General features: G+C 41.4%; 14 protein-coding genes, 1 long non-coding RNA gene and 1 other non-coding gene across 26 annotated transcripts; 7 read left to right on the top strand and 9 right to left on the bottom strand.

The window, feature by feature from the left end:
- The first annotated feature begins 19,356 nt into the window (after positions 1-19,356).
- Positions 19,357-21,406, top strand: crp.3 (C-reactive protein, pentraxin-related, gene 3). The gene is made up of 2 exons (XM_002935612.5): positions 19,357-19,434; positions 20,113-21,406. The coding sequence occupies exons 1-2, from the start codon at positions 19,371-19,373 to the stop codon at positions 20,715-20,717; spliced, it is 669 nt and encodes a 222-aa protein (XP_002935658.3). The 5' UTR covers positions 19,357-19,370; the 3' UTR covers positions 20,718-21,406.
- An 8,491-nt stretch (positions 21,407-29,897) lies between these two features.
- Positions 29,898-38,483, top strand: josd2 (Josephin domain containing 2). Its single transcript, NM_001044464.1, has 4 exons — positions 29,898-30,058; positions 31,127-31,252; positions 35,668-35,862; positions 37,991-38,483. The coding sequence occupies exons 1-4, from the start codon at positions 29,940-29,942 to the stop codon at positions 38,103-38,105; spliced, it is 555 nt and encodes a 184-aa protein (NP_001037929.1). The 5' UTR covers positions 29,898-29,939; the 3' UTR covers positions 38,106-38,483.
- Positions 38,484-41,398: 2,915 nt separating this feature from the next.
- wfdc2 (WAP four-disulfide core domain 2) lies at positions 41,399-49,482 on the bottom strand. The gene is made up of 4 exons (XM_002935613.5): positions 49,337-49,482; positions 46,409-46,546; positions 46,112-46,252; positions 41,399-41,561 (listed from the first exon to the last, which is right to left on the bottom strand). The coding sequence occupies exons 1-4, from the start codon at positions 49,422-49,424 to the stop codon at positions 41,536-41,538; spliced, it is 393 nt and encodes a 130-aa protein (XP_002935659.1). The 5' UTR covers positions 49,425-49,482; the 3' UTR covers positions 41,399-41,535.
- Positions 49,483-56,217: 6,735 nt separating this feature from the next.
- On the bottom strand, positions 56,218-89,409 carry twf2 (twinfilin actin binding protein 2). Its single transcript, NM_001129945.1, is given in 9 exon segments — positions 56,218-56,414; positions 57,199-57,320; positions 58,581-58,731; positions 60,108-60,233; positions 62,704-62,808; positions 63,704-63,799; positions 65,065-65,243; positions 75,451-75,528; positions 89,281-89,409. Coding segments are annotated over 9 exon segments (1,050 nt in total). The 5' UTR covers positions 89,306-89,409; the 3' UTR covers positions 56,218-56,246.
- A 1,862-nt stretch (positions 89,410-91,271) lies between these two features.
- wdr82 (WD repeat domain 82) lies at positions 91,272-101,151 on the bottom strand. Of its 2 annotated transcripts, none has more exons than XM_012960808.3 (10): positions 101,076-101,151; positions 98,106-98,296; positions 97,029-97,126; positions 96,484-96,550; positions 95,346-95,445; positions 95,126-95,242; positions 93,883-94,038; positions 93,667-93,736; positions 93,441-93,583; positions 91,272-93,262 (listed from the first exon to the last, which is right to left on the bottom strand). In XM_012960808.3, the coding sequence occupies exons 2-10, from the start codon at positions 98,264-98,266 to the stop codon at positions 93,233-93,235; spliced, it is 942 nt and encodes a 313-aa protein (XP_012816262.1). In that variant the 5' UTR covers positions 98,267-98,296; positions 101,076-101,151; the 3' UTR covers positions 91,272-93,232.
- On the bottom strand, positions 96,781-96,864 carry mirlet7g (microRNA let-7g). The gene has a single exon (NR_049632.1). It is a non-coding gene; the product is annotated as a microRNA let-7g (primary transcript).
- glyctk (glycerate kinase) lies at positions 100,422-108,668 on the top strand. The gene is made up of 4 exons (NM_001079160.1): positions 100,422-100,447; positions 104,079-104,458; positions 105,983-106,657; positions 107,623-108,668. The coding sequence occupies exons 2-3, from the start codon at positions 104,166-104,168 to the stop codon at positions 106,140-106,142; spliced, it is 453 nt and encodes a 150-aa protein (NP_001072628.1). The 5' UTR covers positions 100,422-100,447; positions 104,079-104,165; the 3' UTR covers positions 106,143-106,657; positions 107,623-108,668.
- A 1,738-nt stretch (positions 108,669-110,406) lies between these two features.
- dnah1 (dynein axonemal heavy chain 1) lies at positions 110,407-164,691 on the top strand. Of its 2 annotated transcripts, XM_012961507.3 has the most exons (78): positions 110,407-110,499; positions 112,978-113,182; positions 113,848-113,920; positions 115,016-115,190; positions 115,927-116,083; positions 116,729-116,861; positions 117,866-118,021; positions 118,374-118,629; positions 119,417-119,574; positions 119,662-119,873; positions 120,988-121,286; positions 121,817-121,967; positions 122,654-122,847; positions 124,260-124,485; positions 125,426-125,545; positions 125,823-125,905; positions 125,993-126,134; positions 127,531-127,686; positions 127,790-127,988; positions 129,177-129,430; positions 129,516-129,728; positions 131,015-131,179; positions 131,865-131,986; positions 132,078-132,183; positions 132,274-132,453; positions 132,532-132,672; positions 132,776-132,939; positions 133,194-133,307; positions 133,383-133,571; positions 133,676-133,781; positions 133,901-134,014; positions 134,158-134,307; positions 137,059-137,145; positions 137,611-137,797; positions 137,974-138,065; positions 138,458-138,612; positions 138,770-138,947; positions 139,260-139,454; positions 140,068-140,187; positions 141,041-141,199; positions 141,870-141,974; positions 142,068-142,208; positions 142,638-142,798; positions 143,444-143,601; positions 144,107-144,280; positions 144,638-144,816; positions 145,063-145,293; positions 145,568-145,764; positions 146,159-146,294; positions 146,473-146,681; positions 146,787-146,958; positions 147,036-147,227; positions 147,489-147,599; positions 147,823-148,008; positions 148,338-148,529; positions 148,748-148,915; positions 149,029-149,220; positions 150,404-150,535; positions 151,399-151,524; positions 151,737-151,856; positions 151,938-152,087; positions 152,176-152,336; positions 153,423-153,648; positions 154,830-155,025; positions 155,240-155,391; positions 156,384-156,580; positions 157,612-157,756; positions 159,054-159,212; positions 159,917-160,048; positions 161,751-161,921; positions 162,171-162,350; positions 162,662-162,838; positions 162,994-163,161; positions 163,250-163,380; positions 163,470-163,614; positions 163,746-163,952; positions 164,085-164,319; positions 164,433-164,691. In XM_012961507.3, exons 2-78 carry the CDS (start codon positions 112,985-112,987, stop codon positions 164,552-164,554), a joined length of 12,615 nt encoding a protein of 4,204 aa, XP_012816961.1. In that variant the 5' UTR covers positions 110,407-110,499; positions 112,978-112,984; the 3' UTR covers positions 164,555-164,691. The 2 variants fall into 2 exon arrangements, with proteins under 2 accessions (XP_012816961.1, XP_031757001.1); XM_031901141.1 differs by lacking the exons at positions 155,240-155,391; positions 157,612-157,756; positions 159,054-159,212; ... (8 more) ...; positions 164,085-164,319; positions 164,433-164,691 and having other exon boundaries at positions 156,384-156,578.
- An 849-nt stretch (positions 164,692-165,540) lies between these two features.
- bap1 (BRCA1 associated protein 1) lies at positions 165,541-186,248 on the bottom strand. Of its 2 annotated transcripts, none has more exon segments than NM_001008205.1 (17): positions 165,541-166,196; positions 166,284-166,356; positions 166,472-166,564; positions 168,266-168,384; positions 170,802-171,226; positions 171,308-171,429; positions 171,581-171,741; positions 171,819-171,966; positions 172,329-172,452; positions 172,568-172,646; positions 173,050-173,192; positions 175,037-175,098; positions 175,404-175,523; positions 175,624-175,756; positions 177,223-177,277; positions 177,481-177,510; positions 186,104-186,248. In NM_001008205.1, coding segments are annotated over 17 exon segments (2,058 nt in total). In that variant the 5' UTR covers positions 186,141-186,248; the 3' UTR covers positions 165,541-166,062.
- Positions 186,249-193,610: 7,362 nt separating this feature from the next.
- Positions 193,611-205,090, top strand: LOC101735201 (aminoacylase-1). 5 transcript variants are annotated; one of them, XM_031901136.1, is made up of 15 exons: positions 193,611-193,679; positions 196,162-196,252; positions 197,176-197,240; positions 198,905-199,009; positions 199,088-199,182; positions 199,511-199,587; positions 199,759-199,848; positions 200,041-200,097; positions 200,191-200,264; positions 200,564-200,613; positions 201,570-201,714; positions 202,239-202,307; positions 202,598-202,677; positions 203,652-203,712; positions 204,884-205,090. In XM_031901136.1, exons 2-15 carry the CDS (start codon positions 196,162-196,164, stop codon positions 205,046-205,048), a joined length of 1,224 nt encoding a protein of 407 aa, XP_031756996.1. In that variant the 5' UTR covers positions 193,611-193,679; the 3' UTR covers positions 205,049-205,090. The 5 variants fall into 5 exon arrangements, with proteins under 5 accessions (XP_031756996.1, XP_031756999.1, XP_031756998.1 ...); XM_031901138.1 differs by lacking the exon at positions 193,611-193,679 and adding an exon at positions 195,163-195,184; XM_031901137.1 differs by lacking the exon at positions 193,611-193,679 and adding an exon at positions 195,358-195,564.
- Positions 205,091-213,172: 8,082 nt separating this feature from the next.
- On the top strand, positions 213,173-221,786 carry LOC116410460. Its single transcript, XM_031901135.1, has 11 exons — positions 213,173-213,348; positions 213,902-214,111; positions 214,206-214,379; positions 214,486-214,602; positions 214,755-214,868; positions 215,067-215,483; positions 215,969-216,389; positions 216,778-217,098; positions 217,194-217,289; positions 218,636-218,723; positions 219,373-221,786. The coding sequence occupies exons 1-6, from the start codon at positions 213,290-213,292 to the stop codon at positions 215,149-215,151; spliced, it is 759 nt and encodes a 252-aa protein (XP_031756995.1). The 5' UTR covers positions 213,173-213,289; the 3' UTR covers positions 215,152-215,483; positions 215,969-216,389; positions 216,778-217,098; positions 217,194-217,289; positions 218,636-218,723; positions 219,373-221,786.
- Positions 221,787-222,573: 787 nt separating this feature from the next.
- acy1.1 (aminoacylase 1, gene 1) lies at positions 222,574-244,802 on the bottom strand. 2 transcript variants are annotated; one of them, XM_031900055.1, is made up of 15 exons: positions 244,686-244,802; positions 243,730-243,820; positions 242,203-242,267; positions 241,102-241,206; positions 240,439-240,533; positions 239,586-239,662; positions 238,838-238,927; positions 234,937-234,993; positions 234,772-234,845; positions 232,626-232,675; positions 231,542-231,686; positions 230,599-230,667; positions 227,893-227,972; positions 223,485-223,545; positions 222,574-222,915 (listed from the first exon to the last, which is right to left on the bottom strand). In XM_031900055.1, exons 2-15 carry the CDS (start codon positions 243,818-243,820, stop codon positions 222,751-222,753), a joined length of 1,224 nt encoding a protein of 407 aa, XP_031755915.1. In that variant the 5' UTR covers positions 244,686-244,802; the 3' UTR covers positions 222,574-222,750.
- A 2,096-nt stretch (positions 244,803-246,898) lies between these two features.
- On the top strand, positions 246,899-249,344 carry LOC116410240. Its single transcript, XR_004222195.1, has 2 exons — positions 246,899-247,568; positions 248,335-249,344. It is a non-coding gene; the product is annotated as an uncharacterized LOC116410240 (long non-coding RNA).
- A 10,204-nt stretch (positions 249,345-259,548) lies between these two features.
- Positions 259,549-262,403, bottom strand: abhd14a (abhydrolase domain containing 14A). The gene is made up of 4 exons (XM_004914065.4): positions 261,987-262,403; positions 261,578-261,693; positions 260,779-261,014; positions 259,549-260,111 (listed from the first exon to the last, which is right to left on the bottom strand). The coding sequence occupies exons 1-4, from the start codon at positions 262,223-262,225 to the stop codon at positions 259,932-259,934; spliced, it is 771 nt and encodes a 256-aa protein (XP_004914122.1). The 5' UTR covers positions 262,226-262,403; the 3' UTR covers positions 259,549-259,931.
- Positions 262,404-265,981: 3,578 nt separating this feature from the next.
- abhd14b (abhydrolase domain containing 14B) lies at positions 265,982-272,468 on the bottom strand. 2 transcript variants are annotated; one of them, XM_012961196.3, is made up of 4 exons: positions 272,353-272,468; positions 268,534-268,779; positions 267,212-267,453; positions 265,982-266,596 (listed from the first exon to the last, which is right to left on the bottom strand). In XM_012961196.3, the coding sequence occupies exons 2-4, from the start codon at positions 268,742-268,744 to the stop codon at positions 266,414-266,416; spliced, it is 636 nt and encodes a 211-aa protein (XP_012816650.1). In that variant the 5' UTR covers positions 268,745-268,779; positions 272,353-272,468; the 3' UTR covers positions 265,982-266,413.
- A 2,504-nt stretch (positions 272,469-274,972) lies between these two features.
- On the bottom strand, positions 274,973-287,988 carry parp3 (poly(ADP-ribose) polymerase family member 3). Of its 2 annotated transcripts, none has more exons than XM_012960640.3 (11): positions 287,864-287,988; positions 284,537-284,760; positions 283,571-283,696; positions 283,254-283,448; positions 282,352-282,478; positions 280,573-280,796; positions 277,457-277,618; positions 277,285-277,371; positions 276,598-276,775; positions 276,266-276,412; positions 274,973-275,781 (listed from the first exon to the last, which is right to left on the bottom strand). In XM_012960640.3, exons 2-11 carry the CDS (start codon positions 284,753-284,755, stop codon positions 275,612-275,614), a joined length of 1,635 nt encoding a protein of 544 aa, XP_012816094.1. In that variant the 5' UTR covers positions 284,756-284,760; positions 287,864-287,988; the 3' UTR covers positions 274,973-275,611.
- Between the last annotated feature and the right edge of the window lie 370 nt (positions 287,989-288,358).

Below are 288,358 nucleotides of genomic sequence, written 5' to 3'. Positions count from 1 at the left end.
TTATTACAGAGAAAAGGGAATCATTTAACCATTAAATAAACCCAATAGGGCTGTTCTGCCCCCAATAAAGGGTAATTATATCTTAGTTGGGATCAAGTACAGGTACTGTTTTATTATTACAGAGAAAAGGGAATTTTTAAAAATTAGAATTATTTGCTTATAATGGAGTCAATGGAAGATGGCCTTTCCGTAATTCGGAACTTTCTGGATAATGGGTTTCCAGATAAGGGATCCCATACCTTTATAGAAATGTATAAATTATTTTTACTATTTCTCGTTCTTTTGCCTTTTTCTTTTTATTCTGTTTCACAAAACATTTGAAATTGTTCTGGACAACACTTTTACTCTGAACAGGGAGAGAGTTACAATTGTTATATAAACCTTTTACATAACAATTTTCTTTAATATTGTGATTTACAATGCCCTGTTGATGCTCATTTGACAAACAAACGCTGCTTGCAATAGCAAATCCACCTTTAAAGCCACTGAAAATCCGTAATGAATGTGAATTGGAAAGTTACTGACAATTATATTTTTTTTCGTTATGCAAGAAAACTTTGGGTGGAAGTGCCCTTTAGCTGACCGGGCTATATGTAGCTAATATTTGGCCAAACTTAAATTGCATAAACAAGGGTGGCTTTGTGCTAAATTGTTTATGTAAGTAATATTTTGAGATAACAATCATTAAATTCTTGTGTTCCTCTTTTTTTAGTGTTTTAGCATTTAAAAGATGTTACCTCACTATTTTTTAACGATGCAAAATAAAGATTGTGTAATTTTGTTTAAAGATACAACTTACTTCTGACAATAAACAGTAAGGGACAGGAGCAGTGACTGGACCAGTCAGTTAATAATAAAGTACCTGGAACTGGACCAGTAAGTTGGCAGTCAGCAACCCACTGAGGACATGTACTGGCAATTTGTGAGCTGCTAATCTGTACCCTTATAAGCAACAGTGTAATGGCCACTCAGTAGCCCAGGACCTGATCTGGGAAGTTACCGGACCATTTACAATAACATTCATGGGAGTAATACTGGATCGGGAAGCAGTTCCATCATCCCCAAATCCCATCTGCAGTTTTTCCATCTTGTACACAATGGTCATCCACAGAAAGACACTACTGATTTTGACTCATTAAGAAAAGTCCTTCTCTTCCCTCATTAAAGGAGAAGGAAAGCCTTAGTCATTTGGGGGTTCCAAAATGTTAGGCACCCCCAAGTGACTTAAAGGACTCCAAAGGTGCGGGGGGGGGGGTGGGGGTGGGAGTTGGACAAGGACTCCAAAGGTACGGGTATTGGAGCGGAACCATGGGGTGGGAGTTGGACAAGGACTCCAAAGGTGCGGGGATTGCAGCGGAACCGGGGGGTGGGAGTTGGACAAGGACTCCAAAGGTGCGGGGATTGCAGCGGAACCGGGGAGTGGGAGTTGGACAAGGACTCCAAAGGTGCGGGGATTGCAGCGGAACCGGGGGGTGGGAGTTGGACAAGGACTCCAAAGGTGCGGGGATTGCAGCGGAACCGGGGGGTGGGAGTTGGACAAGGACTCCAAAGGTGCGGGGATTGCAGCGGAACCAGGGGGTGGGAGTTGGACAAGGACTCCAAAGGTGCGGGGATTGCAGCGGAACCGGGGGTGGGAGTTGGACAAGGACTCCAAAGGTGTGGGGATTGGAGCGGAACCAAGGGGTGGGAGTTGGACAAGGACTCCAAAGGTGCGGGGATAGCAGCGGAACCGGGGGATGGGGGTGGGAGTTGGACAAGGACTCCAAAAGTGCGAGGATTGCAGCGGAACCGGGGGGTGGGGGTGGGAGTTGGACAAGGACTCGGGGAAGTGGGGGGGATTCTGCAGGACAAAGACGCAGGGAGGGTGACAGGGGGTGCAGAGGCTGCTTTCTGTGTAGTCTGGGATCAGCTACTAGTAGCCCAGCGGGGAGCAGACGGGGGGACGCATGTGCAGTAGAGATGTGAAGGGAAAGGGTGTGGGCATCCCTTTTTAAAGATGGCGGCGCCATTCACTGAAACAAGTATGTAGGTTCTAGTATGTGTATGTCTGTTAATCTTTCATTAGGCAAGCCAGGAATATAGTGTTTTTACACAGCAATAGTAGTACTATTGAATAGTGTGCTTAATAGATTTTGACTTTCCTTGTCCTTTAAAGAGGCAGGTCACCTCACTGAACTTTTATTAAGATGCAGGCAGTGGGATTCTAAGATAATTCACAATTGGCTGTAATTTTCCATTCTGTGGGCTTTTTGAGGTATAGGTATGGGACCTGTTATCCAGAATGCTCGGGACCTGGGGTATTCCAGATAAGGGATCTTTCCATAATTTGGATCTCTATAACTTAAGTCTGCTAAATATAATTTAAATATTGAATAAACCCAATAGGATTGTGTTGGCTCCAATAAGGATTAATTATATCTTAGTTGGGATCAAGTACAGGTACTGTTTTATTATTACAGAGAAAAGGGAATCATTTAACCATGAAATAAACCCAATAGGGCTGTTCTGCCCCCAATAAGGGGTAATTATATCTTAGTTGGGATCAAGTACAGGTACTGTTTTATTATTACAGAGAAAAGGGAATCATTATTAAAAATTAGAATTTTTTGCTTATAATGGAGTCTATGGGAGATGGCCTTTTTGTAATTTGGAATTTTCTGGATAACGGGTTTCCGGATAAGGGATCCCATACCTGTATTTAAATTTGTCCTCCACAGATCTTCATTTTTGAATTTGTTTACTGGGGTCCCTCTAACACTTACTAGAAGGCAATGCTTTGATGAGCAGAATGGAAGCAGAAGAGAGGGCCCAAACAGATATTTTTAAAAAAACAAAAGGCAAACTTCAACTTTACAATGTATTTGACAGATGTATATGAGTATATAAGAGAGTATATGCCTTTCTTTTAATCAATGCATCTCTACTGTATTTTCTTCTAGGTCCTTTTAGGCTAGGGCCAAATAGGTGCATTTTTCCTAAAATACTATATATAGTCAATACTAATATAGTATATTGGCAGAACAAAAAGTTTGATACCTAAAAAGTGCAGACCAATTGCAAATTGCCTTAAAGTAATGCTTTTGTGCCATACTAAAAGTTCACTTATGTGACCAGCCACTTTTTCGGCAGGCATGGATCTGCAGCGAATTTCCGGATTTCGCCATGGGCAAATTGTTTTGCGAAACAAACAAAAAAATAAATTGGGCACGCATCAAAACAAAGTCGCAGTAGCGGCAAAAAAAACCATGGGTGACAAAACAGTTGCACAACAAATGTGTTTCGAGGATTTTCCGCTGAAGCAAACGGGACAGATTCGCTCATCACTACATATGATCACTCATTTTTGTAATTTTGGCTCCTGCAAAATCAACACATTTGCATCATTATATGTGGGATAACGCTACAAGAAAGTACGCTCACCCCAGAAAGTCATACATTTTTGGAAACACATTCCCCTGAATCCAAAATGGGTACCCATGTCTTTCTACTCCAAAGTACCAAGCCGCACAGCTTTTCTAAAGTTGGCAATTTTGATGACATTCCCAAAAATCCCCTCAAAGCTTCCACTTTGCAGCATCTTATCTGATCAGTTTAAATATAAACCAATGAAATTTAAGGGGTGGAAATAGATTGGCTGTTGGTGGCACAGTATTATGCCTGTAGCTCTTTGGCTAAGAACACAAACAAGAAAAACAACAAAGGGCCTGATTCACTAAAGGGCAATAAAAATTATCGCACGCTTTTTCGCGTTAAAAAACGCAAAATAATTTGCGCGCGATTCACCATAGTATTATCGCGTGCGAAAAATCGCCATTTTCGCATGGGTTATTTCTCGCACTAGTTTTACCGTTTTGCGTTAATTTCCGCGCTGAAAAGAATACGATCGCATGATTCACTATAACTTTTGCGCGCTAAATATCGCATTCGGCTATGCGAAAATTAACACCTACTACAGGCAGGCGAAAAATTATAGAAAAGTACAGTAAATTATTTTTTGCAATAAAATATGGACTTACAGTGTTATTTATTCAAGTCTGTGTTTCCCCTAGAGTGACGCAGCCGCCAGTTTGCAGCGAAATGTTCGTTTTTAATACAGTAATTTTCTGCAAGTATTGGCGTGTATGGCTAACATGGCGTGCGTTCATTTGCGCGACTATTTATATTTGGCTACAAGTGATGAAATGTTTCGCCAGGCATGGATTCGCTGCGAATTTTTGGACGTGCGTTGAATTTTTTTCGCGGCGGATTTTTTCATGCATTTCTCAAAACATTCCGCCAATGGCAAAACGCATGAAAAAATTTGCCACGCAAAAATTCACCGCACATCCAAAAATTTATACAAGCGTCAAAAAACTATTTTTTTGCCCGCACAACATTTTTGCCGTTTCGTGGATCTTTCGAAAGATTTGCTAATTTTTCACTAAAGAAACCAGAACACATTTGCTCATCACTAGTGGCTACTATTTATAAGCATCTACTATTTATATGATACCATTTATATGCTACCATTTATATGTGGCTAATATTTATATACATCATTTATATGCGGCAACAATTTTTATACACTATTTCTATGCTACCATTCATATGCGGCGATTATTCGCGTAATTTAGCGCATGTACCGGCAAATACCGCATTGAAATAGTCTTTTCGAAAGTTAAATAACGCATGCAATATCGCGCGTAAAAAAGCGCGAGTATGCTTATAGTGAATCGTGCGAAAAATCGCCAAAATTAAGACGCAGTAAAAATTTTAGCGCACAATAAGAATAGCGCACGTTTTATCGCCCTTTAGTGAATCAGGCCCAAAGTATTTTAACTTATTCATTTCACCACTTAAAAAGTGAGTGGGCTATATTTTATATTGATATAGGTTTAAAAACACAAAGTTAGGTAATACTATTAATGGCTTTGTGCATTTTATAATTTATTTATATACATACACACACCCTTATATATATATACATACACACACCCTTATATATATATATACACACATTTATTTTATTGATGATATGTCACATTCAAACAATGCAATTCTAAGCAGTTTCCCACTACACATTACCTACATATTTCACTTATTTCAGTTCAGGCCTCTCTTATTTACCCTTATTCTTACATTCAACTGGGCTTTTACCACGGTCAGTTTCCTACAGAACAGAAAATCTTTAAAGGAACAGTAACACCAAAAAATGAAAGAGCTTTAAAGTAATAAAAATATAATGCACTGTTGCCCTGCACTGGTAAAACTGGTGTGTTTGCTACACTAACACTACTATAATTTATATAATAAGCTGCTGTGTAGCCACGGGGGCAGCCATTCAAGCTGGAAAAAAGGAGAAAAGGCACAGGTTACATAGCAGATAACGGATAAGTTCTGTAGAATACAACAGTGTTTTATCTGTTATCTGCTATGTGCCTGTGCCTTTTCTCCTTTGAATGGCTGCCCCCATGGCTACATAGCAGCTTATTATATAAATTATAGTAGACTTTCTGAAGTAAACAACTTTTACCAGTGCAGGGCAGCAGCACATTATATTTTAGTTACTTTTATACACTTTCATTTTTTGGTGTTACTGTTCTTTTAAAGGGATCTAAACCTCCAAAAAATAAACTGATGTAAACCTACTCAGAGAGAGTCTCTCAGCTCTGCATCTTTTATTAAAGGCCAATGTCACCCCGTCTATACATTGTATATGCACTTTGTGGGTTCAGTTAACCCTTTGGATTTCTGATTACCAGTTGTATGTATGTATAACTTTATTTATAAAGCGCCACAAGGGTACGCAGCGCTGTACAGTCTTACAGAATACAAAATTACACACAGGGAGGATGAGTGATATAATAAATAAATACAATAAATACATATATGTATATATATATATATATATATATATATAAGTGCCATGTTGTATGAGACACAGTAGGAAGGAGGTCCCTGCCCCGTAGAGCTTACAATCTAAGTGGTTGGGTAACATACAGGCACATATTGGAAGGTAAGAGTGCACCAGGTATGGGCATTTGCCCTTAAGCGCAGGACTGGGCAAAATAATGTTTTAGTGCTCCAGAAGGTAACAGCTGAGCTTTTTCTTAAAGAGAGTGGGTGAGTGTTCCCTACGGAGGGATTCAGGGATAGAGTTCCAGAGGTAAGGAGCAGCGAGATAGAAAGGTTTAAAGCGGACCTGTCACCTTAAGAAATAATTCCAAATTGTTTTCTATTGTGGTTTTCAAGCAAAATAAACTTTACTTACACTATATAAATTATTTTAATCTTAGTTTCTTCAGCCTTGGAATTCATAATTGCAGCAAGCAGGCAGGGGCCATTTTGTGGACACTGTTATCAAAGCAGGCATTGCATTCTACCAAAATCTTGTTTCTGTGCCAGTATGGGGGGACCTAATGCCCATGCCCATACACTCAGTGGCGTAGCGAGGGGGGTGCCGAGGGGGCCATGGCCCCGGGCGGCGTATCAGAAGGGGCGGCGGCGGCTCCTTCTCTCTTACAGGCAACAGGCGCTTTTATAACCGTGGCCAGAATAGCGTTAGGGGGGCCTGGCCAGCATAGTGTTAGGGGGCACCGTGGTAGGGTGACCCTAATACTTTTTATGTCTGTGTGTCCTGTACTGATGGGAGGGGCCCCGTGATTTCTGATGGCGGCCCTGCCACCATGGGCAGCCACGGACGCACAGCTGAATCCACTTTTGACAATTATGACATGCGCACCGCATTTCAAATTCAATCAAAAAAAAATTTAATGCTGCTTTTTTTATTTTGTCTATTTTTTTTAAGAATAACTAAATAGAGGGGCGGCAAATTTCCGGTCGGCCCCAGGCGACGAAAGCCCACGCTACGCCACTGCATACACTGGTTACAAAATTACATGGTGAGGAGGGAGGGGGAATGTGAGGAGGGCAGCAACATCTAAAAAGTTCTGAATTGAAAGTGAAAGTAACTGTCTGCCACACCTCTATGCCTAAGGCATAGAGGCGGGGCAGGCAATATATGATTGACAGCTGGGATTTTTAAATGCTTTTATAATTGGTTTGGATGTGGTAATAAAAAAATGATTTTTGGTTTCATGTTTAATTTGAAAAGGGCTTTCCTTATACAGCTTTTTATGTCTGGGTGACAGGTCCACTTTAAGATGAGAGAGCGCAGTGGGTGTGGATGGTGTAAAAAGACGGAGGCTCTGAGAGGAGCGGAGGAGACGACCAGGAACATGTAGGGAGACCAGTGAGGAAATGTAGTGAGGAGCAGAGGAGTGAAGGGCTTTGAATGTTAGCAGAAGGATTATGTAAGCTATCCTTTGCTTGACAGGCAGCCATGCTAGAGAGCTTAAATGAGGCTGAGCAGGTTCCCTCTTAGGAGAGAGCAGGAGGATCCTGGCAGCAGAGTTTAAAATTGATTGCAGGGGAGAGAGGTGGGAGTCTGGGAGGCCGGTTAGTAGGAGATTGCAGTAATCTAAGCGGGAAAGGATAAGGGCATGGATTAGTGTTTTAGCTGTTGCTTGTGAAAGAAAGGGGCGTATCTTGGCAATATTGCGGAGGAAAAAGCTAAGGCAAAAGCCAGGTATTAGGAGTCACATTTCTCAGATGTATGTAATGTAAATGACAAACGGCTCAGAGAAGCACCATGAGCGAATTTACATCAATTTAATACTTGGGTTTAGATCGTCTTTAAATAAACAGCAGATTGAAAGATGGGGATGTGTTGAATTTTAGGTTGGGAATCTGATCAGCTATTATCCTGGCTTCTGCTTTAAACCCAGTGGGTGAGCTTTAGCCTATAGGTTAAACCCATGTAAATGGGACAAAGCCCATGTAAATGGACTTTTCTAGGAGCCTTAAGGAATTTTTTCCCAGAATCCTGTTATGACATTTGCATACGTATGAGGCGGTCTCCTCAATCCCTTTAGCTTGTTCAGGTATTTTTAACCAAGTCTTCTGTTCAATTAGTAATCTTTATATTTAGGCCTACAATTTATATTTGACAGTAGATGCCAAAGTTTAATGTTCAGATTCTTTTCAGGATGAAAGTAGGTGACCATGACATCATGTAATGACATCACACAATGATATCACAGCGTCTAGTTATAGTTAAACCTACACTCTCTGCTCAGTCTGTGCTTGTTAGCCCAAGGTGCTGAAAGATATCAAACACAAACTAATGCAGAACAACACATAATAACTCCAGTAGTATAAAAATAATTTGAAGTATAAAAATTATTACAAAATTAAGGTTAGGTATTGCCATTAAAAATTATAGACTGTAACCCTGAATGGGAGTTTTCTGTTAGACATTATTGAATATAATGAAAACTAAAAAGCAAGAAGACTATGGGCCCGATTCACTAAAGTGCAATAAAACGTGCGCTATTTATAGCATGCGGTAAAAATTTTATCGCGTCTTAACTTTTCGCGACTTTTTGCACGATTCACTATAAGCATACTTGCGTTATTTTACGAGCGATATTGCATGCGTTATTTAACTCGCGAAGACTATTTCAATGCGGTATTTGCCGGTACATGCGCTAAATAACGCACGCGAATAGTCGCCGCATATGAATAGTAGCTTAGAAATAGTGTATAAAAATTGTCGCCGCATATAAATGGTGTCATATAAATAGTAGATGCTTATAAATAGTAGCCACTAGTGATGAGCAAATGTGTTCTGGTTTCTTTAGTGAAAAATTAGCAAGTCTTTCGAAAGATCCACGAAATGGCAAAAATGTTGTGCGGGCAAAAAAATTGTTGCCCGCGACTATTATTTTTTGACGCTTGTATAAATTTTGGACGTGTGGTGAATTTTTGCGTGGCGAATTTTTTCATGCGTTTTGCCATTGGCGGATTGTTTTGCAAAACGAATGAAAAAATCCGGCGTGGAAAAATTCACCGCACGTCCAAAAATTCGCAGCGAATCCATGCCTGGCGAAACATTTCATCACTTGTAGCCGAATATAAATAGTCGCGCAAATGAACGCACGTCATGTTAGCCATACAAGCCAATACTTGCGGAAAATTACTGTATTAAAAATGACCATTTCGCTGCAAACTGGCGGCTGCGTCACTCTAGGGGAAACACATACTTGAATAAATAACACTGCAAAGTCCATATTTTAGTGCCAAAAGCTCATTTACTGTACTTTTCTATAATTATCGCCTGCCTCAAGTAGGTGTTAATTTTCCCATAGCCTAATGCGATATTTAGCGCGCCCAAGTTATAGTGAATCATGCGATTGTATTCTTTTCAGCCCGAAAATTAACGCATGCGTTAAAACTAGCGCGAGAAATACCGCATGCGAAAATGGCGACTTACCGCACGCAATAATACTATGGTGAATCGCGCGCTAATTATCGTGTCTAATTTAACGCAAAAAAGCGTGCGATAATTTTTATCGCACTTTAGTGAATCAGGCCCTATATCTCAGAAGTAGGACAGGCAATTATTTAGGAGGAGGTTAAGGAAAGCTCAGATTCTATCTAGTTATGGATATCTGTATATGGATTTTCTTCTAATATTTTTCTTTCTACTTCACTTTATGCAGAAACTAGATTATAAATTCAATATGATACCAAACAAGAGAATGAAGATATTTTATTTTATCAAGTACATGATTATCGTGGGATTCATTGTACAGTGTATCGAACCCACTTTCGGTAAGTAGAGGAATGACGACTGCAGTTAATGGCAATTAATCTGATTTGAGGGAAAGATTTTGGGTGGGGATTTTGTCTTGAAAAATTCCAACTTTTTTACATCTGATCTATCTGTAATTTATAAGGGGAAAGTATAACATGGGAATATAAAATAACATAATCTCTAGGACTTACAGAGCTCAGCCTTTATGAATATACAGACCATATAGACAAGCAGTGATAAGACCAAAGTACCCAATAAAATGAACACATAGTAAGAACAACAAAACAACGCATGAAAACGTGAGACTTTGCATTCTCTCGCGTTTTCATGCGTATATCGGCTACATGTGCCTGCACCCGAGCGTATCCCATTCATTCGGGTGCAGGCACAAGTAGCAGGCGTAGGGCTGAATTTTCGGCAAGCGTTTTTCCACTTGCCGAAAATTTCAGCCCCACGCCTCGTGTGGCATTAGCCTTAGGATTCAAATTTAACCTTTATTTAATTTTAGAATAAAACCAAAATAATATCCCTAGAAAAAAGAAACCCCGGTAAAACTAGCAGGGGGTGAAAGCCTGTCTGAATAATAGTCATAGAACATCAGTTGCTTGCCTCTAACTTGTTCAGGCAACAGAGTAAATTTGTATCACATTTTTCCTTCCCAGCTCCAGCCTAACAGTGGTAGGGAAAGTACCTTAGAGAATTCGCAACCATTGTAACAAATCTTATCTCGCATGGAGAAACACCATGCCTTTCTGCTATTAATAGGATACAGACACGCTGGAGTGCTTATAATACAGCGCTTCTATCACAGGGTATATTCTATACTTTTCGGTCAGGTCGAGGCTGTTCACACAAACCTCCCCATTGCATGTCTCAGACACCCCCCCCGTCACGTGTAACGCTGTGTCCCCCAGCAGTAACCAAGCCTCCCTTATGTCACAAGCATTCCACCCCCCCACACCTAAAATTGCACATCAGTCGTGTACCCACTTCTTCCCACCCCTCTTAAACAGCAGGCCCCCGCATCAACACCCCAGCCTCCCCCCTGGTCAATATGCCCGACGCGCGTTTCGCTCCACACAATGGAGTTTTTTCAAGGGCTAGCACGCCCCCTCTGCATGCCGGTTTTTCAAATCCTTCTTCTGCTCTGATTGGTCCGATCGCCCCTCCTTAGTTCCGCCCACCTGATGTCACATAGGGACTCGGATTCCTACAGTTTAGCCGTAACCAGAAGGAGAAAATCTATTTCAAGGCGAACAGAAGGGGGCAGGATTTTAAAGTATATTCTAAATATATGCCTAACTAGGAATCAATGGGAATTCATCTGGAATCTTTTATTTATGATCCTTTATTGATATTCATAATATTAATAAAAACAGATGATTCAGTTCATGGTCATATATATACAGATATTAGTACATCATATTGAGGGACAACTTATTGTCACACAAGTATTATTGAAAAATTAATGAACAGTAATTAATCTAAAAATATGTTCAGAGTTATACTTTTGTTGAGACCTTTAGGGGAGATTGTATTTAACAAAAATATCCACTCACTTTCCTTTTGAATTAGGGCTTTATCCAAATTGCCTCCTCGTAGTTCTTAATTAATTCTAGTTAAACCTGATATTTTAAGACCTGCACTTCTCCCTTCATGGGCTTCCAAAAAGTGTTTGGCGATAGGTGTCTTTTAAGTATCCGTCAGGGCATCAGTTTTTGACTGGTTAATATTCCTATTATGCTTAAAAAGCCGATCCTTGAGCATCCTTATGGTTTTACCCACATACTGTTTATTACATGGGCATGTGATGAGATATATCAGGCCCTCAGTGCGGCAATTAAAATAGTCTTTCAAAACGTGCTTAAAATTAAACCGATCAGTGATTGAATTCAGATTGCATATGTATCTGCAAGCCTTGCATAAGTTCCATTAAGTTTTTGGCTGCATGGCTGTGTTGAAGATTGAAAGTGACTGGACACAAGTTTGTCCCTTAGATTTGGTGATCTTCTACAACATGTGCTGGGGAAATCACCCACATGTTTCCGCAAGACTGTGTCAGTTTTCAGAATGTGCCAGTGTTTGTTCAGAATCAATCTAATAGCAGACCACTGATTATTATAGGTACTGATAAATTGTACACCGCTATCTGCCAATTTTGTCTGTCTTTGGCCTGTAACCAGGAGGCTACTGCGTGTCTGCCCACAGGCCCGGTGATACGCTTGTTTGACTATTCTTCTACTGTAACCTCTCTCCTTTAGCCTCCACATCAATGCTTTAGATCAGTGCTGTCCAACTGGTGGCCCGCGACCCCCCTCTTTGTGGCCCCCCACCTGTCTGGCTGCTTTGATGGCTTAACTTTGTATAAACTTTAAATGGTATCAGTATTGAGATTAACAGGCCCCCCTGCATGGTTCTCACCTCAGATTCAGGCTGTAATCCCCCTGTATTGTTTAAAAATGTAATCCCCTGTGTTGTTCACACCTTTTAATCCCTGCATTGTTCCCCCCTGCAGTGTTCACACCTCAGGCTCAGGCTGTAATCACCCACATTCTTCAACTGTTCACACCTCAGCAGTAGAAATCCACAAATATACCCTACACACTATAAAAAGAACATATACTGAGGTGGTACTGCAATTAAAAAGTTTTTTTAATATATAGTTATTGTGCAGACTGTAGGAGCAGTGCCAGCATTGTGTCACTGTAGGCTGCCTGTGTGTGCCATACTCTACCTGCCGTATGCTGCCGGTGTGTGCCATACACACAGGCAGCATAGGACAGGCAGGGTTTGGCACACACAGGCAGGGTAGGGAGAGCAGAGTATGACACACGCAGGCAGTGTAGGGCAGGCAGAGTATGGCACACACAGGCAGGGTAGGGAAGGCAGAGTATGACACACGCAGGCAGGGTAGGGCAGGCAGAGTATGGCACACACAGGCAGGGTAGGGCAGGCAGAGTATGGCACACACAGGCAGGGTAGGGCAGGCAGAGTATGACACACGCAGGCAGGATAGGGCAGGCAGAGTATGGCCGGAAAAATTCCGGCCCTCGGTACCACAGAAGTTGGACAGCATTGCTTTAGATTGTTTCACAAAATTGATGTGATCAGAGCAGTTATGTCTCAATCTGCTAAATTCACCATAGGGGATGGCTTTTTTAGTTGAATATAAATGGTGGCTATTAAAGTGTAAAATAGAATTAGTTTCCGGTAAAGATCAGTCGACAGCTTATTATCTGTTGTAAAATGAATGGAAATGTCTAAGAAATCATCTTCTCAGTACTGTATGTGTGAGTTAATTTAATGTTGAGAGAGTTTATATTTAGCTTATCTAAAAACTCCTCTAACATGTCAGTCATGCCTTTCCAAAGACATAAGAAAAATTGTACTTTGTTAAATCTGCCTCCATATGTGGGTGTAAATTAAAGAGGATTAGTCCGTGTGTTTGTGAACTAGAATAAGACGGCTTGTCAGGGCCGGATTTGTTGGCCGGGCGCCCCGAGGCCGCCCCCTCTCTGTCGCGCCCCCCTGCGCATGCGCGAACGGCGAACCTCCCCCCGCGCATGCGCGAACTCGCGATTGCGCATGCGCGGCCCTTTTCAATTGCATACGGAGCAGTGGGGGAGAGGTCCCCATTGCTCCGTCTGCGCAATAAACTTTAAAATTTTGGTGCGGCGGGGCGGCGTGCCGCCCCCCAATTTTTGCCGCCCTAGGCCCGGGCCTTTGTGGCCTTTCCAAAAATCCGGGCCTGCGGCTTGTGGTAGCTGTAATCGCTCAACTCTTAAACGCACGTGGAGTGAGTCTGTTCAAATGGGTGACCCTAAATATACGCTTTTCTTAAACGATTTTTGATATAACTGAGCAGACCACTGAATCATGTACACAGCCTGTGGGGCTGGTTAGTAAGCTGTAGGGCAGGGAATTGGGTTTTAGGGCTAGGCTGTGTTTAACACGATGTGACTGCTCAATTTAACTTAACCCTCCAGCTGGTTATTAACTGGATCAACTTGCCGCTTCTGTATATGGTGTTATAATTTTTCAATTTTTCGCGCACCTGATACTGAAATATGCTCATGGTATCATCTATAACTAGAGCATTAACAATATCAATAGATTTGGTTTTAATCACAATTAATTTTTGTATATTTATCATATGAATTCAGACCTGGTTTAATTTGAATTTGTATGGTATCTTAATAAAAATTAAGTCTTATGCCAAAGGCAAAGAATTGTTTTGATTCTCTTATGTTTAGTGGCAGATACCTTGTGCTTGGCAGTATTGCATCACAACTAGTACTGATTACACAGGCTTTGCATCATAAATGTTATATGCAGGTCTTGTTCCTGCTTCATGATGTGATTTGGTTTTTCGGCGGTGGGACGGTTTATGATAAGTTGATAAGACCATTCATTTTCCTGCTGTTCGGTAGCAGAAAAGTTCAAAGGCAGTTTGCTGTTGTGGGCCCTCTTTCAGGTATATGTATATTCTATACAGTATATTGTGAGTTGGCCCCTGTTGTGTATCACTAGAGGGAGCTGCATGCCTAAATGTTAGCCCAGCTAAAATGTGTTATCTAGCGTGACTTTCTGCTTGTTCTGTATAGTTATATGCACCTGCTTGCAAATATCTGTATATAGTTTGCCTTGTTGGAGCTTTAATAAATAAGTTGTTAAAGCATTACTATTGAGTCACAACTCCACTGTGAACCCGACAGCCCCTAAACTCAGGTAAGTGCCAACAGCACAGAGCATGGGCAGGGAATCAGCAGAAAAGAAGATAGGGGGCTACTGGGGGCATCATTGGGGCCCAGATCTTCCCTGCTAAAGGGCTGTGGGTGCCTTGGGCTGGTACAGAAGCACAAAATATAATGTACAACATTTCTAGCCTACTTCTTTAGTTTGGCTTTAGTTCACCTTTAAGAAAAAGCCTAATAAGGGAATAAGACTCAAAAACTGACTACCAAAACAGAATGCTAAAGAGTCCATTGGGCTGAATCCTTATGCCAGTACAGAAAGGGAAATACAGGATAGAAAAGTGGAAGCCTTAACAGGTATTACACAGGGTGGGAAAAAAAGAAAGGGGCCATACTGTCAATCTACTCATACTTTTATTTTTGATTAAAAGAAAGAAAGGTGACACTAGGGTTGATTCACTAAAGTGCGTTAAAACGTGCGCTTTTTATAGCATGCATTAAAAATTTTATTGCATCTAATTTTTCGTGTCTTAACGCACGATTCACTAAAAGCATACTTGCGTTAATTTAGATGCGATGCTGCTTGCGTTATTTTAGTCGCAAAGACTATTTTCATGCAGTATTCGCCACAACGCGCGCTAATTTACGCGTGCGCGCTACTTGTCGCGTGCGCTAATTAACGCACGACTGATACTTTTCGTGCGCACGCCATATTAGCCATACACACCATTACGTTCGTAAAACGACTTTTTTTTTTAAATGACAATTTCCCTGCAAACTGGAGGATGCATCACTCTAGAACACATACTCTAGAACACAGACTTGAATAAATCCCACTGCAAAGTCCATATTGTGTTGCCAAAAGCTCATGAACTGTACTTTTCTATAATTACCGCCTGCCCCAAGTAGTTGTTATTTTTCGCACAGACAAATTCGATATTTAGCGCGTCTAAAGGGGAGATTTACTAATCCACGAATCCGAATCACGAAAGGGAAAAATTCGGATTGGAAACAAAAATTTCGCCATCTTTTTGTCGCCGTCGTGACTTTTTCGTATTTGTTGCGACTTTTTCATCGCCGCCGCGACTTTATCGTATTTTGCGTGACTATTTCGTCTCCGCCGCGATTTTTTTGGTATTGAGCGATTGTAAACGGCGGAAAAACCAATCTGATTTTTTCATGACGGCGACAAAAAAGTTGCGGAAAGTATACGAAAATGTCACGACGGCGATGGAAAAGTCGCAAAAATACCGATCATTAAGAAAAAAACGCATACGGATGCCTTCAGACCATTCGTGGATTAGTAAATCTCCCCCTAAGTATTTGTGAATCATGCGTTAGTGGTATTTCTGCGCACTAATTAACGCAATGTGGTAAAATTAATGCATGCGGTTGCGCGTAAATTAACACAACTTGCTACACCCAAACACAACTTGAGTTTTTTTTTTTTACTTTGAAACTCTAAAAAAATATAACAGTAGGCGACTGTCCTCAGCCTTCAGCCTGCATCCTCCCAATCCCACAATTCCCTGCACCATACTTTCCCTGTCTATGGTTGGGGGTATGCTACAATGTTTAGTCCCGTATAGCCATGGATAATTGGGGGTTGTTTTCGTAGTTTACTAATACTTTTTAAAGGTACAGATTACAATGATATACAGGTATATTAGGGGTTCCTGGGTTGTGTGGGGCTCTTTAAAAATCTTGGTTTGGAAGCCCGAGTTCCCCTTAAGAATCTACTGATATTTATATAAAACACATGGTTGAACTTGATGGACATATGTCTTTTTTCAACCTAACTTACTATGTTTCTATGTTACAAGTTTATTTTAATTGAAAAAACATTTCTTTTTGGTTTTAAGTTATGTATTAAACTATTCCTTCCTTTGTTCACCTCATTAAAATGCATTTTTATAAAAATTGCCCATTACTGGACCCTTCAGACCATGCCTACAGCAGTGGATAATTAGGTGCTGGAGCGTGGGATAAAGAGGTGGGAAGTGAGGAGTTCATGATAGAGAGATAGAAAAAACAGTCAGAACTGATATGTGCTGAATAAGGAGTAGGCTGGATTTGTGGGAACCTGGGCATATTGGGAGATAGAAAACTAATAGTATTTAGCCTTTCTGCTGTTATATGCCAAATGTAATCTTCTTGCGTTTTGTCACCCTTTTCCCAAAAATACCCCTATATCCTGCTAGTGTGGGTACTTACCATCACTAAAACTCTCTGTCACTATATTGCATCATTCTTTTATCCCCTCTATGAACTTTGGGTTTTGCAAGATATCCACATCCTTATCATTCTCCATTCTCATGTTTCAACAATTTTAATGTATTGCGACCATATCTATGGACTTACAGCTTTTCATTATCACACATTGTTTTGTTTATTTGCTTTACTCTTATTCATAAACTTTTCATATAATACAGATTTGATGTACATATGCACTTTTTTATAGATTTAGGCAGACATACACAAAGAAAAAATTGAATTTTTTTTAGGTATTTATTTATTAACATGAATTTGTGGGCTACCCAGCCACCTGTATTGAGTTGAAACAAAACTTCTGTAGGTTATGACTTGTTGGAGAATAAATCTTGTGATACTTCTGTTGTTTTGACTTGTATCCACAACCTTGTGGGAGATAAAATGCACTTTATGATTTTAGAAATAAAGAAAAAAACTGTAGTTTAGCAGAGATTTGGAATTACATTTTGAATTCTTCAGAATGACTATGTTACAAAAATATATAGCTCTGCAGTGATAACTTACTGTTAGGGGACTTTTATGCTTAGTTCTATATTTTGGATTACGCTGGTAAAATATATTTATTTCAAAGTTTTGTTGTAGTGTTTTGAATGAAAACATATCGCAAAATACAGGTTATAGACATATTAGGGGGAATTTTCTAAACTCTGATTTTTTGGGGTTAGGCTTTTTGTCACAAAAACCCCCAAAAAGTTAGGATAAAAGAAGCACAACTTTTCCTGGATTTATTATGTGACAAAACCACAACAAGGTTGCGGTTAATCGTGCGAAAAGTTACAGTTTCCCTGGTTTTTGGCCAACTTTTTCCTTTCGGATCCTTTGATAAATGACCAACATTTGTGGAAATAAGTTTTAGTAAATCTGACCCATTATGTTTCTGCCACGAGCCATTGCATGCATGGCAATAAGTTTAGTCGTGATTTCAAGAACCTAAAACCACAAAAATCTGAATGTTGATAAATGCCCCCCTAATTTAAGCCAAAAATACATTTTTGTTCAATCATAAATAAACTTGAGTTTTGTATGAGTAGATTGTTAATATGTCCCCTTTCATTTTGCCACCCTGTGTATTCTCTGTTAAGACTATTACATCTCTATTTCCTTTTCTGTACTTGTACAAAATTCTTTTAGTGCCTTGCATAAGGATTCAGCCCAATGGATTTTTTTAGCATGCTGATGTTGTACAACCTGGTATTAAAATGAATTTAAATAGAATTTTATGGAAGCAGTAAGACAGTTTTATTCCTGGAGGCCAGCAGTCCACATGGAGCCACTAAATTGCCAATCACAGCCCTTATTTGGCATCCCCAAAGAGCCTTTTTCATGCCTTTGTGGCTCACCAACACTTGTTATGTCGGAGTATGGCTTACGAGTGAAAAAGGTTGGGGATCCCTGTGAGACCATGCCTGCAGCAGTGGAACCCAAGGGCTGGAGGGTAGGATCAAGTGTGGAAAGTGAGGAGTTCATGATAGAGAGATAGAAAAATCAATCCGAACTGATAAGTGCTGAATAAGGAGTAGGCTGGATATGTGGGATATAAAATTAACCATGTTTGGCTTTTCTGTGGTTGTTTACCAAATGCAGTACATGTAATCCTTACGTGTATTCTCTCCCATTTCCCAGAAATTCCACTATATCCTGCTAGTGTGGGTACTTACCATCAGTAATACGTTCTGTGACTATATTGCATCATTCTCTTATTCCCTGAACTTTGGGTTTGGCAACATATCATTATCCCTGTCATTCACCATGCTCATTTTTTGCAGTGTTAATGTTTTGCATCCATATCTATGGACTTACAGCTTTTCTTTCATCATACATCAGTTTATTTGCCTGTGCACTGAGCTGTTTTATACTGTAGATTGAGGCAAATATGTACATACAAGAAACTGAATATTTGTAGGTATTTATTGGAATTGGTCGGTTTGGCAGCTGTCTTGGGTTTTACAACTGGAAAGAAAAGTTCTGTATGTTATGGTTTGTGTTATAAATAATTTTTATATTGTATAAAAGTATTTAGAGTACTCCTGGCTTTCATATTTCTGATGTTTAGTCCTCCAATGGAGGTGAGATACTGCAATTGTGAGCCAGTTTTAGAAATAAGAACCTCACTTTACACAACCTATATTATAAATCATCGACAGACATATTATCGGTCAATTATGACCCCAGGAGGTACTAGTGCAAAAATGCACCCCTGAGTGCTCATTCCCATAATTTGGATCTCCATACTTTATGCACCAATAATTATATAACTGCCATAAAGCTGAAATGTTTCCTAGCATTTACCAAACAGAGGGTAATTTACTGGTACAGGTACTAAATTGAAAATGAAAGCTAAAATCGAATTGGTTAGTAATTGTACTTGTGCGATTTAGCAGCTATGTTTGTAAATCAGACCAAAGGTTAGAAAATCAAGTATCACTGAAGTAATTAAGTCCATCTCCAACAACATGTGTCGCGGGAGCCAGGGGTGCAGAGAATGTAAATAAACATATACTGCTTTCAATGGAAATTGCATTTACAAACCATTGACAGGAATGCATATTGGAAATTTTCTGGGTGGAAAACTCATTTAATCCCACATAATTAGGCAATAACAAACAGAGCTGACAGCATTCCCATAGAAATATTAAGAATTATGCAATAATAATAAGGGGGTGGTGCTTTTCCAGCCAATTGCCCATGAGAATTCAACCCTATAAAAATCATAACCCTGTGCCATTTTCAAACATTATTGAACTTCTTCTGCTGAGCTGTTCGCTAATATGGCCATTGTGATGTTCCGAGTGCTTTGTTTTGTCATCAGTGTTGGCCTTTGTGCCCCACAAGGTAAGTACATATATGTTTTGCCACACTAGTGGCACACATCATGTTTTGAGCAGATTTCAGTACAAAAATGCATAGTTAAGCATTTCCACTCTAAAATCCTTCCCATGTGTGGGCTGACTGACCCACAGGGTGAATACAACAAAGGGCAGCTAGGAGCAAATCAGAATTTTCTCCACTGGTGTAGATTCACCTGCAGTGAAAATGCATTTATTTCCTTTATAAAAACATGGTGCCAAGGCCCCTGATATTGCCCTGCAATGCACTGCTGAGTTCTCACGCAAATGTCAGGTTCTGTACTGGTGCTTTCACCTGAACTATAACAGTGGTCAATAGATGGGGATTTGGGGTGGTTACCTTTAGCCAGGTAAAAACATGCTCTCTGCAATTTCATTTACTGGTACAGTTACTAGATTACCAATAAATTAAAGAACAAATAATGGTGATTCCTCTCTACTCATGAACTATTGACGTGCTTATGAATAAACAGATTTCAGCATACCTGCACAATGTTGTTTTGATCTTTAACATGGAATTTTGAGCCACAAGCTACACAGCTAACTGTATGTATGGATATAAATGTTTATGGCTACAAGGTTCCTATGTGCAATGTGTCACGTTCTACTGCCCTGTCCCATCCTCTGCCCATGTATCACATTCATATTTTTGACATTTTTAAAGGAAATCGAGATCTTCATGGAAAATCACTGAGCTTTCAAGAGCAAACAGATACTGGTTATGCCATCTTATATCCTGAAAATCCTCTAAACCTGGATGCCTTCACACTTTGCCTCCGGGTATCTGCTGAGCCCCCTGGTGACTATGACATGATTCTGTTCTCCTACTTTGGCGACAGAGTTGATCAACTGAATCTCTGGAGAAAGCAGGATGGCAATTTCTCATTATATATTGCAAGCAACAATGATGATGTGTCATTCTCTCTACCCCAGATCAGCACATTTGGTACCCAACTTTGTGTAACGTGGGAATCGTCATCTGGTACCACTGCCTTCTGGGTTGACGGTAAAATGTCAGTGAGAAAAACATATCGTCAACACCAGAAAGTGCATCCAGGTGGGACTGTAATACTTGGGCAAGATCAGGACCTCCAAGGGGGAGGATTTGATGCATCGCAAAGCTTTGTGGGTGAAGTCACTAATGTCAATCTGTGGGATTATGTTTTGCCAAATGAATCCATTATACAGTTGGATAGGGCTGGGAATGTTATTGATTGGAAGTCAGTCAAATATGAAATTGCAGGGGATGTAAAGATTTATCAAAAATAAGTAAAATGTAGAGAGCAGTCATAGCCAAATGTTGGAGAGGACCCTGACATGCAGACAAGACAAGGCCTTTATGCTGAAGCAGTAAATGAATAAGTAATGTGAAACCTGTAAACCTTCAGCTGTTGTTGCAGGTTCTACACCTGTAGGTCTACAGCTTGGATATTGCCAATATATACACTGACCCCTAACAATTGGTACACAATATAAAACAGGGGTACCTAAATTTAACTGATGATCTCTCGCCACTATGGCATTGTCATAATTCTGTACCAATGCCATGGAAAATATAGCTATTACATTCAGCACTACTACACAATAATTATTATATTTAACTGAACACCACCCATTCCTGTAATAAAAATGTGAATAAGGAAGCAACAAAGAGGTTAATCTTAAATTGAGTTACATGTGCACAGTGATCTACTCTCGTTAAAAACCTAAAGATCTCGGGTATTCCTCGCAAAATGTCCTTTTTTTCTGTTTTTACCTCCAGAAGGCCCTCTTATGCTGCAGATGCAGGGTCAATGCCCCCTCTCCATTGCTCAAAGCAGCACTGCTCCCTTATTTAATCATAGCGCTACGTATGATTTCCTTTCTTTGTAATAATCTAGTTATGATTGCTATATTAATGTGAAATTAATGTGATCACACTTGTTCTATTACACAATAAAGAAAGCTTATTTGCATTGCATCTGTTCTAATAATTGACTTGTTTCCCCATCTTTACTCATACCTGCTATATGCTGATTGCTGTATTATTGCAGATACTCAGCACACCAGGTAAGAAGGATATTTATATTCAGTGTAGTGTTGATCAGAGTAGTGATATCATTGGCCTTGCAATCAGGAAGAAATGTATCCCCCTTCTTTGTTAAACTGGAGAGAACTTTAGATAGGGGTGCAAAAAAAGCCATTCAGTCAGCCATTTTTGTTGCTGTTTGCACACTGCATTGTGCTCTTGAAGAATGCCCAAAGACCTCTGCAGCTAGCTCCTTGCATTAGGCAGCACTTTATTAAAGAGCAAGCACAATGGTTTCCTTTCTCCTTCCCCCTAGCTTGAATGTTATTCAGATGCACAAATTAAACACAGGAGCTCCCCATCTTGAAATTATCTGTGACACATGGTCAGTGGACTGTGGGCAGCTGTTAAGAAGCTCAGCTTAAGGGTTTTTGCAAATTACCAAGCAGAAAATGAGGCTGGCCTGTCATAAACTGATGCTACAGGGCTGATTATTACATTCTGATGCTAATTGCACTAGTTTCAGATCTACCATGTAATGTGAATCTGAATAAATTGCATATCTGCCATATATCGTGAAATTTAGATTTTGTATATACAGTATATAGTGAGTGGGCCCCTAAGCTCAGGTAAGTGCCAGCAGCACAGAGCATGGGCAGGGAATCAGCAGAAAAGAATATGGGGAGCTACTGGGGGCATCTTTGGGGGCACAGATCTTCCCTGCTAAAGGGCTGTGGGTGCCTTAGGCTGGTGCAGAAGCCCAAAACATAAGGTACAGCATTTGTATCCTATTTCTTTATTTTAGCTTTAGTTCTCCTTTGAGGTTAACCAGGAACCCCAGGTTCGGTGACAATATCATGCTGTTGTGGGCAAGTGGAGCAATTTCTCTTTTAACAGATTTACACGGTACATGGTCTGTTCGGTCTTACTTTTCTTTGTCCGACACTTTTGGAGAGGCTTAAGATAGGGGTTCTTTTCTTCCTCTATTAGCAGCTCAGCATGCTTCATTTAGAATAAAAGGTTTAACTCAATGGATGTACCTTTTTTCAACCTAAATTACTGTATTACTATGTATAAAATATCATGCTCCTCATAAAGAATATCAGGAGGAACCAGTGCAGATTCAGATCCCTTGATGCTACCTACATCAATTTAATTCAGTACCTACATTAATTTAATTCAGTACCTACATCAATTTAATTTAGTTTAACCTTCTGACAGCTGGTCGGCCAGCATAGCAGCTGCTGGGGCGAAAGCATGACATTAGTAGTGTAACACTGTTTACAGGGTAACCCTTTTGAAATAAAAAATAAACAAAAGTGGTATAAAGGTGATACCTTTATTGGCTAACTAAGATAATCATAGCAAGCTTTCACAACATTCTAGTTCCCATCACTGCCAATATAACAAAAATGTTGCAGAACAGAAATACAGAAAAGTACTTAGAAGTGTTTAGCACTCTTTTAAATTCAATTTATAAAATTCTCTGTCTCTCTTGCATTGTGCAAACAGATATTACACAACATATAAAGAACAACATTTGTGCATCCAAGGTGTCATCTGTGCATTCCTAGGGAGTATTGCTGAGTATTGCTGGGTCAATCTGTCTGGTTTTAAAAGGGTGTTCACCAAGTATTCCCTAGTTATGAATTTATTTCATGACCTTCAAGTTCACTGAATATTTTATATACCTGTATATATACAATCAAACTTCTCCTCAAAATGGTGATGCTCTATAATTTCCACTGCATTCAAATTATTTTTACTTAACCTCTTTAACCTCCAGTCACATTTCATTATATACTATAATCTATCCTTATGTTTATTTCTCCCCTTTGTTCCCATATAGAAATGGGGAATTGCCATGAAAGAGGCCAAAATGAGCTGTAGGGTTCACTGACACCTGGATCCACCAGGAGCTTTCCTATCATTACTAACACTACTCCTCTTAAAGATGTGAGAATGCCAGAAGGTAAAAAAAGGCAAAGTTGTGCTCACCACTAAAGTTTAAACCATTGAGTGGGGGTGCATTGACGCTGTGACCACAAAATTCATATAGACAAGAACAAGAGGTCCTCTGCACTTGCCCATTACCAATATATATAGAACATTTACATTCTGTGCATTAAGCTACAAGAAAATACCAGAAGGGTGACACACAATAGCAAATTAAACTGTCCAGCCAAAACTTAGTTGACAAGATTTACTAACCCTGTTACATGATGTTTGTTTCTGTGCTACAATAATTACCCACAAGAGTTGCACAAATACTAAAAATATGGCAGAGACAGGCAATATATAAGAGACTATTACTATAGGTATAGCCTCCAGCTAAGTGGCCTGCTGTTTTGAACTAGTGAAAAAAGGTGCAACTTTGCATGTGTGTACGTAACACAGACTTTAGACTGTAAGCTCAAATGGGGCAGTTAATTATGTGAATAAAAAATAAGCTCTATAAATGTGCTGAGAGACAGATAGATAGACAGATAGATAAAGAAAGGATGATAATAAGAATATTTGACCTATTTTATATTGTTACTTTAAAAAATTGACCACAAGATGGCAGTGTGAATTAAATATCAAGTTGATATCAAATAGTTTTGTATTAGCTTGAAATGAGATGGGCTGAAATATTCAAGGACACCTATCACCCTAAAGCTGCTTACCCGCCAGAAGTGCAGGCCAATATAGCCCGCACTCCAGTTGGGGGAAAGAATAGTCTTTTTTAAAAAAAAATAGCCCCCTACAGTGCTAGGCTGCCCTCACTGGGAGCTGTTGGTTTGGGCAGCCATGTTGTGGCAAATATCGCTCATTAGGGTTGATTCACTAAAGTGCGTTAATTTTTATCACACGCTTTTTTGTGCTAAAAAAGACGCGACAATTAGCGCGCGATTCACTACAGTATTATCGCTTGCATAAATTTGCACGCAACCACATGTGGTAATGTTAACGCAGGTGTTAATTAGCGCGCAGAAAAGAATACTAACGCATGATTCACAAACACTTAGACGCGCTAAATATCGCATTAGACTATGTGAAAATTAACACCTACTTGGGGCAGACGGTAATTATAGAAAAGTACAGTTCATGAGCTTTTGGCAACACAATATGGACTTTGCAGTGTTATTTATTCAAGTATGTGTTGGCCCTAGAGTGATGCAGCCGCCAGTGTGCCACATATAAATAGTAGCCACATATAAATAGTGCATATAAATAGTAGCCACATATAAATAGTAGCATATAAATAGTAGCCGCATATAAATAGTAGCCACATATAAATAGTAGCATATAAATAGTTGCATATATATAGTAGCCACATATAAATAGTGTATATAAATAGTGCATATAAATAGTAGCCACATATAAATAGTGCATATAAATAGTAGCCACATATAAATAGTGCATATAAATAGTGCATATAAATAGTAGCCACATATAAATAGTAGCCACATATAAATAGTAGCCACATATAAATAGTAGCATATAAATAGTAGCCACATATAAATAGTAGCATATAAATAGTAGCATATAAATAGTAGCCACATATAAATAGTGCATATAAATAGTGCATATAAATAGTAGCCACATATAAATAGTGCATATAAATAGTAGCCACATATAAATAGTGCATATAAATAGTAGCCGCATATAAATAGTAGCCACATATAAATAGTAGCCACATATAAATAGTAGCATATAAATAGTAGCCGCTTATAAATAGTAGCCACATATAAATAGTAGCATATAAATATTTATATGTGGCTACTATTTATATGCTACTATTTATATGTGGCTACTATTTATATGCTACTATTTATATGCTACTATTTATATGCGGCGACTATTAGCACACATAATAATAGGCGTTAATTAGCGTGCTTGCGGTAAATGCTGCATGCAATATCGTGCGTAAATTAGCGCAAGTATGCTTATAATGAATCGTGCGTTAAGTGGCGAAAATTTAGACGCGATAAAATTTTTATCACACGCTATAAATAGTGCACGTTTTAACGCACTTTAGTGAATCAGCCCTATTATGTCTGACATAGGTGAGTAAGTCGCATCCATTGTTCCTACGTCACATCCAGGTACATAATGACATAAATAGGTACATGAATGAGTGGGAAGCCTCGCTCTTTATGTGCATGAGCGGTAAATAATATGGCCAGTATAGTACCATAGTATGTTAGGCTGAAAAAAAGACATACGTCCATCACGTTCAACCATAATGCCTATATATAACCTGCCTAACTACTAGTTGATCCAGAGGAAGGCAAAAAAACCCCATCTGAAGCCTCTCTAATTTGCCGCAGAGGGGAAAAAATCCTTCCTGACTCCAAGATGGCAATTGGACCAGTCCCTGGATCAACTTGTACTGAGAGCTATCTCCCATAACCCTGTATTCCCTCACTTGTACTGAGAGCTATCCCCCCTACCCCTGTATTCCCTCACTTGTACTGAGAGCTATCCCCCCTACCCCTGTATTCCCTCACTTGTACTGAGAGCTATCTCCCATACCCCTGTATTCCCTCACTTGTACTGAGAGCTATCTCCCCTACCCCTGTATTCCCTCACTTGTACTGAGAGCTATCTCCCATACCCCTGTATTCCCTCACTTGTACTGAGAGCTATCTCCCATAACCCTGTATTCCCTCACTTACTAAGAATCCATCCAGCCCCTCCTTAAAGGAGAAGGAAAGGCTAGTAAAGAGTTAATCTCAAGCTGCAGGCATACCTTCAGTTGTCTCAATAGTGCCCTTAAGTCTCCCCATATTTCTCCTGTTCAGAAGATCTGAAGCCAAACAGGAAGAAAAAACACTGACACAGACTCCTGCACAGACACCGGGACCAAGTGAACATGCTCAGTTAGTTAGACTATGAGTCAGCTTCCTGCTGATTGGCTCAGATCCACATTCCTAAGGGCGGGGGAGTGAGTTCTTAGCATTCTTGAGGGAGGGGGGAGCAGGAGAGAGCAGGAAGCAGAGAGCTGCGTGTCTCTGGCAGAGGACAACAGACACAACTAATCTTTTTACAGAGAAGTCAGTGCAGTGTTTCTGTGAGTGCTTATGGCTGTATTTACATAGACCTTTCTGATAAAGCTTACTTAGTTCTTACCTTTCCTTCTCCTTTAAAGTTATATAATGTATCAGCCAGTACGACTGATTTAGGAGGGAATTCCAGAACTTCACAGCTCTCACAGTAAAAAATCCTTTCCAAATATTTAAACGGAACCTGCCTTCTTCTAAACGGAGTGGGTGCCCTCGTGTCCGTTGTTAGGACCTACTGGTAAATGAAGCTTTAGAGAGTTGTTTTATCATCCCCTTATATATTTATACAGTAATTATATCTCCCCATAAGCACCCTCTTCTCCAGTGCAAACAGACCCAACTTGGCCAGTCTTTCCCCATAACTGAGACTTTCCATACCCTTTACCAGCTTAGTTGCCCTTGTGCCTGGTGCAGGTTTGTTTATGTGCACTGTGAATCCTGTGAACCCAGGGGGGTGGCCCCTAATTAGTAAAATGGCAATTTCCTATTTAGGATCACCCAATAGTAAGAAATCCAAGTCCAGCTTGGGACTCCTCCAGTTACATGGGAGTAGGAGAAACAATAGGTTACCTGAAAGCAGTTCTAATGTGTAGCGCTGGCTCCTTCTGAAAGCTCAGACTCAGGCTCAATGCACCGAGATGGAGCCTACACACCTATATTACAGCTAAAAAATACATTTGTAGACAAGAAAAGGTACATATTCTTTAATACCTGTTTAAAAAGTATACTCAACTGCATTTAATCTCCTCCCTCCCTTCCCCCCTTTCCCCTCTCTTTTCCACCCCCCCCCCCCCACACTGTTATTAGTTTGGCCAATTAGGCCGCATAGATATCACAAATGAAAAATAGACAAATGCGGTTTAAGACAACTAATCTTTATTATATTTGGAAAACAAATGAATACATGTAATAAGCAAATACATGGTCTTTAAAAAGTTGAACATAATAAAAAATAAAGTAAAAAAAAATTCTTGGTTGAAGAATAAAATTTAAATGGTAGAGTGAATTATTTGCTATGTAAACAGTGTAATTTACGAATAAAAAGTATACCATAAAACTCATGACAGAATCATGACAGTGTGGTATATTTTCAAATTACATGGAAATAAAAGTAATGAGCAATTTTTTTAAAGTAGAAATCTGGCTTTTAAACAAAAATTTGTTAACACAAGACTCAAACCCTTTAATATACCTATTACTGTAACCTGTTTATGGAATAAATACCACTTTTAGGTGCTGAAATCCAACTGCAGAACAGTTCTTTTCTTTCTGCATCATTTCAAATCCTGGCAGGGGAGGAGGGACTAAAACATGATATTACAAATTGTAACAACTTCTCCACAGCATACAGACAGCATGCAGGAACCACATAACCCACAATGCATTGCGCTATGTTTGTTCTTTCCTTATTGACATCACATGTGCAGGGAACTGTGGGATTTGGCAGATGAAGGCTGAAGGCAGGAATTTGTTTTGAGCTTTAAAGTAGTCAGCCAGATCAGCAGAACAGGGGGTCGGGCTTACGTAACTGTTCCAAACCATATTATTACATTAAAAATCATGAAAAGTCTGCATATTTTGAAACAGCGTGGCCCGTTTTTCACTTAAGGTGAACATCTCATTTTAAGGAGAAAGAAAGGTAAAAACTAAGTAAGCTTTATCAGAAAGGTCTAAGTAAATACAGCCATAAGCACTCACAGAAGAGTGCTCAGAGAGTCCTCTATCAAAAGAAACACAGGATTTCTTGTCTGTTTGTTTTCCTGTGCCAGAGACACACAGCTCTCTCCTGCTCCCCCCTCCCTCAAGAATGCTAAGAACTTACTCCCCCCCTTAGGAATGTGGATCTGAGCCAATCCACAGGAAGCTGACTCATAGTCTTACTAACTGAGCATGTACACCGGTCTTGGTGCAGGAGCAAGGCATTATGGGAACTTTCTTTCATCTGAACAGGAGAAATATGGGGAGACTTAAGGGCACTATTGAGAGAACTGACGGTATGCCTGCACCTTGAGATTAACTCTTTATTAGCCTTTCCTTCTCCTTTAAACTGTTTATTACAGAATGAATAACTTGCATTAATAAATCAAAAGGTTTCTGCCAGCCATGCTACTACACAACTTTAGGCATTTGTTAAGTTTCAGTACCTAAATTTATTTATAAAGCGCCAACATATTCCGCAGCGCTGTACAATAAGTGGGTTTCATACATTGGACATACAGAGTAACATATAAAGCAATCAATAACCAATACAAGAGGTGAAGAGAGCCCTGCCCAAAAGAGCTTACAATCTACAAGGAGAAAGGGTTGAGAAAGATTTGAATGCAGTTGATGGGATGTTTGAATTGTATTGATTCATGGCTGTACTAATAAGTTTTTCAAATCGGTAATAAGGGAAAATGAACTAAATGTGAATTTGCGGATATGTATTATGGGCAGAATGTGCTCGTTAGAGATACTTGTCCCAGGGAATTATTTGTCCTTATAGGAATATTAGTTTAGGTTTGGAATTCTTCAGAACCACAGCAAGTAATTTGGGCTTCTATTCAACTGGAAGTGCAGGGTACAGAGGGCAAGTAAAGCTACTCTGTAGTTTCTAAAAGTGCCCATAACCTGGGAATATTTACTTGCCACCCAGTAATGGAACATCCTAATGATTCCTCCATCCATGGGGAATGACGTGTGATGAAACTTTTGTCATATCTTTGTTGTATTATCTGCAGGGTCATACACAGAGGCCCAAACAGCCCCCCCCCCCCCCCCAATAAATAGTGACTGTCTGTGGCACCTTACAGCCCCCTGGCATTCCCAGTACCCAGAGGCACAAACAGCCCCCCAGCCCAATAAATAGTGACTGTCTGTGGCACCTTACAGCAGCCCATCTGGCATTTGCCAGAACCCACTAACTGCCAGTTCAGCCCCAGATTCTTACAACAGATTCTGCCCCAGTACAGCCAATGTATTACTTTCCACACACCAGCCTTTCTGTTGCACCGCCCCCGATGACCCCCGGTAATTGGCAGGCTGCATCACCAATGAACACGCTGAGAGGGCGGAGTCTGCCCGAACCCCCTATTACCGCCCACCTCAGTTTCACAGCACACTCAATGTAGCTGTCTGTCTTAAACTAGAACCTGTATTTGAGCCTTTGCGCTGCCCTAAAAACGGCTGCAGGGGGAACTCCTCCGGTCACAGGCGTGGGTGTAGGGGGGAACTCCTCCGGTCACAGGCGTGGGTGTAGGGGGGACTCCAGGTTCTCTTTACATCTCTGCCACACAAAAACTTCTCCACAAATCGTATAACTCCTCCCATCTCTATGCGCACCGCCCCTTTTTACAGGCAACCACGTGACTCCGTCCTCCCTGTCACATGACCAGCTAGTAGGACAATGTGCAGCGGCAGCAGCAGTATCTGCCTGTCAGACCTTCCGGTATTGTTATGACCGAGTCGGTGTTCCATGAGCGGCAGCGGCTGGAGCTGTGCGCTGTCCATGCCCTCAATAACCTTCTGCAGAAACCGGAGTTCAGTCACCAGAGGGCTGAGGAGATCTGCCGGGGGTGAGAGACCAATGGGGCATGCTGGAATGTATAGGAGATAGGCTGTGTAAATACATCATCATTGTACTGTTCTGGCGGGGGAGATACAGTGGGGTTATAGGTTATGGTGAGAAGAGTAATGTATAGCCCTCATCCAGTAAAGGGACACTATGATGCTGTGGCTTGGTGTGTGTGGCTCTAAGGTACCTGGGAACATGGGGCACTTGAACTGTTTAGATTGTTAGCTCTGTTGATCAGGGCTCATTTTACCTCTTGTACTGGCCAGTCACTGTATGGAATCTGTGTGATTGTTGTATTCAGCAGCTGCCATAGAGCAGACCCAGATTGGTGTTTGCTGTTTATTAGTTCCCCTTGCCCCTTGCACTTTAAACTTAGTTGCCCCCTGGCGATTCATGCTAAGCCCCCCCCCATAGATTTACAGGGAGGGGACGCAGCGCAGTCATGGTACGCCAATACCCCTACCTGCTTTAAATTACTGGGTAATATCTTAGAGAATAAATATATATGTGTGTTAATAATAATTATGGTGCTGATTCATGGCTAGCTTATACCCTTATTATAACTGTCCAATGAGGGGTCATACTTGCAGCACAGAATTCTGGGAAATGTAGTTTAAAGTCAGTTGGAGGGGTGCAGTTTGGATACGAGAGATATGAATGTGATGGCACATAGGCCACTCTTAATAGTTCATCTGCCAAGAGTTAAATGCAAAACAATCCTGTATGGGGAGAGAGTATTGCTTGTCTTGCATTCCCAGCTCTGCCAAGTGGGTGCCTTAAAAGCTCTTGTCTCTGCCTGACACAGTGATCCTACTGTTACCCATTACACAGCTGCTGCTCGATAAATAAACAACAGTAATGCATGGAAGCCAAGGGCCCCTGGAGTACAAAGCTCTCAGAGTGGTGATTAATAATTAGTATGTACTTAGCCTGAATAGCACACTGCCTGAGATGGTTCCTCCCACTATGGTATAAGGCATGTATAAACGTGACTCAGATATTAAATATAGCCGGCTCTGTAATTAATCGCTTAGCTACCTATTTACACATTCTTTTCTCTGTGTCTCAGACTCGCTCCAAACTCTATGATTAACCCTCACCGCAGTCTTCTGGGTACCGGCAATTACGATGTCAACGTCATTATGGCAGCTCTTCAAACTATGGACTATGCAGCGGTTTGGTGGGACAAACGGAGGTAAGAGTAACATGTTGGCCATATTGGAACTAAAAGCATGAAAACTGAATAAAATGACTGTCTACTGGTAATGAAGTGACACGTGGCTACTTTTGTTGCTTAGCTTGTATACTTATGTCAGGGAGTTGCAATGGTATACACTAAAACTTCCTGTACAGCCTACTACAACATTTTACAAGTGTGTATTAAGGTGAGTGGCGGCAACAGACTTCATTAAAAGGGGTTGTTCGCCAACTTTTGTTGTATGTTATAAAATGACTACAGCTTTTCAGTTGGTCTTCATTATTTATTTTTTTTTATAGTTTTTTAATTATTTTGCATCCTCTTTAGACTCTTAACAGCTTTCAAATGGAGTCACTGACCCCTGCATCCATATAATTACTGCTCTGAGGCTTACATTTTATTTTTATTGTTACATTTTATATCTTATCTTTCTATTCAGGTTCTCTTCTATTCACGTTTCAGTCTCTCATTCAAACCACTTCCTGGTTGCTAAGGTAATTTGTACCCTAGAAACCAGATAGCTGCTGAAATACAAAGTGGAGAGCTGCAGAACAAAAAGTAAAATAACTAAAAAAAAATAAAAATACAAATAATAAAGAATGAAGACCAATTGCAGATTGTCTTAGAATAGCATTCTATGCTAAAAATTTACTCAAAGGTGGACAACCCCTTTAAAGAAATACTGACAGGTCCCTATGAAAATTTAGGACCATGTCAGTAATACTAAATAGTTGTGGCATGAAAGTCTGTATAGACATAAGTCCCCCAAAGCCACCCCAACTCAGTGATACCTGTTCATTACGCAGGGGACAGAGAGCAAAGGGAGACACAGGAGGTGGCTCAATCCTTCCATAGGCTAATTACAGATGAAAACAGCACTCCAGCCTATGGAAGGATCACACCACCCCAGGTCAGTGTGATTGACACAACTGCTGAGGATCCTTTTGCTGTGCTTAGGTAGGTGCCCCTGAGCTGGGGTGGCTTTGTGGCAGGACTGGACTGACAATATGTGGGTTCTGGCAAATGCCAGAGGGGCTGCTGTAAGATGCCATAGACAGTCACTATTTATTGGGCTGGTGGGGGGCTGTTCGAGCCTCTGTGTACTTGAAATGCCAGGACTAATTCTGAATCCCAGTTCAGACCTGCTTTGTGGGGCATTTGGCTTGCTAGATTTTTGCACCACAATACTGACACAGTCCTATGGATTTTCACAGGAACATGTCAGTGTTCCTTTAGGACAGGGGTCCCCAAGCTTTCTTACATGTCAGCCACAGTTAAATGTAAAAAGACTTGGAGAGCAACACAAGCACCATAAAAGTTCATGGAGGTGCCAAATAAGGGCTAAGATTGGCTATTAGGCAGCCTCTATACACACTATTAGCTTACAGGAGGATTTATTTGGTAGTAAATTTTTGTTTTTATTCAACCAAAACTTTCCACCAAGTCAGGAATTCAAAAATAACTACCTGGTTTGGGGGCACTGAGAGCAACATCCAAGGGGTTGGTGAGCAACATTTTTTCCCTCGAGCCACTGGTTGGGGATCACTGCTTTAGAATAACAAATGCCTCCATTTTTAGTATTTTGCACTTCTCACCCTGTCATTTGTAATGTCACTGGTGGGTTAAGGGCAGAAAAATGATTGTATAATGTAGACACTTATGGCTCACATCCCTGAAAAAATAAATTACATTTGCCAAAGAGGATGGCACATGAGGTTGACTTTCTTACCTCTTGATTAATATGTGAAATGATCCATAGAAATACCACATACAAAGTGCAGGGAAATCACAAAATGTAAAAAGAAACAGTTACAATTAGTGGGGGGGGGGGGGGGTCCTGTCTTTCTAGTCACTTACTTTAGAACAAGGGCCAACGCTTCCCTTGTTCCAAAGATGCCTGGGTCTTTTCCTCTGAGCACTGTGCTGCTATACTCTTCTGCTTTCCCAGCAGAAGAGGTTTCCCCAGGCTGGGGTCATAAGTGAGAGACTAGGAACACTGATGGGTTCTTAACAACTTTCCCTCCTGGTGATTCAACCTTTCCTTGTCTCTAAGCTCACTTGTCTCACTCAGCCAGTCCCTATTACTATAGAGTGCTATGGCAAGACATATGCTACACAAAAGTGACACCATTGCTGTGTGTGTGTTCGCTAGTGAGATGCATCTAAAAAGTCTAGTCATTATATTATACAATATTTTCTATAATTGCAACAAATGTCTAAGTCTTCTTGTTGGCTTTGAATGCAAGCATTCATTTCAGCTTCCTTAGCCCCTGTATTAGGGTTGTGCCTTCCTGGTTTCTTCCAATGCTTGGAGACAATTTGCGGCAAGGAGCTCTTTATAAACAAACCCCAGGCTTATCTAAGCTGCTGCCTTTGGTAGTGCATTAAAAGTGTGCCCCCTAGTGCTCACTTAGAAAGTAAATCTGCCCAGGGTCTGGCTGTGCTTTTCACCTTGTAACAGATAGAAAATCTGGCTTGAGATGCCGAATGTCAAGTTAGCAGGCATACAGCAGCTCTGTCCCTACTGCTTGCCATAAAGCAGGAGGTAAGTACAGGACCCCAAAATGGCTCGAGTGACTCACAAATTAGTAAGTACAGGGCCCCTATGTAGTTTGAATGATGGACAAGGAGCACAGAGACCTGCAGCGGATGGCTTCCATTTTTTTCACTTTGTGCCTCCCCTGAGAGATGGAGTTTCCTTCCAGTGCAGAGCTGAGTGAGACAGGGAGGCCCCATCTATGAGCGTAACGTGTTAGAACTAGATTTTAGTTTTTGCATTTTATTTTTTTTTTGTGCCTTAGAACAGTGAGACCCTTATTTCTATAAGACTTATGCTTCAGCACGCAAGGTAAAAACCTCCTCAGGAAATAAATAGCACAGCGGCAGCCTAGTGAATGAATAGTTATGATTCCAAGAAGGCGTCCCAATGAGCCCAGGCAGTCGGGTGCCAGGGAGTCTGCCGAGCCAGGCTGCTGGAGTGGATGGAAACTTTGTTTTTCGCTCTACCCATTGTATGGAAAATCATTTTGTTAACTCTTTTTGTGGAGCTTAAAATCAAGTTGAAACCTTGCAGAAGGACATTGTGTAATAGTTCAGATATGAAGCCTCGCATAGATCAGTAGCTGGTATACAAATGAGGCATTATTTATATATAGGTACCATGACATGTATCTTTACACAGATGAATTTGACTGTGACTTGCAGCCTTACCCAAGCCTTACCCGTTGTTGCTTATGGGATAAGGTTACAATTTGCCCCCTTTTCAACTGAAGACAGACAGAGGTCCCCCAGATGTTGTACAGATACAACTCTCAGCATTCCACTGTCCTTTGTAGTGAAAGGACAAGAAACTGTTTACATTAGGCCCCTGTAGAGGCCTCCCCCTGAACTGTACAACCCTCACTCCACAATAATGCCCCACACGCTCAGACCTAGTAGTAAATGATAAAGTACAGCGGAGGTTGGTGGCCACAGTGTGTGGCTAATTAAAGAATAACTAAAGCTTAACTAAAGAAGTAAGCCAGCAATGCTGTACATTATGTTTTGGGTTCTGTACCAGTCCAAGGCAAACACATCCCTTTAGCGGGAAGATCTGTGCCCCCAAAGATGCCCCAGTAGCCCCCCATCTTCTTTTCTGCTGATTCCCTGCACATGCTCTGTGCTGCTGGCACTTACCTGAGCTAAGGGGCCCACTCACAATATACTATAGAACAGTGATCCCCAACCAGTGGCTCGTGAGCAACATGTTGCTCCCCAACCCCTTGGATGTTGCTCCCAGTGGCCTCAAAACAGGTGTTTATTTTAAATTTCTGGTAAGGGGGCAAGTTTTGGTTGCATAAAAACCAAGTATAATGCCATACAGAGCCTCCTGTAGGCTGCCAGTCCACATAGGGACTATTAAGTAACCAATTATAGCTCTTATTTGCACCCCCAGGAACATATTTTCATGCTTGTGTTGCTCCCTAACACATTTTCCATTTGAATGTGGCTCACGGGTATAAAAGGTTGGGGATCCCTGCTATAGAATATAAATTTCACAATATAAGGCTGATTTTTAAATAATATAGATTAGTACATGGCAGCTCAAAAACCATAGAATTAGCATCAGAATTTATTAATCAGCTCTGTAGTATTAGATTCTATTCAGGCGGTGGGCCTCTTTCCACTTACCATGCCATCTATAGGGCCTCTTGTTGCCCATGATTGAAGTGAATGTATATCCCCCGGTTGAAAGGGTCTGCTCATAGTGATTTACTCTAACTGACTCTCCCACTGACTTCACACATGCATCTTTCTCCCATCATGCACAGCAGGAAGTAGGTTAGCAGTCCTCTGATATTATCTTTGGTGTTAGAGAGGCTTTTTAATGATGAAATGGAAAACTAAAATATGGAGGTCTTTTTATTTGATAGATCCCTGGAGAGTCTGGTTCTAAGTGAGATCTTTGGCTTCATCCTTAATATTCCATCTCCTGTTTCTCTGGGATTCCTCTCCCTGCCCATCACACGCAAACACTGGATCGCTGTGCGACAGATCGAAGGTGTTTACTACAACTTGGACTCCAAGCTGAAAGCACCAGTCAAACTTGGTGGCCCAAAGGAGTTAAAGTAAGTCCGTACTAAACCAACAATACTAAAGCTAGGAAATCTGATAATCCTTTATCACTCATCTCAAACTGAATTCATTGTTTATAAAGCTGTGATACTGTCTTTATAAACAGTGCAATAATTTGTTCATGATCTTCATCCCATCTACTATTTCAGCTGAAAATAATAATAAAGACACACCTAAAGTCTAGGCACACCTGTTTAGACTTTTAGAATTACCCATCTACTATTTCATGACACCTGACTGGATAGTAATAGACATTTCTATAAAATAGTTTAAAAACAAATAAATAAGGTTGAGGAGACTGCCTCATACAGACAAAAGCAAACAAAAGGCAGTCTCCTCAACCTTATTTATTTGTTTGTAGAACCACATGGTGACTCTGCCTAAGCTGATCAGAAAACCCTGCACTACACTGATGAGCCTCAAGAAAGACGAAATCGGTCTGTAGTTGGAATCTGATCAGCTATTATCCTGGCTTCAGCTTTAAACCCAGTGGGTGAGCTGTAGCCTACAGGATAAACCCATGTAAATGGGATTTTTTTTCATTCCCAGAATTCCTTTTGTTTGCTTTTATAAAATAGTTTTAAATACTTTAAATGTATTTATTGCTCCCAGTTTGTGAATTTGTGTCATTATTGTGCTGTAGCTTTCAGGCCCGGACTGGCAATCTGTGGATTCTGGCAAATGCCAGAGGGGCTGCTGTAAGATGCCATAGACAGTCACTAATTATTGGGCTGGGGGGGGAAGTCTGTTTGGGCCTTTGAGTACTTGAAATGCCAGGGCCTATTTTAACTCCCAGTCCAGGCCTGGGGGATTTGCCAGTTAGGTTAGCCCTATAAGGTATATGGGTTTAAATATCTATGCTATGGAGGCGCCCCACCCACAGTGAGATCATCTTGCTTTGAGAATAACTCTCAGCTTGTGATCCTTGCACGGCACAGAGATTTATCATGGTTTCTTTGCTTTAAAGAGGGCATCATTGTGAAGTTATTTTATAATTGCGGTGTATATTTGTGACACTCTTCAGTAGTGCTATAATTATAAATATATATGTGTATATTCAAACACAGGCAGCAACTATTTAGACGTCATTGAAATAATGGTGGTTAAATGGCTCCTTTGCCTTTTGGGAAGTATGTTAGTAAGGCTCATTTGTGCTGAATAGATATAGAGATCAGTGTTGCTCCACTTAAATCATCTAGTTACGGTATTCCAGGAGTCCAGTAAACGTATGAGTGTTCTTGGAATAGCGTAGGAGTGGCAATACAGTCAGTATTGTGCATTGCCTGAATCATCCTGAAGAACAGGAATGTCAAAGTTGTCTTCTCCTATAAACTAATACATAAATAAAAGGCATGAAATACCTGTAACGTGGATCTTCTTAATCAGTGCCGAGTAAGGTCACTAGTAATTATCAGCGTCATGACATCAGTGATGTCATTTATGTCAGCCAGTGGCCTGTATTCTTTTTGTTTTAAAGTGATACTGACACTAAAAAAGCTTTCAAAATATCAACATGAACATATGAAATATGACAGCCAACCTGACTGTCCCTTGTCAGCCTGTCAGTTTTAGCTTCTAATCTGCTGCTCAAATATGGCAGCCCCCTTATAGAGGAACATGGGGGATCAGATAGGGAATGTAAAAGCATCAGGGAAATACCTTTATGGCAAAATTATAAATAGCATGAAAATACAGTGTTATAAAAGGTCTACTTTCTTATGTCAGTATCTCTTTAATTGCAGTGCAATCAGCAGAGTAAAGGGGTGGTTCAGCTTTAAGTTAACTTTTATTATGTTATAGAATGGGCAATTCTTAGCAACTTTTACTTGTTCTTCATTTTTTTAATTTGTATAGTGTTTGAATTTGTTTGCCTTCCTCTTCTCCTGACTCTTTCCATCTTTCAAATGGGGGTCGCTGACCCCAGCAGGCAAAAAACTATTGTTATTGTTACTTTATATTCCTCATCTTTTTATTCTGGCTCTTTCATATTCCATTATTTAAACCACTGCCTGGCTGTTAGGGTAATTTAGAACCTAGCAACCAGATAAGTGCTGGAATTCTAAACCATTTGCAAATCGGTCTACATCATACTAAAAGCTCATTTCCTGTTCCTGTTTGCAGGGAGTTTCTGCATGGCTGCATCTCAAGAGGCTCCTGTGAGATCCTGCTGGTGGTCCGGAGGGACGTGGAGGATGCCCGGCTGTGGATAAGCACAGAGGAGCAGGCAGGGACATGAGCACTGAGCTCGCAGAGCTTCCCACGTTTATAATGCTGCCTGCCTCCTCTCTCAGCTGGGCTGAGCTGCTCTCCCAAAGACTTTAATTTATCACCCTGTAACCTGAAGACTGTTCCCATAGTATTTATTTATGTCAGTTTGCTCTCCTGCCGACGCAGGGCTGACTTTCTAACCACAAGTATTATTGTGGGGGATTATAAAAAGTTCTATAAATGTCACCTGACTTTATGCAACATGCATCTGATTTTTTACTCTAATATGCACATCTGCTGATGCCTTAATTGTCATTTTCTTTATACTCGGTGCTCAAAGGAATATATATTTCCATGCACACTGAAAATGTTTTATTTCTAATTCGATTAAATGTTTTTTAAATTAGGTTTTTGTAGCTGTGCATTCATCCGCCTCATCAGTTCGTTATGGTGAAACTGCATTTTGCATTGCCCTCGTTCTCGACTAAGGCAGTTAGACCAAGAGACCCTGTTTGTCCTCTCTACATTCGGAGGTCATTTTTTTGCTGCTGGTGAAACTATAATAAATTAATTCCACTATATTCTGCAGTGTTGTACAATAGACAAGCGTGTTCATGAAACATGCATACAAATTATATACGGACAGTAAAGAAGGTCCTGTTCATTAGAGCTTACAATCAAAACGAATGCAAAGATTTATAGGACAAGAAAACCACATTTTGAACTTTTTAGGGGTTTTGTAATTAAAGGCACTAAGTTTGCCCAGAAGCAGTAACCCATACCAACCAATCAGCAGGTAGAATTTTCTGGTCACCTGTTTAAAAGCAAACACCTTATTAGTTGCTATAGGTTACTGCTACTGGGCAAACTTATTGCCGTTTAATACATATGGGGGTTTGAGCTGTGGTTTCAGAAGTATCAACAGGCACCAAGGAGAAACAACAACTATGATTTTTGTTATTTCTTGAGCAAGCAGGGAAATTAATTGTAATGTCGCAAGGGGGGGACAACTGTGGACAACTTATCTCCCCAAAACCGCTCCACTGGCAATAAAGGGAATTGCTGTTGGAAAGGCCTACACATCACGTAGTAGTAGAGATGTATTGTGAGCGACTAATCTTCCTGTGGGACATTACCCTAAAGCTTCTTCATATTTTGTCCCTGGGGGGTTAGACAATTAGATTACCTATATACAACTCCCTACCTTTCCACCTTTGTTAGCAGTAGTCAGGCAGGTTAATTGGCTTCTAACTAAATTGACCATAGCGTGTGAATATGGTAGGGACCTTAGATTGTAAGCTCCTCTGGGACAGGGACTAATGTGAATAATCTCTGTAAAGCACTGCAGAAATGTGCCAATGCTATATAAATAATAATGGCAGAGCAGAAAGGACATATAAGAGCAGTGCCATATTTTCTATAATAGGTACCTTCAGACATGCAGCTAGGGCAACAGCTTTGGGGTGGTGGTTCACAGGTGCCTACATATTAAAGGAACAGTAACACCAAAAAATGAAAGTGTATAAAAGTAACTAAAATATAATGTGCTGCTGCCCTGCACTGGTAAAAGTTGTGTGTTTACTTCAGAAACCCTACTATAATTTATATAAATAAGCTGCTATGTAGCCATGGGGGCAGCCATTCAAAGGAGAAAAGGCACAGGCACATAGCAGATAACAGATAAAACACTATTGAATTCTACAGAACTTATCTGTTATCTGCTATGTAACCTGTGCGTTTTCTCCTTTTTTCCAGCTTGAATGGCTGCCCCCGTGGCTACAGAGCAGCTTATTTATATAAATTATAGTAGGGTTACTGTAGCAAACACACCAGTTTTACCAGTGCAGGGCAGCAGTGCATTATATATTTATTACTTTAAAGCTATTTCATTTTTTAGTGTTACTGTTCCTTTAAACATGATGTTTTTAAAAAAAAAAAATACCCCCCCCCCAGCCTGCCACTAGACACTCGTGAGTTAATCTAGCGGTGGAGCCGAAGGGGAGGGAGGTACCACTGTCCTATGAGACTGACACGTGCAAAGGCTGTACTGGGCATGCATTGACTGGGATAGGGACAGGCAGAGGGACCATTTCTAGGGCACAGCTGGATAGCCGCAAGTCTGGGAAGCTGAGGAGAAAGAAAGGTGACATTGGCATTCTGAAACCCCAGATTAAAAAAAAAAAAACACAGAAAAAAAGAATGAAAGGGAGGCAGTGGCATGTGCTGCAGTGTGGGAAGCGTTATATCCCCACTGGGCATGGGGCAGTAGGAAGCCTCTGCACCCTGTAGGAGACATTGCTCAGTTGGAGTGATTTGATGAAGTACTTCATTTTACTAAAGCTCAAATGTATTTTTAAGGAGTGTTTATAGTTTTGTGTTTATGGATTCACTTTAATAGTCAAAGAGTGTGTTTGTACTGTGTGGCATTCTGTAGTATTTCTTTCTAAAGGAATGCTTTCATCATTTCTCATAAAATACCAATAAAAAAAGTGATTTATGCTGTAATGCGCCATTTAGAGCAGGTTAAATCTGTCAGCAGATGTTGTTGAAAGAGTTGCCACCCGGTGGTATTTGACTGGCCTAGCCTGTTAGCCGGTAACTCGCGAGCTAGGGCCAGGGCCTGGCCTTTATTACAAATCAGCTGACAATTTAACCATGGCACTTAGTGTTAAGGATCTGATCTGCCCATTCCATGCCCAGTGATGTCATAGTCACTCTACTGTGACAACATTCTTACACCCCAATGTGGTCACCAATGCTAGCCAGAAAGTTTTAGCAGTAAAGATGCCAACCCTACCTCAACCCTCGCCACTGCAGGCTGGTAAGATTAACCCTGAAAAGTGGCATCCCTAGTTGTTGTGAGCTTAAAAAAAAGTATCAGGTTTCAGAACACATAATTAGATCAATAAATATTGAACAAGTCATAAGATAAAATACCAAAGACTCATTTATGATAGGGCAGCGCAAAACTATAGCACAGACCTGCCCCAATCAAAGCACAGTTTAATGCTTGCTCTTGTCTATACAAAAGGATAGATGGCATTTATTGGTCTACTTGTCTATAGAAAGGATAGATGGCATTTATTGGTCTACTTGTCTATAGAAAGGATAGATGGCATTTATAAGTCTTCTGTTGCTTACCCTATTACCCCTGTGTAGATATTCAAGCTCAAATGAAGAAGGTGCCCAGGGCAAATTCTGCCTTACTGCCACCCACAGTACCCTGCTCATATCTGCACATCTCTCTGATGTCACAAGTGAAAAGATAACATCTACCACATTGCAAATGTATTTATATTCTCAATTATTTCAAAAGTCTGGAATGGATTAAAAAATATAACAGGAAGTTTATTTTTTTTATTCATTAACTGTACAATAAAGCTGGTTATCCTGAAGGGGTGAGCCGCTGATCATCTAGTAGCAATCAGGTGACTTGGTTCTTTACCGTCAGTCTGTGCTTAGGTTGCACTTATTTCCTTCAGCTCTGTGAATAACAACAATCAGAAGAGACATTGGAGTGTTTATTTAGGAGAGTCTGGGTATTGCATAATAATATGAGTGCCCCTTAACTCAGACCTGTGTTTGTGCAAGAACTGAATGGGAACTAACCCTTTCTATTACACATAACTGAGCAGTAAAGTAAGTTTTCAGTGACCCTAAATCAGTTTGCCCATTAAAGAATAAGTAAACCATGAAAAATGTAATGTAAACTCAGGGTACTTTTCTAAGCACTATTGCAATGAATTTTATAATTACAGCACCACCTGCTGGTCAGTTCTTGTAACTGTAAAAACAGAGAGATGTAACTTCAGAAGGGAAACAAAGGAGTATTCTGATGTTGCTCTTTCCCACCTCATTCCTGAGCAGAGCATGGTCAGATCATTTCTTTGTTTCCCTTCTGAACATATACTGTATCTCTCTGACTGTACAGTTACAGGAACTGACCAGCAGGTGGCTCTGTTGTTACAAAGTTCATTATTTTGCCAGTTAATAAAAACTTAAATAGCTCTGAAACTAAATAAATAATGTAAATTGCAAAAGTGCACAGAAAAGCGTCCTAAACATTTTTACATTAAATATTTTTTTAAGGTTTACTTATCCTTTAACAAACTTATTTAAACATAGGGCACTAGGATTTTCTACATAGGAATAGGAAGAAAGGGAATTTGTTATGATCAGGCAGTAACAGAACAGCATGGTCAGAGGAGGATTCAAGTTGTATGCATAGCAAAAGAAGCCAACCAGCATTATTCATTTCATGCCTATATAGCATACAGATTCTTCATTAAATAAACTTTTGTATGGCTTGCAACTGAAAATGCTGGAGATGCTAATTCTCTATTAACCCAAAAATCGTGACTGTGAGACTTCTTTTATTGTTATTCTTTATGACATTCTGTTCGGGACCTCTCCTATTCAATTTCCATTCTAACTTCCAAACTGCTGTTTGTTTGCTAGGGTAATTAAGTCCTAGTAACCAGATTGCATTTAAAGAAAATGTATATCCCCCCCAACCAGATTAATGTAAAAGTATAATTTCATCTGAGAACTTTTGCAATGTATACATTTGTGTTCCTAGTTTTTAATATATTAGAATGTTTACACTGCTACTATAATGAAATTGGAACAACAGCGCCACCTGCTGGTCAGTTGTGCAGATCGGCCTGACAGAAATCAGAAGAAGAAGAGGAAAGTCTTCTGATTTTGCTATTTGTAGAAAAGAACAGAGAAGAGTCATTTGTCGTTCCTTTGCTCTTTGGAAGCAGGGTGGTATTAAGTTTTAGATGCCAGAGTGTGTCCATTCCTGAAATAAGGAGCATTATGAACAACGTTCCAAGGGGATTCACTTGCTGTACATTTAGGCAGGACAAGGTGTGACGGCTGCTATATCCCAAGCACACTAGTAATTATTTAAATATTTTATAAAGCTGTTCCTTGTGTCAGTGTAGAAGCTGCAGCCCAGTAGCATCTATTTTAGGGTAGAGATTTGGTACCCAGTATCCAAATCCCTAATATTGATTCATCAATTGCTGCTATGTCTGCAATTATTTTAATATCATTCTCCATCACCATTTTCACTTTGTCTCTCTCATCCACTGTCAGCGGATGTGCTAGTGAGTACTATTATTCCAGTGGTATTCACAATTTTTTGGGTTAACCTTTCATCAGGGTACACCTTGCTGTATGACAAGTTTATAGCACTTTTCAAATAACACAAATATCAAGAGAGCAAATACATCTTCACCCACAATTCTGGTTATTTAATTGGTCATCAGGCTTCCCCCACCTTGCACCTGCGGCTTTAGCAACCCATGAGCAGGAGGTAGCCTTACAATGCGGGAATCATACTACAGGTATGGGATCTGTTATCCAGAATGATCAGGACCTGGGGCTTTCCCAATAAGGGGTCTTTCTGTAATTTGGACCTCCACACCTTTAGTCTACTGAAAAAATAATCTAAACATTGAATAACCCCAACAGGATTATTTTGCCTCTAATGAAGATTAATTATATCTTAGTTGGGATCAAGTACAGGTACTGTTTTATTATTACAGAGAAAAGGGAATCATTTAACCATTAAATAAACCCAATAGGGCTGTTCTGCCCCCAATAAGGGGTAATTATATCTTAGTTGGGATCAAGTACAAGGTACTGTTTTATTATTACAGAGAAAAGGGAATCATTTAACCATTAAATAAACCCAATAGGGCTGTTCTGCCCCCAATAAGGGGTAATTATATCTTAGTTGGGATCAAGTACAGGTACTGTTTTATTATTACAGAGAAAAGGGAATCATTTAACCATTAAATAAACCCAATAGGGCTGTTCTGCCCCCAATAAGGGGTAATTATATCTTAGTTGGGATCAAGTACAGGTACTGTTTTATTATTACAGAGAAAAGGGAATCATTTAACCATTAAATAAACCCAATAGGGCTGTTCTGCCCCCAATAAGGGGTAATTATATCTTAGTTGGGATCAAGTACAGGTACTGTTTTATTATTACAGAGAAAAGGGAATCATTTACCCATTAAATAAACCCAATAGGGCTGTTCTGCCCCCAATAAGGGGTAATTATATCTTAGTTGGGATCAAGTACAGGTACTGTTTTATTATTACAGAGAGAAGGGAATCATTTAACCATTAAATAAACCCAATAGGACTGTTCTGCCCCCAATAAGCGGTAATTATATCTTAGTTGGGATCAAGTACAGGTACTGTTTTATTATTACAGAGAAAAGGGAATCATTTAACCATTAAATAAACCGAATAGGGCTGTTCTGCCCCCAATAAGGGGTAATTATATCTTAGTTGGGATCAAGTACAGGTACTGTTTTATTATTACAGAGAAAAGGGAATCATTTAACCATTAAATAAACCCAATAGGGCTGTTCTGCCCCCAATAAGGGGTAATTATATCTTAGTTGGGATCAAGTACAGGTACTGTTTTATTATTACAGAGAAAAGGGGAATCATTTGTAAAATGTGAAATATTTCAAAAAGGAGTCTATGGGAGATTTTCATTATTTCCATTATTCAGAGATTTAAGGATAACAGGTTACCAGACAATAGACCCTATACTTGTATTACAGCTTCTCATAGATCTTGTTTGGATCATATGTATTCATTGCCACAGTGGTGTTTGGCCAGAAACAATTAGATAAGAAAACCCTTTTATTGGCTACTGTTATATACTAAAATATGGTTAAATGGATAATCATTTGGTGCCTTGAAGAACAAACAGCTCCACTGTTCTATTAAGTGGGCTGGCGGGGGGATGTTTGTGTACTTGGAATACCAGGGCCTATTTTGAATCCCAGTTCAGGTCTGTGGGCAAGTTCAAATTGTTTTGAAGGGGCTTGTAAGGAAGATTATCTGATCAGTTAATGGGAATCAATATCCTTTATTCTAGAAGCAACAGTATTCACTGTAGTTCAGAGACAGTGGTTTCATTCCCCTATCCCAGTGATCCCCAACCAGTGGCTCAGGGGCAACATGTTGCTCGCCAACCCCTTGGATGTTGCTTCCAGTGCCCCCAAACCAGGGAGTTATTTTTGAATTCCTGATTGAATAAAAACAAGATTTCCTACCAAATAAAGCCCCGGTAAGCTGATAGTGTGCATAGAGGCTGCCTAATAGCCAATCTCAGCCCTTATTTGGCTCCTCCATGAGCTTTTATGGTGCTTGTGTTGCTCTCCAAGTCTTTTTACATTTGACTGTGGCTCACGAGTAAGAAAGGTCGGGGACCCCTGCCACTTTTGTGACGAAATAATTTGTCCAGTATTTTATCATGGTGTTTACTCTCAGCTATTCTACATTACAACTAAATAGCAGTCCCTAAAAAAAATCAGCTACGGTTTTGCAGCTTATTAATCTCTCATGTTCGAAGCTATTAAACATTCACCATCCAAGTCTACCATTCAACCTAGCCACCTTTAGTTTCTGCTATTAGGGAATTGGGACGGCAACAATGTTTGTCAATTATCCTTATTCTAGAAGAGGACAGACAACTTCTTTGATGCAACATAAAGTTTAAGGTAGCACATATGGACTGCCAGTTATGGCAGTATCAATAGACCCTGGTCCATCTTGGGGATAATGTCAGGATAAAATCCAGGTTTTGGGTTATTCTTAGACCACAGTGTTACATAATGATACCCAACCTTTACTTGTGAGCCACACAAGCATGAACAAGTTATTTGGGGATGCCAAATAAGGATAGTTATTGGCTATTTGGTAGCCCCATAAGGACTGCTGGCCTACAGGAGGCTCTGCTTGGAGTAAAACTGTGTCTCTGAGCTTCAAAGACATGCCTCCAAGCCAGAAATGTAAAAATGGGCACCTACTTAGAGGCCACTGGGAGCAACATGTTGCTCACAAGCCACTGGTTGGGGATCACTGGGCTATGCCTCAGTAGAAACCTATAAAAAAAAATTAAATACTGAGGCAACACTTTCAGCTACACTAACCTTTATGTTCAGGAGGAATATGGCAGCAAAGTAGTCCCTTTGGCCTTAGTCTACAAATGAATTACCTATTGGGAGATGGCAGGCATAACCTCCACAGCCTGTAGGGCAGCATTTTAAGTGTCCTTCGCATTTGCTGTCAGATTTGCAGTCAGCAGTTGTTTCACAGGACGTCTGATTTGAAGGTTTGGGACAACTTCCTGGTTTCTCTAAAAGAAAAATAAACGTGTTTGGATGATATGTTGCGGCAGAACTGCAGAAGACTAAACTATGTAAATTACAGAGCACTATGAATGGGTACAATGATATCGGAGAATCCCAAATATTGAATATTCAGAAGAAACAGACTGTAGATTTATTCCTACCATCTGGCTCTAGACACTGGAGACCATCGCATCCCGTCTTGCAGCATTTGAGATTACTGTCACAGTCTGTGTCTGTTTTACATTCTTTGCCACATATTCCAAGAGACAGATTTGTGTCCGGGCAAACGCCAGCTTTATCTGGGAGAAAACAAAGGTAAATTATAGAGACCAAACTGGACAGAAAGTAACCCAATTAAAGCTTAGGGTGGCTAATTGGTAAAGCCAAACTAAATGATTGTTCTCCCAATATTCACATATTACCTTCTATAAAGGCAACCAATAAGATATTTGCTTTAAACAGGTAACCAGTAGATTTACCTGCTGATTGGTTGCTATGGGTTACTGCTCCTGGGCAAACTTAGTGCCTTTTATTACATAACCAACAACATTTGCATGCAGAGCTGCTATCAGAAAATTTGTGGACCCGCACAAGCTATTTATATGGGCCTCCCATAAACACAAGCACGCAGTACTAAAATTTTGCCCATGCCCCTCGTGTGTGCAATATAAACAGCTGATGTAACTCTATAATAAGCAGTTCATAGAAAAAGTTCTATTAATGAACGTGCTAATTAACAGTCAGTTTATTGTGGGTCAGTGGAGTTTGCCCTAAGGTTAAACCCTACAATCCTTCCGACCCTGCTCTGTGCTGGCATTGCTTCATATGGAAATTATGTGAGGTTTTTGCACAAGGTTACATAAACTATGTAAAGTTTTGGGCCCAATAACTAGTCAGCCCAATGATGTTCCTGTGGGGCCCAAAAATCAGCCATTACCCTGCTGAAAAGCTAATGTAGAAAATGCTCATAAAATTCAGTAAATAGATCCCAAAATAAATTTCTCATGTTATTCTATAATAACCAGTCCATATAAATAGTTAATTAATGTGCTAATAAGTCAGTCAGTTCACTGGGGGCAGTGGAATTTACCTTAAGTTTTTAATTCAATGTTGGTCAGTGGGGTTTGCCCCCTGCCTGCCCGCTCAAGCTTCACTGCATTGTATTTCACTTAATACACAAGTTTCTAGGCAGTTTACAATACGTTTTTGCGAACACAAATTGCGTATCTTTCGCAACACAGCCAGGCCTGTGTGCCATGGGTGCTAAGGTTGTAGGTAACATAAAAAGTCTAGGGCTAAGGGCAGTGGCACACAGGAAGATTAGTTACCTGCGATAAATCTTCGTTACTGCAGGCGACTAATCTTCCCGAAATGCCATCTCACTGCCCTTACAAACAGAAAGTATAACTTTTTAATAAGAGCAAAAGGGTAGCTTTTGTTTGCTCCAAAGTAGCTGTTTAGTTTTACCTGGATGGCTTTAAATTTCTCTTTATTGTCGTGGTCACATAGACAGTTAAAAGCACTGTGCTCATTGTTATTGTTTCTCTGTTCTCCCACCACTCCCCACCTCCCCCTTCCCCAATGCTTTATTTGCTCATACTCAAAGTGCCATGCATGGGTAATTCAACCCCTAATTTCACAAACATATCAGAGTGGCTTTGCTTTGAAATTGCCCCATTGTCAGTCAACAGAGAAACCATATGATGGGCTGAGAATAGAGAGGCTTTCATCAAATGTAAAGATTTTGAAGTTATGTACACGCTAGGAATTCCTGGGCCCCTGGAAGACTGCAGTGTCTGGCTGATTTTTTGTTACACCTTAGTTGTAAGTGTATCAGGCAAAATATCTGCTTGATCTTTGTGCTCAACGTGCAAAATAAAAGCATAATGTAGAGACACAATGATAACAGACATGTGCTTGCTTCGAGGTACAGGACCCATGGCACTAGAGTGCTAGATGTAAAGTGGGAATCAACCCTATTCAGGAATTAATCAATAGCTCTAAATAGAACAAGACATAATCAAATATTTTTATCATGAAATAGTACACCCTCTTGAGCAGATCTTTAATGCAGTATAAATGGAAAAAGACATCCTGTAGGTCAGTGATCCCCAACCAGTGACTCACAAGCAACATGTTGCTCATTGCCCACCTTGATGTTACTACCAGTTGCCTCAAAGTAGATGCCCATTTTTATATATCTGGCTTGGAGGTAAGTTTTGGAAGCCCAGAGACACAGTTGTACTCCAAACAGAGCCTCCTGCAAGATACCAAATAGTCAATCACAGCCCTTATTTGGCACCCCTAAAGAAGGTTTTACATGCTTGTGGGGTTCCCCAACACTTTTTACATCTGAGTGTGGCTCTTGAGTAAAAAGGTTGGGGATCCCTGCTGTAGGGCATAAATGTATATTCTTGTAGCACCTTTCCTAACCTTTCCTTATTAAAGGGGCAATGGAATCAGACAATAATACATGTGTCCTGCTCTGTATTAGGAAATCTGCCTGGCAGTCTAAATATCGGTAGGAGCACAGAGGGAGGAATAAAATGGGCTATAGATTTCCTTGCATCATGTTTGGATACAGACAAGAGAGAGAGTGTGCCCTAATAAGAGTACAATTCCCATTTGAATCTTTATATTTCAAAGTATTTGAAATGGAGAAGGAATTTCTATTCTTCAGACTATGCAGAAGGTTTCGGCGTAATCCAAAAGGTAATTGTACTGTAGAGACAGAGCCAGATTTCCTTACAAAGAAGCCTTTGTGTGAGTCTGGAAGGTGCCGTTGGGTCAATGCTCTCAAATTCCCTGGAGCCTCTTAAACAAACCACCTGAGAACTGTCTACATGAGTCAAAGGTACATAAAATAAGAATTAAAATGTGTTTAATGGGGCTAATTTCTGTTTCTTTTTGCCAGTTTTTATTTAAAATCATTGCTCTATCCACAAAGGAAAAATATTTTTTTTTCTTCACCTTCTGAACGTATCTAGGAACTGGGCATATTGTTACTGCCTCAACCAATTCTATTTCTACCAAGCCCCCCCCCCACCCCAACATTAGTATATTGGAACAGTTCTACACAGTTCTCTTACCTCCTTGGGGGGCAGTTGTGTTTGTGGATTCCTGGGTACATGCCAGCTTCACCAGAAGGGCTGCAAAAAGGCAGAGTGCAACCTTCATTCTGTTCCTAGCAGGAGGTCATTGCCTGCACTCACTCAGATTGTATATAAACCTCAGTCTTGGCATGGGTGGGGCAGGCTGGGTGGGATCAACACATCAGGACCTCCCCAGTCACCTGTTAGGTGAAATGCAGCCTGAGGCAGAAGAAAATTCAGTGTTTCCCATGGCTTGGTCTTTCATTGTGATTGTTGCTGATAAGGGAACTGTTAACACAGAAACTGTACAAAAGTTGCACAGGGGAGCGCAAGAGATTTAGATCATCTAAATTCCTAGAGTTTCCCAATCCTGTTTATTATACCTCAGAACACAAAGCAAGATGTTATGCAGGCTCGGATTTGTACAAAGGCCACAAAGGCCCGGACCTAGGGTGGCAGAATTTTATGGGCGAAATGCTGCCCAGCCGCATACAAATTCAGCCTGAAGTGCTGGGGAAATGCAGGAGATTTGATAGCTCTTTAAATCTTTAAACAAAATATGAGCATTTGTGCGCACGCATTTGATGCCAGTGAGGGGGCTGGGGAGCCATGCAGGCCCAGGGGCGCCTCCAGTTTAAATCTGGCCCAGTAAATGTGGTGGCAATTTCATGTTTAATACCCTCCAGAACACCTAGTGCCAGTTCCATGTATAAAAGCCCAAAACTCACGACAAGATAAGTACAGAGGTTCATTTCAGAAAATCCAAAACACATGGCAGGATAAATAATACGCCAGTTCCATATTGCCCCCATAACACATTGTAAGATAAAATATAGAATGCTCGGGAACTGGGGTTTTCCAGATAAGGGGTGTTTCCGTAATTTGGATCTCCATACTCTTGACTACAAAAAAATCATTTCAACATTTAATTAACCCAATAGGATTAGTTTGACCCAAATAATGATTCATTAAATCCTATTTGGGATGAGGTAAAATGTAATAATTTATAATTACAGAGAAAAAGGAAATACGTTTCAACATTTTGAATAATTTACCAGGTTACCAGGCCACCAGCTGCTGTATTTACAGGTATATACAGGAAGGTTTGTATGGACTTCACATAATACCACATGGTACACACTTATCTGGTTTTAGTTTTCTGGAACAAATAGGAGGAGTGGAATCAAAATCCGTCTTTCCGGGTTGCACTTGTGGTTCTTCCAATGGCAATTTAAGATATTCAACACCTTTTCCCATAATAAACAGCACAGTTTAGGGACCATCAGCTCCTGTTGCATTTTTTACACAACTTATTGCCACAGCTAGTAACATCAGTAGAAGTTACTTAGGCCCACAGCATTCTTTTTAGGGTCCAAATCTGTGTTTTGCAAAAATGTATGAAAACTGTATGGACGTCATTCTGGCCCCTCTATATTCCACAGCCCCAGTACCCACTGAGTCTGCGTTCCATTTTGTTGCTCCCATGGACCAGAGTCAGGAAAGACTGCCTTTGATTGAAGAAATGTGTAGGCTCTTAAAGGGATACTGTGGCACATCAGTTAATAGAGCTTCTCCAGCAGAATCCTGCATTGAAATCAGTTTTTCAAAAAAAAAAAAAAATTTTTATATTTCATTTTGAAATTTGACATGGGGCTAACCATATTCTTAGTTTTCCAGGTGTACTCAGCCATGTGACCTGTGCTCTGATTAACTTCAGTCACACTTTACTGCTGAGCTGCAAGTTGGAGTGATATCCCCCGCCCCCTCCCAGCAGCAGATCAGCAGAACAATGGGAAGGGAGCAAGATAGCAGCTCCCAGTAGGTATCAGAATAGCACTCAATAGTAAGAAATCCAAGTCCGGCTTGGGACTCCTCCAGTTACATGGGAGTAGGAGAAACAATAGGTTAGCTGAAAGCAGTTCTAATGTGCAGCGCTGGCTGAAAGCTCAGACTCAGGCACAATGCACCGAGATGGCGCCTACACACCAATATTACAGCTAAAAAAATTTAGTAATAAAAACTACACCATAAAAATCACAACAGGATCCATTTAAGGAATTCCATCAGATATGCTGAAGATCTCTTGTGCCTGATTACTGGTCACACTAGAACAGACATAGTGCCATCTGTCCCTTGGATAAATTGGATGCTTGCTCTTAGGGCTTACTCACACTCACTGACATCTCCTGAAGTCCAATACAAGCCCATAATGCGTGATCAATCATATATTCATTGGTGCAAGTGTTGAATCATAACGACTCATTGACCAGGCCGGATGTTTTGAATTGCACAATTTGGGCCCCCCCCATCCAAATTTAAAGGTGAACTATAAAATGTAGGCTTGAAATGATGAAAATAATATTTTGGCTTTTGCACCAGTTCAAGGCCAGGTGCAGTACCACTGAAACAAGATGGGGAGCTCCAGTGACAACTTTAAAGGCATGGATCATTAGTACTACACACCATATTTATTTTTAGGGCTTAGTTCTCCTTGAAGTATTACTGTAACAATGAATGCATTCTCATTTACTCTGCAACCAGTTCAGCAATAGTTAAGGTGGTCAAACACTGTAAGATCTGCACCTTTGGCGAGGTCCCTAAGTGAGTGGATCTTCTCCCGATATGCCGACCTATGTGCAGGTATAGGTGCTGTCGGTCCCTGATCTGATGGAAAAATCAAACCTGCCCAATCGAGATATGGCCGATTTCCCAAACACCTCCACCAAATGTGTGAATGCTTCACCAGCAAAATAAGAAAAGTAGGGAAACAAGGCAAAAAGAGCAGAACTACTAGCTGCAAATTGGGTGTTTTATTTACACGACATGTTTCAAGCACTACTGCCCTTTATCAAGTGTAACACCAGGTGCATCAAACACCACATTTAAAAGGAGAATACAGGAAGTACTGCCCTATTAAGGGCAAACTGGAGGGTGTGTTTAGTAATCTGAGCTGAGAAAACCTGAGCATGCCCAGTAGCCGACAGCCAAAGTCAATTCCTGAGAGGGGGCCAAATGAGTTAGAGGAGGAGAAGGAACAACCATAGTGGCAAGATTTCAAAGAGAATGTTCACTGAATTTATTTTTGTGTGTGGGGTTTACGTGAAATATACAGCTGTCATTTACTTTGCAATGTTGCTACAACAGACAATAATGACTCACTTCCTGCCACTTTGTCTGCCAGCAAACATGTTACTGTTGTTCTTGCAGAAACAATGGACAATTGGGAGTGTAGGGATTACCGTGCAGGGGCAAATATGTTCTTGTCCGAGAGTTTTTATGCCACATGGGATGCAAATGCCCAGAGGCAAAACCAGCTGATCAGAATTATACAAGCCTATGAAAACAAAGAGAAAAGGAGACTTAATCCCCAATTAAAGCAACCCAAATGAGTAATAATCCAATTGGAATCATATCATTAACAGGAAACGCAGTTATTATATGCCTATACAAATAAAAATAACCCTTAAAACTATGCGGGTGAATTGGGGCCCAGTCTCCCATCTAATGTGCACTTAGTACAGTAGCTGGGTATACATATTGGACATAAGTTCTTACCAGGAACTTTACATCCGAGACAAGTGTTTGCTAAGGCTGCACAGGCAGCACCAGATTCACAGAACTTTCTATCTTCAGCACTGCCTAACTAGAACTCTCAGCCTGGGACTGTTTGTCATGTACTCCAGTGAATTAGCAAACCTTCGGCCATACATATCTACATACTGAGGGCACTTGTGATAACGTGTCTTGTAATAACTCCATTATACAGTAGATAGTGGAAGACAGGGCCCCTGTGTCCGCCCTGCAGCATGGTTTTAAAGGTTAAGGTGGCCATACATGGGAAGAGTCACTCATTTGGTGAGGTTGCCTAAAGGTATGCAATATCGCGCCAATTCAATCATTTTGCCCTAGGGCCTTCGGATCGGGGACTGCATCAATGAGCCAACGGAAAAACAAATTAGCAGATTTGGCCAATTTTAGACCAGGTACACCTGTTGGGGGTGCCGATACATGGGCAAGTAAGGTGAATCTGGGCAGGTAAGGTGAATCTGGGCAGGTAAAGGTGGCCATACACGTACCGATATTATCGTACGAAACCTCGTTTCGTACGATAATCGGTGCGTGTATGGTATGTCGGCGAGTCGACCGATATCGCAGGAACCTGCTGATATCGGACGACTCGCCGATCGGACCAGTTTGAAAACTTTGATCGGGCACCATAGAAGGCGCCTGACCAAAATTCTCCCTTCAGATCTGAATCGGCAGAAGGAGGTAGAAATCCTATTGTTTCTACCTCCTTACCTGCCGATTCAGCCCTGAATGGTGTGTGGCGGATCTTACGATGTTTCGTGCGACCGATGGTCGTACGAAACATCGTCAGATCGCCACGTGTATGGCCACCTTAAGCCAAATCTGTCTAAAGGACTCAAATGCGCAGCTAAAATCTGCCCTTGTATGGACACCTTAATGGTAATTGTAATTTGTATGGGCATATAATAAATGTACTTTTACTTTTAGTGACAATTGGATTATTACTCATTTGGGTTGATTCAAGCGGGGATGCTTTGTTTGGTTTGGTTTATAATTTGGTTGGAGACATCTACCTGATTTACATGATAAGGAAATTGATTGACTATAATAACGGTGCTTTTTTTTGGTATTTCAAAGTTATATAAGCCTGTTTTAACTGGAGACAAGGAGCATTTTTGTGTCTAATACAAAACAGAATTCATAATAGCTGGACCTCTCTTTTTTACTCTTTTTTCAGCCTCTTTTCCCAGCATTTTCCTTTTTCCTCCAACTCTTGTATTCTTTACATTCACTTAACCTCACAACCTATCTCTACTTCCAATGCCATCCCTGTGGCTCTGCTTTACCTCCTGCCTTCCAACATATATCACCTTTAGCCCATGCTGCCCTTTCTCTTCCTTCTGTCAGGGGTGTGTACCACTTCCAGGCCTGGGCTGGAACCCGCCAGTGACATTAAGCCGCCTGGCATGTTGCAGTCACAGGCAGCGTGCCCTACAGGTTTTGCACAGGAGAAGGGTAGGCATTCCAAGCTTAAATTGCATTGATCTTCTGTACATAAAAGCTGCTTTACCTGTAACATGATTGTAGATTAAACATTTAGGATGGTGTTTCTCCTTTGGAGCAGTCTTTAGGTAAGGTAGGCGTAGGTAGCAGAGATAGTGGGGTATAGCAATATTATAACAGTACAAGATGGTGACAGTAACATTTTGCATCAGTGTTGCTTAAACTGTCTGTTAAACTTTAGACTTTAGTTGTAAATAAAGTGCTACAAGTCAGTCCCCCAATGATAAAAGCATGCTGGGAATTTTACTCCAACAAGTGTCCATAGGTCAGCCCATTCAATATTTTCAACAGTGGGAGCCTTGTGAAATCTATTTTTGCCCCAGGCCCATCACCTGTACTGCAGGTATCCCTTCCAGGAAAGCAGTTGCACATTTAATCTCTTCAATCTTTCAACAAGCATCTCATATAGTCCCAGAGAACACAAAGGCAGCAGCAGAGCATTGCACAGTCCCCTGGCACAGGTAATTGAGCTCCAGCCCATTAGATCATATTCATCCCAGAGAGATCTCAGTCCTCCCCTCCCAAACAAACACCTTAGCAGTGGGTCCTGTTTGTTCTTTACCAAGAAGCTTTGGCAGAACATTTGCCTGTTTGCAGCAGTTGCTATGAAGTCCCTTTTCCTGGCTCTTATGGTCACACTTGAACGGCAGCCAATAGCACCCTGCATTTTCCCTCTTATTAAACATTCCTTTACCCTGCGCTGAGCTTCTCCTCTGTGTCTTAATCATGGCTCACTTCAGATCTAGCCTTAACTGGTTCCACTGAAACTGGCAGCCAACCAGTCTCCGCTCCAGGTGGGGGGCAGTTGCAGGAGGGAAGCGCAGAAACACAATGGCACATTGCTCCAACACTGACAGAAAAAAAATAAATCATTTGTATTTTAAAAAAAGTATCACTTTTATTCCTCTTTTTTTATATATATTCATAGAAAATTCTGAGCTAAGGGTAAGAATATATTGACATTTTTTTCCCCTCCAGGTAGACTATGATCGTTGTTAATGATTTTGTCTGGAATGTGCATCATCACTCCCAGGAACTAATGTAACAGTATGAGATGCCATAAGAAGGACTGCAATATCTGCCAAGCTATAGCATGGAGAGCCAACCAATCTATCCAGATGCAGTGTTATGCCACTTCGCCACCAAAGAGGAGACCTTTGTTAACCCATGCAGTTCCCGATGGGTGCATAGCCCAGTCTCTCTTAATGTTATTGCACTTTTACACTTGGGTCCAAGACATATTAATCAATACTGGATGATACCTGTTGCCCAGAAATTTAAATTACAACACAGGCAACTAGACCAGCACAGGGCATACTGAAGGCATGAAACCGAGCAAACACAACTAGCTACAAAAGTAGGAAAGTCAAGTGACTTGCAACTCAATACACCAGCCAAGTCGCCTTAGTATATACAGATGGAGTAGGCACTGTAATGTCTCCACTGGCATGGGACAGGTACCAGTAACTCTACATGACCTGGGAAAATGTACAACTAACTGTGAAACTGGCATAGGAAAGATACAACTGAAATGTGTATTATAGGGCAGCTCTGTCCCCTCGTTCAAACATGGTTTTGACACAGATGAATGGGCGGTAATGCAGAAGCTTTAAAAAAAAAAAAACAAAAAACACAGTCCGGACCATCTCAATGTAACAAGCCTATGAAACTAGAGAAGAGGCAAGCAGGCATCCCCTCCAGGGGCCTACGTACCAGGTCCTCATTTCATTGTAGAAAAGCAAATGAACCAAAACATTTCCTGAATATTGTAAAAGGACAATCTGCCATTTTGGAAACAACCACGTCGATTCTGTATTTAACTGTCCTCCCCATTTTCGCCAGGACCTTTAATTAGGCGCTTTTGTCCACGTTTGCCCGCAGGTCCTTTGGGCTTGGCAAAAGCTTGTTTGAAGGCGTGCTGTTTAGGATGAACCTCGTCATACAGAAATTCATCCGTTAGTTCAGCACCATCTTCAATTTCAATCTGGAAGACAAAAGGGAAAGCTATAGTTACTCTATGAGCATGGAATTGGCTTTTCCCCCTCAACTCAATACATTTCAACAAAACCACCCTTAACTAGTTTCTTACTGGTACCCCTACATGCAGGTACCCATGTCCCCTTTTGAATCCCATCAATGGGGCTCCTAGAATCTGCCTTCCCCTGTACCTTTTTTTTATCATTATTTTTCTCTGACTGGATTATAAACAGTCAAAATATTTTCAAATTTGTTTGCAAAATTAGCCATAGAAATTCCCTGTGTGTTTGAATGCCCAAAAATGGAGTTTCTGGTGTTAAAATTTACAGGGCATTTATAAGGCTATTAAACGGTAAATTTTAAAAGAGCAATTCTCCGTGCTATTTGTATTACTGTAAGTGAAGTTGATGACTCCCTATAAATTTAACTCCAGCAGGCACCCACAATCCAAGCTGGACCCACATTTTCCCTAAAATGTCTGCCTACAGAAACCCATCAGACCATCCCCTCCTTGCACCTGACTTCCTCTGCTGGGAACCTTTGGACCAGCCACAGTCAGGACATCATGACTTTAATACCCAACTTCCTACCCATTTGTTAGTATTCTGCGGGTACCATGCAGGACCATGAATTGGAACCTCGCCTGTTTCAGGGAGTAAATCCACACTTACAAATGGTAATATCAAGAATTTCAACTGAATTATGCTACAGTGCTTTGTTCTGCATTACTTATCCTAGCATGTAAGCAATGCTCTGTAAAAGTGCTATGATAAAGTATGTGTGGCTCTAACCTTCTTAACAATCTCCAGTTGGAAATCCTGTTCTACGGAATCCAGAAGCTTATTCTTGCAGCTAGAGTACAGCATTCGCTCTTTAATGCTGCATTTGTAGCCCGGCATGGAGTAGATAAACACTGAAATAAAAGGAATGAGTCAACGCTGATTAAACTCTAACAGATACTACATCAAGAACAGTGCCAAGCTGGGATTCCGAGAAAAATTGGTAACCCCAATTGTTTCAGTTTTAATTCACTGTTCAAATGAAATTGACTAATATAGCCACAGGGGAAATGTTCTTCAAAATAGTTTATGAGAAATATTTTATAGAGAGATATCACAGCAACCAGTGTGGCAACTTCCAAAAACATAGACTCATGACTAAAGGTGGCCAAATACAGGCTGAATCAAGCTGCAGACTTTAGACTGATTCAGCAGCTTATCTGCCCTATGGGGACCCCTGACCAATATCTGGCAGGTTTGATTTTCCTGTTGGATCGGGGTCCACATCAGATCATTGATGCAGTCATCGCGTTGACTGCTTCTAACTCCGTCATTGTAATTCTATTGTGTGGCCCTAGGGCCAAAAGACTGGATTACTCTGAGATCTTATGGTGTATGGCCATCATAACGCTTTGTGGGCGTCTGTGCAAATCTCTATAGCCCTGTGCTGTTTCTTTCCCAGACTGTGTTGTTGTTCTATTAATCTATTAGCTTTTGCTCTTTCATTTATACTGAAACTCAACCTGCCAGGTCTATGTAATAAGCAGAAAAATCCAGGGAGGCTGTTAAACTGTTGCAATAAATTTGTCCTCTGTCTTTTCCCTGTCCTCATCACTGACTCCTAAATTAGGGCTGGCCACACACTGAAAGATCTTCTCATTTGGTGACTTTGCCAAACAAGCAGATCTTTTAGTGTTTGGCCAGCCTTAGTTTAGGTCTTTCCCCAACACGACCACCTTGAGGTGGAAGATATTGGATTGGTATGATCCCGTTGACTGGATACAGGCCATCAGGACATTGATTGATATTTGGCCAACAATCATTCAAATGTCGGCCAGGTAGGCCCGTTTGAGGGCCCCATACACAGGCCAATAAAATGCTGATCACTGGCTGCTTTTATCGCCCATGTATGACCACTTTAACTCTTTGCTATCGTTTTCACTGCTGGGAAATAAATAAAAACACATGCAGAGCCCTGGAAAAGGTAGAAATGCATGTGCAAAATGGGCAACTTTTGCTAGGGCCCACTGGGAAAAATCCTGGTGGTCTAATGAGACACTGATCAAGAATGTAAAAAGCAAAAAGTGGGGCAAGACTAAATACTACTGAACTGCAACTACCAGGCACAATACCCACAGAGCTGGAAGTCATTCATCCCCAAGTTGTAGCCTTACCTACAGATTCCAAGTGGTCTCCTTCATGAGAGTGTTTGTATAGAAAGAAGTGGTAACGGGCTGTGTCTTGTGGTATTCTCCCTGGTAGATCTTTTAGCTCTGTATGCTTTGTATGAACCAAGTCTACAGTCTCCTTTTCTAGATCCAATCTCTACAAAACAGAAAGACATTCAGAAAACCAAAAGGCAGTCGATAGTGGTAAAGGCACTAGTGGGTAAACTTGCAGAATGTGGGTGTTGGAAAAAAGATTCTACAGATCACAAGAGTTATTGGCCTAAGTCAGAACTCTGCAAATGGAGGTCCACAAGTTATGGGCCCTGCTAGGGCACTCAAGACTGCCAGGAATTCCAAAAATGTCTTCATTGTTGTAGCTGAAGTACAATATGGAATCTGGGTTTTCAGTCTGTGGGATATCTGGCCCACTACATCACATAAGCTGGACTGCAAAGGCAGGCATGGTCTGAGATTATTAGCTATATTTGACATCAGCCATTGCCAAACACCTATATCTTCACCATTGTGGTAATCTTGATGGTTCACAATTTTAGGGTAACAGAACAGGAGGAGATTTGGACAAAACTCCTCTAGTTAAAGACATGTTATTTCTATTAACTAATATATCCATTTTTCAGAGGAGTAATTAAAACCGGAATTTTCTAGCAATGTTTAATTTATATATATGCAGATATCAGTAAGCTCCATCTATCCAGAGTGTTGAACTATACCTTGTCTGGACTTTTTAGAGACCACAATTTGTTGTTATCCACACTCCAACTATGTTATGCTATATTTATATACTGTTAATTTAATGTTATGTATATATGCAGATTGGGCAGCGATTACTTTTGAGAGGCCTCTCCCATAATGGCACTAATGTTGATTTTACGGGTTACGTATTTTAATTGTACTGGCAGATCTGGAAATACATAAGGCTTTTTAATTACAAGTATGGGACCTGCTATCCAGAATGCTTGGGGACCTGGGGTTTTTTCAGATAAGGGGTCTTTTTATCATTTGGATCTCTATAATTTAAAAAATTATTTATACATTAATTAAACCCATTAGGATTGTTTTGCGACCAAGAATTAATCTTAACTGGGGTCAAGTACAAGGTACTGTTTTATTATTACAGAAAAAAATAAATTATTTGTAAAAATTAAAATTATGTGATTATAATAGAGTCTATGGAAGAGGGCCTATCCATAATTCAGAGCTCTCTGGATAACGGATCCTATACCTGTACTACTTAATTCAAAGGATTTTTTCTTTTTTGTTTTTATTTTAATGATGTTTACTTATTCGCTTTCATCTAGGGGTTAAGACCTTTCTTTTTGGCATGGTTCCTATTTCATAGTCATATTTTGTTCTTTTTTTGATTTTTGCATTTAAAGCTGTAATAACTGTTGTGATTTGAATTACATACAAAGATTTAATTTGGAGAGTAGGAACTTTTTACGAATCACTATGTGTGAATAAAAGGAAGAATTAGGAAAGGCTTTATATTGGCAGTAGTAGGAACAGAATTACCAGCTGAATATAATTGATTTTCTTCTGTTTTAAGAGCAGGATTGCCCCCTCCGCTTCTGGCCTTAGAGGGAAGGAGAGTCCTTGCAGAGTCTGTTGTTTACTCTCTACGCTGATTTCAGTTTTCACCTTGAGAGAGACACAGAGGGTTAATGGGGAACTTAATTATCAAACTGCATGATTTACAGAAACAGCCTTGAGACTAAGTGCAGATACTAATCTGCCAAGATGTTGAAGACCCCGCAATAATGAATAAATAAATGAATATTAAATGAATGCCAGTTAGTCAGTGTAACTCTCAAACTGTAATTAACTGCAGTAGTACTTTATTGACCACTGACCAATTGTTAGTGGTGAATCCTGGCTGAAATACTTTAAAGGAGAACTAAAGAGTAACAAAAAGTACAAACCGGATTCCAAAAAAGTTGGGACACTAAACAAATTGTGAATAAAAACTGAACGCAATGATGTGGAGGTGCCAACTTCTAATATTTTATTCAGAATAGAACATAAATCACGGAACAAAAGTTTAAACTGAGAAAATGTACCATTTTAAGGGAAAAATATGTTGATTCAGAATTTCATGGTGTCAACAAATCCCAAAAAAGTTGGGACAAGGCCATTTTCACCACTGTGTGGCATCTCCCCTTCTTCTTACAACACTCAACAGACGTCTGGGGACCGAGGAGACCAGTTTCTCAAGTTTAGGAATAGGAATGCTCTCCCATTCTTGTCTAATACAGGCCTCTAACTGTTCAATCGTCTTGGGCCTTCTTTGTCGCACCTTCCTCTTTATGATGCGCCAAATGTTCTCTATAGGTGAAAGATCTGGACTGCAGACTGGCCATTTCAGTACCCGGATCCTTCTCCTACGCAGCCATGATGTTGTGATTGATGCAGAATGTGGTCTGGCATTATCTTGTTGAAAAATGCAGGGTCTTCCCTGAAAGAGATGACGTCTGGATGGGAGCATATGTTGTTCTAGAACCTGAATATGTTTTTCTGCATTGATGCTGCCTTTCCAGACATGCAAGCTGCCCATGCCACACGCACTCATGCAACCCCATACCATCAGAGATGCAGGCTTCTGAACTGAGCGTTGATAACAACTTGGGTTGTCCTTGTTCTCTTTGGTCCGGATGACATGGCGTCCCAGATTTCCAAAAAGAACTTCGAATCGTGATTCGTCTGACCACAGAACAGTCTTCCATTTTGCCACACTCCATTTTAAATGATCCCTGGCCCAGTGAAAACGCCTGAGCTTGTGGATCTTGCTTAGAAATGGCTTCTTCTTTGCACTGTAGAGTTTCAGCTGGCAATGGAGGATGGCACGGTGGATTGTGTTCACTGACAATGGTTTCTGGAAGTATTCCTGAGCCCATTCTGTGATTTCCTTTACAGTAGCATTCCTGTTTGTGGTGCAGTGTCGTTTAAGGGCCCGGAGATCACAGGCATCCAGTATGGTTTTACGGCCTTGACCCTTACGCACAGAGATTGTTCCAGATTCTCTGAATCTTCGGATGATGTTATGCACAGTTGATGATGATAGATGCAAAATCTTTGCAATTTTTCGCTGGGTAACACCTTTCTGATATTGCTCCACTATCTTTCTGCGCAACATTGTGGGAATTGGTGATCCTCTACCCATCTTGGCTTCTGAGAGACACTGCCACTCTGAGAAGCTCTTTTTATACCCAATCATGTTGCCAATTGACCTAATTAGTGTTATTTGGTCTTCCAGCTCTTCGTTATGCTCAAATTTACTTTTTCCAGCCTCTTATTGCTACTTGTCCCAACTTTTTTGGGATTTGTTGACACCATGAAATTCTGAATCAACATATTTTTCCCTTAAAATGGTGCATTTTCTCAGTTTAAACTTTTGTTCCGTGATTTATGTTCTATTCTGAATAAAATATTAGAAGTTGGCACCTCCACATCATTGTGTTCAGTTTTTATTCACAATTTGTTTAGTGTCCCAACTTTTTTGGAATCCGGTTTGTAGATCAGAAATGCTACACATTATCTTTTAGGCTTGTGCTGCTGGCACTTACCTGAGTTTAGGGACTGACCCATAATATACTGTATATACAAAGTATAAATGTACTGTACTTATATATACAATATAAATATCACAATATAAGGTTAATTAGGAATTAAATCAGATTCTCATTACATTGCAGCTCAGAAACTAGCACAGTTTGCAACAGAACTTAATAATCAGCTCTGCAGCATCAGCTTATATAACACATGAACCTTGTTTTCTGTGACGACCTCTAAGCATGTGCTGTGTCACTAACTCCTAACAGAATCCAAGAAATGGAGCTCCCATACACAAATTTGAAGACCTGAATCACTACAGTTATAAACATTTTAGGCTGGTGCAGTATGCTCAGTATATAAAACAAGGCTTTCTACCCAAATTTGTTTTTAGGCTTTGGTTCTCCTTTATTTGTTCTCACTGTGCTCAAGTAAGGCCTCTCAGTAAAAGCCATTTTCATACCGTATCAGATATGTGTGATTACGTTAATGAAAGCTTCACATACTAATGTGATTGTTACACTACCATCATCAATGTACCTACACCTTCTCAGTTACTCACCTCATTTATCTTGATTTCCTGTAATTCCCTTTCTGCTGCAGTGAGAGGAGCTGGGGCTGCACACGAGGAGACATGTTTCTTGTAGCCACCGAGAGCAATATCTTCCTGTAACATTAGATTCCATAGTTACTTAAAAAAAACCTTTTTAACCTGAAGATTAGATGTGCCCCATGTTGTAACTGCCCCAAATGTAAACTATGCCCATACTTAGGCAATGTCCTTCAACCAAACCCAGTTTAATCCCGTTACTTGCCCATTAAGCCCAGACACAGTATCTGACCAGTGAATTCCAGTGAAGGAATGAGTCCATTGCCAAAGTCTGTAAAAGCCTAATTTACTGGACTCTATTTTGATTTACGCTCAAATCCCTGCCCAACTACCTGCACCCAAGCTCAGTTACAGTTTATAAACAGAGCCCAGATCTCTGTCTAATTCCAGGTCCAAGACTATGGTCTCTGAAAACCAAAATCTGGGTCTTATCTTATTGGCCCATCTATGGGGGCCCACCACTGGCATGGCTGGTCAATATCTGGTGGGCAGGTTCATAAGACAGACAGAGTCAACATCTTATTGGCTCATGTATGGGGCCCACCAATGGCCTGGCTGTTCAATATAGGGTGGACAGGTAATAAATCCTGTTGGGCAATAACAAACAATTCTCCCTTGGCCCCCATTATGGTCTGATCCAAATGGCCCATTAAGGCAAGTTCAGCAGCTTATTGGCCCATGTATGTGGTCCACCCAATAGCATACCTGATTGGGTCATCCCAATTGGGCACAGTTTGTTTGTGGCCAAACATGGTAAAGACCCAGTTGTCCCTGATCTACATGACCTTTCCAATAATTCAGATCGGTCCAACTTACTTGCCCTTTTACTAACTTGCCTATATAAAGCCAACTAACATAATTTATTATAACATTATTTTACTGGTTTTCAATTCAATCAACCTAAATGGTTTTCTACTGCCTACCGAAGCCCAGAAAATATATAAAGAGAAACCTTTAGTGTTCCAAATATTTCATCCTTAATATGTCCCCCGCCAAATTCTTTCTTGACAGTTGCTCTTGTAGCCGCATAGAGCATCTTCAGCCGCACCTATTCCAAAAGCAGAGAGATGTTAGCCCTTTATAAAATTGCACACAAGTAATTCCAGCAGCTAATGCTGGTCATATTGTGCTGAAGCAAAGAAAGAGACTGATCAACTATCAGTGAGGCAGGGAACTGCATGTTTATGCACTGGAGCAGGGGTAGGTACATTCTATTCCACAGAACAACAGCTCTGCCTATTCCAAAAGCAGAGAGATGTTAGCCCTTTATAAAATTGCACACAAGTAATTCCAGCAGCTAATGCTGGTCATATTGTGCTGAAGCAAAGAAAGAGACTGATCAACTATCAGTGAGGCAGGGAACTGCATGTTTATGCACTGGAGCAGGGGTAGGTACATTCTATTCCACAGAACAACAGCTCTGCCCCCCTACATTTTTAGTTAGGCAGGCAGCACAACAACCTTTATAATGTGGATGGTTTTGTGTCCACTATGTAGCTGCTTTAACTGTTATATTAGAATTACCACCACCGCTGGAGTGCTACCTTATGCATACAATGCCTGGACAGAAACATATACCCGGATGCTGGGGCAATGTATACTGCAGGCAATGTATACTGCAGTAAACTGGCTGTGGGATGATTTTGTTCATTACCCAGCTCCCGTAGTGACTGAAAGGTGAGAAGTAACAACTCAGGAAAACTCAGAAGCAGTATATAACAGCTGTTTGGGACGCTGAGCAGTCTGGAAATGTCTGCCTCTGCTCTATAAACTACTACAGTGAACTGACTGATTTGCATTGCATTCATTAACCTGACTGATATAGAGTCCCTGGCCCAAATAACGGTAAATAAACAAGACATGTGGCAAATAATAAACACATAAATAGAGCAGGTGTACACTAGACTGCTTACTATAAATAGAGTGCAGCCTAATATCTGGGTACAGAAATCTGCCCAACAAAAAACTGCCCCATGCCTTGGCGCTGCTAGCTATGTACAGCAAATTAATATGTCCGTGCCCTTATTGATACTAATAATTCTTTGCAAACTGGGAGTAAATGCATTTATTGCCAAACCACAGATGGAACTCCAAGAACAAATGATCCTCCACCATGGAAACGTGCAGCTTATCAATATACATACATAGTAATATTTGTCCACAAGGTGGGGCACTCCTAGTAAGGGTTTCACCACATCAGTGGAGAAGGAGGTGCTGCAATTTCTAATTAATGTAGTAATAACAAGAAGGGAATTGCAGTTAAAGAGGTACATGACACTAATGCCAGCGTATAAGAAACAGAAGGAATCATACCGGGGAGTGGTCAGGTGACCAGGACAGGAAGATCCACTCGTACCCCTGAGCATTCTGGCTGTCCAGCCGATACAGAATATAACATGGCTCAGATTCATCAAGTAGAGGAAGAACTAACGCATCGTAGTCTTGGTCCCAGGCATGCTTCAGCTCTTTGTGTGATCCCAACACCAGCTGCTCTGCAGGCACAAAGGATTAAGCCAGTAAATGATAAGACACTATGGCCTGTCTTTACCCCATACAGTACTCTATGAGCCCAAGGGCTAAGACTACTTGTCAAGGCTATAAAAATAGAAAATGCTGCTAATTTACTCTAATTGTCTCAATGTATGTTTTAGCAGATAATTCTCAGTATTGTCTATGGCAGGGTATTTTCTGGAAGCCGTGAAGTAGTTGCTACTAAGTGTCTAAGTCTTTAAAGTCACCACCAAACAGGCAGCATGCACCTACCTGCATTTACCATTAGCACCATACATTGCATTTCGGTTGGATATTTGTTCTGCTTGATACAGTTTTGTTTTAGAAAATGAAACGGAAGAAAATGATATGTATTACTGGAGATGGAAATGTTTAATCACTGGGGCAGATGCAAAATGTTAAACACCCACCTAAAGCCTTTTTTGTAAAAGTTTGACTTTTCACTCTACAAAACACAGAAGCAGGAAGAGGATCGCTCAAACAAAAAAGTACCTTGGGCAAGTACAGTTTCCTGCTAACAGGAGCACTGCCCTGGGGTATAAGCTTTGTGATTACAATAGCTGGGTGGTGCCAACCATTTGGCACCCAGCAGTAATTAAAGCTTACCTTCTCCTTAAAACTAATGCTCTTCTGTGGATTTCCAGAGCAACTGTCACAGGAGAAGCTATTTAACCAGATTCTTCCTCCCAATTAAAGCTCTTTATAAGGAAATGATCAAGATCTATTTTGCCTAAGGCCTATGGCACATATGCAGTTTGCACACCCGTTCCTCTGCGGCACAGAACAGCAGTGGACAAAAAAATATGGATGAACAGCATTATTAGCATACTGATGAAAAAAGACCAGAGTCCATCAAGTTTAACCCTCTCAAGTAAACCCAGCACAGACAAACCTATACTGACCTATCTATACACTCACATACATCACTAGAAAGGGCATTCCACAACCTCACTGTCCTCACCGTGAAAACCTCCCTATACTGGTTCAAATGAAAGTTCCGTTCCTCTAATCTAAAGGTGGGGCTTCTGGTGCGTTGATCATTTTTATGGGAAAAAACATTCCCTATCTGCCTATAATCCCCTCTATTCTTCTTGTACAGAGTAATCATGTCTCCTTACAAACACCTTTTTAACCCTTCCATCCCCTTTACCAGTTTAGTTGCAGTCTCTGCATTCTCTCCAGCTCATTAATATCCTTCTTAAGGACTGGAGCCCAAAACTGCACTGCATACTCACAGTGAGGCCTTACCAGGGACCTATAAAGGGGCAAAATTATGTTCTCATCCCTTGAGTCAATGCCCTTTTTTATACAAGACAGCACTTTATTTGCTTTAGTAGCCACAGAATGACTGCCTGGAATTAGACAACTTGTTATCTACAAAAATCCCAAGATCCTTTTTTAATTAAGGATCCCCCCAACACACTACCAATTAGTGTATAACTCGTGTTTATATTATTTCTACCAAAGTGCATAACTTTGTACTTTTCAACACTGAACCTCATTTCTATTATGCTGCCCAGTTTTCCAATTTTGTCAAAACGCTCTGCAAAGCGGCAGCATCCTGCAGTTTTGCACAATTTAGTGTCATCAGCAAAAATAGAAACAGCAAAGGGCCAAAAACGGACTCCTGCGGTACTCCACTAACAACACTGGGCCAATTAGAAAATGTTCCATTTACCACCACTCGATTTGCGGAAATCGAGGCAACTTTGGCGATCGCGCCGCCGCGTATGCCATCCCATCACCGGTGGGATGTCATATCGGGGAGACTAGTCGCCCGCAACAAGGGAGAATTGTTGTGGGCGACTAATCTCCCCGTGTACCAGAGCCCTTAGTGAAGAGGTTTGGCAATTACAGCGCTGAGCTTGTTTAACCCTTTAAATGCCAACGACGTACGGCGTGGCATTAAAAGGCTTTATCTGCCAACGACGTGCGCCGTACGTCATTTGGCAGATAAACATACTCTCTGCAGAAGCGGCATGTGTCGTTTCCGCAGAGAGCTTTAAAGCATGACAGCCCCCTGGGCAACGAGCCAGGGGGGCTGTCAGGCTGGCCCTGCAACGCGATCGTTGCAGGGCCTCCCCCCCAAGCAGCAGACGCATCGCGTCTGCTGCTTACTGCCAGGTTCCTGCTTCCTCTCTAGCCGCCGCCCACGCGAGTTCACGCGAGATGGAGGGCAGAACTGCAGCACCAGGACCAGGCAAACTTAAAGACAGGTAAGGGTGATTTTTTTTGCATTTATATACACTTACACACACTTACATACACTTACATACAGCACACAATTTTACAGTTTTTTTGGGGTTTTTTTTGCACACTTATATACACCCATATACACTCTTACACACTGTCACACAACTTTTACACATGCACACACATGTATACACAAACACTTTTTTTTTAAAAAATTTCAATTTTTTTTACCACTTTGTTTTTAGTTTCTTTTCCTTAAAAACTGTTTATTATGACAGCGTGACTATTGGATAAGATATTCTGACCACTAATTACGCTGTTGTGTGACTTATTTTGTTGTTTCACTAATTTGCACAATTTTTGTGGTTTTATTGCATTTTTATCCCTGTATTAGTATTCCTGATCTGTTTTTAGCGTAGCTTTGCCATGTGTAACTTTGGTGTAGAAAAATAACTTTATCTATTTTGAATTCCTCAGAATGTGTACGTTCTAAAAATATATGGTTTCTGGGTTTTTCTGTATAGTTAGGGGGGGTTACAGCACATAATACGCTGACAGGGGGCTCTGTGTGCAAAAGCTGAGTTGGCAGGCTAGAAATCCATATGCGCTATTTTCATTTTGGGGTCAGTACACACCGCAGACTTGGGTATATCTATGCATATTGGGCATCAAACTGTTCAGTAGGCCTCTGGTGTTTCTATTTGGGGTGATTTGCCTTTGTATGCAAGAAATTGTGTGAGATAAATGTGGCAAATCGCAACATTTTTAGGCGATTTTCTGAAATGTCATAAAAACCACTAACTTTAGGAAAGCTTTGCGGCTTGGTACTTTGGTGTAGAAAGGACTCTTTACCCATGTTGGATTTGTCAGAATATGTACTTTCCAAAAATATATGGTTTTCTGGGTTTTTCTGTATAGTTTGGGGGTGTTACAGCACATAATACGCTGACAGGGGGCTCTGTGTGCAAAAGCTGAGTTGGCAGGCTAGAAATCCATATGCGCTATTTTCATTTTGGGGTCAGTACACACCACAGACTTTGGTATATCTATGCATATTGGGCATCAAACTGTTCAGTAGACCTCTGGTGTTTCTATTTGGGGTGATTTTCCTTTGTACGCAAGAAATTGTGTGAGATAAATGTGGCAAATCGCAACATTTTTAGGCGATTTTCTGAAATGTCATAAAAACCACTAACTTTAGGAAAGCTTTGCGGCTTGGTACTTTGGTGTAGCAAGGACTCTTTACCCATGTTGGATTTGTCAAAATGTGTACTTTCCAAAAATATATGGTTTTCTGGGTTTTTCTGTATAGTTTGGGGGTGTTACAGCACATAATACGCTGACAGGGGGCTCTGTATGCAAAAGCTGAGTTGGCAGGCTAGAAATCCATATACGCTATTTTCATTTTGGGGTCAGTACACACCACAGACTTTGGTATATCTATGCATATTGGGCATCAAACTGTTCAGTAGACCTCTGGTGTTCCTATTGGGGGTGATTTGCCATTGTACACAAGATATTGTGTGATATAAATGCAGCAAACTGCAACATTTTTAGGCAATTTTCTGAAATATCATAAAAATCGGCAAACTTAGGAAAGCTTTGCGGCTTGGTACTTTGGAGTAAAAGGAAATGTGTACCCATTATAGATTCGAGGGAATTTGTACTTTCCAAAAATATATGGCTTTCTGGGGTGAGCATACTTTTTTGTAGCATTATCCCACATAAAGGATGTAAATGTGTTTATTTTCTGAAATGACGCATCATATGGGGGTATGTTCCCATTGGGGCCCCTACATGCCACATATTTAGGTAAACCTATACATATTGGTCATCAAACTGTTCAGTGGACCCCTGGCGTTCAAATTTAGGGTGTTTTATCTTGGTACCTAATGCTATGTGGGAGATAAGATGCTGCAAAGTGGAAGCTTTGAGCGGATTTTTGGAAATGTCATCAAAATTGCTAACTTTCTAAATGCTTTGCGGCTTGGTACTTTGGAGTAGAAAGACACGGGTACCCATTTTAGATTTGGGGGAATGTGTACTTTCCAAAAATATATGACTTTCTGGGGTGAGTGTACTTTTTACTAACTTTATCCCACATATAATGATGTAAATGTGTTGATTTTGCAGGAGCTGAAATGACAGAAATGATAGATCATAGGGGGGTATGTTCACATTGGGGCCCCTACATGCCACATACTTAGGTAAACCTATACATATTGGGCATCAAACTGTTCAGTGGACCCCTGGCGTTCATATTTAGGTTGTTTTATCTTGGTACCTAATGCTATGTGGGAGATAAGGTTCTGGAAACTGGAAGCTATGAAGGGATTTTTGGAAATTTCATCAAAATTGCTAACTTTCTAAATGCTTTGTGGCTTGGTACTTTGGAGTAGAAAGACACGGGTACCCATTTTAGATTCGGGGGAATGTGTACTTTCCAAAAATATATGACTTTCTGGGGTGAGCATACTTTTTACTAGCTTTATTCCACATATAATAATGTAAATGTGTTGATTTTGCAGGAGCTGAAATGACAGAAATGATAGATCACATGGGGGTATGTTCACATTTGGGCCCCTACATGCCACATACTTAGCTAAACCTATACATATTGGGCATCAAACTGTTCAGTGGACCCCTGGCATTCATATTTAGGGTGTTTTATTTGGTTACTTTATGACCTGTAGGAGATAAGATACTATAGACTCGAAGCTTTGAAGCAATTTTTTTAAAACTTCACAAATGTTGATAAAAACCTATAACTTTAGGAAAGCATTGCGACTTGGTAGTTTGGAGTAGACTGACAATTGTGCCTACTCTGGATTCTCCAGAATCTGTTCTTTCCAGAAATGTGTAATTTTCTGGTATAAACCTTCTGTTAGTGGAAGTTTTGGCCTTGAAATCTAAAGTATGCAGCTTTGTGAAGCAGTGCTTTGGAAATTTGGTAGTGTACTGCTGGGAGTTTTTGACCTATACAAGTGAGAATTCTCCATAAAACTATATATATTTGGTATTGGCACATTCAGGAGACATGGGACTTTCCAAATCAGTTGTATTTTTGTGCATAAAATAATTTTTGTTTCTGGTATGTGTGTTTATATTATGAAAAATATGATTTTTTTAAAATTTTTAGACATTTGGAAGCCTATATCTTGTTACAGAATTGGAATTACACCAAAATTCTACCATATTTTGAAAGCTTAGTTTGTCCTGAAAAAAACAATATATTGTTTTCCTGGGTAAACTAAAAGTCCCCCCGAGGAAAGGCCCCTAAAGTGAAACAGTGCAAAATGTTCAAATACTGTCTGGCAATACAAGTTCCGCTTTAACCAAAACGGCTGGCAGTGAAAGGGTTAATATCCTGGGATGAATCCATCCGGTTCTGGGCCTTTGTTTACCTTTACATGTTCAAGTCTCTTTTGAATTCCCGCCCAGGTGACCCATGCATCAGTAGTTATATTACTAGAATTGGGTCTATTAAAAGGGAAGCCTTGATTAGCTGGCTCCTCAGTTGTATAGACATGACAATTTCTGCTTTTCTGATTTCTGCTTTTTCCCTGTTCTCATCAACAAACTGACTCCTCTGTGATAATAAGGTTCCCACCCCTTCTTGCTTCATTTTACTATTTACATATTTAAAAAATAATTTTGGATTCCTTTTACTCCTAGCTGCAATACCCCTTTCCATCTCTATTTTAGCTTGCCTGATAGCTTTTTTGCATGCTTTATTTGCTTCCTTGTACCTGATAAAAGATCCTGATAACCCAGCTGATGGTCCTAGCTAACTTCAATGCTTTAAAAGCACATTTGTTCTTACCAACTTCAACACTAACACTTTTATTCAACCATAAAGGTTTTGCGATGCCTTTCCTTTCTTACAAGGGGAATATACTGATCTGTATACTTGCTAAGCAATGTTTTAAAGATATTCCATTTTCCTCCAGTGTTTAACCCTGAGAAAAACCTTTCCCAGTTGACACATTGCAGAGATGCCCTTATACTGGCAAAGTCTGCACGTTTAAAACTGAGTGTTTTAGTTATTCCCTTTTAGAGCTGTCTCTGCAGCATTATCTCAAACGAGACCATATTATGATGAGTTCCCCAAATGCTCACCCACACAAATGTTAGAGATGAGTTCAGTATTATTAGATATAACCAGGTCCAAAAGGGAATCATTCCTAGTAGGTTCCTGAACTGCCTGAAATGAAAAGTTGCCATTTAGCATATTTACAAACCTACTAGCTTTTTCTGATTTAGCCACCCCATTACTCCAGTCAATGTCCAGATAATAAAAGTCCACCATAATAACAACTTGACCTAGTTATAAAGCCTCCTCCATTTGCAATAGTAGCTGGTAGCTTGTCACAGCTTTGTGCACTTTTTATAGATTAATATTACAAGTGGGGATAGGTATACAACATGCATTTTGTCTGCCACGGTTTCCCGCCAGATGGCAGAGTTGGTCAAAATGCTCTGTGAGCCATTAGCCTAAGGCTCAAGGTATGCATGGAAGTTTCTCAAGCAACAAAAATAATGCCTGCCTTTCATTGATTATATAGGAAGTCCACCCAACACCTATGGTACATGAAGAAAACCACCTACAAATGCACATTTAAGTGAAATTTACCAGTGAGGAAAATGTGTGACAATTATTTTTTTAATCCACTGCAACACTCCCAGCTGTTGTAAACTACAATTCCCAGCATCCCTAGCCAGCTGACTGGCATGGGCTATCTTTCATACTGGCTCAGAGTAAGATATCTACAGGGGATCTTACAGTCATGTGGTCTGCACTGTTTCTGAATCTCCGTCACTGTACCCTGTCCCTGTGACCGAATTGGCCAATGTGTTTATGGCTCTCCGCTGCTCAGCTATTCTAAGCCGACACATTCCAGACAGTCTTACAAGTATTTTCCATGTGCTGCCTCTTGGCTCTGCTTACTGCCCACTCCTCTTAATTGTCCTTTATTTACCCCCACGACACATGTAAACTTCCCAAGTTCAGACTCCTGCCAGCACTGTGCCCCCAGCCCAAGAAGTTCAATTCACAGGATAATACTCATGTACCTGGAATGAGGTATAATGTTTTCCATATTTAAAATTGTATTGTGTTCAAAAGAAACACCAGTTAATTTGCTATTAGACATGAAAAAACAAAGACTCTTCCCATGTTGCTAAACTACAACTCCCAAAATGCCACAGCCAGACGTAAGCTGTCAATGTACTGTTGATTGTTGTATTCCAGCATCTAAAGGGCAAGTTGTTCTATAAAGGGTAATTTAGATTATTTTACAGTTGTGAAACTCTTGTTCCATCTGCCAGAAGACAGTTGGACCTATTTCCTTTCAGGTGGTTTCACCTGAGGCACATTAAGCACAACAAAAGTACCCACACTCAGCTGAAGGTATGGATAATTTGTTGCATTCCTATCCTCGTGGCCTCTCATTTTAAAGCTGGTCTCTTGTACCTATGTGGATGGAGTCAGTTCAAAGTCATTGTTTTTCCATGTTTTGTAATACAGGTATGGGATCCATTATCCGGAAACCCGTTATCCAGAAAGCTCCGAATTACAGAAAGTCCATCTCCCATAGATTCCGTTTTAATCAGATAATTCAGAATTTTAAAACTGATTTCCTTTTTCTCTGTAATAATAAAACAGTACCTTGTACTTGATCCCAACTAAGAAATAAATAATCCTTATTGGATGCAAAACAATCCTATTGGGTTTAATTAATGTTTTATTGATTTTTTAGTAGACTTAAGTATGAAGATCTAAATTACGGAAAGACCCCTTATCCGGAATACCCTTGGTCCCGAGCATTCTGGATAATGGATCCTATACCTGTATAAGGAAAGCTATATCCCCCAACAATGTAGGTCTCTATAACGCTATTTCCCATAAAACAGTTCATATGTAACACTCTGCTTCATCAAATAAAATGTTCATAAACATATCCGTTTTCAGTATTATGTGCTATTGGGTAATCCTAAATAAAACTTCTGTCTTTTACTCCCACACTTCTTCCTGTTACACTTTGAGCTGCATTATTTCCTGTCGGCTGATCTCTGAGGGAGCACACAGCCCATCACTAAATGGTGGCTCAAGGGAAAAGATGTAGTGATATTTATATTTCACATTGGTAAGCCGCTTTAATAGGCCACTTAAGATATAAACTATCTGTTGGTTAAGTATTAATTCTGGGTGACAGTTTTCCTTTAAATTCTTTATGGCTACATCCAGGACATAGAAATACATCCCAAGTATAGGCAACTACACCCTGCCATGTGTACATACACTGCTGTTATATGGGCTTACTATTCATTTAGTGATATCTTGTAATGAGAGAACACTCTCTTTGGGTTAGTCCAAGTGGCAAAAGCTGGCCCATATGAGCAGATTTTTACCCGACTTGGCCACCAATGCAATAGGCCAAATCAGGATAATCCAATAATTTGACCCTTGGGTCAATGACTATATCAAATAATGGGGACTTGGGGGACCCATCAAGGGAGGCTGCATCAACAAATTCAATGTACTAGTTAGCATCTTTTATTGTCCCACTTATGGCCACAGTTTATCAATTTTGTGTATCACTGAACTGCTTTTTGGCTATGAATCCGGGGCACTCCTTGTGTAGAGAGTTTTACTTATTAGTGGTGGAAGACATTCAGGAGAGTCCTATACCTGGAGCATTAAGCTGCTAACTCAAGTCAACAGGGGCAGAGTCAGAAGCTATAATTGCACCTGGCCACCTTTGGTCCATTCTTTTTGGTACTGGGCTGCCTCTAGGTCACGAATCCTGGACGCTCCATATATAGAAGGTTTTATTAAATATTAGCGGTTGAAGACATACATTGGTTGGTTTGGAAACCAATTACCCCTGCCGTGTTGCCCAAAAACATTGCCCCAGCTGTGTTACCCAAAAGCAACCAATCATCAGTTATCTCTTACTAATCTAGTACAGTTACTAAGGAAAGTCAAACAGCTGATTGGTTGCTCTGGTCAGTGTTAATGCATATCCTTGTTTATAGAGATGCCATCATTAAAGTGATGTCATTCGATCCACACATAAAGAGATTCCAACTGCTCAGTCATGCCACTGGCTAATGGCTATAAGGAGCTGACAGTGACTTTGAAGTGAATTTGCTAAGGAGAAACAGCTACTGAACTATAAATAAATAAATGCCATGCGCTGTCTGGAGACACTTCTTGGTTACTTAAGTGGTAAAATTTCTTTGCCCTCCAGATGGTTTTAAACTACCACTTTCAGTAGCAGTCGCTGCTTGTATGGTTGGGAGGCTGGGATTTGTAGTCTGAAAACAACTAGAAGGTAACAGGCAGAACTGAGCAACTCTACACATTCATAGGGCCACTTATTTGTTTGCATTTATAAGTGAGAATATATATCTATATATATATATATATTGTTTTATAAAACATTCCACCTTCATTTCACCATAATAGGCATTACCTGACACCACCGGGACAAATAGATCTCAGCCTGAAAAGCGGTAAAGCACTTAAGGCTGATACCCACTTATACTAGCAACATCATGTGGTTTCCATTAAAGTCAATAGGAAATGGTTCCGGCAGTTTAGGGCACTTTTACCCTGGCTGAAATAAACTGCCAGGAATCCACCCCCCAAGTGCACTTAGCTGTCAACTTTTAAAGTAATCCAACTATATTTCTACCCTCCCATCAAGGCCAAACACTTGATTAGCTGTAAAGAACCCAAGCCAATGTTAAAGGTGGGGTTATTTCATGTACACTCTCTTCATCATTTCTTTATATAGTGCTAGTAACAAAGTTACAAATATATAAAAACATGTAGTTATTGACACCCCCCTATAAACATTAGTATCCAGGACTGGAAGCGCAAACCGCACCCCACAACTAGGGAGCTTTTGGTGCCCCTTCGCATATGCCAGCTACCATTATGTCCCTTTCCCACCACCTCTGAAACACCTTTGTCGCCTCAGAACTTACCTTCTTCAATGATGACCTTTATGAGCCGGATGGATCCATTGCGAGCCTTTGCAAAGAAGTCCTTCAGCTCTGGGGTAGCTACAAGAGCCAAGAACATATTGTTTAATGTCACAAATAAAAGAATAGGCTAATAAAGTCCTCTATAAAAACAGCAGAGTGAATCCCTGGGAGCAAGGCAAAGCATCTGTGGGTGCAGAATAATGTATGAGAGCATGTGCTAAACATGAACACTATCCTGACGGCATAACCATCCAAATATAGCTGAAACTTGTTTAGCAGGAGGGGCAGGAGCACATCTGACAGTGTTTTTAGGACACGGCTTTCCTAGGATAAACAGGGGTGGTGAAGTGCTCTGTATACAGTACTTATTCAAGCAATGCCAACGTAAGGTGCACAAAGGTCTCCATCTGAGTCCCCAGCACAGGTGCCCTTAGTCTTTTTCCCACTGTGACAAATGTTTTCAGTGACTGCCGACATGTTGGGTGAGGGCTTACATTATCTCCAAGCCACACAATATACATAGATATAGAACCAGCTTAAGGAAGATGGCTCTCTGGTAGCACCCCAGCTTTGCACAGGGTGTATGGAAAGCGTCACTGCCTCCACAGTTATCCCCATTTATAAAATTTCACAAAAATGTGCCTAATCAAATTTTAATGGCACAATGACATTTTCTGGAATTGAAGTGATTTTGATACAACTGTACTTGTAATAGGAATACATAATGTAGTATTATTGTCTCTCCTGCTCTTCTGTTCAGACTTTCACCTTAAAATAACTTTCAGTGTGTTATAGCTGGACCTACACTAAGCTACTTTTCATTTTACTTTTTATGGCATGCAACTTAAAGGGGTAGTACACCTTTAACTTAACTTTTAATATTATGTAGAGAGTAATACTCTGAGACAATTTGCAACTGGTATGTTCATTTTATATTATTTGTGGTTTTTGAATTGTTAAGCCTTTTGAACATCAGCTCTATAGTTTGGAATTTCAGCAGATATCTGGTTGCTAGGGTCCAATTTTACCTAGCAACCAGGCAGTGGTTTAAAAGAGAGCCTACAATATGAATACATGAGGGCGTAAAAAGAAAGTTAAGTAAAAAAAACAATAACAATACCATTGTAGCCTCACAGATCAATAGTTTTTTGGTTGCTGGATTGTCACAATATTGCTGAAGGAATGGATCTCTGCCCAATCTAGTCATGAGCTGGCCCAAATCAAGCCGATCTCATCTTTGGTCCCCTATAGAGACCTGCATCAATGAGCCAATTGTGGTCCTTGGCCAACAGGATTTTTAAACCTGCCTGACAGTTGGACAATTTTTCATTCAGATATGAATGGTAGGAGTTGGAAGCTTGTATTGCCACCTTTAGGGCGAAGATATGCTGCAATTAGTCGCCGTGACTTTAAAAAAAGGAGATCATGGGGACTTTACCACTATAAGGGACTGTAGAAGTCTCTGTGACTTTTTAAAAAGTTGCGGCTACTAATCGGTGCATGTGCCTCCGCCCTTAGACACAATAGCTAAGGCTGAAAAAGGCACGTCCTTTGAAAATTTTACCATCAACTTTTTACTAAATGAATTTAAAAAATCTATTTAGCTTCTACTGATCAAGAGGGAGGTGAAAATAATTGTCTGAACAAGATTTTAATGTTTTTAATTGTATATGCATATGATTTTTGTAAGATCTATAATGTTAATATGTATAGGAAAAGTAGTACAGAGGCAACAATATGTCACTCAGGCAGCCATACACGTTTCAGTAGCTTATCTGCCCGTGTATGGGGCCCTCTGAGAGGTCTCCAAAAGTGGCCAGATGCTGATTGGGCAGGCTTGATTTTTCTGTTGGACTGAGGACCACATTGGCTCATTGATGCAGGCCCTGCACTGACTTCTCATATCCCCTTCACTGTAATGTGATTGTTTAGCCCAAGGGCCAAACAAACGCACTAGAACAATATCACACACCCAAGATTGGCATATCAGGGAAAATATTCTCTTGTTTGGTGTCCTCACCAAATTAACAAATCTTAACCTGTATGGCTACCTTTACATACTCACCTTGTTATCTAGCTGACTCAAATAAGGGCTACGCCATTTCTAAGAGGGTATGTTCAGAAGGTATGGCAGGTGTTACAACATAAAGCTGCACTAATAATACAGGGTTTTATGGTGGCTTATGGGAAACATTTACCTACCAGCAAAATTGGTAAGGTGTGGTACTGCAAGTGTCAAAACTATTAATGCATATTACAATTACCATTTTTTTAAAAAATCTCCTAGAAACAGCAGGCCACTTTGTTTTTATCACTATAAAGAGATATATACTACAAAAAACTATATATAAAAAAAAGGATATACTTTTCCTTTAATTGTACACTGAAACACTGCCCTAGATGTGGAAAATCTTGATTGCCCAACTCGTTAAGTGTAACTTTATATATGTTCTGCACTAGGAGTTAGGGGACAGTTATGTATGTATATCAGCATGTGATTTGATTGTGCACGGGACACAGTAACTTTCTATAATATAGGAACCCATGCCTTAAGATACAGCATTTCCATTTTCTGATGTCACCTTCCCCTTTGCACTGGTAATATACAAACTGCCGTTGTACAGGAAACTTAAAAGCAGTTTTGATTCCTTTATTGCATTTGGGCAGAAAGGGAAATAACCACCACAAAGGGAATTTCTGTCCTCCTAATGCAGTAACAGTGATTTTGGGGGCACACAGCAGCCAGTGGCTCCATACTTGCGCTGTCTGAGCTTTCTGTTTTGGGTAATCAGCTATGGCTTGCACTTTTCCAAGTGTCCATTCAAAGGTCCAGCACAAGAATTGATGGCACTACAGACCCAGATGCGCTTGCATCTGTATTATAAGCCTAATACTGGGCCTTAGGGGGCACACAGTACTGTACACCTGCTGACCTGGGGTCCATTTGTGCACAAACAGATGCTACCCCCCCCTCCATCCCCGGTGGCAACCATAATAGCATTTTAATTACATTTAAACAAATGTTATCTCTTAATTATTCATGAAGTATAGATTTTGGCTGGGTTAGTTTGTTTTTTATCTGTATGTGCTGTACTGAAGGCAGAGTAATAGGAATGAGTGACTAGATGCTTTGTATGACCATTCATTCTTTGATCTTGCAGCTCACAGTTGTGCTCAGGGGAAATCCAAGAAACTCAGCCACAGTCTGTCCCCCCAGGGATGTAGTTCACCTTTACATTAACTTTTTTCAGGCCCTTTCATATTCATATTCCAGCCTTTTGTTCCCACCACTACGTGGCTGCTAGGATAAACTGGACCATAGCAACCAGATAGCAGCTGAAATTCCAAACTGCAGAGATGCTGCAGAGCAATTTCAAACTGCAGAGAAGCTAAATAATCTAAAAACCTCCAAAAATAAAAAATGAATATATATTACTGCCTGCATCATACTAAAAGTTAAATTTAAGGTAAACTACCCCATAAAGACATGCTTATATTTACAACTACTGCAACACATAATGACCATTCTATAATGCAAATTCATTATCACTATTCAAGGGGCTTATAAAGACCTAGTCAGGGGTGCTGTTGCCATGGGGGAGTTGAGAAACTCGCCTGAGGCCAAAGTACCCCCAATGTTACCAGGGGCAGCATGGAGGAGCAGGAGCAGGAGCCACCTCAGGGAGGCTCTGGGGTGAGGATTGCTCCTGCCACGAGTGCTCTGTTTATTCAAGATTCTTTCACAGTTGCACCAGGGCCATCATATTTGGTTGATATGGAGTGCACTGTAACTCTCATGTTGTTCACCATGTCTTCTCAAGTCCAGTCCTTCAATCCCGAAATATTCGCCTATTTGGTGAGGTCACAAATGAGCAGATCGTCTCCCATTATGCCCACCTAAGGGTGGGCGATATGGGGCTAATTCAAATAACAACAACGGGCATAGGCGCAATTTAAACGGGGACCGCCTCAACGAGTTAAAGCGGTCCCCGATCTGATGGAAAATCAAACCTGCCCAATTGAGATCTGAACAATTTTAGGCCAGATATCGAGTAGGGCTTTTGGGGTTACCCCATACATGGGCAGATAAGCTGCTGATTTGGTCTAAAGGACCCGAATTGGAAGCTGAAATCTGCCTGTGTATGGCCGCCTTAAGGTTTTTTTTAAAGTTGTTGAGGAAAGAGAAGAGCTTGCAAATGTTTTGTCTGTTTCCCTTTAAGAGGTGACTGAGTTCCAAGCAGCACGCTGCTGATGATTTCCTTCCAGCTGACCTCCAGACTAATATTAGCGCCTTGGTTACAGAAGTGAGTGACTTGCACAATGCAGCACAAATGACAGACTCGCCGCTTCTTCCTGTCACACAAGAGGAAGCCTAAACTCTTACGTTAACAAGTTCCATTAGGATTCAAAAAAGGGGATCTACCTGTAGACCCAAAGAGAAAATTAATGGAAACAGATTCAGATCCCCCCACATAAAATACTTGCAATTTACCTGAATTCTGTATTTCAGTGCTGTCCAACTGGCAGCCCTCGACCCCCCTCTGTGTGGCCCCCCCACCTGTCTGGCTTCTTTGGTGGCTTAATTTTGTGTAAACTTTAAACAATATCATTACTGAGATTAACTGGCCCCCTGCATGGTCCTCAGATTCAGGCTGTAATCCCCCTGTATTGTTTAAAAATGTAATCCCCTGTGTTGTTCACACCTTTTAATCTCTGCATTGTTCGCCCCTTGCAGTGTTAACATCTCAGGCTCAGACTGTAATCACCCACATTGTTCGTCTGTGCACACCTCAGACATTGTATGTACTGCATGTACTGTGTATAGGCAGCATAGGGTAGGCAGAGTATGGCACATAGGCAGCATAGGGCAGGGAGGGTATGGCACCCACAGGCAGCATAGGACAGGCAGAGTATGGCACACAGGCAGCATAGGACAGGCAGAGTATGGCACACAGGCAGCATAGGACAGGCAGAGTATGGCACACAGGCAGCATAGGACAGGCAGAGTGCTGCCTGTTTGTGCCATACTCTGCCTGTCCTATGCTGCCTGTGTGTGCCATACTCTGCCTACCCTATGCTGCCTGTGTGTGCCATACTCTGCCTACCCTATGCTGCCTGTGGAAGGTGAACCTGGCAGGGGTTTGTTCTGGGAGTTTGTTAGCATTTGGAAATAGCCATTAAATGGTCCCTAAGGTGTGTAATTATATGCTGGGGGTTGCTGTGCTATACACAGGGAGGAGGAGGCATATGGTTTTAAGGGTGTGTCTTAATATGACATAATATAATTCTTTAACATATGAATGATGGTTGATATCCCTGCAGCGAACATTGTGATAAAATGGGTGTGGTTTGAAGTGGGTGTGGTTTAAAAAGGGGGAGTGGGCAAAGTGGCTTCCATTAGCGGCCCTCCACCATGTATGTGAGAGAAATTTCGGCCCTCAGCGCCGCAGAAGTTGGACAGCACTGCTCTATTTTATGGGTTTCTAAGATACTAGACTGCTAATAACAGGTTTCCAGGTCAGGTGTGCTCATTTATCAACACTGCCCACAGGCAGTAACCCATAAAAACCAATCAGTGATAGGCTTTTTCCAGCCAGCTGCAGGAGGAACAATGAATGAAGCAAACAATCAACAATTTGCCCAGTGTTGATACATGACCCCCACTTACTTAACCCTAGGATTACTGACAGCTTTAAAATGGAACTGCTGAGCCCAAAGCCTGGTATTAGCAGTATAAAACTGCCAATATCTCTAGCTACTAAAACAGAAAATAAGTAATCTCAGTGGAGCACAGTAGTTAGAGGAGTTTACCAACACTTTGGTGATATTGGCAAAAGCCTTGGCTATCATTTCCCTCGCCGATCAGACAGGATGGGAAATTTTTAGCGGGCGCCCAAACATCGGCAAAACGTTAATGCTGAATTGATGGGGTAGAATTCTTTTGTTTCTACCTGCCTATTTGGCCAATGGTTGCTGGAAAGATTCCAATTGTAATGTGTATGGCCATCTTAGTTGCAGCAAAAGCGCACAGAAGAATTAACCTATAACTTAAAAGAAATAACGATTGGAGCCATTTAGTCATTAGGGCTCAGCCATTTGATATTAGCTTTCCGTGTGCTGTTGGTCCTTTTCTGCAGTAACAGTGCCCTCTATATTCAGTATGCTTTACTGGGTGATATCTGTGCCACATATGAACTGTTGGGAGTTATCTACGCTGGCATGATGTTTACCAGTAATCTATGCTAGTAGTGCACTGGTTTATGTGTTGCTGTTATTCATGCCAAGAATTTTACCTGGTGCTCTTGCTATCTATGCTAGCAAGTGCAATGTCTGTTGCTCCAAGGTCCCAGCATTAAATAAACTGGTGCCATAGCATTGAATAAACTGGTGCCCCTTGGTTATCTATGCCAGCATTGTGCTACCTGGTACCCCTGGGTTATCTATGCTGGCATTGTCCTACCTGGTGCCCTTGGGTTATCTATGCCGGCATTGTCCTACCTGGTGCCCCTTGGGTTATCTATGCCAGCACTGTGCTACCTGGTACCCCTGGGTTATCTTTGCTGGCATTGTCCTACCTGGTGCCCTTGGGTTATCTATGCCGGCATTGTCCTACCTGGTGCCCCTTGGGTTATCTATGCCAGCACTGTGCTACCTGGTACCCCTGGGTTATCTATACTGGCATTGTCCTACCTGGTGCCCCTGGGTTATCTATGCTGGTATTGTCCTACCTGGTGCCCCTGGGTTATCTATGCCAGCATTGTGCTACCTCATACCCCTGGGTTATCTATGCTGGCATTGTCCTACCTTATAACCACGCGTTATCTATAACAGCATTGTGCTACCTGGTGCCCTTGGGTTATCTACGCTAGCTTTGTGCTATATAGTACTGGGTTTTTCATGTTAGCCGTCTGTTGCCTGGGGACCCTGGCATATATGTTTGCAGTATTACACCTAGCAGTGTGCTATTTGGTGCCCCTAAGTTAACAATGCTTGCAGTGTGATGCTTGGTGCCTCTGAGCAAGTGACAGCACTAACAATGTGCTATTTGGTACCACAGAAATATCTGGTGCAACTGTAGCAGAATGCTGTTTATGTTAACTATTCTCAGGGCTGCCATCAGGGGGGACAGACAGGAGTCCAGTACAAGCAGGGGTGACAGTCAGCTGTGAATGCATGTAGCTTACTGCTAAACTGGCAGAGTTTAAATGTATTAAGGTGGGTTGAGCAGATAAGGAGCATGGGTAGGTAGTCATATGGTGCCTGTGATTTCTAAAGGCAAACCTGCCACTGCTAACTGTTCATGTGCTGCTTCCCTCTGCACTTTTAGTGAATTACATTTGCAATTCCTATAGCCAGTCTGATGCCCTGTGTGCCACCCCTGTGGTGTACCCCAGTTATGTCTTTTTCACTGGTTTCAAACAAATCCAAGGTCACAGAAGCAGTCTGCACAAAGGGGTTTTACAAGCCTTTTGTTAACGCACCGATAGGTCACTCTGCCTTTCACTTGTCGATAAGCAACATTGTTTGCATGCAATCACTTGCTTAGAGTCTGCAACACAGGCCCAAACCTGCACTATGATACCTATATTCTGCAAAATACTGCCCCAGCCAGGCCTGTACTCACACCCCCTACCTTCTGTGTGATTTATTGTATATACAATAATCTAATTGTGCAGCACTGCAGAACATATATGCAAACACATAATACATGGAATAAAGCACATTTTATTTTAAAACAAAAAGTATATAAGTGAAGAACTTACATTTGAGGATTTTTATAGCCATAGAAAAGAAGAGACAACAGTGCTTTTATCCTGGTAAATTCCAATATTTTTATATAGTAAACTAGGGCCTACACAATAACATTGTTACAGTATGCAACTCCTGTTTGAGTTTACAATCCATCCATCACATGCTGTAGTTAAACTTATACTTAAGAGCTTTTACATCATGCTTTATTTCATTCAGATCGATTAGGTATTTTATGATGTGCCACATTGGAGCTTAGTGTGGGAAATTAATGCAGCTCGCCTGGCCACTATGGCACTGGGCCCAAATGTAGCTCTCTTTATAAATCGAGTACATTGGTATGAATGAAAAAAAGCAGATAAATGTTTTTTCTTTTTTGGAAGGCACACTGCATTGCATAGATCAGAAAGGCTGCTATGCAGAACTGGTGAAATCACTGGATGAGAATAAGGAGGAGACACCTGAAATGCTATATTCTATAGAGGAGAATCATGGAGTGGTATGGGGGTCCAGTTCTTTATGTTTTAGAAAGGATTAAACCCCGAAGGGGGATGTTTTGACAAGATTCCTTCTAGGGAGAGGCAAACAGCCTAAATGGTGCCTTGGCAGGTTGTGGCAGGCCTGGACAAATACAGCACTCAAATATTCAGTGTAGAAGCTATAAAGAAGGATTTCAAATGGACACTCTTAAAGCAGTCACTCAGAGAGCAATATCCTAGGTATCTATCTGCATCTGTGACCCCAATAATTTCTTCCCTGAGTGTGCAATTCATGCACATGTAACCCATTTTTAAATAATAATACAGTGTTAAATGATAGTACAGAACAGAAATGATGTGTGAGATGTACATCTGCTCTGCTGTTTGGCCCACAACATTCCGTACTTATTGTGCTAACCCACTGGCCAGTGTGCCAGCCAGGAACCACACAGACAGCCATTAAAGCTATCCGTGGCATTTTTTGACTACAGTTTCCTTAGTGGTCTTCTGTCAGACCAACAGAAAGCTTTGCACACCTAAACTCAAAAACTGAAACCCTAACCCGGGAGATAGGTCTTTGAGATAGGTCTTCAGTTTACAGAGGCAAACAGCCCCCTGGAGCTCTAATGTATATCAGAGAGTGCAGCTTGCCTATAAACATTGAATGAGTTATTTTGTTCTTACGCCCACATTTTCTTGCCTTACACAACTGCGAATGGCTTAGTCAGAAAGATTGCACAATCCCTAGTCTGCGTCATTAAATACATAACTGGCTATAAAAAGAGACAAAATGAACACCTAATGTAAGACTTCCAGCACTATTTACCCTAGATTAAAATATAAAAATATAAGAGGTTTGCTGGTCATTAAACAATACTATCATGAATAAAGCTTATGAGAGAATTAGAATACAGCAAGTGAATGGCCCGCACCACCTCATGATATAGGTGACATATAGAGAGCACATATACAGTGGAGGAAATAATTATTTGACCCCTCACTGATTTTGTAAGTTTGTCCAATGACAAAGAAATGAAAAGTCTCAGAACAGTATCATTTCAATGGTAGGTTTATTTTAACAGTGGCAGATAGCACATCAAAAGGAAAATCGAAAAAATAACTTTAAATAAAAGATAGCAACTGATTTGCATTTCATTGAGTGAAATAAGTTTTTGAACCCTCTAACAAAAAAAGACTTAATACTTAGTGGAAAAACCCTTGTTTGCAAGCACAGAGGTCAAACGTTTCTTGTAATTGATGACCAAGTTTGCGCACATTTTAGGAGGAATGTTGGTCCCACTCCTCTTTGCAGATCATCTCTAAATCCCTAAGGTTTCGAGGCTGTCTCTGTGCAACTCTGAGCTTGAGCTCCCTCCATAGGTTTTCTATTGGATTAAGGTCCGGAGACTGACTAGGCCACTCCATGACCTTAATGTGCTTCTTCTTGAGCCACTCCTTTGTTGCCTTTGCTGTATGTTTTGGGTCATTGTCGTGCTGGAACACCCATCCACGACCCATTTTCAGTTTCCTGGCAGAGGGAAGGAGGTTGTCGTTCAGGATTTCACGATACATGGCTCCGTCCATTTTCCCGTTAACGCGAATAAGTTGTCCTGTGCCCTTAGCAGAAAAACACCCCCAAAGCAAAATGTTTCCACCCCCATGCTTGACGGTGGGGACGGTGTTTTGGGGGTCATAGGCAGCATTTTTCTTCCTCCAAACACAGCGAGTTGAGTTAATGCCAAAGAGCTCTATTTTGGTCTCATCAGACCACAGCACCTTCTCCCAGTCACTCACAGAATCATTCAGGTGTTCATTGGCAAACTTCAGACGGGCCTGCACATGTGCCTTCTTGAGCAGGGGGACCTTGCGAGCCCTGCAGGATTTTAATCCATTGCGGTGTAATGTGTTTCCAATGGTTTTCTTGGTGACTGTGGTCCCTGCTAATTTGAGGTCATTAACTAACTCCTCCCGTGTAGTTCTAGGATGCTTTTTCACCTTTCTCAGAATCCTTGACACCCCACGAGGTGAGATCTTGCGTGGAGCCCCAGAGCGAGGTCGATTGATGGTCATTTTGTGCTCCTTCCATTTTCGAACAATCGCACCAACAGTTGTCACCTTCTCTCCCAGCTTCTTGCTAATGGTTTTGTAGCCCATTCCAGCCTTGTGCAGGTCTACAATTTTGTCTCTGACATCCTTGGACAGCTCTTTGGTCTTTCCCATGTTGGAGAGTTTGGAGTCTGCTTGATTGATTGATTCTGTGGACAGGTGTCTTTTATACAGGTGACTAGTTAAGACAGGTGTCCTTAATGAGGTTGACTAATTGAGTAGAAGTGTCTAACCACTCTGTGGGAGCCAGAACTCTTAATGGTTGGTAGGGGTTCAAAAACTTATTTCACTCAATGAAATGCAAATCAGTTGCTATCTTTTATTTAAAGTTATTTTTTCGATTTTCCTTTTGATGTGCTATCTGCCACTGTTAAAATAAACCTACCATTGAAATGATACTGTTCTGAGACTTTTCATTTCTTTGTCATTGGACAAACTTACAAAATCAGTGAGGGGTCAAATAATTATTTCCTCCACTGTATATATATATACATAGCAACATTATCTACATGTGGGATATAGGACAGACCATCCTCACGTATTTTCATTTTTTGTTTCACAGATTCACATACAGTAAGTTTATTTTGCTCCTAACATGTCTTTCATTTAATTGGTTCTAACTAGGGATGGGAGAAAAAATTCAGTGCGGAATAGAATTCACTGCACGTCACTTTCTTTGGCATGGGCGTCGCTGTCTCTGATGTGCGAGTATTTTTTTACGGCTGCGTCGTTTTTGGGATGTGCACGTCAGAGAAAATGACGTCCGCGCCAAAGAAAGCAACACGTGGCGGATTTTTTTGCCATGGGAATTATTTGCCCATCTCCAGTTCTCACCTTGCATCATGGCAGAAACAGCACAAGATAAGAATGCCCGATATAGATAATTATAATGAGCTGGGAAGCATAGCCAGTAACTATATACAAAAACTGCACTTAAGGGCAGTGGCACACAGGGAGATTAGTCACCCTCAATAAATCTTCACTACCGCGACTAATCTCCCTGACATGCCATCCCACCAGCAAAAATGTAAATCGCTGGTGGGATGGCATATGCATTACTTTTGGTTTCCCAAGGTCACCCAAAGTTTTCTTGCGAGGCAACTTCAGGTGACAGAAGCGATGCATATGCCATCCCACCAGCGATTTACATTCTTACAAGTGGAGGCCGATTGGTGCCTGCAGTTTCTAAAAAGGCCCAGCATGGCAGAAGAGCTACACAGCATGCCTACTATATAAATAGGGCTGTGGGTGTTAGGGCTGTGGGTGTTAGGGCTACTGACAGGATATACAAAGATATAAGAAATGACACAGCCATGTGTATATGAGTTCATCTAACATTTGAATGTTCACTGAACATGTGCAGTAATCATTATCCTGTCAGATTTCAGGAAAATATGTACATTTAAAGGGATACGCTCACCTAAATAAAATTAATTTGATAAGCCATCTCATTTAGAATTACATAACACATGCAGTTTTATATTGTTACAGATGCACATTCATCACACTGGGGTATCAACCACCACAAACTGCAATGGAAATAATCACTCCCCAGTATTGGCCCCCTACATGGGCTAATAAGATGCCGAATGGATCAAGAGAGGCCAATAAACATAATCTCTGGAAAACATTTTGTTGGTGATAAATTATTACCAAACAATCTGATCAAATTTTTGCAGTTACCGAGTACGAAACCGTTTGGTTTACGATATAAACACTCAATCATAGTACTTAAGGTGGCCATACACGTGGCGATCCGACGATGTTTCGTACGACCATCGGTCGCACGAAACATCGTAAGATCCGCCACACACCATTCAGGGCTGAATCGGCAGGTAAGGAGGTAGAAACAATAGGATTTCTACCTCCTTCTGCCGATTCAGCTCTGAAGGGAGAATTTTGGTCAGGCGCCTTCTATGGCGCCCGATCAAAATTTTCAAACTTGTCCGATCGGCGAGTCGTCCGATATCGGCAGCTTCCTGCGATATCGGTCGACTCGCCGACATGCCATACACGCACCGATTATCGTACGAAACGAGGTTTCGTACGATAATATCGGTGCGTGTATGGCCACCTTTAGTTGAAAAACTATAGCTGTCTTCCCCATGTAAGTATAAGTGCAAACCCAGGAACTATTTTGGCACTTCAGGCCAATTGTATGGATTTGAAAAATACTTAGACACTGCACAAGATAGTGTTACACTGCAACCACACTGCCATAAGTGAGAAACCTCTGGATTTTGCACAGCTACCACAAGTTTTGTAAGGAATCCTAGGCAGGCTGAAAATCACAGCTGCAGAATAAAGGTGGCCATACACTGTTAGACCTCGCCAAGTGAGCGGATCTTGTCTCGATAGGTGGGCATAGGCACTGTTGGTTTAGGGACCGCATCAACGAGTCGATTATGTCCCAGACCCAACGTAAAAACCAAATTTCAGGCAAGATTTTGGTCAGGGAGGCCCATCGGTAGACTAATCTCCCCGTCTGCCACAGCCCTTACTGCATTTTAAAGTGTTGCTGTTCTTTAAAGGGTTTGTTCACCAACCCACTGCCTGGCTGCTAGGGTAAACTGGACCTAGCAACACAAAAGCTGCTGATATTCCAAACTGGAGAGCTGATGAGCAAAAAGTGAAACAATTCAAAAACCTTAAAAAAAATACAAAATGAAAACCAGTTGCAAACAGTCTTAGAAAATGAATGCCTACATCAAACTAAAAGTTAATTTAAACGTGAACCACCCTTTAAAGGTAAAAAAAACCCAATCCTACCCTAGAGAGCTGCTGGAATCCGCAGCCACTGGCAGAGTGTCTCAGCAACTTTCCAATATACAATAATTAACAATAAATGTTTTTTAAAGTTAACTGCAATTGCTACTGAAAGCTGTATGCCTTTTGGCTTGTATTCTATGCATTACTGGTTCTGACACCTGAAACAGTGCAGCAAAAAGCCATCTGATTAATGAACCTAAAGAACTACCTCCTGCTACATTGTTTCAAGAGTCAGTACCAGAGAACAGCAAAGGATAAACAAATAATGATTTGAATCAGAATTACATTTGCACATTCATTTAATAACACTGAAAATGTTTAATCTGTGCATAAGGGAAAGTTGCTTATCTTTTTTTTTAATTTAATGTCCCAGGGAGATACAATTTCTTCCCACAAGAAAGTAAAATGAAAGCAAAATCTATTGCCTCCCTCAGAGCCCGGCCCTTCCCATTGAGCGGTATATAGCGCTGTATATAATATGCTGTGTGGCATTTAGTAACAGGTAGGGCAGCCGCATACACACAGGGCTAGGGAGAAAGGCAAGCATGTATACATAAGCCGCACACTGGCTAGCTGTAGCCCCAGGGCACTAGGTGAGGCAGCGCACACCCAGGCATACAGCGCATACTCCCATCCAGCTCACACACACACATATACAGCCAGTGACACCCACACCATACGTGCCAGTGAGGGGGCGGCTGTGGGGACAAAGCGAAAGAGCAGTTACCGTGGATCCCGGTCTGATGGGCCATCGTTCGGCTGCTGACAGCTTCAGGTTAGGGAGCGGCTCCCGGGCCTACGTAGGGGGGCGTGCCTCTGGCTTAAGGGGCGTGGCCTCTGCTATTTAATAAAAGCGAGTGCTTCCTTTGGGGGCATAGCAGAACTGAATTTCCGCCGTCTGTCAGGGGCGGGGCTCTGAGCTCAACTTAAGTTCGCGTTGCGCAATAACAAAAGGGAACTGAGCGCTAACGAGATTGCAGCCGCTATAGGAGCTGCCCCAGAACCACAGAAGATAACCGCTGCGATATGTATTGCTAGGATGCCCAGCCGCGCCGTACACTGGGATGGATACTGATCATGTGACCCCGCTGGTACTGCTGTGATTGGATAGTATTTATAGGGGCGGGAAAAAACGCCCTTTTAATATCTGAGGTACCAATTTGCAAGGCTGGTTGGTTTACACCTAGGGGTAGGGGAGATAGCTGTAGGGTACAGGATCTGGGCTCCTTATGGGGAATAACAAATATATTTTATTTTAAAATATTTTTTATACATGATAAATGTATACAATTAGGGGGTCTGGCCTGTAGTGCTTTAGCTGTAGCAGGCGTGGCCATCTGGACAACAAGTCATCCTGGTTGGCTCCTCTGTTTGAATCAATTATAGGTTCTTTTTGGTATGTAAGATGTATGTTTAGTGCACACAGCCATCTTATGTACAAACCTGTAGGTTATGTTGCTGCTGTATAAATGTTTGCCTGCTACTGGAACTGACAAATTTGCCCTAAGGCCCAGCCACAGGTTCCACCACATTCATTCTGTAGTACAGGTATAGGACCCGTTATCCAGAATGCTCGGGATCAAGGGTATTCCGGATAAGGGGTCTTTCCGTAATTTGGATGTCCATACCTTAAGTCTATTAAAAAATTAATAAAACATTAATTAAACCCAATAGGATTGTTTAGGATTATTTATATCTTAGTTGGGATCACTTACAAGGTATTATTTTATTAATACAGAGAAAAAGGAAATCAGTTTTAAAATTCTGAATTATTTGATTAAAATGGAGTCTATGGGAGACGGGCTTTCCGTAATTCGGAGCTTTCTGGATAACGGGTTTCTGGATAAGGGATCCTATACCTGTATATGCTTTTGAAATAACAATTTTTGAAGCTACGCAAGTCCATAAAAGCCACTGCGAGTGCTCATGCTTCTCCGCTACAGACGAAAAGAAAAACTAAAGCTCCGAAACCCAAACTCCCATGTGTAAACCTGTAGTAAGTGTTGCAATGACAGGACATCCTCTATTGGTATAGTAAGGGAATCAGTATAGTATATACCAGTGTTGCACTAAGGCCTCTAGCACATTGGGCATTAAGTTCACCAATGCCACCTGGCACTTAAGTGGTGGACAGTTTGTCCCATTTGGCCTGTTTGCAGTGGACAACAAAATGCTGTGTACTAGGGGCCTATTATGACCCAGATGTTGCTGGTGTGAATTATTTTAAGGGCAGGACATTCTCTATATATCAAGTTAATATGTTGGTTATTAATAGGCCATCACAATGTATAACAGGGGAACTATAGTGAAACTGTAATATAAACTTTATCTCATAGAAATAAAACATTCTGAATATAATCAAAACTTTTACACAGTTTTATGAAATAATTGAATAACTCTTCACTATCCCCTTCCTAGCAATGCCTTTCTACATGCACGAGATTTTGAAGGACAGATTTTGAAGGACAGCTAAGTCAAACACATCGTTGGTCATAACCCCCATTGCCTAGATAATGTATAAGAGCTATCTTTCAAAATAACCGACAATGCTGCATGTAGAGAGACAGGTTTGCTAAAAGGGGAAAGAGTAATCTGATTATTTAAGACACAATACCAAATTGTAACGTGCTCTGACATGCTGGTGTCAAGTGCACTTTTACCATCTGTGTATTGGGCATTAAAGATATTAAACACATTACTCAAATAAAACAGTACATAGTTGTTTTAATATTTTATTTATGTAAAAAAACATAATTTACAAGAAACAGCTGCACACTGCTTAGCTCCCCAGTAATGGTTTAATCCATTTCTTATTTACATGCACAATCCTCAAATGTATATGAGACAGTGAGATAAATCCTTTATGCTGTGGAATATCTTTATTTTGAAATACTGAATACTGCTTATGAGGCTTCCTTGACATGAGGAAACCATACAATATTTTTGTTTATTTTTTTTTTTTAAAAAGGTTCTGTGTGGTTAAAAATAAACTATCATATTCTGGAGCTGTAAAATACACATTTCCTTGAAGTGTAAAATCTTTTCACCTACTGCTTACTTGACACAAGATCTTAAAGGGCCAAACACACCTAGTTTCCAAATAGGGTATTGCATTAATTTTAATTTAAGATGACAGTTTGGGGCTTCTTTTTATTATATAAATAAAACATAACGCTATTATACTGATAGCAAACCAACATTAACTAGGACTCCTAGATTGTGCTATTTTTTAGTCTATGTAGAGTGATTTTACCGAGGCAAACAATATCACCATTCCCCCAACAGGAACTGTTAATCTATGGTTAAGAACCCAATGCTGCTTTTGGTATGTTTATGTGACTCATTTTAAGATAATGAACAACAGAAAGTAATTAAAATGAAGTGTATATTTGATTTCCAACCAATTTGTGGTCACAAAACAGATCCCAGACTTTTCCTGGGTCCTCTATTAACAAGGTTATTAACCACATAATGTTTTCTTAAAAGCTGAATTCAGTGGTATATATGGATTGCCCTTTAACCTACGTATTTCACTTTCAGCTAGCTACGATTGTCTGTGGGCAAGAAAGAAGCTACTTGTCCTATGCCAGCCAGGCCAATGCAGTGCTGGTAGTGTGGATGCCAACCCAGGCAGTTCTTAATACTAGTGCCAGTTTAATAATGCCCGTTTAATAATGCTGCTTACAGAATATGAGAGCAATATATACTGTTCTGCTACTTATGAATTATATTACCAAATAGATTAACCAATTAATGAAAGAATCATAATCCTGATCTAAACAAATTGGGGCAGCACTAATAAGCAAATTCCCCACAAAGCTACCAGTACTGACTTGAAATAGAAAACAGATGGACAATGCTTAACCTGCGGCCCGTTGGCTATTAAACACATCCAGCATCTCTCAACAATCAAAGGAAACACAGAAATCAATAATAAATGATATAAAGCAATTCCAGTTTAAATCAACTGCATGAAGGAGTCAAAATTGCTGTTTCTGGTAACATGGGATTGTGTTATAGGAATATGTCTGTGTAGATTTGATGCACATCTGTGTAATACTTGTGGCAGTAACTACAGGTGTGGAGAGAGAGCCTATAAGGAAGGAGCACTGCATTAATAAAATTTCTCTTAAAATTAACCAAAACAATAACAGATGTAGCTTCTTGCCAGCCTTTAACTCTGGACAGAGAGGGTATCTAAATAGAATCTGGTTTAGCCGGTTATTTAGTGCGTCATCCACCATGAAATCTACCTCTGGTGTAATATCTGGTGTAACAAGGTTGGTGTGGATTCTTACCATAGTGAACATTTAAATCCTGCTCCAAAGAACAAATACAGATGGAAGCGTATATAAAGGATATAAAAAGAGAGATTGGTAGCATGTGTCTCAAATACAGGTTCGTCAGGAGAAACATGACAAAAATATATACACCATTCCACAAAATAAGTGCCCAGTACATGAAGGTAAAAAACAGAAGTTCATAAATCTTGATATGTACCGAAGAACAGTTCTTATTTTGGCAAAGAGAAATGTTGGCTCAATACTGGGGTATTTTTATGGAAGAATAAAAAAAATAACCATTTTCTTGTTCTTCATATATCCGGGCATTGTGAAGATTTATTTGTGGAAAATAGCTGAAGAATGGGATTTTTACAAATGCCAGCTTCTCTGTATGCATCAGTCATCAATAGTTGGTAGCCAAAAAGCCTGCAATGTAAGATTGTTAGAATCAATTATCCACAGGATTTTCATAGATTCTAAAGCTAGCCACAAACTGTATACTTTGGGACTTCATAGCCTACAAGAAGACATTAATAACTTGATAATGCAACAATAGCTGTATAAAGTGCCAGTTATAACAACCAAAGAATATGATTGTGCTTACCATGTTTGAGCAAGCACTAGTAAACGTCATGAACTTGGGGTTGAACTGTAGGCATGTGATAGGACCTGTGTGTTTGCCATCCAGCACTGCTACTTTCATACCACTCTCACAATTCCAAACATGAATTTTGCCATCTTCTGAGCCTACAGAGATTGAGATGAACCAGTGAGAGGAGTGGATATTGCACAATAGTTGGGATATTAATAAATGTTTTCTTCTAACTTACCGATCATAATAAACTGGGAATCTGGAGTGAAGGTAGCTTCCAGGGTGACAGCCTTACTATTGTTGTAGCCCTAATAAAAAATTCATTATAAGTTTGTTATTTAGTAACGTATTCATCATAAAGTGCAAATATATTCCACAGCAGTAAGTTTAATGACAAGAAGTCATAAGGGCTCTACCTGTTCAGGCCATTTTAATGAAAAAAAAAATTACTCACCCCAAACGTGTGCATAACAGCCCCCTTAAAAGCATCAACCAGACGAAGGAAGCCTCCATTGGTTGACATTAAGATAAGTTTCCCATCATTGCTAAATTTCAGAGCAGTCCACTCACAGGTTCGATCATACTGCATCTTGAAGGTTGCAAATGGACCCTGTGATAAGCAATATTGTACCAGGTTGGTCAATCACTATTATGAAAAGGGACACTGTGCATTTTGTTTAATTTAAGCCCAAAGTGACAGTCAGAAAATGTGACAACTTTGAAGGCCTGGATCATTACTTTTACAGAAATGCTGAACCTTTAGGCTGGTGGATTAAGTCCAGTATATAAAATTCATTTTTAGCGTTTAGTTCTCCTTTCAATTCAGTCTGACACCATCATCATCATCTATTTATTTATTTATAGCACTAGCAAATTACGCAGCACTTAATCAAGATACATTGAATTTGCTTCCCTAAATAAATGGGAGAGTTTGGAAGGAAGGGGAGATTCGGATGGCTCAAGATGGATGATCACAAGCTTACGTAAGAAGCTGTTAGGTGCAGCTTTACACTATAACATACTAGCAAAGGATTAAAAAAATCAGTGCCACTGAGCAACCCTGATAAACTGCAGATATGACCTAAATTTTAGTCTTAAGCCACATGTTAAACAGAGACATTCACCTCTGGTACAAGCATTCCTTGCTCAATGAGGCATTTATAATACATCTATAAGCATAACGTAACGTTGCAGACATTTATAATGTATTATTTATATAGAACCTGCCATTTCCACATTGCTTTACAGAGATTATGGAATATTCACCTAAGTCCCTGCCCAAATGGAGTGTACAACCCAATTGCATTTACACACAGTAAAGTCAATGTTTTTTAGGAACCAATTAACCTGCCTGTATTTATTTTTTTAGGGATGCACCAAATCCAGGATTTGGTCCAGGATTCTGTATTTTTCATCAGGATTGGGATTTGGCTGAAACCATGCCTCTGGACAAACCAAATGCTTAAAATCACATGACTTTGATTTTTATCTATTTTATCCTTTCTGGTCCCAATTTGCATATGTAAATTAGGATTTAATTCGGATTAGTATTGGACAAATCTTTTGCAAATGATCCTACAATAGTGCAATAGTGGATTCTGTGCATCCCTAATTTTTTTGGGATAGTGAGAGAAACTAGGAGCAGCCATGTGGACACGGGAAGAACTTAAAACTCAATTTTGGGTTACAAAACTCACTTTATCAAAAGAGCGAAGATCATACAACTTGACCATCTCTGAATTTACTCCAGCTGCAAAAATGAGACCCTCGGGATCAAATGAACATACAGGTTTTCCTTGAAGATGCATTAGCCCCTGCATGGAAACAAGGAGACAAAGCAAGCCAAAGTTAACTTACAACATTTAGGTTATTACGCAAATAACTAAATACTAAAATAGTGATCAGACAATTACTCACCTGACAGTTAGGCGATCGAAGATCCCATAACCGGATGGTTTTATCCAATGACCCAGAAATGAACGTATCATCCACAGGAGACATAGACAAAGCAACTACTCTGTAAAGCACAACCAGAACATAATAAGATAATACTAGAGTGACTAGGGTAAGTTTAACTGAGAAACTGACACCAGTGTCCCAAAAGCTATAACTACCTATCAAAGTAAAGGTAATGTCACCCAAAGATTTACTGATAGGTTTGCTTTTTGAAAAATTTAGAGACACACTGAATCAAACACTTCAAACCCTCTGTACCATGGGCAGCCTGGACACTCCTTGACCAAAAGATATGGATCTATTGCCGATGCCTGCTATTATGAAGCTATTATAACTAATATTATAGTTTTTTTTTCTCTTATATTTCAGGCTCTCTCATATTCATCTTCCAGTCTGTCATTAAAACCATTGGCTGGTTGCTAGGGTAAATTGCACCGTGGTGTTCAGAGCTGCTGAAATTCTGACCTATCTACTGAACAAAATACTAAATATTTAAAACACAAAATAAAGATCAATTGCAAATTGTCTTAGAATACCACTGTCTTAATTTAAAGGAGAACTACCCCTTTACGTAAATAAAAATGACTGCTGCAGGCAATAAAGCAGAGTGCTATCTGAGTAAAAAGTTGTCAATAACGAAGTGGGTGTTAAATACAAGGGAGTTGCAACACTTTAATCTTGTGCCGAGGTCTCTTATTCCTTACAAACTACTGAAAATTAAAATATCTTACAGCCAATTTGTAAGTATTACTGACAAAACAAAATGTCCCTGGACACTGAAAAAGGAATTCTAAGGATTATGAGACACTATGCATTCTGACTGCATAAACCTTTTCTGGAAAAAGTCATGACTACAAAATCTGAAAACCCGATTTGTGTAGTTTCCCATAGCAACCAACGGATCAGGGTATGGTACAAGTGCACTATTATCACTTGAACATGTTCATGATTTCAAGCAATAATTAAACTTACATTCTAACTACAGAGATTGCTACTGACTATGGGAAAACATCTTCCTGAACGGTCATTGCAGTTTTTCCTGACTCATTCGCCTTTAGCTCCAATATGAAATGTACTGAATTTTGTAAAGCATGCTCACCTCTTGCTGTGTCCAGGGAAATAACGGATGTATTTATTATCATGAAGAGAGAGGTATCGTATTGTGTCTGTAGGAAAAAAATGTATGCACTAAAGATGTAATCAATACTATGTAAACTATACTTCACGCTATATGATTTACAGGCACCAAACATATGCACATCCCACATCAAAAAGGCAAACTAGAAATAGCATAAAACTACTTTATTTATTCCATAAATGTACAAAAAAACCAAATCACATTCTTAGCTGGTCAGTTCTCTGGGTGAAAGGATTCCTTGTCGAGTATGCTCTGTCCTAGGCAAGGCAGTGGCCTGTACAGTTATCTCCAACAGAGGGTGGTGTCACAGACCCTTAAACTGTACAAACAACTACCTCAGCCCAAATCCAGGCAGTCTGTCCGAACTTATTGGCATCTCCATATAAATGTATAACAGCACCTAAAATACACTTATTTTGTTAAAAAAAAAATCACCAAGTAAAATGTTACGGTACACGAACATGAAGTACCTCAATTGTTATTCCCCAAATTACTAGATCACATACCATCAATTTTGTTGGAGCTGTAGACCACTGTATTAGCTGCATGTGTATATCTGATAAGGTCAACACCATATTTTTTACTGTACAACGTCCTCTTGGGCCTAAAAAAAAAAAAATAAAAATATAACAAGGTATATACTTAGAAGAATGAAAAAAAAAAAACAGCAAGAATAAGTGAACAATGAGTCAATTGTATTCGTAAGGTCAACTAAATCCCTAGCAAAACATGGGTTGAATATTATTAAGTAAAGATGCACAGTTCTGCAGTACAAGTTTTCACATACAGCAGGGGTCCCCAAACTTTCTTACTCGTGAGCCACAGCCAAATGTATAAAAACTTAGAGACAACACAAGCATCATAAAAGTTCATGGAGATGCCAAATAAGGGCTAAGATTGGCTATTAGGTAGACTCTATGCACACTATCAGCTTACAGGAGGCTTTATTTGGTAGCAAATCTTGTTTTTATTCAACCAAAACTTGCCCCAAGCCAGGAATTCCAAAATAACTACCTGGTTTGGGGGCACTGAGAGCAACATCCCAGGGGTTGGGGAGCAACATGTTGCCCCGAGCCACTGGTTGGGGATCACTGACACACTGACTCTATGCTTACTACGCAATGTGTGTATGTGCCAATCATAGCATTCTTATTCACAGGGGTGGAACAAAAAAGAGCACGTACAGAGGGGATCACTGGGGTGTAACATACTATGCATAGGGCTGCTGTAAATGTGAATCAATACAGCTTTACTGTGCTTTACTACTGACATTTTCAGCCTATGTTTTGTTAGGGCAGAGCTGTCCAACCAGTGTGAACATGTACCCTAATTTCCATGTCTGCAGGCATACCCTGTCTCGTCTACCTGTGCTACAGTACTGGAAGAGAACGATACCCTTAACAGTGTCTATACAAAACAGGACCAGCACATGGAAATATTTTCAAGGGGGGTGTTCTCCTGTGATTTATTAGTCAAAAGTGAAAACACAGCATTTAGGGGTGAGCTCTTCAGTCAGGTAAATATGTTTGCTGACATTAGTTCCCAACATAAAAAGGTATTTTAAATATCACATATGTACTTACTTCCCCTCCTGGCAATCATAAAGCACAATTGAATCATCGTCGCTGCTGGATATGACTGTTTCACCAGTTGGACTAAAGTCAAAGCAATTTATTTTATCAGAGTTTTCCCGGAAGACCTTTGCCACACGGAAACTTCGGAGCACATTATCGGTGAGCTTCATGATGACCCAATGTGCTGGGACAGCAGGCCCCTGCAAAAAGGGAAATGATGAATGGTTAAGAAATTTGAAACTAGAAAAAAAAAACCAGATGGCTGTTAGGACATAATTAAGTGGGCACTTATATATAAACTGTTCAAATCGGGACAAAATCCTATATTCTGCAGTAGTGCATAAGAACATGAGGGGGGTTAGTAAGTAAGTGCTCATTTCCCAGTTACATCAGACCTCTGGATTAGTCTTATGGTTAAAAACTGGCCTTTGTACATCATTAAAAAGCAATCTGAGTCTATCAAAAGACCACTAGTACCCCAACAGCATTTGACTGGACACTGGAAGTTGCAGTTCAGCATCTCTAAGGCAGATGAGTTACCGATTCCTGGTCTAATAGACAATGCCACATCTAGATTTCCCCATAGAGTTTTAATGATATTAGAATATTGCCCTAGTCACTGTCTGTACAGCCTCTGCATGGCATTTAATATGGGCTTGTGCAGGAAGAATAAGCAGTCTAGGTCAATAATGTGGGAAAACACATTCTATATACCCAAAAGACCACAATACATATAATCATTATGACCCCATAAAGAGCTTCAAGCTCCTAGCACCTAACCCTAATAGGTCAATTTCTCACAGCATTTAACTGCTATCACAGACCCCTTTACTCAAGAAAATTCTGTTTATGCAAATGTTTAATTAAGCAGTGCATGGATTCCCACAGATTAGTCTGAACTTCTAAATACTGGTCTAGTCTGGGACTCAAAATAGGCCCAAACAGTCCCCAACCAGCTCACTGAATGGTGACTGCCTATAGTAACTTACAGCAGCCCCTCTGGCATTTGCAAAAATCCACAGATTAACAGTCCAGGCCTGCCTACATACAGCAATATAATTAAAGTTACATTAAATGTGCAGCGGAATTCAACAAGCTTTCATGTGATGTCAGAGGTTCATGTGTATACTCAGCGGAAAACAGAAAATGTGTTTATACTTGACGGCATAACGGTGTTTGTCTTAAAAGGCAGAGGTCTAGATACTGGACTGTAGGCGAGAATAAAATGGTTTAGCCAAATGTTAAGCACCCAAAGCAGAAGGAGCAAGGATCACCTCTAACTTTACCACCATTTAGGTTTGTGTATGGGCGGGATTACTTGCTTACGTTCCAACAAACTGGAAATGGGGGAATACTGCCCTTTATAGATGGAATGGGAGCCCTGATCACTGAAGAAATTCTGGTGTTCCAACTAGTAGTGATTCTCCAATTCATGAACTGCAACCCTCATCTACCATGACTGCAGTTAAACAGCAGCTGAAAGGCAGAGACTGGACATCTCTGATGTAAAATGTTTTCAATATATAGAATTCCTTAAAAGATGAAACATATATTAAAGGTTTTATCAAAATTAATGTCCTAACAGAGCCCTATAGTGCTGGGGGCTTAGTGCAAACGCCCCCCCTGAATGCTGAAAGGCATGGACCACCTCCTTTGAAATGCTAAAACTAGTAAAACACACATACTGAGTAGCTGATTGGAAATAATATTCATTCTTGTGGACTTTGTCAGTTCCTACTGCGATCCCGGGCAATGTGGCTGCTAATCTGCCGTAAAGCACTTGCTATACTAGTCAATGTACAATAAGCATGGGCGGGCATATAAAGCTGGCTCTAGTATCAGATATATGAACAACCTTTTAGAAATAGGCCAGACAGAACGAGCAGTTCCTTGCGAGTCGAGCCACGTTTTCAGGAGGACCCGGGCCTTACGAATGGCAGTATTTACCCTCCCGAAAGTTAAGAGAAGCTACTTTATACGTTCCTTCCCGATCACCAGCTTATCGGCGCCTGGTAGTTGTGCGACATTTGGGCATACGGATCGCGCGCGTTCCTACATTCTCATTGTCTCCGCCATGTTATTTCTGAAGCCGGGAAGGAGACAGCCCGCTCCTGGAAAAGCGTCATGTGCTATTGGCTGATTCAGGGGGTAGACGCAATACGGAAACGTCTCTGGCGTCATGCGTAACGACGTCCTGCAGGATAACGCCTACAGAACGGCGCCATGGCGGAAGTGGTTTTACGGTGTCGCCATGTTGATTGTGGCAAGAGAACTCGTTCCAGGCTGGTGTGCGAGGAATACTCGTAATGTCCTGAAGCATTCTCGGGTTCGCCCAATCAGTCAGTAAAAGAGTGAGAATACATGCTTTCAAGTATTTTTTTTGAAGTGTCAACATTCTCTATTTGTCCATGGGGAAGCAGTGGTAGGCAATGTAATGTGCGCCAGCTGCTGTTGGCTACAACGCTCACAATGCAGCCATGCGCAAAGGCTGACTAGTGTTCAGTGTTCTTAACAGTGTTCTTTGTGGCCTTGACTAAATACTGGTAATTGGTGTAACTTACTGCAATTATTATTAATAAAGAAACGTTGTCCACTTGTCAAGGTATCAATAGCAATGGATGTGCTGAATCCAAAATTCTGGGATTTGGCCAAACCCTGAATCTTTAATGAAAGTTTCGGCTGAATACTGAAACTAATTTGGATCCTACTTTGCATAAGGCTATGGAAGGATTCGAGAGAACCGCACGTGCAGCGCGTGGTTAAAAATGTTCAAGTTCCATGTTCATTTGACAAAAAAAATCACAGTTTTAAGGATTTGGTTCAGCCAGGTACTTGGATTTGGCCGAATCCTAAACCTAATTCTGGATATGGTGCATCCTTTCCAACAACCCATAAATCCTCAGGCCTAGGGGTTCCAACAAGCAGGAAGAATAAGCAGCTTCAGTAGAAAATCAAATACAGTTCTAGTCCAGGTCTCACCAGTTTAACTATGCAGGCTGGATCTGTCAGTCGTGCTGGGCTGGGGGAGCACCATGCACCTGTAGTCTGGAGGAGTCCGACACTGGACTTTTGGTTTTCCTGAAACTGGGTTGTGTGGTAATTTGTGAAAAATAAAGCTTGTTGTCAGTAGGGATGCACCAAATCCAGGATTCAGTCCTGGGCGGAATCAGAATCCTTAAAATCATGGGACTTTTCGCCACATATAAGCTGAAGTAGAAAATGTTTTGCTGCACATGGTTCTTTCTTGTGCATTCTGTTCCTTAGGTTGCATATGCAAATTAGGATTTGGTTCAGTATTTGGCAGAATCTTTCACAAAAGCATTCGGGGTTCGACTGAATCCCAGTATAGTGGATTCGGTGCATCCCTAGTTGTCAGTGATACATATTGATTCTGGCCTGGACTCACAATCTGTAGATTCTGCCAAATGCCAATTGAGTTGCTATAACATACTATAGACCAATGATCCTCAACCAGCGGCTCAGGGGCAACATGTTGCTCCCCAACCCCTTGGATATTGCTCCCAGTGGCCTCAAAGCAGAAACTTATTTTTTGAATTCCTGGCTTGGAGGCAAGTTTTGATTAGATAGAAACCAGGTGTACTGCCAAACAGAGCCTCTTGTAGGCTGCCAGTCCACATAGGGGCTACCAAATTGTCAACTACACCTTTTATTAGGCAACCTCCAGAAACATTTTTTCATGTGTAGCTCCCTAACTATTTTTACATTTGAATGTTGCTCATGGATAAAAAAGGTTGTGGACCCCCAGCCATAGATAGACTAGTTTTTGGGTGTGTAGGGGCTGAATGGGTCTCTGTGTACTTGAAGGCTGGACCTGGTCCCATTCATTGACTGCAACAAGTTAGTACCGCTTCAATAAAATTGGGGTTGATTTTCATACCTCCTAACCTTCTCAATTTAGATGGGACAGTTTTAATTCAGGAACCAAAAGGGACGGCCATACCTAAATACAGGATAACCCTGCTGTTTGTTTAAATAGCCAAGAATGTGCCAGTAACACTAAAGGTGCCCATACACCTTCAGGTGTGGGCGATATCGGGAGAATCCAGGCTAATTATATATTAATTATAACGACGGGTATAGGCAATGTCGTTCCGGGGACCGCATTAATGAGTCGATGCGGTCCCCGATCCGACTAGATTTTTTAACCTGCCGATCGATATCTGGCCAATTTCAGGCCAGATATCGGTCGGGCAGGCCCGTCGGTAGTGCTCATACATGGCCCGATTATCTGCCAAATTGGTATAAGGGACCGATATCGGGACCTTTTGACAGTTATGTGATATTATCTTTGCAGTGTTATTTGTTTTACTTTTTTACTTTACATGAGTCCATACTCAGTCTCCTGAATTAAAAAGCATTTTCAGCTTCTTTGTTGCCAGCAGGTAGCGCAGGTTTACCATGGGCAACAAATTACCCTGTGGGCCATCACTCTAAAAATCCCCAGCATAGAAGACAGCTTAGCTGGTTGCTGCTACTTCATTAGAACTGTAAGCTTCCTGACCCACACATTCTCCATGCTTATTTTCTTGAGGCATTGCAGCTTTAATGAGAAGCCTAGGCTGACTAAACCTGTGCCCATACAGATATAAAATGTTTTACTTATGACATATCAGGGGAAGAACATGATGGATGGCGAGGCATTAAAGGATAAGTAAACCTTTAAAATACGTGAATGTAAAATTGATGAGAGTGCTATTCTAAGCAGTTTTGCTATTTAAACTTATAATTTTTTTGAGATTCCAAAATATTAAGGGAAATATGTACTTTTAATATGAAAGCATTTTGTTACAACAGTGCCACCTGCTGGTCAGTTTCCAGTCAAGGAAATTGTCAGGAGAGAGAAAGAGGGCTGGTCTGATGTTCTTCTGGTTAGGAAAGATGAGAGGAAAGTTATCTAAGGTTTCTAATGTTTTTCCTAACCAGAAGAACATCAGACCAGCCCTCTTTCTCTCTCCTGACAATTTCCTTGACTGGATCATGGTCAGAAACTGACCAACAGTTGGTGCTGCTGTAACAAAGCTAATTTATATTTACAGTACATATTTTCATTAGGATCTCTGAATATTAAAAAAAAAATGAATGTAAATTGAATGAATGTAATGCAAATTGCAAAGTGCTTATAATAGCACTCTTATAAATTTTGCATTCATTATGTTAAAGGTTTACTTATTCATTAAGGGCTCTTATTAAGTAAATATTTGTCAGTACAGTTAAGGTATTATAAAGCAGGGACCTGCCTCCCAAGGCAAAATCTCTTAATAATTTACTGGTGACATGTTTTGGCTTTTAGTATGGCAAGCTGTATTTTGAACTTTAGACCAGTTTCTGCTGATCTTCAGACTGGGGACCCTGCAGACGATTATTATTGTGTGCTGAGTGTAGTACAAAAGGATATTCCACAACAGAACCTTTACCTAAGTCGTCCTCATTTTTGCAAAGCAGCTATTCCAGGTGCCTTCTGCAGCCTCTGCACTTTTAGAACAAAGCTATTCAAGTAAAGGGTATATTGATTTACTAAATGTTTCCTGTTCCTATGATTCACTGTTTGTGCATTTATCTAGTGATTTGATTCCAGTGACAACTCAGTTTATATGCTGTTGTTAACTTGACTTGTTTACTCATCAGACAGCCTATAAACATCTAATATATATCATTTCCATTACATGTTGTTTTGAGACATAAGTTCAAGCTTTATTTTTGGATGTTAGTCCCCCTTTAACCTTTTAAGTGCCAGTGCATTAAAACGGAAGCACCAGCAATACCAACACTATAGTTCCTCCATTTCTTGATTACATTGTAGCATATGGAAATAACCTGTTGCCTAGTCATGTGTGATCCTGACTGTGCTTGCGAGCATTTACAGGGGTTAATGGGATTATTAAATAGTTGTAGAATTTAGGATGTGCAATAGCATTTCTGGTTTTATAATACACTAATGTTATGTGATCTTTCTCTCTGTAGGTATATTTGGTACGGATGGCCAACGTTTTGCAGTTTCTGCCCATCAAAGCTGCTCTGTCCACCAAGATAAGCATTTCCTCGAGGAGGATGATGTCTTTGCAGACAGATGCCAAACAAATATTTTGGAAAGCAGTTTCTGCTGTTCTGCCACCCAACATGTTAGGGCGAAATGTAGCAGTGAAGGATAATGGTGATGCCTCTGTTCTGCAGTGTGGGGGCAAAGAGTTGCCTTTGCACAACAACCTCTACTTGGTAGGATTTGGAAAAGCCGTACTTGGAATGGCAGCAGCAGTGGAGAAAATAGTTGGAAAGCATCTGCTTCGGGGGGTAATTAGTATACCGAGAGGGATGGAAGAGACTCTTAAACAAGCTGGAAAGAGGTACTGTTCACAGCAGCCTAGTACTTCTGTCTTTGTATCCTTTTTTATTCCTTGCTTCCCTGCTCTGCGCTGCAGTGGATAAGCTCCTCCCCACAATGGTGGGCTGGTAGGAAAACTATTTACAGAAAACTTAAATCGTCACTATATTCCTGCTTTTAATTTCTTTCCTGTGCTTCTGTTCCCTCTAAAATTGTCGTCATGTGCTCAGCTTGGCTAGTTTGCAGAACAAATTGTGTTGCGCATAGAGAATTTTGCGCACAAACACATTTAGTACTAATTTGGACCAACCCACCTCTTTGCGAAGATAATGTTTTAAAAGTGCACAAGAAACCTTTTTGCATCTATAATTTTTACAAGTAGGGTGTACATATGATGTATACTCCCTCTATGTGTGTAGAGCAGGGCTGTCCAACTGGAGGCCCATGGGCCGGATGTGGTCCTCTACATGATATATGTAGAAATATGCCTATAAAGCAGTTTTAATAAAATGTTTGAAATATGTATTAAATTGCAATTTACAGCATTTTAGCTCCCACTTCTTTGATAAAACATCATGATATATGAATGCCAGGGGTCTCCTAACCAGCTTTATACCCAATATGCACATAATTATAACACAAAGTTGCATGTAGAGACCCTAAAATGAAAATATTACACACCAAATTATGTGTGCAAAAATGATTAGTTCCAAAGTCTAATCAAGTACCTGTAAAACCAATTAAAGTAATTTGAAAAAAACCCAGACAGAAACCCAGTCTCACTAGTCTTGCTGTGCATATTTTAGTCACAATCAAGCAGTTATCAGTAATCCTGAACTGAAAATGCTATAAGATCTCCAAAGAATCAATAACATTGCTTAAAGGAGAAGGAAAGTCAAAGTCACTTGGGGGTGCCAAAATGTTAGGCACCCCCAAGTGACTTCAGTAGCCTACCTTTTACCACGGCTGGTGCCCCTGTTCAGAGAGAACAGCACCGGCCCGGGGTAGCTGCCAGCGCTTCCTCCTTCCTGGTTCGCTGCGCACGCATGTGCAGTTGAGTGAAAAGCGGAACTTTAACTGAGAAGTTGGCTTTTTCAGGGGCACCAGCCAGGGGTACAAGGTAAATGATTAAAGCCAAGTGACTTTGCCTTTCCTTCTCCATTAAAGATGCTTAAAGCAGTCAGACTAGGCAAGAAAACACCTTTTAGCCCAATAAAACAGATAAAAAAAAATAATATCTATGTATATTTATGTATAAGTGTGTCCTGTGAGAATTCAAAAGCCCCCCATGCTCCAAAAAATTGTGTGTGTATGTCACAATATGGGAGGTGATGGTGGTGGGGGTTTAGGAAGCAGTGATAACACCTGAATTACGGTTTGCACAGATTCTGATTCACAATATTTGATGAATTTACATGCCATTTTAAGCAAGTAAGCTTGAATTCAGCAAGCAGTATGCCAGCCCTTGGCTTTTGTAAATGTAGGAAATAAAAATAGTCTGGAGATTGTATTTCTGTTTCATTAATCGTCAGTGTAATAATTGCAGGGAAATGCTCCTGTCTCCAGACTCACGGATCCGGGTGATGGAAGGTGCAGAACACAACATGCCAGACAAAGCAGCACTGGAGGCAGCTAGAGAAATACAGAGCCTTGCAGAGAAACTGACAGAGCAAGATATACTGCTTGTGCTGATCTCAGGTGGATGAAAGACAACTATAAACAATACAACTATATTATACTATATTGTATAAAGGATATCATAATGTGACAGCTAGCAAGCAAAGGGTGTCAGAAAGCTATCACTTGGCATATATGGAAAAGAAAAGAATAAAACTGAAGCAGTTCAGTAGATGTGGGATTTCTTACAAAAAATATGTGTACCAGATTGCACCGTGCAGAAGCCATAGCAACCAATCAATTCATGGAATAAAAATACTTACTGGTTGCCATCGATACTGTTAAGCATGTGCATCTAATTTTATGTTTCTTGAACTGTTTCTAAATGCTGTGACCTATTTATATTCTTTTGTCTCTCTTCCTCTTAGGGGGAGGCTCAGCACTTTTGCCTGCACCAGTTCCTCCTCTTTCCTTACAGGATAAGCAAATGATAACAAAACAGCTGGCTATGAAGGGAGCGACCATACATGAATTAAACACTCTGCGTAGGGCTCTGTCACACCTAAAAGGTGGAGGGCTTGCCAACATAGCATACCCGGCTCAGGTCAGTATATGGCCTGAATCACTCTGTTTCAAAGAGACATTTATTGTAGTGAGCTTTACAGGTCATTTGTGATGCCCCTGCTCGGTAGATTGATGGCACTTTCCTGTCAGTAATTATCAATAGTGCCCAACAGAACTGTTGGTAATCCTTACTGTTAATGAAAAAGTTATGTATCAGAAAACTCTGCATGGCATTATTTACTATTTGGGTTATCAAAATATAATATACAGGTATGGGACCTGTTACCCAAAATACTTGGAACCTGTGGTTTTCCGGATTAGGGGCCTTTCCTTAATATGGATTGCCATATACTAAAAAATAATTTAAGCATTAAATATACCCAATAGGATTGTTTTACCTTCAATAAGGATTAATTATATCTTAGTTAGGATCAAGTACAAGGTATTGTTCTATTATAACAGGAAAAAGGGAACTCATTTTTAGGGCTACACCGAATCCAGGATTCTGTTCGGGATTCGGCCAAGATCCGGCTTTTTTTTGGTAGGATTCGGACGAATACATGCCTCTGGCCTACCTGAATCCAAATAATCCAAAAAAATTCTTAAAACAATGTGACTTTTTGTCACATTAACAGGGAAATAGCATATTTTTCACTGCACACGTACCATTCCTTATCCTAATTTCCATATGCTGTTTTAGATTCGGTTCCGTATTCGGCCGGATCCTAAATTAGTGGATTTGGTGCATCCCTAATAATTTTTAAAAATGTTAATCTGTATATTGATGGATCTCTATTTCTGTGCATCTTTTAGAGGCAATCAAACATCATAAATTGTTTGTGTTTGGTAAAGGCAAATGCATATGCCAGGGTCTAAGCAACATTAGGTGTTTATGTCTGACTTTTTTATGCTTGCTATGCATTAGGCCATGTCCTTATTTCTCCTAAAACTTGTTTAGAATCTCTCACAAGTCCAGTAACTCACTTACATTCTGTTTCTCTACAGGTGCTCAGCTTGATTCTGTCTGATGTGATAGGAGATGACCTTGATATCATAGCAAGTGGCCCCACGGTTCACTGCACACACAATAAGCAAGAATGCCTACAGATACTGAGCAACTTCAACCTAACAAAGTCTGTGCCAGTGGCAGTGGAGCGTGCATTGCTCGCTATGCCACAGGAACAACTAAGCACAGATTTCAGCCATGTTCATAATATTCTCATTGGTTCCAACCTCATTGCACTGCAAGAAGCCAAGGAGAAATCCACTGAACTGGGTTATCATACACTACTCATGTCTACTGCTGTTAATGGTGATGTAAAAAAAGTAGGGTACTTTTATGGATGCCTTGCTCAGGTCATTTGCGCCATACTGACACATAACCCCAAGGAAGCACTGTGGGAACAAGAGCTTTTAGCTGTGGCCAGTGATCTTTCTATTCCTGACTTAAATATTGCAGAGAAGTTAGAGGCATTAAGAGAATCTAGAAATGTACAGTCAATTTGTATCCTGTGTGGAGGGGAGACAACAGTGCTTGTACAGGGAAAAGGGAAAGGAGGTAGAAACCAGGAACTTGCTCTGAGAGTGGCACAAGAATGGCACAAGTCTCCCTTTTGTTTAAGTGACTGTGAGGTTTTGTTTTTAAGTGGTGGCACAGATGGGCAAGATGGACCCACAGAAGCAGCTGGAGCTTATGCTTACCCAGCACTGGTGAGGCATGCTCAGGAGAGCGGACTCGATGCTGAAAGCTTTTTAACATGCAGTGATTCTCACACTTTCTTTTCTCAGTTTCAAGATGGCACATATCTTCTCAATACTGGTTTGACTGGGACAAATGTTATGGATGTGCAAGTGCTTTTGATAAGGCGAGCAACAGATGGACAATGATATCAGCCCTGCCTGGAATACATATTTCAAATAAGAATCAACAGAATATGGAACACATTGAATTTTAAAATTCTGATGTCTTACTATGGGCTTCATCATAATTATTCTGTAATCATATGTAAATATACCTTAATAAACTGTGTATAGTGTCTTCTATAATAAAATATATATCCAGTCTTATCTGAATCAGACCAGTGAACTCAAAGATGCTCACAGGAGAGATAGCCAGTATGCTGACTTATAGCAATATATATTTGTGTATTGTTTAATGATCATGGAGTTTGTGTAACCCACAAAATTAATGGTCAGGCAATTTAGCTGGGTCAGCCAATGCATTAAAGTGGCCTTACTCCCTATTGGTTTGCTAGCCTATTATTAACAGTGTGGGGCCAGTATTGTTTATCATTCCTATCATCAAATTTATGGTACTGCTCTTCCTATGGCAGAAATCACTCATGTGCCATAGGCCTTAAACACATTGAGGCTACCAGGTTACTTGTCTGCTAATTAAACATACAAGACATAAAGCATTTTTACCATCATGTATGCAGTTACAAATAATAGTACATTTTGGCTAAAAAGGATTTAAGCTAACTGTATATCTTTTCTGACTTTCAAATATGGGTGTGTACTAACAATCCTTGCCCTGTCTGTAGGATGTTGGCAGCCAATCAGGCTGTTTAGGGATGTGTGCTTGAAATGCCAGGGCCTATTTTGTATCCCAGTCTGGATTTGCAGTTGATGGCCAGGACTCATGGGTGTGTGCCACTGGAGAGTCCTTCCATCACGTTATGGGCCCTGGTACACTTTTTAGAAGAATTGCCTCTTCAGACTGCAGTTTTTCCTTTACTAAATGGGAGCAAACAAACATTATTAGGGCTTTCCTGAGGTAATTTATATTGGGTCTTTGGATTTTTAGGGGTTGAGTTATATGAATTCATTCCCCAAAGGGATATAGCATTAGGATTCTTCATTGGACAGACTTTAGGGATAGGTGTTACGAAAATGTATAATATTTAGGCTGAGCATCAACCCAATAAATAGTGGCTGTCTATGGCTGCGGTTCGCAACCTGTGCGTCAGGACCCCTTTGGGGGTCGAACAACCCTTTCACAGGGGTCGCCTAAGACCATCGAAAAGCACATACAGTATTTCCGATGGTTTTAGGAATAAATTTGTGGTTGGGGGTCACCATGACATGAGGAACTGTATTAAAGGGTTGCGGCATTAGGAAGGTTGAGAACCACTGGTCTATGGCATCTTACAGCGGCCCCTCTGGCATTTGCCAGAATCCATAGATTTCCAGTTCAGGCCTGACAACAATGTAGGAAGATTAGGCCTAAGGTGCATAATTGCATAAAGGGGGGATATCCAAGATGCAGCCCCCCAGTTTAATGCTTATATTCAGTTTATGGATAAGCTGGAGGGCTGCAGTTCTGACATGTCACAGCCCTATGCATTTTATGAAAATATCTAACATTTGTTAGAATTGTTTATTGTGTTTTTAAATATAATAGACCTAGCACAGGGGATTTCTCTGTAGCTGGCCTGCATATTTAGTTCCAGGCCAGACTGAAAATCTGGAAACTCAGGCAAAGCGAGTGCAACTGCAGACACTGGTGTCTGTCTGGGGCTGTCTGGGGCTGTTTAGGCCTCTGTGCAGTGGCAGGTTCTATTTTGAATCTCAATGCAGACATAAGAGAAGGTTTTACAGATTCTCCTCAGGTTCAAAATAGCGCATGGAAAAATCAACTGCGTTCCAACAAGCTACAGTTCTATGTCTAGCGCTAGGGGGCAGCACTATATGTAGAAGTTGCCGAGACAGGAAGCGACCAATACTATGGGGAGGGGATGGACGCAATCTCCTATTTCGGTTTCCAGTCAATCACAGAGGCAGGGCTCAGTGTAGCACCACCTTCTTGTGGAAACGTATGGTACCTCCCTGGCAACACAGAGCGTCATGTTGCCTAGCAATGAAGCAGCGCTAGCGAGAAAGGTAATGAGACGGCTCTGTGTGTGTGTATATACACTTTATATTTGTACTTTTATATATACTCACATGATATCTGCATTTATATACGCACACAGTATATCTGTTCGTTTATATAATTAGGCATTTTGACTGTGCCGGTGCAGTCTATACTTGTGTAGTACATAGCCCCAATACATTCTTACATACTGGGACTGAGGTAAATGTTGTCCAATCACTGCCAGGGCTATGGGGCGATATTATCACTGCCAGGGCTATGGAGGCGGTATTATCACTGCCAGGGTTATGGGGCGATATTATCACTGCCAGGGCTATGGAGGCAATATTATCACTGCCAGGGTTATGGGGCGATATTATCACTGCCAGGGCTATGGAGGCAATATTATCACTGCCAGGGTTATGGGGCGATATTATCACTGCCAGGGCTATGGAGGCGGTATTATCACTGCCAGGGCTATGGGGCGATATTATCACTGCCAGGGCTATGGAGGCGATATTATCACTGCCAGGGCTATGGGGCGATATTATCACTGCCAGGGCTATGGAGGCGGTATTATCACTGCCAGGGCTATGGGGCGATATTATCACTGCCAGGGCTATGGAGGCGATATTATCACTGCCAGGGCTATGGGGCGATATTATCACTGCCAGGGCTATGGAGGCGGTATTATCACTGCCAGGGCTATGGGGCGATATTATCACTGCCAGGGCTATGGAGGCGATATTATCACTGCCAGGGCTATGGGGCGATATTATCACTGCCAGGGCTATGGAGGCGGTATTATCACTGCCAGGGCTATGGAGGCGGTATTATCACTGCCAGGGCTATGGAGGCGATATTATCACTGCCAGGGCTATGGAGGCGAAATTATCACTGCCAGGGCTATGGAGGCGATATTATCACTGCCAGGGCTATGGAGACGATATTTAGCCTGCTAGGTCCCTAACATCACAGGGGTGACTTGGGAGAAACCTATTGAGCCAAAACACAGTATTGTCTAATGACTGCTAGATATTTGAAATAAGTAGGAAAAGTAGAATACCTAGGGGTTGCCAATTAGGGTATTGTTTTGAGTAGGGCCATACCTACACCTTGTGCCAAGCATCCCTGTGGCACTCACCCAGCTTTAATCAGGGCAGGAGATGCCTGGGCAATGGACAAGATGGTGGCATAGCACTCTTCAAACAGTAGCCTGGACTGGTACATTTTTTTTGAAGAGGAGCACAAAACAGGCCCAGACTGGCAATCTGTGGATTACGGCAAATGCCAGAGGGGCTGCTGTAAGATGCCATAGCCAGTCGATAAATGGGCCTCTCAGTGTATTTATTAGTGATATCAAACCTGCAGCTCTCCAGTTGTTACACTGCAACTACCTGCACCGTTCTGACAGCTAAAGACACTAAGGGGTTTTTAGTTTACCTGCAACTGGAGGGCCATGTTGGATTAATTCATTTTCCTGCCAGACTGGGGTAGTGCTCATTTTCAGGCAGGAATCAGCTGACACGCCCTTGTGTTGGTGATTTTAAAGGCATATCATATAAAAATTAAGAATATACCAGTGAATTATACTCTATATATATAGAAGGATTGAGCTTGAAAAGTTCTTACTGATTTATTTAGAAATTCCACCAAACCCCCACTAATCCCACCCATCTGTCCCACTTCCTGCTGGCTGAACTCTCTGCATGTGCAGGGGAGCCACTGGCTCTCAGTACCCTGCACTGTAGGATAGGAACCAATCAGCAGCTAGGCTGACCTGATAGGGAACTGAAGCCTGCCTTTACTTGTATGACTGCCGGGCTGTGATTGGCTACCCCCCTACTACTATGCTTCTGGCAGGGACCATTAAGACACGCCCACTATTCATTTAAAACAGGGACAGAGAACTGATAGGATCTATAGGGAGAGCAATAAAGGGGCCATTTTTACAGAGAGGATTAATGTTTAGCCCAAAGTGAAACCAGCACCGTATATTATTCATAATTGCCTACAAAATTGTTTTTTTTCCATTTATCCAATATCTCCTTTAAGCCAGTTGTGTAACTAGAAGTTACTGTCAGCAAAATCATACAGGGCTCCATATACTTTGAGAAGAAAGCATTTTGATTATCAGTCAGTTCCCTTTGGGCCCTTTATACCACCAGGCCCTCCAGTAGTTGCAGGATTTGCTTCCCGTATAATTATACTTAGATCTTAATCTCTTTGGAGCAGAGCCTTTCCTCCAATGTTCTTTATTCTACCACATGGCCCTTCCCATTTATACTTTTTTGTATTGTAAAAAAGTTACTTAGGGAATGGGCATTTTGACGCTGCATTTTTGGGAAAGTAAAAAATGGAGTTGACTTCCAATATCTACCTTTGTTCTACTGGACTTAGATGCTAGAAAAATGCAGGCCAGTATTGTTTGTAATTGTGAGTATTGCTTGTAATTCTGTAATTTGATATTAAAGTCCATTACTGTCGGCACTTCTTTTTCTTTTTAGATAAAGGATGAATCATGCAAGTAAAGATCCCCTGCAGTCTCTAGGAAAAAGTCCTTCCCAGATATACAATGGGATTCCCCCTCATCCTCCACCACCTGCTCAGGGCTCATCAGGGCATTGCCTGCCTCCTCGGAAATATCCAACTATGAAACAAAGAGGCTTCTACTCTGATATCTTGACACACACGGCATCATCCTTGCTCAGGGTGGGTTTTTATAGGCCTCCCAACTCTAACTCATCTCTTACACTAGCCATTACTCAACATGTTTTTACTACACAGTATTTCCTGTTTTATATTAATTTGAGCCTGCAGTACTGGACAGATATGGGAATCTTTCCATAATTTGTACCTCAAATCTACTAAAAAATAATTTTAATAATAATTTTATTTGCTTTTCCTCCAATAAAGATTAATTACATCTTAGTTGGAATGAAGTATTTTTGAAAATTAGAATTATTTGCTTATAATGTAATTCAAAACTTTCTGTATAATGGGTTTCTGATAACGGATCGCATACCTGTATACACAAGTAGAACTATATAAATTAAGACATATACACACATAAATAATGGTTCATATGCTTATGTAAAGTGTGTTGCCATAAAGCCCCCCAACACAATCCTTGATTCTCTTTTTAGAGAACTCCTATCTAAACATTCTGCAAGAGATTTTGGATTATGGCTGTACAGCAATGCCCATTGCCATGCTGCCTGTTTGGCTTGCATTATCAAGCAAATGCCATAAAGGTCACGTACCATTTTAACATTAATTACTTTGCACATTTTATAGTTGTATATCCCTCACTTCATGTGGGACTGTTATTCATTACACATCATGCGCTCAAAATTTTTAACATATTTGAATTTTAGGATGTGAATGCAGGTCCTCATGTGCAGCCAGACCTACTGAGACAGGCTGATCAGGAACACAATACACCAAAAGGTAAGGCTGTCTATAGATGGAAATTGTCAATGATATCTAATTGTGAGGCTTATAGGGCACCTATCATAGTGAAACTGCTTCCCCCACCAGAGGTGCAGACTAATAGAACCCACACTCTGTTGGGAACATACAATACTCCTAATGAGTGCTATACCATTTGTATCAGTAGGGATTCCTCCCCCAATCCTTATTACACATGAGCTGGAACATTCCTTGTTATGTACATGATTAGCTTCCCAAAATGGCTGCCCGAACTCTGGTAGAAATGTGTTATATTATTGGTATTACATGGGCTGATCAGATAAGCCCCCAAACAGCCTAGTGCTTTTAATATAGCATTGTATGAAAATTTCACAGAGCTACATGCTACTACTGAAACATGTGTAACAAATTAAATGGGATTATGAATAAATAGAAAAGTGTGATAATACCAAAAACAATGTGCAGTGAGTAGTATGAAACCCTGGCACCAACATTACCTAGAATTATATCACTTGTCCTCCCTGTGTGTAATTTTGTATTCTGTAAGATTGTACAGCGCTGCGTACCCTTGTGGCGCTTTATAAATAAAGTTATACATACATACATACATGATAGCTTTAGACTTTTTGGGTGCAGGGCTGCATTCGGCCCTTAGGAACTCTGTGGCAGAGGCTGGGGTTTTTTCTAAGAGAAGAATCTTATATATAGGACCCTAGGGCCATCCCCAAAAGCTGCCACCCTAGGCACAGGCCCCCAGTTGCCTATATATAAATATGGCCCTGTGTATAAGCACTTACTCCAAATCTCCCTCTAACTGGCAATTAGGTTGAGCCACATTAGCACAAAACAAGGTTATAGATATACAGAATTACTGGCATTATAGACACACTACTATAGGCAACCCTACTTTCCATTAAGACTGCACCCCTCCAATGTTGCTTTTAAATCTTTTTAAAATCTAAAAAACAACTGGATTGCTCCCATTTTAGGCATGTCTATGTAGACCCACTTTATAATTTGCTTTTCTGTGTTTGATGTGATGATATATTAGCTATGAAGTTTGAGAAAAAACTTTTATACATCTGTATAACCAATTTTTTTTTTTTATTTTAGTTACAAGTTTCCAAATTCCTTCAAATTTTCAGACATACATAGACAAACAGGTTATTGGTCCCACCACTGAAGTGCTTTTGAAATCAGACTTTGCAAAGGGTGGTTATGAGCCAAAAGTACAACTTCCCTTCCTGGTGGCACCAGGGCAGTGCCCTCGTAAGATTGAGTTGGAAAGGTGAGTTATTATGAGTATAGACCTTGAAATGGGAGCACTTGATGAAAGCACTTGCGGTAACTCTGTGAAACATCTGTGAGGACAGGCCCATGATAGACGAATAAGGACATATATCCAAATATGCCCAAAACTGGTTGACAAACCAGTCTGTTTTATTTTTTCTTCTCATTTCATGGGACATCCTGGCATGGTCTTGGTGGTGCTACACTGATTCTTTTTGCTATCTTTGATTTTTAAACCTAACCAACATACATACATTTTGAGCGTTTTCTACAGTTTACATAGGTTTAAGCCATTAACTAGAGTTGTGGATGTATTTGTATCTGCTTTATCTACTGCATGTATGGTTGTAAGGTACTATGGCTGTGTAAATCTTACCAAATCATATTATTTAATTATGTATTAACATACACTTTACACATGGAATTGTAAACTTGTAATAGATCTGCAAAAAACATAAATGTTAACATTTATTCCATGTAAGTGGAGCAAAATGTGGTATTCTGAAAGATAATATAAACTTAACTGTAGACAATTTGTGTGTGTGAAACACAATAAATAACAGTTCTCCATCAGTTTGTTACTATATAACTTTCCTATATTCCAGTGTACCATAGAAACTGGTCATTTTAAGCTTTTAGCTATTCAAAATAATTGATTTTACCATTTTTTTGATAAATATCCCTTCTGACAATGTCAGAATGGTCTTTGCTATTTATGGTGCTTTCATTCTTAGGAGGAGACAAGAGTACATGAAGTTGGACATAGCTAAGCTTCTAATCAGTAAAGGAATAGATTCTAATCTACTGATGCCTCGACATACAGATGCCAAAAATTTGCCCAGCATTGGGCAGAGAACTGGATCACTTCTCCCCACGTACCTGCCTTTGGAGGTAAAGTGTTTGATGAATAAACGTCTCCATCTTTTGTATTAAAATAGAAATATCACTCTGTAGAAAATAGAATTTGAATATCTGCCTATCCAACATCTCATTACAAAACAAGGGTATTATTATGAAGTTGGTCTCTCTTTGAAACTAAAATAGTCTTTAATATCTACCCTTCTGGGAAGGCTTTCTAGATGTTGGAAAAATGGATTTGCTTCCATTCAAATGTAAGAGGCATTGCAATTCCTCTAACGGGTGTACAGTTGGGTTGAGATCAGGGCTTTGTGCAGGTCAGTCAAGACAATTGTTTCAAGAGACAAAGCCATCTGTGCAGAACGAGGCAGAAAATACTACTTTTAAAATCAATAAATATTTTGAATGACCGTATGCTTAGAATTACGGATGTTTTGGTTTCATTTTCCCAAGAAATAGAGTTTGTTTATTTACATTTACAAAATATGAGGAGAGGTGCAATGTGTTTATTGCACTTTGTGCCATAACTCTACACTATTCAGAATACATAAATTGGGAAGCCTTGTGAGCATTGTGGCATTACATTTTTCAGTGCATTTCATATTTGAAATGGTAGACCCTAAAACATTGATCACATAAATAGGCTCCTTATTTTCTCTATCTGTCTTAATCCACCAGGTGTTTGATGATGAAGAATATGATGTCCGAACATGGACCGATTGGTTGAGTCTGGGATATGAGGAAGGATCTACTGAAAGGAAGCCTATTCCTGGCAAAGCATTGTTGCCTGTGGATGATGTGCTTGGACATGGTAAGTTCAATAAACCTGTATGCATGCACATTGCCAAGACAGTCCAGTTAGCTGATAAAGGCGATATTCTAATATAATTTGCATTTTGATCTTCATTTTTGTATGGTTTTGGATTTATTTAATATTCTGCAGTTCCAGCTCCCCAGTATGGAATTTGAACTGTTACATGGTTGTTCAGCTCTGACCAAGAACAATTTTATTCTCATTTGTAGAAAATTGTAGTGCATCTTTATTTATACTAACAGTTAGATTATAAAGGGGAACAATTTGCATTTTGCTCTTAATTTTTTGTAGCATTTGATTGATTTAAATTCTGAAGCTTCCTAGTTTGGAATTTAAATTGTTTTTAGGTTTTTCAGGTCTGACCGAGAACATTTTTTCCATCTATGGGACACTGAAGTGCATCTCCATTTACATTGACACACTTTAGCACTACATAGTCAACAAAATGTACAGAGTATTTAACAAGTGGTTTATTCCTGTGTAAAATGCTGACTAAAATGTTCTCCTAAATTTCAGTATAATATATGTGTATATAATTGGGCGGTCATTTATATGCATGCTTACAGCATCCATAGCATGCACTCTCCATAAAGACTCTTTAAATAATCTAGAAAAAGAGAGAGCATGTATTTTTTGACAGACAACATTGATAGGTGAACTGAGTTAAGGTCATTTGTTGCATACCTTGCCAAAAATTACGACCGGTTTAGACCAATTTAAATTTTATAGATGAGACCATTCAAGTAAGAGATGTGCATCATATGTTTCTGACATGTTGCAAGCTCTTTAAGCAATAGTATTTTTGTACACATTTTTAATGGAATTATAAACCTTTGGTAGTTTAGTATTATTAGGAAAAGGAAAAGAAAGATGCACAACTTGTGAGCTGTTAATAGCACCTTAGTAGTGACTAAAATAATTCCTTGCTCTGTTGCTTATGAAAGGCCTTAATTTTGTACCTCATTTGCACATGTTGTTTTACCCATGTCTGTCTGTTTTAGATGATCCGAAAAATCCAAAACTGGTGTATGAATGGTGCAGTGTTGGTGTCTTAGACTATGATCAGGAAAGGAAGTTGTATCTTGTCCATAAAGCTACTAGTAATAGACTCCTGAACTCTGCAGACATCACATCATACCAGAGAAATGGATCTTCAGGTATGCTCTCTAATGCCAGTGCCACATACCTTGTTAAATTATAATATAATTATTATTATTGTTGTTATTATTATTACTATATAAATTGATGTTCTATTTTACAATGTAGTAATGCCTTGTAGTTCCCTTCCTCATTTATTAAGGTGCTACTGTATTGAAGGCAGAGCATTTTTTTTTTATAGTAGCCACACATTTACTGGTCCTTCAAGCAATTCAAGTACACAGACAAAATGCAACTATGGAGTCATGTTATTATATGGTCATTGCCAGTAATTCTGCTTGAACATTTATTTTTCTAATAAATCTTTTTTCAGAAAAGTTTGACTAGACTAATAGTTTTTATTTTCTGTAGTATCAGCAGCAACGCTTAATTTGTATGAGTATTGGGTGCCTCGCATCAGGCTTCTGTTTTGTGCCGAGAACCCCCGCAGATTTGCCAAAAGAATTGTAGCTGCCAACAAATTGCGCAAGAAGACAGAGGCTTTGCTTTTGTACAACTTGTACATAGACTGCATGCCTGGGAATGGGAGGTGTGTAATTCCATCAGAGAGCCTTAATAGAATGAAGCAATGGCTGCTAAGCACATCACATATGAAACAGGATGATGGGTATGTAACAAGTCTGCTTGCCTATTTCTGTGTATTATTTTCAAACATACATACCTTAGTATATTTTAATAAACTAACTTCAAACATACATCCCTTAGTATATTTTAATAAACTAACTTCATATATATATATATATATATATATATATATATATATATATATATATATTATTTGTTTCACAAAATAAAAGTAAGTAAATAAATAAGTTCATGGGGGATAAAATATAGCAGACATTCTTATTTTGTCTGGCCCTTCTGTGATTTGGAAGTATATTAGAAGTAACCAGGGAGCTCTATGAAAATATAAAAACAAAAAGCTGCAGGGAAAGTGCTTTTGTATATGTAGGGTTGCCACACAGCAGATATTTTATCAGCCTAGCCAGTAACCAGCTAAGGACAAGGCCGGTATAACAAATATGTTGGCAATGTACTTAACAGCAAAGGTATAATCCCCTACCATTATACCAGTAATTAGTTGTATTTCAAAAACCACAAAAAATATCAAATGAACATCAATTGCAAATTAGAAAGTGGAATATAGTTGATAAATGCTTATATGCTATTTAAGTGAAAGTTAGCTTGAACCGTAATATGAATACTAGCACATTACTATTAATTTTTTGCTTTTACTTTATTTTTTTTTTCCAGTAGTGTTTATTAACGTTTTAAGTACAAGATGGATGTCACAATAAGACATATACAATACAATAAACAATATACAATACAAAAAAATGTAGTCCCATAATTTTTGTTTATGTAAATATCAGCTCATATCTTTGAATTGCCAGTGTGCTCCACCAACTGAAGATTTTGGAAATGGAGATCAGCATGGAATATGAACGCACCATGAACAAACTCACCTTTGACCAACTTGTGACTTCCAACCCTCAAAAGTTTGCCTATGTTACACTCCCAGACAGAGTAGAGGAGATGGTCCCAGAGCATGGTACACTGAACTTTATTCTGTATTGAATTTGTCCTTAGTGTTTTCTTGATTTCAATAACTAATTACCTTGTCCGGTTTCCAATGCAGGATTGGTTAATGTCCCAGAGTATAACTATGCAAAGAACCAAGCAGCCTTTACATTTAAAACTCTTTTGACACGGCCAGAAGTAATCACCTCCCTCTGCAAAGTACGTGTAGAATGCAACAGAGTTTCTTCCATGACTTTATTTCACTCATCAATGGCTAAATGCGTCCGGCTTGAGGAGTTTGAACAAACACAGTCACAGACCTTCTCTCAGGTAAAAGAACATTCTTTGGAAACACACAATAAATGATTAAATGAACTGCATTATACAGCTACATTAAAAAGGATATATAACGTGCTCATGTGTGTGTAAATATTTTTACCACATCTAATTAAATGTATTTTAATAAATAAATAATTAAAAAAAAAATTCTTAGTTTAATGTGAGTATTTATTTATGCTTATTAGATATGGTTGCCTACATGACAGCTATCATAGTAAATTTCCTGCTAGAGATAAGAGGCAAGACTCTGATTAAAGGAGAACTATTGCAAAAATTAAAAAAAAAATATAATCTTCATCACACTGAAATAAGACTAGTTAAAAATTCTGTACAGTTTCTGAAATTATCAAGTTTATCTTCACTATCCTTCTTTTAGAATCTGTTTTTCTTCATTCTCTGGCAGTTACAGGTTTAAGTCAATTTTCTTCTTGAAGGGAGCTTGCTATGAGTTAGAGCTAACACATGCAGCTCTTCTTGCTTTGCAACTGTAGATCTAGGTCTCCTTTAACAAACACTTTGTCATTATTTATTGGCAACAGAAGATTTCCTGGTAGTCATGGCAAGCGCTGTCATCATGCTTTTTAACATAGCAATGGCCTCTATGTAAGGGAACTAAATCACCTATATAGCCCCATTTAAAAACTCACCACTCTCTTTAAGAAAAAACTCAGCTGTTACCTTCTGGAGCACTAAAACATTATTTTGCCCAGTCCTGCGCTTAAGGGCAAATGCCCATACCTGGTGCACTCGTACCTTCCAGTTTGTGCCTGTATGTTACCCAACCACTCAGATTGTAAGCTCTACGGGGCAGGGACCTCCTTCCTACTGTGTCTCATACCACATGGCACTTATATATATATATACATATATGTATTTATTGTATTTATTTATTATATCACTTGTCCTCCCTGTGTGTAATTTTGTATTCTGTAAGACTGTACAGCGCTGCGTACCCTTGTGGCGCTTTATAAATAAAGTTATACATACATACATACATACATTTAACACCATCACTTTTATAATGCCATGACTTTATATATTTAAAAATTCTTGATGTAGTCACCTAACCTTAAATTGAATGTATGTGCAACTTATATCATTATAGGTTCAGTTGTTCCTCAAGGACAGCTGGGTCAGTACTCTGAAGAATGCTGTACGCAGTAGCCTCAGGGATGTAGGGAAAGGTTGGTATGACTTACATGAGTGTAACTGGGAAGTATATCAGATGTCTAAGCTGCGCCAACTCATGGAACTCATCAAGTTCAACCTGCAGGACTCTCTGCGCTTCCTTGTACAAGACTCCCTTGTCAGCTTCACACAGCTCATAATGGATGCCTGTTGCAGTGTCTTGTCATGTACAGAGGATATGGACTGGGGTGGGGACCTTGTCAATAGCCCATACAAGTAAGAATATAGTATAAAAATTATCAGTCAACATTTTTGCTTATTTTTTTACAGGGGATCTCCAACCACTGTTTTTTGTTGTTGTTTTTGTATAAAGAATATAAATCTAAGAAACTTTTCAGTGTATATTGATTATAAAGTTTTATTGGAAAATGTAAAAGCAAGTGAAAACAATATATGTCCATCCTATTCTGTGATGAGTTCTGACTTGAGAAGTCAGTTGTCCTCCATACCTGTTAATCAGCTGGCTAATGCTACATTGATATAGATCAGAGCGAGTATTGTAAGTAACAGTCAGAAAGGGACTGCTCTCAATAGCAATTAGATTTACAAATACCTTTAAAAACAACTGCAAAAATTTAATCAAAGGACAAGGATAGTGTAAGTTTAGCTCCAATGAAAGTCTAACCTTGAATATCTTTCATAGTTCTTTTAAAGAACATGTAAACATTGAAAAATGTGGTGCTATGCATCCACCAATAGGCATCCACCAATTTATATTTGTAATGCTTTAATATTCTATCTTTTAGACCTCGTAAAAATCCAATATTTTTATTGGATTTGGTATTGGACAACTCAGGTGTTCATTTCAGTACACCCCTAGAAAACTTTGAGTTAACCCTAATGAGCTTATTTGATAAAGGAATACTAGCGACCCACAGTGTGCCCCAGCTAGAAAAGGTGAGTATTTGACTTTCAAATCACAATGCCTGACATCTTATTTCAGCTGACTGTATTTTCATTAGTGTAATTGAAACCCACTATTGTTCCTTAAAGGAGAACTAAAGCTTAGCTACAGAAGTAGTTGTACAGCAGAAATGTTGTAGATTATGTTTTGAGGTTTGGTACCTGCCCAAGGCAACCACAGCCCTTTAGGAGGGAAAATCTGTGCCCCCAAAGATGCCCCAGTAACTCCCCATCTTCTTTTCTGCTGATTCACTGCACATGCTCTGTGCTGCTGTCAATTACCTGAGCTTAGGGACCGATACACAATATATTTTATAAAGTTAATTAGTAAATAATTAAGATTATTACTACATGGCAAATAAAGCAATTAGCATGAGAAATTAATAATTCACCCTGTAGCATCAGCTTATATGACAGGCCAGCCTTATTTCATGCTTTATTATTTGCGACAACCCCTAAGCTTCAGCAACACAGAGCACACTGAGCATGTACACCACCACTGACACTCCTAACAGAATCCAAAATGGGGAGCTGAACCTTTAGGCTGGTGCAGTAAGTTTAGTATATAAAATATGGCATTTCTCACTGTATTTATTTTTATTGTTTAGCTCTCCTTTAAAGGAAAAGTATTCTCAATTATTGTTCTTATTTGCTTTTTCACCTCTGTCTTTTGTTTTCAGTTTGTGTTGGAAGACTTGTTCATTTGTGGCACTCCATTGCTGGAGTCTGTTGGCCTACATGAGCCCCCAGTGGAAGAACTGCGTAAAGACATTCGCACAGCAATATGTAAAGCTCTTATACCTTTGAGATCTTATGCAAAGCAATATGAGAAGTACTTAGAACTAAATAATACTGATTTGGAAACCTATATAAGGCAAGTCTTTATTAAATTAACAGCTCTGATTTTTTGATTATTATCTTAAAGGGTAATCATAATAACACAGATTATTTGGTTGTGTAGAGCATTGCTGTTATAAATTTACATTAAAAATAAAGTGATATTTTTCTTTAATACACAGGCCAGATGGGTTCATTTCAGTGTATTTATATAGAGCACTTCACATCTTTAGCATTGGTGGATGGAAGCTGTGCTCTGCACCTTGCAATGCATTAATAGTCTGGGAGAAAGAACATCACAGCTTGAGCATTATGATGTGTTAGCTTGGATGGGATTCAAGGGATGGTCATGTTCCTGCTACCCACCTCCTGTTCCTTTATGTCCTATCTAACGTGGAAGCACTGCATACAGAGGGTGGAGGGGCAACTCTTTCCATGTCATTCAAGTGCGCAAAGAGTTGTGCTTTAGGGTGCAAGAATCAGGACAAGGTGTAATGTGCAAGAAACATTGCTATGCATGAATCTTTTAATATTATCAAGTGATGCTGAGTTTGTTCAAATTTAACTCCCCATCTTTTTAAAAGTGTCAGTGACACTGCACATACTCCGTGGGCTTGGGCACCTGTTGAGAAGCTAAGCTTTGGGGTCATCACAAATTATCAAACAGAAAATGAGGTTTACCTGTCATGTAAGATGGCGATACAGGGCTGATTATTAAATTGTGATGCTAATTCCACTGGTTTCAGAGCTACCATTTACTAATAATCAAAATTATTTATTAATCAGCCTTATATTGCAACATTTGTATGCTATATCTGCAGTATATTGTGTGTTGTTTCCCAGGTTCAGTTACTGAAAACAGCCCATATACTGAACTCGTTTTATATACTAGCTAGTTGCACTGGTTTCAGAGCTGCCTTGTAGTAATTATCTGTATTAATTACTAATTAATCCCTAAGCTCAGGTAAGTGACAGCAGCACAGAGCATGTGCAGGGAATCAGCAGAAAAGAAGATGGGGGGCTACTGGGGCATCTTTGGAGGAACAGATCTTCCTTACTATAGGTCTGTGGTTACCTTGTACAGAACCCCAAAACAAAACAGAACATTCCTATAAAGCTTTAGATCTCCTTTAATAAACATTTTTCATTAGAGGTATCAAAATTCCACCTCAATTCTTTTTTTATGTGCATTTCATAACAATTATTGAATCATCCTATTATTTATATTTTAGAAAAACAGATCTGTTTTCTTATAACAGCTGCAAAAAGTCAAGTTCTTGTGGGACAACGAAAATAATAAAGCCTAGCATAAAGTTAGCTTTCATAGAAAAGCAACCATGGTATGATGGTGCATAGGAAAAAAGTTACTAATTTTCATATAGGTTTATTGTGTCTGCAAGACTGTTAATATAACATGCTTCTAACTGCATGTTCCCTTTTTTCCTATAGGGATTTCCAGTCCAAGAATTCCTCGGCTTTAAATATCAAGTTAGCTGTTCAGGAGAATCTTCTCGAAAAAGAGCGTCTAGACAATGCTCTTCCTAGCTCTATAATTGTTGGGCCATTTCAAATCAGTATTGAAGGGGTTAAACAAAATTTATCCCGCAAACGTAGAAATTTGTCTAATGCCCTGCTGGAGCTCCTTGCCAAGAGTCTACGGAAGGAAATGGATGATGTAAGTAGTAAATGACTAAAACGTTTGCTTCTAAAACCTTCTTGGCTAACAATGTCTTGGTTAATTTCCCAAAGCCCTGATGGTTGATTCACTAAAGTGCGTTAAAATGTGTGCTATTTATAGCATGCGCTAAAAATGTTATCACGTCTAATTTTTCGCGTTTTAACGCACAATTCACTAAAAGTATGTTTGCGTTATTTAAGTCGCGAAGCCTATTTTCGTGCGGTATTTGACGCAACGCGGGCTACTTGTTGCGCGCGCGCTACTTTTCGCATGCACGCCATATTAGCCATACACACCATTACGTTCGTAAAACTACTTTTTTTGAAAATGCCCATTTCCCTGCAAACTGGAGGCTGCATCACTCTAGGGCCAACACAGACACATAAATCCCACTGCAAAGTCCATATTGTGTTGCCAAAAGCTCATGAACTGTACTTTTCTATAATTACCGCCTGCATAGAGTAATGCGATATTTAGCGCGTCTAAGTGTTTGTGAATCATGCGTTAGTATTATTTCTGCGCGCTAATTAATGCAATGCGCTAAAATTAACGCATGCGGTTGCGCGCTAATTGACGCACGCGATATGCGACTTAATGCATGCAATAATACTATAGCGAATCGCGTCTATTTTAATGCAAAAAAGCATGCGACATGCATTATCGCACTTTAGTGAATCAACCCTCTGGTGTTAATGTTTATCGACCCAACTCTGGTGGGATTGGGGTCCTAACAAGCAGTATATGTGCCTACCTGTGCTAAAACCACACACCTTTCTTATTTTGAATGAGGTTGCAAAAAAATTCTTTCATGGATGGCTAAGGAACTTTCCTTGACATTTAACCTTTGCCCTTAAAATCTTTTTTTAAAATGTTTTTTGAATTTTGGTGAAGAGCATTCAATTTTATTGTGAAGCCATCTTCAATGTCTCACTCTTAGATATCTGATCAATTCCGAGCCATCAGCCGCAGTGTGTATGAGAAACCAAACAGCATTGAGGAACTGACAGAACTAAGGGAGTGGATGAAAGGAGTACCTGAAAAACTGAAAACATTGGAGGTAGTAGGAGGAGAAATTCATATGAAAATAAAATTGGAAGTTTGGTTAAATTGCACATAAATTGCAGCACATTAGGGCACATTTTATAAAAATGTGAGATTAGAAAAACTCACCCACTTTCTATTCATTCCTAATATTTATCAGTGGGTGAAGGTTAGAAAATGTAGCGAGCTCTAATTTCACACTTTGATAAATTTGCCCGATGGGAGTCTTAGAACGTTTAAAAAAAAATTATACATTATAATCATAATTCTTTCATTGTGCTTACGATCTACAGGAACAGATAACAAAGGTAACTTCAGATTATGATGTTATAGACGAATTCTTGTACAGTCTATCCCAAGAAGATTTCTCAGCAAAGTAAGTCAGTTTCTGCTTGTCTTGTTACACTTTGATAGCTTCAAAATGCCCCTTCTACTGAAACATCTTTGTTATGTTTTATCATAGGTGGAACGTCATTGCCTGGCCAAACAAAGTTATGGTGCTTATGGATTCTATTTGCGAGCAACACACAGAAGATGAAGAGAAGTTCCGCAAAATCCAGGTTATGGATCAGACCAATTTCTTGGAGCGCCTTGATTCCCTGCAGGTCAGTGTAACACTGTAATAACCTAATTACATACGTGTCTAAAAAAAACTTGTCCATCAAGTTCAACATTTAGGAGCAGATTTACTAAAACTCCATAATTTATAATTTTTTTTCATTTTCTAATTCCACTAAATTCATTTTCCCGAATGTCTGATATTTACTAAAAAAAGTTGCTCTGAGAAAAGTTGTAAAAAAAGCTCCACTTTTTCAAATTGTCCCAACTTTATTGAATTGTCGCTTCAACAACTTGAAAAAGTCAAGGTTTTCAGACAAAACCCAGCAAAATCTCTAAAGTTTCGAGACAAAAGAAAAAACTTCAAGGAAAGGGACCTGAACTCGGGAAGTTTAATCTGGCAAATTCCAATTTTTAGCCATTTAGACTCATATTAAATAGTGGAAAAGTTGCAGCTTTTTTTCCCTGCGACTTTTGCGAAACAAATTTGAATCAAGTGTGAAATTAAAAATCAGTGGTTATTAAATGAGCCCCTTAGGGGCACATTTACTAACCCACGAACGGGCCGAATGCGTCCGATTGCGTTTTTTTCGTAATGATCGGTATTTTGCGATTTTTTCGGAAATTATCCCGACTTTTTCGTTACCAATACGATTTTTGCGAAAAAACGCAAGTTTTTCGTAGCCATTCCGAAAGTTGCGCAAAATCTGGCGATTTTTTCGTAGCGTTATAACTTGCGCGAAAAGTCGCGATTTTTTCGTAGAGTTAAAACTTGCGCGAAACGTCGCGCCTTCTAAGTTTTAACTCTACAAAAAAGGCGCGACTTTTCGCGCAAGTTTTAACGCTACGAAAAAATCGCCAGATTTTGCGCAACTTTCGGAATGGCTACGAAAAACTCGCGTTTTTTCGCGCAAGTCGTAATGGCTACGAAAAACTCGCGTTTTTTCGCGCAAATCGTATTGGTAACGAAAAAGTCGTGATAATTTCCGAAAAGTCGTAAAGTCGCCGAAAAAAATCGCAAAAAATACGAAAAAGTCACAAAATGTTCATTTTCCAATCGGAATTTTTCCAATTCGGATTCGAATTCGTGTCTTAGTAAATCAGCCCCTTAATGTCTAAATGAAACCTGCCTAACTGCTAGTTGACCCAGAGGAAAGCGAAAAACTCCAAACCAGCTTGCAACTTATGTAGATAAAACTTGTGGTCCTTCCTTCCATTACCGATATCCTCATCCAAATCTCTTCTCCAACTAGGTGATTTGATGTCTTTCTATATTAGATGATAACATTATTAGTTAAATCTGTAAATTAAATTAAATTAAATCTGTAAAGTAAAGTAAACAGACAGATCAGAAATATTACAATACTGTATTTGTGTGAAAGCTTTGTTCTGTTCTGTAACATATGTATTATACCATATCATCTTCAAATGGTTGATTCTCAGATGGTTGTTGCTGGATTTTCCACTCACGTGGATATTACAAGAGCTCATGAAATTGCTAATGAAGTCAGGAGAGTCCATAAACAGCTGAAGGAGTCACAGCAGATGGCCCTGCTCTACAACAACAGGGAAAGGCTATTTGGACTTCCTGTTACAAATGTAAGTTTTGTGTTTTATTGTGGACCAAAGACACCTTAAAAGATCAGATTTTGCTTGCCCAACATATATTTTATTGTATTTGTTGCATTATGCTGTCTTGCAGTATGATAAGTTGGTGAGGATGGTGAAAGCCTTTCAGCCCTTTCGGGATCTGTGGACCACTGCCTCAGATTGGATGCGCTGGAATGAGAGCTGGATGAATGACCCTCTCACTACCATTGATGCTGAACAATTGGAAAAGAATGTTACAGAATCCTACAAGGTCATGCACAAGTGTATTAAACAGTTTCGGGATATTCCAGGTAAACAGCAACAATTAATATGCACTACATACATAAAGACAGGTCATGCCACTTTAACAGAAAGCTGATTAAATAAGCAGTTGTGGCCACTTTTTTCCTATTTGATGCAGGTAATTAAATGTGTAGCAGAAGTGTATAAAGCTACAGAAGGATCTTTTGTTTGTTCCTTTTTATGTAATCGTTTCTTTTTTCCTCAGTCCATCAAGCTGCATTTCCTAGTCATAAGGAAACTAAGGAGCCCATTATGATTGCCCAAACTTTTGTGCTCAGGAAATCCTAAAGGAAAACTCTTGTGAGTTTACTAATCATGAAAGCTCTGGAAATCATAAATGGCTCATCATATGTCACATTGTATACATATATTTTGCTCAAATGAAACACCACTGGTGATCAGCTCCATGTCATGGAAAAATGGAAAAAACTACAATTACAGAATTCCTTTATTTGGACAATACAATAGATATGGGCACATTTTGCTCAGATCCAAGTACAGGTGAATAAGTTCCTGCAGCCAAGCCAAATCAAAGTCTTTTTTAATTTTCCATTTTTCATATAGTTCTGAGGAACTGATTGAACTGATGACAAGCATTTTTATTACTTAGTATAGTAAACTTTAATTTACAAACTCAGATGTATAGTGTGCAAAATATTTTGGGAAGCATTCTTTATGCTACCTCATCCAAAGAGTGAAGTCTTACATAAAACAACAAGCCATTATTTTCCTTTTACTAATGCTTAATACGATTATAAAAGTCCATGCCCAGTTCTTCTATGAATAAGTCACCCTTGATAACAGAAAATAAGGAAACATAATACTTTATGGTTTAGCAATGGGTTTTATACAGAAGTTCTAAACAGATAAATGATAGTCATGGTCCCCCTTACATCATAACAAAGTTACAGATATAATGTACCTACAATATATATATATATATATATATATATATATATATATATATATATATATATATATATATATATATATATATATATATATGGCAAGACTTGCCCCTTGAGATTTTTAACTTGGCTTCCAGGTATGTCTCCTGAAAAAAATAAACAATGAGCCAAAATATCAGCCTGATTGGCCCTCATTATGGGCAACCACACCTGCAGGGTTTGTACTCAACTAATAGTTGGGGATTATCTGCCTTACATATTAAAACTGTCCTATTAACTTTTTTGCAGCCTGCCAAGAAGTGGCTCAGGATATAAAGGAGCGTATTGAAGAGTTCAGGCCTTACATTCCATTAATTCAAGGTTTACGCAATCCTGGTATGAGGAACAGGCACTGGGAACTGCTGTCTGAGCAAATACAGATTAATATCAAGCCCAAGGCAAATTTGAACTTCACCCGATGCCTGGAGATGAATTTACAGGATCACATAGATAGCATTGCTAAAGTGGCAGAGATAGCTGGCAAAGAATTTGCTATAGAACAGGTAATTTGTGCCTATTTGTGCCATTTGTTAACATTTGTATTTTTTTACATGTAATGCTTTAATGCCACTTGTTCATTTCTCATAGGCTCTAGACAAGATGGAGAATGAATGGGCATCTGTGCTGTTTACTATATTACCGTATAAAGAAACAGGAACCTTTATACTAAAGAGTCCAGAGGAGGCCTCCCAGTTGCTGGATGATCACATTGTAATGACTCAGAGCATGTCCTTCTCCCCTTTTAAAAAACCCTTTGAGGAAAGGATCAGTACGTGGGAGGGAAAGCTTCGCTTAACACAGGTATTACCATATTTTCTGCCCACATCTATGGGGACCATTTACTAACGGTTGGATTTTTACAATTTGGATTTTTTAGTACCAAAAGTTGCTGAATAAAAGTCACAACTTTTTTGAGATTTCTTATGCTACAAAGCTGCTAAAAGTCCAAATCAGACAATTTGCCAGCTAAAACTGCAGCTAAAACTTGACAAGATCATGTAGGAGTCAGTGGCAGATGTCCCTTCCCTGGAGGATCCTTCTTTGCTTCAAAACTTTAGAGGGTTTTCGGATTTTTGATTTGTTGTAGCAAATCTGCCCCTAAGTGTATAATTGAGGTATACTGTTCTCATCTTAACCATGCACCATGTAAGGTGTTTTCAGTTGCAACTCCTCCATTTTTTAATGCCACTGCTATCCATCAATGTTTAATTGGAAATGATGCAATATATGTTAGAATAAACAAAATGGGATTGTTTTACATTGTGTATTTACAAACTGTCATTTGTGGTGCTGCAAGATGGCAGTGTAGCATAATTAACCACTATTACTACTATGTGTAAGATATCCACTGGAGTCTACAACTTGTGTAAAAGCAGTTGTCTTTCAGTCTGATATATGTAAATATTCATGGAATTACCTGTTTTTTCCATATAAATTACAGCAGAGTTTATATTATCTCATTATAATTACAGGTAGAGTTTTAGAAATTGTTAAGCAGTGAGATGTAATATAAACAGAGGCTATACCTGCACAGTAATTGGAGTAATTGAGTGTGGGTTGACTCCGTAGCACACTAGCAGCATGAAAATTTAAGGAACATAAAAGTTTTCTTGTCATGGGGCTCTGGGTACAGTAGGTAACTAGAAAAGCCTTTCATCAGAGATTCTGTGGGTGCTTACAATGTAGAGATTATAAATAGTGTGTAAAAACTTTCTGTTTGTCCTTAAGTGGGTAAACTAATGTGCATATGGACAGACCTTTACAAAAACAGTTGCATTCTACATTCCAGTTATGCAGATTTTCTGTTCCTTATGGGAATAACAAGTATCTATGTTATGTCATACCAAGTCACTTTATTTGTAATCCTCTGAATCTCTTTTACAAGTCTCCATTTCTACAATCTCATAGTGGGGGAGTCCACAAAAATGACCTACCCTGGTTTTTACGTGTGTAGGTGTGCTGTGATTAGGTAGTGTGTGTTTTTCAATTAAGAACTGGAAGTTTCTGTGGTGATGAAATATAGCTTGCAAAAGGATCATTATTTTTTTCGTATCTTTATTATATGTTCTTACTTTGATTTCCACTAGGATGTGCTGGAGGAATGGCTGATATGTCAGCGCTCCTGGTTGTATTTAGAACCAATCTTTAGCTCAGAAGATATTAACAGACAGCTTCCTGTAGAGGGTAAACGTTACCAGACCATGGAGAGGACTTGGAGAAAGATCATGAAGAATGCAGAGGAAAATAAGCAGGTTGGAAGAATGTGTTTAGAGCTTATGTGCTTTATCTTGCTTATATATTATGCAGTTATTGTAAAGTGTTTTATGTTGAAAATGTCTTAGCAAATCAGAAACTAATAATTGCTAATTGTTCATTTGGTTTTGCTTAAAAAGGTATGTTTTTTACACAGACATAAATGATGCCTCATATTGAGAGGAAACAATGGTAGTGTGCCTTTGACTCTCAAGAACCAGTTGCCCAAACCCTTTAGCCCTTCTGTTACTTTGTTCCATGTTAAAATCATGGATTCTGGGGCCTGATCCCCTGAAATTTTTAATTCGGGTTATAGCATGCCAGAACAGGAAAAGTTTTTCTAATTAAACAAACAATTTTATCAACACTGCTCTCCATTATGAAGCAATGTACAATTTTCCCAAGCACAGTTTTTATCATCATGTCAGTATCCCCTTAATAGCAAACTGCTCATTAGTAGCTTGTAAAATCTTCATCATAAAGGCTGTACTACTGCTGTAAGCCTGCAACTGAGGAAGAGTTAACAGCTGAAGAAAAGTTAATTTAGTATATTTCCCTAACCTCAATCAAATATCTGGAAAGTAAATCAAAACTGTGATGTGATTTACTGACTTAAACCTGTGGAAACCTTGAACGAGATATGTAAAATATTACAACACTGACAGCGGGTTCATTTATTTGCAGGTTATATCCTTGTGTCCAGAGCCTCGCCTTTTGGAGAGTCTGCGAGAGTGTAACAAATTGCTGGAACTAGTGCAAAAGGGTCTTAGTGAATATTTGGAAACCAAGAGAGCTGCTTTCCCTAGGTCAATAACAACGCTCATTTGAGATTCATTACACAATTACACTCTTAGAACCTAAAGCCAGCTAATGCTTAGTGTATATATACCCCTTTAGGTTTTACTTTCTGTCTGATGACGAGCTGTTGGAGATTTTATCCCAAACTAAGGACCCCACAGCTGTACAGCCGCACTTACGCAAGTGTTTCGAGAATGTTGCACGGGTGAGATATTTCTTCTTTACTGTTTTCCCTTATTTTATTTAATGGTTGTCCTGTTTGATTTGGTTTATTCCTTCTGATCTGTATTCCCAGCTGCTCTTCCAACACGATCTTCAGATCACCCACATGTATTCAGCTGAAGGAGAGGAAGTTAAGTTGTCTAAAGCAATTTACCCAACAGGAAATGTAGAGGATTGGCTGTTCGAAGTGGAGAAGGTTATGAAAGCCAGTGTGCGCGAATATATAGAGAGATCTATTAAGGTTTACCCTGAGGTGATGTCATTCTTCCAATTTCTTTAATTTCCTATGTTTATCTAAAGACAACATTTTAACAGTTTTTGTGTTTTATAGACACCTCGAACAGAGTGGGTGCTTAACTGGCCAGGGCAAGTAACTATAGCTGGATGCCAAACATTCTGGACTAAAGATGTGTCTGAAGCACTAGATGCTGGGGACCTATCCAACAGACTTTTCCCACAGCTTGAATCTCAGGTGAGTTTTCATTGCAAGATTTTTCCATGTTTTATATCCATTTATTTTGACTTATATTATGCAGACCTTACATCTATGCAATATTTCCTTTTAATGTCTTCAGCTGAGTGGACTTGTGGCTTTGGTGAGGGGAAAGCTGTCCCGAATGCAAAGGTCTATTCTCTCTGCTCTAATAGTTATCGAGGTTCATGCTAAGGATGTTGCTGCTCGACTCATAGAAGAAAATGTCAGCAGTGTCAATGACTTTGAGTGGATTTCCCAACTCAGGTATATTATCAATTTACTGCTTGCAAGAATATTATTGTTTTTTTATGTAAGCTACTTTTCAGCCAAGTGTGTTTCCTTCAATTAGGATGATTTTTTTCAATCATTTAAATGAGGAAATACAAAGTATTCTATTTTTTATTGCTTACTTAATTCTGTCTTCCCTTTTTTGTAAGATGTGACAAATAAAATACATTTTATTTTTTACCTTTTATTTCTTTACTATAATATATTTATGCTCTCTAACTTCTTTGCAGATATTATTGGGCTAGGGATGATCTGTATGTGAGAGCTGTGAATGCAGAGTTTCTCTATGGATATGAATACCTTGGGAACACTGGACGCTTGGTAATAACTCCATTAACAGACAGGTAAGTCTTCTGTGTGCCGTATGTGCCAAATTTCCTGAACAAACACGTACCACAAACCTCATTGTCCTTACTTAGATGTTATCTGACACTGACTGGAGCTCTGCATCTAAAATTTGGAGGTGCTCCAGCTGGCCCAGCTGGCACAGGAAAAACAGAAACCACTAAAGATCTAGGAAAAGCTCTGGCAATCCAAACAGTGGTGTTTAACTGCTCTGATCAGTTGGATTTCATGGCCATGGGCAAGTTCTTCAAAGGCTTAGCCAGGTGTGTGGCTTTTCCCTGTCATCTCTAGCTTTATTGGCACAATAGAAGAAGTTTTTTTTTTATTTATATGTATGCATCACATATTCATGTTTCTGTGTGCACAGTTCTGGAGCTTGGGCTTGCTTTGATGAATTTAATCGCATTGACATTGAAGTGTTATCTGTGGTGGCCCAGCAAATCACTACAATACAGAAGGCACAGCAGCAGAGAGTGAGTGTCCTTTCTTTAATTTCTTTTGATCCTTCCTTTCTTTACATTTTGCATTCTCTCAGTGGTGTGTTTTATTCATAAGTTTTTTGTTGTGATTTATGCTTTTGTTTTCTCATCAGGTGGATCGCTTTATGTTTGAAGGAGTGGAAATTCCATTGGTTACAACATGTGCAGTCTTTATTACTATGAATCCTGGCTATGCTGGTCGAACTGAATTACCTGATAATCTGAAGGTTAGCTAATAGGAACTAAAAACACTAAGTGCCATCCTGTCTGTGGAATGTCAATAGGCATAGACATGACCAAGTTGTCTAAGAAAACTCTAAACTATTTGTTATATTGATCATGCCAAACACCACACTATATTTTTTTGCAGGCTCTTTTCCGTCCTGTAGCCATGATGGTGCCTGATTATGCCATGATTGCTGAGATTTCTCTCTATTCCTTTGGCTTTAATAATGCCAAGATACTGGCAAAAAAGATTACTACTACCTTCAAACTCTCATCTGAACAACTGAGCTCCCAGGTGACGTTTATCCTATCAACTCATGGTTTCCTCTCTTGCTTATAGGCCACTATAGGCCACTATGTGTCAGTTATGGTAGTTTTTTGGTTTATCATTCTCTCTCAGTATTTTTTTTACTATGTTCATTTACTTTCTTTAACAGTGTTTAATTTTATTATACACAATAGCTGTATTTATATAATTGCATTTTTAGCAAATAGATAATGGTGCCCCAGATTTAATACTAGCATGTAAATCTATTGATGGAGCAGGCAACCAGAGGAGCACTATTCACTACTGCATTCAAGACTGGAGTGTCATGTTCTAACGTATTGAGGCAAATTCTGTATTAAAGGAAAAATATACCCCGAGAATGAATACTTAATCAACATGTTAAGTGTTCTATTAAAGAATCTCACCAAACAAGAATATATATAAAAGTATCTAGTAGAATTAAGTCTAAAACTACTGGACTTTTCTGAGTTTTTCACGTTTTTGGTGAAACGTTTTCAAGAAAAACTCAGAAAAGTCCAGTTGTTTTAGACTTAATTCTACTAGATACTGTATATCATGACCTGGATAAATGAGAATCTTTATATACATATATAACAGTGAATATTGCCCTTTTACATCCTTTACCTTGATTCACCATTTAGTGAAAGATCACATGACCATAAATAATTTAGCTTTAACTGTAATAGGAGGAAGTGTGGAAGCAAAAGGCAGAGCTCTGTCTTTTCATTGGCTGATGTGACCTAGCATGTACAGTGGTGTGAAAAACTATTTGCCCCCTTCCTGATTTCTTATTCTTTTGCATGTTTGTCACACTTAAATGTTTCTGCTCATCAAAAACCGTTAACTATTAGTCAAAGATAACATAATTGAACACAAAATGCAGTTTTTAAATGAAGGTTTACGTTATTAAGGGAGAAAAAAAACTCCAAATCTACATGGCCCTGTGTGAAAAAGTGATTGCCCCCCTTGTTAAAAAATAACTTAACTGTGGTTTATCAATTTCAATTTTCAATTTCAATATCAATTTCTGTAGTCACCCCCAGGCCTGATTACTGCCACACCTGTTTCAATCAAGAAATCACTTAAATAGGAGCTACCTGACACAGAGAAGTAGACCAAAAGCACCTCAAAAGCTAGACATCATGCCAAGATCCAAAGAAATTCAGGAACAAATGAGAACAAAAGTAATTGAGATCTATCAGTCTGGTAAAGGTTATAAAGCCATTTCTAAAGCTTTGGGACTCCAGCGAACCACAGTGAGAGCCATTATCCACAAATGGCAAAAACATGGAACAGTGGTGAACCTTCCCAGGAGTGGCCGGCCGACCAAAATTACCCCAAGAGCGCAGAGACAACTCATCCGAGAGGCAACAAAAGACCCCAGGACAACATCTAAAGAACTGCAGGCCTCACTTGCCTCAATTAAGGTCAGTGTTCACGACTCCACCATAAGAAAGAGACTGGGCAAAAACGGCCTGCATGGCAGATTTCCAAGGCGCAAACCACTTTTAAGCAAAAAGAACATTATGGCTCGTCTCAATTTTGCTAAAAAACATCTCAATGATTGCCAAGACTTTTGGGAAAATACCTTGTGGACCGACGAGACAAAAGTTGAACTTTTTGGAAGGTGCGTGTCCTGTTACATCTGGCGTAAAAGTAACACAGCATTTCAGAAAAAGAACATCATACCAACAGTAAAATATGGTGGTGGTAGTGTGATGGTCTGGGGTTGTTTTGCTGCTTCAGGACCTGGAAGGCTTGCTGTGATAGATGGAACCATGAATTCTACTGTCTACCAAAAAATCCTGAAGGAGAATGTCCGGCCATCTGTTCGTCAACTCAAGCTGAAGCGATCTTGGGTGCTGCAGCAGGACAATGACCCAAAACACACCAGCAAATCCACCTCTGAATGGCTGAAGAAAAACAAAATGAAGACTTTGGAGTGGCCTAGTCAAAGTCCTGACCTGAATCCTATTGAGATGTTGTGGCATGACCTTAAAAAGGCGGTTCATGCTAGAAAACCCTCAAATAAAGCTGAATTACAACAATACTGCAAAGATGAGTGGGCCAAAATTCCTCCAGAGCGCTGTAAAAGACTCGTTGCAAGTTATCGCAAACGCTTGATTGCAGTTATTGCTGCTAAGGGTGGCCCAACCAGTTATTAGGTTCAGGGGGCAATTACTTTTTCACACAGGGCCATGTAGGTTTGGATTTTTTTTCTCCCTAAATAATAAAAACCCTCATTTAAAAACTGCATTTTGTGTTTACTTGTGTTATCTTTGACTAATAGTTAAATGTGTTTGATGATCAGAAACATTTTGTGTGACAAACATGCAAAAGAATAAGAAATCAGGAAGGGGGCAAATAGTTTTTCACACCACTGTATGTGTGCCTTGGCTTGTTTGTGTGCACCGTGAATCCTATGATCCCAGGGGGTGGTCCTTAATTCTTAAAATGGCAGTTTTCTATCTAATATTACTCAATAGCACATAGTACTAAAAAAGTATATTTTTATGAAAATGTTTTTTAGACAAAGCAGGGTTTTTCACGTGAGCTTGTTTATGCAATATATTTTTATAGAGACCTACATTGTTTGGGGATATAGTTTTCATTTAAAGCATTCTGCATCTTTATCTCTAAATTAAGTTCCTGGATTCTCCATTGCAGTTTTAGACTGAAGCTGGACCATTGTCCTTATCAAATTTTGTATAACGATCCTATTCTTTCTTTCTTCATACCCTTTCTTCATTTTTTCAGGATCACTATGATTTTGGAATGAGAGCTGTCAAAACTGTGATTTCAGCTGCTGGCAATTTAAAGAGAGAAAATCCAACTATGAATGAGGTAAACCAACTCTTGGAGATTAGACAGAATTCATGCAATCTTATAAAGCAAAGACTTGTAAGCTCTACGGGGCAGGGACCTCCATCCTCTTGTGTCTTTGACTCTTATCTTATTGCAACTGTATCTTTTATTTATTTGTATTTATTGTAATACTTTGTATTTATCATTATCGTAATAACCCCCTGTTTGTATTAATGTATTGTACTGTACAGCGCTGCGTACATAAGTAGCGCTTTATAAATAAAGATATACAAGAAATATTGAAGATTGTTTCCATAATGCTACAAATTTATGTGTTCTGATATGAAATAAGGTAATTATTTATAGTACTTTTTATCTAATCTAATGTAATTTAGATGAAAAAATTAAATTGACTACTAAAGGACAATTTACACTCTCATCCTCCTTGCACATAACCATATACAATGCCAATATGCTGGAACTGATCCCTCTGAATTTTCATAGGAGCTGATTTGCCTGAGGGCTATTCGTGATGTCAATGTACCCAAGTTTCTGCAAGATGACCTGAAGTTGTTTAGTGGCATTGTGTCTGACTTGTTCCCACGAATTGAGGAGGAGCACATTGATTATGGCACCCTAGAGGAAGCAATTCGAAAGACATGTGTCCAGAAAAATTTGAAGGATGTAGATGGTGAGGAGAAACACTGATTTTCACATACGGTATAACACAGTGTATTTAATATGTCATTTGTACATTTTCTGCCCAACGGTGCATTTATGAGGCTGAGATTCAGGTAGACCTCTAATTTCTGCTCTGTAACAGACCATAGCTTGCCAATAATAGAAAATGATCCTTTGTTGTTCTAGGATTTGTGACAAAGTGCATCCAGCTTTATGAGACCACTGTAGTAAGGCATGGCTTAATGCTTGTAGGGCCCACTGGATCTGGAAAAACTCAGGTAACAGGCCAGAAACATTTTTGTGTGGGCATTGTATATGTACTTTTAAATAAATAATTGTATTGTATATTGTACGGATTTCTCATTTACATATTTATATGTGTTTCATGCTTCAGATGTGCCAGTTGTATGTAATTTATTGTCCTAAGCCAGGTATGTTTCTGTTAGTTCTTGCTCAGTTCATTTTTTATTACGTGCACAGCTTTTGCTTTCTTTAGATGACACGTCTAGGTGCATTTTTTGTTGTTTGATGTATTTTAAATGACTGTGCCATTAAACATATTTATTGTAAACTTGTATGCTCAATACTGCATGGATTTTGCTTTGTTATATATGCCTATATGTAGTTGTACATCAGTCTGGTGGTCCAAAATGCATTTGTGTTTGTTTAGTGTTACAAGGTACTGGCTGCTGCTCTGACATCACTCAAGGGTCTTCCATCAGTCAGTGGTGGCACCTATGAGACTGTACATTATTATATCCTAAATCCCAAGTCCATAACTATGGGTCAGCTGTATGGAGAATTCGACCTCTTGACGCACGAATGGTAAGAATACAGAAACACATAAGGGTTTATTTCTAACTGCTAAGTGCAGTTACAGTCACATAAATGATCTATATATAATGTAATTGTCAACACTGAGCTAAATATCCACTCCAAGAGCTGAACTGGGAAAATACTTTTTTGTTTAATTACTTTTCAGGACTGATGGGATCCTGTCCTCTCTAATCAGAGGTGGGGCCACATCCACTGATCCCGACAGGAGGTGGTACATGTTTGATGGGCCAGTAGATGCGGTTTGGATTGAGAATATGAACACAGTCCTGGATGACAATAAAAAACTCTGTTTGAGCTCTGGGGAGATAATTAAACTTACAGAGGTACTGATAAAGCTGTTGTCCATGTATTTATTTAGCACCGTCCTTTTTATTATGCTTTATTTCATTCTCTCTCATCTGTCCACTGCTGTAGTACTGCCTTGTATTTTATTTATACCAAAGGATCTCCAATTCAGGGCTCTGCACCTGTATTAGCAAATGTACTCTAACAGACAATATGAAATTTCTTTCTTTTGCATACTTTCACTAATGCCGTATCTCTTATCTCAGTTTGTATTTCCTGTATCTAATACCCCCATGAAAGTCTTCTGCTTTGCCATATAAAATAAATGGATGTTCATTGGTCTTTTACAGGCAATGACAATGATGTTTGAAGTTCAAGATCTGGCAGTGGCCTCACCAGCTACTGTTTCTCGCTGTGGGATGGTGTATTTGGAGCCCAGTATTCTAGGACTGACACCCTTTACTGAGTGCTGGCTTCGCTGTATGCCGGATGTCATCAAACCCTTTACAGAAAAGTTGGAGTCTCTGTTCTCACACTTCTTGCTGGTGAAGTTTTTTATATCTGCTTTGTAGTTTGTCCAACTCTGGACCTCAAGAGGCATATTTGAAACAATAGGAAAGGGAAAGAATTTTACTTACATGACATATTCCTAACCATAGGGGAGCTTTTCAAACTATGGGGCTGCCCTCCTAGTAGGTTATGAATAGTGGATGGGAGGCTCAGTCTCAAAGTGGAGTGAGATTTACAGGTACATATTTATTTTGCTGTCTTCTTAGATGCCCAGTAGTCCAGGTGGCAATCTATGGTGAGTCACAATTACAACACCTGGAACTGGCCTGTACTAAAAGAAAGTATATCCCATTACATTGATCTGCTCATAATGATGTATATTATTTTATATTATTCAGAATAAAGCTGTAGCCACATGCATTTTGCAGACATGTGCATGTCTCTTTCTCCTTATAAGGCAAATAGAAGACAACTTCTATGTATGTGTTTACATAGGGTTGTTTTGCTTTTCTCTATATCTGCTATGTCAGTATTTTGATATACTATGGTAAATACTAATAATAATACTAATAATTAGCATGAGATTTATTTAACTTCTCACAGAAATAGTAGAGTATTAATACTAAGCAATGTTTTTGTTGCCCTTAGGACTCTATCAGGTTTGTGAGGCGTTCGGTAAAGGAAATGATTGCATCCACTGACAACAACCTGACCATGAGTCTGCTTAAGTTACTGGATTGCTTCTTCCAACCTTTTATTCCACAAGAGGTACTGGGAAAAAATACATATTTGTTGCCCACCATCAGGATGATGATAGATAAATACTTACAGAGATGTAGGCAAGTATAGAAAACAGCCTAATATATCTTAGGGCAAAGACACACAGGGCGATTAGTCGCTACGACTTTTTAAAAAGTCACGGCTACTGACCTGTGTAGCGAAAACTCGCGAGCGATTAGTCACAGCGACCACTATTCTATACTATGGCAGAAAAGTTGCTGTGATTAGTCGCCACGACTGACTTAATTAAAAGTCGCGGCGACTAATCGCCCCATGTGTCTTTGCCCTGAAAGAGCATATAAAAACTATCCAAAGCTAGGAGAAGGATTTTCAGAAAGTTCTCATTTATTGTATGACTGGCTAATAGCCCTCATAAAATTATGATGTTAAAGGGAAGATGTAGCCGACTGAGATATGACATGATTAATTATTGCTTTCATGAGTTACTTTGCAAAGTGCAGCACTCTTATTGCACTTTTTGTTTCAGGAATCGGATGTCAAGTTGCATAAAAGGTGCAATGTGTACAGTGTAAATGAACAGCAACAACATATTCAGAGGCATGGCTGTATAAGTACTATATTTGATAGCAGAACTAGTAAGACATACAGCAATGCTCTGCTAGTAGTTAGCAAAAACAAATTGCTCAGATAGATATAATAATGGCTACCCAATTTTAAAGCAGTATTGACTGCAGATAAACACTACATTGGGATGTTATTTTAATCTAATATTCTGCCTGCAACTGGGTTGATAAACCAGACCTCCAAGTTGAAATTTAATCATGTCCATGTGTTTTAAGATTTTTTTCTAGTGTAATAAATATAATAATTTTATCTCCAGGGGCAAAAAAAGTTTCCAGAGGAGAAGCTGAGACGCATTGAGGAACTGATAGAATCCTGGTTCTTTTTCTCTCTCATTTGGAGTGTGGGGATTACCGGGGACTCACAGGGTCGTGTCCTGTTTAGCACATGGTTAAGAGATAAAATGAAATCTGAGAAGGTACTGGACTGATATATAAGGAAGAAAGGCTACTATATATATATAAATAAGGGATATACAAGCAGCTAACAATTGGCATCCTAAACCTTGGAAGTTTGCGCTATTAAAATTTAATTTAGCAGGATAGTAGTATCCTTTATATACCACCAACATATTGTGCAGTACTCTACAGAGATTATACATCATGCACATCAAATTCTTGCTTGACTGGAGTTCAGGCCACAAACACATTCACACTCACTATGGTAAATATTAGCAGGAGCCAATTAAACTGCCTGTAAGTTGTTGGTGTGTGGGAGGAAGTATCAGGAGTATCAGATCAAAACCCACACAAGAATAGAGAGAACAGACGTACCCCTTGTTTTGAGTTGTGACATTTAGACTATTTTGATTTCCCTCTACTTTTCCTTTTGCAGCTAAGGCAAAAACATGAAATTCTGAGTGTACTTTTTAAGTCAGGGATCAAGGGCTCATGTGGAACCTTCTATTAAAGGCAAATTGCCGCAGGCCTGTCAGCTCCACGTTAGTCAGGGCTGTATTAGTAAAGGGAGAGCTGGTTATGTAAGCATCCTTGCCCTCTCCTGAACTTGCATATCCTAATAACCCCTTATTTCATTAGAAGTTCATGTCAGATTCTTTAATTACACATGGGTTTGTGATCTTTTTGTAGATAGCAATGCTCTTCCCAGAGCAAGGGCTAGTGCATGACTACAAGCTGGATGATGCAGGAATTAGCAATGCTTCTGAAGAGGATGAAGAAGATGTGCAGAAGCCGGTAATAATCAAAACAAGCCTTATGAAACATGGATTTAGGGTTTGCAAATTAAATGTAAATGTTATTTAATTATTATGCCATGTTCCTGTTAAGATATGCTGGGTAAACTGGATGGATTCAGCAGGAAGCTTCTCCATTGTCCCAGATACCAGTTATGCAGATATCATTGTCCCAACACTGGATACAGTTCGCATGTCTCATCTACTAGGGATGCTTCTCACCAACAAAAAACCTGTAAGTACAAAAAACGCAACATAATATTCAGATTAACCTTTAATAGCCGCTACTAGACACCTAGATTTGCATTGACATATAGGTCAATGTAGGTCTCTAGGGATTCCGACGTACACCCCTGGTCAGTATATATGTCCCACTGACCATAGCTGGATCCTGCCATGATTGTATGTAGTGCTGACGCACAGGAATATCCAAGTTGGAATGTAACATAGATGTGGACCAAATATTACAAATATTACAAAGGTCTTGTGATTTTTGTGATTTTGAACCATAATTTGCATATAAAATTTAAGGAAATTAAAAATTTAGATTCATCCAAAACTATGTAAGGATTTGGCAGAAATACAAAATGAATCCTGGAAATTGAAAAATTGTATATTATTTTTGTAAGAAATTGTAAGAATATGTTACATACTTTGCCTTTAGGTTCTATGTGTAGGCCCCACTGGAACAGGAAAGACATTAACAATAACTGATAAGCTGCTCAAGAACTTCCCTATGGAATATATCAGCCATTTTCTCATGTTCTCCGCCCGGACCTCAGCCAATCAGACACAAGATCTCATTGACAGCAAACTGGATAAAAGGCAAGGATTTTATGTGTGTGGCATGTTCAGAGGATACATGCTGGTTTCAAAGAGAGCGCAGATCATAACAGTGCTGTTTAAGCACAGAGGGTAGATACACTATAAGGGCTCTGGCACACGGGGAGATTAGTCGCCCGCGGCAAAACTCCCTGTTCGCGGGGAGTTGCCTTCCCCTGCCATCCCACCGGCGAACATGTAAGTCGCCGGTGGGATGGCAGACGCGGCGGGGCGATTTCGGGAAATCGCAGAAAAAGACTCGCGATTTGCGCGAAATCGCGCCGCCGCGTCTGCCATCCCGCCGGCGACTAAAAAAGCATTCAATAGTATCAGATCCTCAAAGGCTAGTGTAAACTCAAGATCGAGCAAATATATACAATTTAAACACAACAATAGGTACAGAAAGGTTACATGTACACATAACACATTCCTTCTGTTACATTAACGCCACATAAATCCAGTTTTCAGAAAATACAGCCTAGGCAGACAGTTATAGGCAGTGTAAGTATAATAGTGGGCATAAGTGTGCACGCTACCTAGGGGGCCACAGTATTTATTTATAAATATATTTTTATAACATTTTCAAGGCATGGCTCAGCTACAAATGTTTGTATACCCTAAAACTCATTCCCAAATCTGTGTCTGCAGGAGAAAGGGGGTGTTTGGACCTCCTCTTGGGCGTTACTATATCTTCTTTATCGATGACCTAAACATGCCCTCTCTAGAGACGTATGGTGCTCAGCCGCCAATTGAACTTTTGCGGCAGTGGATGGACCATGGAGGATGGTATGACCGCAAACAGATAGGTATGAGCTGATGAAACTTATGCCATACTCAAAGTCACAAATAAAGTGAAACCTGTGTTTTTATTTAGATTATTATTAAGTTATTTTATATGAAAAATACAGTGTTCTAAACCACGGCAACCATGGGTGATAGGTCTCCCCAAAATGCATTCCCACTCGCAATAAAGTGAATCACCAGTGGAAAAACATATGCTGCGCTTGGTTTTTCAAAGTTGTCTAAAAGTTTCTTGCAAAAGTTGATATATGATTTGAGGATAGAACAGATTTAATTACGGATAACAATTCTCCCTTGGTGCCATTAGCCTTAGTTAGAGAAATAACTGATAAAGTGATCTAGTTATATGAAGGATGAAGTGAGTGGTGTTGGTTATGTGACAAATTATCTTAACATTTATTTTGAGTAGAATTCTCTCATATATGCTGTGCACCAACAAAGCAACCTTCATTTTTTTATGTTCTGCACTTGTAATTTGTATCTATAGAACATTCTTTTATTCTTTTAAAGGTGTCTTCAAACAGTTAGTAGATATTAACTTCCTATGTGCAATGGGTCCCCCTGGAGGGGGAAGGAATCCAGTGTCCCCAAGGCTTACGCGACACTTCAATTATTTGTCTTTCACTGAGCTGGAAGACAGCAGCAAGAGTCGGATTTTCTCCAGTATTCTTGGCAGCTGGCTCGGTAAGTGTCTGGGATACATCTAACACAAAGAAAAAGGTTTGTGGGAAATAATAGAAGTGATGTGTATGGACTTTGCAGGTAATGCAGTTAGAATGGTGATGAACAAACACCTCATAAAAGTAATGCTTATGAACAAGAGATACATGGATAGGAAATGCTTTAAAGGGAGATTTGGGAGCAATGGGCAATGGGCAAAAATTTGGAAACTAGATCTATAGATCAGAGATGTGTTACCTGAATTTCTCCAAAGATGTTGTCCTTGGCCTGGTCCTCTCCCAAGACATTTTGGAATGTTTATCATGTTACCACTTTGACTGGATGGAGAAATGAATTATTGCCATTGCTGTTGTTTTGCAGCTGGGGCCTCAGCCGTGCAGAATTTGACAGAGCAGCTTGTAAGCGCAACCATAAAAGTGTATAACACAATCACATCTCAGCTTCTTCCAACTCCAGCCAAGTCACATTACACTTTCAACCTCCGGGACCTGTCAAAAGTTTTCCAGGGAATGCTCATGGCAGATGCATCCAAAATGGGGGTAAGTCTGTTAAATATAATCCTTCACAAAAGATTTAGAGGTTCTGACAGCAGGCTTGTCAGTCCACTTGCCATTGTGAAGTGGCTATATAACAATTTAATATTATTTATGTGTGTAGCTGGGAGGTTTTGTGATGGCTATTGCTGGCTGTTTTTCGTAGTTGAATATTTAAGATGCAAGACTGCCTTTTGTGTAAATTTTTGTTGTTCAGCAATCTAATTATTTATGGCAATGGCATTATTTTAGGACAAGTATCAGCTCTTAAAACTGTGGTACCACGAATCCTGCCGTGTATTCCAAGACAGGCTTGTGAATGAAGAAGATCGAAGTTGGTTTGATGAGCTTTTTAAAGGCAAAATGCAAGAATTTGGTGCAAGCTTTCATGAAGTTGTTCCACAACAGCCAGTTTTGTTTGGTGACTTTATGAGTCCTGGGTCTGATGCCAAGGCTTACCAGCTCATTGAGGATCGGGAAAAGGTATCTGGGACTCACTTTACTTTGCATGCAAGAATGCTTACAACCCGCATTCAAGATACCCTCATATATTATATAGAAGCACTATAATGGCTTTTTGTGTACCACGGGTTCTGTATATGTGGAAAAGGTCTGTATGTTAGTTCCCGAGCAAGGGTAACATTGATGGAAGGTACTGTGACATTTGTGTAACATCTGTTTCCCCCATTTGCTTTTGAGCGACATCTGTTTTGCATGGGCCAAAGGCCTCTGTGTTAAGCGTTGTGGTTTTTCTTAGCTTCATCGAGTGATTGAAGAGTACATGGAGGATTACAACCAGATTAACACTGCCAAGATGAAGTTGGTTCTCTTTCTGGATGCCATTCAGCACATTTGTAGAATCAGCCGTGTCTTGCGCCAACCACTAGGAAATGCTCTTCTGCTTGGAGTGGGAGGTAGTGGCAGGCAGTCCCTAACTAGACTGGCAAGTAACATGTAAGCACAATTAATCAGTTTCATACTTTTGTCCCAGTTGTGCATCTAGTTACATCCAGTAATTTGCATGGGCAATGACAACTAGTAGATAAGAAACATAGCTGATCATATTTTTACTTCCAGTTGACAAATTAATTCTACCAAGTTTGCACTTTTAGGCTAATGTCCCATGGAGAGATTTAGTCACCCGCAATAGATCACTGCTAACGTGGGCAACTAATCTCTCCAAAATACCTTTCCACCGGTAACAAAGGTAATCACTGGTGGAAAGGCATGCATTAGTTCGGCTTTCCGAAGTCAAGAATAGTTGCCTGCAGGAAAAAACTTCACACCATCTATTGTGGGTGACTAAATCTATCCATAGCCTCACAGTTACAATTTTCTCCTTCCTCAGGGCACAGTATGAATGTTTTCAAATTGAGCTTTCTAAAAACTATGGAAGATCTGAGTGGAGGGAAGATATTAAAGGCATCCTGTTAAAGGCTGGTCTCCAGAACACACCCATCACCTTCCTCTTTACAGATACCCAGGTATATGACTTGATATGTCTCCTCTATACAGTCATATATTACTTCTTTCCTTTTCAGTGACATTATGTGGGATCACCAGCAACTAGTTTCCTGCTCATCACTGTTACTTGTTCAAATCCACAAGTATTAGTCTTGTCTAAGATAAAAATCAATAAACTCATTGACTTATTCTTTGTAGATTAAGGATGAATCATTCCTTGAAGATATAAACAACATTCTTAACTCAGGAGATGTTCCCAACCTGTATGGACCAGATGAGTTGGACCAGATTGTCACTGTCATGAAGCCTGTTGTTCAGGACATGGGACAGCAGCCAACCAAAGCCAATCTAATGGCTGCATACACCCGCCGAGTGAGGGGTAACATCCATACTGTGCTGTGTATGAGGTAATATTGTATTTTGTGTGATGCTGCACACTCTGCCTGTGATGTATTATTATTCATGCTTTTGTACATACAACCTGCATACAACATTTTCTTAATTCCCCATAGCCCAATTGGAGAAGTATTCCGCTCTCGCCTCAGACAGTTTCCTTCTCTGGTAACCTGCTGCACAATTGACTGGTTTGATGAGTGGCCAGCAGAAGCCTTGCAGTCAGTGGCCTCCTCATTCCTGAGTGAAATTCCTGAGCTGCAATCCAGAGAGGATATTATCCCAGGAATGGTGAGATTTCTGTATCTTACTCAGGGACCTCTGGTGGAAATTATTTTATATATTAATATGTCATCACCTTTCTATAGATCCAGATGTGTGTTGATATCCACCAGTCAGTGGCTGTGAAATCCAAGCAATATTTGGCAGAGCTTTCCCGACACAACTATATCACACCTAAGAGTTATCTAGAGCTACTTGGTATCTTTTCAAAACTCATTGGCAAGAAATTGATGGAGATAAAAACTGCCAAAGATAGAATGAAAAGTGGCCTGGACAAGGTAAAGAACAGTAAATATTCACCTCAATCTCTAGAACATTTTTGTACATAGTCAGCTTTCGGTGTTTTTCATGTGTCTTTTCTTTTTATACTTGTTCTTTCATGTTTATCCTCAAACCTCCTCCCTAAGCTCCTCTGATTCTAGATGTTTACCCAAGCCCTCCCCATCATTTCTCATTTGATTTCAGCTTCTACATTTGATTTTTTCTGCTTTTATTTCAGTTTGACTTCCTTTCTATATATATTTTTTGTCTACTTGTAGCTCCTTACAACAGCTGAAGATGTTGCAAAGATGCAGGAAGAGCTAGAAGTGATGCGGCCTCTACTGGAAGAGGCAGCACAAGACACCGTGACTACTATGCAAAAGATTCAGGTGCCCTTTACCCTTCCATCTTTCTGATTTATCAATTTAGATGTGCCTGTGGGAGACAGACAGTGCCGAGCTGCACATTGCATATATCCATATATTCCTCTCATGCCTGTGATATGTTGTTTTGAGTGCACTCATTGTTTGTCATTTCACTACTTTATTTCTAACTGCTCATGACCAATCCATTCATGTTTCTCTTTCCTTCTTCCCTCTCTTTCTCTGTTAGGAAGATACGGTGGTAGCTGAGGCCACACGAGGCTCAGTTCAGGTAGAGGAAGCTAAGGCTACAGAAAAAGCTCAGACAGCACAGGCAATTGCAGATGATGCTCAAAAAGATCTGGATGAAGCACTGCCTGCACTGGACGCTGCACTTGCCAGTCTCAAATCTCTCAATAAGAATGATGTCACTGAGGTGGGCACAAGTTTGAGAAGAGTTTTTGTGTGAGGTGAAGGTGATTGTGGATGAAAGTGATACTAAATGCAGACAGAATATGGTGGATTGAAAGAATTGCTGGATCATTTGAAACAATGTTACTCATCTCTCTTTTAATATGACTACCGAAAATGAGTTTGCAATTTTTAATTCAATTGTATTAGGATATGAACCATGTGCCAGTGTGTAGTATCTACTTCTCCCTTGTAAAGCACTGGGGTAGCCAAACCACTGCCCTCCGTGTATTATTCAAGCACTTTAATGCCTTTACAAATCCAATACAAAAACTTACGCTCTGCTTCTTTAAGGTGCGAGCCATGCAGCGCCCTCCAGTTGGAGTGAAACTGGTTATTGAGGCAGTCTGCATCATGAAAGGTATAAAGCCAAAGAAAGTGGCTGGTGATAAGCCAGGGAGTAAGATAGATGACTACTGGGAACCTGGAAAGGGACTACTACAAGATCCTGGAAAATTCTTGGAAGGACTCTTTAAATTTGATAAGGTAAGACACAAAAGGAAACAGCTGAAAACAGCATAGTAGAGGGAAAGAGTCAAATAGATGGCAAAGAGTTCGAAGAAAGCATGGGATTACTAAAACACAGTAAAAACAAGAAAGGAACAATTTTATGGAGAATACAAGATAAACAGAAATCAGGTATAATCAGGAAATAACTAAATGAAATATAATGACAAGAATTGTTTTTAACATTGTCACCACAGGATAATATTCCTGATGCTGTCATTAAAGCCATCCAGCCATACATTGATAACGAGGAGTTTCAGCCGGCAGCTATAGCCCGTGTTTCCAAAGCCTGTACCTCTATTTGCCAGTGGGTGCGTGCCATGCATAAGTACCACTTTGTGGCTCGAGGTGTAGAACCTAAAAGGGTAAGTATGATAAAGCACCTACAGGTATAAAGGTAGCCTTATCCAGGCATGAACAGAAAAGATGCTGAAAGCTGCACATATAATGAGCTGTATACTTAAATTTTTTTCTACAGCAAGCCCTAAGAGAAGCACAAGAGGACCTGGCAGTGACACAGAAGATCTTAGATGCCGCAAAAGCACGTCTTAGAGATGTAGAGGACGGAATTGCCACCTTACAAGCCAAGTACAGAGACTGTGTATCAAAAAAAGAAGAGCTAGAGCATAAGTGCGAGCAATGCGAGCAAAAATTAGGTCGTGCTGACAAGGTACTGACTGTAATGCAAACTCATATAGAGACAGGAGTAACACCCCAAAAGATATGGAAAAAGCAAAAGGAAAGGTCCCAGTGCTCAGGGTGTTGTTTAAAGTCATGCATATAAACTAAATAAAAAACTAGTCAACTAAATTAGTTTGTTAACTATATAACAGGACACGTGTTTGTAATACTAGGGGCACAACTAGAACATATCAGGCAAGCAATAGCAGCAGACATACATAAATATCTTTTTCTGCTGTTATTCTTTGCCTGATATTTCCTAGTGGTTTCAGTGAAGAAAACTCCATACTAGGGGTAAATATGTGTTACTGTAACAGCTAGCCTTGCTTTGCACAACCACACCAGCCTTGCCACACACACCAAGGGGCTGATTTACTAAGACATGATTTTGAATCTGAATTGGAAAAATTCCGATTGGAAACGAACATTTTGCGACTTTTCGTATTTTTTGCGATTTTTTCGGCGTCTTTACGATTTTTGCGTAAAACCGCGAGTTTTTCGTCGTCTTTACGATTTTTGCGTAAAAACGCGAGTTTTTCGTAGCCATTACGAAAGTTGCGCAAAGTCGCGATTTTTTCGTAGCGTTAGAACTTGCGCGAAACGTCGCGCCTTTTAAGTTTTAACGCTGCGAAAAAGGCGCGACTTTGCGCGCAAGTGTTAACGCTACGAAAAAATCGCGACTTTACGCAACTTTCGTAATGGCTACGAAAAACTCGCGTTTTTACGCAAAAAACGTAAAGACGTCAAAAAACTCGCGTTTTTACGCAAAAATCGTAAAGACGCTGAAAAAAATCGCGTTTTTACGCAAAAATCGTAAAGACGCCGAAAAAATCGCAAAATTACCGATCATTACGAAAAAAAACGCAATTCGGCCCGTTCGTGGGTTAGTAAATGTGCCCCCAAATGTAAAATCTTAGAAGAAAATTGAGAACATAGAGCAAATTTGTATAAAAAGTGTATTGCCTAATATACAGTATGTGTAAGTTGTTTGGTGCAGGCAAGTTTCAGGGCTTGCTTCTTTCCTGTTTGCATGTTTCATCAGCACATTTTGCACCCCTTTAGTTTTACATGTTTTTTCAAGATATTATGTTATTTTTAGTCCGTTCAGTCTTTGCTCCTCTTGCATTGTCTTTTTTGCTTCTAACAACCTTCTCTCCATTGTTTACTGTCAGCTCATAACTGGTTTATCTGATGAGCGCCAGCGCTGGCAAGATACAGTTCTGAACCTGGAAAACCTGCTGGTTAATGTAGCTGGAGACCTGCTACTGTGCGCAGGTTTCTTGGCCTATCTTGGACCCTTCACGGTAAGGAATAGTTGCTTCATAATTTTTAAGTTTTATTAAAAATGATTAATTTTAATAGAAAACCATGTAGTACTTTTTATTTCAAATTTGATATCAGAGAGTCTGCAGAGACATGGGATAGGCTGGATAAATTCTTCTGTTCATTTGCTAAGCAGACAGTATGCAGCAGGAAGCCTAAATAATGCAGAAAAGTGAGCAGAGAGATGTGTTTAAAAACATGCTTAGTGTAGTGCAAAGACTTTAGTCTTCATGTCTGGCTCTAAGTTTTTCCTGGCTTGTGCTTAGAATTGCAGTGCACTACATTTATAATTTCAGGATCCAGATAAATCCCTGAACTAATTATCTATTAACTCAGGGATCCCCAAACTTTTTTCTGTACAATTGGCCATACTAACATTTCAGCTTGTTAGTAGTTAGCCTTTGATCTAGGGAATGGCAGAGAGGGCATGCTTCCCTGGCAGACACTGTCCTTGGAATGCTATCACATCATGTAACAACTGATTTTTATTACAATATATTCAATCTCTTCTTATTCTGAAGTTGTAAAAAAACTTGTAAAAATTATATTCATATCTGCTTGTAAGCCTGAACCTTACAAGCATAACACAGTTTAAATCTGTGTCATTGGAATAAGATACACAGGCAGACACACAGAGACTAATGCACATACTCTGTCTCCCTGGCTTTTGTTGGGATGTAAACAGCAACATGGGCTCATAAGCACTCAAAGGATCCACCACTGCCACAATGAGTAAAATAAAAAAGTCTTTCTAGTTCCCTTCCCAAGGGACATATGAAGTATTTTTTATTTAATTTTTCAAAAGGATAGTGTTGTGTGTAATGTGTATTTCTTTCATCTACAGGGTCCCTATCGGACTACCCTCTTTAATCAATGGACTAAGAAGTTACAAGAGCTCAAAGTTCCCTGTTCAGAGGAGCCATCCCTCATAGGAACACTAGGTGACCCTGTCAAAATCCGTTCTTGGCAGGTAGGTATCACAAGGGTGAACTGAACCTGGGGCTGACACCAAGCTATAACCCTACTTCTGCTATTATATTATGTCTAAATCATAGATAGGAAAGTAAACCCTTGTTCAAGGTATAATTTCACTCTAGATTTTTACTCTATTTGTACAACAATAACAATGCATTTGTAGCACTAGGATGTAAGAGTGATACTGATTTTATTGCATCATCTCAGATTGCAGGGCTTCCAAATGATACATTATCAGTGGAGAATGGAGTCATTACACAGTATTCACAACGCTGGTCCCATTGCATTGATCCTCAGGGACAAGCCAATAGATGGATCAAAAACATGGTAAGTTGCTTTAGCTGACAGTGTCTAAAAGGCATCTATACAGTATCTATCTGTGTTTAGGCTGTAACTCATTGCTTGTAGGAGAAGGACAATGGTCTGGAGGTAGCGAAGCTCAGTGATCGTGACTTTTTACGAAGCTTGGAAAATGCAATCCGTTTTGGGAAGCCCTTTATGCTGGAGAATGTTGGGGAGGAGCTGGATCCTGCTTTGGAGCCTGTGTTGCTCAAACAAGTAAGTTGAAACATTTTCTGACAACATCTCTGTATTTGCTATTTTCTACCTTTGTCACCTAATCTTTCTCTCTCTAACTGTATTACAGACGTACAAGCAACAGGGTAGCACAGTGTTACGCTTAGGAGATGCTGTGATTCCATATCATGATGACTTTAGGATGTACATCACAACCAAGCTCCCTAACCCTCATTATCCACCTGAAATTTGCACCAAGGTTACCCTCATCAATTTCACTTTGTCTCCAAGGTGAGAAAGAATGCCTTTATTGCCACAAACAACAAAAACCTATACCCTACACCTCTTATATCAGCTACTAATTGTTACAGGAACTTTGTGGTTCTGAAATGCCTTTAATTTTAACATAGATTGACTGGCCAGTCATAAGGCTGATACATGGATATTTTATCAGCACAGTTGTCCATAGCAATCAGCCAGATCTTTGCTTTCACTTTCTAACTTGAAGGCATCTGACCAAGTCTTATTTTTATTTGCTTCTAGGGTAACTGCACTGTCCAATTTTAGCACCTATATAATTAAATTAGCTCTTAAGTTTTTTATTTAAACTTAGCATTGTGGAGAGATAACCACAGCATGCATATGATGATAATGATCTGTGGTTAGGAAATTAGAAAAGAGGTTTGGAACAGATAGAGAGAAAGAAGGCTCATACGCACTGTTTATAGACCAGTGATCCCCAACCAGTGTCTCACAAGCAACATGTTGCTCAGCAACCTCTTTGCGTTGCTCCCAGTGGCCTCAACGTTGGTGCCTATTTTTGAATTTCTGACTTGGAGGCATGCTTCAGAGGCATAAAGGCCATGTGTACTGCTAAACAGAGTCTCTAGTAGTCTGCCAGCCCACATTGGGCTGCTAATTAACCAATCCTTATTGGTCACCTACTAGGAAAGTTTTTGTGCTTGTGTTGCTCCCCAGCTTTTTTTTCCATTGAAACGTTGCTCACGGGTAAAAAAGGTTGGGGATCCTTGTTATAGACAGAAACACCTGGTATTGGCAGAGACTTACATGCTATTTTGGAAGACTAAAGATCAAGAATGTTACCCCATTCTTCTCAACAAATATTATTTTGCTGGACAAAACAATGTACTCATCGTGTTCTTAACCTATTGGTCTCCTTGAAATGGACCCACTCTTTTCTATAAATATAACTGTATTTTAGCTCTCTTAATTTAGACTTACAAAAATATTTATCCATTTAAAGTGTCAAGATATGAACCTAGATAGTACAGTACATTAGCACCCATAGCTCCTTTTCCTTAATTTATGTGACACACCATGCTGAACTTATTATTTTGCTTTTGTGATGCGGCATAGTGGCCTTGAGGATCAACTCCTTGGGCAGGTCGTAGCTGAGGAGCGCCCAGACTTGGAAGAAGCTAAAAATCAGCTAATCCTGTCAAATGCCAAAATGAGACAAGAGTTAAAAGATATTGAGGATCAGATTCTGCTGCGTCTCAGCACCTCTCAGGGGAATCCTGTGGATGATGTGGATCTAATCAAGGTCCTAGAGGCCTCCAAGCAGAAGGCTGGGGAGATTAAGGTAAAATAGGCCAGTGGAAAGACAGTCAGCCATGTGAATAAATAGATTTAACAGAAATAAGTTGTTAGATAATTATCTTACCCTGTTTTACATCAGTAGAGAGCAAGTTATGTTTAGTTTCTTGATCAACTTTTCAGCTGGTTGTTTAGCTGGCACATCCTGTTTTGCTGGCCAAGCAACTAGTAGATTGGATTTTAGGAAATACATACACAGTACAAAAATGTATTACTTGCCTCTGTGCTTGCATTTTTAAAAAAAGAACAGGGGCACTTAAAACCCTACCATTTTTACTAAGATGGGATCATACCCTTTACCCCCACTTCCCCCACCTTGTGGCTGGTGAGATGGAAAGGGCAAGAGTTATTTGAAAAATGTATGTGTGGGTAAGTGAAAACTATTACAAGAAGCTGTCATGCCTTTTATACCCCACTACATTACTCTGTACCTGGTGGAACAAAGAGATAATGATTACCATGTCTAAAGGTGGCCATACACGCACCGATATTATCGTACGAAACCTCGTTTCGTACGATAATCGGTGCGTGTATGGCATGTCGGCGAGTCGACCGATATCGCAGGAAGCTGCCGATATCGGACGACTCGCCGATCGGACAAGTTTGAAAATTTTGATCGGGCGCCATAGAAGGCGCCTGACCAAAATTCTCCCTTCAGAGCTGAATCGGCAGAAGGAGGTAGAAATCCTATTGTTTCTACCTCCTTACCTGCCGATTCAGCCCTGAATGGTGTGTGGCGGATCTTACGATGTTTCGTGTGACCGATGGTCGTACGAAACATCGTCGGATCGCCACGTGTATGGCCACCTTTACAGTGGTCCTTGGGCAATTATCTATGGTACCATTTCTGCATATCAGCTCCTGGTATATACCTTGTAAAACATATTATTTTGTGGAAAATTCATGAACTTGGCTTTTAGGCTCTCATGCATTTATATAGCCATGGAACTTCACTGTGACTTTTTGATACGTTATCCACTATATACACATTTTATTATGCTGAATAAAATGTACAAGAAAAGTGTTTCTATCCATTTACGCTCACAGGAACCATTGAGCAAAAAGCAAGAACACTTTGGCAACCTTTAAAATTTTCTGTAATATTGAAAATATTTTTGCAGCTGTCAGTGTCACTTTTACAAGTGCACGTTACTCTTTTGCTCACAGGTGAAGGTGCAAGTGGCCGAGCAAACTGAGCGGGATATAGACAGTACAAGGCGTCAGTATGTTCCTGTGGCTGTAAGAACACAGATACTTTTCTTCTGTGTATCAGATCTGTCAAATGTCGATCCCATGTATCAGTATTCCCTGGAGTGGTTCTTGAGCATCTTCATAGCAGCGATTGCCAACTCTGAGAGAGCAGGTAAATTAATAATGCTAATGTCATCAGCCCTTAGGTTAGGAGAGTCTTACCACAGGATGAAAGGGTCACAGAGGTGAACTGGGCAGTTCTGTATTATTATTATTATTAGAAAATGTAAGGGGCATGTACTGACTAGAAGTTTCTATGCAGAGAAAGATAAACCTGGAAAGACTGTCTACTAACATAATGAGAACTCTAATCTCTTTATTTTCAGAAACTGTGGAGAAACGTATTATAAATATAAATACATATTTCACCTTCAGCCTGTTCAGTAATGTATGTCGAAGTCTGTTTGAAAAGCACAAGCTCATGTTCTCCTTCCTGCTGTGTGTGCGAATTCTTATGAACCAGGGCCTTATCCACATGGTAAGAGCACTAGCCACTAACAGCCTCTGAAGCCATGAACTTTAAGTGCAGTGACTTTAATGGCCAGGTATTTTCCTATGTATTGAGGAGGCGGAGCTGTGGGTCTTAGAACATTGGTTGTTGGCAATTTTCAGTTCAAGCTTCCGTTCCACATTCAACCTTTGAGTTCCCCTCAGCTCATTACAAAGTTACAGATAAAGGAAACAACTTTGGCATCATTCAGCTATACTTCTAAGAATATATAAGGCCAGTGACATAGCTAGATACTACTAGGCACCCTAGCAAATTAATGATGCCCCTGTCTAGAACAGGAAATAGGTTTTCACCTCAAAACTATATTTCTTGCTATAGGTCCAGGGGTACACAGGGCAGGAAATATGCACTCCCCCAAATCGCACCCTACTTGTCCTGCAGCTTAGCAAATAAGGTTACAGAAGTATAGAAATATTTGTGTCGCCCTGCTAAAGTTCCTAGGCTACCCAGGACAAAAAATAATCACTTATTCTAAATCTGATCCTATTTGGCTTTTATGATGGCCCCCTTTAGCTCAAGGTTACAGAACAGTATATAGAAACATTGGTGTAACAGTCACCCTGCAATAGTTCCAGGGTTACCCAGGGCACAAATAAGCACTCACCCCAAATCTCCCCCTAACTGGCCTTCAGGCTGGTACCCTTTGGCTTATAACAAGATAACAGATATATAGAAACAATGGTGTAACAGTCACCCTGCTACAGTTCCAGGGGTACCCAGGGTGAACAAAATAAGCACTGACCCTAAACGGGCTTCAGGCTGGACCCACTACCATGTCACTGTCCCAGGCTATTGGTATAATATGGAAGATCCAGCTGGGCTGTTCACAAGAAGGTGCTTTGGGTGATCCTTGCCCATGTTACATGCAAAATATGGGCCACAAAGCAAGCTGATACAAATTGTCCCTTGTCATAAAACTTATATTCAGATGCAAACAAAAGTGCTTTATTTCCTTACAGGAAGAGTGGCGCTTCTTGCTTTCAGGAGGCACAGCCAGCAGTCTGGCAGAAAATCCATTCCCAGAGTGGCTGACAGAGCGGGCATGGAGGGATATCCAGGCTCTGAGTGCCCTTAGCAACTTCAGCAAAATCACAGAGCAACTGACACACTATGCTAAGGAATACAGGGGGCTCTGTGATAGCCCTGAGCCCCATAGGTGAGACACTGCGATCTGAGAAATATTGTTCTGCCACAACAGACAAAGCTGCATGATTTTCATTATGTAAAAAAGTTAGCATGTGAATTCTATTAGATAATGTTACAATGAAATCACTGTATAATATATACTTGTATAAAAGGGATTGCAAACCTCATGCACTCAACATATGTTAAACTACAGCCTCTTTTATTGGTAGTGATTCTGGCATTCCTAGTTCAGTAATGCTGTAGGACTGTAGGTTGCATATTCCTGCGGTAATATTTCCCCAGAATTATCAGCACAAACTTTCAACAAAAACTTTAGTAAAAACAGCAAACAATTGTGTGCACTCATTAAGAGAATTTCAAATGTACAATCGAGCGTCCCCCAAACACCCATGCGCAACCTCCCACTGTCAAATCTCAACCCAATGGCCATATGAGAAAAAGACACCAGAGCTGGAACCCAATGGTTCACAGGGTATTATGCAGATGCAAAAAGGATAGTTACGAGGCCTGCCAGTACTAAAAATGTATGGGCTGTCTCTGCTCATCAATTCTAAAAAGCACGGCCCCAAGTTCAAATAGCCGTCATCTACAATACCAGTATTAGTGCTTTTAACCAGAATATAGCTACCAATAAGGGTGCTTTCAGTTAAGGTAGTTCAGGAGGCGAGCCAAGGTTAGGGAGACGCCACATTCATGCCACTCCACGAGTATCGCCCATCATGGGCTTCGTCAGGAGCTACAGCAACCAATCACAATGGTCCTGCTTACAAATGATTGTCTCGATACACCAACAGTATATTTAATTGCCCTAGTTTTTTTTTCTAGTCTTCGCTGTGCTTGCTGGTATAATTTATACTAACTAACCTGTGGTGGACAGCGTGACAAGTTCAATGTCTTTTGCAGAAATGAAGTGCACTACCTGTCTACCAAAGACCTCCCGTCCTCTTTCTCATATAAATGTGCAGTAAATTAAACATCATTTTGTCCTGTCCATATTGCTTATTTCTTTATCCGTTGCTTCTTCTTAAATTCTGCCTTTAGGGAACAGCTTCCGGGTAACTGGGGTCAGTCTTTGGATTCCTTTCAGAAAATCCTTATTCTGAGATGTCTGCGAGGGGACAAGGTGACAAATGCCATGCAGGACTATGTCTGCCAGCACCTAGGACAGCGCTTTATAGAGCCGCAGGTATGAAGGGAGCCATGTATTTGGCAGACACCCTAATACTAGAACAAACACAAGGATGATCATTTCTTTCAATAAAAAACAGAGTGGGTGCACTGCCAAATGAGACCAATCAGCAGTTAGGGGATCAGTGACAGCCAATGTAGCATGGTTTGAATCTTATAGCAACATTTTCACTCCTAAGGGCAAGGGTCCCCAACCTTTTTTTACCAGTGAGCCACATTAAAATGTAAAAAGAGCTAATGAGCAACACAAGCATAAAAAAGTTAATCGGGTGCCATCCTACAGGAGGTTCTGTTTAGCTTTACAGATAGGGTACATGAGGGGCGGGTGCTTATGCTGCATGCCCTTCTGAAGATTCTTGGAGGGGAAGGGGCAGGCTGGTCTAAATATGGCCACACATGTGGCGATTTTTGATCTCTCGTGCGACCATCGGTCGTACAAAAGATTGTTCAATCCGCCACTAACGTTCAGGGCTGAGACGGCAGATAAGGAGGTAGAAACAATAGGATTTCTACCTCCTTCTGCCGATTCAGCCTTGAAGGCAGATTTTGCTCAGGCGCCTTCTATGGCGCCTGATCAAAATCTTTTAACCCGCCCGATCGGCGAGTCGACCGATATCAGCAGCCTCATGGGATATCAGTCGACTCGCCGACTTGCCATACACGCACCGAATATCATATGAAACAAGGTTTCATACGATATTATCGGTGCATGTATGGCCAGCTTAAGAATGCCACTGTAGGGAGACATTTCCATAGCTATGTTTCCTGCTAGTGAGGACCTTTGGAACTACCAAAGTCTTCATTTAGAATTGATCTACCTAGGTGCCCATGGTGGCTGGCACTAAAGCACAATTCTGGGATAACATTATTCTCTCCTGATGAGACTTCAATTTACTTAGAAATAAGTACAGGCATGGGTCCTGTTATCCAGAATGCTTGAGAACTTCGGTTTTCTGGATAATGAATCTTTCCGTAACTTGGATCTCCATATCTTAAGGCTACTAAAAAATTATTTAAACATTAAATAAAAACCATATGAATTGTTTAATGAAGTACAAGGTACTGTTTTATTATTACAGGAAAAAAGGAAATACTTCTTTAAAAAAACTGGATAATGGGTTTCCAGATAACAGCGCCTGTAATAAATAATAATCGTTAATAAAATGCCCTTTTCCTCCTCAATCACTGCTACATTATATAAACTTTATCATTGGATTTTCTTGAATTGTCATATTAAACAATGTGGAATCTGCATTAACCCTATGTCTATCATTTGTGCCTTTATTCCTTAATAGACGGCTGATCTTGGGGCCGTATACAAAGAATCTTCTCCTGTTACTCCACTCATTTTCATCCTCTCCCCTGGTACTGATCCAGCTGCTGATCTCTACAAGTTTGCAGAAGAAATGAAATTCTCAAAGAAACTAAGTGCCATCTCACTGGGTCAAGGACAGGTGTGTGTAACAAAAACTATGCCATGCTTACCTTGTATTTTTTTCCCTAACCATTTCAATTTGTTCGCATGGGCAAAGGCGACCCAATCATGATTTCAAAAGATTTCATAAAAACTAGATTTGAAAACACTGTACATATTTTTTTCATATGTTATCTTTATTTTTTTAACCCACAACCATAGCTCAGCATCTCAGCATTTTGCCTTAGTTTTGCCTAAATTTGCCTCAGACTGGCAGTCCCCCTCTACCTTCCTCATCACTTTACATAGACCTTCTATTGTGTTATAATCCTTTTACAAGAGGCCAGTAGGGTAAATATGGGCACAGTAGACATCATTGTGGCATGGCCAGTCAAAAGCAGCCACTATTGACTTGACTTCAGCACAGACAACTTCCTAACTATACTTTTATTGTGAAGAGAATGTTATCATAAATAGCACAATTAACAGGACAAGGTATGTGTATACTTGCAATAAAAATAATTGTTTAGAAGATATTTTTGGTATGATTATACCTATTTAACTTTCTATAGTACCAAACAACATACATTATTCTTGATGCCAGTTTGGTTTTTTGCTCCACTCCAATTTACTTCAGAGCTTATAATTTCATCCCTCCTAAATTCCTATTTAATGCAGAAGCTTGTGCCTTTCCAGGATCACTTTAAATGCTCCAAGCTGTTTTGTTTGTCTTTTTAATGACAGGGCCCACGCGCAGAGGCCATGATGCGCAGCTCAATGGAAAGAGGAAAATGGGTTTTCTTCCAGAACTGCCACCTTGCACCTAGCTGGATGCCATCACTAGAGAGGTTAATTGAAACTATTGATCCAGACAAGGTATGTGTCCCCTCTGTGTTTCCACACTCAGACTTCTAAGGAGTAGAATTAAGCAACTGAATGGGAAGTCTGACGACTTACAACTTGCAATTTGCCCCAATATACTCTCAAACTTTCTGTAGCTACATGTAATGAAATTTTTATAAACTAATCTAAAACTAGTTATCTGATATTTGCTCTGGGTCTCTCAGGTTAGTTGAATAAGGCTTCTGCAAATAGTGCACTTGATTTTTTGATAAAAGTTTAAGTTTGAGACCTGCACTTTGGCTGGACCATTGTAGGGCATAAGCCTTTTTGTTTTTGAAAAACTCCAGTGTTACTTTGGGTTTATTGTCCTACTGGAAGATAAATTTCTGCCCAAACTTTAGACCAGTGATCCCCAACCAGTGGCTCTGGAGTAACATGTTTCTCACCAACCCCTTGGATGTTACTTCCAGTGGCCTCAAAGCAGGTGCTTATTTTTGAATTCCTGGATTGGAGGCAAGTTTTGGTTTCATACAAATCTGGTGTAATACCAAACAGAACAACCACAAAAAAGCAAATGGCACTCAGGGCTATAAACAAGGGAAAACCCTTAAAATTTTTGCACCTCCGCAATAAAATTTTAAGGGTTTTCCCTTGTTTATAGCCCTGAGTGCCATTTGCTTTTTTGTGGTTGTACTAGTTTTGGAGGGTGCCGATCCCTCCAGCAGTGTGCACCGGGCATATAAGTTTGGAGTACTAGGGTGTGCGGATAAGGTCTCTGTAGTGTAATACCAAACAGAGCCTTCTGGAGTCTGCAAGTCCACATAGGGGCTACCAAATAGCCATTCATAGCTTTTATGTTGTACCCCTGGGACTTTTTTTATGCTTGTGTTGCTCCCCAGCACTTTTTCCATTTGAATGTGGCTCACACATATAAAGACTGAAACTGGTTCTTTTGCAGGATTTTAACAGTAGGCATAGCTCAACCATACTAAGAGCTCTAGTTTTCCTAGTCCCTGCTGATGAAAAACAACTACACAGAATGATGCTACCACTACACAAGGTTCAGCCATATCAGGGGCTCTCCATAACACTGACCTGTATGGAAGGGTGACATAAAACAAGCTAGTTCTTAAAATAAACCATGTAAATGAATATCTGCAGTTTGTAAAAAAAAAAAAAACCACTATGGGACCCAGCTATAGTGAAGGAAAGGTTAAGTGAGAACATATGGCGCCATACCTACAGTAAGGTATAATGGTGGTAACTCCTAGGGATGTGGAGACGGAGTCGTAAGTATCAGAAACTGAGGAGTCGGGGAATTTATCTACCGACTCCACAGCCCTGGTAACTCCAAGCTGTGGGCTGCATTTTGTTAAAACAGAAGAGGCAGAATGGATTGCCCAAAATAAAGCAAAATAGAAATTTTCCGTGTAACAAATTTGTTAGTGTAGTATTTAGGTAACTGTTCAAATGGTAGAATTGAACAGTTACCTAAATACTTTGCAAAGACTTGTTTTATCAGCTTCAGTATGAATTGGTGTTTAATCTTAACTACATACTGTTTTACATTATGTACTGTATATATCTATAGGAATAAGTACTGCCCTACAGCACTATGTGTGAGTTAGTAGTGTAGATAGTATGTGTGTATGTTGATACAAACTGGGTCTGATATTGCTGCTGGCTACACTAGGTTACACGCCTCTGTGTTTTGACCAGTTTGTTGTCACTTAAGGTACACCGGGATTTTCGAGTCTGGCTGACCAGTATGCCTAGTAACCAGTTCCCAGTATCCATTCTGCAGAATGGCTCCAAGCTTACCATCGAGCCTCCGCGGGGAGTCAAAGCCAATTTATTGCGCACCTACTTAAGTTTAAGTGACGCAGAGCTTCAGGACTGCAGTAAGGCAAGTACTTGTCCACTTTTAGTCACTCTTCAAGAAATAATAAATCTTAATTAAAATTTGTTTTTGATGCTGATGTCTAGGATCAGTAAAGAAATACTGTAGTTAATGGGGTTTTTGTAGGGTTACGGTTGGGACATTGTGATGGGGCCTTAAGTATTAGGTATTCATTACCTTCTTTTTTTAATGTCTTCTACCCTTGTGAAGGTATTTCAGAGTATTTTCTGACTTTATGTTGGCTCTTTATAATAGGCCTCTCAGTTTAAGGCTCTCCTGCTCTCACTGTCCCTGTTCCATGGAAGCACTCTGGAAAGACGAAAGTTCGGGCCTTTAGGTTTCAACATTCCATATGAATTTACAGATGGAGATCTGAGGATCTGCATCTCTCAGCTACGGATGTTCCTGGAGGAGTACTCTGACATCCCTTACAAGGTGAGCAAAAGCTGTAGCAGATCTGCAAGAGACTTGTATGGAGAGAAAATAAAGCCTATAAACAAAATCCACATGCTGGATTTCTCTTACAGTCATATCTTAAGATGGCCATACATGCCCAGATTTCATCAGGTGGTTTGACCAATTTTGACACTATTGTGTGACCATCCGGGCACGTGTGGCAAGTCCAGGGCTATTTCATGTGTCAATTTGGCCGGGGTTCTGCCTGGTTAGAGTGCTGTATGGGTCAGTTTATATATGGCCATTAAGCAGCAAATTGTATCTAATCTTTAGGGTGTCTGACTTTGCAGGTTTTACGTTACACAGCAGGAGAGATCAATTATGGTGGCCGTGTTACAGATGACTGGGACCGGCGTTGCTTACTGAGCATCCTGCAGGATTTCTACCAGCCACCAGTTTTAACAGAAGGCCACAATTTCTCTGTGTCTGGAATATATCAGCAAATCAGTCCAGCCTATGACCTTAATGTACGGATTTTCAGTAAAACACCTTTACTTGCACTATTATTATCTCACTTTATTATTTTTTTTTTTTTTTAAAGGAAATTTTCTTTTCCGACCCCCTATAGCTTATACAACAATCTTAATCCATATGAAGTAAACATTCTCCTTTCTCCTGTTAGGGTTACCTTCAGTACATACGTTCCCTTCCTCTTAATGATCTGACTGAGTTGTTTGGACTTCATGAAAATGCAAACATCACATTTGCTCAGAATGAAAGCTTTGCTCTGCTGGGATCTCTTGTTACATTACAACCGAGAGCAGAAAGCAGCGGAGGAAGCCGTGATGAGGTTAGAAAAACACAGTGCAACTCATCTTAAAAAAAGGTTATAGATCTGATATGCCCCACTGTGTACTAAATTCCATCTTTTCCAACAGATGGTGGAAGAAATATCTGAAAACATACTAAAGAAAGTTCCTCCACTCATACCTGTGCAGGAAGTAATGGCAAAATACCCAGTCATGTACCAGGAATCAATGAATACTGTACTGGTGCAGGAGGTTATACGGTAAGTGCTTTGCAGTGATGTCTAATGCAGAGGTTTTGTCTGTGCTCTGCCCTTTTATTCATAACAAAAGGTACCTTCACTGTCCCCAGGTACAACCGCCTTCTTAGTGTCCTTACACAGACGTTACATGATTTGCTGAAGGCTATGAAAGGTCAGGTTGTAATGTCATCTCAGTTGGAGCTTATGGCAAACAGTCTGTATAATAATTCAGTGCCAGAAATGTGGAGATCAAAGGTAAGCATAAAGGCTTCTTTATTGCCATCAGAAATATTTTATGTACTGGACTGCTTAGTGCTATAACTTTTTAGTTATACTGCTAAGTGAGACACATTTATTCCTGATGCAACCTGTGTTTTTTTCCCCAGGCATATCCTTCTCTCAAGCCCCTTGCCTCTTGGGTATTGGATCTTCTTCAGCGTATTCAGTTCCTCCAGAAATGGATCTCTGATGGAATTCCTGCTGCTTTCTGGATTAGTGGTTTGTTCTTCCCGCAGGCATTTCTAACTGGCACATTACAGAATTATGCCAGGAAGCATGTCATTTCCATTGACACAATCTCATTTGACTTTAAGGTGAGCAGGGGCAGAAATAAAAGTAATACATAATCAGGGGTTTATTGGAATATAGTGAATTACTTAAAGCAAATACCCTGCTCTACAGTGTTGTAGGCAACAGATCAATGCTTTATCCTTGTCCACTTTCAGGTTCTCAGGGAGTCTGTTTCAGAGTTAACCCAACGCCCTTCTGAGGGCTGTTACATTTACGGCTTGTTCCTGGAAGGGGCACGCTGGGACAAAACATCATCAGTGTTGGCAGAATCTCGACCAAAAGAGCTTTACACAGAGATGGCAGTGATTTGGCTGATCCCAGTGCCTGAACGCAAACCAGCAACTTCCGGCATATACTTCTGCCCCATCTACAAGACTTTGACAAGAGCAGGTAAGCATCTGTTAAGTTGGACCATAAATAGAATTTTCCATAGAAAGAGCAGCTGTGTACGACATTTGTGCAGGTCTGGTTGATTTTCTAGTGATGTTTTGTTTTAATTTTAGGAACTCTCTCCACAACGGGACATTCTACCAACTATGTGATCGCTGTGGAACTCCCCAGCAATCAGCCACAGACTCACTGGATTAAGCGTGGCGTGGCACTCATCTGTGCTCTCGATTATTAGTTTGGAACAGTTACCCAAAAAACACAGACCTATAGACCTGGGCAAAACACAGTCAACTTCTAAACTGCTTTCTTTAAAGGTTCAAATGGAACCTGTGGTGTAAACTTCATTGTTCAATAAAACATGTAAAAGTCTTACAGCGTTCCCAATCATAAAACAGCAGTTTATGCAGAAAATATCATCACAGCTTCTGGGAAATAATTTTATTCCAAACAATAAAGTACGGTGGGGTGCAAGTGGATGAAACTGGTACCTCCCAACCACTAATGCATATAGAGGTAACAAGGGCATCAATCCACTTTTAACGCAAAAAAAGAAGGTGTTTATTGCATGACACCTATTCACACCCTGCACAACTTTCCGGGGGGAGGGGGGGTGGGAATGTATAACCCAATCCCTTCCTCAGGTCCACCTTCAGCACATCACACTCTTAAAGGGGTTTTTCACCTTTAAATCAAACTTAGTATGCTGTAAAAGAAAGTTCTATTCTAGAAACAATTAGAACTTTCGCTTTCTTTTCAGCAACTCTCTAGTTTGGAATTTTAGCAGCTCTATGATTGCTAGGGCCCAAATTACCCTAGCAACCAGGCAGTGGTTCAAATGAGAAACTGGAATATGAAAAGGAGTGCATCTGAATAGAAAGATATGTAATAGAAAGTAACAATAAGTAAAATTGTTGCTTTACAGAGCTATTGTTGGGGTCAGTGGCCCCCATTTTGAAAGCTGGAAAGAAGAGCAAAGCAATTAATTCAACTATAAAAAGAGGACCAGTTGAAAATTTGCTGAACCGAAGAACTGGTCATTCTATAACATAATAAAAGTTAACTCATAGATGAACTATCCTTTTAAAATTCACTCCCTGCAATCATCCTGCAACCCCATTGCCACAAATATAAGGCTAGTGCCCCCCCCCCCCATGGGGCTGATGCTCGGCCTGCGGAAAAACACCTGCCTGCCCACCCCATTCATTGACACCACTGAAACAGTTATTACTTCATTGTTTATTTCATGATGAAAATGCTGTTACACCAGCAGCTCTTATGAACGTTTAGTGACATGGCTACAATAACTGAAAGTGGGTTGTAACCCAGCATTTCTGAACATGATTCACTTCAAGGCTACAGCCAATAAAGAAAACAAGTTATATCATCTTCATAAAAGACAATATTCCAGACACTGAATAAAAGAGAAACGTGTTGTGCAATGTGAAAGTGAATGCACAAGCCACTGAATCTTATACAGAACTTAGATAACAAAGTATTTATAAGAGGGTATAAAAAAACTGGCTATGTACATCATATACACAGAGCATTGTATACATAAGAGAAAGGTCAGATCACTAAACACATAGACCCAAACACTGGGTGTGAAATGCAGTTCACTATTATTTAACGAGTTTAAAAGCCAGATATTGTAGCACCCGGGAATGGAATTATCTACAGCACAGCTATCGGCTCTTTCTACAGTTACTTGTCAGTGATGACACATAACCCATAGCTCTGGGTTCCCTACTGTCTCTTGGCCTTGTAAGGGCGGGATCGCTTGCGCCGGTCAGGCTTCCTCTGTTTGTGCAGTCGGCCAATGCTGACCCCCTGACGTCTCCGCACAGAGATATTCTGCTCCACCAAGCTTGCCAGCATCCCTATGGGAGGAAATGAATTGCATATTAGAAAACAATCCTACTAAGGGCATCGATTGCACAGGCAAGTCAGCCGATCACTACACTTACCTTCCTGAGCCAACATTGAGATGAATGCACAGATAAATTCGTCATAGTTATGAGTCCGTCTTTGGTCATCAATCTGTAAGGCAGAGTTCAAAAACATAGGAATTTGTTGATAAAGTCATAAGGAAATTGTCAGATGGAATAAGAAAGTGCAACTAAGGCGACAAGAATAGTAGACGGTATTGAGAGACCTTAAATTTTTTGCGTTTCTCTAGTTCTTCCCTCAGACAGGCTTCGGATGAAGAGATTTCGGCTTCAACACACTTCAGCAATGCTAGCAGCTCCTGAAATAACAGACAAGTGTTTTTTAAACCTCTCTTTTTAAAGGGGATGATCACCTTTAAATTACCTTTTAGTTTGATGTAGCGAGACAAATTTGCAATTGGTCTTACTTTTTTTTTTATTACTTGTGGTTTTCATTTATTTTTTCATTTGCTTTTTTTGTTCAGCATCTCTACAGTTTGGAATTTCAGCAGCTATCTGGTTGCAAGGCACAAAGTACTCTAGCAACCAGGCAGTAGTTTGAAAGAGAAACAGGAATATGAATAGAAGGGCCTTAATATAAAAATAACTAATAAAAAAGAACTAACATTTATAGATTCACAGAGCAATAGTTTTTTGGCTACCAGAGGTGGCAACCCCCATTTGAAAGCTGGAAAGAGTCAGAAGACACAAACATATCAAAAACTATATTACAAAAAAAAAAAAGTTGAAGACCAATTGAAAAGTTGCTAAGAAATGGCTGTTTTCTAACATACTAAGTGATAACTTAAATTTTAACCACTGCTTTAAAAGAACCAATCATGGTTCCAAATTGAATTAGTAGAAAATAACTACTCAGGGAGTAATAACTCAGGTTTAGGGTATGAAGCAACCATCCGTTTCAGCCACAGTAGGAAGCTATCACACATCTCCCATTTATGGGTAGCTATAAAAATATACAATCACACTTCCAGTGCATCCAACTAGTAGCATCATAATTTAATGTCTTCAAAGGGGAAAGGTTTTGGTTTGGGAGTCCCAAATCTCGGCAGTTTCTCAATTAAGCTACAACACTACACGTTACAAGTCCAATGGAATCTGAATTTCTGAAGTCATGTGACAAGACAACTAATGGCTTCTATTACTTTTCAGGTACTGCAACTTTGATTTTGCCAACATGTAAATTTACAAATGACGGTTCATATTTAGTTCATTTTCTAAACATTATATGGAAACTGCTGTATTTCGCTTAATCAGAAAATGATGGTTGCAGTGTATATTTACTATAATGCAGACAGAACCATTCTGAGGCAATTAGCACCTTTATGGCAACTTTTTAGCACTTTCTAAACTGCTGATCTCCAGCCTGAAATATACAATGGTGTATAGTTGCTGGGGGCCACTCAAGCAATAGAGAAGTATATATATATTTTATTTATTTTTTTTGTATTGTTTTTATTTTGTACTTGCCTATCTATTCAGGCCCTCTTCTATTCAACTTCCAGTCTGTCACTCAAAGCACTGTCTGGTTGCTAGGGTAAGCACAACCCCCAGAAACTAGATAGTTTAAAATTCCCTACAATGAAAGCTGCAGAAAACTAAAAATAAAGTCTGGTTCTAAGTTATCTTAGAATGCCATAGTCTGTAGTCACGCTAAAGTGCACATTTTCAGGAAAAAGTCTGGATTGCGGCCCTTTAAATGAGCATATCTGTATATAGAGGGTTATAATACATGGTTTCACATTAAATAAGGAAATAGCTGCAATAATCTGTATTTAGACTACAGAAATCTTAACAGCTGTCTCGGTGAGGGCACAAAGACATTTAGCTGCTATGAAGAACAGCCAAATTCCAGTCAGCCCCTTGGTTCAAATTCACTTTCTCCCTCTGAGCCTTGTGTATATCTGTATTTACTTTTAAGCAAAGGATCCCATGCATTAAATTAGAGCTAAACTTATGTAAAGGATCTAGTAGATTTTCAGGTTTTTGGCAGGATTGCTTACCTTAGGAGAGAATTTTTCCCCTTGTGGAACTTCTGTGACTCTGCTGCGCTCTGTGTCTGGCTCGGAACTCTCTCTTGGCTCCTCTACTTTGTTGCCCTTGGGGGATACTTTACCTGTTTCTGAATTGGGGGATACAAATATCTCATTAGTAGATCCACTCCCACTTCTACTCATAGATCCAATTATATCATCAATAAATCTATTTGGGTAATAAAAGACACTAAATTTGCCCACAAGAAGTAACCCATAGTAACCAATAACTTTGCTTTTATACAGCTGTATATACAGTATATACTACCTGCTGATTGGTTGCTATGGGTTACTGAACCTGGGCAAATATAAGGCCTTTTATTAGTTCAGCCAAGTAGTAGCAGTGTAGTGTAAAGTCTTTCTCGTTAATGGCAGCCATATTGTCCTTGGGGACTGCTGTTCCAGTCAAGTCCCCTAGATCTTTTGTTTCGGTAGAGCATTTTTTTTTATAAGCTTCTCCCAGAAACAGTTTGGGGGGCACAAACTTCCCCTAAAGTAGTATCGCTTTCTTAGCGTAATAGAACAGTCAAAGATAACATAATTATGACTGCTCATCGGTAACGTTTCTGTAATTCCTAAGAGGCACACACTAGGGGAAAGGATACTGGGTAGGTCCGGAGTGCTCTCCATATATGCCAGTTTCTGCCGTCAGAATCCCTGAATCAGGGGACATTGCAAAAATAGTTGATAATACAGCAGGGAAAATAAGTATTGAACATGTTTTTCTCAGTAAATGTATTTCTAATGGGACTATTGACATGAAATTTACACCAGATGTCGGTAACGACCCAAGTACTCCACACATACAAAGAAATTAAAACAAATAAGTCTGGAATGTGCACATAAAGAAAAGGAGGTGCAAAAAGAAACCTGCTGAAATCAGTCAGTATTTAGAAAGCTAACCTGCCCCCTATGAGTGCAAATTAATATCAGCTGGTTTAGGCCTAATTGATGGCCTATAAAAAGGTTTCTCATTACCAAGGTATCACACAAGAAGCATCTCATGATGGGTAAAAGCAAAGCTCTTTAAGACCTTCACAACCTTATTGTTGCAAAACATACTGATGGCACTGGTTACAGACGTATTTCTAAGCTTCTGAATGTTCCAATGAGCACCATTGGGGCCATAATCCGGAAGTGGAAAGAACATCATTTCACTGGCCACGACCAGGTGCTCCTCAAAAGATTTCTGACAGAGGAGTCAAAAGAATAATCAGAAGAGTTGCCCAAGAGCCAAGGGTTACTCAGGAAGAGCTAGAGAAAGTCCTTGAATTAGTAGGTACAGTTGTTTCAAAGAAAACAATAAGTAATGCACTCAACTGACATGGCTCACTGCTCCACTGCTGAAGCAAAAGTTGAAGCTTGTTAAAATTTGGTGCACAACATTTGGACAAGCCAATGAAATTCTGGGAGACCAAAATCGAACTCTTTGGATGTCATTGCACACACCATGTTTGGAGGGGTAATAGCACTGCACATCACCCAAAAACACCAACAGTGAAGTTTGGAGGTGGGAACATCATGGCGTGGGGCTGTTTTTCAGCATATGGTACTGGCAGACTTCATATAATTGAAGGATGAATGGAGAAATATACCGGGACATTCTTGATTCTATGATGCTGAAGATGAAACAAGGGTGGACACATTTCAGCAAGACGATGATCCCAAACACACAGCCGAGGGAACTCAATTGGTTTCAAAGGAAGAAAATAAAGCTGCTAGATTGGCCCGGTCAATCACCTGACTTGAATCCAACTGAAAATCTATGGAAAGAACTGATCAGAGATTCATATAAGAGGCTCCGGAACCTTCAAGATTTGAAGATAGTTTGTGTGGAAGACTGGGCCAATTTATGGTCCATTTTGACAACACCTGCTTATTCCCTTGAGTCTACTACCATCCTCATAGGGGTTGTGGTCTTGTGAAAAGTGGGAGATACTTCTATACAAGAGATGTGCCAGAGCTTCAAGGGAACCAATTACTGTGGCCTCCAATACCAACGCTTGATTAACCTGTTTAGGTGAACAGCAGTGATTATCTCTATACACAAAATGATTATGAACAATTCCACATACAGAACATGGCTCCTTTCCAAGTAGCAAAATTATTCACTGGTTCTAACACCCTGACTTATCAATAGTTACAATACTGAGTATTGGTCAGTTCTATGTCCTAACAACCACAACCACATATTTCATTTTCCTTTGCCTAATCGACTAATTAAGAGAATATTAAACATTTTATGGTACTTCTGAAGGACTTTACATAGCTTTTTAATGGATGTTTACTCTGCTAACATGTCTTGCCCCTTTTAGCAGGAAGAATGACAAAGGCTTGACAGTGCGACACAGAGAGAGTGAGAGAGAGGGGAATCAAGAGGAAAATTCCTATTTCCAATTAGTTATGTAAGGCTGATAGCCCTTCAGAGCATTATGAGTGGCTTGTTTCTTTGGTCTTCTGGGAGAAACATACACATGCTAGTGAAATGTAAGTACAAATAGCTTACCCAGCCTGCTGAGTGGGCACAGGTACCCATCCTTGCTCAAATGCAGAATCCCAGTGCTGATATGTGGTCCCAGTTCCCTCACTGCTCTGTTATAGCGCACACAGTCAAGGCGCAGAAGTGGTTCCTCCTCACCAAAGAGAACTTTGGAGAGATGCAAGGTAACAGGACTGGAAGGACGGGTTGGGTTGGCAGATCTTAAAGGAGAACGAAGTGGTGAGTTGAAAGCACTACCAATTTCTGAGGCAGTGTCTGTGCTTTCATTGCTTGGAGTAGGGGAAGGCTGAGAGTGGGGAGCAGTAGGGGCTCCTGTCTTTATAGAAAGGGGGGAGCACAAATCCCTCTGTGTCTCTTTTAGTTTCTCTGCCAAAACACCAGGTTCAGGCCCTGGCGGGGGAGGCAAAGGCTCTGAACTTCTTCTCTTGAACCTGAGTGAGATATAGTTAATTTACAGTTAGCAATATAGGTTATGTATGAACAGGGGGAGGTATAACTGAATATGTTCTCACCCCGGAGGTGTGAGAGGTCTTCTAACATTCTCAGTTTCCTCTTCTTCCTCTTCATCTGTGTCTGGAGCAGGTGGAGGGACACCCCGCGACCTGCCCACCCCAGCAGCCAAGTCTTCCTCCTCCTGTAATCAGATATATAGATGTTGCCATTTTCATTTACCAAACACAATATTTTTATTCAGTTCCTTACATAAGGAAACCCCTGAAATCCAATTTTTCCTAAAATGTCGATGATGTCACACTTCAAAATTTTGTTTTCAATATTAACCTCACCTGCATAGGTGACTTGGCATAGTTATGGTTATCAAGGAAGGCTGGCAGTCTTGAAGCCGGTGCAGCTACAGTACCACCATTCTGGGCTAGGGAGTTGGGTTTACTATACGCAGACATAACAGGGCCTCGGATTAGCGCCCCGGGTGGCTCTGCACCGACGTCTAGAAGAAAGGAGACGCATTAATATATATTCTCTGGTTCTGTGTTTCTACACTGTTTAAATTATAGCACCAAATACCTGTGGCACTTCTATGGGATCCATGGTGTGCCCGGTGGCTCTCCTGGGATACTGGAGCCTTCAGAGCAGCACTCTTTGTTTCTTCTGTGCTCTGGCCCTCCGTAGGCTTCTGGGCCTGAATTAGTTCTGGCTGAGTTACTCTTATCAACTGCAGGTGGCAAAATGGCACAACATTCTAAATTCTACCTTCTAGTATAAAGAAAAGACAATAATCAAACGAAATAGGGGCTTTTTGGTTGTAATTCAGAAGAAGGTCTTCAGGAAAACGCAATCATGGGGAAAGTGACTACATTAATTTCTCCAGGTGTTGCTGAACTACATCTCCCAAATTCATCTAGAGAGCCAGAGTCTGTGGACACCTAGGTTAGGGTTTATGCCTGTCCACTGCAACAAAGCGTGGCTGTGCAGTAGAGTGCCAATGTGTACATTTGCTAGGTTTGTCATGCTTTGTTTGTAAATAACTGACCGTGGATGGAGGGCTTTACAGAAGAGGTTGGAGAGACAATTTACCTGTTGCAATGCTTCCAGCACAGTCTGTCTGTTCATCTTTAAAATGTGAAGCTTGCTCTCATATTTTAGCCTTCGATCTGGCACCACTGCCATCAGGTTAAACCTAATGTCATGATACGGCTCCCTGCACATACAATACACTATTAGACAGAGATACTGATATATATATATATATATATATATATTATATATATATATATATATATATATAGCTGCTGACACACATCCCAACCCCTTACCCTGCTGTAGCCAGTCCGATCCTCTCCATGATCACTCTGCGAGCCTTGTCTGTCCATTCTTCATCCTCTGCCCAGGGGCCTAAAAAAAGAGGGCAAAGCTGAAGGAAATGCTAATAATTCCTTTTGTCTGAAGGTAGGTGCCACACCTATAAAGCTAGTGTGTCAGATTGGTAATATTAAAGGCCAATATATCAAAGTAGTGTTTTTACAATCTGCCAAATTAATGTATAAATAGGATACTTAATTTACTAAGGGGGAAAATACTAGTAAGGATAACAGTCCTTTATACACAGCAATGTATACACTGCATTCCCCACATACAGATCGGAATATAGTTAAACTTTTCCTACAGAGAAATTGACCACTAAGAGAGGTGTAAATATGGGGTTATCCCAAATCTACTGGACAGCAAATAGCACAGCTACACAAAGTGATTTAGGAATAAATTTACTCCTCATTTCCTGCATTTGTCTGTTTCTTACCATGGTCAATAGGGTAGACTTTAAGGCCATCAAGCTCAAAAAGCCGTCCTTTAATAGGAACATAACTGACAAAGTGAAAAGCTTCCATGGTGCGGACAGCACTGATCCCATTCTGCTTCTCAGGCAGGTGACGGGGCTCTGGTCTGGAAAAGTCAAGGAAAATACAGGGGTCACAAAGTGTACACAGGGCACATAGGGGAAAAAGGCAAAGTGCTGCTGTTGGAGGAATGAGGTATAAAATGCACATGTTGCAGTAAGTAAATGAAGGAGATGGAAGGCCTACTAACATAACAGTACAATTCCTGAACTTCTAAGTGTTGGAAATCAGGTCACTGTCTGCCTTCATCTAGCTAAACCCCAAATTCCTAAGCACCCTTAGTAAGTCAGGCCAGGAGTTTACGGGGTTAAAGTGTCCGGTCCAGTAAATCAGGACTTACTAATTTTGCTTTTATTATGCATCACAGCAGAGCCATGGAAATGGTGAAGTCCCTGTATTAGGAGCAAGAGTAGGACCATATTGTGAGGTTCTACAAATCATAGTTAGTGTAAAAAGATTCATCCTCATCCCTATGAACATTACTCCCATCAATCGGCCTCCCTTCCCCTCACTTTGTGGGGAAGGATAAATGTAATTAAAATGATATTCCTTCCCAAATATTTATATATTTTCCACAATGCACCGACTACAATCCCCGAACAAATTTGTGACTCTATCCATGCCCAGATACGCCCCTTCCTCTGAAATAATAAGTTACCAAGGGTCTCATTCACCACGCTGATGGCCCCTTATGACAAAGGAGGATTGGGACTCCCAAACCTATTTTTTATTATCTAGCGGCCCAACTTAGCTATATCAATTGGTGGTTTACCCAGGAACTGGAAAACTGGAATGTGGTACTCCAAGCCAACACCTTAGGCTCAATGGAAGCACTGAAAAATTACCTTAGAAACCCTAAGACCACCTACCCCTCCCGCCATGTATGAGGGCACCGGTAGCCGCTTGGCAAGCTGCCTTGAATCTAGCAAAAGTTAAATTTCCAATACTTACCTCCTTGTCTACCAAAAAAAAACAAATTTACAGCACTTGTATCATTCTGAGGCTATATGGTTTTGGGCACCCAAGAAAATCAAATATCTAGGCAACGTACTTACAAACTCCAAGGCCTGATCCACATAAATTCATACTTAGAACATATTATAACCCAAATAGGTTATTTATTATGGGTAAAATAGCAGCCCCCATATGCAAATGCTGTGCAGAGGTAGATGGGTCCTACTGGCACATGATCTGGGCTTGTCCCATCATCAGCAGGTATTGGGTAAAATCACCAGGTATATGATGAGAACCTTAGCCCTTCCACCATAGCATCAACTAGAAATATGTCTATTAGGTCTTGTGAATGACCTAATTCCCACTAACTATGCAAGAATTTTGGTAAAATCACTACTGTACTATGCAAAGAAAGTGTTAATCATGCACTGGATGGCTCCCCTACCTCCCAAAAAAGCTGGGTGGATAGAACTAGTTAATAAAATGCTTCCGTTAATTAGACTCACATTTGAGGCCAGAAGTCAACCGCACAAATGTGTGGGGAAGGCTGGCTGGAATCTCACCTACTTAGACTACCCTCAGTGAACATAATAGACGAGAAGTATGTAATTGTACGTTATCGCAAAATAATTGGAGAAACTCAACTATGGCTGTACCCCTCTCCCCCTCTTTTTTATGTATCCCTACTTATACATAAAATCAATAAAAATCTGTTAAAAAAAAAAATTAATCCTCCATGTGCAGTACTAAGCAGGCAGACCACCATCCAGTGGCATTGTAGTTTATTGGGAGCATAAACAGCCCCTTCAAGTTAAAGGCAGTAAGTGTAACTAACTAGCAGGAAAGGCAGTAGGGAGAGTTTGTAGCTGATCTGCAGCAGACAAATAGCCTCAATATAGCAGGAAAAGGTCTAGCCATTATTTCAGCTGTACCTACCTGGCATGGCTGTTGTGAGCTTTTGCCAGTTCCGGAGCATTCCCAATTGCATACCCTTTGCTCTAGAAAAAAGAAGATAGTAATGATCAATCTCTATCCTTACTCTTTCTCCTTGCAGTCAAGGCTAACCTGTAGCTACACATTCTCTGGCTAATCTGGATAATGTTATACCAACCTGTATCACTGAAAAAACAAGCGTATTCTTTAGACTGGGGATACCTAACCTCTTGCAGCCCCCTTTATCCTTCCAAGTAATTCTGCAAAACGGCTCTAACAAGTAACAAGTCCATTAAACATGTATCCCATGCCGTTGCCAAAGGTACCCACCATGCCACTGTCTGAGAAACTACTCAGACTAATCCAGTACCTCTGGGCTGAATCCTTTGGTGAATTCCTTGATCCGGCTCAGTGTGGGCCCCAGGTGAACCCCACTACAGTTCAGCAACACACTCAGAAGGGCGTGGGTAGCACATGAATTAGGGATCAGCTACAATGAACACGAAAAAAGGAAAGTAGTAGTGAGTGACATTAACATGGAGCTTTGCACACAATAAATATACTTTATCAAATATAATCTTCCATCATACCTGATGGGCAAAGAACATGTTGTTGACAACTTCATCTTCCATAACGGAGGTATCATCCAGCAAAGTGGAGACTTTCCTGCGCGATCGACGCTCCTCTATCCATTTGAATAGAAAGATAAAGCCATAGACTGGCCTAGGGAAAAGGAGAACCATTAGATTCAACTCTACACTCGTATAATCCCTATCTATCTCCTACTCGATTCAAAGCAAAATATAACAGCAGCCTCACAACTTGTATGTATGTATATATGTATATCTTTATTTATAAAGTGCTACTTATATACGAAGCGCTGTACAGTAGAATACATTAATACAAACAGGGGGTTATTAAGATAATAATAGATAAATACAAAGTATTACAATAAATACAAGATACATTTGCAATAAATTAAGAGTCACAGACACAAGAGGATGGAGGTCCCTGCCCCGTAGAGCTTACAATCTATATGGGAGGGGAACTTACAGACACAAATAGGCAAATGCAGTATAAGTGCTGTAGGTCACAGTGGGTGACACTACAATATAAGTGCTGATTCCCAGATCAGGTGCTTTGCGAGTGCTCCAAAAGGGAGTCTTTAAGTTTAGTTTTAAAAAGACTGGGGGAGGATTCTCTCCGGAGGAAATCAGGGAGGGCATTCCCAATGTAAGGGGCAGCAAGGCAAAGAAACTTCAAGGAAAGAAGTATTTCCATAGATTAGGATTTCAAGGGATGCCCTTAAAGGGATGTTGTCATTATTTTTATGGTATACTTTTTTATTTCTAAATTACACTGTTTACATAGAAAATAACTCACTCTCCCATTTAAAATGTTATTCTTGAACCAACAAATGTATTTTTTAGCCATAATATTGGTGTGTAGGCGCCATCTCAGTGCATTGTGCCTGACTCTGAGCTTTCAGAAGGAGCCAGCGCTACACATTAGAACTGCTTTCAGGTAACCTATTGTTTCTCCTACTCCCATGTAACTGGAGGAGTCATGGCCTGACTTGGATTTCTTACTATTGAGTGCTATTATGGGAGATATCTACTGGGAGCTGATATCTTGCTCCCTTTCCCATTGTTCTGCTGATTGGCTGCTGGGGGGGGGATATCACTACAACTTGCAGTTTAGCAGCAAAGTGTGACTGAAGTTTATCAGAACACAGGTCACATGGCTGTGACACCCTGGGAAATGAAGAATATGGCTAGCCCCATGTGAATTTTTTTTAAATTAAATAGAAAAAAATCTGTTTGTGTTCTTGAAAAACGGATTTCAACATAGGATTCTGATGGAGATGCTCTATTAACTGATACGCTTTGAAAGAAACATGTTTTCCCACAACAGTATTCCTTTAAAAATATAGAAAGATCTATTGGTAATAAGGAGTCAAAGTGTTTATTACAAAGCCAGCTTTTATTTACTCAGTGATCATATATTCCCTTAGGGGCCTCCTCTCCAATATTAACCACCCCAGTTTTGGCTGGCTGAGATCTTTAGCTTTGTCACGAGATTCACTCTAGTTCCACAGTGTCCTTCGGATACTGGGCTAAGCTCTGGGAAGACAGAAATAAAGGCATGTATATAAAGGGAAAGAGATGCCATCCCCACAAATATCATACCCTGGGCACTTGCTCTGAAGGTCATAGATCTCCTCAACCTGCACCCCTTTTACACCTGCAGGAAAAACAAAGAAAGAATAATAAACAGTACACTCACCCCAGCAAGCATTTCCAACCCATCCAAAGTAACTTCTCCTTTAACTAAACACAGCGAATCACCTTCCCATATCCTTACCAGTAACAACCTTGCATTTAAATATATTATTCTCAAGTTCTCAGCCCCAGCTATAATATAAGCTCCTCCTACTTGGTACGTACCAAAATCTTCAACCAGCAGGGTAAAAAGTCCTGAGAGAGAAAGAGAAAACACATACAACAGTTAGACTGAAACAGAAAAAAGGGATGCGTATAAAGTGCAGGACACATATAAACAGGGAACTAGGTCTTGTCAGCCCCCCTATAATACATCACTCCTGGGATGCTGCTGGGCGCAGAGGAGCCATTGCAGGCATGGGTAAGTAACAGGGGTACTGGAGACCTGAATCTGCCATACAGATGTGAGCTGTACGTGGCACTGGAACATATAGTTGGGGGGTGCAAGGCTGGGCATTCACAGCAGCAATATAGGCATTCAGCTATTCGGCCATGAAAGAGATTCCAAGCCCTGTGTTTATTACTGTAATGCTCTGGGAACTTTATAAATAAACATTCAGGAGTACAAACCCAAAAATGTTTTGCTTTCATTGATTTTAAAAAGTTTGTTACACACAGTAGGGCTTGAACTGGGCTTTGGGACCCTTAGACAGGGGGGCAGCGTGACCCTACAAGTGGGGGGGGGGGGGGAAGCACAAGCCTTAAAAAAAGGGGGAGGGAGGCAGCGTGACCCTACGGGGGGGGGAGGGAGGCAGCGTGACCCTACGGGGGGGGAGGGAGGCAGCGTGACCCTACGGGGGGGGGAGGGAGGCAGCGTGACCCTACGGGGGGGGAGGGAGGCAGCGTGACCCTACGGGGGGGGAGGGAGGCAGCGTGACCCTACGGGGGGGGAGGGAGGCAGCGTGACCCTACGGGGGGGGGAGGGAGGCAGCGTGACCCTACGGGGGGGGGGAGGGAAGCAGCGTGACCCTACGGGGGGGGAGGGAAGCAGCGTGACCCTACGGGGGGGGGAGGGAGGCAGCGTGACCCTACGTGGGGGGGGAGGCAGCGTGACCCTACGGGGGGGAGGGAGGCAGCGTGACCCTACGGGGGGAGGGAAGCAGCGTGACCCTACGGGGGGGAGGGAGGGAGGCAGCGTGACCCTACGGGGGGGAGGGAGGGAGGCAGCGTGACCCTACGGGGGGGAGGGAGGGAGGCAGCGTGACCCTACGGGGGGAGGGAGGGAGGCAGCGTGACCCTACGGGGGGGAGGGAGGGAGGAAGCGTGACCCTACGGGGGGGAGGGAGGGAGACAGCGTGACCCTACGGGGGGGAGGGAGGGAGACAGCGTGACCCTACGGGGGGGAGGGAGGGAGACAGCGTGACCCTACGGGGGGGAGGGAGGGAGACAGCGTGACCCTACGGGGGGGAGGGAGGGAGACAGCGTGACCCTACGGGGGGGAGGGAGGGAGACAGCGTGACCCTACGGGGGGAGGGAGGGAGACAGCGTGACCCTACGGGGGGGAGGGAGGGAGACAGCGTGACCCTACGGGGGGGGAGGGAGGGAGACAGCGTGACCCTACGGGGGGGAGGGAGGGAGACAGCGTGACCCTACAAGGGGGGGGGGAGAGACAGCGTGACCCTACAAGGGGGGGGGGGGAGAGACAGCATGACCCTACAAGGGGGGGGGGGGGGGGAGAGACAGCGTGACCCTACAAGGGGGGGGGAGACAGTGTGAGCCTACAAGGGGGGGGGGGGGAGAGACAGCGTGAGCCTACAAGGGGCGGGAGAGACAGCGTGGCCCTACAAGGGGGGGGGAGAGACAGTGTGACCCTACAAGGGGGGGGGGGGGAGAGACAGTGTGACCCTACAAGGGGGGGGGGAGAGACAGTGTGACCCTACAAGGGGGGGGGGAGAGACAGTGTGACCCTACAAGGGGGGGGGGGGGGGAGAGACAGCGTGACCCTACAAGGGGGGGGGAGACAGCGTGAGCCTACAAGGGGGGGGGGGGGAGAGACAGCGTGAGCCTACAAGGGGCGGGAGAGACAGCGTGGCCCTACAAGGGGGGGGGAGAGACAGTGTGACCCTACAAGGGGGGGGGGGAGAGACAGTGTGACCCTACAAGGGGGGGGAGAGACAGTGTGACCCTACAAGGGGGGGGGGAGAGAGTGTGACCCTACAAGGGGGGGGGAGAGACAGTGTGACCCTACAAGGGGGGGAGAGAGACAGTGTGACCCTACGGGGGGGAGGGAGGGAGGCAGCGTGACCCTACGGGGGGGAGGAGGGAGGCAGCGTGACCCTACGGGGGGGAGGGAGGGAGGCAGCGTGACCCTACGGGGGGGAGGGAGGGAGGCAGCGTGACCCTACGGGGGGGAGGGAGGGAGGCAGCGTGACCCTACGGGGGGGAGGGAGGGAGACAGCGTGACCCTACGGGGGGGAGGGAGGGAGACAGCGTGACCCTACGGGGGGGAGGGAGGGAGACAGCGTGACCCTACGGGGGGGAGGGAGGGAGACAGCGTGACCCTACGGGGGGGAGGGAGGGAGACAGCGTGACCCTACGGGGGGGGAGGGAGGGAGACAGCGTGACCCTACGGGGGGGAGGGAGGGAGACAGCGTGACCCTACAAGGGGGGGGGGAGAGACAGCGTGACCCTACAAGGGGGGGGGGGGAGAGACAGCATGACCCTACAAGGGGGGGGGGGGGAGAGACAGCGTGACCCTACAAGGGGGGGAGACAGCGTGAGCCTACAAGGGGGGGGGGGAGAGACAGCGTGAGCCTACAAGGGGCGGGAGAGACAGCGTGGCCCTACAAGGGGGGGGGAGAGACAGTGTGACCCTACAAGGGGGGGGGGGGGAGAGACAGTGTGACCCTACAAGGGGGGGGGGAGAGACAGTGTGACCCTACAAGGGGGGGGGAGAGACAGTGTGACCCTACAAGGGGGGGGGGGGGGGGAGAGACAGCGTGACCCTACAAGGGGGGGGGAGACAGCGTGAGCCTACAAGGGGGGGGGGGGGAGAGACAGCGTGAGCCTACAAGGGGCGGGAGAGACAGCGTGGCCCTACAAGGGGGGGGGAGAGACAGTGTGACCCTACAAGGGGGGGGGGGGAGAGACAGTGTGACCCTACAAGGGGGGGGAGAGACAGTGTGACCCTACAAGGGGGGGGGAGAGAGTGTGACCCTACAAGGGGGGGGAGAGACAGTGTGACCCTACAAGGGGGGGGAGAGAGACAGTGTGACCCTACAAGGGGGGGAGAGAGACAGTGTGACCCTACAAGGGGGGGGGGGAAGAGACAGCATGACCCTACAAGGGGGGGGGGGGGAGACAGCATGACCCTACAAGGGGGGGGGGGGGAGACAGCGTGACCCTACAAGGGGGGGGGGGAGACAGCGTGACCCTACAAGGGGGGGGGGGGGAGAGACAGCGTGACCCTACAAGGGGGGGGGGGAGAGACAGCGTGACCCTACAAGGGGGGTGGGGAGAGACAGCGTGACCCTACAAGGGGGGGGGAGAGACAGCGTGACCCTACAAGGGGGGGGGGGGGAGAGACAGCGTGAGCCTACAAGGGGCGGGAGAGACAGCGTGGCCCTACAAGGGGGGGGGAGAGACAGCGTGACCCTACAAGGGGGGGGGGGAGAGACAGTGTGACCCTACAAGGGGGGGGGGAGAGACAGTGTGACCCTACAAGGGGGGGGGAGAGAGTGTGACCCTACAAGGGGGGGGGAGAGACAGTGTGACCCTACAAGGGGGGGGAGAGAGACAGTGTGACCCTACAAGGGGGGGAGAGAGACAGTGTGACCCTACAAGGGGGGGGGGGAAGAGACAGCATGACCCTACAAGGGGGGGGGGGGGAGACAGCATGACCCTACAAGGGGGGGGGGGGGAGACAGCGTGACCCTACAAGGGGGGGGGGGAGACAGCGTGACCCTACAAGGGGGGGGGGGGGGAGAGACAGCGTGACCCTACAAGGGGGGGGGGAGAGGACAGCGTGACCCTACAAGGGGGGTGGGGAGAGACAGCGTGACCCTACAAGGGGGGGGGAGAGACAGCGTGACCCTACAAGGGGGGGGGGGGGGGGAGAGACAGCGTGACCCTACAAGGGGGGGGGGGAAGACAGCGTGACCCTACAAGGGGGGGGGGGGGAAGACAGAGTGACCCTACAAGGGGGGGGAAGACAGTGTGACCCTACAAGGGGGGGAAGACAGCGTGACCCTACAAGGGGGGGGGGGGAAGACAGCGTGACCCTACAAGGGGGGGGGGGGAAGACAGTGTGACCCTACAAGGGGGGGGGGGGGGGGGAAGACAGTGTGACCCTACAAGGGGGGGGGAAGACAGTGTGACCCTACAAGGGGGGGGGAAGACAGTGTGACCCTACAAGGGGGGGGGGAAGACAGTTGTGACCCTACAAGGGGGGGGGGGGGGGGAAGACAGTGTGACCCTACAAGGGGTGGGGGGAAAGACAGTGTGACCCTACAAGGGGTGGGGGGAAAGACAGTTGTGACCCTACAAGGGGTGGGGGAAAGACAGTGTGACCCTACAAGGGGGTGGGGGGAAAGACAGTGTGACCCTACAAGGGGTGGGGGGAAAGACAGTGTGACCCTACAAGGGGTGGGGGAAAGACAGTGTGACCCTACAAGGGGTGGGGGAAGACAGTGTGACCCTACAAGGGGTGGGGGGAAAGACAGTGTGACCCTACAAGGGGTGGGGGGAAAGACAGTCGTGACCCTACAAGGGTGGGGGGGAAAGACAGTGTGACCCTACAAGGGGTGGGGGGAAAGACAGTGTGACCCTACAAGGGGTGGGGGAAAGACAGTGTGACCCTACAAGGGGGTGGGGGGAAAGACAGTGTGACCCTACAAGGGGGGGGAGGGGACTAAGGGGGGAAAGACAGTGTGACCCTACAAGGGGTGGGGGGAAAGACAGTGTGACCCTACAAGGGGTGGGGGGAAAGACAGTGTGACCCTACAAGGGGGTGGGGGAAAGACAGTGTGACCCTACAAGGGTGGGGGGAAGACAGTGTGACCCTACAAGGGGTGGGGAAAGACAGTGGACCCTACAAGGGGGGGGAAAGACAGTGTGACCCTACAAGGGGGGTGGGGGGGGAAAGACAGTTGTTGACCCTACAAGGGGTGGGGGGAAAGACAGTGTGACCCTACAAGGGGTGGGGGAAAGACAGTGTGACCCTACAAGGGTGGGGGGAAAGACAGGTGACCCTACAAGGGGTGGGGGAAAGACAGTGTGACCCTACAAGGGGTGGGGGAAGACAGTGTGACCCTACAAGGGTGGGGGAAAGACAGTGTTGACCTACAAGGGGGTGGGGGGAAAGACAGTGTGACCCTACAAGGGGGGCTGGGGGGGAAAGACAGTGTGACCCTAACAAGGGGTGGGGGGAAAGACAGTGTGACCCTACAAGGGGTGCGGGGAAAGACAGTGTGACCCTACAAGGGGGTGGGGGAAAGACAGTGTGACCCTACAAGGGGTGGGGGGGAAAGACAGTGTGACCCTTACAAGGGGTGGGGGAAGACAGTGTGACCCTACAAGGGGTGGGGGAAAGACAGTGTGACCCTACAAGGGGTGGGGGGAAAGGACAGTGTGACCCTACAAGGGGTGGGGGGAAAGACAGTGTGACCCTACAAGGGGTGGGGGGAAAGACAGTGTGACCCTACAAGGGGTGGGGGGAAAGACAGTGTGACCCTACAAGGGGTGGGGGGAAAGACAGTGTGACCCTACAAGGGGTGGGGGGAAAGACAGTGTGACCCTACAAGGGGTGGGGGGAAAGGACAGTGTGGACCCTACAAGGGGTGGGGGGAAAGACAGTGTGACCCTACAAGGGGTGGGGGGAAAGACAGTGTGACCCTACAAGGGTGGGGGGAAAGACAGTGTGACCCTACAAGGGGGGGGGGAAGACAGTGTGACCCTACAAGGGTGGGGGGAAAGACAGTGTGGACCCTACAAGGGGTGGGGGGAAAGACAGTGTGACCCTACAAGGGGTGGGGGGGAAGACAGTGTGACCCTACAAGGGGGGGGGGGAAAGACAGTGTGACCCTACAAGGGGGGGGGGAAAGACAGTGTGACCCTACAAGGGGGGGGGGAAAGACAGTGTGACCCTACAAGGGGGGGGGGAAAGACAGTGTGACCCTACAAGGGGTGGGGGGAAAGACAGTGTGACCCTACAAGGGGTGGGGGGAAAGACAGTGTGACCCTACAAGGGGTGGGGGGGGAAGACAGTGTGACCCTACAAGGGGGGGGGGGGGAGAGACAGTGTGACCCTACAAGGGGGGGGGGGGGAGAGACAGTGTCACCCTACAAGGGGGGCGGGGAAGACAGTGTGACCCTACAAGGGGGGGGAAGACAGTGACCCTACAAGGGGGGGGGGGGAAGACAGAGTGACCCTACAAGGGGGGGGGGGAAGACAGTGTGACCCTACAAGGGGGGGGGGGGAGACAGAGTGACCCTACAAGGGGGGGGGGGGAAGACAGTGTGACCCTACAAGGGGGGGGGGAAGACAGTGTGACCCTACAAGGGGGGGGGGGGGGAAGACAGATTGACCCTACAAGGGGGGGGGGGGGAAGACAGTGTGACCCTACAAGGGGTGGGGGAAAGACAGTGTGGACCCTACAAGGGGTGGGGGAAAGACAGTGTGACCCTACAAGGGGTGGGGGGGAAAGACAGTGTGACCCTACAAGGGGTGGGGGGAAAGACAGTGTGACCCTACAAGGGGTGGGGGAAAGACAGTGTGACCCTACAAGGGGTGGGGGGAAAGACAGTGTGACCCTACAAGGGGTGGGGGAAAGACAGTGTGACCCTACAAGGGGTGGGGGGAAAGACAGTGTGACCCTACAAGGGGTGGGGGAAAGACAGTGTGACCCTACAAGGGGTGGGGGGAAAGACAGTGTGACCCTACAAGGGGTGGGGGAAAGACAGTGTGACCCTACAAGGGGTGGGGGGAAAGACAGTGTGACCCTACAAGGGGTGGGGGGAAAGACAGTGTGACCCTACAAGGGGTGGGGGGAAAGACAGTGTGACCCTACAAGGGTGGGGGGAAAGACAGTGTGACCCTACAAGGGGTGGGGGGAAAGACAGTGTGACCCTACAAGGGTGGGGGGAAAGACAGTGTGACCCTACAAGGGTGGGGGGAAAGACAGTGTGACCCTACAAGGGGTGGGGGAAAGACAGTGTGACCCTACAAGGGGTGGGGGAAAGACAGTGTGACCCTACAAGGGGTGGGGGGAAAGACAGTGTGACCCTACAAGGGGTGGGGGAAAGACAGTGTGACCCTACAAGGGGTGGGGGAAACAGTGTGACCCTACAGGGGGGGGAAGACAGTGTGACCCTACAAGGGGTGGGGGGAAAGACAGTGTGACCCTACAAGGGGTGGGGGAAACAGTGTGACCTACAGGGGGGGGAAACAGTGTGACCCTACAAGGGTGGGGGAAAGACAGTGTGACCCTACAAGGGGTGGGGGGAAAGACAGTGTGACCCTACAAGGGGTGGGGGAAAGACAGTGTGACCCTACAAGGGGTGGGGGGAAAGACAGTGTGACCCTACAAGGGGTGGGGGGAAAGGACAGTGTGACCCTACAAGGGGTGGGGGGAAAGACAGTGTGACCCTACAAGGGGTGGGGTGGGGGAAGGGGAAAGACAGTGTGACCCTAACAGGGTGGGGGGAAAGGACAGTGTGACCCTACAAGGGGGTGCGGGGAAAGGACAGTGTGACCCTACAAGGGGTGGGGGGAAAGACAGTGTGACCCTACAAGGGGTGGGGGGAAAGACAGTGTGACCCTACAAGGGGTGGGGGGAAAGACAGTGTGACCCTACAAGGGGGTGGGGGGAAAGACAGCTGTGGACCCTACAAGGGGGTGGGGGAAAGACAGTGTGACCCTACAAGGGGTGGGGGGAAAGACAGTGTGACCCTACAAGGGGTGGGGGAAAGACAGTGTGACCCTTACAAGGGTGGGGGAAAGACAGTGTGACCCTACAAGGGTGGGGGAAAGACGGTTGTGACCCTACAAGGGTGGGGGGAAAGACAGTGTGACCCTACAAGGGTGGGGGGAAAGACAGTGTGACCCTACAAGGGGTGGGGGAAGACAGTGTGACCCTACAAGGGGTGGGGGGAAGACAGGTGACCCTACAAGGGGGGGGGAAAGACAGTGTGACCCTACAAGGGGGGGGGGGGAAAGACAGTGTGACCCTACAAGGGGGGGGGAAGACAGTGTGACCCTACAAGGGGGGGGGGGAAGACAGTGTGACCCTACAAGGGGGGGGGGGAAAGACAGTGTGACCCTACAAGGGGGGGGGGGGAGAGGACAGTGTCACCCTACAAGGGGGGGGGGAGAGACAGTGTCACCCTACAAGGGGGGGGGGAAGACAGTGACACTACCACTGGGGGGAGGGGGATTATTTGGCTGCTGTATGTTAGAAGACCTTGGGTGCATCACAGTAATGCTCTATGGAAGATACAGTTAGTGGATGTGAGTGTGTTGTTGCTATGGTTCCCTGCCTCACGGAGCTTGCAATCCATGTTTATAGTCTCTAGGTCACACCGCCCACAGATAAGCACAACAGAAACAAAGCGGGACACAGACTGAGCAGTAGCAGAGCCAGTGCCCCTTCCCCCCGGGAGTTACAGTTCAGTAAAGCGTTAGTGCAGCCGCAGGTGCCTGTGGGGACTCCCCATACTAAACACAAAGGAACCCGCCCGGCCTGTGCCATCCTGCAGCGCCTAATGGGGTATCACTGTCCCACCCATGCTCCTTGCACAAAGGAATCAGCCCGCAGTACCACAAGCACAGGGCGCCGTGACCCACTCGTACCTGGATCGCTTTCCAGCTCTAGCCAGCCTTTATTCATGTTGCCATATCCATGTCTCCGAGACTATGACCTCATCAAAGTGCGCCGGAAGCATTTCATGTCGTTTGGTTCTTGCCGCCCGTGTGTCATGTGACATTCCCACAAGCCGGAAGCGCTTGTTCTGTGAGGGGGGGGTGGGGTGTAGAGTTTATGCGGGCAGTGGCACTGCGCTCCGTGTCTGTTGGCCTTTGGGTGTATATGTCCCAGTAACACAATTAGCAGGGTAGCCTTACACTTAGGGCAGGTGTGTGGGACTGAACTTCTATTTCTGAAAGCAAACTTATGATTATCGCTCCGCTTATATGAACTTGGAGTTATATTAACCCAATGTGATTCTCGCCAGCGTGCAACTTTTTTTTTTCTGAGACAAAATGCGTGTGGGAATATTTTTGTCTGTGTTGGAAAGCCCAACTAAAGTAAATATCAGTTCCTCATACAATACTTTTATACCAGATTTGGTTCTCTTTCCCAAGTCTGTCGAGTGACGCCAATCTCTGACCCACCTCAGCCTTTCCAATATAACATTTATGATACCCCATTGGCTTCAGGTAGCAACTACTCCAAATGCACCAACCATACAGAAAATCAGAGGAAAATATCATATAGATGGTATAAATCACCCAGTATATTCCATTACATGTTACTATAGGTCTCTGCAAATTGCTAGAGATGTAACAAAGCTGAAGGGACATTTCTCCATATATGGTCTCTTGCTTAGTGCTCTCTTCATTCTAGAATGATGTATCACCGTTACTACAAGAAACCACCAATCTACTTACTCAACTCACTCAACTCAGCATTGCCCCCTCACCTAGGTTCCTAATACCTTGAGTCCAAGATGGTGGGAAACCACTGAAATCCCAAATACAGATAAACTGGTCAATCTCCCCATTGACTTAATTGTACATTACACATCGCTAATTACTTCTACTATACAAACTAAAGATCTCAAGTTATTAAAATGATTTGCAAAATAATCACAATCTCTTGGGAAAAAAATATACAGTAGTGAGCTAGTTATATTGAAACATTGACAAAACTTATTTCCTGCTCACGAGTAAGCCTGACACTACTGGTGAATTTCAACCTAAAGATGCTCTAATGTTTTTAATGTTGATTAGGGCAAGAACCACTCGTACCAGCGGTGTCAGGTAGTTCCCACTGATGCCACCAGGAGTGTTTCCCGCCAGCTAAAATACACCATTGGATAAAACACCCCATGTGCCATTAGCTTAAAATGGGTCTTTGTACCTCTTATTAAGCTGAATAATTCTGCCCACCATATTTTTCAATAAAAGTAATAAAATTGTGTTGTTTTTAAAAATGACACTATATTAAAAACTACAACAAAGTGTCAAACAAGATTATCTTTCTTTAAAAGTTTTATTGATTTATAAAAAAATTACATAAAATGTGTTTAATCTGCTTATGTTGGTCAGTCCATGGTGCATCGGATCCAAAGTTCTGCACCATCTTTACATCAATAGTCCATAATGTTCATCTGCAGGACTGTCCATCTTCAGGCCTCTGGTTAAAATGTGGACCTCCAAGGTATATTTATGGCCCCAGGTCTACATAAGGACTCCATCAACTTCTCTGCTGCCAGTTGCTTTGCTGAGCAGGACGTAACTAGAGACCCATGGGCCTACATCTTGGATCCAGCCCTCTCTCCTATTTCCAATAACTGCCAGGCCATCAATCCACCCATATCCCTTCCCCTATGTATAACTTGTATATTGGCCTCTTTAACTTTTAAAACAGATCAAATTCTTTCTGCATATTGGGCCCACATGGATTGCTGTGCTGCATCGGAGTTTAAAGAGAACCTTTCAGTTTTCAGTTAACAATAGGAATGTGTTTAGAGTGTTAAGTAAAATGACAAACCATAAGAAGAATCATAAGAACAGAGAACGCGGAAGAGAGGTTTTTTGTTATTATTATTAGGGAAGGACTCCAAGTTTACTGTGCTTAAGTCAGCGCTGCGCAATCTCTGCACCCTCCTCTTTACAAACGGAGAAGTTTGTGATACTGCGTGAGGCACCGTTCCCCCCTGCAACCCCCTCCCTGTGCCTGTGACCGGAGGATTACCGCTGAGTCAGTGTAATGCTCTGTTCCCCTCTGCAGCCCTCCTTGCTTTGCCTGTGACTGGAGCCGGAGGAGTTCCCTCTGCAGCCGCCGGCCCGCCTGCCTCTGACCAGAGGAGTTCCCCCTGCAGCTGCCCCCCCCCCCCCCACCTGTGAATGGAGGAGTTTCAATTAAACTGTGTAAGGCTAATGCCACACGAGGCGTAGGGCTGAAATTTTCGGCAAGCGGATAAACGCTTGCCGAAAATTCAGCCCTACGCCTGCTACTTGTGCCTGCACCCGGATGAATGGGATACGCTCGGGTGCAGGCACATGTAGCCGATATACGCAAGAAAACGCGAGACTTTGCATTCTCTCGCGTTTTCATGCGTATATCGGCTACATGTGCCTGCACCCGAGCGTATCCCATTCATTCGGGTGCAGGCACAAGTAGCAGGCGTAGGGCTGAATTTTCAGCAAGCGTTTTTCCGCTTGCCGAAAAAATCAGCCCTACGCCGCGTGTGGCATCAGCCTAAGGCTCTGTTCCCCAGCTGCATCCTTCACCCGGTGCCTTCCACATTAGGAAGATAGCGGGTGGGGGATACAGCAGGGAAACAGAGCCTTAGGGCTCTGGCACACGGGGAGATTAGTCGCCCGTGACAAATCTCCCTGTTCGCTGGCAACTAATCTCCCCGAAATGCCATCCCACTGCCAAATGTAAATCTCCGGTGGGATGGCATACGCAGCGCAGCGATTTCCCTGAAATCACGGAAGTTGCCTTGAGAGGAAACTTGCACGATTTCAGGGAAATCGCGGCACCGCGTATGCCATCCCACCGGCAATTTACATTTTTGCCGGTGGGATGGCATTTCAGGGAGATTATTTGGTTTGGCACAGTGGAAGACCTAACAAAGTTGACCAATGAGCTTAATACGTTGCCCACCCCTGTTAAGTTAACATTGCATTATGACTATGAGGTTATCAGCTATTTAGATGTCACACTGTACAAGGATATGGAGCATAGAAGGTTGCAGACTAAAATTTACCCAAAGGTGATGGACAGGAATACTCTGCTTCATATTGGGAGCAATCATCCCCAGCATCTGTTAAAATCACTTCCCAAATCTCTGATGCTGAGAGTAGCTAGAATAACAAGTGATGCTGATGAACGGAATAAGGGGCTTGAGATTATGTCAAAACAATTTTTGGAGAGGGGGTATCTCAGGAAAGACCTTATGGAGGTCAGACAATGGGCCCAGGGTTTGGACAGAACCAAATCATTACAAAATGAACAGGGAAATGTGGATAAGAAGGATAATAAGTTTTACACTAGCATGTATGTAGTGCCTTGACAAAAAAATCTCTCTTACAGTACTGGCCGCTCATATATACTGACAATGAATTGTCCAAACTGATTAACAAGAAACTACATTTTGGATATACATGAAATCAAAATTTGAGGGAGCTACTGACACCAGCGGATCCGGTGGGCAAGTATACAACAACTACGGGAAACAGCTCTCAAAAATGTGGGGTGTTTAAGTGTGGAAATTGTGTGATGTGCAATACACTAATTCTTGGTGATAAATTTCTCCATCCGCATACTGGAAAATCTTATTCAGTTAGGCACAGACTAACGTGTTTGTCACAGAATGTGGTGTACAGGGCCGCCATCAGGGGGGCACAGGGGGGACAGTTGTCCCGGGCCCGGGCGTTTAAAGGGGGCCCGGCTGGGCTCTGTTACTGTTATTGCTGGTATCCGCTGTGATGTCCCAAACTCCCTGCTGCGTGTGCGCTTTTATAAGGTTGCGCCCTGTGCGTACTGACGTCACACGCACGGGGCGCAACCCTATAAAAGCGCACATGTATCGGCGAGTTCGGGACATCACAGCGGATACCAGCAATAACAGTAACAGAGCCCGGCCGGGCCCCCTTTAAACGCCCGGGCCCTGGACAACTGTCGCAGGGGAGTAGGAGCCGGAGGATGCAAAAAGATGCTGGCGGGGGGGGGGAAGGACTGGAGGACTCTTGGGGGGGCCTGGGGGAAGGTGTAGGATGTGTGGGGGGGGCCTGGGGGAAGGTGGAGGATGTTTGGGGGGGCCTGGGGGGAAGGTGGAGGATGTTTGGGGGGGGCCTGGGGGGAAGGTGGAAACAGCGGAGAGCGGGCCATTGTATGGGGACACTGGGGGAGGATCACCAATGTTTTAGGGGGCCCTGGGCAGGCTAGCAATGTTTAAGTGGCACTGGCACTAATGCAAAACGTAATCCTTGGCCACAAATGTTTTAGGGGGGCCCTGGCTACCAAGGTTTTAGTGGGCCCTCGCTACCAATGCCTGTGTGTCCCTTGTATTGATGGGAGGGGCCATTGTGGGTGTGGGAGGGCCATTGGGGGCTTGGGTGGGTGGGGCCCAGAAAATTTTGTTGTGAGGGGCCCCGTGATTTCTGATGGCGGCCCTGGTGGTGTACATTATAAAATGCCCATGTGGGTTGATATACTGTGGAAAAACAGACAATTGAAGGACAGAATTAGTATGTACAGATCCACAATACAGGCAGCACTGGACCCTAATTACGATAAAAAGAAGGGGAAACAGGATATTTAAAAACAACCAATTGCACAACATTGGGCAAAATCAAAACACTCTATTTCTGCATTTAAATGTATGCCGAGAGATTGTGTGAAGGTCCCAAGGAGAGGAGGCGATATTAACCGGTTGTTGTGGACTTACAAATTGGGATGTGTTGCGCCCAGGGGACTTAACACCACACTACAGTTGAACTGTTTTTTGACAGAAAAGTGATGCTTATAAGGATGTATAATATGGTTCTACAATGCATACCCTACTACTTGTATCAATGTATTATTTATGATAATAATGATTGCTTTACAGGAATCGCTGGAGTTTAGTAAACAATGGGTTAGCATTGGAAGTGATTCAGAATTTCAGATATAATAGAATGTATGACTAGGAATGGTTTTAAAATTGTTTTTACTATATTGCACTTTACAATATTCATAGAGACAGAGATTGTTACAATGTTACGCAAATCATCATCCACTGGAGTGGATGTCACTGATACTCCATGGGTTCATGGGAGGAAGCTATTTAAACTGAACTGTTGTATGTATTTGTACCTTGAAAAAGGTCCCAAAAGGGACCGAAACGTTGGTTATACATGCAATACACTTGAGATTGTTTTGAACTATAAGACCCTTGGTGCTGGCTGTGTTTTATTTTATATATATATATAAAGGGGACAGTGATTAGCTGAATTAATCCTTGCATTGCCTTAATGTAACTGACTCATGGTGGAATTCTTAGTTTGAAAATGTATTGTAATATGGATGATTTTATCAACACAGACATGTATATGAAAGAAACCTTTACTAATATTACTTTACACCGAGATAGCAACCCCCTCAAAACCCCCACCCCCCTCAATTTTATGGAATGAAATATACCATTTGGGGAATTCATACATTTAAAGGAGAAGGAAAGGCTAAGTCACTTGGGGGTGCCAAAATGTTAGGCACCCCCAAGTGACTTAGATTGCTTAGGAAGCGCTTCCTACAGGTGCCCCGGGCTGGTGCTGTTTTCTCCTAACAGGGGCACCAGCCCAGGGCACCTGTAGGAAGCGCTTCCTCCTTCCTTTTTCTTCTGCCGGCGAAATCCGTGGGCCGGCGCATGCGCAGTAGAGTAAAAAGCCGACTTTCTTGTTTAAGTTCCATTATTCACTCTATTGCGCATGCGCGCGCAAGCGAATAGTAAGTAGGAGCGCTCGCTGCTACCCCGGGCTGGTGCTGTTCTCTCTGTACAGGGGCACCAGCCCGGGGTACAAGGTAAGCGATCTAAGTCACTTGGGGGTGCCTAACATTTTGGCACCCCCAAGTGACTTAGCCTTTCCTTCTCCTTTAAGGAGAAATGGTAGTGATATCTCTACCTATGAGGATTGTGCTGGAGAAATGACAAACCAGAAGATTATACAACACAATCTATTGGAGCCTATTGGAAGGGTCTCAGGTCTAACCTTGAGGAACTGGTTTAACGCTTAAAAATAGGATTTGATTTAGGGAATGAGCAAATTACATTCAGTGAAACCTGCCATTGCTTCTGGAGAACTACAAACCAGATTTTTAACAAACAAATGCACCTCCTTAAATTGCCATCAAGATTTTAATAGATTTTTGGGGTAGAAAGCAACTGTAACTTTTAGAAGATCACAAAATGTAGGGGACAGGGGAGTGTGTTTCTTACTGGGCAGGAAGTGATGAATTAACTGTGGGAACTGCTGCCATTTGGGAGATGTATGATATGCCATTTGTGGAAATGCCGAAGCCACTTTGCTGAAAATGCACGTTAATTTCTCTGCACCCCAGATGACGGGAAAAGAGGAGAACAGCTTCTGAGTTCTGCTTGGGCATGCAGACCTTGCCATATTCATGTCCAGTGGGAGGGCGCATGTGGGTGTATGAGAAAATTGAGGACTGGTTGCTGGACAAATTCTCATAAATGTGAAAATTCATCCCTGTTGCCTAGGTCACCCTGACCATAAGAAGAGGCAAGGTGATTGGAAGTACAGGTATGGGATCCCTTATCCAGGAACCCGTTATCCAGAAAGTTCAAAATTACAGAAAGGCCATCTCCCATAGACTCCATTATAAAAAAATAATTCAAATTTTTAAAAATGATTTCCTTTTTCTCTGTAATTATAACACAGTACCTTCTACTTCATTCTAACTAAGATATAATTAATCCCTGTTGGAGGCAAAACAAGCCTATTGGGTTTATTGAATACTTAAATGATTTTTAGCAGACTTAAGGTATGGAGATCCAAATTATGGAAAGACCTGTACTAAAAATCAATGGCATTATGGTCATACCATTCTAAAAAATGCTGTTTAAAGCTATGGCAAATACAACTTGGGCCATGGTAGTTCAGTTTGGAGGTGATCCTCCCTTATGGTACAAGGGTTGCAAAGCGACTCAATAAATTCTATATCTTTTACTAAAAAGAGGTTTCCACTCCTCGTTTTAACTTTTGTCTGCTGAGGATAAGAACTATCTCACCTGCTGGGAAGGTCCACCTTTCCTTCATCCGTTTTCCTCTTTTCATAAAATATAGTCAGTACTAAAGTTATCTTCTCTATAAATATTTCCCTTTTAAGGAACAATCAACATTACCTTGACCTCACTAGAGGCTGCCGAAGCATGACATAAAATAATTTTGTGTTTTCGTTTAAAGTTAATGTTCTTGTTTCTTTTGTGGTCATTGCCAAATAGAAACAGAAATTGTTAATGTTTTTCCCATGGCAGGATGTTCCCTAGGGTGACCTGTGTCCCGGGGGAGTGAGTTTGAGGGAGTTTGCCCCATCCCCCTTGGGTATTACACCATAGCTGATAAAAAAGGCAAAAATCCTATGCGCTAGGTTCATTGCTTTGCCTGAGTTGCAGGTGGAATTGCTGAGAAGCCAGAGGTGAAAGGAGAACTCACTACTTTTAAATATTCGGAAAGGATTTTTTACTGTGAGAGCTGTGAAGTTGTGGAATTCCCTCCCCGAATCAGTCGTACTGGCTGATACATTATATACTGTAGCTTTAAGAAGGGACTGGATGGATTCTTAGCAAGTGTGGGAATACTGGGTTATGGGAGATAGCTCTTAGTACAAGTGAGGGAATACAGGGTTATGGGAGATAGCTCTCAGTACAAGTGAGGGAATACAGGGGTAGGGGAGATAGCTCTCAGTACAAGTGAGGGAATACAGGGGTAGGGGAGATAGCTCTCAGTACAAGTGAGGGAATACAGGGGTAGGGGAGATAGCTCTCAGTACAAGTGAGGGAATACAGGGGTATGGGAGATAGCTCTCAGTACAAGTGAGGGAATACAGGGGTAGGGGAGATAGCTCTCAGTACAAGTGAGGGAATACAGGGATATGGGAGATAGCTCTCAGTACAAGTGAGGGAATACAGGGGTATGGGAGATAGCTCTCAGTACAAGTGAGGGAATACAGGGTTATGGGGGATAGCTCTCAGTACAAGTGAGGGAATACAGGGGTATGGGAGATAGCTCTCAGTACAAGTGAGGGAATACAGGGGTAGGGGAGATAGCTCTCAGTACAAGTGAGGGAATACAGGGTTATGGGGGATAGCTCTCAGTACAAGTGAGGGAATACAGGGGTATGGGAGATAGCTCTCAGTACAAGTGAGGGAATACAGGGGTAGGGGAGATAGCTCTCAGTACAAGTGAGGGAATACAGGGGTAGGGGAGATAGCTCTCAGTACAAGTGAGGGAATACAGGGGTATGGGAGATAGCTCTCAGTACAATCGAGGGAATACAGGGGTATGGGAGATAGCTCTCAGTACAATCGAGGGAATACAAGGGTAGGGGAGATAGCTCTCAGTACAAGTGAGGGAATACAGGGGTATGGGAGATAGCTCTCAGTACAAGTGAGGGAATACAGGGGTATGGGAGATAGCTCTCAGTACAAGTGAGGGAATACAGGGATATGGGAGATAGCTCTCAGTACAAGTGAGGGAATACAGGGTTATGGGGGATAGCTCTCAGTACAAGTGAGGGAATACAGGGGTATGGGAGATAGCTCTCAGTACAAGTGAGGGAATACAGGGGTAGGGGAGATAGCTCTCAGTACAAGTGAGGGAATACAGGGGTATGGGAGATAGCCCTCAGTACAATCGAGGGAATACAGGGGTATGGGAGATAGCTCTCAGTACAAGTGAGGGAATACAGGGGTAGGGGGGATAGCTCTCAGTACAAGTGAGGGAATACAGGGGTAGGGGGGATAGCTCTCAGTACAAGTGAGGGAATACAGGGTTATGGGAGATAGCTCTCAGTACAAGTGAGGGAATACAGGGTTATGGGAGATAGCTTTTAGTACAAGTTGATCCAGGGACTGGTCCGATTGCCATCTTGGAGTCAGGAAGGAATTTTTTCCCCTCTGCGGCAAATTAGAGAGGCTTCAGGTGGGGTTTTTTGCCTTCCTCTAGATCAACTAGAAGTTAGGCAGGTTATATATAGGCATTATGGTTGAACGTGATGAACATACGTCTTTTTTTCAACCTAACTTACTATGTTACTATGTTACTTGAAAGCGATTAAATGAGGAACGGGTTCCTTATAGTCCAAGTAAGACAGTCACGGTTAGTGAGCAGCTCTGTGCCCCAACTAAGAGAAGTAGTGGGGTTAGTAATCACCAGAAGGTACGCGCCTAGTGTAGGGACTCTGGTTCACCCATTTCTCCTGGATGGTATTAACCGTGGGTACCCCGGCATCAGGAAGGGTTCTACTAGTGGGTGTGACTACCTTCTTCTGATGTGTCATACCTAATTTGAGTGCCTTTATAGTGAGTATGTGCATTTACATTGTTAACTGAGATATTACTGGATTGGCATACAAACCATGTGTTGGGAATCATATTACAACTGACTTGTATCCATTGACTTGTAGCCAATTGCCTTCTGTGATATTGCATGGATCTATCAAGTGAAATATCAAGCTTTACCCATTAGCTAATTTCAAAAGTGTTGCAAGTACAGATTTAAAATAGATGAAATGAGTTATTGCTAAGTGTTTTTTTACATGTGAGAAACCACTTAAAAATTGGCAGATAAATGAGTTCACATTTTGTGCTGGTACAAACTGCAAAGCATTGCATACTGCAAACACTTGTGTCTATCGGACACTTTAGGCTAACTTCAGGGTGCCTTGGTTCCTTGGGATGGGCCGATGCTGAGTGTTTGCTAATATAATGGACTGAACCAGACAATAGAGCCAAGAGCTGCTGGGGGAGAGGGTGCATGGGTGCCCCGTAGAATTCACGAATAAGGTTTATCTTTGTAAATCAGATTTTCCTTTTGGGAATGGCAGAAAGCATTTGAAGGGTGTAGAAAATTTGTGCTTGGTTTTTAAGACTGTGTAACATGGCGTGTCATCTTCACAGATGTATTCAGCTAGTCAAACTGAAGATCCAGCCACAAGTCTCTTCCGGGAGTATCTGAAGATTCAAACAGTGCAGCCAGATCCTGATTACGGTAACAGTGCCATATATATATATCTATATAGATTTATACCTGCTCATGCATACACACTATAAAGCACTGGTCATACCCACTATGTTACACACAGACTGCATGGAATGAAAATGACTACATTCCATTTTCCATCTTTAGTTTCCCTATAACATTCATACGTCACCAGGCTCTGGCATTAAATGGGGGGCATGTGGTTATTGCACTATGTATAGGTAATATGGACCCATTATTTGGAAACCCATTATCCAGAAAGCTTAGAATTACAGGAAGGCCATCTCCCATAGACTCCATTATAATCAAATAATTCACATTTTTAAAATGAACTTACTTTTTCTCTGTAATAATAAAAGAGTACCTTGTACTTGGTTCCAACTAGGATATAATTAATCAAAACCCCTGGCCCCCAAGCATTCTGAATATCAGGTCCCATACCTGTATTAAACATACACAAAATGGCCCAGTTGTATAACCCCCAACAGAGAACTGACCTACACATAAGCCCACACACATTTTAGAATAACCTGGACAGATCTATCATACATTTGGTCTTTTGCCTAACGGCTGTCTTGAAATAATCATTTTGAAATGCTTCCTTCCTGATACCTTCCATATTGATATCAGTAACCACCATATTTGTTCAGTCTCTAAAAATTAAGACTAATAAGTAAACACACATTTTTAAATATAAAATGTATAAAAATTAGCATTACACAGGTCAACTAAATGTAATCGTCCACTAATTTTCCCCAATCAATTTTTTGCCTTTGACCTGTAGAGTGCATTGCTACTTTTTTTATATTTACAGGGTATATATATACATATATATACTGTATATATATATATATATATATATATATATACAATATGTTTTCTGAAAAACATGATGATACAGATTCTGCACTTTATCTATTTTTGTCTTTCAGATGGAGCAATGAATTTCCTGACTCGGGTGGCAGAGGACATTGGGCTGGAAAGCAAGAAAATAGAGGTACTGGGCCTGATTCACTAAAGGGCGATAAAAATGATCGCACGCTTTTTTGCGTTAAAAAACGCAAAATAATTTGCGCGCGATTCACCATAGTATTATCGTGTGCGAAAAATCGCCATTTTCGCATGCGGTATTTCTCGCACTAGTTTTACCGTTTTGCGTTAATTTCCGCGCTGAAAAGAATATGATCGCATGATTCACTATAACTTTTGCGCGCTAAATATCGCATTCGGCTATGCGAAAATTAACACCTACTACAGGCAGGCGAAAAATTATACAAAAGTACAGTAAATGATTTTTTGCAATAAAATATGGACTTACAGTGTTATTTATTCAAGTCTGTGTTTCCCCTAGAGTGACGCAGCCGCCAGTTTGCAGCGAAATGTTCATTTTTAATACAGTAATTTTCTGCAAGTATTGGAGTGTATGGCTAACATGGCGTGCGTTCATTTGCGCGACTATTTATATTTGGCTACAAGTGATGAAATGTTTCGCCAGGCATGGATTCGCAGTGAATTTTTGGACGTGCGTTGAATCTTTTTCGCGGCGGATTTTTTCATGCGTTTCTCAAAACAATCCGCCAATGGCAAAACGCAAGAAAAAATTTGCCACACAAAAATTCACCACACATACAAAAATTGATACAAGTGTCAAAAAATAATAGTCACAGCAACAATTTTTTTGCCCGCACAACATTTTTGCCGTTTCGTGGATCTTTCGAAAGATTTGCTAATTTTTCACTAAAGAAACCAGAACACATTTGCTCATCACTAGTGGCTACTATTTATAAGCATCTACTACCGGTATTTATATGATACCATTCATATGCGGCGATTATTCGCGTATTAGCGCATGTACCGGCAAATACCGCATTGAAATAGCCTTTCGCGAGTTAAATAACGCATGCAATATCGCGCGTAAAAAAGCGCGAGTATGCTTATAGTGAATCGTGCGAAAAATCGCCAAAATTAAGCCGCGGTAAAAATTTTAGCGCACAATAAAAATAGCGCACGTTTTATCACCCTTTAGTGAATCAGGCCCACTGTGTGGTTAGAGCAAAGGAAGAATGGACCATCAGTTATGGGGGTGTGAAAACAGTGAGAGAAATTCAAAGTGTGGGGCAGAAGAAACAAACCAAGAATGTACAGAGCAAGTTAAGATGAAAACAGCACAGAAAAGAATAGTTCAGAATGAAAGAAGTAAGTTGCGAAACAAGACAAAAGTAAGAAGAACAGGGCAGTGATGGCAAATAAGTGCGGTGGAAGGGGAGATTTTTGATACATATATATAATGGGATTCATAAGTAAAGATTAAAATATTAGATATGATTCCCATTGCACAGATAATCCACTCCTAACAAAACAGTCACAACAAAGGATGAAGTGAGGGGGTTGAAAGCTGGCAATCTAATTATCTACCTTGCAAGGACCAGGGAGGAGCTTCAGTTTCCTTGCTCAAGAAATTACCATACCAACCAACCAACCAACCAACCAAACATAGATATTTCAAGAATAAAAAAATAGGTATAAAGTATATTCAGCACAAGCCTATTTTACAAGAACAGTAATTCTCCTAAACAAGATTACATGTCTTGTTCCCCAGAAAGTCTCTTCCTCCCTCAACTACCTTTTACATTGATTTATTCACTTTCACTGTACTCCTAGTTGTCCTCAGGACGTGTTATACTCGTACTAACCTGGCGAGGAACAGAACCCCAACTCAGATCAGTAATCCTCAACTCTCACATGGATGTGGTTCCAGTATTTGAGGTTAGTAGATGAGGGGACAGTAGAGGAGGCAGCACATCTAAGCACTTACTGATTCAATATCATATGAATGTGCTACAGGAATCCTGGATGTACCCACCATTTTCTGCCCATAAAGATAAAGCCGGTAACATCTATGGGAGAGGGGCACAGGACATGAAGTGCGTTTCGATTCAGTAAGTGGCAGACACAGATGAAAGTATGGGACACAACTGGCTGAATATCTGAGGGGAATTTAACAGATGTTAAAAAAACTGCTGTTATAGTGAATTGTGTTGGATACCAGTTCCCTAGAGTGTGCTTGATCCATCCTAGTTATGATGATGTAAATGTTAAGTCATACCAGAAAATAAGCTGGGCAGGTTGGGAAGGAAACGCTCTTATTTATTGTTGGATGTGGCTATATGGCACCCTAAAAAGTCAGGAAAATGTCACATAAATACAAATTTTTCCTATAGAAAAACCCTTTGTGGCACTGATACAGGTGCTGTCTAACCCGTGCAGGTACCTGGAAGCTGTGCGCCGGCTAAAATCTATGGGACGATGCTTCCCACGCACCATCCACCTCACTCTAGTTCCAGGTGAGAGTAACTTGCAATGGGAAAGTCTGGGGGACTCTGTTCAGGCAAAGCCAGTAAGTAGGTGGGTCAGTGATAGATGTCACTCACATGATTTGGGAAAGGGAACCAAATCTGGTATAAAAGTATTGTATGGTGAACTGGTAATTACTTTAGTTGGTCTCTTTGACACAGATGAAGAAATGGGGGGCAAAACTGGAATGGAGCTATTTGTAAAACACCCAGCGTTCCAAGCACTTAACCCTGGAATCGCTCTAGATGAAGGTGCGCTGTTTCATGTTTAATTTGGTCACAATCTCAGAACTTTTTCCACAATATCTTCTTTATTTGACAAATTCTATGTCACCATCTCCTCCCCTTTTTGTCTCTTGTCCCTCTCCCTACAATCATACCAATCAGAACCATGTCACCTTGTTATGCTTTTCTGCCCCTTATTATTTTCTTCTTCTATTTCAGGACTTGCAAACCCGTCAGAGGAATTCAGTGTTTTCTATGGGGAGAGATGTTGCTGGCGTGAGTTCCCCCGACCCTGTATTCCTTTATATGACCTTCCTTGATGATCTCTTTGTTAACAGACATGCCATGTAATGCTCATCTCTTCTCCAGGTGTGACAGTTCACTGTAGAGGAGACACAGGACATGGTTCCCGTCTAATTGAAGACACAGCAGCAGCCAAATTTGTGAGTTAACACTGTGGTAAAACTAGGTACACTGTACCCAGTGCTACTGCGCAAGATCATAGAAACGGTGTGCTAAGGAATGCCCTGGCAGCATATAGGTTTCTGACCCAACTGCAGAACATGCCCAACCCCCAGCCCTGGCTTAAAGAGGGTCAAGGAGATCCCAGTTCACATTTTTGCTTACTGCCCTGCCCCCCCGTGCACAGCTTGTGGTGGGCAAAAGTCTTACTGCAGAGATTGTTCTGTTGAATTACAGTTGCATGGATCCTCTTTCTTACCTGGAATTGCTTGTTTTTCAGTATTCAGTGATTTCAAGTGTTCTGGACTTCAGAGAAAAAGAGCGAAACAGGTAATCTTGCAATCTGTCCCACTAACAAAATGAATCCTTAGCTCATACCCTCTTAGGACCCACAATACCCTTTACACACCCTATGAAGTTGGCCAAATCTATACCCATAAAAAGCAGTCAGTAGTTTGCATTCACACGCCAAATGGACAGAGAAAGTACAAGGGGCCGCACAGTTTGGCCACCACCAATATGGTACTGTATGCAATGAGTATGATCACAGCAGGAATCTGCAGCGCCTCTTCATTTCCACATCTGTTTCATGCACAGTCCCACATGATGCTTCCAATAGAATTTTCTAACCTGTCCACCTGAAGAAGCAACCAATGTCCATATTACATGGATCAGGTTTAATGGGCCACTCCATATCTGAAATGTATTACTGGTACAAATATGGCCAGCTAAGGATTATGGCACACAAATATTAGTTTAGTAATTTATTGCATATTTATTGCCCGTACACCTATATTTAGTGCATTGATTTCAGAATTTGCAGAATTAGGTTGTTTACAGAATAAGCAGATGGATTCCAGTACAGTTAACAATTCAGTTAGATAGGCAAAAATGTAATCTATAAAGGCTGGAGTGGACAAATAACCAGAACACTACTTCCTCAGTAGCACTCAGTAGCCATATGGGAAATAACTGTTCAGTTAGTTTGCATTTGAATCTGACCTGCTCACAAACTAACTGAACAGTTATGTCCTATGTGGCCCCCCCGAAAGTCACTGACTCACTAAGAGGTTAGAGAGCTGAAAGCAGGAAGTGTTCTGGCCATTATGTTAGACATCTGCTTACTCCAGCCTTTATCGATTTCAATTTCAATTTTACACTGAACTGTTCCTTTAAAGCTGCGGTAAAAACATGCACACAAGGATTTTCCTACAGTTGTACCCAATTTTACTCTTTTGTGGTGAAGTTGATCTATCAGTTCCCTTCTTGTGGTTTCCTATTCCCAGACTATTGTCAGACCCTAACCTTACCCTCGGAGATGTCACTTCTGTGAACCTGACCCGAGTCAGTGGGGGAGTCGCACACAATATTGTGCCATCTGAGATGAAGGCAGACTTTGACTTTCGCATACCATATACTGTAGATTTCAAGGTATAATTGTATTCTGTATTGATATGCATTCTTTATACTCAATCTGCCCAAGAAACGTTTCCCTTTATAATCCTCTTCTGTTTCCCTTACATTTTACTATATTTACTCTTTAGCACCATTGTGATATCTTCCCCTTTTTGAGACTGCCAGGGAAATACTTTAACCCAAGTAAAGGAAACACTACCCAACTGTAAATCAGGACTACATAAAATAAAGGTTGGCAAAAGCTTAACCACTGACCTCCCTGTGAGTATAATATGGAAATCCCTAGAACTAAGGGGAGCATTTATTAATATTTGAGACACACATCACTGGTGATGTTGCCCATAGCAACTAATCAGCAATTAAATTTGACAGGTTAGAAAACAAAAAAAATTGTTGCTATGGGCAACATCAAGTTCAGCTTCAGCCTCTTACCTATTCTTTTATTGGAAATTGTTGGCATGATATCAATGAAGCAACAAAGACCAACCATGTCTAGATATTAGGAGTAGCATTGAATTAATGCTTTTGTTTTGAATCAGGAGTTTGAGCATCAGCTGGAGAGTTGGTGCCGAGCCGCTGGAGAAAATGTGACTTTAGAGTTTTACACGGTAAGCATCTTACAGTTAAGTGAGGCCTTTAAACAAAACATATGCATTCTCAGCATCTGGATTGCTATTGTTCCAAGGTAGAACTATAGTGATGCAAATTCCCTACTCTATATATGTTAATGTATGGACTGTCTTTAGCAAGTAAAGAGAGATGTGTTCTTTCCAAGCGCCATGCAGGGATTGACTGCCATAGGTTTAAACTCATTTTAGCACTGGATCAGGAGATCAAATCATCTTGTGTGTCCTGCAAAACCTCTTACCCTTATTCCTAACATCTTTGTTCTTCTTAGAAAACAATGATCCAGAAAGTAACTTCTACAAATGATTCCAATCCTTGGTGGAAAGCATTCAGCACCCCACTGAAAGAGATGTGAGTTCACAGAAGTATCTCAATGGAGAAAGAGGCAGGCGTAGGAATAATTGTACCATACGGCATTAGAGTCAAAATACAGACCAAGCATCTATTGCAGTTATTGCCCATATAGAGCAAAATGAGCCAGATCTACCTTCCTGAATAATGGGAGTCCAAAAGAAAAAAATAAAGCTACCACCAACCTTTTTATTCAGGGGAAACCACCTGACACCTCTGCACAACATCTACAAGGCTTGCCTACACCTGAATGGGCGACATCTCTTTCTCTCACATTATTGCAGACCAGCTCTCTATCTAAGGCCTTTATTATGTATGGGGAACTGACAGCCATAGGGTAAAGGTCCCCATACACTATAAGATCCGCTCGCTTGGCGATGTCGCCAAGCGAGCGGATCTTCACCCGATATCCCCACCTACGGGTGGGTGATATCGGGGGGCATGTAGGCGAATTCGATCGTTTGGCCCCAGGGCCATTCTAAACGCAGCAATGGGGCAGTCGGTTCATGGACCGTATCAACGAGCCGATGCTGTCCCCGATCCGACTGGATTTTCTAACCTGGCCGATCGATATCTGGCCAATTTCAGGCCAGATATTGGTCGTCCAGGCCCCTCGGTTCTGCCCCTACACGAGCAGATAAGCTGCCGAATCTTTCCAAGGGACCGATATCAGCAGCTACTATCTGCCCGTGTATGGGGACCTTAAGGCTAAATGCCTATTCCTACAACATGCTTGCTCAATTAAAAATCATTCCCTGCCAAATACATTGTAACCCAACTCATAAAACTAAATTCCCAGCATCCATCTGGCAGCTAAATATTGGTGGAGGTCATGGTATTGGTAGTTTATCAACATCTGAGGTCTTATGGAGACCCTTGGGTCAGAGAACCAAAACTGAACATGTAGCCAGAATTGCTACTAACAGACAACATATTTTTCCTATGCAAACCTAATTGTTTTCTTTTCTTTTAAGGGGTTTAAAGTTGAAGCCTGAGATTTTCCCTGCTGGTACCGACAGTCGTTTTGTGCGAGAGGTGAATAAAACATGCAAAACTTTCTCTGTGATTTACTGTTTGAATTTTCTATGTTGTAATTCCTAGATCTTCTATACAATTTCAGACCTACTGTATAGTATCACGCTGCCTGTATCAATACTGTAATACAGTGTCCCTCTTTTGCCCTTACATATACTGATTGCCCTCATTGTGACGTCCATCATTGCTCACTTACCCATGGCCATAACATTTCTTGATATATTTACACTGTTAATAAAATGAAGAATTCCTTTATTACAAAAATGTTGGCATTGGAAAAGGAGATAGAATCACAAATACTACCACCACACTCCAGGTAATTGGCCAAATAAACTAGGGCACTTACTACACCTCTTTAAGAAGTCTGGAGTCTCACGTGGTCCAGTACATTTGATAGAAATGTGAGCTGAATGGGCAAGGCTTCCTTAAACCCATACAATGAAATAAACAATGCCTGGCAGGACGACAGATATTACAGTAAAAGGCAGACAAGTACTATGGCGGGTTTACTACAACATAAGGGTAAACAAAACTCCTTACATCTGTTCAGTACCACTGTAGCAATAGATCCTGCAGGTAGGATCTACAAATGTACAATACTTTGCAGTTAAACTGCAGTGTATTGAATATTAGACTCTATGGGGCTCATGTACAAGAAATGGGGATAGACAAAAAAAAAAACATTTACAAAGAGCGCACTGTGCTTCACACTTTGCCCTGGTTGTTGCACCCTGAGGCACAACTCACTGTGCTCCTAGATTGGATAGCAGATATCTGTGCAGCAGTCTGTATGCAGCACTGTATACATATGGGGTGGGCAACACATGGGTGGCCCTTAGGGCTCATTTAGCTTGCACATCATTAGAACATGCAGGCCAGTAAGCGCTGGGGGCACAAGGTGCCCTATACACCTATCAGACTTCCTTGCTCCTGTGATTCTGTGGCCTTTTCCCACACTCATTATTTTGCCTGTGTTTCTCAGTACAGACAGAAGGCCAATAATACAGTATATGTTCCATGTATTCCCTTCTGTTTCCCTGTACAGTTTATATTGATGGTTGTGCTTACTTTCTTCATTTTGCTCTTTCTTTTCCTACTTTTTATTTTATGCCAATTGCTACAGACAGCAGACATTTGCTTTCCACTAATCTAACCCTTATCCTCCTCCCAGGCTGGATTCCCTGCTCTTGGTTTCTCTCCAATGAACAACACGCCCATCTTGCTTCATGATCACAATGAGTATTTGAATGAAGACATCTTCCTTCGAGGCATCCATATTTATACCCACATCATCAGCTCCCTTGCTAGTGTCCCTCACCTTGCTGATGAGCCCTGACAAAATGCAGGGGAATGGCGTATGGTGGTGGTGGTGGTGGTGGGGGGGGGGGGGGTGGTACTACATAGCACCTGTCTTCACTGCCTCCCAAATCAGCCATAATGGAATAGCACACATAACTAGAATTAGCACTGACCATATACCTTATCCCAGCACAGAGGGAGAGAATTGGGAGGTAGAGACCCTTAGCATTGGGATAATGGTTATGACAGTCTATATCTGTACAACATCCATGCATGGGCATCTGCAGAAAATATTCTGGGGGTGGGGGCAAGGAGGCAAAATTATTACACAAATTACTTGTACCAATATTTTGGTAAATTCCACACAAAGTGGACAACAGCTTTCTAGTTTTCTAGTTATATCCCATCAGACAGGAACACATTGGTGCATTAACAGGATCCTGGTCCAACTACATCAGGGGTCCCCAACCACCGTTCCAGGGACCGGTGCCGGGCCGTGGGCTGTGCTGAACCGGGCCACCTCTGGTCCCAATTACCTGTGATCCCAACACCCTGATGTGTTACACAGCCATGACAATAGCTATGCGAAGCCCAGGAAGATTTCTACTGATCACGACAAGGACCAAAGTACTTTATTAAGCTGTATGTAATAATAATACTAATAATAAAGTGCATAATATAAAATGTAATAAGTACATTTACATTATATATGTAATAATTCAATTATATACTATGCACTAGTAGCAAAGTCAAAGAAATTTGTTTTGTGGAACCCCCAGCCTAGTTAATGGTCAAGGGTGTCTACTCTCTAGATTTAAAAAAAAAAAAAAAAAATTGTATGAACCAGCTCATACGTAGAACTCTGTATCAGTTAAATAAACCATTTTCATAAAATATGCTTTTATAATAGTATGTGCCATTGGGTACTCCAGATAGAAAATTGCCATTGCCCAGGCCGTGCCCTAGGATCTAACAATTCATTATGCACACAAACAAGCCAAGGCACACATACATGCTAGGCCCCATCAGCCAATTAATGGACAGAGTTCTGCCTTTTACTCCCACACTACTTCCTGTTACAGTCAGAGCTGCATTATTTCCTGTCAGCTGATCTCTGAGGGAGCACCCAGCCCATCACTAAATGGCGGCTCAAGGGAAAATATGTAAAAGGACAATATTTACTGATATATATATATATATATATATATATATATATATATATATATATATATTTTCTAGTTTGGTAAGATTCTTTAATAGGTCATTTATTATAATATAAACCACCTGTTGGTTAAGTATTCATTCTTGGGTATATATTTTCTTTACATTTTGACTTTTTGGTCTTTCAGAAAGCTGAACAGTTTTACACTAAGGGGCACATTTACTAAGATCTGATGTTTTTCTGGGCTCAAATCACGATATGGTATAAATTTGTAGTAACCGCAATAATTTCTGATGTTCTAAAATGTCACAAATAAGGGATTCTCTCATTTCTCACACAGTTGGGGAGCAGGAAGCTTCTTAATAAGGCAAGGGGTTAAATCCACTGGAGCAGTAGAATAAGCTGAAAATGTAAGAGCTCTGGGATAGTCCACTTTTTAAGGTTCCAATAAATGATGCACGTCCAAAACAATTGTTTGACATCTTTTTTTGACATTTTTGGTGTTTCCTGAATTTCTCGGCAAAGCAAAACAGGACAGATTTGCTCATCACTAGTACTCATTTATTGCTAACACCCTTATTTTTTCAGCAATCAATGATATATTTGATTAATTTTAATAATGTATAATAATTATATAACGTTTGTATAAAAATATATTTTTTTAAATTAATGTATGGTTTGTATGCGGTTTTTAAAAATAATGTGACTACTTTGAAAATAACAGTGATATCCATAAGTTAATTCTTTTTACAAATTTTGTCCCAATGTTGCCTAAATAAACTAAAGTAACAAACTTACTATGCGTGCCACTGTTACAGAATGCTCTGTTAGGCTGATATCGGAAATGCCTTTCCACTGGCAATAAAGTGAATCACCGGTGGAAAGGCCTACATGTCACTTGGTTTTGCGCTGAGTTTCCTCCTGCAGGCAACTTTGCACAACTTTGGAAAACAAACAGGCACCTAGGCCTTTCCACCAGTGATTCACTTTATTGCCAGTGGAAAGGTATTTTGGGGAGATTAGTGCCACTGTGACAGAATGCTCTGTTATACAAAAGCTAAAATCTCAGCCATAAAGCAGGGCAGGACTGCTGCTTACAATGGGGATCAGATTGGGATTTTTATATAAAATCAAAAACATTTACAAAGCAAACAAAAACATAACATATCAAAGTAAAACTATATTACAATATATATTGTGACATGCTGAATGCCTGTACATGCAATTTTGGGGGAATTAGCAATGGCAGGCAGGCAGGCATGCAGAGGATCTGGAGCATAGAGACAGGGACACCAAGTCTTCAGGCAAAACTCAGGTTTATTTAGGGCCAGTTCTTCCCAACAGAAACATAAAGACATAAGTTCATAAACAGTTCAGTGTTATGATATGTCGCTCCTTCAGGGTTCTCACCTTCCAGGGTTGGTTCCACACTCTGGAACACTCAGGCTTCACAGTAAGCCTTGCTGAGCCCTCTCAGCACTCATCCGTTTGGTCAGAACTCCCTCTGCTCCCTGCAGTGGCAAGTGGCACCCCCAGCTCCTCTGGGAGTTCCTAACACAGGCAGCCCTCCTGCTCTGTGCCCTACTCTGAGAGTGACCTTCACTCAGTCAAGGTTCAATTCCAACTCCCCCCTCTGTGTAAATCATACAGCTCTTTTATTGGCTGCTCACCTGCAGCCTAAGGGCTCTGGTACACGGGGAGATTAGTCGCCCGCGGCAAAACTCCCTGCTCGTGGGCGACTAATCTCCCCGAGTTGCCTTCCCCCTGCCATCCCACCGGCGAACATGTAAGTCGCCGGCGGGATGGCAGACGCGGCGGGCGATTTCGGGAAAGCCTCGCGAGTCTTTTTCGGCGATTTGCGCCGCCGCGTCTGCCATCCCGCCGGCGACTTACATGTTCGCCGGTGGGATGGCAGGGGGAAGACAACTCGGGGAGATTAGTCGCCCGCGAGCAGGGAGTTTTGCCGCGGGCGACTAATCTCCCCGTGTACCAGAGCCCTAATCAGGCAGCTCCCTACAGCTGGCCAAATCAAAACCTTAAAGGGAGATTTACTCCTGCTGTAAAACCAGGTATTTTACCTGGCGCTACCTGTATCCCACCTTAAACACTGGTGGAAATACACCAAATAATGATCTTTTTCATTGCATCTCTCACAATATATATTATTCACAAAGAAAAAGTTGAAGACCAAGAAAAATCAAAATTCACCCAGTACTTCCGTGTGTATGGGGATCAGATAGGATCTGTGGCAAATTTTTGACCATGCCCACTTTTGTGGCCACGCCCCAATTAACACACCCCATTGTTTTCTAAAAATACTCCTTTTATATAGATGAAATGGCAGGATCAGATGCAAATGTGCTATACCCTCATACTGTACTACCTAAGGAAAACAATATAGCAACTCCTACATATAAAATACAAATATAGAGAGAAGGCAGTCAGTTATATGTGAGTTCTAACTATCTACCAGTTTTGCCCCCCCACACAGGGGAGACTCATACACAGAGCCCCCCATACACAGTGCCCCCATACACAGTGCCCCCATACACAGTACCCTTTATACACAGTGCCCCCATACACAGTACCCTTTATACACAGTGCCCCCCATACAGCGTGCCCCCCATACACAGTACCCTTTATACACAGTGCCCCCATACACAGTACCCTTTATACACAGTGCCCCCATACACAGTACCCTTATACACAGTGCCCCATACACAGTACCCTTTATACACAGTGCCCCCCATACACAGTACCCTTTATACACAGAGCCCCCCATACACAGTACCCTTTAAACACAGTGCCCCCCATACAGCGTTCCCCCCATACACAGTACCCTTTATACACAGTGCCCCCATACAGCGTGCCCCCCATACACAGTACCCTTTATACACAGTGCCCCCCATACAGCGTGCCCCCCATACACAGTACCCTTTATACACAGTGCACCCCATACAGCGTGCCCCCCATACACAGTACCCTTTATACACAGTTCCCCCCATACACAGTACCCTTTATACATAGTGCCCCCCATACAGCGTGCCCCCATACACAGTACCCTTTATACACAGTGCACCCCATACAGTGTGCCACCCATACACAGTACCCTTTATACACAGTGCCCCCCATACAGTGTGCCCCCCATACACAGTACCCTTTATGCACAGTGCCCCCCATACACAGTGCCCTTCATACACAGAACCCCCCATACACAGTACCCTTTATACACAGTGCCCCCATACACAGAGCACCCCCCCATACACAGAGCACCCACCATACACAGAGCGCCCCCCATACACAGAGCGCCCTTCATACACAGAGCACCCCCCATACACAGAGCGCCCTTCATACACAGAGCACCCCCCATACACAGAGCGCCCTTCATACACAAAGCACCCCCCCATACACAGAGCACCCCCATACGCGCTCCGACTCCTTGCGCTGCTTCTCTTCTTATGCGGCTCCTTCTCCGGCGGTCCCAGGTCCTTTTATAAGGTTCCGCCCGTGTGTACGTGTGATGTCATTACGCACGGGCGCAACCTTATAAAAGGGCCAGGGACCGCCGGAGAAGGAGCCGCATAAGAAGAGAAGCAGCGCAAGGAGTCAGAGCGCTCGTCCCGCTGTCACGGATCCTTCTATGAATGTCCCGCATTTCCGTAATCTATGGGCTCAGCCTGAATGAAAATATGATGATTGTTGAATGCCCAAAAGTGGTCGGAGCTGTGAACAGCCTATCAGATTTTACCTATTGACTTGGTGGAAATCCAACCTGCTGCCATTCTCACAGTAATAACACCGGGGTCCCCAAACTTTGCAGGGTTAGGCACCAGGTAACTGCAGTTCAAGTTTAGAAAAAGTGGGCGAAGCCATCAACAGCCAATCAGGGTTTACGTATTGACTTTTAATGAGTAAATTCAGCCTGCTTTTCACAGTTGGTCACTAGGGGGCTGCAGTTTTATTTTATATTTTTAAGTGGGCGGAGCCACCAACAGCCAATCAGATTTCACCTATTGAATTTTATTGGTTTGATGCCAGGGTTCCCAAACTTTGCACAGTCAGTCACTGGGTGACTATGTTGCAAGTTTAGAAAAGTGGGTGGGGCCAACAACAGCCAATCGGATTTCACCTATAGACATCATATGTTTACATTTAAACTGCTGCCATTCATTAAATATTAAGGTCCCCAAACTTTGTAGAGCTGGTCACTAGGTAACTGCGGTTCAGAGTTAGAAAAAGTGGGTGGAGCCACCAACAGCCAATCAGATTTTAACTATTGACTTTCAATGGGGAAATTCAACCTGCTGCCATTCTCACAGTATTAACATCAGGGTCACTAGGAGACTGCATTTTTAGGTTTTGAAAAGTGGGTGAAGCCACCAACAGCCAATCAGACTTCACCTTTTGATTTTTTTTGGTTTAATTTTAAAATTCTGCCTTTCTCACACTATTAATGTCAGGGTTCCCAAACATTACACAGTCACTGGCTGACTACATATTCAGGGCTAGAATAAGTGGGCGGAGCCACCAACAGCCAATCCATTTCCACCCATTAAATTTTATCGGTTTATTTTTAAACTGATGCCATTATTTAAGTATTAATTCCAGGGTTGTTAAACTTTCCAGAGTTAGTCACTGGGTATTTGTCATTCAAAGTTAGAAAAAAGTGGGCAGAGCCACCAACAGCCAATCACATTTCACCTATTTACTTTCGATGGTGAAGTGTAAAATGCTGTCAGTCCCACAATGCAAAGTGTTTTTTGCAAAGCTGGTCACTGGGGGACTGCACTTGTGGGTTGGGCCACTAACAGCCAATCAGCTTTCTTCCTTTGAATTTTATTGGCTTAAATTTAAAATGCTGCCATTCTCACACTATTTATGCCAGGGTGCCCACTGTTTGTCACTGGGTGACTTCCACTCAAGGTTAGAAAAAGTGGGCGGGGTCATCAACCACCAATCACAATTTACCTATTGACTTTTATTGGTTTAAATTTAAACTGCTGCCGTTCTTTAACTATTAATCCCAGGGTCCCTAAACTATGCAGAGTTAGTCACTGGGTAACTGCAGTTCCAGGTTAGAAAAAGGGGGTGGAGCCACCAACCACCAATCAGATGTCACTCTTTGACTTTCAGTGGGGAAATTTAAATTGCTGCCATTCAGACACTATTAAAACCAGGGCCCCCAAACTTTGCACAGTGGTTTTACTATATAACTGTGGTCCAAGGTTAGAAAAAGTGGGCGGAGTCAACAAAAGATCTTCTTCTTCTTCTTAGCGCCCCCCATTTTCTAAACGCTACGCCTCCTACAGTTTTAGGGGTACAACACCCAAACTCCCCACACCTCTTCGCCCTATAGCGGAGCAGGTTGCTTGTGCTTTTCTAAGCGATCCCGCCCCCCATCTTTTTGTGGTGCCGCTTCGAACCCCCCAATTTTCCCATTGACTTTGACAGGGAAGATTTTCAAACTGCTGCCACTCTTACAGCTTTGAGGCTACACCCCCCAAACTTGAATAACATAATCATAGGGTCACCCCAAATGAAACAGCGACATTTGTTGGATGACCCAAACTGGGAGGGGCCAACAACAGCCAATCAAATTTCACCCATTGACTTTAATGGGGAAACTGAAACTGCTGCCAATCTTACAGCTTTAAGTCTGCATTTCCCAAACATGAATCACATAGTCATGGGGTCAATCTGAATGAAAATATCTTAATACTCATATATCATGAGTATTGGAAGCCCAGAAGTGGGCGGAGCTGTGAACAACCAATCAGATTTTACCTATTGACTTTCAATGGGGAAATCCAACAACAACCAATCCGATTTTACCTATACACTTCATTTGTTTAAATTTAAACTGATGCCATTCTTTAAATATTAATACTAAGGTCCCCAAACTTTGCAGAGCTAGTCACCAGGTAACTGTGGTTCAGAGTTAGAAAAAGTGGGTGGAGCCACCAACAGCCAATCAGATTTTAACTTTGATTTTCAATGGGGAAATGTTAACCTGCTGCCATTCTCACAGTATTAACACCAGGGTTACTAGGGGACTGCATTTTTAGGCTTTAAACAGTCAGTCACTGGCTGACTACATATTCAAGGTTAGAAAAAGTTGGCGGAGCCACCAACAGCCAATCCATTTCCACCCATTAAACTTCATTGGTTTATATTTAAACTCAAGGTTAGAAAAAGTGGGCACACCCACCAATCACAATTTACCTATTGACTTTTATTGGTTTAAATTTTAACTGCTGCCGTTCTTTAACTATTAATCCTAGGGTCCCTAAAGTTTGCAGAGTTAGTCACTGGGTAACTGCACTTCCAGGTTAGAAAAAGGGGGTGGAGCCACCAACCGCCAATCAGATGTCACTCGTTGACTTTCAGTGGGGAAATTTAAATTGCTGCCATTCAGACACTATTAAAACCAGGGCCCCCAAACTTTGCACAGTGGTTTTTACTATATAACTGTGGGTCCAAGGTTAGAGAAAGTGGGCGGAGCCAACAACAGAGCAGATTTTATTCAGTGACTCCACGTTTTTCAACCCAACATGAAGTTTGTTCTCAAACTTCCCTTTCTAGTTTTATATTATTTCTTTACCTGCAGCTCAATACTAATTGCTTATCACTAATGGGATGCTATGGGTTACTGCCTAGAAACAAATATGCCCATCATTCACAAATGAGACCCAATAAGTGTAGTTCATATTCATGAATGTGACTGTATTGCAGTGTATATAAATATGGATGTGTTTTGTTTTGTACATGAAGGTGATACCGTTTAAGAGTCCCATAACGGGTATGAATGTGGCTGCACGGGGTCTGTGTGCTTGAATGTGCGTATTTATGAGTGCAGGAAAGTGAGCGCAGGAGTTAGATTTATTGCAACTAACAGAGGAGGGTTAAATATAGGGATAAGGGGCAAGTGTTGGATTAGTTGGGTTTAGGTCATTAGACTACAGGTGCATCAGATATAAAGATTTATCCCTGTTTGTTTTTGCAGCGGCAACTAAGAAAAGATTCCATGTAACTAAACCCCCCGAGCAAACTGCTGTGAATACCAGTCACTTGGAAGAGGGCAGTGCAATCAGTACAGGAATTAAATACAATTATAAGATGTTTATTATTGCACTAGCTGTGTTGGTAATACTTTCATTGCCAGGAGCAGCTGTATGGTAAGTCCTTTCTCTTCATCCGACATATTATATATCTAAATATATATTTATGTACATTTACCCAGAGCCATAAAGCTCACAGGATTCTTAATTCTTTGCCTTGTGCTAAGTGCTGGTGATGATTATTACTAAGTGCTGGACTTGTGATCACTTTTACTTATTTAACTGAGCTGGGAGTCATTTCTGTGCTGTTATAAAATGGGGGATCTATTGGGCTTATTTATCAGTGTTTGAGTTTGTGAACAAGAGAGTGTTTTTTTAATTCTACACTCGCATTTTACAAAATTTAGATTTCTTGATCATTTATCAATAAGGAAAACTTGCTCAATTAAAACTATTGACTTCTATATAGTCTCGCAAGCTATTAAATACCGAAATTTTACATTTGTTTTTGGGGTTTTTTTACACTTCATAAATATCAGACATTCAAGTTTTTGAACCATAGTTTGAAAGGGCAAAAAATATATAGTTTAACAGATTCTTTATATCATTGGGGAGGGATTCAATGTGTGAACCTTATCATCTCAACAAACTGTTCCCTTCCCATTTGCAGGTTTCTGTATTACAGACTGAAGAAGAAGTATGGAATCAATGATGTAGAAAAGGCAACAGAGGAACCACAGGCTAAGCCTTCTATATCTGGAATCACTACATGGCTCAGGCTTCTTTTTGGCAAACTGAGGGAAAAGAAGCCAATTTATGATGAAGAGAAGGCCATAGAGAAATCTCAGCCTAAGCCAACTACATCTAAAACTACTTTGAGGTTTGTATTCCTCCTAACATGATCATTTTCTTTCTCTTAAGGGAAAGGCACACCCATATTTGTTTATTAATATTTATTTCTGCTCTTTCATCAGGAGTAAAGGCAAGAAGAAGAAGAAGACAAAGACGAAGAAGAAAAAGGCTCCTGTTAATAAATCTGTGGAGGAGGCAACTGTAACGCCTCTCACAAACCAATGTACAGAGGAGCCAGTGCAATCTGATCAAAGCCCACAAGCACCTGATCAGATTACACACTCAATGCCTAAAGAGTAAGTTTGTTATGACTAAAGTTATGTGTTTGCTTTATGAATTAAGAACTTATTGCACCACGGCGTTATCTGCAAACTGCTTAACATAATCATTTCTTTTGTTTAGAAATGTTGGTGTCACCAATGTGATAGAACAACAACATACGGTACCACGTGGAGAGTTATCACAGGAACACACTGTGGAAAGTGCGAAAGAAATTTGCTCTAAAGTTAGATATAAGAGGTAAGAGTGTTAATCTTGAACTTCAAAGCCCAAATCATGGGATAATTTTCTGCCACTGTGGCAATGTTTCTATTTACCAGTTTTAAATATATCTATTATTATTTCTATTGTGGAATATTTTGCATATCTTATAATTTCATTTGTTTTTCCAGGGTAATAGTCTTGACGTGGACAGAAGAGATCATAGATGATGAGGATGATGAAGTATCAACTCATCAAACTAAAGAATGCCAGAAAGAGATTTCTGTGGCTCTTAAACCTGACATGTGAGTTGATCTAAATCTGCACTGTTTAGACCATGTCATTTATCATAACTATATATATATATATTTCTGTAGGTGATGCAGAAAATAAAGTCAACTTTAGTAGTGCAGCTATTACATTTAAAATAATCTTTTTTTACATATAAAGTTATGACCCACCCAAGACAAAACAAACATAATATTCTAATTTTTTTGTTTTAGGAGGCAGGCATCGGAACCACAGAAGGAACAACCCTCAACTACTTCTACTACAAAGCCTAAAACCATTCCAGATGGTTTAAAGTGAGTTTGCTAAACTGAAGCTAATCTTTTCTTTTTTGCTTTTTTCAAAAAAAATGTTTACTACATTAAGGCATACTTTTAATAAGGCTAAACAGCGTCTAAATGATAAGTATTGGAGTAATTGCAGTTTTCAAACTCTCATCTCTCATTATGAGACTAAAGTGGTGATTTGTTATGTAACTCATCAGTACCTTTAAACTTTTTGTTTTGCTTCAGGGCAAGTAAGAAGCAAACTGTGACCCAAGAAGCAACAGATGTAAAACATAAAGCTGAGAATCTAACTAAAGACAACCTGCCTGTTTTCCCTAAACACCAGGGTCTTCCTAAGCCTAGTTGGTAAGTATAAACTGTTTAGCGCCGGTTTCTATATCATTTTGTATTTGGCAATTGTCATGTTTTGCCCATTTACTCCATTTACATCTCTTTGATCTGCCATGACATGCATACATTGGCACAACATACACCAAACAGCTGACAGAGCAATTTCTTTAGAAGATTAAAATTAAATCAAACAAGTTTTTAAAAGAATAAAATGGATGCTCATCCAACTCGTAGCTCCATTCTTGTATTTGTGCATCACGCTGGGTTGTTAATATTTTAACTTGGGAAAACACTTCAAGGCCTAAACTAATTACCTTACTCGGTTACATGATTTCCCCACATGGTTTTTTCATTGATTTTAGCATTTTTTAATGGCCTATCAGCAAAAAAAGTGACAGTTAGTGGTAACAGGAATTTTTATGTAGCCAAAATAATTATGGCTACATATACAAGTGCTTGGTTCCTTTTCAGCTTCTTTAACATTACTATTTTGTTTTTAGGACTTCTCAGATGTTGAAGAATATGATGGTAAGACATTTGGGAACAGAAAAGGACGTAGATCCAGAGATTCTATGGAAAAGCGTTTTGAGAGGCACTGGAAAAAGGACTGGGCCGGAAATCAACGAAAAGCTATCTGCGATTCCTAAACCGAGCTTGTGAGTTCTATTCACCAATAGTAAATGAAATCTAAAAGAAATATGGCTACACACGCAGGAGAGTAACATGGTGATTTGTTACATTCATTTTTAACATCTTACTGTTTTGTTTCAGGGAAAAGCAGATGCTAAATAAGCAGTTGAAAGAACATTTCCAGAAACATCCAGATCTTGGATCAAAGTGCGCCATTCTCACTGGCGTAGGCACTTCTGACGAGCTGCTTTTAAACCCGGAAGTGATACCTATTCTACCTAACCCTACACTGTGAGTTTCTAAAACTTCTGAGCTTAAAATGTGACATTTATTTAGTGATACTTGTTACACATAAATTACATAGAGATGGGAATATTTAGGTTTTTTGTTTAAATAAATGGATATGTTTTACATAACTTGGATGTTCTGGGTGGGACTGAAGCTAAAACTAGAATGATACTTATGGGGTTAATACTATCCATCCAATTCTGATGGAAGAGACCAAAGATCTTGCATGTTAGCTCAGACTCTGACTTCGCTGTCTCGGCTTCTGATGGATTGAAACTTTTTCTGCAAAGACACCTTTGGGCAATGCATCTGATTCACTGAATGCTGTCATTTTAGCTTTTAAAATGTGGTACAAACAATTCAATAATCCTTTCAAATATTATTATTTCAGAACCCGAACTTATAAACCACCAAAAGAAAAGTCATTTGTAACGAGGGAAAAGCTTCGACCGATTATAGAGTAAGTTGCTAAACTGACACTAACCTTTCTGATTTCTTTTTGCACATTACAAACAAAAAACTCCCAAACTGTCTTCCTGACACAAGAATATCATCAAATACTATTAGTTTCTGAATTATAAGCAGTATTGAAATAACTGCAGCTGTCTAAGCAATCTCTCATTGTTATTATTATTGCATTATTAATCAAACTGTTTCGTTACAGCGAGATGCAGGCCAGAAGTCTTCGGCAAATGACGGAGAAGGCAAACAAGTTTTTTTAAGGTGGAAACAATGAAATTGTGTGTGGGACAGAAGCTGAAACTAAAGTTCTAGGTGTTAAAAATGTTTTTACTTTATGAATTTTAGGAGCCAACCTGCTAAGTCAGAGAAGGATGAGCCCCAAGAAGATAGACAGAACCGAATAGAGCGAAGTCCTTCCCTAACATTTCATGAAATTATCGAGTGAGTTTTATAAACTGAACATAAGCTTTGGTTCTGTGCACATAGGGAGCTTTATTTGCAGCAACAGTCACAGTAACTACCCACCTTTATATCTGATTATCTGAATGGCCAGTCATTGACTGACTGAGAATGTGAACATACTGTATATTATCTGGGCACAGTCTGATATCCTATTAATCATTCTCACTCATTGGCTAAAAACAAGAATTCCTGGTATTGGTACAGATATTATGTACTTAAAGGAACAGTAACACCAAAATAATGATAGTGTTTAAAGGTGATTAAAATATCATTTACTGCTGCCCTGCACTGCTAAAACTGGTGTGTTTGCTTCAGAAACACTACTATAGTTTATATATATAAGCTGCTGTATAGCCAAGGAGGAGAATGGAGAAAAGGCAAAGGTTACATAGCAGATAATGGGTAAGCTTTGTAGAATACAATGGTATTTTACAGAGCTTATCTGTCATCTATATGTAACCTGTGCCCATTTAGCCCTATTTCTATTTGAATAAAAACCTTTACCTGCATGGCAACAGTACATTATATTTTAATTACTTTTCATTTGTTTCAATTACATTTTCATTTGTTGGTGTTACTGTTCCTTTAAGATTTTTGACGCTTTATGGTAGAGCTATACTATGTACCAAAGTGCATGTTCTAAGTAACAATTCCCACATACCTACATAATGTAGGGAGCCGTACAACAGAGTTACATATAAAGCTTTTACATCCCCAAAACATAGAGACTGACTATCAGAATGGTATAAGTCTTGCTGCCTACCTTGCTAGCAGCTTATAATCCTATAGAGATTTACAGGTCACAAGGCCACCATTTAACCCTTTGGGCACTCGCCACAGTTGTGTCTACATGAACTGCACATTGATTCCAACTGATTAAAATATAAGCCAGAGCTAAACAATTGATGGTGCCTGACACTCAGACCCTTGGCTATAGTTACACAGTCACTTTGGGTTAAAAAAAAATTCCATCTAGTCAACCCTTCCAAATGACCCCCAATGCATAAATAGACTGATATCTATACAAAACTAGAAATACACTATCATATATAAACTATATATACTGATGTTTATACTAAATATATACTGTACACCTAGTAGATATTATAATATAATAATAATGTATAATAATATAATAATGTTATTGGGTTATCAGTAATGTGGGTTCTCAATAATATAAATAATGATAATTACTGCACCTTTAAAGGTATGACCTTTCATTAGCCAATAGAAAAATGGAATTTATCAGCTTATAGCTACATAGTTGGGCAGTGCTTTTTTTAGGTTTGTTTTCAGTATTTTTACCATTTTTTTGTTTGTTTCAGTACTTTTAACAAACAAGAAAGGAAGGAATGAATATTGACATTATTTGGATATTTTACATTATTTGGAGCTGCAACTACAATGAAACAGGTTAGTATCATGGCACCAATGGCCCAATGCAGCCCTTACCTGGCCAATTCTCAGTTAAATAACAGTCAGACAGTGTATCATTTTGGCCCAGCCATGAGCAATAAGCAGGGAACTCGGTCTGGAGCGGCTGAGTTGCCAGTTAATGCCAATTCCTGTACGGCCAGCTTTAGCAACACCTTTTATAAAACTGTCGGAAGTGCCATTGCTAGGCATCAATTCAGAAACATATGGAAGCCTATTAGTTCCAAAGACTCGCTGTTTGGAAGAAAAACCCATAAATGATAACGAGGCAAATGAGTAACTTTGCGCCATGTTGGCCGGTGCATAGAGCATTCGTAGGTGGGGAATACGAGCTGCAGTTTTGTGTTGGCCCTAATTAGCGCAATAATAGAAAAACAGCTTTTATTTTGAAAACTTTTCAGCATTCATCTGAGCAGCTTCTTCATTTTAGCTAAAAACATTTATGGAGTAAAATGAAGAAGCTGCTTGAATGACAGCTGACATTTTTAAAAGACTGATTAGAAAGTCCAGTTGCTTTAACTGGAAAACCTGGATGAATGATAAAATTTTGTAATTTATAATCCCTTACTGAAATTCTTTTATAAAACATATCTTCATTCATCTTAATTTAATATTATTATTGTTCTAGGTATCCTCAGAATGGCTAACGCTAACAAGACAACGTTCTGTTGATCTGAATCCGTTATCTGAGGAACTGTTTGTACAGAAGCTGATACATGGCCAATAATTAGAAGGACTGCCAACAAGTTCTAATAAAAATAATAAAAAAAGAGGCCAATATACAAGTTATACATAGGGGAAGGGATATGGGTGGATTGATGGCCTGGCAGTTATTGGAAATAGGAGAGAGGGCTGGATCCAAGATGTGGGCCCATGGGTCTCTAGTTACGCCCCTGCTCAGCAAAGCAACTGGCAGCAGAGAAGTTGATGGAGTCCTAATGTAGACCTGGGGCCATAAATATACCTTGGAGGTCCACATTTTAACCAGAGGCCTGAAGATGGACAGTCCTGCAGATGAACATTATGGACTATTGATGTAAAGATGGTGCAGAACTTTGGATCCGATGCACCATGGACTGACCAACATAAGCAGATTAAACACATTTTATGTAATTTTTTATAAATCAATAAAACTTTTAAAGAAAGATAATCTTTTTGTAAGGTGTCATTTTTAAAAACAACACAATTTTATTACTTTTATTGAAAAATATGCTGGGCAGAATTATTCAGCTTAATAAGTACAAAAACCCATTTTAAGCTAATGGCACATGGGGTGTTTATCCAATGGTGTATTTTAGCTGGTGGGAAACACTGCTGTAATCTGCGGTTGATTAGGGCTAGGGAAAGGGTGAGTTGAGTAAGTAGATTGGTGGTTTCTTGTAGTAACGGTGATACATCATTCTAGAATGAATAGAGCACTAAGCAAGAGACCATATGTGGAGAAATGTCCCTTCAGCTTTGTTACATCTCTAGCAATTTGCAGAGACCTATAGTAACATGTAATGGAATATACTGGGTGTTTTATACCATCTGCATAATATTTTCCTCTAATTTTCTGTGTGGTTGGTGCATTTGGAGTAGTAAAAGTATAAGTTTGCTGCCTGAAGCCACTGGGGCATCATAAATGGTATATGCAGGTCTTGTTTCTGCTTCATGATGTGATTTGGTTTTTCGGCGGTGGGATGTTTAATATGACCTTGTGTTTGTTTGATAAGTCCTTTCATTTTCCTGCTGTTCGGTAGCAGAGAAGTTTAAAGGCAGTTTGCTGTTGTGGGCCCTCTTTCAGGTATAAGAGTAGATGGTGATGTATTTAAAAATATTTATATAAGTCCTGTTTGGGTAAGATGTAGTAAAGCTGGAGATCTCCAAATGCTTTTAGAATGTTAGGGTTGAATAGTTGCACCATAGTTTTCAGGTTAATAGTTTCTCAGTTTTTGGTAAGGCCAGGAGTCCTTGTTGAACACTGATCGGTGTTTGCTTTGCGGGGAAATTGTGGCTATGCTTTATATTTGGTTCAAAATGTACAGTGCTGTATAGTAGTATGATATAGTGTTGGAGGTGTTGGTTAATTGGACCACATCACCTGCTGTAATGTGAGCAGATGAATCACATCCTTTTCTCTGTGTAGCCAGTATTTTTGGGTTGAGGGAAGGTTCCACATCTCCAACCCACCTTTCATGTGCTTTGCTGTAGCAATTTACATTTAATCCTGGGTTTTCCCTCCCCAGGTGAATGTATTAAGGATTCTTTGAGCAAGGTTGAGGAAGGATTTGAGTATAGTAACTAGAAGTGTTCTAAATAGGTAAAGTAACTTTGGTAATGACATCATTTTAGATCTACTTACTTCACTGTATGTTATATCAGTAACTCTCTCTTGGGCCAGTTCTAAGGCCTGTAATTTTGTATAAAGAGAAAAAGTTGCAGCCTTAGGAATTCGCTTGTGGTCAATGCTTTGGGGGGATTGTTATGGTTGAGCCAGCACAGCAGGGGTTAGCCTGCAGAGCTGTGCACCTAGTCAGTGGCTAGTATGTTTTTTAAGTTGCCCATGACATATCTCATGGACAGTTCTAAGGTACCCTGCATCCCAGAGTGCAAACTGAGCGGTGGATCTTATCAGTTGTTGTGTACTGATTAACCATCATACAGCCCAGCTGCACGGACACAGTCCTGAAATTTCATTTTGGTTCCCAGGGCTTTGTTCTACCCCACAGCTAACTCCCTAAAACCCCCTTCTACAGAGCCTGGTACAACTATGTTTGTAGGAGGGTATAAAACCCTCCCAATCTTTTGTGCTCTATTCTAAATATGTTCTGTTCAGAATCCACGTGCCGTGCCAATAAACTTTGATTCTACCCCCAGAGATCTGTCTTTTGAAATTCCACAACAGGATGAAATTCCTAAAATTTTTGGTCTGTAGTTTGTTCTCATCACTCTTGGTAATAGAGCTATGAGTTCTATTATACAGAATGTTTGGGACATTAACTGTTTGTTTGTACCAGTAACAAGAATATCATTGTAAGCTCTTTTGGGCAGGGCCCTCTTCACCTCGGTTATTGATTGCTTTATATGTTACTCTGTATGTCCAATGTATGTAACCCACTTATTGTACAGCGCTGCGGAATATGTTGGCGCTTTATAAATAAATGTTAATAATAATAATAATTAGAATTCCTTTGATGATCTTATCCTGATAATCTAGTAACTTTTAACCACATACTGTCATTTCTTCCTTGAAACCCAAGGCCGTCCCTTGACTTTGTAAAAATAATTTACCATCACATTGTCTTTTCCTCTGCATTTTGTTACAGTTGAATTACACACTCATTTACAATGCCCCACGCAGTTTGCAAAGTCCAAAAAATAGGCTGTGATGGGACTGTTTGGGCAGGAAGGGGAGGCAAGTAGGTGTCCTCGCCTCCTGCTGCTAAGGAGACACAGTCTGAGTCCGGACTCTGTACTTACCGCCTGCATGGGCCTGGGCTGCATCTACTGATGCTGCTTTTTGCATGGTGCGCCAGGTTTCAATCCATATACAGTATAGTCAGAATGAGTAACTCGCTCACATGAGCAAAGCAAAACCTTTAATGTTAAACCTTGACTGCACTTAAGTGCAATGACATCTTCAGAAATATCTGACTGTTAAAAATGAAAACCAACTGGCTGTGATACGTAATCATTTTCCATTCTTGTGGGCTGAACCCCAGCCTCTGTACAGTCAGGGGGTGGCATTTAGTCACCAGTCGGCTGTCATAGTTTTTTTTTTTACAGCTTTACAGTGTTACTTCAAATACATCCTGTGTGTGACAAGGTAAGTAATGCACTACAGCTAATTTTGTAAAAGATTTATGTTTAATTTAATTATATCAGATCAGTATATGGCTATTTTACTATTCATCTGAAGATTTAAAGGACAACTTGCAATTCCCTGAGTATAGCTGGCTGTTTGCAATGACGCCCTGAGTGCTTCTATAACAAATTGTACTCCTCTTCCCACTATTACCATCTGTCAATGCTCATCAGCAAGGGGTGCAACACTGGCCAGTGAGGCAATGATCTTGGTGTAAATTTGGATCCCACGAAGGAAGATGCTTTCATTCAAATACTCATTGTGATCATGAAGCAAGATGGGCGTGTTGTTCATTGGAGAGAAACCAAGAGCAGAATATCCAGCCTGGGAGGGGAGAGAAGAGCAATTTGTGGAAAGAGAATACAATAACAATGGTTAAGGGAAGTCCACTACATATACAGTTCACACTTTAGGATATCATTATGCCTGATTAGTATCATAGGTATATATGGCGACATGGGTGGCAGCACTGTTTTTTAAACATGTTGGGCTGAAGAGGTACGGCCAAATGAGCCTGGGGCCACCTGGATATTCCCTGGTATCCCAGCAGGCCTGACCCTGTGCACATACATTTGCATCACAAGCCCAGTCCTGTCAGTTTGGTTACCGGGCCAATGGGGAATGGACCAGGGTATTCAACATTTGTTGCCATATATCTTAAGAGGGTAGAAACCACACCAGCGTGACAGTTTGGTTATATTCATCACTTTGCATCAGCATAGATTTGGTAATATGATGGTACCTGATTATTCTGTATTGATGAGAACACATAGATTGATTTTAAGTGAAGGACTATAAGGAATTTGTATCATCATCATAAAAGAGTGCCAGGTTCCTTATAGATATGGGTATCAGGACACAGGAAACCCCCAATACTGTTCCCCTTTACTCACCGCTCGAATGAAACGGCTGTCAGTGGCTGCAGGAAAAATCTCAGGCTTTAACTTTAGACGCCTAGAAAAAGAAATACAAACAAGTCATCTGCTTAGTGTCTGACTACTGACTGGTATTGTTCCTTAATGTTCCCCTCTAATCAAGACACCAGCTGCCTTAGCTCCCTATCCACTTGAAGCAGGACTGAGTACAAAACTGAGTAACACTATTTGGCAGGGTTGAAGGGGAGCAAGAGTTTAAAGGGGAATTATCATGAATAGGAATCTGCTTAACTTGGCATCTAAAGTTAAACCCCCTACCTGCCCATCTTTTCTATCTGATAAAAAACCTGGAAGGTGGAAGGTCTAAAAATTCAACCAAATTCACCCTAACATTGTCTGGCACTTTCCCTCTCACTAACCTGAGTTACTGAGTCAATACCTAGAAATGTATTTCTTGGTTATTTGTGAGAAAAACATAAAATAAGCCACATATCACTTGCTTTTTTGAGAAGCAGCAATCTAGTTATTTAGCAAAGGCCCAGCAATGTGAAACATACAGGCCAAGTGAGCTGGCCGTTGATGTGGGAGTTGTAGTTAAACAATAACTTTAAAGGCATCCACTTACACATTCCCATAAAACTACAATTTGCCTTTTCTATAACTTGTTGTAGACACAGTAACTTGTGCTACTGTTTGTGCAATAACATCGTAGTCAAGCGAATCGATAACAGAATACAGTGGTGTGAAAAACTATTTGCCCCCTTCCTGATTTCTTATTCTTTTGCATGTTTGTCACACTTAAATGTTTCTGATCATCAAACACATTTAACTATTAGTCAAAGATAACACAAGTAAACACAAAATGCAGTTTTTAAATGAGGGTTTTTATTATTTAGGGAGAAAAAAAATCCAAACCTACATGGCCCTGTGTGAAAAAGTAATTGCCCCCTGAACCTAATAACTGGTTGGGCCACCCTTAGCAGCAATAACTGCAATCAAGCGTTTGCGATAACTTGCAACGAGTCTTTTACAGCGCTTTGGAGGAATTTTGGCCCACTCATCTTTGCAGAATTGTTGTAATTCAGCTTTATTTGATGGTTTTCTAGCATGAACCGCCTTTTTAAGGTCATGCCACAACATCTCAATAGGATTCAGGTCAGGACTTTGACTAGGCCATTCCAAAGTCTTCATTTTGTTTTTCTTCAGCCATTCAGAGGTGGATTTGCTGGTGTGTTTTGGGTCATTGTCCTGCTGCAGCACCCAAGATCGCTTCAGCTTGAGTTGATGAACAGATGGCCGGACATTCTCCTTCAGGATTTTTTGGTAGACAGTAGAATTCATGGTTCCATCTATCACAGCAAGCCTTCCAGTTCCTGAAGCAGCAAAACAACCCAAGACCATCACACTACCACCACCATATTTTACTGTTGGTATGATGTTCTTTTTCTGAAATGCTGTGTTACTTTTACGCCAGATGTAACGGGACACGCACCTTCCAAAAAGTTCAACTTTTGTCTCGTCGGTCCACAAGGTATTTTCCCAAAAGTCTTGGCAATCATTGAGATGTTTTTTAGCAAAATTGAGACGAGCCTTAATGTTCTTTTTGCTTAAAAGTGGTTTGCGCCTTGGAAATCTGCCATGCAGGCCGTTTTTGCCCAGTCTCTTTCTTATGGTGGAGTCGTGAACACTGACCTTAATTGAGGCAAGTGAGGCCTGCAGTTCTTTAGATGTTGTCCTGGGGTCTTTAGTGGCCTCTCGGATGAGTTGTCTCTGCGCTCTTGGGGTAATTTTGGTTGGCCGGCCACTCCTGGGAAGGTTCACCACTGTTCCATGTTTTTGCCATTTGTGGATAATGGCTCTCACTGTGGTTCGCTGGAGTCCCAAAGCTTTAGAAATGGCTTTATAACCTTTACCAGACTGATAGATCTCAATTACTTTTGTTCTCATTTGTTCCTCAATTTCTTTGGATCTTGGCATGATGTCTAGCTTTTGATGTGCTTTTGGTCTACTTCTCTGTGTCAGGTAGCTCCTATTTAAGTGATTTCTTGATTGAAACAGGTGTGGCAGTAATCAGGCCTGGGGGTGACTACAGAAATTGAACTCAGGTGTGATAAACTACAGTTAAGGTATTTTTTAACAAGGGGGGCAATCACTTTTTCACACAGGGCCATGTAGATTTGGAGGTTTTTTTCACCCTTAATAACGTAAACCTTCATTTAAAAACTGCATTTTGTGTTCAATTATGTTATCTTTGACTAATAGTTAACGGTTTTTGATGAGCAGAAACATTTAAGTGTGACAAACATGCAAAAGAATAAGAAATCAGGAAGGGGGCAAATAGTTTTTCACACCACTGTATATGGCCATTTTTTAACATTACATGAGCTGGCTATGGCTACATACTGACCAGGTGGGCCTGATTAGACTCAGTTAACCAATCAAGAAGCCTGAAAGCCTGGCTAAAGGTGGCCATACACGTTAAGATCTGCTTGCTTGGCAAGGTCACCAAGCGAGCGGATCTTCTCCCGATATTGGCTACCTGCCCTAATTATAAGGACAGCAATGGGCGCAGACGGTCAACAAGCCGATGTGGTCCCCGATTCGACAAAATTTTTTCAACCTGCCCAATCGATATCTGTGGTTCAGTCACCCGCGCGATAGATTTATGCTATCACGGGCAACTAACTGCTCCGAAATAGCTTTCCCCCAAATAGTTTTCCAAAATTGCGCGAAATTACCTGCAGGAGGAAACTTTGTGCGACTTTGGATTACCGAAGTGATGCAAAGGGCTTTCCACCAATGACTCCTATTGTTGCCGGTGGAAAGCTATTTCTGAGTTGCCCGTGATAGCAGGGCATCAGCCTTATATGTACAAATGCAGCTTCATCAGCACCCAGCCTGGCTCCATTCCTTTACTTTCCCTTAGTACATATATACTGAGGGGTGTGGCCTTGTGACAAGCCACAGCAAATCAGCTTTCACTCTGCTCTGTCACTCACACATTTGTGCATCACGGACACAGACCAGGGAGCCAGAGATTCTGGGGGGTGGGGGATGGGAGGCTGCTTCAACTAGCCATAACTTTGTAACAGTGCAAACTTTTCAAAAGCTATAAATTGTCAAAATGTTTGTCTAGACTTTCTATTTTCAATGTTATGAAAACATTTTTCATGATTATTCCCGTTTAACAGTTTGGCTGATCATTCTACAAAGAGGATTCCAAAGTTCAAGATCTAAATCCCAATTGCCTTTTCCTACTGTTCTGTTTTTCTAACAAAGATTTATCTGTACATATTAAGGACAATCTTCTTTATTAGCTAAACGAATAGGTTTCAATTGCATGTTCCAAGTTTAGGGGGCCACTTCATGAACCCACAAATTTTTTTCTAATTTATAGAACTTTTCGTTATGTCCATGATATTTTCGTTAAAATTCCACAACTTTTTTGTGGTTTTCGTTAACTTCCATGAAAAAGTCGTATTTTTCACAATGACTATGAACATTTCGGAATTCATTCAAGTTTTGGTATTGTGACTATCTTTTGGCCAGGTTGGCTCTGTAGAGTGCCATTGAGTCCTATGGAAGCCTTCCAAAATCATGCATTGAAGGTTTCAAAGCCAGAAAGGTTTTCGAGACGTTTACGATCATTCGGATCCAAAAATGTAGTGACTTTCAGATCGCACCATAATATTTTCGTACGACTGAGAAAAGAGTTTTCATGACATTTTCGCACATCAGAAATTATCGTGGTTACTCCGAATATTTTCCAATTGTGTTTTTTAACCACCCAAAATTTGTGGTTTCATGAATGCGCCCCTAGGTGTCTCTCGAGGATTAGCTCTGTTTATGACTATAATCCTGAAACTGCAATGTTATTATGTGTGTATAAATTAAACATTTCAGGTTTTGTATTGTATCAGGCCAGTCAAAAAGAACAAAGCAGTCCTGAATGCTTGAGATTATAGGGAATATTCACCTTAATATATACTTTTCATATGGTGGAGCCATGGATATTCTAAGGAGCTTTACATATGATCTTATTTTAATGTTTTAGCATTTTTTTTAATAAACTTTTTCTTCTGTGGCTCTTCCGATCTAAACTCCGGGGCACACACTACTACAGCGAATGACCGGTCTTACAACCATTGGTTGGTTTTTTAACAATATCTGTCTGTGTATGGCTAACGTTGCCCTAGACTTCCTCTTCCCTTTTTGGTTATTACTTTCACCCTATCTTGCTAATCTCTACAGCAGCACCCCTCTCTGTTGAATCTATTGCCCCTTCCATGCCAATTTTTTCCTAAAGCAGACCTCCTCTCCCCATTCAATTCCAGTTTGTCTTTTCCCTTTTCCTAGCTCATCTCTATATTGACAGAGATGCTCCCCTACTGCTCCCCCTATTGTCATTTGTTATGCTTTTACTCACATCTCTTTGCATGGGGCGCTGAATGCTTTCCACCAAGGGTTAGAATCATCTGGAGTAGTCACCCTTTCGTTCATACATTTCTAGGAATAACAAACAAACCTACGGTGTTATTCATAGGCTTGAGGGACAGGCACATTTGCAATTAGATAAAGTGATTAAAATGAATTGAGGTTCTACATAGGTTAATTTTCCACTTTATTTCCAGACTTACATTTAGTATATATTTGGAATATTTATTGCTTCCACCCAACAATAATACAATAATATGGTCTGAACATCAATATTTAACCACTGATCATCTTGTTTTTGCTAATTAGCAGCACCAATGTTTCAGCTCCTTTTGAAACTTTCCTCAAGGACTCTAGATAAGCGCCAAACCGGAGCTGAAACCTTGTTGCTGGTAAACAGGAGGAGTGTGTGTCACTATGTACAAGTGAATGTTTACTTCTACACAGTGACACAAACTCCTTCAGATTGCTTTTTTAAATGTTTTGTTTATTAACACAATAGTGTTTCATACACTTACAGCTTGTTTAACATTATGATGACCTGTTACCTGTACACTTTGTGATATCATGGGGGGCATGGATTGGTGCCATTATTACATGTAACAGGCTATTTTAGGTTGTGGGATTGGGATGTCTTGAGAAAGGTTCTCTTGCTGGGACTGAAATGTTGATAACCACCAATAAATAATTTTACTCTTTTTTACAACCCGGATTCCAAAAAAGTTGGGACACTAAACAAATTGTGAATAAAAACTGAACGCAATGATGTGGAGGTGCCAACTTCTAATATTTTATTCAGAATAGAACATAAATCACGGAACAAAAGTTTAAACTGAGAAAATGTACCATTTTAAGGGAAAAATAAGTTGATTCAGAATTTCATGGTGTCAACAAATCCCAAAAAAGTTGGGACAAGGCCATTTTACACTCAACAGACGTCTGGGGACCGAGGAGACCAGTTTCTCAAGTTTAGGAATAGGAATGCTCTCCCATTCTTGTCTAATACAGGCCTCTAACTGTTCAATCGTCTTGGGCCTTCTTTGTCGCACCTTCCTCTTTATCATGCGCCAAATGTTCTCTATAGGTGAAAGATCTGGACTGCAGACTGGCCATTTCAGTACCCGGATCCTTCTCCTATGCAGCCATGATGTTGTGATTGATGCAGAATATGGTCTGGCATTATCTTGTTGAAAAATGCAGGGTCTTCCCTGAAAGAGATGACGTCTGGATGGGAGCATATGTTGTTCTAGAACCTGAATATATTTTTCTGCATTGATGCCGCCTTTCCAGACATGCAAGCTGCCCATGCCACACGCACTGATGCAACCCCATACCATCAGAGATGCAGGCTTCTGAACTGAGCGTTGATAACAACTTGGGTTGTCCTTGTCCTCTTTGGTCCGGATGACATGGTGACCCAGATTTCCAAAAAGAACTTTGAATCATGACTCGTCTGACCACAGAACAGTCTTCCATTTTGCCACACTCCATTTTAAATGATCCCTGGCCGAGTGAAAACGCCTGAGCTTGTGGATCTTGCTTAGAAATGGCTTCTTCTTTGCACTGTAGAGTTTCAGCTGGCAATGGCGGATGGCACGGTGGATTGTGTTCACTGACAATGGTTTCTGGAAGTATTCCTGAGCCCATTCTGTGATTTCCTTTACAGTAGCATTCCTGTTTGTGGTGCAGTGTCGTTTAAGGGCCCGGAGATCACGGGCATCCAGTATGGTTTTACGGCCTTGACCCTTACGCACAGAGATTATTCCAGATTCTCTGAATCTTTGGATGATGTTATGCACAGTTGATGATGATAGATGCAAAATCTTTGCAATTTTTCGCTGGGTAACACCTTTCTGATATTGCTCCACTATCTTTCTGCGCAACATTGTGGGAATTGGTGATCCTCTACCCATCTTGGCTTCTGAGAGACACTGCCACTCTGAGAAGCTCTTTTTATACCCAATCATGTTGCCAATTGACCTAAATAGTGTTATTTGGTCTTTCAGCTCTTTGTTATGCTCAAATTTACTTTTTCCAGCCTCTTATTGCTACTTGTCACAACTTTTTTGGGATTTGTTGACACCATGAAATTCTGAATCAACATATTTTTCCCTTAAAATGGTACATTTTCTCAGTTTAAACTTTTGTTCCGTGATTTATGTTCTATTCTGAATAAAATATTAGAAGTTGGCACCTCCACATCATTGTGTTCAGTTTTTATTCACAATTTGTTTAGTGTCCCAACTTTTTTGGAATCCGCTTTGTAGATTAGATTTCTACTTTTAGATTAGATTTCTACTATATGGACATATATTTCATATACACCTGAGCTATTGATTTTTGTTTTTTTGGGAGTGCATAACTACAATATCGGAGCTATATATATATATAGAGAGAGAAAAAGAATGACTGCACCCACAGGAATTTTCACGCTGGAGACATCAGTTGAAGTAAATAAAGTAAAGAATTTATTCAGTCTGAATAAATTCTTCACTTTATTTACTTCAACTGATGTCTCCAGCGTGAAAATTCCTGTGGGTGTAGTCATTCTTTTTCTCTATTTACATTACAACATGGCACTGGCACCCAGGTAGTATCTCAATATTTATGGTGTGCAGCTTCATCACTGCTTGTACTTATATATATATATACATACATGATCTCTAATTCATTGTTTAACTTTAACAAATATTCTCACCTGATGATACTCCCATGTTACATTATCTCCAGCTGCTCGGCACCAACCCTCAAGCTGACGCTCAAACTCCTGTGGGCACAAGCAGTCATACATTATAAGTAAATGGGTAGTGGTTACACAATGTATAACAAAGTTCCAAAAGCTCATACAAGGCAAGGTCTAGATAACACAAATTAGCTGATCAATGCATCATTCCTAGCCCCAAGGTGTCTCCATAGGGAATTCTTAACTATTGACCTCTGATCTTATTTCTCATAGACTGGCACCATCCTACCTGCTTGCATTATCTCCTATTCATTGCGCTGGTCCTACAAGTTGATCTTCTCCCGCTGTAGATTTCTATAAAGAGAAGATCTGCAAGACCAACATATATTTTAAAGGCATAAGCCCTTTAAAGTTGTAGGAGCAATAACAGGAGACACTTCCCATGAAATACCAGACCAAGAGGTGCCAACCATAAACTTAAGTGTTTTACCTGATGAAGGTGTAAGTAATAGTGGTTATACAATCATAAGCAAGTAAAGAAAACCCCTGTTCTTTGAAAATGTATGAACTTTGACAGACCAAAGAATGACCATGATGAATCACATGTCTGTGTGTCTGTAGCACTTCCACTAAACTTTTATTAGCTTTGGGGCATTCCCTCAACTCCGTTGTATTTGTGAGTAAAAAAAAATAGAACAGGATGTAGAAAAGTAAGGGAAAATAAAGGAAAATGAATAGCAACTTCACAGTGCTGTGTAAAAAGTTGAAGACCGAAAGAATCAAAGAGGTAGGATGCTGAGAAGACAGGAAAAAAGCATAGTATGTATACAGAAGAACACTATAAATGATAAGAATTGCACATTTCTTAAAAAAGTTAATGAACAAACTCATTGAGAAGAGGGAGGACAGAAAGAGAACCTGGGTGTGTGGGTTAGAAATAAAACAGAAAGAAATCTACCTTTAGATTCACAGTAGGTGGTATGCGTAGGTCAAAGGTTGCCGTCATCTCTGATGGCACAACATTGAAAGAGACTCCACCACTAACTTGTGTCATGTTCACCGTGGTAACATCTCCGAGTGTGAGTTTAGGATCTGTCAATAGCCTGGAGATACATAATATTAATGTACTAACATCTAAATAACTGTATTGCCCCGGCGGGAAATCTCCTGTCATGAGGGAAATAAAGCATCTGACAATACCGCCACCTTTGCAACCATTTAAATCACTGCATGTAAAATATATATCCCATGTAATCACACAAAAATGGCTCCTTTGGCATTCTCAAGCAATTACCCAGGATTGCCGTATGTAATGTGTTTTACATGTGGCAATTTAAACTAGGGATGTACCGAATCCACTACTTTGAGGTTCGGCTGAATCCTTCGTAAAAGCTTCAGCTGAATACAGAACCAAATTCTAACTCTAATTTACAAATGCAAATTAGGCTACAGAACAGTTAAATAGAAGCACACTAAAAAAATGTTTATTTCCATGTTCACATGACCAAAAGTGGTTAAGTACCTGGATTCGGCCAAATCCTGCTGAAAAAGACCTAAGCCCGAACCAAATCCTGGATTCAGTGCATCCCTAATTTAAACGAATTGGAAGGGGTAGGTATTATCAGGCGCTTCATTGCCCACGGGATACACAATTTTCCGATGGCCAATGAAACGTTCCAAGTCAACAGCTTATCTGCCGAGTATGGGATAACAGTCCAAAAATAGGCAGCTATCAATTAGACAAATTTAAAAATCCTACTAGATGAGGAGCGCATTGTTTATTGTGTTAATTGAAACTTTACAACTTTACGGCAGTTTACATTAATGCCGGTGGGAAAGCCTTTTCTGTTGCTGCAGTAGCACAGATTTAACCACTGGTGGTAAGTATATAAGGGGTACAGTGTGCTTGAAACAGTCTGCAATTTATCTTTGATGTGTGCACAGAATTACTGTGTATCTAAAATAAAGTTTGTGTATGAGGATATAGCAGGTTCCAGTATAGTAAGAACAACATCCAGCGAATATCTGCTTTACCCACTTACCTTTTTTTCTCTTTTTCTCTGAACTCCAAAAATCTTGATATCACTGAGTGCTAAAAAACATACAGTTGAGCGTATTTAGCTGTATGGATGCTCATAAATCCATATGTTGTGTAGCATATATATACTATATACAGTACAGACATACATATATGTAAGCCCAAGCCTTCGAACATTGGTTTTCACCGATGCACTTCATGCTTTCAAGCACTGAGCAAAGCCATATTTACCATATTGGCACCCGAGGGCCTGAGAATATGGTGGCAGATTTTGGAGGGCGGCCCACAGGTGACTATTTACCAGTTGTGAATATACTCCTTATTTAGAAATCATGCATCCCATCTGCCCATGTACTGCACCTTATAATCAATGCAGTTTATCTAACCAAAAAACAATCAGAACCCTTCGGATTGTATCTATGTTGTAGCCTCCACCTTACATCTTTTTACAATGTATAGAAAATATTGCAGTTGGACAGTAGGACATACCTGAGGGTGAAGGAACAACAAAATGCAAAGGACACATACCACATACCTACCAAGGAGGAGCAGCATATACCAATAAAGTATATACCAGCAGGGGGGCACTAGGCAAGAGACAGGTACATCCGAGGGTAATAATGAACAGACTAGGACAGTTAGTTACAGACTAAGACAGTTATTAAGAGAGGAGCATGGGAGGACACAGGCAAGAGGTTAAACAAACAGAATGTTTCATAAGAGCTGTTAATTTGTTTCCTTGCTTTCAATGCAGAGCTGTATTGCAGCACAATGCTGAGCCAGCAGACTGGGTTAATAATATAGAGCGTTCCAGGCTCAGTTCCCTAGGGGAGCCCCTACTATTACTGAAACCACCCCTGGTTTTAAACTATTTTACTGCAAGGGAATTTTGACTCCATAAATCATATTAGACTAAAACGGGTCCAGGATTTCAATTCTATTGACTTGGAAAGCCACTGAGCCTCCAACCCTGAGCTTCTGGACCAAATTGATTGACAATACACTTCCATGACACAAACAAACTTATTTGGAATAAGGATCTCCTGCCAAGTTTGAGAAAATAGGGAACGGTTGGTTGGCCGACCCACAAAGAGGCAATGCAGCACAGTAAAACAGTCTAAGTTGTATGTTTAAGAATTCTTAGGGATGTAGCCCTGTACTATAAGGTTATGTTACACTAGTGAAACAGGAATGCCCATCATCACTTTTTTCTTCCCTCTTTTCTATTCTTTTTACCTCTCACTTGTTTTACTCTTCTTTAATGGTTTTCCTAAAATTAATAATAAAAAAAAGGCTTTGTCTAACAGGTGGCATGATTGCAACCAAGCAGCTGGAAGCCAAATGAGGCATAATGCAAGGCAAACAAACAGGATATTTAGAAGTCTGGGGTTTTTAAACTGATTGGGTGCATGTTCCCTTTTGTAGCCCAGTGTTTAGTGAGGTCTCCTTAACCTTAACACAAGGTTACAGATAGACCTACAAAAACCTTGTTGTATCATGGTACCATAATGCAAAGAATATCTAGCAAAAAAACTTCCAAATCTCATCCTAACTGGCCTTCAGGGTGGGATTTAAGACACATGTAGGGGACTATATATTCATATACCCAGCATATTACTATAACTGGTCTGTAGGCTGGCCCCACAGTACACTGAACCCCAGTTTATAGGGTGGCAGCCCCAGGCACTCATTGGATATAATGCGATTCTAGCTGGGATTTATTTTTCAAATTAAAGGAAAATATATCGTCTTTATGTTTATGATTTCATTGTTAATCTTCTGTAAATAGCCAGTAAAACACACTGGTTTTGCATTTTTTGATGTGTATTTATTCATGCAAGTGGCACCTACCATCTGGTTTTCTCTCCAATAAACTCTAATAAAATAGTGCTCTCCAATACAACTTGTTTCAACCAATAGGAAAAGCTACGAGCCTATTTACTGCTCTCTATGTGCCCAGGATGTATGCGATAGCCTGCAAGCTTGTATTCAGTAATTTAATACTTTCATGTATTTCTGTGCTAAGTAAGTTGCCCTTACTCTTTGTTTTAGTAAATAACTCTTACTCTTATTTAGTAAATAACACAGTAACATTCGTCCAACCCTGCTATAGCCTGTGTTCTTGTGCATCCCAACCCCTGTGCACTCACTAATTTGGCTGCTGCTGTGTTTTCTATGAAGCGGGAACCATGTCCAGGGTCACCCCCGCAATGAACCGTTATCCCTGGGGAAGACATGAAGGTTACACGGTGAGGTGGTTAACAGCAGTAGTTAATAGGAGTGAAATGGAAGGGGCTAAAGGGTAGGACACTTACACCAGGGACATTTCTCCCCATAGAAAACACTGAATTCTTCTGAGGGGTTTGCAAGACCTGAAAAAGTAAGTGGGGGGATATGTGAGGGGAAGGAACACATGATAAAAATGGCCAAAGGGAAACTGCTGCTAGAAGAAGTCCCTTCCCAGAGGCTATTATTATTATTAACATTTATTTATAAAGCGCCAACATATTTTGCAACGCTGTACAATAAGTGGGTTTTATACATTAGACATACAGAGTAACATATAAAGCAACCAATAACCAACACAAGAGGTGAAAAGGGCCCTGCCCAAAAGAGCTTACAATCTACTACTTCCCACTGCTACTAAAGGCACCATCTCTCCCTACTATACCTACTATCCCACAGCCACAGTCCCTCCCCAGAGGCTATTATCCCCCCACTGCTACTATAGGCACCATCTCTCCCTACTATACCTGCTATCCCACAGCCACAGTCCCTTCCCAGAGGCTATTATCCCCCCACTGCTACTATAGGCACTATCTCTCCCTACTATACCTGCTATCCCACAGCCACAGTCCCTTCCCAGAGGCTATTATCCCACTGCTACTATAGGCACCATCTCTCCCTACTATACCTGCTATCCCACAGCCACAGTCCCTCCCCAGAGGCTATTATCCCCCCACTGCTACTATAGGCACCATCTCTCCCTACTATACCTGCTATCCCACAGCCCCAGTCCCTTCCCAGAGGCTATTATTCCCCCACTGCTACTATAGGCACCATCTCTCCCTACTATACCTGCTATCCCACAGCCACAGTCCCTCCCCAGAGGCTATTATCCCCCCACTGCTACTATAGGCACCATCTCTCCCTACTATACCTGCTATCCCACAGCCCCAGTCCCTTCCCAGAGGCTATTATCCCCCCACTGCTATTATAGGCACCATCTCTCCCTACTATACCTGCTATCCCACATCCACAGTCCCTTCCCAGAGGCTATTATCCCCCCACTGCTACTATAGGCACCATCTCTCCCTACTATACCTGCTATCCCACAGCCACAGTCCCTTCCCAGAGGCTATTATCCCCCCACTGCTACTATAGGCACCATCTCTCCCTACTATACCTGCTATCCCACAGCCACAGTCCCTTCCCATAGGCTTTTATCCCACTGCTACTATAGGCACCATCTCTCCCTACTATACCTGCTATCCCACATCCACAGCCCCTTCCCAGAGGCTATTATCCCCCCACTGCTACTATAGGCACCATCTCTCCCTATTATACTTGCTATCCCACAGCCACAGTCCCTTCCCAGAGGCTATTATCCCCACTGCTACTATAGGCACCATCTCTCCCTACTATACCTGCTATCCCACAGCCACAGTCCCTTCCCAGAGGCTATTATCCCCCCACTGCTACTATAGGCACCATCTCTCCCTACTATACCTGCTATCCCACAGTCCCTTCCCAGGGGCCATTATCCCACTACTACTATAGGCACCATCTCTCCCTATTATACTTGCAATCCCACAGCCACAGTCCCTTCCTAGAGGCTATTATCCCCACTGCTACTATAGGCATCATCTCTCCCTATTATACTTGCAATCCCACAGCCACAGTCCCTTCCTAGAGGCTATTATCCCCACTGCTACTATAGGCACCATCTCTCCCTACTATACCTGCTATCCCACAGCCACAGTCCCTTCCCAGAGGCTATTATCCCCCCACTGCTACTATAGGCACCATCTCTCCCTACTATACCTGCTATCCCACAGCCACAGTCCCTTCCCAGAGGCCATTATCCCCACTGCTACTATAGGCACCATCTCTCCCTACTATACCTGCTATCCCACAGCCACAGTCCCTTCCCAGGGGCTATTATCCCACTGCTACTATAGGCACCATCTCTCCCTACTATACCTGCTATCCCACAGCAACAGTCCCTTCCCAGGGGCTATTATCCCAGTGCTACTATAAGCACCATCTCTCCCTACTATACCTGCTATCCCACAGCCACAGCCCCTTTCCAGAGGCTATTATCCCCCCACTGCTACTATAGGCACCATCTTTCCCTACTATATCTGCTATCCCACAGCCCCAGTCTCTTCCCAGGGCTATTATCCCACCACTGCTACTATAGGCACCATCTCTCCCTTCTATACCTGCTATCCCACAGCCACAGTCCCTTCCCAGAGGCTATTATCCCACTGCTACTATAGGCATCGTCTCTCCCTACTATACCTGCTATCCCACAGCCACAGTCCCTTCCCAGAGGCTATTATCCCCACTGCTACTATAGGCACTATCTCTCCCTACTATACCTACTATCCCACAGCCACAGTCCCTTCCTAGAGTCTATTATCCCCACTGCTACTATAGGCACCATCTCTCCCTACTATACCTGCTATCCCACAGCCACAGTCCCTTCCCAGAGGCTATTATCCCACTGCTACTATAGGCACTATCTCTCCCTACTATACCTACTATCCCACAGCCACAGTCCCTTCCCAGAGGCTATTATCCCCCCACTGCTACTATAGGCACTATCTCTCCCTACCATACCTGCTATCCCACAGCCACAGTCCCTTCCCAGAGGCTATTATCCCACTGCTACTATAGGCACCATCTCTCCCTACTATACCTGCTATCCCACAGCCTCAGTCCCTTCCCAGAGGCTATTATCCCCCACTGCTACTATAGGCACCCTCTCTCCCTACTATACCTGCTATCCCACAGCCACAGTCCCTTCCCAGAAGCTATTATCCCCCCACTGCTACTATAGGCACCATCTCTCCCTACTATACCTGCTATCCCACAGCCACAGTCCCTTCCCAGAGGCTATTATCCCCCCACTGCTACTATAGGCACCATCTCTCCCTACTATACCTGCTATCCCACAGCCACAGTCCCTTCCCAGAGGCCATTATCCCCACTGCTACTATAGGCACTATCTCTCCCTACTATACCTACTATCCCACAGCCACAGTCCCTTCCTAGAGTCTATTATCCCCACTGCTACTATAGGCACCATCTCTCCCTACTATACCTGCTATCCCACAGCCACAGTCCCTTCCCAGAGGCTATTATCCCACTGCTACTATAGGCACTATCTCTCCCTACTATACCTACTATCCCACAGCCACAGTCCCTTCCCAGAGGCTATTATCCCCCCACTGCTACTATAGGCACTATCTCTCCCTACCATACCTGCTATCCCACAGCCACAGTCCCTTCCCAGAGGCTATTATCCCACTGCTACTATAGGCACCATCTCTCCCTACTATACCTGCTATCCCACAGCCTCAGTCCCTTCCCAGAGGCTATTATCCCCCACTGCTACTATAGGCACCCTCTCTCCCTACTATACCTGCTATCCCACAGCCACAGTCCCTTCCCAGAAGCTATTATCCCCCCACTGCTACTATAGGCACCATCTCTCCCTACTATACCTGCTATCCCACAGCCACAGTCCCTTCCCAGAGGCTATTATCCCACTGGTACTATAGGCACAATCTCTCCCTACTATACCTGCTATCCCACAGCCACAGTCCCTTCCCAGAGGCTATTATCCCCCCACTGCTACTATAGGCACCATCTCTCCCTACTATACCTGCTATCCCACAGCCACAGTCCCTTGCCAGAGGCTATTACCCCACTGCTACTATAGGTTCTATTGTATATATATCTACTACAGAAAGTGTGTAACTTTGTGCATTACTGAGCTTCTTTCTTAGCTAAAAGTGTTCCTTTGTGGGCCCCATTATTCCAGAGCCCAAAGCAGTTGTCTCTCCTTGGAACACCCTAAAGACCGATATATAACACTGATTTACACAGGATATACATTGGGGCTACACAGAAATGAAAATACAAAAAAGGAAACACAGATTTGGTACATTTGATATGCAGGACACATACATAAAGCTGGCTTCTTACCTTCATCCAGAGTGATTCCAGGGTTAAGTGCATGGAATTCTGGGTGCTGTACAAACAATTCCATCCCTTTATGTCCCCCAATTTCTTCATCTGTGCAAGAGACAGAATGGTCAGAATCAGTCAACATTTATTTAATTATTCACAGTCTCAGCTTCTCAGTTTCTACCATATTTCTTTATTTCAGTTCTTTGCCATACTTAACGGATGTTGAGCCCAGAGAAATACAGCTTGTGTGGGGCCCTTTAATTTACAGTATACAAACCAAGGCGTTTAAACTATTGTTCACCATTACCACCATTGACAAACAGCCTGTCAATGATCAATCTGTAGTCCAATTTGACTTTTTTCCAATCCCTACATACAGCTCTCTAAGGAGCGCTTTTCATGTAGGATACAGGTATGCAGTGATGCAATGTTACATGTGACCAACCTATAGCTATTCTTCAGTTTTCTTTGAAGATGTTTTACAAAGGGATGTGGCTGCCTAGGACTTGTACAGAAGCCCAAAATATAATTTGCAACCTTTCTATCCTACTTCTTTAGTCCTCAATTACACAGAGTATCATTAAGCCTTTTTCCATTGAAATGTATGTTGTATTTTGCTCTAAGCGGTGCTCTGATCCAACATGTGAGCTGCATGATGTCAAATCAACATTGCTCCATCTGTGCACCTCTGCCATTCTGTAAACATTCTGCTACTGCACTTTCCTCTATTATGTCAAACTCTCCCATTTTTAAATACTCTTACCAGGCACCAGAGTGAGATGGATGGTACGTGGGAAGCGGCGTCCCTCAGATTTCAGTCGGCGCACAGCTTCGAGATACCTGTGTGGGTTTCTACAGTGAAAACTCACATATAATGGTCACCCTTTCTTCCCATATGATACAGAAAGGCATCAATCAATCAACTTAAAAAAATAATCAGTACTATAGTATTCCAGATAGATGGTAAAAAAATATACCTGAGCATCTCTTTGAGATCATGAACGTTAACAGGATTTGGCACATTTTTAAAGTGATACTCTCATCCCATAATTCCCCTATTTTAAATATTTCCATTTATTTTTCTACATATCGCTAATTATTTCCATATTTTAAATAATTCTTAGTTTTCTATGTATATATAATTACCTTTACATGAATATTTGCAAGTGAAACATCACATGTCTGGCAAAGAACAATATAGGGGAAGGCTTTAATTCAATATGGTGGAAAAGGGGAAGAAAAGAGTTAAAAAGGTAATTATATTTGAAAAATGTTTAACAAGGACAAAGTGTTAATTATTAAGAGATACAATTACTCATTATTGCATTTAGCAATGAAAGGCTTACTTTTTAGCAAGTTTAGTTATGAGAAAGAGAAGAAGGTCAATTATATTTGAAAGTAAAAGAGATGATAGGGAAAGAGTACTATAATACAGAGTAAAGCTAGCCATTTACACACAGTATTGACCTGGAGATTTTCAGCAATATTGCCCAACCATCTGCCAGCCAATAGGCCAATCAAAATACAGTCTCAGATGTTTCCAGCTACTGTTCGTCCACCACTCCCTCTGGACCATTTGGTCTCTTTTAACAATATCTCCCCAGCCCATGACTTACTGGATAGTAACACACTTCATGTCCTGCGCCCCACGGGCATAGATGTTTCCATCTTTGTCTTTATAAGCAGAAAATGGTGAGTATGTCCAGAATTCCTGGAAAGAGTTAGTAGCTATTAAAGGAAAACTATACCCCAATGTAGGTCTCTATAAAAATAAATTGCATAAACAAGCTCATATATAAATCCTGCTTCATCTAAATAAACCATTTTCATTTAAGAGGGGCTTGGATGAGTTCTCAAACAAGCATAGTATCCAAGGATATTGTGATACTAAAATCTACAGTTCGTATTGATGTTGGTATATATGGTATTTGTATGTGAGAGTATAGAACACATACATGCTAGGCCACATCAGCTATTAATGTACAGAGTTCTGCTTTTTGCTTCTAGACTTCTTCTTGTTTCTATTCTTCTTCTTCATTATTTCTAGGCATGTGATCTCTGAGGGAGCACACAGACCATCACTAAATGGTGGATCAAGGGAAAGTAAAAGGACAATATTTACTTATATATATTCCAGTTAAGTGAGATTCTTTAATAGGTCACTTAACATAATATAAATTATCTGTTGATTAAGTATTCATTCTGGGGGTATAGTTTTCCTTTAACCACTTCTCTCCCCACACATACATGCCCCCACATATCCCTCCCAATCCACTAACCTCAAATACTGGAACCACATCTGTGTGAGAGTTTAGGATTACTGATCCAAGTTGGGGTTCTGTTCCTTTCCAAGTTAGTATGAGTATAACACGCCCTGGGTACAACTAAAGAGAATAGAAATATGGATTTCATTGTTTAATGATCCAATTTCAGTGCTTTGTACAAGCGTAACTAGGATTTGCTCATTATAGACTCTAAGGATACACAGGTCTCATTTAATTTTACATGTTAATATCACCATGGTTTATGGTTGATGGTGTAAATATACCGTTCAGACTGCAGCAGACGATGCATGAAAAAACTGGGCTGATCCAAGTGGACCCAGCACTAGTGACATTTGTGACTCAATTCTTTGTTATACATTATGGCAGGTAAGTCAGAAACAGCCAGATACAGGAATCAAATGAATTAATGCAACAGGCAAGTGTTACCTGTGCCCTTATTAAGACAAAATATTTGCTCATAAATACAAAATACGGGGTAACAAATTTTAGACACAATAGGAGGAAATACTTTACATAAGAACTAAGCTCTAAACTCGACTGTGTGTGGCTGCTGTAAGTATTCTCATGTTTAGCAGCCTGGTGTTTTAAAAGAAATGCCAGCTTGTTCACCGCCACCTCTCCAGCATTGGTTCTTTTCCCTCTAAGAAGGTGAAAGATGGCACTGTGGTGTCCAAATTTACTACATGAATCGAGAAGCCCCAAATGTTGCATGGGGCCACTGTGCCCACTTGACTGACAGAAGTGTGTGCTGTGAATTAATGGAAATTTGTGTGCATTAAAAATGCCCCCTAGAGAAAGTAACACAATTAAAATACTAATTAGTATTAGGCACAACAGACAATATACTACATTTTCGCTATGTGTGGAATTGCCTTCAGTTGTTGGCATACAACATGTATGGAACACTTGTCCCCTAAAAATGGAGATTGCACACGTGAGCAATTCTATGATGATTTCTACTCTACAAGGTAGAAAGTGAAAGAGGCAATACTATGCATTTGGTTGCTGCTACTTTGCCAGAGAAAAGCCACAGCTACTAAATATCCAAGTATGACATTTTGAGTACAACGTACAATAACATTACCATGTTATTACCTCCAATTTCTTACTTTCCAATCCAATTTCTTCAGCCATACGAACAAGAAACTGTATTCCCTTATCTGTAATGCATACATTGGAACTTGATTTGTGCACCAGAAATAAATACTTACTTTGCATTGGTTTAGCCCTTACATTTATTATATAAATGTCAGGGCTGACAATGTTCTGATCATTAATAATTGCCAGACAATTGTACAAAAGTTATGTCCCGAAAATACTTTGTAGGTCCCCCATGGATATGGTGAGATACTCAATACATGCACAGATAGTAGATATCATTATGTGGCAGAAATTTTCTAATCTGATCAACTAAACGACTGATCGCCATGGTACAAAAATTGTTGGGATGATAATTTGGAGCCCACACATGGTCCGAAAATCATACAAAATTTTGTTTCATAGGATTATATTGGTGTGTGTGCCAGCTTTAGACAGGGATTCTGGGAGCTGTGAATTTGGCAACCATCACACACTGTACAATTTTATTGTGAGTTGGCAAGATAACATTCTGCTGACACAATCCTTGAAGCAAAGCTGCCTGATTCAGAGTCCAGGATTAAGTCCTGTCAGCACCCTGCTGGGGATTCATCTGCTGGCAGTAATGCAAAGGTTACCTAAGGTTAGTTGGCAAAGTTAAATCAGAAATCAGTGTGCTAACATTCACATTAAAAAAGCTGCAGGATATCTAGTACAGCAAATAAGTAGCCACCCCAACTCTCACCATAATGCTGTTGTCTCCTATTGGGGCCAGCTCCACAAAAGTATGCGTTAGTGTATTATCTTCCACCTTCCCCTTTTAATTCCTTTACTCCTTCACCCCCCCCCCCCCCCCCTTTTCCCTCCTTCTGGCCCATTTTCTAACCACCACCCCCTTTTGGCTACTTTACCCTTTATATAACAGGATCGCCTTTACATTTCAGGAGAACACCCCTTTTTTTATTAAGTCAACTGCTATAGTCATTGTAATCTTAAAGTGCTTTCCCAATAATCTCCCCCAATACCTTTTATTGTCAATCATCTACTAAGCAATTGGGGATCACTAAAGTGCTTTGCAAGGAAATTACTGTAAGGTGCATTTATGAAAAGGGAACCTGGTATGCTAGCCTTTTGCATGTATGCACTCCCTTTAGTCTTTTGTGGCAAAGTACCAAAAGCTTTGCCCAATCTCACAAGGCATACAGAACACTACAAGGAAACACGCAGAAAGGGAGGCATCCTTTACTTGTAAGTGGTGGGAAAATGCTGAAAAATATTTGCTACCCTGTACTGGGACAAAAAACTGAGGACCTTGCCTTATAAATAAAACACACCCACTGACATCATTCATATTCATTAAAACAGCTAGCAGAAAGTGATATAAAAATACATAGAGGAAATGGATGATGTGCATGCATTCTGCTGTTGTTAAACAAACTGCTGGATGTTGTAGTTTAGTAACAACCTAAGAACCACAGGTTTAACAGTGCTACATTATATAAATAAGTCTGTGGTCATGATATATAGTTCTACAGTAGCTAGTACCATAATCTGGATCCGGCTGCACTGTTCTTATCATCAGGTACTCCCGAAACAGGCTTGTGGCTGGATCCTCAATTTCAGGTGCTGAATCCATCTATGGGACATGTAAATAGAGATTATTTCATAAAAGCTATATTCCAAGGGGCTGATTTACTAATCCACGAATACGAATCCGAATCCTGAATGGGAAAAAATCGGATTGGAAACGAACATTTTGCGACGTTTTCGTATTTTTTGCGATTTTTTCGTCGCCGTCACAAAGTCGCAACAATTTACGAGCAAGTCGTAATGGCTACGAAAAAGTCGCGACAATTTACGAGCAAGTCGTAATGGCTATAAAAAAGTCACCGATCATTACGAAAAAAACGCATTCAGACGCTTTTCGGACTTTCGTGGATTAGTAAATGTGCCCCCAAATGTCAAGGGTAATTATTTGTTCCCTGTGATCAGGGGATATTCTTTGTCCTTAAATAATCCCCATGAGTCAGTGCTTCTCTAATCTCTGTATGTCAAATGTCATTATACCAAGCTCTGTATGGATTCTTTCCCTGACAAGAGATCTAAATTCAATATTTAGCTGCTTTCCAGTTGCTATTGCCCTACAGCTCCCACAATCACCTTTAGATCCAAAAGCATGTTAAGTCTCCCAACATTTATCTTTACCTTTCCTTTTAATAAGATTGTTCTAGTTATAACCATCCCTTAAACCTAATATATACTGGCAAGTATCCCTATCCCCCAATAGAGCAGTCAGTACTGTGTGAATATGAACCCTGTCAGCACTGCTGCTTCCTATGAGCTGTCATCCTGCCTGTCACCTTCCCTCATGGAACCCTTTGTGCCTGTCTCTGCTAGCGCTTCTCTCTCAGCTCCTGTCTGCCTTCCATTGCACAGCCCGCTGCTCAGCTTGAACCTTCTGTATCCCCTGCGGATAGCTCTTCCCTATCCTTTGTCATTACCTCTTCGTCTTCACGGCTTGTGCTGAACCGCCTGTGGCTAAAGGAACTTTCTATGCACAAAGCTACCCTCCCTTCTGCACACTATCACTAGTATGCGGATAAACATGAACTCTCAGACGTAACTAGTCAGGAACGTATCCAACCACTAGGCAGCATGCATGGAATACTGAGTAGTGCTGCCGGATAATATTATAGCGTTGGCTGCTTTAACACTTTACATGCCAGCAAGCTGCCTCACTGACACTAAAATAACACAGAGCTACACAACGCAGCTCTTTACCCAGTAGGTAAAGGGTTACAGAGCTCTGGTTATGAGGAAGAAAGATTAAAGGAACGGTAACTCCAAAAAATAAATGTTTAAAAGTAATTAAAATATATGTTTGTGTTGCTGCACTGGTAAAACCTGGTGTGTTTGCTACTATTGTTTGTAAAATAAGATGCCATGTAGCCACAGGGTGCCTACTGATTGTCATTCACTGTGTACAGAGGTGTATAGGTGTTTAATGAAGAATATCATAAGGTTTGGCCTTTTACCTACAGATACACTGTATGAATAAGGCCAGGTATACAGTCTCACTTATTACAATTCCAAGCTTTCAATATGAAATCATGTTATGGGTAAGTTTGCATACTTGCCCATACATCTTCCTCTTAATTTCTCCCGTCACACACAATTGTATGGCTAAACTGGAAACACCACCTCTTAATACCAGAGACATTAAAAAATCAACAGACTTTATGGATAATTTGCAGTTATTAGAGACACATGCTTCAATGCACCAATGTACAATGCATCTAATACTTTCCAGCTTGTGTATGTACATTTAAAGGGCTGAAGTGGCATCAGGGGTATGCTAAACTTGGAAAGCCTAAGGGTAATTGCACAAATAGCATCTCTCCGCTAGTGGTGAAATGGTTTATGCCCCTTGTGACATAACAAACTGTATAAGTTGGATGAAACTATTAGATATTTCTGTTTATGCTGAAATGTACCCCCTGCCCCCTCCTACCTGTTATAGCAAATGCATTGTGTAGGTTAATCTCATCTAGGTGTGTATTGTGTGTAGCCAGCCGGCTCTGTCTGGCCCTTCCAATGTAATTGCCCCTATTGTGAGGGCACACAAAGCCAGACCCCATAGTGACACAATACACATAGTTACCCCTTGTGAGAGCCTCATCCTGTGATACCAACTGTTTGCTCTTTGGGTCCTGCCCTATGTCTGGGAACTCACGGCCCTGAGGTTGTGACATAATTTGGTGGCAAGCAGTGGCATAGGATCCCAGGACCCAAAAGGCACCATGAGCACCCCACCTGGATTCTACGCTGACCCATTGGATCTCTTCGCTCGCATGGATTACTCCTGGACTCCAGAGATCCCTACTGATCCCAGAGAGAGGACCCTGTTCTGGCTGAGATGTGAGTCACTTGGACTATCTGGGGATGAGGGTCTGGCATCATCCAACTTATACAGTTTGTTATGTCACACCCCTCTGTGCCACCTGTCAATGTGAATGAAAACCTCCAGTCAATACTTTCAGCTCCAGTGCTTTTTCCATTCCACTTGTGCTACACAGGTTGTGTCAAATTATTTTTACCCTATCACCCATTCGCTACAAGACAGCTTGCCATCCCTGCCTACAGTGCTGGGACACAGCTCAGTGTATGTAGGAGTACCAGTGGCGTAACTAAGAAGGGGTGCCCCCCCCCGCAAAATAAATATTCGTCCTCAATGGTTCCCCGTGGTCTGCGCCCCTATGTTGCCCCCACAGGAGGATCTTGCAGACTTTGCTGTATAGTTTTGCTGTTACTGGTCCCCACAGACCTCCCTAGATTTTCCAGTCAGCCCCACTGCTTTAGAGGTGGGTTATATCAAGCTCCTGTCCTTAGTTTATGAAACTGTTGACTTTACATTTGTGGTAAAAAAGACATGAACCCAGTGACCTGTGCATCCTAATGAATTGCTGTTCATTATGAAATTCTGTTTCAAGAAGAGAGAAGGGGCGGGGCAAGCATGGACCTTGTGTAAAATGTCAGTTGCTAAACTACAGCTTCCAGTATCCTCTGCTGCTCAAAGGCAGATACCCGGCAGCTGTACAGCCCTGGTGCAAATGAAAGTAGGGACCGAGAGAGGGGTGGGCAGTGGTGCAAGGGGGAGGGGGTTGGTTAGGGGTGTGGGTCGGAGGGTGGGTGAGGGGGCAGATTCTAGTGGACTGAGGGAACAAAGAGGGGGTGCTGATGTACCATGATGGGAGGCAGAGAGGACAGACCCATGGGAGGAGTAGCTGGTTGGTACCACTGTGTTGGTGTGAGGGTAGAATGACATATCTGGCCCCACTCCGTGCCATAAGGAGTTCAGGGGTTACTTTATTGCTGTAGATAATTCAGTCACTCGGGGGTTAGTGAGCCCAGGGGGACCCAGTCCGACACTGCTCCTGGTTTTCCTCTCATCAGTGTTATTATCTGTATGTGCTACTGATATTACCCCCCACTGGGCTAACACTAATGGGAAACTCTGGGCTACTTAAAGCCGCCCTGGGCTAATGTGTTGCCCCAGTTCCAGGCTATGTAGATATCCTCAGGAGATACACAAACCACTCACACACTGCATAAAAGGAACAAAACTCTTTAAAGGGCCAGTTGCCTATTAGTGTGTGAGAGAATGCCCTATTCTTTGCACCTTTCCAGTTGGTCTTCATTTTTCAATAGTATATTCATTATTTGTGTTCCTCTTCTGCCTCTTTCCAGCCTTCAGATCTGGGTCCCTGTGCTACCTGGGGTCACTCGTAACATCGGGGCGCCCTACGTAATATCACTGAGAGCAGCAAAGTGTAACGCTGAGTGGCTAATGTCAGAGACTCGTGAGTGTGGGACCAGCCTACCAGGTACCCAGGCCCCACATGGAATAATATAAAGGGCACATATCCATTAGAAAGTACAGGTATGGGCTCTGTTATCCAGAAACCCATTATCCAGAAAGTTCCAAATTATGGAAAGGCTGTCTCCCACAGACTTCATTATAAGAAAATAATTCTAATTTTTAAAAATGATTCCCTTTTTCTCTGCAATAATAAAACAGTACCTGTACTTGATCCCAACTAAGATATAATTACCCCTTATTGGGGGCAGAACAGCCCTATTGGGTTTATTTAATGGTTAAATGATTCCCTTTTCTCTGTAATTATAAAACAGTACCTGTACTTGATCCCAACTAAGATATAATTACCCCTTATTGGGGGCAGAACAGCCCTATTGGGTTTATTTAATGGTTAAATGATTCCCTTTTCTATGTAATAATAAAACAGTACCTGTACTTGATCCCAACTAAGATATAATTACCCCTTATTGGGGGCAGAACAGCCCTATTGGGTTTATTTCATGGTTAAATGATTCCCTTTATCTCTGTAATAATAAAACAGTACCTGTACTTGATCCCAACTAAGATATAATTAATCCTTATTGGGGGCTAAACGATCCTATTGAGTTTAAATGATGTTTAAATGATCTTTTAGTAGACTTAAGGTATGGCGATACAAATTATGGAAAGATCCCTTATCCGTAAAGCCCTGGGCCCAGAGCATTCTGGATACCAGGTCCCATACCTGTAGTTAGAAAGTTAAATATTGTGAGGAATTTTCTCTACATTTGCAGGTCATTTAAGAGCAGCCCTGGTTGGGCAGAACAAAGATAAACCCTGAATGGAGGAGCTACGGTTCTGCCTCGCGCCGGTGCTGTAACCCATATCAACCAATAAACAACAAACGTTCATTGATCCATGGCAGCTGGAAGAGTAAAAGCAAAAGGCTGATTGGTTTATAATAATAATGGTTTCATATTGAGCAGCTCCCCTTGTCATGAGCAAAGGGGGGAGTGGGTTAGACTAATTGTATAACTTCAAAGGGGGTTGCCAAAATGCCTGAAGCCCTCTGCCCTATGTGCATTTATTGCCAGTGTTAGGCGGAACATCACCCTCTCCTGGTGCAGTTTTGGCAATTCACCCCCACCCCAGGCCCCTGATTCACTCCTTCAGTGCTGGGTTCCTAGATTCCATTCCTGATAAGGGCACTATTGGCAAGGAATGGGTATGTTGTACCCAATATATATAGATAGTGAGTATAACCCTCTATATGATACACTGTCATTAGTAACCCATAACTTACTTACCCATAGGTAAATTAACAGCTCCCTAATAGGGGGCAGACTGGTGCCTCACTATACAAACCCCACAATAAATGACTGTATATGTATGCAGATGGGTATATATGGGGTGCAGTGTTACCCAGGCAGTAGTATGGAATATGTTAAATACCTGCAATAAATGTGCTGACACTGACAATAATACATAGAAATTGCTGCTACTGTTTCTGACCAGGTGACTGCAAAGAGTCAAGAAAATAAGGAAAGAGGAGCCAGAGGCGGCCGCCATATTGGAGCCCTTGCATTCATATCCTGATCTGTGGGCCAGGAGTAGGGATTTATCAAGCGGCCAGACAAAGGCGGCACACAGACCTGTGCTGGGCTAAGTACCACTGACTTCCCTGTGATAAACCAGTTATTATGGGCCCTATTACTGTTACTGATTCGTCGCTGAGGTGCCCAGCCACGATCTATATTTTCTTACAGATAATGGGCCTGATTCACTAAAGTTTATCGCGAGCTTTTTTACGGTAAAAAAGACGCGATAATTTGCGCGCGATTCACCATAGTATTATCGCGTGCGATAAATCGCCATTTTCGCATGCGGTATTTCTCGCGCTAGTTTTACCGCATGCGTTAATTTCCGTGCTGAAAAGAATACGATCGCATGATTCACTATAACTTTTGCGCGATAAATATCGCATTCGGCTATGCGAAAATTAACTCCTACTACAGGCAGGCGAAAAATTATAGAAAAGTACAGTAAATGAGTTTTTGCAATAAAGTATGGACTTACAGTGTTATTTATTCAAGTATGTGTCTTTTTACTCAATTTTACTAAAGTCTTGGCATGTATGGAATTTCGCTACTAATATACAGTACTATAGCGGTGAATATGTTGTCCCCAAAATATACTGTACTGTAGCGGCGAATATTTTTTTCACGCAAAATACATTACTATGTATATTTTAGTCTCGCGAATTGCGGACATTTTGTGGCGATTTTGGAATCTCGTGACATGTGCGACTTGGGGCCATTTTGTGTCATTAAGGCTGGAGCCACCAAACTGAGAGGAGATGCCTGGGGTTTCCGACTTGCTACCAGGGGAGAGGCGCTATATTATCAGCGTGCTCCTGCGTGCAGGATATGACCACCCACCGCCGGGGGACTTAGGGGTCCACGAGAGGAAGAGGGCAATCCTGGCCGAGCTAAGAGAAGGTTTGCTCGCCAGGTTTGCCCTTGATGTGGGCCCCCACCAGCTCCGGCGTCTGTGGTCCGACCTTAAGCGCAGGAGCCCAGAACTGGTCGCTGAAATTAGAGAAGGTAATTATTGTACTTTATTATGCTTTTACAGTATACGTTCAGTAAAAGATTTAGCAAGTAATTTGAACTAAAGGTACAAATGTCAGAAATGTCAGGGATGATGAAAGTAACATAGTAACATAGTAAGTTGGGTTGAAAAAAGACATAAGTCCATCACGTTCAACCATAATGCCAGTGAGGAACTGAAACGCTCGTCACAATAAACCTCTGAATATTATTTCACATCTTTGTGACTCCTTGTCAAAATCCTGTGTGTGCTGTCACCCCATGCCTGTCTAGATTTTGTTTTGCCACAGGCACCCAGGTATTATTGTTCCTTATGGTGTGCAGCTTCCCAGCACTTCCTATTATATATATATATATACACATCTATTTTCAAATACATATGCATAAATAAGTTTAAAGCAGGGGGGAAGCAGCAGGGAGCGGCCCATAGTGTGAGTCATTTGGGGAAGGGCCACAAATGTTTAAGGGGCCCTGGCTAACAATGTATGTGTGTCCTTTGTATTGATGTGAGGGTTCACAGGGGGAGGGGCCATTGGGGGCGTGGGAGGAGGGGGGCCCAAAAAATGTTGTTGTGAGGGGCCCCGTTATTTATGATGGTGTATGAATGTATATATATATATATAATATATTACACAAAATAACATCTTGCAATACTATTTCACAGAACTTCAGCTGGCGCCTCCTCCCCAGGCCCAACCCCAGGCCCTCCAGCCTCTACCGGCCCCAGCGGCCCAACCTCCTGTGGCCCATCCACCGGCCCCAGCGGCCCATCCACCGGCCCCAGCGGCCCATCCACCGGCCCCCGCGGACAAACTACCAGCCCCAGCGGCCCGACCTGCAGCCCCAGAGGCCCAAGAACTGGCCCCAGAGGCACAAGAACTGGCCCCAGAGGCCCCAGGACCATTGGCAGAAGACCCAGGAGAGGCCTCCGAGGCCGAATATGCCCCCGAGGCCCCAGGGTCCCCCGAGGCCCCAGACACCCCCCCCCCTTCTTTCCTCCCCCAGTTTCCCCTCAGTTTCCCCCGAGGCCCCGGACTCCCCCCAGGCCAAGTGCTGGGCGCCAGGTTCTACTGCGGGACCATCAGTGCAGGAGGACCTGGCCAACGTGAAAGCTGAGCTGGCCCAGCTCTGGGGGGAGGTGGATCACCTCCAGAGGGACATGCGAGAACTCAAGGGCAGCAAGCCCTAAGTTTTTTTCACCCCCTTTTTTATTTTATTATTTTAAGTAAAAGTTTTTATTTTTCTACTTTTGAACTGAGTAATGTGTCATTATTTTTCCTTCCTTGATATGGTATTCTATACGTTCATGTAGTTTCCCCTACACTCTTACATTTATCAGTAACACATCAATATGCTATATGGTTTAAATGTTTGCAAATATTCTGCCAACAATTTAGTCTTTAGCCCATTTTGCTGAATAGTAAAACTTGCGTTAATTAGTACGTAGCGTATTTTCTGGCGAGTGTGATAACTGCCAATCCAATGTTTTGTTGCCAGAATAATTGCAATATTATATTTGTTCCCATTTAATAAAGTGCCCATAACATATTTGCCATTTATTCTGTGTCTAAAATCTCTAACTTAATTTAAGCCACTTTAGCAAACAGACCCCTAAGTATTTAGTGCTCTCCCAGGGCAAAATGTCGCCATTTTTATGCTGCCGATTGTCGTGTGCGTAATGTCGCGACAATTAGCGCATGCGATAAATAGCGTGCATGCGGAAAATACCGTGCACGCTATTTATCGCGACAAGGCTATCGCATGAAATACCGCGCGTAAAATAGCGCAAGTGTACTAATAGTGAATCGTGCGAAAAGTCGCCAAAATTAAGAAGCGGTAAAATTTTTAGCGCACGCTAAAAATAGCGCACGTTATTTCGCACTAGTGAATCGGGCCCGAAGTCACTTTGCGATTTAAAAAAAAACTTGAATGCGTAGTCACCCACTGACTGACTGTGCAAAGTTTGGAAACTCTGGCATCAAACCAATAAAAATCAATAGGTGAAATTTGATTGGCTGTTGGTGGCTCCTCCCACTTTTCAAAACTAAACCTGCAGCCCCCTAGTGACTAAGTGTAAAAAGTTTGGGGACCCCGGTGTTATTACTGTGAGAATGGCAGCAGGTTGGATTTCCCCCAAGTCAATAGGTAAAATCTGATTGGCTGTTCACAGCTCCGCCCACTTTTGGGCATCCAACAATCATCATATTTTCATTCTGGCTGACCCCATGACTGTGTGATTCAAGTTTGGGGAGTGCCGCCTCAACATACTCTATACTCTATAGCCTGATGGGAGATTGGGTCTCATCATAACCAATCAGATGAGAGGATAAGAAGGAGGAATACAACCTCCACACCATTCCTGAGTATCCCTGTACCACTCAATCAGTGACTTTACAATGGGAATATCTATTGGGAAGGAGATGAGGAGCACACTCATAACAATGGTATATAAAGCTACACAAGGGGGATAATGACAATGGCACCAGGTCTAACAACCCATAGCAACCAATTAAGTGAAGCAGCCTTGCTGGCCACCCTTGAGAGCAAACATCTGATTGGTCGTTATGGGTTGCAAGACCTAGTGAATACTTTTATGATGCCAGCGCGCGCCACGGATTTGACCTAAATCAGTGTGAGTATGACTCCTGAACTGTTCCTTGATCATAATGGTCCCAGAAAACCCAGAGAATTAAAAATTGCATTTGACCCATTCTTCTAATCAGCTTTATACAGTACAGACCCACCAAAACTAATCATGTTTCTCAAGTGTAATGCACTTTCCATATGTTGGGAGCTTTCCTCAATATTAATATCACTAATAAAGCATTTTACAGATCCGACTGGCAAAATACCAGATAAACTAAATTCCCAACAGGCTGCCCCCCTCCTGTGGCCCCTTATTACAACTGCCCTGAGTTCAGTGAGCAGCTATTCTGTGCCAGTTCCTAATCACCCGGCTTTATGGTTACCAGTTGGGAATGGGTCAGCTGATTGGATGGTGCCCAAGAGATTCATTTTAAATGTTACCCTTTTACCCAGTGGCTGAGCTGTTAGACTAATCAGTACCTTTTATAGCCACAATCACAGATTGGATCATTTTAGTTATGTGCATTTTGACTCACAGGACCTGTGGGTTTATAGTTCAGGGTTAGGGATAAAATTTGGGGGACCATTGTGGGTTTCGGATTGGTTGCAGGTCTGGCTTGGGGAAATACAGTCTTCTTCATTTCTGAAGTTGCACAAAGATTCCTGCAGGAAGAAACTATGACCCTCTGCTGCCCACCCCAACCGCTGCCTGTTTGCCAGCCCCATTAGAGGTTACTGGGAGCAGGGCAAGAATTCATGAAACACTTCCATATTGGCACTGAGCTACAAATGGCAGGGAAAATCCCTCAGCTCTTCATAATTTAGGACCATCAAACCCTGCTGGGGGGCGGCAAAAATCAGTTTAATAGCCCCTTAGCTTTACTGCCATTGTTCAACAGACTGTCAGCTGCTCAAATCCCCCTTTTTATAAACAAATTATATATTATGGGACAAATACAAAAATGTAACAACATCCTAAGAATCCAGGGAGTAGTTTCCCTTTAGTCTGTCTTTTCTGGGGAAAGCACACATTTAAGCTCTTAGTGAATCAGTAACGTTCTTTTGTTTAGGCTTTAAGCACTGACTTGTAAGAAGAGACTTCAAATCCCATGATGCCAGTAAGCTTATCATTCACACAATGGGAGCTGTAGCACATGGCACCAATGTCTTTGCATCATCAGCAAATCCCTGCTTGTGTCTCTCAATGCGTTACTATTAAATGCCTACACCACATTGATTAAAGGGGAACTAAACACCCCCAAATGAATAAATGTACAATTATTCCTCTATCTTTTGCACTGGTGCCAGGAGGGGATTAAATAACAAATGTTTGTGCCAAACACAGCACCCTTGCCATGTTGGCCTTATACCCATGTGACTGGGCCGGTGCTGATATATTCTTGGTGCCTCCCGGTGTGGGGGTTACAGTGTCAGCAGAGACGGCAGCACCAGCGCCCCCCCCTACCCCCGGGCTCAATCCCATCCCTGCAGATCTCTTGCTCCTTATCAGGATTCAGAATTTTAAAACTGATTTCCTTTCTCTCTGTAATAATAAAACAGTACCTGTACTTGATCCAAACTAAGATATAATTACCCCTTATTGGGGGCAGAACAGCCCTATTGGGTTTATTTAATGGTTAAATGATTCCCTTTTCTCTGTAATAATAAAACAGTACCTGTACTTGATCCCAACTAAGATATAATTACCCCTTATTGGGGGCAGAACAGCCCTATTGGGTTTATTTAATGGTTAAATGATTCCCTTTTCTCTGTAATAATAAAACAGTACCTGTACTTGATCCCAACTAAGATATAATTACCCCTTATTGGGGGCAGAACAGCCCTATTGGGTTTATTTAATGGTTAAATGATTCCTTTTTCTCTGTAATAATAAAACAGTACCTTGTACTTGATCCCAACTAAGATATAATTACCCCTTATTGGGGGCAGAACAGCCCTATTGGGTTTATTTAATGGTTAAATGATTCCCTTTTCTCTGTAATAATAAAACAGTACCTGTACTTGATCCCAACTAAGATATAATTACCCCTTATTGGGGGCAGAACAGCCCTATTGGGTTTATTTAATGGTTAAATGATTCCCTTTTCTCTGTAATAATAAAACAGTACCTGTACTTGATCCCAACTAAGTTATAATTACCCCTTATTGGGGGCAGAACAGCCCTATTGGGTTTATTTAATGGTTAAATGATTCCCTTTTCTCTGTAATAATAAAACAGTACCTGTACTTGATCCCAACTAAGTTATAATTACCCCTTATTGGGGGCAGAACAGCCCTATTGGGTTTATTTAATGGTTAAATGATTCCCTTTTCTCTGTAATAATAAAACAGTACCAACTAAGATATAATTAATAATTATTGGATACAAAACAATCCTATTGGGTTTAATTAACATTTTATTGACTTTTTAGTAGACTTAAGGTATGGATATCCAAATTACAGAAATACCCCTTATCCAGAATACCCTTGGTCCCAAGCATTCTGGATAATGGGTCCTATACCTGTACCAGTGAGTATCCCCGTGGGCACTTCCCCCTTATAATACACACAAAAAGAACCCTGTGTCAATACAGTTGACACCTTTTCTGGAAAAAAAAATCTTTCCTTTGTATATTTTTACTATTTTCCCTAATAATAACATTGGCACCAAGTGTACGTTTTACTGGCCAGGTGGCAACCCTATGGGGGAATTCACAAAAGTGGAGAGAACCCTTTTTTGGAGTAAAAGTGGTGGAAAAACTGGTGGAAAACACTTTCTCCAGATTCACAAACAGAAATCTGCCTAAATTCCGACTCAACCGCCACTTTTCCGTTTTTGCTGAAGGAAAGACAGTTTACAGACACTTTTAACAACATTTTTTCCCGACATTTTCAAAATGGAGTAAAACTCAGTGTAACTCTGTCAGACCAATTCTAAGCTTTTCTGTTTTGTTTTGTTTCCCCCAGTCTCCATTTCACACCTCTGTTCTCTCTCATTGTTAGGGGACACGTTTCTGTAAAAGGCCTCATTAACATTTTATAAACAAGTAAAACACTGAAAAAAAAAAGTTTATTTATATCCTATATATATAAAGTTTTTACCTCATATTTGCATGATTATGCTGGTTTTAGCTTAATCAATTAGGCAATAATAACATTTTGTGTGAATATATTGTAAACATTTTTATTAAAAGGAAAAGTAGAGCCTCCCTGGCAAATTTTTAGTTTTAGCAGCAGTGCCCCCTCTTTAATCACTTCACTGACATCTGCCCCAACTTATCTGTGCCCCCATAGCATGTCCAGAACTACAGAGCTGCCTGACAGCATTGGCCCCACCTGTTCCCAGCCGCCATCTTGGTGATCAGCAAGCAGCACAGGCACACTGGCACCCAAATTGGGATATTGGGGTACAGGGTTGGACTGGCCCAACAGGGCACTGGATAAAAACCCAGTGGGCCCTAGTCCTGTTGGGCCTCTTTTCACCGGGCATGTTAGGGTGTGGGCTGGATTGCTGCTGCCCAGTAATGAGTAGGGGCTAGAGAAGACAGTATTTAGACCCTTAAATCTTGTTACAGAAGTGGAATTACACAGAAATATAGAAAACATTTGAAAGCCCAATTGTCCTGAAAAGAATGATGTATAGTTTCCCTGGGAAAACTAAAATTACCCCTCAGGAAATGCCCCCAATGTGAAATGACAAATAGCAAATGAAATGCCAAATCCTGCCAGTAAAATACTTCCCCCGAGGCTCCTGTAGCTGTGGGACTGGATTTGTGGGCACCGACAGATTTACTAAGAGCTAAAGGTAAATTCACAAAAAAAATGTCGGGAAAATGACAAAATCTGAAAACTGTCTGTTTAAAAGACAAATTCACAAAAGTGGAGATAGAGTTTTGTGAATTAGGTGGAAAATCCAACAAATCTATCTCCACTTTTATTTTGTCTCAATATCACCACTTTTGTGAATTCCCCCCATAGTGTAATGCGATCCTCCCTTTGCTGCTATAACAGCCTCCATTCTTCTGGGAAGTCTTTGCACTAGATGGTGGAACACTGTTGGTGGGATTTAGGCTGATGCCACATGTGGCGTAGGGCTGATTTTTTCAAAAATTCAGCCCTACGCCTGCTACTTGTGCCTGCACCCGAATGAATGGGATACGCTCGGGTGCAGGCACATGTAGCCAATATACGCATGAAAACGCGTGAGAATGCAAAGTCTCACGTTTTCATGCGTATATCGGCTACATGTGCCTGCACCCGAGCGTATTCCATTAATTCTGGTGCAGGCACAAGTAGCAGGCGTAGGGCTGAATTTTCAGCAAGCGTTTTTCCGCTTGCCGAAAAAATCAGCCCTACGCCACGTGTGGCATCAGCCTTACTTGATCAGCCACAAGAGCATAAGTGAGGTTGGGCAGTAATGTTGGGGATCAGGCTCTCACTCCCATTTCTGCAACCCTATTCTGTAATGAATTGTGTGTGCTCACCTATAAAAAAAAAATCCACCCTCCTGGACACTTAAGGCCATATAATTTTTTATTCAAAGACTACAACTTTTTCCCCTACTAAAAATTATAAAGGATATCAGACTTCACATCACTGTTCTTTGATTTTGTCTGTCTCTGTTCCTATATACCCTAGTGACTTGCTGTGCTCTCCTATATTCAGTATGCTGGGAAATACACATGCAAGTCAATGAAGCACTTAAACGGACACAATCAAATGAAATGACGTTACATTTTTAATGTTTTATTCAAAGTACTTTTTTTGTTGTAGTTCAATACTTTTAAACATTATTTTGTCCTCATTCTCAACTAATGTCAAAGCTGGTCTGCGTATATGTGTTTACCCTGTAGGTTGTGCTATTAGTCTTATTAAAGAAAAAAAAGGTTTGTATAGCTCATTAGGGAGCTAACAATGTCGCCTTGATACTGGAGATCATATTATGTAAGATACACAGGGAAGTCTCAGCAGCTTATTGCATTACAACCACACACTCACTGAACCCTGTGACACAACAAACAATTATACTGTGCTATAGCTGCACATGAAAAATAACTCTGTCCCTGTACAGTGCACACAATCTCTATCCTATAATAAAGATAATCCCTGCTTTTAAAAAGCGTACATTTTGCCTTTAATAAATAATGAAAAGGTTGCAGTGCCCCCTCTACATCTAATACTTCCATAGAATAATGTGTAAAAAAATAAATAAAAAAAATAGGCTTCCCCCAGCACTTACAGTGATGAATATAAGGATTTGAACACCCTGCGATTTTGCAAGTTCTCCCACTTAGAAATCATGGAGGGGTCTGAAATTCACATTGTAGGTGCATTCCCACTGTGAGAGACGACATTTAAAAAAAAATTCAGGAAATCACATTGTGTGATTTTTAAAGAATGTATTTGTGTTGCACTGCTGCACATAAGTATTTGAACACCTGGCGCTTAGCAAGAATTCTTTCTCTCAATGACCTGTTACTCTGCCTTTAAAAAGTCCACCTCTACTCCACTCATTAATCTAAATTAGTAGAACCTGTCTGAGCTCTTTAAAGACACCTGTCCACCCCACTGTCAGTCGGACTCCAACTACCACCATGGGCAAGACCAAAGAGCTGTCAAAAGACACCACAGACAAAATTGTGGACCTCCACAAGGCTGGAAAGGGCTACGGGGCAAATTGCTTGGTGAAAATAGATCAATTGTGGATGGAGCAATTGTTAGAAAATGGAAGAGGCTAAAGACGACTGTCAGTCTCCCTCGGACTGGGGCTCCATGCAAGATCTCACCTCGTGGGGTATCACTGATGATAAGAAAGGTGAGGAATAAGCCCAGAACTACAAGTCATCATGGTTTCAAATCATGCATTACACGGAAGGTTCCCCTGCTCAAGTCATCACATGTCCAGGCCCATCTAAAATTTGCCAATGACCATCTGGATGATTCAGAGGAGGCATGGGAGAAAGTCATGTGGTCGGATGAGACCAAAGTAGAACTTTTTGGTCTAAACTTCACTCGCCGTGTTTGGAGGAAAAATAAGGATGAGTTGCATCCCGAGAACATCATCCCTACTGTGAAGCATGGGGGTGGTAACATCATGCTTTGTGGGGTGCTTTTCTGCAAAGGGGACAGGACGACTGCACTGTATTAAGGAGAGGATGAATGGGGCCATGTATTGTGAGATTTTGGACAATAACCTCCTTCCCTCAGTCAGAGCATTGAAGATGGGTCGTGGCTGGGTCTTCCAAAATGACAATAACCCGAAGCACACAGCCAGGATAACCAAGGAGTGGCTCCGTAAGAGGCATATCAAGGTCCTGGAGTGGCCTAGCCAGTCTCCAGACTTAAATCCAATAGAAAATCTTTGGAGGGAGCTGAAACTCTGTGTTGCTCAGTGACAGCCCCGAAACCTGACAGATCTAGAGGAGATCTGTGTGGAGGAGTGGGCCAAAATCCCTGTTGCAGTGTGTGCAAACCTGGTCAAGAACTACAGGAAACGTTTGACCTCTGTAATTGCAAACAAAGGCTTCTGTACCAAATATTAACACTGATTTTCTCAGGTGTTCAAATACTTATGTGCAGCAGTGCAATACAAATACATTCTTTAAAAATCATACAATGTGATTACCTGAATTTTTTTTTAAATGCCGTCTCTCACAGTGGGAATGCACCTACAATGTGAATTTCAGTCCCCTCCATGATTTCTAAGTGGGAGAACTTGCAAGATCGCAGGGTGTTCAAATACTTATGTTCCTCACTGTAAGTCAGAAGACTGCAATAAAAATACTTCTATGTCATACTGGCTACTTTTATTACATTCTTTTCACAGCCCACTCAAAACAGAAGTTTGTAACTATATACCCTCAGGGTGTTGCATATCCCCACCCACCTAACATACTAATGAAATTGTTAGATAAAATAATATACACTCCTATGAGAACCTACATACATTCCTTCTGTACACGTTCTCCTCAAGCTTTCCTTATTGTCCATAATTGTAGATAGGTAAGACCCTACACTCACAGACCCCTTTGGGACATTAGGAGAATGTTCCTACTGGAGTAACTCTCCAGCATTCGCCGTTGTCTATGTATTCCAGTTGCCCTGGCTTTCTGGTTTAAATACTTCAGAAACCTGGCTTCCACCTCTGCACCCACCAATAACACTGCCTGCCCATGTTTTCTTGTAGCAGTGGGTGATCAGAGATTACTCAGATACCGAATTAGAGCTGCATGAAATTCTTCAGGCCTATCCAGGTAACATGCATGGCCAGCGCCCTCTAGTGGCACCAGCCTGTGATGAGGCAGTAGCTGAAGGCTCTCCAGAGACTGGCTACCTAAGTTAGTATCCAGAGTCCCATATACAATGAGGGTGGGAACCTGTAAATTACAAAAAAAAAGAAAGAAAATTATTACATGGACATGAAATATATTCAAGATATACTATCATTTCATAACTTAAAACTCCAGCAGTGAGGCTGGGTCTACAACAATATGGTACTCCCTTAAACGAGCACACAGAGGTCAACAATTTTACATAGTCCGTACCTAAGACCCCCACCCAATGACCCACAACTAAAGGATATGCCCCTTGCTTTTAAGAAGGGAATGGTCTTCTTGATGTGGTTGAGGAGATGGGAGGAGGGCCTGTGCAGAGTTCCTGTCCTTTACAGGAACTGTCATGATTTTTAGAGTGTACTTTTTTATTCTAAATTACACTGTTTACAATGCAAATAATTAACTCTGGGGGTGATATCACTCCAACTTGCAGCACAGCAGTAAAGTGTGACTAAAGTTTATCAGAGCACAGGTCACATGGCTGTAGCACACTGTGAAATTAAGAATATTGCTAGGCTTATGTGAAATTTCAAAATTATATAAAAAAAAAAATGTGTTTGCATTTTTGAAAATTGGATTTTAATGCAGGATTCTGCTGGAGAAGCTCTATTAACTGATGGGTTTTGTAGAAACATGTTTTCCCATGACAGTAGTGCTTTAAAGAATCAGAACACTAATGTAACCTTTATGTGCTGTGCAAGGGCCACACCTGTATCTGCTGATACTGCTCCTGTTTGAAGCTCTTGGTGCCCACTGGGGCAATAGGGACAAATCCTCGCAGTCGGTCAGGGTGCTGCATGAGGAGTGGCAGACAGAAGAGCCCACTCATGGAAGGACAGACCAAGACTGGCTGATGTGTCCCCAGATTCTCCATGACATGAAGAAGGTAATCAGTTCGCCCTTTTTCTGAAGACATGGGCTGAGCACGCAGAGACTCGCCGTACCCTAGAAGAACAAGTAGCACCTTGTTATCATCTGCATTGTCAGCCCTTACTTGTATGTATGTATGTATGTATGTATGTATGTATGTATAACTTTATTTATAAAGCGCCACAAGGGTACGCAGCGCTGTACAGTCTTACAGAATACAAAATTACACACAGGGAGGACGAGTGATATAATAAATAAATATATATATATATATATATAAGTGCCATGTGGTATGAGACACAGTAGGAAGTAGGTCCCTGCCCCGTAGAGCTTACAATCTAAGTACTTCTGCCATTAAGCCCAAAGGGACTCATCCACCCAGACTACCTTCACACTGTACTTTTGCAACCAGCTACAAATCTTATTATGCAATGCAGTCACCACTCACATTTGGGCAACTGAATGGGTTAACTAAATGAGAAAAAATAATAATAATGTGTCCCCTGTCCCACATGAGTGGCCTGGCTCCTGGGCATGGAGCTTTGACTGTCACTCAACAATGGTTTTTAGTTTTAGAGGCAATTTTATAGGCCAGGTTTCATATGAAGATGAATAAGTTGCAGAACAGTTTATACTACCTGGAAGGTCTATGGCCACAGCTCGGTACCCGTGATCTGCCAGTGTACCCAGAGTGCCCAGATCCTGCCATGTTTTGGAGGTGAAGGAGCGACCATGAAGCAGCAGCACCACAAACCTAAGAACAGAACAGTCACAAGCAAAACCTGGGGTTTAAAAGAATAAAACTGCAGAACCCACTGAGGCCTAATACTGATAACAATACTATGCCATTAGAGCTAACAATCTAAAAGGGCCTAAGCCAGATTTTGTTATTAAAGTTACAAATTCCTGGGTGCTACTATGAGCCTCTCTTGGCCAAAGTCCCACCAGCTCATGAAAGAACTACAACTCCCAGCATGCAAGACTAACAGACAAGGGGGGGTATATTGGGTCAGTCGCGATGGATTCTGTGCTATTCTCAGAACCTACCTCTCCGATCCGACCCCGTCTATCCCATTGCGCGGCACCGCCTCCCTGTAGAAGGTGGGCCAGTCCCCGGAGAGGGTCGCGCTGCGCACAGTGATGTTGCTCTGGGGGTCGGGGGAAAGGGACTCGGTTTGCTGCTCCATTGCTCGCTCGGAGTGGCCGGAGGGCAGCAGTAGGTAGAGCAGCACGGACACTGACAAGACCAGCACCAGCAAAGTCAGTTTGTGCCGGCCCAGTGCCATCCCCAGGCAATACCCGCAGTCTCTCACGGCATCAACACCCAGATAGTGCCCGGCAGCTGTGTGTATGTGTGGAACTTACCCCTAGCTGGTGTATGTATGTAGGGATATATGCTGTGTGTATATGTGCGACACGACTGTCAGTCTATTGGCTGTCCCCGCCCAGCCGCAGTCTCCTTCTCTCCACCCCTATTTATTTAAGACTCCACCCCTTATCCCAGTCTTCGTTGCTCCCGTATCAAACGTTGTGTAGCTGTGTCTCCTGCTCAACGCTAGGTGGCAGTGCTGTGCAGCTGCGGGGCTGGGCGTACTGTATGCATAGTGCGTCCTGTGAGTCTGTGCCCCGGAGGCGGTGGGAGAGATACATTTCAGTAAGGACTAAATGTATAGCATTGAATGAAGGTTCAAGGGATATTTTGTATAACTAAAATGACTCTTTGCGGCGCTGGAAATATGCTGCGCTTTAAATGTCAGTTCAAACCCACTTTCGCCCTGTAACTTGTAGGGCAGATTCTCCCAGAAGAGATGGGTGTATGACCGGTGCCTATACACACACATATATCTATATAGAGTCTATAGTTTGTCTATATTATAGGCAAACTTACTGCTTGTATTATTAACACGCCTACACAATTAGGGGTGTGTAAAAGCCCCTGGATAGGGGAGTGGGCGTGGTCAGAACCCAGTGGGCGGCTGCAGGGGTGTGGCCAGAACCGTGGGCTTGCTGTTACTCTGTTATGTGCAGCAGGTCTAGCTATATGGATGATTACCTGCTGCCTGCAATCTCCTAGTGCCTTGGGAAGTACATCTGTAGCCGGAGGGCGACTGGTTCTCAGTAATGGCTGTGGGTATTGGGCAGACCAGTCCCTCATAGTCCTGTTCTACAGCACTTGAAACAAGAGCTGACAATCTGCACAGCTACACTGTACGGGGAGAGAGCTTGTAGGCTTGGGTATGCGCTGCTTCTGTTTTGGTATCTCTCACAGATATAATGAATTGGATCTCTCACTCATTTGTATTGAATAGAACTTCTAATGTTTATATTCCTCTAGACCAGTGCTGTCCAACTTCTACGGTGCCGAGGGCCGGAATTTCTCTAGCATACATGGTGGAGGGCCGCTAATGGAAGCCAGTTTTGACCACTCCCCTTTTTGAAACCACACCCACTTCAAACCACACCTATTTTATCACAATGGTGGTAGCACGGCAAAATCCCAAATGCTTGGTCCTTACTGTGGGGATATCAACCATCATTCATATGTGAAAGAATTATGTCATATTAAGATATACCCTTAAATTCCATATGCCTCCTCCTCCCCTGTGGATAGCAGAGCAACCCCCAGTACATAATTACACACCGTAGGGACCATTTAATGGCTATTTCCAACTGCTAACAAACTCCCACAACAAACCCCTGCCAGGTTCACCTCCCACAAGCAGCATAGGGCAAGCAGAGTATGGCACACACAGGCAGCACTCTGCCTGTCCTATGCTGTCTGTGTGTGCCATACTCTGCCTGTCCTACACTGCCTCTGTGTGCCATACTCTGCCTGCCCTACCCTGCCTGTGTGTGCCATACTCTGCCTGTCCTACACTGCCTCTGTGTGCCATACTCTGCCTGCCCTACCCTGCCTGTGTGTGCCATACTCTGCCTGCCTGTGTGTGCCATACTCTGCCTGCCCTACCCTGCCTGTGTGTGCCATACTCTGCCTGCCCTACCCTGCCTGTGTGTGCCATACTCTGCCTGCCCTACCCTGCCTGTGTGTGCCATACTCTGCCTGCCCTACACTTCCTGACCTATGCTGCCTGTGTGTGCCATACTCTACCTGCCCTATGCTGGCTGTATGTGCCATACTCTGCCTACAGTACCTATGTCTGAGGTGTGAAGAAGTGAACAATGGGGATGATTACAGCCTGAGCCTGAGGTGTGAACACTGCAAGGGGTGAACAATGCAGGTATTAAAAGGTGTGAAAAACACAGGGGATTACATTTTCAAACAATACAGGGGGATTACAGCCTGAATCTGAGGTGAGAACCATACAGGGGGCCAGTTAATCTCAGTACTGATACCATTTAATGCTTACTCAAAGGTAAGCCATCAAAGCAGCCAGACAGGTGGGGGCCACACAGAGGGGGGCCGCCAGTTCGACAGCACTGCTCTACATATTATATTCCTGTATGGACTGTGTGGAGAATGACAAATGTAGATACTGTCAAGTTGAGCCTATACGTATGTATATAGAGGCTTTTTATATTCCTGCATGATCATCATTAGGGAGGATTTAAAATAATTAAGAAAGAGATCTCTCCGCACAGTCTGAGAGGACATAAAAGAGAAAAAAAGTAAATAACAGAGAAGCAGTTAAGAAGTCAGTAAAGCAAGCCATTGTGGGTTGGTCACAAGACAGCAGGTTAGATAAGGTCCAAAAGTCTATTTATTTAATATTTATATTTGTTGTTACTTTGACAGACACAGTGGCTGGAACTATCCAGAAGGTTCAGCTGTGTTCCCTTAGATTACAGTCATGGGAAAGCAATTTGTAGTGATATATCCCCCCCCAGCAGCCAATCAGCAGAACAATGGGAACGGAGCAAGATAGCAGCTCCCAGTGGGTATCAGAATAGCACTCAATAGTAAAGGTGGCCATACACGGGCCGACTATAGCTGCCGATATCGGTCCCTTGGACCGATTCGGCAGCTAATCGGCCCGTGTATGGGGAGAGCAGAGCGGCCTGGCCGACCGATATCTGGCCTGAAATTGGCCAGATCTCGATCGGCCAGGTTAGAAAATCTGGTCGGATCGGGGACCACATCGGCTCGTTGATGCGGTCCCCGATCCGACTGCCCCATTGCCGCCCACATAATCCGATCGTTTGGCCCCAGGGCCAAACGATCGGATTATTATTTTTTTTACCTAAATGGTCCCCGATATCGCCCACCCGTAGGTGGGGATATCGGGGGAAGATCCGCTCGCTTGGCGACATCGCCAAGCGAGCGGATCTGCTCATGTATGGCCACCTTAAGAAATCCAAGTCCGGTGAATTATTTGTTATGTAAACAGTGTAATTTAGAAATAAAAAGTACACCATACAATCATGACAGTATCCCTTTAACAAAACCACACAGAACCTAATGAGTCTAATCTTTAGCAGTGACATAAAAATGTAGAGAGGAAGGGAGGACCCTGAAAGCAATTCAGTATTGTTGCACCCACCTGCTAGCTGCCCAGATACAGATTCTGATTACTTTTCTCTTATTGTATTTAATTCAGGTGCTCACCACCTTTAGGCTGATGCCACACGTGGCGTAGGGCTGATATTTTTGGCAAGCGGAAAAATTATTGGCGAAAATTCAGCCCTACGCCTGCTACTTGTGCCTGCACCCGAATGAATGAGATACGCTCGGGTGCAGGCACATGTAGCCGATATACGCATGAAAATGCGAGAGAAGCGTTTTTCCGCTTGCCGAAAATATCAGCCCTACGCCACGTCTGGCATCAGCCTTACTCATGATTAAAGTATAGTGCGGATCTCTGTTGTCTTTTTTACTTTAGCAGTGACATGTTCAAGGACCATGAATTTAGTTACTGGAGGGAAAGTCAATAAAAAGACTTCTCCTGATTAATAAAATACCACCAAACATCAGAGTTAAGCACAACAAAAGGGACATATCAGAAGGAAACAATGGGAAAAGGGGTAAATAAAATTGTGGGTATTTCAAAGTCAATATGAGGCAGAAAATGAAAGGGAGATTTAGATAATTTGGAAGGATACAATAGATGTCATAGCTGGACACAAAGAGATTATAATAGTGCCGGCATGGGGACTGTTATCCAAAATATTCGAGACATGGCATTTTTCAGGTAAAGGGGTCTTTCCGTATTATGGATCTCCATATTTTGTTTACTAAAACATAATTAAAAGGACTGTTTTGCATCCAATAAAAAGGTTACATACAGTGAATATAGACCTAGGATTATAGTTATAGGTGCAATATATTTTACTTGCAGGCAGAATGTTTCTCTGTAGCGCTGCCACTAGTACATCTTTATGGCCCAAGACATCATTTTGTTTATTGTTAATAATTCAGTATATTTATTTAGTTGCTAATAGTGGAACAAATTCTATTACAATTGCTGGGTATTGGGTAGGAATGTTCCCAATGGAATTTTCAGAAGTGTCTCCTCCTTTTATTTGAGGCTGCTGAGGAATTCCATAAGCCCTTGGTGCCAAGTGTCCGGGTCATCCAGGTAACAAGCATGCCCAGCCCCTTTCATGCAAAACACCCTATGATTGGGCAGATTCTTCAGGTTGCGCAGGGATAATTCTCCCAGTTGTTCATCTTTGTCACCATACACAATCAGAGCTGGAACCTGCATGGTCAGAGGTGTAATAGGTTATCAAACTTTTATAATAACATATCTACTTGTCTGTGGTCAGTAACCGATGGGATTTGTTGTGCTATGTGTTGGTATGGTGCAATACTGTGTACTGGCTGACTGATTTACATTAGTAATTCATAGAACATGACTTTAAAGGAGAAATAAAACCTTCATATTATGTATATACTGTAATAGGGATGATGTACCTACAGGTACAGAAGCCTTTGTCTCTACTGCATCCCCCCCACTGACCCCAGCAGCCATAAAACTATTGCTCTGTGAGGCTACAATGTTATTGTAATTGTTACTTTTTATAACTTTTTTTTCTATTCAGGTCCTCTTCTATTCAAATTCCAACCACTCCCTGGTTGCTAAGGTAATTTAGACCCTAGCAAACAGACAGCTGCTGAAATGCAAGAACTCCAAAGTTTCTGAACAAAAATTGAAATAATTAAAAAAACTACAAATAATAAAAAATGAAGACCAATTGCACACTATCTCTAATCATCATACTAAAAGTTAACTCAAAGATAACCCTGTTAAATTCGGAAGGCCTCACTTCTGTCCAATCTGTACCTTTCTGTTTGGTATAGGGAGTTGTCTTACCTGCACATGGGCATAGTCTTGCACCGAGAACTTGTCTGTGCAGATAGGCGCAACAGGCACATAGGCCGCTACACTCTGTGGGCTGCTCAGGAGAAAGGGCAGGGAGTACATTCCACTGAGTGAAGGGCTGATCAGCACAGCAGGGACCATGTTTAGCGACTCCAACACCTCCTGCAGGAACCCAGGCGGAGCCAGTTCTCCCAGGGGGCTAGGGGCCACTGCATCTGCGGAATGGCCAAGTCCTAGGTGAAGTAAAAAAAATGATATAAAACAAATCATGAATACACAAAATGGACTAAAAAACACGAAGAGTACTTAGAAAATGTAAAAATTGAAAAAGGTAGTTATCATGTTTTAGCAAGGATGTTCAACCTATGGCTCTTTCACAATGGAAACTATTGGGATCTCTTTAAGGCTATTATCCCCCCACTGCTACTATAGGCACCATCTCTCCCTACTATACCTGCTATCCCACAGCCACAGTCCCTTCCCAGAGGCTATTATCCCCCTACTGCTACTATAGGCACCATCTCTCCCTACTATACCTGCTATCCCACAGCCACAGTCCCTTCCCAGAGGCTATTATCCCACTGCTACTATAGGCACCATCTCTCCCTACTATACCTGCTATGCCACAGTCCCTTCCCAGAGGCTATTATCCCACTGCTACTATAGGCACCATCTTTCCCTACTATACCTGCTATCCCACAGCCACAGTCCCTTCCCAGAGGCTATTATCCCCACTGCTACTATAGGCACCATCTCTCCCTACTATACCTGCTATCCCACAGCCACAGTCCCTTCCCAGAGGCTATTATCCCACTGCTACTATAGGCACCATCTTTCCCTACTATACCTGCTATCCCACAGCCACAGTCCCTTCCCAGAGGCTATTATCCCCACTGCTACTATAGGCACCATCTCTCCCTACTATACCTGCTATCCCACAGCCACAGTCCCTTCCCAGAGGCTATTATCCCCCACTGCTACTATAGGCACCATCTCTCCCTACTATACCTGCTATCCCACAGCCACAGTCCCTTCCCAGAGGCTATTATCCCTCCACTGCTACTATAGGCACCATCTCTCCCTACTATACCTGCTATCCCACAGCCACAGTCTCTTCCTAGAGGCTATTATCCCACTGCTACTATAGGCACTCTCTCTCTCTACTATAGTGGGATCCATATTTATAGAGGGAAAATTGCTAGTAGAAGAAAGAAGAAATATTGTTTGAGGGAAATGTAACACTAGCACACACAAGAACCACTGGTCATAAAAGCAATGGAACTGGCTGCAATGCAACATCAAACCAAATGTACCTGGTAGATCCAGGGCTACGGCACGGTGACCGGCAGCTGCCAGTGTATGTAGAGTCTTCAGGTTCTGCCATTCCTGGGAGGAGAATCTGATCCCATGTAGAAGTAGGACTGGTGGCTTGTTAGTTCCTGGTGCCACTGGAAGTGCCTCACGATAGAACAGTGTCTGCCCTGAAACCTTCACAGTGCTCTCCTTAATCTGCACCTCTGCCATATCTGCAGGGAATCTGCAGTCTTACAGTCAAAAAGCTACAATGAGTAAAAGTGGAAAATTATTGGTGAACTTTGTATAAAGTACTTACGAAAAATGCTTTAGCTCCTAGTTGTTGCTCTGTGCTGCAACCAAATACAACTGCAAAAATCCAAAAATAGGAAAAAAAAAGCTCCAGCAGATTAACTGCAAAACATTTATTATGGGTAGTGGTAACCACAGAGGTTACCACTACCCATAATAAATGTTTTGCAGTTAATCTGCTGGAGCTTTTTTTTCCTATTTTTGGATTTAATGAGTAAAAGTGGGTCTGTCAAAGCATGGAGGTAAAAAGCCTCTCCGGTAAAAACATTGCATATCTAGCCATTACATGTGTCAAAGGTGACTTGGCTGATACAGAAATTCTGAGAGTTGTAGTTTCACTACAGCTTAAGTGCCATGGCTGGACATATCTTACCATTAAAGAACCTAAAGAGAAAGTTTTGTAATATTACGCTGCTTTATACTGACCACTGAAACATCAGAACTAACTCACTAACTTAATTTTCTAAGCAGAGCAACATCACTAGACCTTCTTCTTATTCTACAGACAGGTGCTGCTGTTTCTAATTTACTATATTAGTGTAAAAAACAATATCTTGCATACTAGAAACAAAAGTGCATTTTATAACTGGATTTTGGTGTCCCTGTCTCTTCTCTGAAAATAAAATCCACTTACCCAACTGTTGCATATATATATACAGTATATATATATATATATATATATATATATGTATATATATACAGTGGTGTGAAAAACTATTTGCCCCCTTCCTGATTTCTTATTCTTTTGCATGTTTGTCACACTTAAATGTTTCTGCTCATCAAAAACCATTAACTATTAGTCAAAGATAACATAATTGAACACAAAATGCAGTTTTTAAATGAAGGGTTACGTTATTAAGGGAGAAAAAAAACTCCAAATCTACATGGCCCTGTGTGAAAAAGTGATTGCCCCCCTTGTTAAAAAATAACTTAACTGTGGTTTATCAATTCAATGTTCAATTTCTGTAGTCACCCCCAGGCCTGATTACTGCCACACCTATTTCAATCAAGAAATCACTTAAATCGGAGCTACCTGACACAGAGAAGTAGACCAAAAGCACCTCAAAAGCTAGACATCATGCCAAGATCCAAAGAAATTCAGGAACAAATGAGAACAAAAGTAATTGAGATCTATCAGTCTGGTAAAGGTTATAAAGCCATTTCTAAAGCTTTGGGACTCCGGCGAACCACAGTGAGAGCCATTATCCACAAATGGCAAAAACATGGAACAGTGGTGAACCTTCCCAGGAGTGGCCGGCTGACCAAAATTACCCCAAGAGCGCAGAGACAACTCATCCGAGAGGCCACAAAAGACCCCAGGACAACATCTAAAGAACTGCAGGCCTCACTTGCCTCAATTAAGGTCAGTGTTCACGACTCCACCATAAGAAAGAGACTGGGCAAAAACGGCCTGCATGGCAGATTTCCAAGGCGCAAACCACTTTTAAGCAAAAAGAACATTATGGCTCGTCTCAATTTTGCTAAAAAACATCTCAATGATTGCCAAGACTTTTGGGAAAATATCTTGTGGACCGACGAGACAAAAGTTGAACATTTTGGAAGGTGCGTGTCCCGTTACATCTGGCGTAAAAATAACACAGCATTTCAGAAAAAGAACATCATACCAACAGTAAAATATGGTGGCGGTAGTGTGATGGTCTGGGGTTGTTTTGCTGCTTCAGGAACTGGAAGGCTTGCTGTGATAGATGGAACCATGAATTCTACTGTCTACCAAAAAATCCTGAAGGAGAATGTCCGGCCATCTGTTCGTCAACTCAAGCTGAAGCGATCTTGGGTGCTGCAGCAGGACAATGACCCAAAACACACCAGCAAATCCACCTCTGAATGGCTGAAGAAAAACAAAATGAAGACTTTGGAGTGGCCTAGTCAAAGTCCTGACCTGAATCCTATTGAGATGTTGTGGCATGACCTTAAAAAGGCGGTTCATGCTAGAAAACCCTCGAATAAAGCTGAATTACAACAATTCTGCAAAGATGAGTGGGCCAAAATTCCTCCAGAGCGCTGTAAAAGACTTGTTGCAAGTTATCGCAAACGCTTGATTGCAGTTATTGCTGCTAAGGGTGGCCCAACCAGTTATTAGGTTCAGGGGGCAATTACTTTTTCACACAGGGCAATGTAGGTTTGGATTTTTTTTCTCCCTAAATAATAAAAGCCCTCATTTAAAAACTGCATTTTGTGTTTACTTGTGTTATCTTTGACTAATAGTTAAATGTGTTTGATGATCAGAAACATTTTGTGTGACAAACATGCAAAAGAATAAGAAATCAGGAAGGGGGCAAATAGTTTTTCACACCACTGTATATATATATATATATATATATATATAAGCTGCAGTTTCCAAGTTGATGATTCATATATTCAAGGTTGCATTACACTTGTTACCTACCAGTCAGTAACCTATCCTGCTAGGGTAGGGCTGTCCAACCCAATGTATTAAAGGGCCAGTAAGACCAAAAAATTAATGGGGTTTTCTATGCAATTAAATATGATGTACAATTTCCCTTCTCTTGTACAAATAGTGTGTTTGCTTCAAAGGCTGTGACTGCTGCCTGCGGGTAGAGTGCCTGCGTGACAGGTGGAATGCACAACCAGCAGAGGAACAAACATGCACGGAAAACAAATGCTTATTCAAAGCAGTGAGAGAACAAGTAGAGTAAAGGCAAAGCCAGTTATTGGGTAGGGTTACAGTAAAGGATTAAAGTTAACCTAATATGGGGATTTTATTCAACCCAGCCCAACTACTTTGTGAATTTACAAGGGAACTATATTGGCACGTCATTCTTCATAATAAAGCCTTTAATATATATATATATAGAGAGAGAGAGACAGAAAACAATGATTTTTCAAAAAAGGGATTGCAAAAGTACAACACTACGACTGCTGAATCAGATGGAAATACTGTATTACTGCCTCAATGCATTATGTGATTGGGAGAGTGGTACTGCCATACCTATACACTGACCATTAATGGTTCCATGCCATGTCATGAATCAGAACTGACCCGCATAGGAAGCCTGGCTGTACATACTAGACCCCCTTCTTTGTGGATGTTGTGGGGCAGGGGCAGCGAGTGTCAGTAGGGAGTTTGTCTCTATAGGTCAGACCTAGGGTACAGACCAGCACCTTGCAGCCTGCATCTCCCCAGACATTGTTATATTCCAATATCAATATATTAGTGCTGGAAGGTTTTATTATTATGACAGACACTACCAGTATTTATACCACAAAGTGGTAGGACTGGGCTGAACTGTAACACTCAAATGCCACTGGCAGCCAGGGGTTGTTACTGGGTACTATGTATGCAAGATACAAAATGCCCACTCCTGGTATATAGCCCCTGTGCCCACCTCCCTCTAGAAAGAGAAAGCAAGTTATTCTGTAAGTGTCTGAGCCTGATACACAGTAAAGCTGTAATGCAACTACCCCTATAAAGTCTCAGTGGTTCCTGCTGTCAGACGGTACATCCTGGCCTGTAGGCCACACAGATCTGCTGAGATCCGACTTACCCTCTGTGAGCTCAGGGAAGATAAGTAGCAGGCACCCACAGGGCAATGTGTCCCATACGCACAGCCACCAACATCCAAAGTCCACACAGGAAACAGCAAAAACTTTGCAGCAGGCGCAGTTCTACATCTGCACAGCACTGCCACCTAGTGTTCAATATGAGACAACGCTGCATGACCTTTCCCTGCTGCCAGGCACTGCCACCTAGTGTTCAATATGAGACAACGCTGCATGATCTTTCCCTGCTGCCAGGCACTGCCCACCTGCAGATTTTTTGTTGCTCCGCAAACATTCCTAGCCCCCAGGGTAATGCCCAGGGGAGAGGTATCTGGCTATCGGTGCAATGGCACAGCTGTAACCCTGCCTACTAACTGACTTTTACTCCACTTGCTGCTTTGAATAAAGGGAACATAGCGTGTTTATAGTTATATAAACTTTATTTTTGTGTTACTAGTAATTTAATTCATTAAGTTAGGCTAGGTTACTGACAGTGCAACACAAGCTTGTATATATGCCAAGGTGAACTTAATCATAACTTATGATTGGTGGCTTTGTGGACTCTTGGAACAGGAGGTGTAGTGGAGACTTAGGGGCATATATATTATAGTGTGTAAGCCAACATCACCAGTGATGTTACCCATAGCAACCAATCCGCAATTAAATTTGAACGGTCACCTACAAATTAGAAAACAAAACCAAAGGCCTGATTGGTTGCTATGGGCAACATCACCTGTGATGTTGGATTACACACTATAATAAATATGTCTACCACAGTAAATATAAATTAATTTGGTCACACAGGACTACATTACGTGCGGGTCAGTTTCCGACCGTGATGTTGTCATGGACGTTTTCAGGAGAAAGAAAGAGGCTGGTCTGATGTTTTTCTGGAAAATATTAAACACCTCAGATAATTTTTCTTATGTCTTTCCTAACCAAATTTAAATCAGACCAGCCCTTTTTCTCCTGACAACTTCCTTGACAACATCATGGCTGGAAACTTACCAGCAGGTGGCACTGTTATGACACAATTCATTCATGTTGACAGAACTTTTACACTTCAAATCTCAAAATTAAGTAAAGTAAATAACAAATGTAAAATGCAAAAGTGCTTAGGAGAACGCTCTCATCAATTATACATTCACTTGTTTTAAAGGTTAACTTACCCTTTAAAGATGTCATGAAGCACTTCAGCCAGTAGACATTACTGCCCATAGCTCCAGGCACAACAAATCCAATAGGTTACTGACCACAGACAAGTAGATATGTTATTATAAAAGTCTGATAACCTATTACACCTCTGACCATGCAGGTTCCAGCTCTGATTGTGTATGGTGACAAAGATGAACAACTGGGAGAATTATCCCTGCGCAACCTGAAGAATCTGCCCAATCATAGGGTGTTTTGCATGAAAGGGGCTGGGCATGCTTGTTACCTGGATGACCCGGACACTTGGCACCAAGGGCTTATGGAATTCCTCAGCAGCCTCAAATAAAAGGAGGAGACACTTCTGAAAATCCCATTGAGAACATTCCTACCCAATACCCAGCAATTGTAATAGAATTTGTTCCACTATTAGCAACTAAATAAATATACTGAATTATTAACAATAAACAAAATGATGTCTTGGGCCATAAAGATGTACTAGTGGCAGCGCTACAGAGAAACATTCTGCCTGCAAGTAAAATATATTGCAGGGGGCGCTACACTTAGAAACAGCAGGTTGTGTACACTGATTTGACCCCATCTTGCAGTTAAAGTCATATAAACTATTTTTTTATGTTTTATAACACAACATTTTATCACTCTTGGTTGTGTACTGGGCATAAAGAAGTAGAAGAATGGGATACATTATCCGAAACCTGTTATCCAGAAAGTTCTAAATTAAAGAAATGAAATCTCCCACAGACTTCATTTTAACTGAATAATTGATTTTTTTTTTTTTAAAAAAAGCTGCAAAGTTTTAGAAAAAAAAATAATTTGAAAACTATAAAAATAAATGAAGACCAATTTAAAAATTGATTAGAACTTTCTATAACATACTAAAAGTTAACTTAAAGGTGAACCCCCCTTTATCCCTTAACTTTATGGAATGATTTTACATCCCCTGTAAACGTCTCTGTTACCAACTGTATTGCTGCATTTCTGCCCCAGTTCCTACAGTCAAACATATGCCTGCATTCACACACTGTAATGTGGCCATACACATCAAGATCCGCTCGCCTGGCAAGATCGGCAAACGAGTGGATCTTCTCCCGATATCCCCACCTACGGGTGGGCGATATCGCCAGAATCTAGGTTAATTCGGTCATTTGGCCCTGGGGCCAAACGATCGAATTATAATGACGGTAATGGGCACAGTCAGTTCGGGGACCGCATCAACGAGCCGATGCGGCCCCCGAACCTGAATTTTTTAACCTGCCTGATTGATATATGCCGATTTCAGGCCCAATGTCGGTCGGACAGGCCTGTCGTTGCTGCCCCTACACAGGCCGATAAGCTGCCAAGTCGCCAGCTAGAATCGGCCCGTGTATGGCCACCTTAACCTGCAATTCCCAAACCCCTCTCCCCTCTTACCTGCTTTGTTAACTTGTTGTAGAGTCAAAGTCAATCAGCAGAGAGTCAGTGGCACAAACAGCTTTTTATTACTGCATGTCTACACCGATCTATGCACATATTCACAGTACTGATCTGTTTGTTTGTACACCAATGATTAATAAAGAGGTACATTTAACATGATACGTACAAGCTCAGGGTGAATTTCGTGTAACTGTTTAGTGTACCTGTACAGAGATGGACCCTGTAAATGCAGATGGGGGCTCTTGATCCCTGCAGCCTCTTATTATATAGTACTGTGCAGCTGCAGTGCTACAGGAGGTTCAGATAATCAAGATTTACTCTTACACAATATAGTAATAGTATCTTAACCATATAAAGAATATATACAATAAAAAAACAAGTAAAATCTTTCTACAATGAAAATATATAAGGTCCAAACATAGTACTTTCCTTGCATATAAGCTGGGGTCTGGGCATATCTGAGGTTATCAGAACTGCACTCTAATAAGTGGAGGAACTTCATATAACTTGCACTGTATTTCTTCTCCTAAAACAAGTTCAGTGCATAATATTGATATCAGATCGACAGTTGCTTCATGCAAATACAGTGCATTATAAAGTGCCTGTGAGTATCCAATTGTATATACCATTATACAGTAGTTGCAAAGAAGCAAAAAGCAAGGATAAGTCTGGAAAGTTCCTTTAGAACTTTAGTAGCAGAAGGTAGCGCATTCGGGCCTGGCTCTCCTTATACACCAAGTACTCGCTCTGACCAAAGGACGAGTCGCTGTATTTTTCCATCTTGACAGGACGTCCTTGTGGTACAGTTATCTTCCGCCCATCTAAATCCAGCTTGCGGTCCTTAGCAGGTTCTGTAAATAGAACCAGAATCCTCAATGATAAATACATGAAGAATGGTTACCATGGGTATAGAAACATGTCTACTGGAAGCTTCCATTATCCTACACTATCACATGGTTTAGGAGCACCTTGCTAGACTTTAAAAACCGTATTTGTATATATAAAAATAGAGCAGGTTAAGCCTTAATGAATAATGCACATTTATGATCAACTTTATATAAGCTGCCGAGAGTGATTCTCTCATCCCAAGGCTGTAATTATACAAGTAACTAAGGCTTGAATGTGGGTTGCCTAATAACTTCAGCAAAATAAAGACATGTGAATAAGGTGCCACTGGCCATATGGAAAAGTGGCAGATCTGAAAACACAGCACAGATGCATATTGTAGCACTTGAATGAGGGCTACAGGCATAGTAACCCCCATAACCTGAGCTGTAACAAAGCTGAAGGGTTTCTTAAAACTACTGCATTGTTTATACTGTGCGTCTTCATTACCTGGTTCAGTCAACCCGCGTGCCACCACACTGTCATAACCCTTTGGTGGGGATTGCAGGGAGCAATCATCCATCTTGATATGGTGCTCCCTCCCCAAAGCCACTTCATTTAGAAACATGATGCCAAGGTTCTTAGATGTACAACCAACTGCAAAGACAGAAACTCCGTTAGAAATCACTCTATATATGATAAACTACAAATACCAATAATAATAGCCCAGTATCTTTCTTGCTTGTGTTTCACAACGTTTGACAAGGACAAACTCTCACACAGCATTTCCCACTGGGCCCTGTCTCCCATGTTGGTTTATATTGCTTATATTGCTTACTTACCATATCCAGCAGATTTACTGTTCTCAGAGGCAAAGTAGATTCCCTTCCCAACACGGCCGCCTGAATGCGGCATAATGCGCAGGCCACTCTTTAAGATAGCGACTACCACTGCTATGTTGGTACCGTGCCAGAGCAGGCGGCGGTTCTCAATGTCTTTATGGGCACTAAATCTCTCCTCCTGCCATGGAAAACAACATGATATGAATGGTGGGTAATGCAGGCAGCACTCTATCCACACCTATCCAGAATTCCATTCCCTGTGTCACAACCCCTTCTCCCTATAGATTGTAAGCTCTTTTGGGCAGGGCCCTCTTCAGCTCTTGTATCTGTTGTGCGATGCACAGGTTACAGAAATGCAGCGTGTGTGTACATGGGAAATGTGATGCACAGGTTACAGAAATGCAGCGTGTGTGTACATGGGAAATGAGATGCACAGGTTACAGAAATGCAGCGTGTGTGTACATGGGAAATGCAATGCACAGGTTACAGAAATGCAGCGTGTGTGTACATGGGAAATGCAATGCACAGGTTACAGAAATGCAGCGTGTGTGTACATGGGAAATGCAATGCACAGGTTACAGAAATGCAGCGTGTGTGTACATGGGAAATGCAATGCACAGGTTACAGAAATGCAGCGTGTGTGTACATGGGAAATGCAATGCACAGGTTACAGAAATGCACACCAACCTCTGTTTCTCGGTTAACACACCACACGTTCTGGATCTTCAGTGTACGGTATGTGGGGCCAGTATTTTCCACATAGGTTTTTATCACCTGCGGCAAATTACAATTCAGTTACACATACATGTCTCCTTATTGGCTCAGGTCATGCTCCTCCCCCAGGTTTTATATGTTTCACCTTGTACTCCTCAGTGCTGGTATCCAGGAGACTCAGGTCACACTTGAGGAGCTCATAATCAACATCCAGAGGGTGGGGAACTTCTTGTACCTTTTCCTCCTCCTCCTCCTTCTTCACCTTGTCTGCCTGCAGGGTCTGAGCTAGCTCTATGTCTGCCAGCACCTAAGGACAAGAGAGTCTCTCACTGAGCTTACGATCAAAGAAATACGGAGAGTCAATAACAATGACTGCATTAAAGGAAAACTATACCCCAGAACAATGTAGTTCTCTATAAAATATGTTGCATAAAACAGGACATATGTAAAACCCTGCTTCATCTAAATAAACCATTTTTCACAAAAATATATTTTTTAAGTACAAGTATAGGACCGGTTATCCAGAATGTGTGAGACCAAGGGTTTTCCGGATAAGGGGTCTTTCCGTAATTTGGATCTTCATACCTTAAAGGAACAGTAACACCAAAAAAATGAAAGTGTATAAAAGTAACTAAAATATAATGTGCTGCTGCCCTGCACTGGTAAAAGTTGTGTGTTTACTTCAGAAAGTCTACTATAATTTATATAAATAAGCTGCTATGTAGCCATGGGGGCAGCCATTCAAAGGAGAAAAGGCACAGGCACATAGCAGATAACAGATAAAACACTATTGTATTCTACAGAACTTATCTGTTATCTGCTATGTAACCTGTGCCTTTTCTCCTTTTTTCCAGCTTGAATGGCTGCCCCCGTGGCTACACAGCAGCTTATTATATAAATCATAGTAGTGTTACTGTAGCAAACACACCAGTTTTACCAGTGCAGGGCAACAGTGCATTATATTTTTATTACTTTAAAGCTCTTTTATTTTTTGGTGTTACTGTTCCTTTAAGTCTACTAAGAAATCAATGAAACATTAATCAAACCCAATAGGATTTTTTTACATCCATTAAGGATTAATTATATCTTAGTTGGGATCAAATACAAAGCACTGTTTTATTTTTACAGAGAAAAAGGAAATCAATTTTAAAAATCTGAATTATTTGATTAAAATGGAGTCTATGGGGCTGATTTACTAACCCACGAATCCGACCCGAATTGGAAAAGTTCCGACTTGAAAACGAACATTTTGCGACTTTTTCGTATGTTTTGCGATTTTTTCGGATTCTGTACGAATTTTTCGTTACCAATACGATTTTTGCGTAAAAACGCGAGTTTTTCGTATCCATTACGAAAGTTGCGTAAAAAGTTGCGCATTTTGCGTAGCGTTAGAACTTACGCGAAAAAAGCGCAACTTTTCGCGTAAGTTTTAACGCTACGCAAAATGCGCAACTTTTTACGCAACTTTCGTAATGGATAGGAAAACTCGCGTTTTTACGCAAAAATCGTATTGGATCCGAAAAATTCGTAAAGAATCCGAAAAAATCGCAAAACATACGAAAAAATCGCAAAGTACCGATCATTACGAAAAAAACGCAATCGGACTCCATTCGACCCGTTCGTGGGTAAGTAAATCAGCCCCTATGGGAGACAGGCCTTCCATAATTTGGAGCTTTCTGGATATCAGGTTTCCGGATAACGGATCCCATACCTGTAGTATGTGCTATTGCTAATTCTAAATAGAAAATTGCCATTTTAAGTACTAAGGGCCGCCTCCTGGAATCATAGGATTCACAGTGCACACAAACAAACCAAAGGCACACATACATGCTAGGCCCCATTAGCCAAAACATGGGTAGAATTCTGCCTTTTACTCCCACATTACTTCCTGTCAGCTGATCTCTGAGGGAGCACACAGCCCATCACTAAATGGTGGCTCAAGGGAAAAGATGTAAAAGGGCAATATTTACTGATATATATATTTTATTTTGTAACATTCTTTATTAGCCACTTAATATGATATTAACTATCTGCTGGATATGTAATCATTCTGGGGGTATAGTATTCATTTAAGATCATATACAGTCAATCAGTCACAATCAAATATACAGTGTGTGGCTAGTGTGACACTAGTGTGCCATGTGTTACATTGTACATAAGCTGGAAGTCAGCACTTCCAGATACACTGGCCACTTAGGCACTGCTCACAGGACGGGGCTTTCTGCCAGTTATAGCATGTACTGTATGAAGGGCCAAAGCCCTGCAAAGAAGCTTTTCCATAAAGATAGGGGATAATGTCAGAAAAGGTCCCATTGGTCAGTAACCCCATATTGTACATAGATTCCTATATTAAATCTACTGAAAAGTTGTTGCTTTTCCAGACAGATGACTAACATACCATAGTTCTGCATATTTCTTTAAAGGCCTATGGCAAATATTTTGGGTGTCTGGGCTACCAGGTTTTTCAGCAAAAAGCCACTGAAATTACCCATGCTCCTTTAAACAGAGATACATTGAAGATGCCCAAAAGCACTGATGTTTTCCAGCCTTAAAATGAGCACTAGAACACCTTTAGGCATTTTACTTTTATCTCTACAGAAAGCAGCACTGCACTAAAAAACCCGGTGGGCCAAATGTCCGCCAATTACTTTAGCGTTACTACTTGCTTCTGTCCTGTCATGTCTGGGCCCCTACTCTGTGCCTTGTAGCCATAATCATACATACCTTCTACCAAAGCCTGAAAGCAGCAGAATACCCCCTTATTCAGCATGAGTTGAATGAATAGGTCTTCTGTGGAACCTACTTTTTGCCTACTGTTTCAATCACAAAAAAACCATGATTTTTGTTATTTCTTAAGCTAAACAGGACAAGCATGTAAACTAAAGGGTACACCATGTTTGGTCCTTGCAAGGTAGATAGTTAGGGTACTTTGTTATCATATGCTGAAAAGGAGGTATCCTGCCCCTTTAGGGCAATGGCCCACAGGGAGATTACTCGCCCGTGGTTAATCTTGGCGATGGTGGGTGACAAAGCTCCCCTAAACCTCCCACCATCAGTACAGTGAATCGCTGATGGAAAGGCATATGGGTCGCTCTTTGATCATATCATGTATAGATACCATAATACGCTGTCTAGCTTACCCACTTCACCTATAGAAGCACAAATCAACAAGGATAAGGAACTAAAACACCAGGGTGAAACCTGGAGAGAGAATAAAGACACTGCACAATGCTGTAAGAGACTGACAGTAAGGATTAGTACCAGTAGCATATCCTTCTTGGCTTGTAAAACCTCTGAGGTGTCAATAACAGGAGGTGTCCTACGTCCGAAGTTATGTGGGATGATGGTGTAGAATCGGGAGGACAGATCACTCAGCACCCCCTTGTTCGCTTTTCTGTCCAGTGCTGCCTGCAACTCATCCAAAGCCTCAAAGCCCTTTGCGATCTGTGCCTTGCTCAGCTTCCCCAAGGGCATCTTCTTAATGTCTGCAAGAGAAAGCAGTCGTGTCTATTACCAGCTACCCCTTCCATCATATGCCCATGCCACTGCCCCTGCTGTACACTTCCATGTTTAATTGCACCTCATACCGATCTGCATAATATTATAGCATTATAATAAAATAGTGTGCCAAGAGGTATACCCGATAAATGTGACCAGATTTGGCAATGTTGGCTGGACTCTTTAGATTTGGAGGGCCCCCCCCACATTAAGACCAATATTTTATCACTGTGTATTATTGCAATGGTATTCTTCATTGTGCCTTCTCTTGATAATAGCATGTAAAACCAAAAAAGCAATGAACTGTGCATACCCACCTATGTTTTATTTTGTTTATCTATTTGTTTTAGGGATGCACCAAACCCACTTTTTTGGGTTCGGCTGAACCCCTGAACCCACCATGACAGATTCTACCGAATCCCGAACTGAATCAGAACATATGCTAATTAGGATCAGAAGGGATTAAAAACGTGCAGAAATTTCCCCCCCCCTGACCATTTAACCCTTTCCGAACGCTAATTACCATATGCTAATTTATGCTAATTTGGATTCAGATTCGGTTCGACTGGGACCGTGGATTTGGCCAAAACCGAATCCTTCAAAGGAAGCCTGGATTCGGCCCGATCCCCTAACCGAATCCGGGATTTGGTGCATCCCTAATTTGCTTTCCTTGTATTTTTTCTTTTTTTTTTGTTAATAAAAGCTAAAACAAAAATAGTGCTTCTAAATGTTTGGCACCCCCATTCTCTGTCAATGAGCCTTTCCTTACCCTTTAAAGTTGTCTGATTTTGAACCAAGAATCTGACTGGCAGTTTATATTCTCTGCACTTCTGGTTCCGACTATTAAAACAACGTAACATATTCCAGGTGAATAACAGACTTGGAAGAGAAGTGACTTCTGCTGTTTCAAAAGTCAGAACCAGAGAACAAAAAGAGATAAACAAATAATACTTTTAATTATATAAAACCACTGACAATTTTTCAATAACGTATATTGGAAAGTTGCTTAACATTTTCTGTTATGCTATTACACAGTTTTTGGCGGATCTCTTTTAAAATTGTGAGTTCCTCACAAGGTTATTTTGGGTTTTTTTCAGTTTTCATTTGCAGTTCATACAAAGACATTTCAAAATGTACATTTCTGTCACTGGGTCCCCTAATGGGTGCATGTTTGTCAGTATTTTGCTCTATATTACAATACTAGTGCCTATATAGGCAATGCTTTTTAGGTTTATTAAGGTTACAGCCAGTAAATATCCTTGTACCTTATCTAGCTCCAATGCAATATCTGTTTTTTTGCTTTGTCCTAAAGCATTAAATAACAATGTTACAATCTTTTTACCTATGAAACTATGACATTTCTACTTTATCCTTCCAATGTCTGAGTTTTCTTTTATTTTGAGTTGAAAGTCAACTTTCAAATACCCCTTATTTTATTTTAGCACACCTTCTTTTGAAATCTCCCTATTTGGTGCTTAACCCCCATGTTCGGTGGTTCTGGTTAATCAGGAGATGCCTCTTCATTGACTTTCCCTCCAGTACCTAAATTCATGGTCTGCATGGCTTCCTTGAACATGTCAGTACTAAAGATCAGACTGATTAAGTCCTGTGTGGGTTTGTCAAGGGAACATGGCCGAACCTTCTGTACAGTTCCATCAACTGTGTCTGCCTGTCAAAGGAAAGGAAAAATAAATATTATAGAGATTCTGTTGTGATTTTTATGGTGTAGTTTTTTATTTCTCAATTACATTCTTTACATTGCAATTAATTCATTCTAGCATTTAAAATTTTATTCTTGAACAAACTAATGTAATTTTTGCATTGGCATAATGCATTGTGCCTGAGTCTGAGCTTTTAGAAAGCGCTACACAACAGAACTGCTTTCAGATAACCTATTAGTTCCCCTACTCAATGTAACTAAAGGAGTCATGAGCTGGACTTGGATTATTACTATTTAGTGCTATTCTCATACGTACCACTCAGTTGGGGAATGAGAACTGTTATCACGTTGCCTTCCCGTTGTTCTGCTGATCGGCTGCTAGGGAAGGGGGGGCAGGGAGGGTGGTCATATCACTCCAACTTGCAGCGCAGAAGTATCAGTGCACAAATCACATGGCTGGGGGCACCTGGGAAACTGACAGCATGTCTAGCCCTATGTCAAATGGATTTCAGTGCAGAATTCTGCTGAAGCACCACTATTACTGATGCATTTTGAGAAAAAATGGAATCCCTTTAATTAATTTGGTAGGTTGAAAAAAAAAAGATTGGGGTTGAGGCATAAACTATAGAAACTGAGAGATCTGAGACTGGGTCTTCAGTCTCTTACGTACTGTCCTCTCACAACAAATGAGCAAAGATCTCTCTCCCCACTACTTTAAATTCCCCCTAATGATGATCATGCAGGACCTTTATGCCTCTATATACATACATACATAAAAGCTCACCTTGACAGTAGCCTCCCCTGACCCGTTGTCGTCATCATGTTCCACCTCAATAATTGTGTACTTCCCAGGATGGGGCGTGAAATTCTCTCTTTCTGACCATGAGTTCTTTGTTTTGTCCTTGAACTTCTTCTCAAAATCTTTCTGTGCATTTTCCAACTTGGGGAATGGGGAAAGCTTAGACTGTCCCACCTCACCCTAAAGGCAACAGATGTTGGGCATCTCTTATACACTTGAGCACCACAAAATTCCTCCATTGGAGTGCAGCAATATTATTAGAGACAAGGTACCATGAGTAAAAGTCACACTAATATACTCACTACTCGGCCCCAGCGGTTCCAGCAATAATACTCGTTCTTTTTTGTAATTAGTTGGATAACGTAAAACTTGTTGTTGTTGCTTCCGATGTTAGTTTGGTTTAACATACAATCGTAATCTTCATACACCTGAGATAGAACATATGTAAGGGGACAGTGGAAACAAGACATTGGTTTTAGGTGCAAAACAAGAATCTATTCACATCGCTAAATTAGAATGCAGGTTTTACAGGAGGACTAAAGTTTATCAAAGAATTAGGCTAGACGTTTTACACATTATGTCCTCTACCAGCCAGAATGGTTCACCTTAAAATTAACTTTTAGTATGATGTAGATATTGATATTCTGAAACAATTTGCATTTGGTCAACTTTTTTTTTTAGTTTGGCATTGCAGCAGCAACCTCATTGCTAGAATTTTATACTCTAGCTAACAGGCAGTGGTTTGGGGTGATTGTGGAATCATGGCTGAACACTACAGTTAGCCACATACCCACAGTAGGACATCAAGTATGTGTTTGTATGGGTAACTCTGTTTAATGGGTGAGACACAGTAGGTGCTCACAAATCATTTAAAAATAGCAAGCATGCTCTGTACCGAGCTCGGGGACACCACTCGACCTCCAGAGCCAACGCAATGAACTGACACCTGTGGGAGGGGGGGTCTCCCTACATAGCTTCCATAAAGATTCCTGTATAGGCAATCAACCCCAGAACCACCTTCCTTGCTTGCTTTACCTTCATTTGAAAATTATAAAAAGTGCTAGGGGTTCCCCCTTCTATTTGCTGTGTCGACTTAAAAGTATCAACCTGAAAATGTATCATGTGCATAAAGGTGAGCATAGACGCTGGGGTCTGCCATATCCCCTTGAAATGATCTGCATTCTGCTTCCTAGAGTCTCTGCTCTGCAGCCCAGAACTATAATATGTCTTGCTCTGGCATTCCTAGGCCACATTTCTTGTGTACTCACCTCATAATCTCCATAACTGCTTAGGTGACAAGAAGAATCAATTTTGGCCTTCCCCTTCTTTCCTGATGCAGCCTTTAGAGCCTGGACTGCACTCTGGAACCGGTCAGGGGCCTTTACCGGCTGCTCAGTCTCTTCCTCTTTAATCTCCTTTTTTACCTTGGCCTTCTTGTTTTTCCCAGAAGCCTTTGCCTGGGTGGCAGCCTTCCTTTTTGGAGCCATCTAGTCTGCTGAGAGAAACACAATATGCAATGAAATCAAGCCTCACGTTTCCCATCACCCATAACTATTGGCCTACTGCCAGTGCTCAGCGATACTCCTCTTAGAATTGTATTATTACAGCCGTGCACACAAATGCTGCTGAAAACCGACTCCACGCAATAGGGGATTGGAGCAACAAAACAAGTCTGACAGCCCTTACATTCTGTAATGCTTTTCTTCAGCGTTTCCAGACAATTGTTTCTAATGGCATATTACACTTTTGTGTACAGTTGCACTTGTGTGCTTTACACTGACAATTATGCCACTGGGATCGGCAAAGGACAATTACTTAGTTACCTACTATAGGTAACACTCCTACACATACTATGACCTTTGTGCTGACTGACCCCTCCCCAGCTTACTGTAGTACATAGCAGGCATGTGTCCCATGCTGAACACCTAGTGAGCACCCTACAAATATAAATGCAAATTATCTCCCTGAAATGCTCTGGAGAAAACCTGCATTTAAATAATATTAACAATATATATATTTATTGCAAAATGGCATATTTATATATTGCAATATACTATTATAGGAATTCAGAGAACACTTATTAATAAGCAAGCATTTCAATTTGTTTAAAGGGCAAATAAAGCAAAAAAAAAAAAAAAAGTATAAATTTGATGCAAAACAAAACTGAAGAGCTTTGATAAACATTATGGCATTAACGCTGTTTGGTATATTCCCACCTTTGTATTGTGCCAAGCTAAAAAAAACAATGCATATCATATCTGGGTACAAGGTACACAAACTGACAGACTGCACAGGGATACTCACAGTTTATACATGGAACTAGAAGCACTGGATCTGACTGCAGAACGTTTTGTTTTATTTTGTTCTAATGATGAAGCACCAAAGCTTTTCCCTTTCCATTACATTTTCCTGTAAAACTACAAGAAGGCAAACAGAAATCCTGCTAAAGACCTTTCCAAATGCTAACTCTGAAGAGACGCAGAAAACTGGCAGAGACTCAGGCAGGCTTTAAAGTTCCTCACCTGGAGCTACTGCCAACCTGATGCCCTGCTGTGCACCTGTCTATGTGTCCTGTTCTTTGGCAAACTGGGCACTGACTCTGCATGAACATACATCTGGCAGCGCACAGTGGGGCATCAAGTTAAGGTGGCCATACACAGTTTGCTCATTTCACAGGGGCGTCTAACGAGCTAATCTTTCTCCTGATATGCCCACCTTGGCCCTTGGGCCAAACAATCACATTACAATACAGGGAATACGAAAAGTCTGAGTGAGGACTGCATCAATGAGCCAATGTAGTCCCCAATCTGACTAAAAAATCAAATGTGCCTGATTTTTACCCAGATAATGGTTGGGTAGGGCTGTAGGGGGGGGTCCCCATACAGGGGCAGATAAGCTGCCGATTTGAAAGGGACTTGAATCGGCAGCTTAAATCTGCCTGTCTATGATCGCCCTTAGATTGTAACCCCAGGTAAAATTCACTGATTATCTGGTCATGCTAATCTCAGAGCCATCAAGAGTTGTCTGTCTACAGGGGCCAGGGGTGCCTGTTAATCACATTATTATATCACTGTTATTTGTATTGCCTTACAGAATCAATACCAAAACTGTTTGTGAAGGGTTCTGGGTCAATATATTGCCCTACTTTACCTACAACCCCATAGTCACAGGCCATACCCAGACACTATACCCTGCTGCTCTTACTGAGGCTGTTGTGCTACCTGATCAATATGTATGGGGCCCAGGGTAATTGTCCATGCCTGGTACTAAAGACAGCATTCCATGTCTATACTAGCAAAACAGGAGGCAGCTGAGAGTTGCTTCAACACACTGAAACAAAACAAAACCTCTCTGAACCAGTTAATGAACTTAGCTTATTGAGTCTTATGATCTTAGTTATGATTTTCCACCCCTGTACTTATTTTGCAACCAATCTCTTTATGAATGTCAATATACTGCAGCTATAGTTCATACTTATAACCTTTAATTTTATGTCTTGACTTTGTATTGCATTTTATCCTTTCAATATCAGATACATAATCCCACCCACCTTAAAATTAAAGAAAATGTCTAGTCTTAGTGTTTTACTACACATTGTGCATTGTTTCTCCTTTCATCTGTTGCCTCTTCCCTCCTTGGGCTACTAAATTACATTCTTAATACAAATACGCAGGCCGTTGTGCAGCTAATGGTTAGAGTGTGTCCAACTAGCCTGTAAATATCAAGAGAGAAAACATTTCTCCATATTGGACATGAATTGCCATAGGTTTCCCCAGGACTAGAGTGTGAGCTCCCTCTGCCTACTGGTGTCTGTGTGCTCAGGATAATCAGCTGGCACCCAGGCTGTGTGGGTGGAACTGGGTGCAGCTCATGTGCCTTTCCCTGTTTGGTTCCGTTACAAACACATTTCTGTTGCATTTAGGACCCTGGTTCCTTGCCTTGTGCCTGGAAGTGACTGAGCACAATGAGTCAGAGTACCAGAATGTTGGTAAATCCCCTGACACATGTGCCAGGGCTGCTGTGCCCTCTCTGGCATCAGCCCATGGGGGTGATAATAACCACTATTCCTGCCCTTACTATAAATCAGTCAGTAGCAGCCAATAGCAAGGAATTCCCTGGTTATGGCAGAAATTATCCACAAACTGCTGTTGTTGAACTAAACAGCTCCTCAATCCAATGCTAACTATAGGGAGTATGAGTGCGCTCAGTTACCATATTGCGCACATTCCCTATGTACTTGTACTTATTAGGGACCCGGAGCATCTCTGCTCCCTGATGTACCCCAAGCCTGCCCCTGGGTATCCAAGCTGCGTCACACAAGCTGCTTATAGAAAGCCAACCCGGCCTTCTGTGCGGGGCCGCCGGCAGCGCTGGGTCCATATCCGGGGGCCGCAAGCGCAATATAAGCGGAATGAATGCACTTATCTAACAAGAGCAGCGCTCATACCGGAGCCTACAAACTCTCTCCCGGTACAATGTAGCCGTACAGACTGTCAGCTCTTGCTTCAAGACTTGCATTTGGGAACTGTTCTTTCTAGTAACCGCAGCCATTGCTGAAACCCAGTGTAACCCTCCTACCCCAGGCATCAATTTACCTGCAATCTCCTGCTTCTGTGGGCGCTAGGATACTCCAGACAGCGATGAGATTTCCCTACAGCTGGAAGTTCTACTGTACAGGGCAAGTCACAGCTAGCCCACTGTGCTGGCTCCGCCCACTGACCGCTATCCCCACGCCCCCACTCCATTTTCCTGGGTTTGGCACATACAATTAGACCCGCCTAGTCAGTGCTAGCCACGCCCCCACACAGTAAGTTGATGTAGTAAGCGACACCCATAAGCCCATCCTTTCCATGCCTGTCAGACTGGCATACGCACTAGTGAAGTGACAGTGTGCAGGTTATTATTATTATTATTAACAATTATTTATAAAGTGCCAACATATTCCGCAGCGCTGTACAATAAGTGGGTTTCATACATTGAAAATACAGAGTAACATATAAAGCAATCAATAACCGATACAAGAGGTGAAGAGAGCCCTGCCCAAAAGAGCTTACAATCCAGATGAAGGGATTTGGCAGGACATGTGTTTC

The sequence above is a fragment of the Xenopus tropicalis genome, chromosome 4 (assembly GCF_000004195.4).
Source record: "Xenopus tropicalis strain Nigerian chromosome 4, UCB_Xtro_10.0, whole genome shotgun sequence".
Lineage (NCBI taxonomy): Eukaryota > Metazoa > Chordata > Amphibia > Anura > Pipidae > Xenopus > Xenopus tropicalis.
Note: the sequence above shows the minus strand (reverse complement) of the source record. Positions and strands in the feature narration are given on the sequence as shown.

Coding starts and splice junctions, on each gene's coding strand:
- acy1.1 (XM_031900055.1), bottom strand. CDS start 243,820: ATGGATTCAGCACCTGAAATTGAGGATCCAGCCACAAGCCTGTTTCGG. Junction 231,687..232,625: donor AGAGAAAAAGAGAAAAAAAG/GTAAGTGGGTAA, acceptor ATGTATCTCCAG/GCTATTGACAGATCCTAAAC. Junction 223,546..227,892: donor AGCGCCCCATGCAAAGAGAT/GTGAGTAAAAGC, acceptor TTCTTTTTCTAG/GCGTCTAAAGTTAAAGCCTG.
- LOC116410460 (XM_031901135.1), top strand. CDS start 213,290: ATGTTTATTATTGCACTAGCTGTGTTGGTAATACTTTCATTGCCAGGA. Junction 214,380..214,485: donor ACACACTCAATGCCTAAAGA/GTAAGTTTGTTA, acceptor TCTTTTGTTTAG/AAATGTTGGTGTCACCAATG. Junction 214,603..214,754: donor TCTAAAGTTAGATATAAGAG/GTAAGAGTGTTA, acceptor TTGTTTTTCCAG/GGTAATAGTCTTGACGTGGA.
- wfdc2 (XM_002935613.5), bottom strand. CDS start 49,424: ATGAAGGTTGCACTCTGCCTTTTTGCAGCCCTTCTGGTGAAGCTGGCA. Junction 46,547..49,336: donor CACAACTGCCCCCCAAGGAG/GTAAGAGAACTG, acceptor GTTTTCTCCCAG/ATAAAGCTGGCGTTTGCCCG. Junction 41,562..46,111: donor TGCCTGCCATCTCCCAATAG/GTAATTCATTTG, acceptor TGTTATTCACAG/AGCTGAAGGAAATAAGTGCA.
- glyctk (NM_001079160.1), top strand. CDS start 104,166: ATGATGTCTTTGCAGACAGATGCCAAACAAATATTTTGGAAAGCAGTT. Junction 104,459..105,982: donor CTTAAACAAGCTGGAAAGAG/GTACTGTTCACA, acceptor TAATAATTGCAG/GGAAATGCTCCTGTCTCCAG.
- bap1 (XM_031900043.1), bottom strand. Junction 172,647..173,049: donor AGTCTACCCTATTGACCATG/GTAAGAAACAGA, acceptor CTCTTTTTTTAG/GCCCCTGGGCAGAGGATGAA. Junction 172,453..172,567: donor ATCGGACTGGCTACAGCAGG/GTAAGGGGTTGG, acceptor TTGTATGTGCAG/GGAGCCGTATCATGACATTA.
- josd2 (NM_001044464.1), top strand. CDS start 29,940: ATGACCGAGTCGGTGTTCCATGAGCGGCAGCGGCTGGAGCTGTGCGCT. Junction 30,059..31,126: donor GCTGAGGAGATCTGCCGGGG/GTGAGAGACCAA, acceptor TCTGTGTCTCAG/ACTCGCTCCAAACTCTATGA. Junction 35,863..37,990: donor GGTGGCCCAAAGGAGTTAAA/GTAAGTCCGTAC, acceptor TCCTGTTTGCAG/GGAGTTTCTGCATGGCTGCA.
- wdr82 (XM_012960808.3), bottom strand. CDS start 98,266: ATGAAGCTCACCGATAATGTGCTCCGAAGTTTCCGTGTGGCAAAGGTC. Junction 96,551..97,028: donor CAGCTCCAACAAAATTGATG/GTATGTGATCTA, acceptor TTTTTCCTACAG/ACACAATACGATACCTCTCT. Junction 95,446..96,483: donor TTCCCTGGACACAGCAAGAG/GTGAGCATGCTT, acceptor TGTGCTTTACAG/AGTAGTTGCTTTGTCTATGT.
- crp.3 (XM_002935612.5), top strand. CDS start 19,371: ATGGCCATTGTGATGTTCCGAGTGCTTTGTTTTGTCATCAGTGTTGGC. Junction 19,435..20,112: donor TGGCCTTTGTGCCCCACAAG/GTAAGTACATAT, acceptor ACATTTTTAAAG/GAAATCGAGATCTTCATGGA.
- parp3 (XM_012960640.3), bottom strand. CDS start 284,755: ATGGCTCCAAAAAGGAAGGCTGCCACCCAGGCAAAGGCTTCTGGGAAA. Junction 283,449..283,570: donor GGAACCGCTGGGGCCGAGTA/GTGAGTATATTA, acceptor TGTTGCCTTTAG/GGTGAGGTGGGACAGTCTAA. Junction 276,413..276,597: donor CAGTAAATCTGCTGGATATG/GTAAGTAAGCAA, acceptor CTGTCTTTGCAG/TTGGTTGTACATCTAAGAAC.
- abhd14a (XM_004914065.4), bottom strand. CDS start 262,225: ATGGCACTGGGCCGGCACAAACTGACTTTGCTGGTGCTGGTCTTGTCA. Junction 261,015..261,577: donor TGTGGCCATAGACCTTCCAG/GTAGTATAAACT, acceptor TTGTTCTTCTAG/GGTACGGCGAGTCTCTGCGT. Junction 260,112..260,778: donor AGCAGTATCAGCAGATACAG/GTGTGGCCCTTG, acceptor TGTAATTTACAG/GTTCCCACCCTCATTGTATA.
- dnah1 (XM_012961507.3), top strand. CDS start 112,985: ATGAATCATGCAAGTAAAGATCCCCTGCAGTCTCTAGGAAAAAGTCCT. Junction 126,135..127,530: donor AGCGCCTTGATTCCCTGCAG/GTCAGTGTAACA, acceptor GTTGATTCTCAG/ATGGTTGTTGCTGGATTTTC. Junction 137,146..137,610: donor AAAATCCAACTATGAATGAG/GTAAACCAACTC, acceptor GAATTTTCATAG/GAGCTGATTTGCCTGAGGGC.
- abhd14b (XM_012961196.3), bottom strand. CDS start 268,744: ATGGCAGAGGTGCAGATTAAGGAGAGCACTGTGAAGGTTTCAGGGCAG. Junction 267,454..268,533: donor CGTAGCCCTGGATCTACCAG/GTACATTTGGTT, acceptor TACTTCACCTAG/GACTTGGCCATTCCGCAGAT. Junction 266,597..267,211: donor AAGACTATGCCCATGTGCAG/GTAAGACAACTC, acceptor CTGACCATGCAG/GTTCCAGCTCTGATTGTGTA.
- LOC101735201 (XM_031901136.1), top strand. CDS start 196,162: ATGTATTCAGCTAGTCAAACTGAAGATCCAGCCACAAGTCTCTTCCGG. Junction 202,678..203,651: donor AGCACCCCACTGAAAGAGAT/GTGAGTTCACAG, acceptor TTTTCTTTTAAG/GGGTTTAAAGTTGAAGCCTG. Junction 203,713..204,883: donor ACAGTCGTTTTGTGCGAGAG/GTGAATAAAACA, acceptor TCCTCCTCCCAG/GCTGGATTCCCTGCTCTTGG.